The 263,175-nt window shown below is 42.8% G+C and overlaps 2 protein-coding genes across 3 annotated transcripts; one reads left to right on the top strand and one right to left on the bottom strand.

Moving 5' to 3' along the window:
• Window positions 1-42,850: 42,850 nt before the first annotated feature.
• Window positions 42,851-138,855, bottom strand: LOC121854191 (innexin inx2-like). Its single transcript, XM_042348719.1, has 7 exons — window positions 138,469-138,855; window positions 107,656-107,873; window positions 88,922-89,055; window positions 88,630-88,792; window positions 62,649-62,810; window positions 62,130-62,243; window positions 42,851-44,945 (listed from the first exon to the last, which is right to left on the bottom strand). The coding sequence occupies exons 1-7, from the start codon at window positions 138,611-138,613 to the stop codon at window positions 44,757-44,759; spliced, it is 1,125 nt and encodes a 374-aa protein (XP_042204653.1). The 5' UTR covers window positions 138,614-138,855; the 3' UTR covers window positions 42,851-44,756.
• A 29,928-nt stretch (window positions 138,856-168,783) lies between these two features.
• Window positions 168,784-185,642, top strand: LOC121854087 (protein disulfide-isomerase-like). 2 transcript variants are annotated; one of them, XM_042348595.1, is made up of 6 exons: window positions 168,784-168,983; window positions 175,277-176,055; window positions 176,314-176,490; window positions 178,900-179,145; window positions 184,532-184,606; window positions 184,898-185,642. In XM_042348595.1, exons 1-6 carry the CDS (start codon window positions 168,827-168,829, stop codon window positions 184,949-184,951), a joined length of 1,488 nt encoding a protein of 495 aa, XP_042204529.1. In that variant the 5' UTR covers window positions 168,784-168,826; the 3' UTR covers window positions 184,952-185,642. The 2 variants fall into 2 exon arrangements, with proteins under 2 accessions (XP_042204529.1, XP_042204446.1); XM_042348512.1 differs by lacking the exon at window positions 184,532-184,606 and adding an exon at window positions 184,190-184,285.
• The last annotated feature ends 77,533 nt before the right edge of the window (window positions 185,643-263,175 follow it).

Below are 263,175 nucleotides of genomic sequence, written 5' to 3'. Positions count from 1 at the left end.
TCTCCTCCTGCTGTGGGTCATCTCTTAATGTGTCTCCTCAGCTGTTTGTCTTCCCTTACTGTGTCTCACTCCTGTTGTGTTTCCCCAAACTGTGTCTCCTCCTGCTGTGTGTCTTCACTTAATATGTCTCCTCCAGCTGTGTGTCTTCGCTTAATGTGTCTCCTCCAGCTGTTTGTCTTCCCTTACTGAGTCTCCTCCTGTTGTTTGTCTTCCCTTACTGTGTCTCCTCCTGCTGTGTCTTCGCTTAATGTGTCTCCTCCAGCTGTGTGTCTTCCTACTGAGTCTCCTCCTGCTGTGTGTCTTCCCTTACTGTGTCTCCTCCTGCTGTGTGTCTTCCCTTGTGTGTCTCCTCCTGCTGTGTGTCTTCCCTTACTGTCTCCTCCTGCTGTGTGTCTTCCCTTACTGTGTCTCCCTCCTGCTGTGGGTCTTCCTTAATGTGTCTCCTCCTGTGTGTGTCTTCCCTTACTGTGTCTCCTCCTGCTGTGTGTCTTCCCTTACTGTTCTCCTCCTGCTGTGTGTCTTCCCTTACTGTGTCTCCTCCTGCTGTGTGTCTTCCCTTACTGTGTCTCCTCCTGCTGTGTGTGTCTTCCCTTACTGTGTCTCCTCCTGCTGTGTCTTCCCTTGCTGTGTGTCTTCCCTTACTGTGTCTCCTCCTGCTTGTGTGTCTTCCCTTACTGTGTCTCCTCCTGCTGTGTGTCTTCCCTTACTGTGTCTCTCCTCCTGCTGTGTCTTCCCTTACTTGTGTCTCCTCCTGCTGTGTGTCTTCCCTTACTGTGTCTCCTCCTGCTGTGTGTGTTTCCCTTACTGTGTCTCCCTCCTTGTGTGTCTTCCCTTAATGTGTCTCCTCCTGCTGTGTCTTCCCTTACTGTGTCTCCCTCTGCTGTGTCTTCCCTTACTGTGTCTCTCCTCCTGCTGTGTGTCTTCCCTTACTGTGTCTCTCCTGCTGTGTGTCTTCCCTTACTGTGTCTCCACTCCTGCTGTCTTCCCTTGCTGTGTCTCCTCCTGCTGTGTGTCTTCCCTTACTGGGTCTGCTCCTGCTGTGTGTTCCCTTGTGTCTCCTCCTGCTGTGTGTCTTCCCTTACTGTGTCTCCTCCTGCTGTGTGTCTTCCCTTGTGTGTCTCCTCCTGCTGTGTGTTCCCTTACTGTGTCTCCTCCTGCTGTGTGTCTTCCCTTACTGTGTCTCCTCCTGCTGTGTGTCTTCCCTTACTGTGTCTCCTCCTGCTGTGTGTCTTCCCTTACTGTGTCTCCTCCTGCTGTGTGTCTTCCCTTACTGTGTCTCCTCCTGCTGTGTGTCTTCCCTTACTGTGTCTCCTCCTGCTGTGTGTCTTCCCTTACTGTGTCTCCTCCTGCTGTGTGTCTTCCCTTACTGTGTCTCCTCCTGCTGTGTGTCTTCCCTTGCATGTCTCTGCTGTGTGTCTTCCCTTACTAGGTCTCTTCTCCTGCTGTGCTTACTCTGTCTCCTCCTGCTGTGTCTTCCCTTTCTGTGTCTCCTCCTGCTGTGTGTCTTCCCTTACTGTGTCTCCTCCTGCTGTGCGTTCCCTTACTGTGTGTCCTCCTGCTGTGTGTCTTCCTTACTGTGCCTCCTCCTGCTGTGTCTTCCCTTGTGCCTCCTCCTGCTGTGTGTCTTCCCTTACTGTCTCTCCTGCTGTGTGTCTTCCCTTTCTGTGTCTCCTCCTGTTGTGCGTCTTCCCTTACTGTGTCTCCTCCTGCTGTGTCTTCCCTTTCTGTCTCCTCCTGCTGTGTCTTCCCCTGTGTCTCCTCCTGCTGTGCGTCTTCCATTAATGTGTCTCCTCCTGCTGTGCGTCTTCCAATACTGGTTCTCCTCCTGCAGTGTGTCTTTTCTTCCTGTGTGTCTTTCTTCCTGTGAGTCTTCTTTTGCTGTTCTCCTACTCTTGTGTGTATTCTCTTGCTGTGTGTCTTCTCCTGCTACGTGTCTCCTCCTGCTGTGTGTCTTGTTTTCCTGTGTGTCTTCTCCTGCTTTGTGTCTCCTCCTACTGAGTGTCTTGTCTTCCTGTGTCTTCTCCTGCTGTGTCTTCATTTGTTGTGTGTCTTCTCGTGCTGTATGTTTCCTCTTGCTATGTATCTTCATGTCTTCTCCTGCTGTGTCTCTTCGTGCTATGTGTCTCCCCCTGCTCTGTGTCTTCTCGTGGTGTATCTTCTCTTAATGTGTGTCTGCTCCTGCTGTAATTCTCCTGCTGCGAGTCTTCCCTTACTGAATCCTCTCCTACTATGTGTCTCTTCCGGCTGTGTGTCTTTTACTGCTGCTTGTCTCCTCCTCTGCTGCGTGTCTTTTCCTCCTGCTGTGAGTCTCCTCCTGCTGCGTGTCTTCTCCTGCTGCTTGTCTTCTCCTCCTGTTGGGTGTCTTCTCCTCCTGCTGTGTCTTCTTTTGCCGTGTGTCTCCTCCTGCTGCGTGACTTCTCCCCCTGCTGCGTGTATTCTCCTCCTGCTGAGTGTCTCCTGCTGTGAGTCTCCTCGTGCTGCATGTCTTCTCCTCCTGCTGCTTGTATTCTCCTTCTCCTTCGTGTTTCCTCCTGCTGCGTGTCTCCTCCTGCGGGTCTCTACTTGCTGCGTGTTTCCTTCTGCTCTGTGTCTCCTCGTGCTCTGTGTCTCTTCCTACTTTGTGTCTCTTCCTACTTTGTGTCTCCTCCTACTATGTGTCTTCTCCTGCTGTGTGTATCCTCCTACTGTGTCTTTCCTTACTGTGTCTTCTCCCGGTTGTGTGTCTCCTCCTACTGTGTGTCTTTCCTTCCTGTGTCTTCTTCTACTGTGTGTCTTTCCTTACTGTGTCTTTTCCTGCTGTGTGTCTCCTCCTACTGTGTATCTTCTCCTGCTGTGTGTCATCTCCTGCTGTGTGTCTCCTCCTACTGTATCTTCTCCTGCTGTGTGTCTCCTCTTGCTGTGTCTCCTCCTACTGTGTCTCTTTCCTTACTGTGTTTTCTCCTGCTGTGTGTCTCCTCCTACTGTGTATCTTCTCCTGCTGTGTGTCTCCTCTTGCTGTCTCCTACTGTGTGTCTTTTCTTACTGTGACTTCTCCCGCTGTGTGTCTTCTCCTGCTGTGTTTTTCCTCCCGCTGTGTGCCTTTCCTTACCTTGTCATCTCCTATTGTGTGTCTTCTCCGCTTTTTGGCTCCTCCTGTTGTTTGTCTCTTCCTTCTGTTTGTCTCTTCCTTCTGTTTGTCTCCTCCTGCTGTGTGTCTTTCCTTACTGATTCTCCTTCTGCTGTATGTCTCCTCCTGCTGTGTGGCCCTCCTGCTGTGTGTCTTCTCCTGCTGTGTGTGTCTCCTCCTACTCTTGGTTCTCTTCCTATTGTGTCTCTTCTCCTGCTGTGTGTTTCCTCCTGCTGTGTGTTTCCTCCTGCTGTGTGTCTTTCCTTACTGTGTCTTCTCCTGCTGTGTGTCTCCTCCTGCTGTGTGTCCCCTATTGCTATATGTCTCCTCCTGCTGTGTGTTTCCTCCTGCTGTCTGTCTCCTCTTGCTGTGTATCTTGCCTTCCTGTGTCTTCTCTTGTTGAGTGTCTTCTCTTGCTGTGTCTCCTCCTGCTATGTGTCTTCTCCTGCTGTATGTTTTCTCTTGCTGTGTTTTCTCCTCCTACCACGTGTCTTCTCTTGCTGTCTCTCCTCATGCTATGTGTCTTCTCCTGCTGTATGTTTTCTCTTGCGGAGTTTTCGCCTTCTACAGTGTCTTCGCTTGCTATATGTATGTTCGTGCTATGTGTCTCCTTCTGTTCTGTATCCTCTCTTTCAGTGTGTTTCCTCCAGTTGTGTGTCTCCTCCAGTTGTGTGTCTCCTCCAGTTGTGTGTCTTCTCCTCCTACCATGTGTCTTCTCTTGCTGTGTCTCCTCCTGCTATGTGTCTCCTCCTGCTGTGCATTTTTCTCTACTGTGCGTTTTCTCCTGTGTCTTCTCTTGCCGTGTGTCTCTTCGTGCTATTTGTCTCTTCCTACTGTGTGTCTTTTCTTGCTTTTTGTATGTCTTTCCTTAATGTGTCTTCTCTTGTGTCTCCCCCCCTCTTGTGTGTATTCTCTTGCTGTATGTTTCTTCATGCTATGTGTATCCTCCTGCTATGTGTCTCCTCTTGCTATGTGTCTTCTCCTTATGTAAGTCTCGTTCTTCTGTGTGTCTCCTCATGCTGTGTAATTTCTCCTGCTGTGTGTCTCCTCCTGCTGTGTGTCTCCTTCCGCTTTGTGTCTTCTGCTATGTATGCTCTCCTGCTGTGTGTATTCTTTTGGTGTGTGTCTTCCTCCTGTTGTGTGTCTCCTCCTGCTATGTGTCTCCTCCTGTTGTGTCTCTTCCTGCTGTGTGTCTCTTCCTCCTGTTGTGTGTCTCCTCCTGCTGTGTGTCTCCTCCTCTTGCTGTGTGTCTCTTCTTCCTGCTGTGTGTCTCCCCATTCTCCTCCTCTTCCTTCTTCTCCTGCTGTGTGTCTCCTACTCCTGTAGTGTCTCGTCCTCTTGTAGTGTCTCCATTTCCTCCTCCTGGAGTGCTCCACGTCTTTACGTACCTAGGGGTTTCCGTAACATCCAAGTGCCCTTGCCAGGATGTCGCCTTAGTATTTTTAAAGTTTCAGTGCCATCGTCCGACTGTCGCCTAATAGTCACTTGGTAAACACCATCGTTTACACTTCGTAATGTAAACTGTAAACACCTGGGCCATTGCACCATGTTGAGTAGGTTCGAGTAATATCCTGCCCCCTCCGGCGAGTGTGCCATGAGAATAGTTAATCAGTTAGTCTTCAGCTGGCATTTGCTAGCAACAACCTATCCCAGCAATCCTCCGGGGAGGCTTCGAGCCTTGGCAGTCTCCTTACTTGGTATTAATATACTCTAAGTTATTACTCAACCACACTTAACCTTCACTGCCAGGTACTATTTTGTGACTAAATAGAACACTTACTAATAACAGAGTGAAAATACATCTGGACCCTGAACGAACAAGTGAAAACCTGGGACACAGCTCCATCAGGAAAATCTACCACTTAATAAGCATCAGGAGAGACAGCACTAGTAGTTTGGTGGCAGTGGTGGGATGAACCTAACCGTTGAAGAAAAAGTGACAACTAGGGTTTCCTGTTTTGGGGGTTTCTTAGCATCCTGGAATTCTGGGACAAACCAGGATACTTCCCGGGATCAGGTTCCCGCATCAGGTGATATTTGTACTAACTAATGCTATATGCTAACCCTATACTTCGTTATTGTAGTATCTGTAGATTATTTGATAGGCAATTGATTTGATAAATTATATTTCACTGAAGCAAAGTTCTCATTATTAACTTGCATACTCGTTGTAAAATAGGTACATATGATTAAACAAGCAAAATTTAATTAATCTCGTTCCGTTAGCCATAAAAACTCAGACATTTGGAATGGCCAAAGTTAGCTATATAAAAAATAAAATTCTATATTTAATGCCATTTGGAAGCCACATTCTACAAAACCTAAAGGAAACAATTGAATGACCTGTAAAAAATAATAGAATCCTCTAGCCCCCCTCTCTCTCTCTCTTTCATGCGTTTTTGTATTTTACATGGTGCAAATGAGAGATAAGGAATAATAAAATCCCGGGATTTGAACCAAATTCGGGAAAAACATAACCACTTACGCCCGGGAAGAAAACCCTAGTGACAACCTCACTCATCCCTGTCTACTGTACCAGTGTCCACTCTACACTGATTAACATCAGTAGGGAAGCAGTCATCATTCTACAAGTCCACTACTTCAACAGTGATGCAGCAACAAACATCATCTACAGCAAAAAAGCTTTGTAACAGTGAAGGCAGCAATGAACCTGGTGACTACACTCGCATTCCTCTGATGTCCACGAGGCAAGGTGAGTGAGTAGCAGTGCAACCCCCCACCCACTCAGCCTAAACTACTGTTACGACGCCACCAGAAGTACAGGATTACAGCTAGACCATTAAAGGGTGTAAATAAATGCTCATACACTTCCTTGTTAAACCTTAAGTCACATAGTTATAACCTAGAGCAGTGATCCCCAACCTGTAACCCGCGGTACCATATTATGGAGCCCGCAGCGGTATATTAGAAATTGTGAATTATTTGGGATTCTTTGTAAGAGTAAAATGAATGAAAATGTGTACTAAATTGATACAACTGTCGTGTACAGGACGTGTGTATTTACACCAGACCGAGCCTAGAGAGAGAATCGGCCTTCTCATTGGGGTAAATGCACACGTCCTGTCCACAAATAAATGTAAAAAATATGTAACTGGTTGTCACATATCGGCCCACACCGCTGTCTATGATTGGCTAATTAGGTGATACCCGAGAACGACCAATGTCAATGAGGGTGGTTCACGGCCTGTATGCTTATAAGTTTCTAATGTTTTGATTTACGATTTTTTTTTTATATCGGTGCTATTTAGTTTTGGTTGTTAAAACATTATGTAAGAGCCATATTCTGTTTTATAGGGTATAAGGTGTAAAACTTTTAATGTATTGTATTAGGATTAGTTGGCAACCGAGCCATGTTCGTTAGGTGGTGGTGGTGATGGTCACGGCAGGGCAGCGTGGGGAACAAGATAGCCGTCGAGTTGTGAGTGAAGTAATTGGAGATATTTGGACATGAAAACTTGCTCTGTGAATGTAAATAGTGTAACAGTTACACGTGTAAAACTGCAAATAACTGTACAGTACACATGTTATTTTTTCTTGAATGCAGATCTAAATTTTTGGCACTTTCCAGTATATTTACATTGATAAATGTAGACCAGACACCTACAATAGGTTGGGGACTACTGACCTAGTTACACCTAAGGTATTACAACCATTAGAAAGGTTAGGAAGGAGTATTAACCCCAAGATGGCTAGTCCCCAACGGTCAAGTAGTACCCAGTCGACTAGTGCTTTTAGCCCACAAGTTGTAAACCACACTTATACGAATCTTGGTTTAAAATATTCCTTTTCTCGGGAGATTTAAGTTAGTAAGATAGAAGCATGGTTTCCCAACATTGAGTTAGCCCTGAGTTAGTTCACTGGGGACAGTTCAAAGACGCCTGACGATCGGCTTGCTCCACTGAGATCAAGACTGATTTCTTTGTCTTTCATGCACGAATATCTAATGTTGAACAGGTTACCTGGCGAATAACCTACCCAGTTTATCGCCCGTCAACGCATACTTAGTGTGTTTTAGAACACTGACTGGGTAGACTGTCTACAGTAGGTGTCCCACTCAGGTTAGGAATAAAGTAGCTGAGGGTAAGACAGGACCTTCCACCACTGCCATTCAGTTACAGGCAACTGTTAATAATAAAGGAGGATTTATTAAAGAGGCAGTAATTTGCCCTGCAACAGTCGAACACAAGGACAGCAATGATCCTTCTAAAGGTGCAGGTTAAGCTAAACCAAAGAAAGAGCCCCATGTCATTTGTCATTTATATAGTGTCCCTGGCCATATTAGGCCTAGAATTCCTCTTCTTATAACTTCTACTGTTTCAGCTGCCACATCTACATGAAGGTGTCTGGTACTGGGTCCACAACAAACCCTACACAAGGGACGGGAACGCAGCCCAAGTCAGCCTCACCGGTTCAGTTGAGAGGCAACAAATACTGTATTTACCACAAGACCCGAAGCCACAGCACAGACAGGTGTCGGACTTACCCAAATTTCCACAGGTAACACCTACCGTATGTAACACTAACACACTCCCTAATGTTCAGGAAACACCCAACTTGTCTTCTCAAAGAAACACCCAAGTAATAATATTATTTCACCTCCAGGTACCTGTGACTAAACACATTATTTTTTCTGACTTATATCTGGGAAAGCTTATTTAGGATGTGCACCCTCCCACTTCCACTTGCTACAGTCAGCGTTGCCAATCCGTGTCTAGTCTCCGAGACTCGTGAACCACGAGTATGAACCCGCGTCTGAAGCAACCACTCCTCCAGTTTATTGCGTGTTTTACCCAGATATGGATTTCCATATATGTATAAAATAATTCATTTACATAATTGTTATTAAGTATATGTCCTGAATGTATTAGATTCACTAACCAAATATCAATGTTTCCTGTTGTCACTCCTAATCTCCGAGAGTTGTGAACCACAGGAGTATGAACCCGCGTCTGGGCATTTACTCGTGACGTGGAGTGGGGACCGGGGGCAGGTGTGAGAGAAGGGTGACGGGCTAGGCGGGGGTGAGGGTTGGCATGGAGGTGGCAACCGGGATGGGAGAGGGCGAGGTAAAACGTCTTCGGCTACAACCTAGTATTTATTAAGCAAACTATTAATGTGTAATAAAAGAATAATGTTACTGGTGTGGTGTATAAGCCAAAATAATACTACACTCCCTCTCCTGCCACCCCTAACTGAATATTGCCCAAGACTAGGAGACATTAAGTTTACTTTTTAATTAAGATGCTATTTCTGACACAGAGATATTTCACTGGGTATTTCTATGCTCACCTCCACTCGACCTAATGAAGATATCTGTAATCGTATCAGCTAATATCACGTTCTATATCTGTATGATAAATTCCTCAGAGCTCTGCGTCGACATATTAACACTCTGACCATTATAAAACCTTACACAATAAATGTTCACTGAAGTCGACATCACTAGCTCTCAATTATAGGAAACATTAACATTTGGGTAAGTGAATATACCACAATCAGGACATATACTTAATAACAATAATGTAAAGGAACTATATTATACATAACTTAAAGACCATATCTGGGTAAAACACCCTGTAAACTGGAGAGCAGTCCCCACGTGATATTGGATTTTCACCCCAACTCTATACCCCAACTGTCGTTCGTCAATGTAATAATTTATCTGTTTCTCAGCCCTTTAACCAATCAGAGTGAGAACTAGGTTTTCCAGACAGCCAATCACGGATAAGCAGAGGTGTTGTCTGGCTTCTACATTGATAGGCAGCGGACTCGTTTAATCTTATGGGGTCAGAACATCGCCGTGCGAGACAACGTCCTAAGTATAAGGGCCATCGCTCACCCGTTAGGTGTCTCGCCTATAGGACTGTTTCCAATTGGCGACAGAGGTGGGAGGAGCCGGGAAACTTGACAGACCTGGGTATGTATGAATGCAGGAATGTTCTATGTATAATTTTCACACACTCCTAATGTCGATTTATTTTTTGTAATTATAATATGAAATTTGGGCCAGTAAGACGAGCGAGTTCGGCAGGTAGCAGAAGAAAATCCCCTCACTAATGCTGTTGCTATCAGAGACGAACTGCAGCTCAACGTATCCAATGAGACTATGTGGAGACGGCTGCATGAAGCGGGAATCCACCATAGGTAGGGCATGGTAATGAATAATCTGTTAGCCATTTATATATTTGTGCAATGTAAATATGCATATAATAATTTTTACTTTATTGTCAGAAAACAGTCTCAGTCTAACATGAGTATTGAATAACTTACGAACATCTGTGATAGCGAAATTGATTAATGGCAGTTTTTTTACGCTTGTATCAGATTCATATCATAAGGCAAACACAGGCAAGAGATATTTTGAATAATATAAATATAATTATTGCAAAGGAATAAATACATAAGCTGTTACAAATGTGCACCGCAAAACCTATTCTCATTTATAACCATTGCTCACCGCCAGGGTGAAGGTTTTGTCCAACGCTCCTACTACGAGGAATTTGGATTCCGAGTCCAAGCGAGTCTCAGACCCTTCAGACTCATTTACCCGGCGTGATTTTAGCAGCAAAAGTTGGATGGTAGTACCTGCAGTCTTAACAGGTTTCTTCATTTTCAGAATGAGGAAATAACCAGAACAACTGTTCACTTACCTGACGTTTATACTGGGACTGACGTAGTCTGTCTTACGGAAGCGTGCAGAGTTAAAGGTCTATCATGTGATTCTACATTGAGTACGATTCGTTCTGGTGGTCTAACAGATGTCTTCGTTCTCAGCAGAACAGGCGCTCACAGATTATTGAAAGAGGGATGTTGTTTGTGTGAATATCTGGTTTACCATACTAGTGTTGCTTTACAGCCTACACAATACCCAATTGGTAGTGTTACACATAAGAACATACATAAGAACATAAGAAAGTGGGATACTGCAGGAGGCCTTTAAGCCCATGCAGGGCAGATCCCTTTCACACCCATCCCAGCACTTCCATGTGCCTATCCAACTTCGTCTTGAAGCTCCCTAGCGTCCCCGATCCTACTATAGCACTCGGCCTATTCACATATCCTAACTCTATTATTGCAAACCAGTGCTTACCTATATCCTTTCTGAATCGGAATTTATCTAATTTAAAGCCATTTGTTCTAGATTATTTCGTTATTACTGAGCTTCAGAACATGTTATTTGCCCTTATTAATCACTTACCCTTGTACTGCACCTCCTATCATATCTCCCCTAACTCTACGCCTCTAATGAATGTAAGCCTAAGCTTTTCAGTCTTTCTTCATATGGAAGGTTTCTAATATTATGGATCATTTTTGTCATTCTTCTTTTGTACTCTCTCCAAAGAATCTATGTCCCATTCTATAATAAGGACACCAGAACTGAACCACATAATCCATGTGTGGCCTCACTAATAATGCTTCAAATGAGATTTCCAAGATAACGTCCTTGATTCTGTTACTCACAGACCTAGATATGAACCCAGAATCCTGTTTACATGACTGCGAACGCTAATATTGAACAATAGGTTTCAAGTCGTTTATGCTCAAATACACCTAGATCTTTTTCACAAACGCTGGGTTCTATTTCCGTATTACTAGTTTATACTTAACGTTTGTATTTAAATCTTCCTATCTGTAGTACCTTGCATTTATCAGTAATTATTAAATTCATTTGATCCTACTGACCACTCATGTAAAATTATCTAGATCTCTTTGAAGGTGTTCAAGTCACTGTCTGAATTATCACTCTCCCCATTTTGGTATCATCTGCAAATTTACTAATCCTACTAGTTATGCCTAAATCAAGATCATTAATGAATATAATAAACAGCAGAGGGCCTAATACAGATCCTGAGGGAACTCCGCTTTTGACCGCACTGATCGGCTTTAATCCATTTATGCTGACTCTTTGTTTCCTACCAGTTAACCATGACCTAATCCATTTTATGCTGATCCACCTATTCCATGTGCCTACCTTCATATCAATCTCTCGCAAGGGACTCTGTCGAATGCTTTACTGAAATCTAAATAAATTATATCATATGACTTATCATTATCTACGTAAAATACTTCTGAGAAAAAAGCTAAGCAAATTTGTGAGACAAGCGTCCTAGGTGAACCCGTGCTGAGAAGAATGAAATTAAGTTAGATGTTTCAGGTATTTCACAGTTTTTGCTGTAATAATTGACTCTAGCAACTTGCCTATGATTGACGTGAGACTAATGGGTCGGTAATTTGATGCTATTGATTTATCACCCTTTTTGAAAATCGGAACTACATTTGCAAGTTTCCAGAAAACTACTGGCACTAGATTCTAATGACTTTATTAAATAAAACTGCTAATGGATTACTCGCTCATCTCTACATTCTTTTTAATATTCTAGCATATACCTCGTCTGGACCAGAGGCGATTTATGAAACTTCAGTTTGTTAATTACTTTTAAAAGCACGCCGTTACTAGTAATATTGATATTCATCAGCATATTTTTCTATACTGTCGTTATAACACATATGAACTTCTGGGCTTCATGCTAGGTTTTTCATTTGTGAATATGGGCAAAATGACTATTTAACGTACTACATTTCTAACTCATCATCAGTCATTTTTCTCCTGTAAATGATTTTAAGAGACCCTATTGTATCTCCTAACCTTTGATTTATACGAGTTGATAAAAGCTTTGGGGGTTATTTTTCGATTAGTTTTGCTACCTTGATTTCATAATTTCTCTTTGCTTTCCTAATTTCATTTTTACCTGTCTTGTTAGGTTCTGATAGTAACAAGTAAGTGATTTCGCCTTTCTTACTTTTCTATATACTCCTTTCTTTTTCCTAGAAGATCTAGAGTCTATTATTCATCCATTTTGGTTGGTTCGTATCGATCTGAATTTTCTTTTAAGGATGTGTTTATTTTTGGGCATTATTGATTATCGCAATAAATTGTTCATAAGTAGCTGCTAAATTAAATTCAGAGTTATCGTCCTAAGTTGACAGTTTCCGGAGTGTGGGGGATTAATCTTTTTGACCATAGGGTCATCCTTGAGTCTCCTTAAGCTACCGTAATTAGCCTACAAATCCGGGATCAAGGCCGAATTTTCCTTCTTCCTGCCATCCCATATTATGTTAAAATATATGGCTTTATGATCACTGTTTCTATTTAAGTCTCAATCAACATCTTTTGCTAGATTTTCATTGTACTGAGAACTAAATCGGATATTATTTCCTCTAGTAGGCGAGACATGAATTGATATAAAAAACTATCTTGTACTACTTCTAGAAAATCTTCGAATTCATTATCCTTCAAGTTGATTTTTTCAATCTGTGCTGAAAAGTTGAAATCGCTAGAATACATACATTGTTTCTATCAGATGCCTTCTTTATTTCCTCCCATAGCAATTTATATCGTTCTCTCAAATTAGGTGGTCTGCTACTTACCAATGACTCTGATTCACTGCCCTCACCAATCTCTACCCAAATACTTTCATTGTCGCTATTTGTTTTAATGTTTTGATTTATTGCAGCTTTTTAATGACACCCTGATATACACTGCTACCTTTTACCTCTCCTTCCTACTCTGTCAAATTTAAATATAGGTTATATCCTGGAATAACAAATTCTGCTAAAAATGCTTGCTGTTTTGAATTTATCCTGTTTCGTTATTGCAGTATATCTATGACTATATTTTACTAACAATGGCCTGAGCTGGTCATTTTGTTACACAGGCTTCTACTATTAGTATAATAAACATAATATATTTCTTCCGTTTTATCTGTTTACATTTATTACTTTGATGTTTGTTATTATGACTAACTATATTTTCAACGTATCTACTTCTGTTTCACTACTTCCCAGGACCTGCTTGTTTTTGACTCCCATTTCCCCGACCCCTCTCTACTGGCAAAACCCCCTTCAGATGACAATTTCACGCTCCAGGGATGCAGACAACGTCTTTACCCCCTCACAGCAAAGTGCTCCGTCACGACAGTACAGGTAGTCGTTGCCATAAAATCGTTGCCAGTCATCAATGAATGCCCAACCATTGTTTGCACAATGTTTTCAGTCAGCAATTAATAGCAATTGCCTGGACAGCCATTCACGACCAACCTCTTCTAGAGCAAGACACCACATATTATCAGGATCCCTCCTATCTCTAATCTTCCCCAGCGCCTCCACATACCTCTTGAAAAGTTCCTCCTCCTAACCCCTTACCTATGTCGTTTCCTCACACTAAGACACACTGCTGGTTAGTACACCTCCCTGAGAAAACTCTGTCTAACCTCTCGGCTACATGCCCTATCAGCCCCAGGAAAACATGCCTAGTCCCTCACGTTTCCTATCTCTACTTTAAAAGCCTATCCTCAAACCTCACCTGGCTGTCTGCTACCACGACCTTACACCTTGGGCAGGGGTTTGTACAACTGCCCTTTCCTCTCCTTGATCCTGCCGTCCTGCCTCTTCTCTTCCTCTCCAGCCTGCAGCACCTGGTAAGGTTACTGCACTCCACACCCTGAGGTCAAAGCTTTCCCTAGAGCCTGACCCTAGTCGCAGAGACAACCACTCCCACGCCTGCTCCTCCTTCGCAGGTGTCTGCTGAAACTGGGACACCTACCTGAAAGTTCCGTCTGAGGAGCTTCATTTTCCCCTTTAGAGTGTCAGCCTCACTCCTCAACTGCCCCAGCTGCCTTAACAGCGTGGCAAGGAGGTCGTCCTTCCCCACTCCTCCCTCTTCCCCACGGCACAACGATCCAAAGCGGCCATTTTCCTTGGTCTCTAGCGGGAGCACGATCCTTTGACCTTCTCCACGGGAAAAGGGAAACAACGGAGCACCTCAGCTTTCGTCTTTATTCAAGACATCTTCAGAGGCAACTGGGACATCTTGAGAGGCAACTGAGACATCTTCAGAGGATGGATCGAATATCACCACATGTCAAGGTAATTGATCACCCTCAAGGCAAGACTAGGCTCCTAGAGTTGCTTACCGACTGCAGACACATTGTAGCCTTACCAGGAGAACTGCTAATCCAGACAAGTTTTGACTTCACATCACATACCTTTAAAACCGGACAAAAATCCAATTTACATACCAGCTTACATACTACCTCATAGCCAACGCGCTGTAGTGCAAGACATGGTTCAAGATATGCTGGAACAAAAAGTTATCACACATTCAAAGTCTCCTTTCAATAACCCACTGTTCTTAGTCCCTGAGAAGGATGGCGGTTGGCGCCCAGTCATTGATTTTCGGCACGTAAAGAAAATAATATCCCGGATAGGTACCGAGTGATATATTGCAATCTTTAGGCAAGGATTATGCTGTGTTTAGTAACCTTGATCTGATTAGCGGATATTGGCAAATTCTTCTTGAAGAGAAATCTCGTGAGATTACTGCTTTTAGTACTCCTTGGGGCCATTTTTAATTTTTACTTATGCCATTTGATCTTCGAATGCACCACTTAATTTTCAAAGGATGATAAACACTGTTTGGTGGCTTAATAGGCACCACAGTATGTGCCTACTTAGATGATCTCATCGTAGTCAGTAAGGATGTAGATACGCATATTGCCAAACTCCATGAAGTTTTCCAGAAACTTTCTACAGCAGGACTTAAAGTTACTTTCTAAATGTGAATTTTTAAAATCCAGAATACAATTCCTTTGTCATGTAGTTGATGGAGACGGCATTCATACAGTTAATGGCAAAGTCAAAGCTGTTGCTCAGTTCCCACGTCCTACAACCGTTGATAAGGTGCGTAGTTTTCTTGATTTATCTGGCTATTATCGTTCTTTCGTAAAAAGGGTATGCGACGTTACCTTCACCGTTGACTAAGTTACTTTAGAAGGATGCATCTTATGTCTGGAATGATGAACAAGAGGATAGTTTTCTTGCATTAAAAAAGACAGCACTTACCAATGCACCTGTTTTAGCATTTCCCGACTACACTCAACCATTCCTGTGTGTACCGACGCCTCAGGACAAGGGCTCTGGGCTGTACTTAAGCAGTTGGACACACGAGGGAAAAATAGAGTAATTGCTTTCGCCAGCCTTAAGCTTAATGACGCCGAAACACGCTATTCAGTAACGCACCTAGAAACATTAGCTGCTGTTTGGGCACTGGAGAAGTTTAAAGATTTAATTTTTGGTTATCCAATAACCGTCCATACTGATCATGTGGCAGTGACAGAGCTGTTCCACGGCAAAAAACCTTCAGGCAGACTAGTCAGCTGGTATCTGACCATTCAGAAATTCGCCCCCGTGTTCAAGTATTTACCGGAACTAGTGAATGTGGTCGCCAACGCCTTGTCCAGAAACATAGCACCAGTGACGTTTGTATCTTCGTTCACTCTCTCGCAATTGCGGGATGAGCAACTAATGGATTCCTTGTGGTCTGCAGTCATATTTGCTCTCGAGTCAGGGGGAGGCTAATCTACCAAAGTTACCTCTTCCGTTCAGTCAATTTGAACTACGACAAGACATACTCCAAACAGACAGCTCAGGGTATTGTTACGCAAAGTGTCATACCAGATACACTTTGTGCAATGGTATTAACGTTGTACCACAATGTTCCTCAAGCAGCCACCTGGACGTGACAAATGCCTTGCGGAAATAAAAAAAATATTTTTGGAATACAATGAAAAGAGACATAGAACAACACATTGCTAAGCCGTTGGCTCAATTGTTACGGAAACTTAACAATCAAGAAGGCAAATGTCTTAAGTTACTTTACTTTAACTTTTACTTTTATTTTGATCTCAAAATTTAAATAATTTTTCTACCGTTTTCGTTTTGTTTTGTTTTTGTTTTTTACGGGATTAGCCCACCCGGGCACAGGTCACTGACCCACATCGGGGCCTGGGGGGCGAAAATGTAGTAATAGTAGTAATAATAATAATAATAATAATATTAATATTAATAATTAATATTAATATTAATAATTAATATTAATATTAATAATTAATATTAATATTAATAATTGATATTAATATTAATAATAATAATTCCTAGGGGCTTTTTGGTCGAAATAATTTAGTTCTAATACCTTGTAAGACTCATGCTAAATTATGCAACAAGTGACAATCTGTTTGTATTGTAAACTTTTCTAGTTACTTCTTTCTGTAGGTTTAGTTATGCAGCATTACTTGGCTTAAATGAATAGTAGATACCACACTCGTGGTTGACATGACATTACCCAACAGTATAAGTAATAGGACATGAAAAATATGTAATTAATTTTAAATATAATAATTAAACCTAAATAAACACAAAAAATATATGCAACACAGCAGACATTCGTGAAGCTCTCTATTTTTCGTGGAAATGCAGCTGTTGCAGCTGTCTTTGACAGCCCAAAGTTTATTACAAAGTCCATGAAGTCATAGTGCACGAGAAGGTGTAAAGAAAATTTCTGGTGGTGGTGGACTTTGCCAGGTTTTTTCGGAAAACTTGTGGCATTGGCCGTCCACCTCAGGCCGAGAACACCACATGCAAGTGACGTAATAAAGCAGCTGAAATGGGGACGTATACACCCCCTTAAGAAGAAAAGACTATCAGACTGTTGTTTTCAGGTAAGCCTGAATATGAAAATGTATGTAAGGTAATATTTGACATACTGAAAATAAAACAGGAACAAATAGTTAGTTGGCTTTTAACTATTAAGAAACAATAAGGTGGTGGCGAAATTTGGGGAAAACACTGTTTTTGACAAATTTTGGGATGAAAAAGACAAAAATAAGAATTCCTAACAGTGATGAGACGGTTAAAGAGATGAATTTTAGTAAAACTAACTTATTATAAGGAACATCATAAGTAAATAAGTTAAAGTGGAAGGAATGAGACTGAACAAGTATACAAAAGGACCAGTGGCCGGACTGTTGAATGGGACAAGAACCTTCAAGGTAAATTTAAAGAACAACATTCCATCATCAGTAACAGTAGGCGGCCATAGTTTAACTTTCTTTTATGCTGGACAGAGGAAAACTTGTTATAAATGCGAACATGAAAGTCATTTGGCAATTGATTGTCACACCGAGGAAGTAGATATGGTGAACATTTTTAATGAGGAACCAGACGCCGGCTGGACAACGGAGGGAACGGACCGACTGACGGAAACAGCGACTGACCCGTAAGGGTGGACCGTTTACACTCCACCGTTCAAACAGCGCGCGGCTCAAACGCCACTACTTCCCGGACTCGCGTGCGCCTGCACCGATACACGGCGATATCTAACCACACGTTTCAACCCAACCACTGCCCGAAACGCTGTGATACAGCAATTATATAAACGTGACACAGCTCACCTTCCATATATTTGAAATTTTGACACCTCACGAACGCACAGGACTGACGACGTTAGCCTTCTCTCCCCACAGTCCGAGTGAGTGACCCACACACCTGCGGAGGAAGTGCTAACTGTTGTCCTTCCTGACGTGGTAGGAGGGCTATCTCTGTTCACCTTTATTTTTCCATTACTTATCCAGGCCGAGGCACCTGCTGGTAATTATTAATACTCCAGTATTCGTACTAGAGCCCTCCCAGTGGTGCACACCTTACAGTGTGGGATTAAGGGTGTCATAGAGTGGAAGATCACAAAACTAATGGCCCATCACTTTTTTGGTAGATTTTAGTGTATATAAGCAGAAAATAATTTCAGTTTCAATATTTTGCAACCTTTTGCTAGGTAAATTTTAGCGAAATTTATCGAAAATCTAACGCGACAGCCGCATTATTAGTGCATTACACCAAATAGTGAACATTGCTTTCTGACTTCATTCTTTGAAATCAACCCAACTAACAATATTTTTTTCTGTTTCAGATGCATTTATGGCAAGTTGATAATATTTTGCGATGGCTGCTTGTGTCAGACGAGGAACCAAAAATCCAGCCATCTCAGTCACTATCTTGGGTCTGGGAGAGTATTCTGAAGTCGGAGCGCCTACATTGAGAGATGCTTTTGAGATACGGTGTTTTAATCAGGCAAATCAGTGAAAAGAACCAAAAGAACTTACACAAACAAAGACATTGCAAGTGATATGACCAAAGCTGTCTTGGCACAGTAATACTCTGGCTAACGCCAGTTCAAGCCTTCAGTCATAACAAGTCAGAAGAAGATTAGTGAGAGATCAAGCTAGCCAGTTGGGAAAAAGGCAAGATATATCTCTCTTTGGGAGAGTGAAAACTTGCAGTTAAGGACAGCTTTGCTACAACTGGACCGCTATTTGACATAATTACTTGCAAGTGCCCAATTGTTCTCTGCTAAGTCCTGAGTTTGGATGCGATCGTGACTGTAAACTGGAGGCCCACATCTCCTGTATTTGCAAGCGTGAACTGAAGATTCCTGTGATCGAACTGGCATTTGTCAAAGCACAGAGAGAGAAGATCATATATAGGGCTCATGATTTCTAGCCAAGATATTCCGAGTCCAAGAGACAGGAGGCTGCCACAGAGTATATTGCGAAGAGGAGAAGAGTTGCCGAGGAAAGAGACTTGAGAAGGCCCAGGGTGAGGTAAAAAGGCCGATGATTGGAGTCAAGCTGATTCAGAGTTTAATGATCTCCCCATGGCTGATCCGAGTGTTGAGCAGGAGAATGGTGACTTTGTCCCTAACCCAGAAAAATAATGATCCCAAACCTTCCAGGCATAAGATTCGAAATAGGAAAGATATCCCGAGCATAGCTCTGGCCAGCATGCTAATAATCACACTGGTCTCAGAGAAACTGCAGAGATAGCAACAGCTGCCTGGGTTGACGGTGGTTTGATAACACCTGATGATGTTCACCTGGTGATAGACTCATCAAAGCAAGGAGAGCTCAGGAGAAAACTTGTCAGTAACCTAGAAGAGGAGTTTGATAAGGATAAGAGAAAATGGAATCAATTGTTTGTTCTTTGATGGGAGAAGGGATGACACTAAAGTGTTCATGAAAGTTGGAAATTCTGACAAGTTGTTCCCTGCCATGGTGAAGGAGGAACACTACTCCTGCTGCAGTGAACCAGGAGGGAAGTATTTGTGGCATTTCACTCCAGAGAAAGATGACATCAGGAAACCAGCTGAGATAGTGGCAGATAACATTGTGAACTGGCTCAGAGAGAGGAACGTAGACCAGACCCTGCAGGCCATTGGAGGGGACAGCACCAACACGAACACAGGGTGGCAAGGGGGGTCATACAGTGGATAGGGCGGAAGATTGGGAGGAAGCTGGTCTGGATTGTTTGTGACCTCCACACCAACGAGTTGCCACTCAGACATCTGATCCAGGAGCTGGATGGCAAGACTCTTTCAAACAACAGATGGTCTGGTCCTCTTGGCAAGATGCTGGACTCTGCCACCGAGTTAGAAATAAATCCGAGCTTTGAAAAAATCACAGTTGGCCCTCCACTCGTTGAGCTTGCAGATACTGTCATTGACGACCTGAGTACTGACCAGTACTATGGTTACATGATTTGCAGTGCCATCAAAACTGGGGTCATGCCTGATAGACTTGCTTACCTGCAGATAGGTCCAGTCTCACATTCTAGGTGGCTCACAACGGCTCTCAGGTTTCTGCAGAATTTGGGTCGCTCATCATAAACCGAAAGGAACCAGCTTCACAACCTGAGACTTTATTGTCAAATTCACATCGTGAGTGTCTACTTGCCAGGATTGGTTCCTTGCAAAAGGTCAAGTCATCTTCTCCAAGAAGGTCCGAGGCATGTTCTCTTCAACCCGAGCTCTGAGGAGTCAGCCAAGGAAGATTTAATTCAGATTAATGGAGCAGACTGTGAGGAGATCTTCCTGGTATGCTCATCCCGAGGCAGTTCTGCAGACAATGCTCTGCAGTAAGGATGAGGAGGAGAGAAGAGTGGCAGTCAAAAAGATCTTGGATATGAGACTTATGAGAGGATCTGGGCATGACGAATCAGTTGGTGACGATTCCTTCAGGGTCAGGAAGACTCCTGAAGTCAATCTAGGTGCCAAGACCCTCACTGGTCTCATAGATCTGGATAACATCCAGGCTGGCAGTGAGCCCCCTCTTACCTGCAGCCTCACCAATGTTCAAGTCAGAGCTTTCCTGGACAGCCCCATGCATGTCCCTGCCTGGCCCTCGCACACCCAGAGTATAGAGCGTTGTGTACAGCAAGTGAGCGAGGCCAGCAGTCACGTGTACAGCCAGGAGAGGAGGGTAGGCTACATCCGAGCTCAGGTGGTCATGGAGTAGGTGATGAGTAAACAGAAGCGAAAGACATATTCTCTATGGTGTGCAGCAACACCCCGAGGTCGTAGTAAGTAAAACCGGTTTTTATTATTTGATGATTTTGTTTCTAAAGGAATATTAAATTTAATAAATGTGTCAAGATCATTCGTTTCACTATTCTGGATCATTTTCATCCTAATAAATTAACCTGATACATTTACTTTACTTTAAAATAAGCTATTTGAGTAATTGTTGGTAAAAAAGAATTGGGAATGCTAGTTACCACGTTCAAGTTAAAATTTACCTAGCAAAAAATAAAAACTTTTCAAATCTGAAGATATCACATGATTCTGCACATAGAACTACATCATTAATACCATGGGCCGATTTTTCAAACTCAAAAAAAAAAATTCGCCTCCGTATGACACACCCTAGTGTGGGATTGTGTGTATCCAGTGGGGGTCGGGAGGAAACCTGGGCCAATCCAGCAGTGACGTCCGTGATAGTGCAGACATACTACTGCGCGGAGGTCGCCCTTAGGAAAGTTTTTTTTTGTACTAAAGGGCCTTCAATAACCTTAGTACACCATATATGCATGTAAAAAGCAACCCCAACCATACCCCCTGGGGAGGGCCACAACAAGCCCCCCTCTACTCGTTCAGGCAGGGACAAGCAGAGGCGGGAGATGAAACAAAATGACCCAAGACTGCCAAGACCCCTGACAGACAAAGACCAGGAATCGACCACGGACAGAAACAATCCACAAAGACGAACTATTGAAATTAAACCAGAGAATGCCAGAGTAATCCACTTTCGGACTGCTGACACGTCCACCTCGTTTGACAAAATTAATGGCTTCATTATCCAGAAGGCCATTAAAGATCAAATAGGGGACGTGGAGAAGGTCTGAAAGAAGAGAAATGACCAACTCGAAGTTACTGTCAAAGATGAAAAGCAAATGAAGTACGCCTTGAATCTGAAAACCTTCCATACAACCAAAGTGGAACCGGATATCCCAGCGTTTCTCAATACCAGTAAGGCTGTAGTTACCAGCTACGAATTCCAGGAAATGAGTAACGACGATATCGAGTACTCTGTGAAAGATCAAGGAATCGTCGATGCCTTCGTCTTTAACAGGAGGACCAAAGAGGGAGAAAGGAAACGCTCAATCACAGCTGTACTTACTTTTGCTGGATTTGTTAGTCCTACCCATGTCTTGGTAGGATACCAGAGAATGCAAACCAAGACATATATATCATTTCTCATGCGATGCTTTAACTGCCAAAGGTTTGGACACACTGGCAAGGCCTGCCATAATACCCAGGTATGCTGCAAATGTGCCCAGAGCGGACACAGGGAAAGTGAATGCACAGAGACGGAGGAAATTGGTTACCACTGTTCAGATCTCCATGATGCCTCAGACAGGAAGTGCCCTTCCTACCTAAAGGAGTATGAAATCAGCAAGGCGAGAGCAGGGACTAATTTGGACTACAAGGAGGCTAGGAAGAAGGTGGAGATGTCCCTGCAGACACCAACACCTGGAATGTCCTTTGCATCCGCTGTAGCCAAAAATACCCCATCCCCCAAAATGTGCACAACTGGGACACAGACAAAGACCAGGTCAATTGAAACACAAACAGACTCTACACTCACCGGCTATCCAAACAAAGACACTAACAACGAAAACACGAAGACAACTATGACTAGTAACGAGACTAAACACAGAAACAAAACAAACGAGACTAAACAAGATAAACAGGCTGTCGACCTTGTCTACTCAAGAAACACCGTGGAGATTAAGGTAAAGAGAAGGTCGCAATCTGTCGACAACATGAAAAGAGACTTCACAACACAACCAGTGTTTCACATTGATGTGGAAACACTCCGGGGGCTGGGAACCCCTGCCGAGCAGAAAACTGGCTTTACAGAGCCAAGGGACTGCTCAAGAAATAGGAGGGGACATTCGCCGACAGGCAATTACCCCCCTGAGACAAATAAAGAAAAGAAAAAGCAATCCCAAAACGCTGACCGTATCAACTCCCAGACTTAAAATTCAATATCATCCAGTGGAAGTGCGGAGGTGCTAGGAATAAAAATGCTCAATTTCACTTACTAAAGTCATTATTTCGGGCAGACGTTTTTTGCCTACAAGAGACTCTACTTGCGGGTCAGGACGACTCACCGGTATCTGACAACTACACCTCGTACAGGAGAGACAACCTAAGGGGGGTACCCCTATATATTACGAGTGAATTCGCTCAACAGAGAGTTAACCTGAGCGTGAACCTGTAGGCTGTGGCGTGCGGAGTCAAGTTTCGGTCTGACTATGTAACCGTCTGCTCACTATACTGTCTGCCAGGCGGGTCATTGCTGGGGGTGAGCTTGAGGAGCTATTCAACCAACTACCAGGAAAAAAATTGATCCTCGGAGACCTCAGTGCTCACCATCTGCGGTGGGGCGGTGTCCGGAATGACGGGAGGGGAGAGCAGGTTGGCTTAGCGTCAGCTATAGATCTCTCTATAGTTGATGATTCCTTGTTATTAGACTGTAAATTTTCTACATACTACGACTCCCTGGAAAACAACCATTTTCAGGTCTGTATTTCTTTTGAGTGTGACGCCCCAGCGGCTACTCCCGAGGTGCGATACAACCTTAAGAAAGCAGACTGGGGGGCCTACTCAAGAGCCATAAACCAGATCAGATCAAACAGAAGGACTTTTATCCCACAGGTGAACAGTGGAGGATGGCTTCTCGACGAACCCCAAGCCATTGCCAACGCCCTAGGCCAGAAATTCGCAGATACCAGTAGCTTCACCAATCATGATCCACGCTTCGGCGTGTTCCGTGATCGTGCCGGGCTCGTGCATCTCGACTCCGAGAACGGGGACGAACATGACTACAACTGAGCATTCTCCCCAGAGGAGCTTTCCTAAGCTTTGGAAAAAGCCAAGGGCTCTACGCCTGGACCTGACGGTATGCGATACGAGATGATTAAACACCTTGACCAGGGAAACCTGGACAAGTTGCTAGAAGTGTACAATGAAATCTGGAAGTCCAGAACATTTCCAAACTCATGGCACTTTGCCCATGTCGTACCAATCCCTAAAGCCCCGTCCACACAATCGAGCAGTGCCCGGCGGGCTTTGCCCGTTTACCGGGCAAAGCCTGTGTGTTGTTGTACACACGGGGGTGGTTGGCGGCAGTCATAGTCTGGCGCCGGTAGCTAGTAGGTGATTGGCAGTGGCGGGTGCGGTACGATCACCATGGTGTGTCGCTGGAATAATCGCCGGACAGTTAAAGCGAAGAGCATAGCGTTGTGTACTATAATAATTGCTGCTATGTGCAAAAAGAAGAACCAAATGCAGAAAAGGGAATGGTACAAAGAGTGGTTAGGTCGAAGAAAAGTATTGGGAAGTCATGCCACGACTTTACGTGAACTGCAAGATGAACAAGATGGACATGAGCAAGACTTCACCAATTACATGAGAATAGACCCAACACCTTTGACAAACTTCTAGGGAAAATGGAACCATATATAAAAAAAAAAACAGGATACCAATATGAGGGAGAGCATATCTGCAGAGACACGTTTAGAGGCAACACTCATATCTTTCAACTGGGTGCACCTACACGTCACTTCAGTATAGAACGAGGATATCAAAACAAAGTTTGTCTCGCATAATACTTGCAACTTGTCAAGCCATGTATGAAGTACTCAAGGAAGATTACTTGCAGGTGAGATTTGTAATACATAAAAATTCATTGAATAATGTTAGAATTATGATATGCATAGACAGGAAGCTATGGGACTAGAGTGAGGAGAGCGGCAGGAACGAAGAACACACACGAATGTCCTCATTACATAATACATAAACAATCTCCCGTTTATTGTCACGCCAATAATGTACATTGCATAAGCTTATTTGGTTATACACTGGACATCTGGACCGAGCGGGGAACATATACATATCACATTTGCAGTACTTAAAGTCGTCGCTCCATATCCGGCAGCAAACCACCAGGCAGGCGGACCATGATTTCGCTCAATGACGGGCACGGGCACTCCGTTGGTTTGTCCGTCAATTTTGCCCGAACAATGGGCATTAAGCGAGTGCCCGTCGGGCAGTGCTCGATCGTGTGGACGGGGCTTAAGAGGGGTAAATGCCCTACGAACACCAACTCATTCCGTCCGATTTCGGTCACAACTGTCTGTGTAAGGTCATGGAACGTATGATGAAACGTAGGCTAATGTATTTCTGGGAAAGTAACAACTTATTGAATGATCGACATTGTGGTTTCTGCCAAGGTAGAAGCACACTAGATCATTTAATAAGTCTTGAAACAGACATCCCAAAGGCTCTTTGCAGCAAAGAAACACTGATTGCATAATTCCTAGACATAGATAAAGCTTACGATATGACATGGCGAACTGGCCTCATGATGAAGCTTCAGGCCTTAGGTCTGAGAGGTAATTTACCCGTTTTCATTAAAAAAATTTTGCAAGGCAGAACTTTTTCCGTCAAATTAAAAGATAACGTAAGGTCGGACACATTTGTCCAAGAAAACGGAGTTCCACAAGACAGCGTTTTGGGTCCTGTACTATTTCTCACAATGATTAATGATTTCCTATCACCAGCACCCAGTCTAAGTGACCTCAAATTCTCTTTGTTTGCCGACTATTGCGCAATTTGGCGCTCCTCTCGGGCCGAGAGACGGTCTGCACAAAGGGTGCAAGTCGGCCTAAAAGCCGCTGAAGAGTGGGCAATACAATGGGGTTCTCAGTTGAGAAGACAGTAGGAGTAGTCTTCACTAAGAAACGTAACGTAAATAACCCAATATTAAAATTAAATGATACTCCTACTAAAATTTAGACTTCAGTAAAAATTTCTCGGTTTTTATTTTGACCGGAAATTAACGTGGAAAAACCATATTAACGAGCTTGAAGGTAGATGTCTTAAAGTCACAAACATCCTGAAAGTTTTATCAGGCACTACATGTGGAACCGATAGGAAATCTTTATTAATGGTGTATAAGACCCTGATCAGATCAAAATTCGACTATGGATGCCAGCTTTATGCATCTGCATGCGACACCATACTCACAAAGCTGACCAGAATACAGAACCGATGCCTTCGTCTATGTCTGGGTGCCTACAAGTGTACACGTATAGAAAGACTAGAGGTAGAGGCTCATGTCCCCCCACTCCACACCAGGAGGGATATGTTGACGCTAAGGTACGGACTGAACGTGGCTCGGAGGCGCGACACACGGCACCCAGGTTGGTGTGCTGTCGCTAACCCCCGTTACCTGCAACTGCATAGGTCCTATTCCTCGGCCGTCCGCCTCCAGACCTTGAGCCAGGGTGCTGGTATCCATTTCGAAGACGTTGATAGATATGTTCCACCGTTGTGTCCGCCATGGGAGAACCCCAACTTTCATGTGGAAACATCATGGCCTCCAGGGGGACCTGCATCCCGAGCTCCTTGAACAACTTGTTTATCAATTTCTAGAAGGCTATAGCGCCTATACTCACGTGTACACAGACGGGTCCAGGACTGACGACAACGTTGTAGCCGGTAATGGAGCAGAGACGGGGAGTGGAGCTTCCGCCTGCCTCGGCATACAACCGTATTCACTGCAGATTTGTTTGCAATAAGTAGAGCCATTGACATTGCAATAACAAGCGATGTCAATGATGTTGCTATCATTTCAGACTCAATGTCAGCTCTTAAAGCAATTCAAAGTGGTAACACTACCAGCAATGCGGTACAGGGCAACATTATTAGTAAACTACATGCGTGTGCCAAGAATATTGTGCTGATGTGTGTGCCTGGGCACTGCAACATTCGGGGCAATGAACAGGCAGACAAACTAGCAAAACCGACTGTGGGTCTCACGGAGACAACCAATGTACCCTGGGAACGGCAGTCGTGTCTCTCCTTGGGGAAGACATATACAACAGGGAAGTGGCAACTGGAGTGGACGAGGTTAGATCTTTGCAACAACTGCAAGATTAACATAGGAAACTGGCTCTAAGCATACAGAAAGAAGAGGTGGTCCTCGCCAGACTAAGGTTAAATTGTACCTATCTGACCCACCTAAAACCTTACATAGATAATTTTTTTCCTCCTATCTGAGCCACGTGTAACAAAATTATGTCCATTCGACACATTCTGACAGTGCAGCCAGTACGAACCAGAACGACGGCGGCTGGTGATGCTAGCGACCAAGCGAGGCTTCGTGCTGACTATCAACTTATTGCGATATGATGTCACCATAAGTGACACTGTAATAATCTTCCTCATGGAAACCCGTCTTATCGGCATGCTGTGAAAGATACACGCATCAATGCTTTTTATAATATGTATGTAACCATGCCTTAAGGAAAATAAAAATGAATAAATCAAAGTAAACAAAGATACGAAAACATACAATACAAGAGACATATCACAAACCTTTTCATTACACACAACACGCACATATACCAAGTAAAACTGACACCTACCAACACATACACAAACAAAAAGACACGGGCTACACCACACAAAAAAAATCAAATCACAGAGAAACTTGTCACCTGACTGGCCATTTCATCTGGGCTGTCAGTAACTCACCATCATATCACTCACTCATACCATAATTCATCCAAAATCAAACACCCCCCCCCCGATAAAAAGAAGACCACCAGAGTACCAAGAACAAGAAGACCATAAGAATAACAAGAAAAGAAGAAACAAAACTATCAGATTAGTTGTACCATCAGAGTAATGGAGTAATGTGGCAAGAAAGAAGACCAAGAATAGAAGAAGAAAGAAGACATCAGCTCCGGCCGAAATAGCATAAAGGCGAAGTGGCCAGAAATCCCCAAAACATGGTTCAATGAGGAAGACTTCCCTGCGATACAACTTTCTAGTGAGATCCACAGCTCAAGGGCAGGTGTTAAGGAAGGAGAAGAAAGTGTCACAGTAAGTCAGGTTCCAGCAACAACCCGACATGGTGTAGTAAGGGAAGAAGTGCCTGCTCAGACCCAGGATGCTGTAGATCCAGAAGGTACCACACACCCAGATTGTTCAGAAAATGCAGTACAGGAAACCTTCACTACATGCGAGGCCGAGATACATACAGAAAGGAATAATGTGGATCAAATTATTGGTAAAATATCTTGTGAAAATATGGAATATGATAAAGCAGATGACATGGAAGCAACAAATATAGCAGAGACAGAGTGTGAAGTGGCAAGAGGTGAAAACATGGATAGAATGGCGGAAATTGTAGAGGTTACCTGTAGTATGTCACCAAGCAGAAACACGAATGATTCAAACAAGAAAGATCAGAACAAACCGGGAAAAAAATTAATTAGAAATTAACGGCAGTGATGATGAAAATCAGGTAAAATTGAAAACAGATCTCCATCTGATATTTAAAAAAATTCTGGAAAAAAAGACCGCACGAAGCAAAAAAAAAAAACAATGAAAACCAAAGTGATTTGAGTGGTCAAGTGAATAGCCAGACAAAAGGGGATTAGAATGTGGGAAAGGAAGAAAAGATGATGGGAAGAAAAAATATGTAATTGGAAAAGGTGATTCATAGCGGAAAAAGGTTGAACATGTACAAAGCTGGACAGTACAAACAGTTAGTGGTAGTAAGGTGATGTTGAGTAAGAAGGATGGAAAAGAAATTGCCAAAAAATAGGCGAATAAAGGGAATAAAAGTACAGAGGAAGAAGGAAAATGGGAGGTAAAGAGGAAAAAGTAAATAAATTATTTTTTTATTACATTATTATAACAATAATTTATATGTATATAATGTTTGCACCATTAAATGTGAATAGTCTAAATAGTTTGGGTAAGCAAATGCAACTATTATCTGTTGTTAAGTACTATAATATTGACATCCTTATGACACAGGAACATAATGTTAAGGATCCAGGGAAACTATATTACCTAAATGATTACTTCGAAATTATTATAAACAGTACACATTTGTTGAAAGGTGAAACTATACTATTAGTAAGGAAAAATTCTACTTTCAAAATACTAAACTGAGATGAATGAGAATGACCAAATTTTATGTGTCAGAGTTTCCGTGTTAGATCATACTTTTTTTTTTTTGACGGGGATTAGCCCACCCGGGCTCAGGTCATTGACCCACATCGGGGCCTAGGGGGCGAAAATGTAATAATAATAATATTTATTTCATAGTAAATAAAATCTATAATAAATTAAAAGTAAAAATTAAATAATAGCAATAATAATAATAATAATAATAATAATAATAATAATAACAACAACAACACTGAAAATAATAATAATAATAATAAAAAACCATAAATAAATAAAAAAAATTAAAAAATATCAATAGTGAGAAGCGATATATGTATGTTGTGTTCTCAAAGTAAAAGAAACAATTGAGACCCTGCAATTGTGTGTAAATGTGGCAGAACGTCAGATCAGCAACCTGGGACTTCGTCACAATTTTCGAGATGCCATATGGCTTCCAATATCTTCCCTGGCGGTAGTACCTCCCTGTTTGATAGCTGCCTACTACCTACAAATTTATATTATTAATATTTATGCCCCATCGGGGAACACAAGGAAAAGGGAGAGAGAAGAATTGTTTTCTGATGATTTATTATATTATATCACAAATAATATAGAGAATATATTGATTGGGGTAGATTTTAACTGTGTTACCAGCATGAGAGTTTGTAGCAATCATGACAACAAAGGTTTGGTGCCCAAAACTTTAACAACTCTTATAAAGGATATAAGACTTAAGGATGTTGCCATGATACATAATTATTAACCTGAGTTTACATATGTTGGAGACAATTATGGGTCAAGAATTGATAGGCTTTATGTTAAGGGGCTTGAGAACAAAATAAAATGTGATAGTGTTCCAGTCAGTTTTTCTGACCATTCAATGGTTCTGTCAAAAGTAAACATTCACAAAAATGTAAAAGTAGGTAAAGGTTTCTGGAAACTGAATTGTAGTATTGTAAGCTCTGATGAGGTACAGGAAAACTTTGGAGCGATTTAGAAAAATGTTAATGAGAAATAAACGCATAGCAGAATATTTTACAGTGGTGGGAACAATGTGCTAAACTAGAATACAGGTTGACAATCCCTTAACCGAAATCCTTGTGGCCAGAGGAATTTCGGATTTCGGAATTGTTCGGTTTTCAGAATTTTTTTTTTTAGCCCACCTGGGCATAGATCACTGACCCACATCAGGGCCTGGGGGAAAATATAATAATAATAATAATAATAATAATAATAATAAAAATAATAATTCATAGGTCTAGGTCGTGTTTCTCACTCTTGATCTTTTTTTCATTCTTGTATTTCCTTTTTATTATTATTATATTATTATTACAGTACTCCTGTATTATTGTTATTTTTATTAATTTTATTATTATATTTTATTATTATTATTATTATTATTATTATTAATGTTACCATATTTTATTTTGGTGTATTTTTATTAAAATTTTTATTTACTATGAATAATTATTATTATTATAATTATTATTACTATTTTATTTTCGCCCCCCAGGCCCTGATGTGGGTCGGTGATCTATGCCCGGGTGGGCTAATCCCTGTTAAAAAAAAAAAAAAAATTACCTCAAAAAAAAACTTTCGGTTTTCAGAATTTCGGATAAAGGGTTGTCAACCTGTACAAGAACCGTTTTAAAAAAATATGTAAAAGAATGTCAAGAAAAATATGGGCTAATTAATTTATTTCAAAGTAGGTTAAGATAATTTTGTCAAAAAGCTAAACACCTTGATGTGAATTTTGAAGAAATAAAGGCACTGAAAACCAGAATAAATGAAATAAGTTACAAAATTTGTGAAAGTGTTAAAATAAGATCTAGAATAAAAGACAATAGAAGGAGAAAAGCTCTCGCCATTTGATCTGTAAAGAAAAAGGTAAAGGAAACAAGGAATTAATTTCTAAGGTTAAGAGAGGAAATGGTGAAGAAATAGAGAATATAGAAGGAATAATCTAAGTAATTAAAGAATTTTGGGGGAATCTACATAAGAGTTGAAAATAATGATGAATACTGTGAAAACTTTAGAGAAATGAATCTTTAAAAAACCAGTCAACGAGAAGGAAATATGGGAAGCTATTAATAATCTCAACCTTGATAGATCACCAGGTAGTGATGATCTACCTGCAGAGTTTTATAAACAAATGTGGAAATTTATCAGGGTAGAGATCATTGAGGTTATTCAGTTTATCTTTAACAATAAAGTATTAAGCTTGTCACAAAATACAGGAATAATAAAGCTAGTGCCTAAAAGGGGAATATAAATTTAATTGAAAACTGGAGACCAATAACCCTCCTAAAGGTAGATTATAAAATAGTTGCAAAAATATTGGCAAGAAGAATTAAACCTTTTTTTAAATTTAATATTGTCAAACGACCAATGCTGTTTTATTAAAGGAAGGTCAATAATAGATTGTAATATTATGGTTAAGGATGTAGTGCAATTTGTTAGTAGTGAGAACCAAAAATGTGCCATGATAAACTTAGATTGGTCAAAAGCATTTGACAGTTGATATTAAATTTGTATTTAGGATTATGGAAAAATTAGGCATTAATAATGTTTATGTAGACTGGATTAAAAAGTTGTATGGAAATTGTGAGAGTAAGGTTTTGGTTAATGGCATCCAAAGTAAATCATTCAGGATTGAAAGATCACTAAGACAAGGATGCCTTCTTTCTATGATTCTCTTTATATTTTTCCAAGAACCTTCTTATTTTTCAGTAAACAGAAATGTCAGAATAATTCCCCACAGTTACCGAACGTAAAAATTCCCATACAGAGACATGCTGATGATTATACAGTCACACACCAGTCCATAATTGAGGTTAGCAGAGAAATAGAAAGGTTTGAGGAAGCAACAGGTGCTAAAGTAAACAAAAATAAAACAAGTATTATGGGGTTGGGTGAGCAGAAGAAAAGAGATTTATGGCCTGTGCTGTGGTTGAGATCAGCAGAATATTCCAGAATTTTAGGCACTATATTATGACAATTATGAACACACGGTTAATATGAATTGGAACAAAATCTTGGAAAATATCACCATTACTGTTAATTGTTTATTAAACAGAAAATTATCCTTGTACCAAAAAGCAATTATTGTTAACTTAAAAGTTTTGTCCAAGGTATGGTACCTATCCCATACATTTCCATTAAATAAAATGTACTCACAGAAAATTGAATCATGCATTTTTAAATACCTATGGAGTGGTATGTACCAGCCAATTAAAAGACAAATTCTGTATTTACCTATCAAATAAGGAGGTATTGGAGTAGTTAATGGGTTTTGTAAAAGAGTTGCTATATTATGTACAAGTTTCATAAAAATTGCTTCAGACTATGAAAAGAGGAAATCTTTAACTCCATATTATACAAATATAGGGACCAGTTATCTATTAGAAATGAAACCTTCAGATAATGTTTCTTACTGGTCTCCACCTTATTATAGAAATGCAATCAATACCCTAAGAAGGATAGCAAGGCATCATAACTTTCCCAATGTCAAGAATAAAGATGTATGCAATATATTAATGATATGGACTAAACCAGCAGTTGAAGAAAAGTATCCGCTGTTTTAATGGCCTTATATTTGGGAAAATACTACATGCAAATATATGGATCCTCACCAGACAGGCTTCATACATAGGTATATTCATGAAACTCTACGAACAAATCAGAGAAAAAAACTTAAACATAAAACAAGATGATAGTTGTGCAAGATGTGATGAGGTAAAACATCCGTTACATGTATTTTACTTGTGTTTCCATAACACATAATTAAATGTGTTTAAACATTTCCTGAATACAGTCTGCAATGTCAATAGCAAATTATTTCTGCATTTCTTAATGTTTAATATTAACTGTAGTAATAATAAGGATGTAAAGGCCTGGGACTTAAGAGATAGAAATCCCTTACCAGACTAATCAGGATCTTAATAAAGGAAAGTCAAGGACCATGGTTTTCTGAGGAATAACAAAGAACCGTTTGAGATTGACATCTCTTTACTATAAAAAAAATATAACAAAACTCTGACACCACTCAACAAACATCAAATAACAATTATGGGAGTCAAACAATTAATGCAGTAAACAGTTAATGGAGTCAAACAATTAAGGGAAGCAACAATTAATGGAATCAAACAATTAATGGAATCAAACAATTAATGGGGGTCGACAACTGATAGAATCGAACAATGAAAGGAGTCGGCAATTAAAGGAATCAACAACAAAAGAATCAAACAATGAACAGATATTTCCTACGGGGGAAGGTTCTGGAACACGGTGATCCACACTCATGGGAGGAAGCGTCCATTCAACTCCACACTCGAGCAACAGCGGCCGATGTCTTGAAATGGCAGGAAAACACCGGGCACAGACGGAGGAGATGAACTGACGGTCGTGGTATGCGGTAGCGGTAGATGACCAAAGAATTGACACTCGATAGGTGAAGGTCTGGGGACACAGCCCACGAGTCCCAAGCCTTGATGAGATCACAGCCAGAATTTGACGAACAGCAGGGGAAGGTAGTGACTGCACTCACTGCTGAGCAGAATCTGACGGCGACACAGGTAGAAGCGCCGTTTTCGCCTCTGTCCAACCCCCCCAAGTGTTGGTCGCACCAGCAAACAAGCGAGTAATCAGCGGTAACGAGCAGGAAGATCGTTTCCGCCCTTACAAAGGATAAGAATACAATAATCATGCTAATATCATATTATATTTATTGTATGTGGTTAAGTAAGAAGGAAAATTATAATGTTAAGGAGACTATAGCCTTTATTAAAAGCAGGATATATTATAATAAATGGATGATCAAGTGTATTTTAAAAGAAAAGTCATCCAAATATATCACGGACAAATATGTAAATATGTAATTTTTATGTATATATGTAAAATGTAAAATCTTAATTGAAGTTAAATATCATGGAGAAAATTATAACATCTACCAGGACCATCCCTGCATACACTTTTATTTTCTTGTAGTATTTTAATAATCTCCGCCTGCTCCTGAGCGGTTAAGTTTGGCAAGTATTCTTTAATGTTTATTATAAAAGAGTTATATTTCCTGCTTCCTGCAATAGGACTATCCTCCTCAACCAAGTTTATGTCCTTAGCAGAGAACGCCTGATTGGTGAGGACAGGTCTCTCACCCGAGTCACCCTGAGGATTCCGATAACACTTTGGAGAATAGGTCACTGGTAAAATTGGTTCCTTGGTCAGATTGAATTTCTTTGGGGATAGCTACTTGTGCAAAAAAAAAAATAGCAAAAGATCAGCAATGGTTTTAGCTCTTATGTTTTTACTGGAAGGCCTCAGTATACCTAGTTGTGGGGCACATTATAGTCAACAAATATTGGTTGCCTTTCTTTATTTATGGTAGTGGGCCCACACAATCTATTAGATTCAAATTAGAATTTTGTTGAAGGGTTCCTCCGTAACAGGAATAGGGTTAAGTGGAGCGGGAGGAATAATCTGATTGGGCTTCCCAACTAGTTGGCAAGAATGACAAGTGTTGATGAAATTAGCGACTGATTTTTCATTCCTAGCCAGAAAAAATCCTTAATAAGTATGTTGTAAGTTTGTTGTAAGTTTTACATATCCCCAAGTGACCATTTAAGGCCTCATGAGCCAGTTCTATGAGCTGTACTCTAACAGAATATGGTGCCACTATTTGATGGACGTCAGCCCAGGAGTCATCATCCTTTAGATATCTCGGACGATATTTTCTCATCAAGACATCATCTTTATAGTAAAAACAAGGGACTTAAACAACGTCTGACTTGGGTATTGCTATATGATGAAATTTGTCAAGTGAAGTATCCTCTTTCTGAGCTTTAAGTTGTCCCTGGTCATAACCTGGCCAGGGACAGGAACAACAAGTGAACCAGGTAGATCATTACCCAGTAGAAATATAACACCTGCTAATGGCAGCTTCTCTCTCTCCTACCTTCACCATTCTCTTCAACAAGTCACAATCAAGGTAAACTTGAGCAAGGTTTACTGATGCATAAGAGGATAAGTCTTCCAAAAGATCTTTCTCTCCTGTATAATTTTCCTAATTCCAGGATGAGCACTATGTACTATTAAGCTTTGAACACCTGCAGTATCCCTTAGTATGTTTACACACAATCTTTTACCATCCTTTGAAAGCGAAATTGTACCCTTGAATTTAAAATCAAGAAAAAGATCTTTCCGAGAATCATTGACTTTGGCTACATTACTCACAGGTTTTGTTTTCGAGGTGGTACCTTAGGCTTCGGTCTTTACATTAGGTTTAAAAAAAATCAAATTATATTGAAGTTTTACATCCTGGTTCCCAACAACTAGATACATGGTGACCGTCTTTACGACAGTATGAACAAGTCACTGGTTTGTTAGCATTTGTTGTAATATTCGACATATCACTGTTAGTCCCAAGGTTTTGTCCTAAAGGTGACTTTACAATATTCGACTTCTTGTTCTCCCCCTTAAACCTGTGTACTAAAGCGTATCTATTGACCAACTGTGCTTGTTTCATCAAATTTTTCACCCTTGTCTTCTAAATAAGCCATGGTATTAAATGAAATTTGTCTTTTGAATTCCTCATTGACAACTATATTGACAAGGTCATCAAAGTGCTACGTTGAGTGGTCATAAGCCACATTTTAAAAGTACGTAGTTTCTCAGTAGCAAATTGAACGTATGTTATGTTAGGCCACTTATCGCTGAGAGCTGGTCGCTCAAACAAGCGCATTGAATAGTAGGGATGCGATTCATCAAAATTAGGTACTAAATTTACATTAAGGGACCAATCAAAGTGACCGAGTCTCTCTTGGCTTGGTTTTGCATTTTAATTACTCTCAATTAGTTCTGATTCTCTTTCAATTAGCTCCCTTTCTCTTTCAATTAGCTCCGTTTCTCTTTCAATTACCGTCCTTTCTCTTTCAATTAGCTCCCTTTCTCAAACTTCTCTCGTTCAGATCACAATCTCACTATCTCCGGTGTCTAGTTGAAAAGGAGAACCCACTACATTTTCTTTTAAGTCCCCAAGACTAGTAATGAGTCTACTAGCTTCTTCAGAAAGAAACTTTTCTGATATTGATCCTTTGACAACTACTTCTTTTAATCTGTCCTTACGTAAACTTGTTGAGACTGGAATTTCAAAGTGATCAGGTATAGTTTACCAGTCTGCTTTCCTGAGGTCTGCACCTTCGAGTTTGTCAACGTTGGGATTAGCTATGAAATCAGCAATTTCGAATCTAGACATGATTAATGATTGTTGATAAAGTAATTTCAGATTTTCTGAAATTTTATTTATTTAATTCTATTTATTTATTTTGTCTTTCGGAATAAGGGGAAATTCCCTTTAAAACCGCTTACATATATAACTCACAAGGGGCTGGTCATCAATCATTCTGGAATTTTATATAAACTACACCAATTGTAAAGACAGGATTGTAGACCCTGTGAAATTTTATATGCTTACGGGGTAAGAATACCGATTGGGAATTTATAGATGATATGGCCCTTTGTCTACTATCCTAAGGGAAATCCGTAAAAAGGCGCTCAATAAGAATTTCTTATCCAAATAAATACTGCTTAGAGGAAGAGGGGTGTAACAAGTTATAAGTCTACTTAGAGAAATGCCCTGCTCAAAACTCAAAGTAAACGTCCTAATTACCCACAGATTTCATCCGCCCTCTATGCAAGGAAAATTGTATTAAACCCCAAGCTCACGCTGTTTGGAAAATAATTTCACAGGTTCAAGCATTCCGTATCCCTTACTATTATGATTAATGTAACAATAGTCAAAATTACACTAAAATTCGTATTATACCTAACCGACTCCACGTAAGAGCTTATATGTAAGGAGTCCACTCTCGTGATTGACAGTTTTGACAAACTAAGGGGGAAGAAACGGCTCTTGCTCATTGTCAACATTCGTGGCTACAACCACATCTGACTTAGTTCACTTTGATCTTACAATTTTTACCCTGTTATAATATGAACACTATTAACACTGCAACTGTATTAGTGATTTATCAACTCAAATGACTGGTAAAATCACTCACTACCTCTGACTTCAAGTGCATTTACAGGAGGCTTAACACTATGTAAACAACAACATTAAGTCAATACACTGTAAACAATCGGAAAAAGTGTAAGCAGATAAATATAACTTAGACTACCAACACAGCCAGAAATATTACGTAATACCCACTATATACTGTCTTGTACGGTTGTCATGCAACAAAGTTTTAATTCAGAGTTGAAACAGTAATACCGAAGTAATTAATATAAAACATTGAAACTCAATACAAATAGTAAGTGAACAATTACCTCACTAGGACAGGCAACTCATTTTCTCCCAAGACTGGCAACTCATATGCTCCTAGGACAGTCCCCCATTTGCTTCTAGTACAGACACCCCATTTGTTACGGGATCTGAGCAATCAAGAAGGCAACTGTCTAAAGTTAATTTACCTTTCACTTTTATTTTAATCTCAAATTTTAAGATAATTTCTTCACCTGTATATGTGTCAAGGGGCTTTTGGGTTGAAATAATTTAGTTCTAATACCTTGCAAAACTCTTGCCCAATTGCGTAACAAGTGACAATCTGTTTGTATTGCAAACTTTAAGAAACTTTTTACTGTAGATTTAGGATTACAGCATTACTAGGCTTAAATGAATAGTAGATACCGTACTCATGGTTGACATGGCATTACCCAACACAGTATAAGTAATAGGACATGAAAAATATGCAAGTGATTTTTTAATATAATAATTAAACCTAAATAAACACAAAAACATATATACAAGCGTGAAAAATAATGTACTCAGCTGTACTAATACACGTTACAACTAGATGGCCAGTAGATTCCCCGTGTACAGGTTAGTGCTGGAACAGTTGATCACTCCACGACAGAGCACTGAAGGATAAATCAGCCGAGTCTGTGGCTCACACCCTAGTCATACATCTCATCTGTCCTTTTACTACTCCCAAGGTTCTCTCCGACAACAGATTAGAGTTCAAGAATCAACTTTTAGCACAAATATGTCTGCAATACGGCATCCAACAAAGCTTCATAACAGCTTATCGTCCACAGGCAAATGGTCTCGTTGAAAGAACCAATCGTAATATCCTGGAGATCCTTCGTCATATAGTGAATCTAATGCACAATGCATGGGAGGATTGGTTACCTCAAGTCGCAGCCTCTATTAACGGGTCGATCAATAGCTCGGGCAAATCACCCTACTGTATGTTTATGGTATAGACAACTTACAGGCAAACCTTGCCCTGTCCACAAAATGGACGATTACGCAACAAATCAAATCAGCATCTTCACAGACATTCATGGTCAATTACGGAAACATTTAGCAGCGTCACGCGCTGAAATGATTTATAAGCAACACAAATAGGCTAACCCTTTAACACTAGAAATAGACGATGCTGTCATGGTGAGAAAACCTGAACGGATCTCCAAACTTACGCCCAAATTTTCAACTCCATTCCTGATTACTGCCAAGGAAATGGGCAACAAATTTTAAATTCTGAAACCAAACTCACGAACATCAGACGTAGTAGATGCGGACAGACTTAAAAGGGTGCACAAAGAGTTACTCCCCAGAGATGTTAACGATGTCCCAGACACATCTGTTCAGACTACAAACACATCAAGTACACCAGCTGTAGCCAATGATTATTGTTTAAAACTAAATTTGCGAAACAATTCTAAGATGAATCTACCTCTTTCAGAATGGCATGGATCGTAGCACTTCTACTCCTCTACTCTACTCTACTCTACTCCCAAAGGTGCCCTAGCCGCATCTTTGGGACGGGTCCTCATCATTGAAGACGTCGTGACCATAAAATATGAGATGCACGGTTTACTAACTATTCTTGACCAGATGAGGTCTATTGATGCTTATCTCCAGACAGCTCTGGGCACCCCCGAAACTCTAAGTCAACTTCCTAACATTTCTACCATGGTACTACAAACAATAAATCTTCAGCTACTTCGTCTCAGGATCCTTCACAAGAATATCGTCACAGCTGGATGCTCTATTCCATCATCTCAAGATGACATTGCTAAGAAGGCGCGTTCTCAAACACAACGAAAGCGAGGATTATTTAACTTTGTTGGTCTCATTCAGAGCACTCTATTTGGCACGGCAACTGCAGAAGACGTAGCTAAATTAGGAGACCTCATGAATATTGTAACTCAAGCAGTACATAAACAGAATCGTGCTATAACTCAGACTGAACTAGCCCTTTAACCATTGATTCTTGATTAGTTAATGGAGCTAGAACATGTAAAAAAGTTGATTGGGTTTTCTGTAGTGAAACCCAATATGTTCCTTTTTTGTGTTTATTATAATAAGGGTTTCTATGTACACTTTCAAAAAGGATATCACCGTAACTATCTCAATTGAGCTATGGATGTTAGAATCAGACGGCAAGCTTGTCTGTGAAGCTTGGTTATCAATATGTCTGTTTCTCGTGAGGGTTGAGTGAAGACTGAGTGATCACTGGGGGCAAATAGCCGGCTTCCTACAGCTAACCTAAGGTCTAAATTGAGAAGCGCCCTCCAGTGGAAAGTTACCGATCACGTGTTCAATGAATAGACCACATGATCACTGCATGACATCTCACTGCTCATGGAATGTTATCGTGGGTGATGAAGTTATACAAGACAAATGTAATTAACCCACATTTATATAATACTAGCAGAATCGCCGCCCTCCGGGCAGCTCATCCGCTAGGCAACGGTAGGACGCTCCACATTGTCTCACTGTAGACCACTGTAGACCATATTTTTGGTTTTGCCATTAGCAGCAAGTATGTACAGATTTTTGCCAGTTCCCACTCTGGAGCATCCAACATAGAACTGTCCATGAGAGAAGCAAGGAAACACCAGGTTTAGGCCAACCATCTTCAGGGACTGTCCCTGGCTTTTGTAAATGGTCATGGCAAATTTCACTTTAACCGGGAACTGAAGTCGCTTGAACTCAAATAGCAGGTCAGTGGTGATGAGAGGTATCCTTGGTATAAAAACGTCCTCTCCTTTAGCTTTTCCTGTCAGTATTGTGGCTTCCAGTACATGTGGCATCATGTTCTTCACCACCAGTCTTGTGCCATTGCAGAGGATTGGTGGTTCAAGATTTCTTAAGAGCATTATAGGAGTTCTAATGTTGAGAGTGAGGTGGTGAGGAGGCATTCCAGCGGTTTCCACAGAATTAAGGAATTCTGCAGGGCACTGGACTGCTTGGTCCTGGTCGATTACTGTATTAACAGATTTGAATGAGGTCTCACTGCCTGGAAGCTGTCTGAGTAGAGTCATGTTGATTTCAGCCACTATTTCATTCTTTGGTGCCAGAATTGCACGCTCACGCAGCCACTTGTGGATAATGTTTGGTTAGACCATGTTAATGAGCTCAGTTGAGGACTTTACAACATTTCCACATCCTTGAGGAATGATTATTTGTCCCTCTGAATCAACAGGGAAAGTTCCATTCCCAATCTGTAGTAGGAGGTTAGCAAACCGTCCAGCATCCTGATCTCCATGTAGATGTACTCTCATGTTTGTGGATAGAGTGAGTGTCTGAACACTTCTCATAAGGTATGATGCCTTGAGTGCTGCATATGATGTTGGGCCACGGATGTGGTGCAAAAATTGTCTCAAACAAAAGCATTCAAAGTTGTTGGGGTGAACCATGTAGACACGTCCCAAAGCATTGCCTGACTTTATCCCTGGATATCCTTCAACATCGGATACTTGAGCTCTTCTCTGGAACTTTTTCATTGAAGCCTGCCATATGTAGAACTTGGGTACGTCAACATACAGGAGTATTTGAGCAAACTCATCTTCCTGTGAAAGCTTGAAGAATGCAGTGAGGGTCGTATCAGCAGGATATGCCATTTGATTTTGGAGGGACTCTTCAGTGAAGTATACTCTTTGTCCATTTTCCAGGTGAACAGCCAGATGAACTACTGTTGGACATCGTTCGTGTATGGGAAGATTAAAAATTTTCCATAGGGCTTCATTGTTGCATATATAACGGCCTTGCTGAAACTGTGTCACCTCATCATGATTTCCATCCTTTTTCAATGCAAAGATCGCTTGGTCAGAGCCTTTGTTGACGCATTTGCAGACATACTTTATGGACTTGACTGAATTGCAGAACTCCACATTGATGTGCACATTGAATGCTTTACTCAAAAGAAGATTGTAGGGGACCACCCATTTGTTGTCTATTGTTATTTCACTGTCTGTTCCAGGTCGCAACACTGCTGTAAACCCTCCATCAACTGGCGCTCTTCTCCTGTACTGAGGATAGCCATCTTCTCCACTCTGAGTATATATAAGGATAAAATTACCTATAATGCGTGGGATGTGATTCGAATTTTCAACCTCTGTGTGGTTTAACGGGTCGGGTCGGGTTGGGTGTGTCCGATCTGGTTGGTTGGAGTTTTTTTGAGTTCCCCACATGACACATGCTATCCATGCCAAGTTTGGTCCTGGCGGCTCTTTCGCTAGGCCACAGTAGGACGCCACCCTCCGGGAGGCTCCACATTATCTCACTGTTCAGTCCCGAAAACTTCTTCCATCAATAGTTCATTAACGGTGAATGTAAGTTCCGCTACAACGGTACAGCAAAGTATATTTTTTTAGCATTAAACTGTTATTATTTTATTGTCTAATCATCACTACATACGACAACACCCATCGTCACTACATATAACATCATCCATCATCACTACATATAACACCATCCATCATCACTAAATATAACACCACCCATCATCACTACATATAACAACATCCACCATCACTACATATAATACCATCCATCATCACTACAGATCGGTAAAGTAGTTTCCGAGATTCTCGTGCGGACACACACACACACACAGACATACTTCTTTGTTTTATATATATAGATAATTTCTGAATCTAGCCTTTTATCTATGGTTGTGCATGATTTGATTAGTTCCGTACCTACACTGGCATGGCTAACTCTTTTTTCTGAGTATCTGTATGCTGCGGAAAATTCTGCTCAAGCTTTATTTGCAAACAAGGACAAACTAATTGCAAGTGTAGTTGATGCAGGGTTAGGATGAGTGGATGCACAGCTTAGGCCTGTACATACTCTTCTTGACACTTTACAAATACCCAAGACGAAGTACCACTTATCCCCTAGTTTCATAGATCAGGAGGTGGAATATTTTATCCTTTGCTAGAGGCAACACTCACTCACAATGCTATACTTATCCACATACCCATGGTAGCTCAACGCAAATTTAATGCATGGCATTTAGAACCTTTTCCATTGTATTCTAATGACACACTGTTTACTCTGGATAAACCAACTGAACTTTTACTAATAGATGAAGACTATTCATTGTTAGCAGTGGATGATCCTAGGGCGTTGCCACAGCGTAAATCGTCATATCTACATTTGTATGCATGTCTGACCTATGCATTCTCGTTATTCTTGCTGCAGAAGCAATATGTAAACCAGCGATCATACAAACGAGCGTTCGCACTGCTCTGAAGCAATATAATTAAACACCAATTTTCATGAAAACTGTGTTTCATGCACATCTACATAATATGCAGTCTATTTTTTTTCCTGAGGAAACCAGTGTCATTTTACAGTGCCAGGATGGTGGTAAGTACTTAATTGTTCCAGGGTATTATATGGCTCCGGACTATTGTGAACTCACCTGTAGTTCATTGAAAATCTTGTCTTCCCATCACCATTTTGCATTGAATTTAAATCTAACTTCAGATTTGATTCTTTTGTTTCCGGCTCCTCATATGACTTTCAGTGAACTCAATATAGTTTCAGATAAATTGAAGTTTATTTCTTATCTGAAGGAGTCTCATTTCTTTAATTTAGATGATAACCTACCATTCTATTTTCAAAGGGATTTGCTAAAACCAGTTTAACTGTTCCCACTATTGTGTTAATATTGGCAGTGATATTTTTGTTTTGCTATTATAAGTCAGTACCATCTAAGTTTGCCATTGCACATAATATACTCTCCTGTAAGGCACTTCAGACTAGGTCTACAGTAGCTGCTGAACCCACGGTTGCAGCTACGTCAGTTCAGTGCCTCCACACATTTGCATGTAACATGGGTAGGTATATCTAAACTCTAAAAGGTTTTTCAGTGAGGTTAGTTAACACCTTGTTTAGCTCGGAGGGTGATGACCGAGCAATGTTATAGCCCCTGTCTAACGGACAGTAACACTTATATAAATGTGGGTTATATACATTAGGTTTATATAATTGCATCACCCATGGTAATTTTCCTATGAGTCGTGAGCATTCATCCATTAGACATGCAACAGAATATTTCCACACTCCTGTCTCTAGACTGCAGAGTCAGGAATAAAGTAGCCGGCCTTCAGGGCAGCCCACCCTCGTCTCTCACAGCAACTGGACGTATAGTGACAAGGCTAATTACTTAAATGCTTCGTCCATTATCCATGCTCACAGGTCATAGAATTAATTATGGTGATATCCTAGATATTGTTCAATAGTTTATTTTCGTAATAAATGGAGAAAAGACCATTTGGGTTTAAAAACATAACCCATAAACATTTGTGAATGTTACTTCCAGTTTACCTCAAATTAGTGATTCAACAGGTAACCAGAAACTGTAACAACTGGTATAACATCATATAGCTCACTATATCACACTGACATAACACCATCAAGCTCACTATATCAATTGATATAACACTATGAAGCTCACTATCTCACACTGATATAACATCATGTAGCTCACTATCTCACACTGACATAACATCATATAGCTCACTATCTCACACTGATATAACATCATGCAACTCACTATCTCACACTGATATAACATCATGTAGCTCACTATCTCACACTGATATAACATCATGTAGCTCACTATCTCACACTGACATAACATCATATAGCTCACTATCTCACAATGATATAACATCACGTAGCTTATTAACTCACACTGACTTAACATCATGGAGCTCACTATCTCACACTGAAATAACATCACGTAGCTCACTATCTCACCCTGACATAACATCACGTAGCTTATTAACTCGCAGTGACATAACATCATGGAGCTCACTATGTCACATTGACAAAACACCATGGAGCTCACTATCTCATCCTGACATAACATCATGTTGCTTATTAACTCACACTGACTTAACATTATGGAGCTCACTATCTCACCCTGACATAACATCACGTAGCTTATTAACTCGCAGTGACATAACATCATGGAGCTCACTATCTCACACTGAAATAACATCATGGAGCTCACTATCTCACACTGATATAACATCATAGAGCTCACTATCTCACACTGATATAACATCATGGAGCTCACTATCTCACACTGACATTACGTCATGGAGCTCACTATAGCCCACTGACATAACATCATGGGGCTCACTATCTCACACTGACATAACATCATGGAGCTCACTATCGCACACTGACATTACGTCATGGAGCTCACTATCTCACACTGACATAACATCATGGAGCTCACTATCTCACACTGACATTACGTCATGGAGCTCACTATCTCACACTGATATAACATCATAGAGCTCACTATCTCACACTGATATAACATCATGGAGCTCACTATCTCACACTGACATTACGTCATGGAGCTCACTATCTCACACTGATATAACATCATGGAGCTCACTATCTCACACTGACATAACATCATGGAGCTCACTATCTCACACTGACATTACGTCATGGAGCTCACTATCTCACACTGATATATAACATCATAGAGCTCACTATCTCACACTGATATAACATCATGGAGCTCACTATCTCACACTGACATTACGTCATGGAGCTCACTATCTCCCACTGACATAACATCATGGGGCTCACTATCTCACACTGACATAACATCATGGAGCTCACTATCTCACACTGACATTACGTCATGGAGCTCACTATCTCACACTGACATAACATCATGGAGCTCACTATCTCACACTGACATAACATCATGGAGCTCACTATCTCACACTGACATAACATCATGGAGTTCACTATCTCACACTGACATAACATCATGGAGCTCACTATCTCACACTGATATAACATCTTGGAGCTCACTATCTCACACTAACATAACATCATAGAGCTCACTATCTCACACTGATATAACATCATGGAGCTCACTATCTCACACTGACATAACATCATGGAAGTACCCCGTCAGACTGCCCGGAGCACAGTTATTTGGAAAATAATACATTTAACAATAAAAAATAATGTAGGCATGACCATTTGAAACACTGAAGAGAATGCAGAAGATTAAGATCGACTGTCGGCGATATCAACGATCTCCACATAAAGTGCAGACAGCCGGTGGGTTCTTTATGAATACACATTTCAAGACTACCTCATTCGTAGTCATCGACGGGTGTTGTGCCCTTATAGATGGCGTCTTGAGCAGCGAAGTAGGTGAGGAACTCTCCGAAGACGTTGATCTCCATATTATGTGCCAGACTGACCATGAGGAACCAGTCGCTGACGGAGGCCTTCCTCATTACCGTCGCCACATCCCTACTTCTCTCTTCTTGCACGTACATCTGCCCCAAGAGATGAAAATGTTAAGAGAATATTAAAAGTAATCCACCCACAAAGCAGTTTAGAGCTAAGTAGAAAGAAACTGGTAATGGAAGGAACCATTTTTTATATGACTGGCACAGTGTATAAGTGAAATACAGGAAAATGTAAATCAATCCATTTACAAAGTATAGAGTGTGGGTTTAAGACAAAGTGTGGTGCCGAGTAAACAGTAACCGAAGCATAAGTGTGGTGATAAATTTTCAAACAAAAGACTGGTACTGACAATAAGGAAAAAAAGAAGAGTGCGTGAAGCGATCTGTTATAAACAGAAAGCTGATAGGTGTGAACTACATAACATAAGCGTAATTTAATGGGGTTTTATCGTGATGCTCAGAATATATTAGTTACCTGATAAATTATGGTATGTAAGACATACAGGCACACAAATAGACACGGTGAGTACCTCAATACCTGGAGATGCATTACTTACACCTCTTCTCAAGGTAATAACAGAGTTAAACGACGTTACAACCTGCGAGTTTCTTTTAATACATATGCCCAGCCCAGTCATATCACTCGTCATGCATTATTGGTGATCACGGCCCTTCATTCTTAACGCTTTCGTTCGGTATTCAAAAGCTCTCCTACATTTTGAATCCCTCTGGGAACTCATACTTTAACTTTGTTCAATCATGCCAAGTCCGCCTTCCTCAATTTTACACACTAATATCTTTAATATTACCTCCTCATTTTTCTCATCATATATATATATATATATATATATATATATATATATATATATATATATATATATATATATATATATATATATATATATATATATATATATATATATATATATATAATTCACTCTAAGCTTTAACCAGACATAGAGATCTTCTTTAGTTATTTTCCAATAATATAACTTATTTTCATCATTCTCTTGTATTGTCATTTCGATGGATTTCAGCCTTAGAAAGTATCTACCTTCTGCCACGTACAACAGTACTAATTTGACACAGCTCTACACTACACAACACACACAGCACTACACGACACAGCACTACACTACACGGCACAGCACTGCGCTACACGACACACCACTACACTACACAACACAGCACTTCACTACACGGTACAGCACTGCAATACGCGATACAGCACTACACTTCACGACACAGCACTACACTCTACGACACAGCACTACAGTATAATAATGATAATGGTTGCCCCTCGTGTAACGATGATGGCCGGCTGTAGGGCCACCTAGGCGTGAATTTATTTCAGGTGTAGAAGCTGTCGCCAACACAACAACAACACCCTGAGTGATCCAGTGTCAAGGAATAGTCCGAGAAGACCGGACAACTTGCCAACTGCACTGGCTAATCATTACCCCGAAACATGATCCGCAAATCGATTAACATCCAGGTTCCCAATTACTGCTGGGTACACAGAAGCAAATGGCGCAAAGAAACTTTGCCCGGGGATCGAACCCGTGTCCACTCGCTTGCGAGGCGACCATGCTGACAATTACACCACAGGTCGCCATGACACAGCACTACACCACATGACACAGCACTACACTACTCGATACAGCACTATACTACACGACACAACACTACACTACATGACACAGCATTACACAGCACTATACTACACGACACAGCACTACACTACACGAGACAGCACTACACAGAATTCCACTACACGCACAGCACTATATTACAAGACAGCACTACACAACACAGCACTACACTACACGATACAGATTTACACGATACAACACTACATTACACGACACAGCACTACACTACACGACACAGCATTAGACAACACTATATTACACGACACACCATTAGACAGCACTATACTACACGACACAGCACTATACTACACGACACAACGCGACACTACAGTGTAGTGTAGTGCTGGGATCCGCGACAAGATGAAAGAAAGCAATATTTTTTGCCAAAAAATTAATATATACACAAATAACGATTTTTTCCATCACCGACTCTCTCTCTAGAACAAAAGGAAGAAGTCCAAAGAAAATAACTCGTCAAACAAACAGCTTCGGCCGAAATAGCCGAACGGCGAAGTGGGGGACAAGTGCCAGCTTATGAAAGCCGCTGGGTATGTTATTATGTTTCGCCACATTGTACTTAAATCTTATTGATTATAAGCTTGGAGGTATTGCCACTCTTTCTCCTATTCTTGTCTCACATGATTGGTTAGCTCCTGATGATGCCATCATCAACATTCACGAGTCGTTTTTTTCACTCTCTCCCACACCAGCCCCACCCTTCAGTATCAGTACATCCTTCAAGACAGAGTTTGTTTTCATTCACCACAATCATCACTATTATACGACTAGTATTCCCAACTACAGGTATGTTACAAATGGTTATGATTAGGGCAAAACTTCGTATTTATGTGTTCTTCATCACTACTATTACCACCTTAGAAAAAAATGACTTAACTGACACAAAATTGCCCTTGTTATAATGCATGTTTTTATTTACAAGGAATCATAAACAAATAATAACCAATAATCTGGCTAAATAAACAAATTAGAAGTGAATGAATCATGGCAATATTTGTTTCACTCAACTCTTATGAAACTATAATAGGAGTGAAAATAGTGATGTATATTTGTAGATCATTTGTACATTTTACTGAATTTAATAGCATACATCTAGATACTATCCATTTCGTTTAGCAACAATAAATTTTATGAGCATTTTCTTTATACACCGCTTGTTTTTATGTCGGCACCAACAGGTAATTTTTTTTAATGCTTACAGAACGTGTATTGGTTGGTAGCTTAGTTGCAAATTCAAGGTAGACAGATTTTGAAACGTAAATCATCTGACGAGCCATCCACTGCTACTTCATCAAGAACAAGTGAAGTGAGTAGCTCGAACACAAATGAGGAAAAATTTAAAGTGAGGAAGTATGATCCCTCCTATATTGCATATGGGTTTATCTCTGGGGTGAAAAAAGATGGAGTGGAATGCCCGAACAGTGTTCTCTGTCAAGAGATACTCCCAAATGAATGTTTGAAACCATCGAAACTACAAAGACACTTACAGCAGAAACATCCCACTGAGGCCAGAAATCTTTTGATTTCTTCAAACGATAAGAATCATCACTAGCCAGACAGGCAAGTACATTCAGACAGCGAGCCACAGTTCCAGAGAGGGCATTCAAAGCATCCTTTTTAGCTTCCTTTCGTATTGGCAGTGAAAAGAAACCATTACGATCGGGGAAGATTTCCCGTTACCAGCAGCCACAGAAAATGTTCAGGAGTTATTTGGGAATAATGCCGCTAAGCAAGTCGATGTGGTACCCTTATCGAACAATAGATAGATACAAGTAATAGAAGCTCCAAAAGTTGTTGGTAGCGAAAGTCAAAGAGGGGAAGATGACAGAGGAAGAAGCCGGGGGTAAGGAAGGGAATTGTAGTGGGAGAGATAGAGCCGTGGCTTTACACGACGTGCATTATATTTGATTTACTAGAGCAGAGCGCACAAATTGGGTTTTTGTCTGTGTTGGGTGTGTGATCCTCGGGTCACCACTCCTCCGGATTGTGTTAGATACAACTAATAGAAGCTCCAACAACTTTCCCTGAATAAGAATTCGCAACTTTTCGATTTACAACAGGTATCTATTTACTGCTAGGTGAACAGGGACCAAGGGGGCTAGGAAGAATGTCCAAACAACTTTCCGCCGGCCTGAGAATTGAACCCGTGACATCTTGCTTGCGAAGTAAGAGCGGTACCGCTCTACCACCGGCGCCCCTCGAACAATATTGTGAGTAGAAGGATAGATGACATGACCGAGGACGTCACTGTACAAGTTTTGGAGCAGGTGAAAGCCAGTGAGTACTTTGTATTGCAGCTGGACGAGAGCACAGACGTCGCAAACGAAGCACAGCTGCTTGTGCTTATCAGATTTATCAGTGAGGGAAAATTTATTGAGGAGATACTTTTCTGCAAAGCCATAAAGGGTAGGACTACCGGGCAGAACATTTTTCTGATCTTGGATGAATACATGGAGAATAATTCAATTGACTGGTCTTGTTGTGTGGGTGTGTGTACTGATGGCGCCGCTGCTATGACAGGTAAACGTAACGGAGTCGTTGCCTTCGTAAAAATTAAAGCCCCCTATGTCGTCAACACACTTGTAGCGAAACACATTGATGTTGAATTGCATCATGTTCTGCAAGTTGTTTTGAAAATAGTGAACTATGTAAAAGCACACTTCCTGAAACACAGACTGTTTAAAACACTTTACCATGAAATGGGTGCTGGCTTTGAGGGCTTGATGCTCCACTCTGAAGTGCGATGGTTATCACGTGGGGCAGTTTTGAATCGCGTTAGTTTGCCCTACGGAGAGAGCTGGCCGACTTTCTTTCATCAAAGAAGTCAGACCTTGGTAGCTGTTTTGGGGATGGTCATGGATGATGAAGTTAGCATATCTAGCAGATATCTTCCAGCATTTAAATGTACTAAACCAGAGCATGCAAGGCCGTGAAATATGCATTTTGAATGTGCACGACAAAGTACGTGCATTCAAGCAAAAAGTTTCCCTGTGGGAAAGCAAACTTCAGGAAGGTGTCACTGAAATTGTGGTCTGGACAGTTTTGTGGCGTGGCTTCATGTTTTGATGTTGATGGATGACATTGTCCTCTTGGCTACCACTAGAGTCAATATGAATCTTAAATTATCAATACATTGTGATTATTGTAACACTTATAGTCTGAAACCAAAAGAAGACAAATAGCAGCTAAGAGTTGATTCTTAAATTCTGTCCCGTTATCCGAGAGTATCACCCTCGGTGATAGGAAGGATAGATTAGATGAGTGACTAGTGCATGAGCCACTGATTCGGCGGACTTGTTCGGCAATGATGCGAGTAACACAAATCATGAAAAATGGTCAACGCAGACAAGTACGTAACTAGAGCCTTGATGGCTTTTTGGTAGTTGCAATAAATCGATAGCAACTGTATCCCATGGACGTTCTGGCGTCGGGTATTCTAAGATTGGAACTGGATCGATCGTTGTTCCCTTCTGTTTTGCACAAGATAAACATTTAGCAATGTGATGCTCGATGTCGATCCTCATAGATTTCCTATAACAATTTTGTCTAATTTTTGTTAGACATCTATCTCACCCTGGATGCCCAGCTTGCGGTGCATCATGAAAGAGGGTAAGAACGTTTTCCTTTAATGATGTAGGAACAACAATTTGAGAGATTGACTCTTGTTTGTTTTCACTGAGCAATATAATATGTCATGCCGCAGCTCAAACTGTGAGAGAGGTAGAGGTAATCTGGGCAAATTTACCTCATCTCCCTATTCTAAAGCATATATAACCTTGGACCATAATGGATCCTGTAACTGTTCCGTCCTTAATTGTGACAGGGTGAACGTAAGTAATGGCGTGACAGGAGCTATGTGTCTAGATAGCGAATCAGCTACCACGTTCGCACGGCCCGGCAAATACTTGAAGTCCGGTGCAACTCCTGTATGGTTTGGTACCAGCGCGCTAAACGCCCTGATAAATTCTTCCCATTAAATAGCTCTGTCACGGCTACATGATCTGTGTGGACTGTGATCGGATATCCCAAAATGAGATCCCGAAAATACTTGAGAGCCCACACTACAGCTAATGCTTCTAAATGCGTAGCTGAATACCGTGTTTCTGCATCGTTGAGGGTGCGACCGGCGTATGCTACTATCCGCCATTTTCCTCAATAATTCAGTTTGCATGAGTACCGCCCCTAAACCTAGGCCCGAGGCATCAGTACACATGGTAAATGGTTTTGTGTAGTCCGGAAAGGCTAACACTGGTGCTTTTGTTAAGGCGCTCTCAAGGGCATTAAAACTGTCCTCTTGTTCGTTATTCCATGTAAACTCCACATCCTTTTTGAGGAGTTTAGTGAGTGGTGATGCTAACTTGGCATAACCTTCAATGAAAGAACGGTAGTATCCTGATAATCCTAGGAAACTACGAAGTTGATCTACGTTCTTGGGACAAAAGGAATTGCTTCACCGTCTTTACCTTGCAATCTATTGTGTGTATCCCATTGCCATCGAGTACGTGACCGAGAAATTGGATTCTGAATTTGAGAAATTCAAATTTGGAAAGTTTCACTTTCAATCCAGCTAGATGTAGCTTTGTGAAAACTTCTCGTAGCTTCTATAGATGACTTTGTAAATCTTTGCTTACCATGATATGATCATCTAGATAGGCATAGACGGTGTTACCTATCATTCCAGCAAAAAAGGTGTTTATCATTCTTTGGAATGTTACTGGCGCATTTCTTAGACCAAATGGCATTCTTAAGAACTCGAAATGTCCCATAGGTGTACTGAACGCAGTTATTTCGTGGGAATCCTCATGTAAGGGAATTTGCCAGTACCCGCTAAGTAAATCTAAGCTGCTGAAGACTGTGTTGTCTTTTCCTAGTGACTGTAGTAAGTCAGTTAGGACAGGCATTGGGAACCTGTCTGGTACAGTTGCCTGGTTGACTCGTCGAAAATCTATGACTGGTCTCCATCCTCCATTTTTCTTGGGAACTAAAAATAAAGGTGAGTTCCATGGTGATGAGGAAGGTTGGATCACATTTTGGTCCACCATGTCTTGTACTATTTGCTGAACTACCACTCTTCTGCTGTGGGGTAGCCTATATGCTGGGATGTAGATTGGGTTACCTTCCGGTTTGAGTGGAATATGATGATTTGTCAACGTTGTTTTACCTAGGGGTTCTCCAGGTAATGCTATGATTTCCTTGAATTCGGCTAGTAATTCTAAAAGATCACTTTTGCCTCGAGGATGATCGACTACCTTCACGTGTGGCGCTATTCACAATATGTAATTTTTCGTCCGCTTTGTCATAAACAAGGAAGTTACCAAAACAACATTTCTTTCTTAAGGTTATGGGTCCCCCAGTTCTACTGAGAACGAGAACATCTGTGAGACTACCTATTCTAACTGCTTAAGGTACTGAGTTCAGTTGAGAATATATTGTACCTTCTCTTCTACACTAAGGGAAGTGTCTTAGTGCACTTATATAGTCTCTCTTTCACGCACATCCTGTCAGGCGGGCACCTTACAAGATAAGAGTCAGGTTGTTGTTGTTGAGAGGAGCTGACCTCGCTCACTTCATGGAGGAACTGTCAAGTCACCAATTGATTCATACTCATGGATGAATGACTTGGTGAATACATGGGTAATATACATTGGGTATATATTTATATAATACAAATTGTGCTGTTACAATATCACTACAACTACTACTACTACTACTAATACTAATACTTTGCTGCCACTCGGATTCGAGTATGACGATCATCCAGCTATGAGACAATGATATGAGTTATTTAGGATGTCACCTTCGTTGGTGAGTTTTAAGGTGACTAAAAAGGACGATACGGGACCAGCAGGGTGGTTTGCAGATGTTGCACAGGTGGAGGGCTACATATATTGTGGGAGGGGTGGCGGGAGCGTCTTTCCGGCATTGGTGATTGTCTGCCTCGGTTTGCAGTCGGGCTAATTTGAAAGTATTAACACCTTCTCGTGTGGTGCTCCTCCAAGCGTTACAGTGTGCAGTAATCGTCTCCCAGGTGAGGGGGTCGATTTGGCACTTTTTCAGGTTTGTCTTAAGACTATCTTTATACCTTTTTCAACTGCCTGCCAGCGCTTCATTAACTATGCGTTAGGTGACTATAAAGTAGCTGCTTTGGCAGTCTACTGTCGTCCATGCAGGTATCATGGCCAGTCCAACGTAGTTGTTCATGCTCCCACAGCTAGTGTCAGCGAGAATACTGGCATTTGTTCTCTTGTATTCCCATCGAACTAGTGCCTTGAGGTGATTTCTGTATGTGACCCATGTCTCACTGCCATATAGCAAGGTGGGGAGGACCACTGGTGGATATACATTTCATGTTGCAGATAATTTCAGCTCCCTACAGCTGAAGACACTGGTATGGAGTACGCCACAGGCTTGAGGTTCACGTTTGATCCGATGTTGAATCTCTTCATCGATGTCCGCGGTGGTGGACAGATGGAGCCAAGATACTGAGAGTGGGTAACATTAGAGAGGGTAGTATCGGTAAACTGGATGAATGGTGGATGTGTGGCAGAACCAGGGGCAGACTGTTAGAGAATCTGAGTCTTACATACATTCACCTCAAGGTCGAATTGTGCATATGCATCTGCATTAGTGTTCAGGATCTCCTGTAGGTCGCGTTTAGTGTGAGCGACAAGGGTGGTTTCGTCTGCATACTGAAGCTCAGTAATGGAAGCTGCCTTTCTTCCTGCCTGGAGTTGTCTTATGTACTCGACGTTCACCCCGCCGGGTAAATTGGAACTGGCATGAGTAAGGAAGGCAGCCAAGAAAATGGAAAAGAGAATTGGTGCCATTACACATCCTTGTTTTACCCCCTTTGGATGGGGAAAAGCTCAGGCTGGGTGCCACTGTGCAGGACACTGCCGTTCATTCCATCGTGGAGTTGCCTCACATTGGTGATGAATTTTGCTGGGCACTCAAAACAGCTGAGGGTCCACCAGAGGGCTTCCCTGTTGACTGAGTCAAAGGCCTTGGTTAAGTCGATGAAGACCATGTACAGGTTACAACGCTGTTCTCTGCACTTTTCCTGTATCTGACGGGCAGCAAAGATCATGTTAGTAGTGCCACGGGATGATCTAAAGCTACACTGAGATTCTGGGAGGAAGCTTTCCGCCTCAGGAGAAAGTCTCTTTAGGAGGATTCGGGCGATAATCTTGCCAGCTACAGACAGCAGCAAGATCCCGTGGTAGTTGCCACAGTCTGACCAGTTTGACCAGTCTGACCAGTCTCCCTTGTTCTCATAAATATTGACGATGGAGGCGAATATAAGAGCTTGGGGGATTTCCTCCTTTTCCCATATATTCTCGAGGGGAGAGTGGAGACGGCTGGTAAGCAGAGGTACTCCTACTTTATACACATTGGCTGGGATTCATCAGGCCCTGAGGCTTTGTTATTTTCCATCTGTTTGATGGCAGTAGCTACCTCATCCAGGGATGGAGAATAGATGAGATGGGTCAGCTCTGGATGCTTTTTCCAGCGATGAAGGATGCTTTCTTTGTCATTAATTAGGAAGTTACCGTCGGATGAGTGAAGGGGGGTTGTGCCATGAGTGATTGACCCATAAAATGTTTTAGTGGAATTGAAAAATTCGCATATCTTATTTGTTGATCTGCAAGTTTTGTGTTTCACATGTTTTATTTTTCAACCAGTCGTCATTTAGTTTGCAAAGTTCCCGCTGGGCCTCCGCTTTCTTCTTGCGGAAGGTATTAGCTTTGGTCTGAAACTGAGGGTTGTTCTTCCATTCAGTTGAAGCAGCACATTTGTCATTGACGAGTACAATGATTGGCGGGTAATTTTCATGAAACCAGTCCTGGTGTATTCTTTCGATCTGGCCAAGGGTCTCTCTGCAGGTTTTTGTCATGACAGTGTCGAGAATACCCTATTTGGCACTGATTTCTGGGTTTCTTATTGTCGGGTTGTTTATTACCCTATGTTCGAAATGCTCTCTGAAAGCGTGTGCTTCCACTGGATCCTCCAGATGCTTACTGTTAAAATCTCTTCTGGAGGCTTGTTGCCTTGGCTTTCATGAGCTGATGATTAGTATTGCAGAGGCCTGAGCCACACATGGCTCAGGTGATGAAAACTCTCGGCGATCTCTTTCTCTGATAATGATGTAGTCAATTAGATGCTAGTGTTTGGATCTTGGGTGTTACCACAAACCCTTGAACTTGTCGGCCTGCCTAAACAAGGTATTGGTGATAGTGAGACTCTGAGGTTGTGTTACACTTGTGTTGCCCATTTCTCCCTATGTTTCCCTTCCAAATGTCAGCCTCTCTGCCAACTCTGGCATTGGAGTTACCAAGGAGCATAACCTTATCTTCTCTGAGGACAGAGGTTAGCACTCTGTCAAGGTCGGCATAAAAGGCCTCCTTGATGTCATCCTCTGCATCCAGTGTTGGGGCATATGCACTGATGATAAAGGTATGACGTGAGTGATTCAGTGGGATTCTGAGCGTCATGAGGCACTCGTTGATCCCAACAGGAATTTCAATTAGCCTGTGTAGGATGTATTAGCGGATGGGAAAGCCAACTCCATAAATGCAGTTTTTTTTTTCTGCAGGAGACTTACCCTTCCGGAAGAAGGTATAACCAGACCCCTGTTTTGTGAGACGACCCTCGTCTGGGAGCCGGGACTCACTAATATCTGCTTTGTCGATGTTATACCGAGCCAGCTCCTTTGCCACAAGGTCAGTTCTTCTTTCAGGACACTAATTTGTGGCAGTATCCAGAAGGGTCCTGACTTTCCATAATGTGACCATAAGAGGTTGTATATATATATTATTTTTTTTATTTATCTGGGATTATAATTGTATTTTCGACTGCATAAGGATGACCTTAGCGGGTGAGGTTGCCCAGTCAGGTTGGTCCTTTAGGCACTAGGCAGACTATGTTTAGGGCACCCTTTCTAGCTCCCTCCCCATGTAGGGTGAGCAGAGTGGCTCCTCGAAAGGGCTGCTCAGTCGCACAGACAGGACCAGATTGCACTGCTGCCTAGATCCCAGTGCAGAAACGACCATCTTATCTTTGCCGCCCATGTGAAGAGTTGTGACTAGTGACTCCCGGCAGTTATCTCTGCCTATCCCCATCGCCTCTGGATTAATAACACTCCTAACAATCTTGCAAGTGGAATTACTTACAACAATATCTCAAATCACTTTCCAGTTTTTGCCATGTATATATCAATCACAAGATCTGAAAGGTCTAGTAGAGTCCCAATAAAATACAGAGACTACTACGCCGACAGCATGCACATTTTTGAAAACTTACTGAATGCTGAAAGGGATCTTTTCTATGGCCCCGACAAACCTAATGTGAGCTGCTGCAACTTCTCTTGCATCTTTAATGATTCCTTTGATAAATACTTCCTCCTCAAGACTAAGTCAGTGAAAAATGTTTCGATCTCCAAACCCTATATTAGGAGTAAAATCAAGGCAATGATAAAAGAAAACCACAAACTCCAAAGGAAACTTGCAAACAGACTTAAAACTTTCCGTGATGCTTACCGAAGTGTTAGAAATAGAGTAACTCAGTCAGTTAGAAATGCCAGACGTAGCTATTGAACAAAAAAAGCTCCAGTCAGCATAGGGCAACAGTTAGCAATCCTGGAATATCATCAATTCTATTCAGAGCAGGAACACCCAACCTTCGGCTCCTCACTCAGGTTTTATGATAAATGATTCAGTTGTAACGGAGCCCTCCCTCATTACCAACCACTTCATTGACTATGTTATTAATGTTGGCAAAAATCTTGCAGAGAGGATTCTTAATCACATTGAGGAATTTAGAGCCTACCTGCAAAACAGACAGCAAAATGAGCTGTTCTTATTTCCTGTCACAGCAGATGAATTATTGACCATCATAAAAATGTCCAAAGATGCAGCAGAAGGTGACGACAATATACCAATGAGCATTATTAAGAAAGTAGCCCACCTATTACTACCTGTTTTCCTACACATTTGTAATTCCCCCTTCACTAGTGGTGTCTTTACGTATAAACTGAAATTTGCCAAAGTTCACCCAGCATATGAAAAAACTGGGGACAAAGGTTTTTTCAAGAATTACCGCCCCATATCAGTCCTCCTAGTCTTAAGAAAAATATTGGAGAAACTAGCATGTAGTAGACTAAATTCCTTCGGCAGTGTCAATAACATCCTTGCAGACTCTCAGTTTGGAATTAGAGCTAGAAAGTCAAGTGGGAGTGCTCTGCTATCCATTACTAATGAGATCTTAAACTCTTTTGATGACAGTCAGTTCACAGTCGGTATATTCCTTGACCCTTGATAATGTCGATCATGCCATCCTCCTTTTAAAGCTTAAACATTACAGCAATAGGGGCTCATCCCACAATTGGTTTACCTCATATCTGACTCATAGGAAGCAGTTTTTCTTCTATAAAAATCATCAATCTGACTCCTCATCAATTTTGTATGGCGTCCCCCAAGGGTCCATGTAATCCACTCCAACACATTCATAAAACACAACTTATTTGCAGACGATAGTAATCTCTATGCCAGGAACTCAGACCTCCATTCCTTGATGAGTATTATGAACACTGAATTGACTAAAGTCAAGGCCTGATTAATACGTAATAAACTGACCTTAAACCCCCAAAAAACCATAACACAATTTTTCACAGAAGGAAAAACTTACCTCCAGATTTGGACCCTTTGTACCTTGGTAATACAGTCCTCAATCGCAAACAAAATACCAAATTCCTTGCGGTTAATGTTAATGAGAAACTTAACTGGAGAAACCACATATAAGCCATTCACAGTTAAGTCAATAAACAGTGCAGTATCATGTATCACACTCGACAGTCACTCACTCTTATATCAATGAAAAAAATCTATTATGATCTTGTTTACCAACACCTGATACACTGCCACCCCTGATTACTGCACAAAAGACAGTTGTGTGGAGAATGACCTACATGAAAAACTGATCTCACAAATGAACAATTTTCTAAATTGAAAATGCTGAAATTCGACGATATTAACACCTACTGCTGTGCCCTATTTGTTTACAATTCTGTCAATCACTTGCTTGACAATAATATTATTATTTCCAGTTCTGGAATAGTCAAGGATACAACCTCCACAAAATATCATGGTGTGAATGTGGGGAACAACTTACGCCCACCTTACCACCATGCTATGTGTACGATTCCAGGTGATACTAATTGTTACTTAATACATCCTTGAGATAAATGTACAGTATATATTAGGTGCCTACAAGAGAGCTCAGGCTCTCACTGGCTCAGCCATGTTAAAAAAAAACTTCGACTCTGTATCTAAGTTCTTCTGGCTAATTAAACTGTTCAGTATCAATATCAATATCCTTTGTTCCTGCCAGGAGTCATCTTATGTTGAAAAGTCCCTCCATCCGGTACTGGATGTCCACCCTGCTGGCTAAATTGGCACTGGCATGAGTAAGGAAACAGCCAAGAAAACATCCTTGTTTTACCCCCATTTGGATGGGGAAGAATTCAGATTGGGGGCCATTATAAACGACACTGCTTTTCATGCCATCATGGAATTGTTTCACAATGGCGATGAATTTAGGTGGGTAGCCAAAACGGCTGTTGTCTGCACTTTTCCTGTATCTGGCGGGCAGCAAAGATTATGTCAGTGGTGTCACGTGATGGTGTAAAGCCACACTGAGATTCTGGGAGGAAGTTTTCTGCCTCAGGTAGAAGTCTATTTATGAGGACTCAGGCGATAATCTTGCCAGCTACGGACAACAGCAAGATTCTGTGGTGGTTGCGACAGTCTGGCCGGTCTCCCTTGTTCTTATAAATATTGATGACTAGCAGAATCGCTGCCCTCCGGGCGGCTCATCCGCTAGGCAACGGTAGGACGCCACCCTCCGGGAGGCTCCACATTGTCTCACTGTTCAGTCCCCAAAACTTCTTCTTCCATCAATAGTTCATTAACGGTGTATGTAAGTTCCACCATGTTTTTCACTACAACGGAACAGCAATGTATATATTTTTAGCATTAAACTGTTATTATTTTATTGTCTAATCAACACTACATATAACACCACCAATCATCTCTACATATAACATCATCTACCATCACTACATATAACACCATCCATCATCACTACATATAACACCATCCATCATCACTACATAAAACACCACCCATCATCACTACATAAAACAACATCCATCATCGCTACATATAACATCATCCATCATCACTACATATAACACCATCCATCATCACTGCATATAACACCATTCATCATCACTACAGATCGGTAAAGTAGTTTCCGAGATTCTCGTGCGGGCACACACAAACAGACATACTTCTTTGTTTTATATAGATAGATTCTCTAATCATCACTACATATAACAACATCCATCATCACTACATGTAACACCATTCATCATCACTACAGATCGGTAAAGTAGTTTCCGAGATTCTCGTGCGGACACACACAAACAGACATACTTCTTTGTTTTATATAGATAGATTCTCTAATCATCACTACATATAACAACATCCATCATCACTACATATAACACTATCCATCATCACTACAGATCGGTAAAGTAGTTTCCGAGATTCTCGTGCGGACACACAGGCACACACAAACACACACACACACACACACACAGGCACACACACACACACACACACACACACACACACACACACACAGACATACTTCTTTGTTTTATATATATAGATAGATGGAGGCGTCTTTAAGAGCTTGGGGGATTTCCTCATTTTCCCATATATTCTTCAGGAGAGAGTTGAGACGGTTGGTAAGCAGAAGTCCTCCTGCTTTATACTTTATACTGCCTCATCCAGGGATGTAGGATAGCTGAAGTGGGTCAGCTCTGGTTGCTGAGGAATCTGCTGGGTAGTCAGCGCATCCACATTAGTGTAACGGTTGAGCGGTGAATGGCAGTGCTCTTTCCATTGCTGAAGGCTGCCTCCTTCGTCTTTAATTAGGGAGTTACCATCGGAAGAGCAGAGGGGAGCTGCGCCATGAGTGATTGGCCCATAAAATGTTTTACTGGAAATTTAAAATTCGTGCATCGTGTGTTGAGATGCAAGTTTTTGCATTTCACACATTTATTTTTCAGCCTTTCGTTCTTTGGATAACTAAGTTTGCGCTGGGCCGCCGCTTTCTTTTTGTGGAAGATATCATCTTTTTTCAAAGACTGAGGGTTGCTCTGCGAGTCAGTTAAAGCAACACATTGATTTCAGGGTTACTTTCATCAAACCAGTCCTGGTGTATTCTTTCGATCTGGCCGAGGGTCTCTCTGCAGCTTTTTGTCATGACAGTGTCGAGAATACCCCATTCAGCACTGGAATTTTAGTTATTTGTTTTAGGGTTGTTTATCAGCTCATGTTCTAGCTACTCTCTGAAACCATGTGCTACTAGTGGATCCTCCAAACACTTAATGTTAAAACCTCTTCTGGAGGCTTGTTGCCTTCGCTGTTTTGGGGCGACATGAAGTGCGAGTTTGGCTTTGACGAGCTGATGATCAGTATCATAGTGGTCTGAGCCACGCATGGCTCGGGTGATAAGGACATCTCAGCGATCCCCTTTTTTGACAATAACATGCAAGTGTTTGGATTGTAGGTGTTTTGCCACGAACCCTTAAACCTGTCGGCCTTCCTAAACAGGGTATTTGTGATGCTGAAGTTGTGTTCAGCACACTTGCTAAGGAGGAGAAGGCCATTGGGATTACACTTACCTACCCCTTATCCCTCTATGGTTCCCTGCCATATGTCAACATCTCTTCCATCTCTGGCATTGATATCAACGAGGAGCACAACCTTATCTTCTCTGGGGATAGAGGTTAGCACTCAGTTAAAGTCGGCATAAAAGGTCTCCTTTATGTCATCCTCTGCATACAGTGTTGGGCCGTATGCACTGATGAAGAAGGCACCACGTAAGTGATTCACTGGGACACGGAGCGGTGTCTCTCCACAGAAGGCTTTCCCTTCCAGAAGAAGGTATAACCAGACCCCTGTTCTCTGAGTCGACCCTCGTCTGGGAGCCGAGACTCACTAATGGCTTCTATGTTGATGTTATACCTAGGCAGCTTTTTTGCCACAAGGGCGGTTCTTCTTTCAGGACGCTCATTTGTGCCAGTATCCAGAAATTCCTGAAGTTCCATGCAGCGACCATAAGAGTTGCATAGTTTGTGTTTGCTATTTAGGACACCTTTTCTAGCCCCCTCCGCATTTGGGGTGAGCAGAGTGGCTCCTCGAAAGGGCTGCACAGAAGCACAACCAGGACTGTATGGCACTGCTGCCTAAATCCCAGTGCATAAACGACCATCTTACTTATGCCACCCATGTGCAAAGTTGTGACTAGAGACTTCTGGCAGTCATCTCTGCCTGTCCCCGTCGCCACTCGTCCGTCACCATAGGACTTTTGGGGGTATCACTGTTTTGATGATGATGAGAAGTAAGATGAATGGGAGGTTAGCTGTGCGTGAGTTGATTTATGTGGTGAGGCAGGAACGCAGACTACAACTACACATCTTGGCTCTCCTTTTTCCTGATCCAATGGTGCAAGCAGTTGCAATGAGTTACAATGGGCTGCCGATACCCCAGTTTGATGGCCTTCGCCTTAGTAGCCTGTCCATCTTTACATGTTGGTCACCTCTTCCGCCTATACCGCCGTTTGGGTCTTAGTGGAGCTCTGTAAGCATGTCTGTAAGTTGCCGGGCTCCATAGCAGATTTTTCATTTGGGGTCTACTCCCGTAGCCTTGTTCCTACCAAGGTTGTTCCGCAAGGCAGTGGGGCAGTGGTTGGTCGGCGCCAAAACGTGTCTACATGCCAGTGGGCCTATGTGCCATTCCTCTGGGACCCACTGCTTATCCGAGATCACCTACTAGCCTAGCATGGGACCACGAGGCACCCAGTTACCGTGTGTTGCCACAAAGAAGCACAGCTGGAGTCTTGATAGTGAGGAGGCTGTAAACTGGCAGGGGAAGGCTTATGCAAGCTGCTTCCCTTTTCGCCACGAGGGCTAGCCAGCGGCAGTAGCTGAAAGCGAGAGGAAGCAAGCAGTGCCTGCACCTTATCACTAACGTAAGGCTGCCACACTAGACGCATTACACCACCCTGTGTGCACGCACACACACACACACACACAGCACTAAACTTCACTACACGATACATCACTGCACTACACGATGCAGCACTACACGACACAACACTACACTGCATAACAAAGCCCTCACTACTTTACACGACACAGCACTACACTGCATAACACAGCACTCACTACATTACACGACACAGCACTACACTACACAACACAGCACTACATAACACAGAACTACACAACACAGCATTACACTACATGACAAAGCAGTACACTACACGACATAGCACTACACTATACGACACAGCACTACACTACACGACACAACACTACTCGACACGACACAAAACCACGACCAGACATGACACTACACAACACGGCCCTAATGAGAATCACTTATCAACTTACCTTCAGTAGTCAACAGGAAAGTTATTAATTAATCAACTTACTTTCAGTAGTCAACATGAGAGTAAGTAATCAACTTACTTTCAGTATTAAGTGTCTTAGAGGAGGTATGAGGATTGTCAGGAGGCGGAACAGCAACCACAGAGAGGTGAGGGCAGTAAGGAGCACCAGCCACACCCACAGGAAGAGGAAGATCTGTGAGGCACATTACTGCACTGTACTATACAACAAGAAGACCACCGTAACAATACACAGGTCCAACTCTTTTATATGATATTCTTATACTGTAGAAATTGCCTGATTACACAATACCGGAACAGAACTGCTTCAGGTGTTAGTATTAAAAATTAAACTCCAGTCTACTTAATTATTTTGGTGAACAAACGTAGAATCACGTATACTATGAGTTGCTATAGTGAAAGAAATAGTAAAAGTAGTTGTAGCGAATTGTCCCAATAAGAAGCAATAATAGTAATAACAACAGTCGGATGAAATTGTATCAGTGTTATCACTTATTGTAATGCATTAGTAATGATAGTTGAACTAACACTCGTAACATCAGTAATGACTGAAGCAGTAAGTAGAAGAGTTGTGACCGACCTTCTCGTTGATGATGTTGGTGGCGATGAGGCACATGACATCTCGCACTTGGATGGTCCCTGAAGAACCGAAGCTCTTGAAGGTGCACTTGGCCATCCTGGGGAACACGTACGACATCGGGTCTGTACGGTTCTCAGGGTCCAACCCGATCACTTCCATTACCTGGTCACAATCATAGGTTATGGTGTGATGTACCTGGTCACAATCATAGGTTATAATGTGATGTACCTGGTCACAATCATAGGTTATAGTGTGATGTACCTGGTCACAATCATAGGTTATGGTGTGATGTACCTCGTCACAATCATAGGTTATGGTGTGACGTACCTGGTCACAATCATAGGTTATAGTGTGATGTACACTCGGAAACCATAATCTCTAGCCCACCTGGGTCGGTACTGGAGGTTAAGACAGTGTCCTTTCTGGACGGGGGCCCACTCTAACTATCACGAGACAACACACACACGAACACACACAGTCATAGTACGGCTGTATAGATGACATTATATATAAATATTGTGCATGGCATTTTATACTCTGCATTATCTTCATTATATATGAACACGAAGAAAAAATACCATAGGTTGTAGTTACGAAAGTATGAATGGAAATAAACACTTCCAAACCACCCATGACTCCACACAACGTGTGTGTGTGTGTGTGTGTGTGCCAGACCACGATGCTTCCCATTATTCGCATAACTATATGAAAAATCGTGTTTAAATTAACTACATATTTCAAAAACCTTAAATTTCATATGGATCAGTCACTCCTCATTTGACACGCTTATAGTGTAATACTTTGACCATCCCACCTGGGCACATGGAGGCCCACGGTAACTCTCACGGGGCAACATACACACGAACACAGAAGTTATGATATGAACCCTTCCAGGCTTCACTATCATTATCATGTTATGTTCATCGTGCTCTGTATCTTGGTAACTAGTCATAGTATCAATACATGAGTTTTATTAGTATAATATTGTAACTTTTACCCTACAGTTGTTGTTGTAAATCATGGACAGGGAGGATAATTAAATTGTAATATCAAGTGTATGGTTCGCTCAAAGCCACCCCAAGTCAGACTACGCGTCACACAAAGTTACACTGTGTGTGTGCGTTCTGTAACATTAAGCTTCATCCTTAGTAGGTAAGATGTTTCATAAAGAGGTTTCTCCTATTCGTCGTTGTAAGCATCGTCCCAGAGCACATTGTTTCCATCAAAACCATGGTTCATCCTTATTTCCCTTCTTCCGTGTAACTATATCCAGATGGCTAAGTGCTTGCTTTTCATTTCTTTATTTACTAAAATAATGTGGATCAGTTACACGTTATTTAACACATACATGCACTTAGAGCATCAAGATTGTTTTGTAGGCATGACTATTGGTTAATTGAAACCCCAAAAATATTTTTCACATTTATTATACATAAACAATGTAAACATATCTATGTGATTATTGTAGTATATAACAGATTCCCAAGAGTTATGCATATTAATGCATATATTTTGTAAGCATATTTATGCGAAGTGACGTAAAACCACTTAGTAAAATACCTGGACATATTCCCGAGACTTAGGACACGAAGTCTATGTGGCCCCAACGAGGTTATATCAGAGAGCTAACTCCCCCGTCACCCCCTACAAGGCACCGTCGTGGGCGGAGATTTAATTCTTGACCACAGGTTAATACCGTGTCCAACCTCCATCTGCTGCTATAACTTCATGCAATCTGGTGGGCATGGAATCTACCAGATTGCTGGAGATGTTCGGCCTCCTCCATATTCCCTCCCACACATTATGTGCGTGTCTCCTCACTGCCTCACTCGTTTTCTCCTCAACATCCCATTCAACAACCATATGCGCCCACAGATTTTCTATAGGATTACAATCGGCTCCTTTAGGGGGCCAGTCCAATAGAATAATCTGCGGGTGCGCCTCAAACCAACGCTTGACTGCCTGACTTGTATGTATTGGACTGCGGTCTTGCCCCATACATAAGAACATAAGAGCATAAGAATGGAGGAAACTGCAGCGGGCCTATTGGCCCATACTGGGCAGTCCAGTTTACACCCAACCCATAATGCTCATATAAGCATCCAACCTATGTTTGAAGCTATTCAGCGTATTCGAGTTAATGATGATATTTGGTAACTTGTTCCATTCATCCACTACTCTGTTTCCAACCAGTGTTTACCTATTTCGCGCCTAAATCTAAATTTGTCTAATTTAAAACCATTGTTACGAGTTCGCTCCTGGTTGGATAGTTTGAGTACCTTTGTAATGTCCCCTTTGTTTAGCCCTGACTTCCATTTATACACCTCTATCAGGTCGCCCCTCGCTCTACATCTCTCGAGGGAGTGCAAAGTAAGATGCTTTAACCTGTCTCTATACTCAAGGTTCCTAATGCCCGGGATTAGTCTTGTCATTCTCCTCTGAATTCTTTCCATGGATTCTATATCCATTTTATAATACGGTGACCAGAACTGAACTGTGTAATCCAGGTGTGGTCTCACAAGCGCAAGATACAGTTTTAGGATGACCTCCCTAGTCTTATAACTAACACTCCTTTGTATGAACCCAAGTACTTTATTAGCCTTGTTACGAGCAAAAACACATTGTTTACTTGGCTTAAGGTTCCTACTTATCATTACTCCTAAATCTCTCTCGCAGTCGGATTTCTCTATGGCATCGTTGTTCATCTGGTATCTGGTTTCGCTGTTTACATCTCCTATACTGAGCACTTTACATTTGTCCACGTTGAATTTCATCTGCCATTTTTCAGACCATTTGAAGAATTTGTTAAGATCTTCCTGTAGTTTTGCAGAGTCCTCGTCAGATTTAATAACACGACCTATTTTAGTGTCATCAGCAAATTTACTTATGTTGCTGTCTATGCCGATATCTATATCGTTTATGTATATAATAAATAATAATGGTCCAAGTACTGAGCCCTGTGGAACTCCAGTAGTGACGTTGCTCCAATGGGACTTAGTGCCGTTAATGCTCACTGGCTGTTTCCTTTCCTGTAACCACACCCTAATCCATTTAAGGATATTAACTTTGATGCCATGTGCTTCTACCTTTTTAATTAGTCTTTCGTGGGGGACTCTGTCGAAGACTTTGCTAAAGTCGAGATATACCACATCATAATTGTGTCCTTCGTCCACCGATTCGAAAACTGATGAAAAGAATGTTAATAGATTAGTTAGACATGAACGCCCGCTTGTGAAGCCATGTATGGAATCATTGATCAACTTGTGCTTCTCCAGGTGATTTCGAATAGAGTTTGAAATGATTGATTCAAGTAATTTGCCTACTATTGATGTTAGGCTGATTGGGCGGTAGTTAGAGGATAGTGATCTATCCCCTTCTTGAAAATCAGTATTTCATTCGCTATCCTCCAGGATTCTGGTACTACACCTGTATTTAAGGACATGTTAAACAACTTGGCTAAGGGCATACTAAGCTCTTCCTTACATTCCTTTAATACTCTGGCAAATATCTCATCGGGACCAGGTGACTTATTAGGCTTTAGTTTATCTATTTGCTTACTAACATCGCTACTAGTCACTATTATCTTGCTTAATTTGTTTTCTTCACTATCTCTGAATAGAGTCGGTGCCTCGGGTATCATGTTTACATTTTCTGTGGTAAAAACTGTTGAAAAATATTTATTCAAATTATTGCTCATTTCTCTGTCGTTGTCATTGAGCTCGCCGGTATCTGACCGTATTGGTCCAATCTTTTCTCTTGTTTTAGTTTGATACATTTGGTAGAATCCTTTGGGGCTTGTCTTCGCCTCCCTTGCTATCCTTACCTCATTATTCCTCTTGGCTTTCCTTATCTCGGTTTTAACCCTACTCGCCAATACCTTATAATAATCCTGGAGGTAAATTTCACCATGATTTATCCTTCTACCTATAGCCTTCCTTTGGCCAATGTTGTTCTTTAGATAATTATTTATCCATTTAGGGTCATTGTTGTCTGATCTGAGTTTTTGTATGGTATGTTCTGCCTTTGTGCATTAAGTAACTCATTATTTAAATTGTCGTGGAACTCGGCTATCTCAGATCTCGTTATCAGGTCGGTGTCATCTGTCAGGTTCACGCCCAAACGCGACACCCCTTCTCTCAGCTGCCTCTTTAAACTGTCAACGTTTGCTCTTCTGAAATCTTGTACTTTAGTGGAATTTTCCTTAAGTCTGCCCTGAAAATCTAACTGGAATCTAATTTCTTTGTGATCTCTGTTTGCAAGTTCGTTCCCTACCTCGACATTGCTAATGAGGTTTTCTCTGTTCGAGAGAACTAACTCGAGTATATTACTACCACGGGTGGGTTCGGTTATATGTTGACTTAGGAAACAGTCCTGGATCGTTTCGAGAAAATCCTCTGATTCTGAGTCACCCGTAAGGTCAGTCCAATCTATTTGGCCAAGGTTAAAGTCGCCTACTATACAGACTTTGTTGTGTATGGAAGCCCTATGCATTTCATCCCAGATAAGTCTCTCATTGACCCTATCAAGATTGGGAGGTCTATATATTACTCCTGTGATTAATTTTTCCCTACTGTCGATTAATTCTATCCAAATTGTTTCTGTTTTCCGCTCAGTTTTTATTTCCTTATTAATTTCACACTTCAGATTATCCCTGACATAGATTGCTACTCCTCCTCCTTTCCTGGTCTGCCTATCGGTATGGAACAATTTGTAACCGGCAATTTGGTATTCGACCGGTAACTCACGTGAGTCTAGGTTGATCCATGTTTCAGTGAATGCTATTATGTCGATTTTTTCGGTACATACTAAGGCCCTAATATCATCCATTTTGTTTCTCATACTTCTACTGTTCGCGTAGTAGACATTTAAGTTAGTCGTGTTCTGAGTCCTCCCTTTACCGTGTTTAGGTTTAAACTCCCTGTCTGCTTTAGTTTTGTCGTCATTCCTAACACTATTTCCCTGTAATCTTTCACTTTGTTTTCCCACTCCCACTGCAGTCTCCTCCATCCCCCTGCCCTCATGTTCCCCTAGCAGTTTAAAGACTTCTATATCTTTTGAACTGCCCCCTCTAGAGACCCAGCCAGGGTTGCCACCCCCTCCGGAGACAGATGCACCCCATCCCTAGCATAAAGGTCCCTTCTGCCATAGAAGTTGTTATTGGGCTAATGATATATATATATATATATATATATATATATATATATATATATATATATATATATATATATATATATATATATATATATATATATATATATATATATATGCAAGTAAATCACTGTAGGTGCGCGTGATCTAGGTATATGCTGATAACCACAAGGAAAGAAGAAAACACGAAGTTCCCAAGCGCTTTCGTGTAATTCACATCTTCAGGGGTGAGTACAGACTAGAGAGAGAAATACAAACCAAGGTGTATATATACAGAGGAGGGTGAGACCAGGTCCACAATGGTCAGGTATTAGGTAATGACCCTACTAATCTTTAAATAGCACACAACGGTTGGTGGTCAGGTCAGATGGTCAGGTGACCCGGCCTTCTCACCTGGTTACAAATCTTCTTAATTACAAAATTGTCCAGCTTGTACATGCCGTTACTCAAATTCATGTTGAATGCTTCGGTATGTTTAATAAGACTAGATTCTATGATGTTCCTACTATCAATTGAATTACATGGTAATATTGAGGAGGCATTATCCCAGTCAATGCAATGCTTGTTATCCCTCAAATGAACAAACAGAGCATTGGATTCCTGGCCTAGTATCTACACGCACCTACAAGTGATTTACTTCCTTGCATATATATATATATATATATATATATATATATATATATATATATATTTAACTCTTCTCAACAAATGCAAGGATGTTGCCCCGTGAGAGTTACCGTGGGCTTCCATGTGCCCAGGTGGGATGGTCAAAGTATTACACTATAAGTGTGTCAAATTAGGAGTGACTGATCCACATGTAATTTAAGGTTTTTGAAATATGTAGTTAAATGAAACACGATTTTTCATATAGTTACGCGAATGAAGGGAAATAAAAGATATAGATGGGGTGTGGTGGAATCATCGTGGTCTGGCCACAAGCGCTGTAAACGACATGTGGATTCACTGGGTGGTTTGGAAGTGTGTATTTCCTTTCATACTTTCGTAACTATAACCTATGGTAATTTTTTCTTCGTGTTCATATATAATGAAGATAATGCAGAGTATAAAATGTCATATACAATATTTTTACATAATATCATCTGTACAGCCTTACTATGACTGTGTTGTTCGAGCGGGTGTTGCCTCGTGTTAGTTAGAGTGGGCCTCCGTCCAGAAAGGACACTGTACTAACCTCCAGCACCGACCCAGGTGGGCTGGAGAATATGGCTTCCGAGTGTACCTGGTCACAATCATAGGTTATGGTGTGATGTACCTGGTCACAATCATAGCTTATAGTGTGATGTCTGGTCACAATCATAGGTTATGGTGTGATGCATGGGCACGATCATAGGTTATGGTGTGATACCTGGCCACAATCATAGGTTATAGTGAGATGCCTGGTAACACTTAGAGGCTATATATATATATACATATATATATATATATATATATATATATATATATATATATATATATATATATATATATATATATATATATATATATATATATATATATATATATATATATATATATATATCTTGATAAAATCACCCGTGTGATTTTATCAAGATTTATCTTATCCACGTTTTCATTGTGGATTTACATGAAATATATATGTATATATATATATATTTCATTAGCCCAATAAAGCACGCGGACTTCTACATGGGTTCGAATCCTGGCGGGTTAAGGTGTTGATTGTTATGACCCGACTAATCTTCACAAAAGCACCAAAGTGGTCGGTGGTCAGGTCAGAGGGAAAACTGACCCAACCTTCTCACCTGGTTACAAATCTTCTTAATTACAAAATTGTCCAATTTGTACATACCATTACTCAAATTCATGTTAACAGATTCGGTATGTTTAATGAGACTAGATTCTATAATGTTTCTACTGTCAATTGAATTACAAGGTAATATTGAGGAGGCATTATCCCAATCAATGCAATGTTTATTATCCCTCAAATGAACAAACAGAGCATTGGATTCCTGGCCTGTCCAAACACTATATTTATGTTGTTTAAGTCCAGTTACAAGATCTTTACCAGTCTGGCCTAAGTAAAATATATTACATTCCTTGCAAGGGTCTTTATAAATGCAGCCATTTGTATTGTTGGGGGAGTTCTTGATTAACATTTGTTTAACAGTGCATGAGTTTTTAAATGCCACATTGACGTTCCAGGTTTTTAGTTGTAAAGGAATTTGAGAGAAATTTTTGTGAAATGGTAATACTAAGAGATTCTTATGGTCATGGGTGGGCTTGGGATCAGTTCTATAAAAAGATTTCTTAGTAATGTTCAGGCATTTGTCTATGAAAGATCTAGGGTATTTAAGGTTTGAGCCAATATTATAGATATATTTATATTCCACATCAATGAATTCCGGGCTGCAAATTCTCAAAGCACGTAAAAACATTGTTGAAAATACTGACTGTTTGACTCTATTATGGTGGGCAGAATAATAATGAATGTATGAACACACATTAGTAGGTTTTCTATAAATACTGAACTTAAAGGTGTTACCTATTCTGTGGATCAGACAGTCTAGGAAAGGCAATTTACAGCCATGCTCTAATTCCACAGTGAATTTGATCGAGGGGGCTAAGTTATTAAGTTGTGGCAGGAAAGCTTTTAGGTCCTCATTACTTGGCCAGATACATAATACATCATCTACATATCTAAACCAGACTGCTGAAGGTGGTAAGATATTACTTAATAGTTTCTTTTCAAAGAATTCCATATATAGGTTGCTTAATACAGGTGAGAGTGGATTTCCCATTCTCTATTGAATTGAAACTTACAATCCTTAATACATTGTTTGATGAGTTCAATGAAGTCATCTTTCGAGACAGGCAATGAAATATTATCCAGGGAATCTATGAGGAACTCCAGTAAATCATCAACTGGGACCTTTGTAAAGAGTGATGTTACATCAAAACTGACCAGTTTAAAATCATAATTAATGTGTAAGGTTTTGAGTTTATCAACCAGATCCATATTATTCTTAATATTAGAGTTAGAAATGTTGCCACCTAGGGGATTTAGTAAAGAAACTAACCATTTAGATAATTTATAAGAGATTGACCCAACTGAGCTAATGATGGGTCTTGCTGGGTTATTAGGCTTGTGGGTCTTCATTAAACCATACATGTATGGCAGTGGAGGGGACGTTGTAATGGGCCCCTGTCTCATCAACAGAACATATTATATAAATGGGTCAATACATCTGATATTATATTCAGATTCACCACCCTGTAACTTTGCTATCTGTTGTGGGGTGGGTGTCGGCGTGTGGGTGACGTCAATCTTCCCTACCACTGTAGGCTATGCGCTGATACGATGTCGCCTACACTGAATGTCAAATCTTCTGCAATCCCGTATATATGGGGGACTGGCTGATGACACTGGAAATACTGCAATCAACGATCGCGAAACCACAGATGGATCCAGGTGGGGGGTGGTGGGTGGATAACCGCACTCTTCCTCCCACTGTGAGTCCGGGCGCGCCGCATGACGAACGCCGGGTGAACCCACTTCACGACAGGGGAATAATACTCCACAGAATGGTCAGGCGCTGATAAGACACTTTCCTGACCCCTCTCACTTGTCGTTAACAGGGATTTCACATCAACAATAACTCAATTGCAGTTATTGGGAATAATTCTGCACCTCTTGAAGGTGTCAGAGATGAGGAGCACTCACTAAGTATCGTCTCATACGGGATACATTTTTAACACTCGGATTATGTAACGCGTCACTGTTGTGTGTTTTCTGTTTAAGAATCCGTATCCCACCGCTGCCACCTATATGAATCAGCTGGATTGTCCAATTAACCAGGCCGTTCACATATATTTATTATTTGGGTTTAAGTAACGAAACCCAACTGTAGTTCTTTGTTTTATTATAATAGGGTTGTATCTATAATTCCTGAGTGTAGATCGACCGTAAGTTCTACTGTATATGAGTAAATGAGAAAGGGACGGCGTTTATGTAATATAAACGTTAGGTCACGTCCAAACGATATAAGTTGCTGTGAGTGACTGATGAGTAGTGACCCATCGAGGGAGACAGGTATGGGTACGTCGTTCCCCCTCGAGGGAAGACGGAGCCATCCACTGCGGCTCTCAAATAACGTCTTCCTCTAGTCAAGGATATCAAACTACTGCTCGCTTCAGGTGGCCAGAGAGCCGCCTACTTATGCCTTTACTCAGCATAGTATGACGCAGCTTCCCGTGGGCACACCTTATCATGTGCATTGAATATGTCACCTCATAGCCAGTGGAAGATTACAGGGTGGTGAATCTGAATATAATACCAGATGTATTGACCCATTTATATAATATGTTCTGTTGATGAGACAGGGGCCCATTACATGAACATTACTACGAAATCTTTTTATAGAACTGATCCCAAGCCCACCCATGACAATAAGAATCTCTTAGTATTACCATTTCACAAAAATTTCTCTCAAATTCCTTTACAACTAAAACCCTGGAACGTCAATGTGGCATTTAAAAGCTCATGCATTGTTAAACAAATGTTAATCAAGAACTCCCCCCAACAATACAAATGGCTGCGTTTATAAAGTCCCTTGCAAGGAATGTAATATGTTTTACTTAGGCCAGACAGGTAAAGAGCTTGTAACTAGACTTAAACAACATAAATATAGTGTTAGGACAGGCCAGGAATCCAATGCTCTGTTTGTTCATTTGAGGGATAATAAACATTGCATTGACTGGGACAATGCCTCCTCAATATTACCTTGTAATTCAATTGACAGTAGGAATTTTATAGAATCTAGTCTCATTAAACATACCGAATCCGTTAACATGAATTTGAGTAATGGATATGTAAAAATTGGACAATTTTGTAATTAAGAAGATTTGTAACCAGGTGAGAAGGTTGGGTCAGTTTTCCCTCTGACCTGACCACCGACCGCTGCGGTGCTTTTGTGAAGAATAGTAGAGTCATTACCTATACTTGACCTCTGTGAACCTGATCTCACCCTCCTCTGGAGATATAACTTGTTCTGCACTTCTACTTTAGTTTGTACTCACCCCTGAAGATGTGAATTACACGAAAGCGCTTGGGAACTTCGTGTTTTCTTTTTCCTTGTGGTTATCAGCATATATATATATATATATATATATATATATATATATATATTTCATTAGCCCAATAAAGCACACGGACTTCTACATACAATCAACACCTCAACCCGCCAGGATTCGAACCCAGGGCCCACAAGCCTATGACTGTGACCGGGGAACGCTAACCACTGGACCACCAGGATACTAAAAGCAGTCCTAGACTTTGTTATATTTCACACAAAGCCTGTTCAACGAGCTTATGGCGCCGTGAACTTCTAATGGGGACCACCCGGATCTGGTAAAACGTTACTCTGACCACCTAAGTGATACGGGTGGTCCCCATTAGAGGTTCACGGCGCCATAAGCTCGTTGAACAGGCTTTGTGTGAAAGTCTAGGACTGCTAGTATCCTGGTGGTCCCGTTCCCCGGTCACAGATAATTGAGGTGTTGATTGTATATATATATATATATATATATATATATATATATATATATATATATATATATATATATATGCAAGTAAATCACTGTAGGTGCGCGTGATCTAGGTATATGCTGATAACCACAAGGAAAGAAGAAAACATGTAGTTCCCAAGCGCTTTCGTGTAATTCACATCTTCAGGGGTGAGTACATATATATATATATTTCTTTTTAGGAGATTAACCCACCCGGGTATAGGTCACTGACACACATCGGGGCCTGGGAGGCGAAAAAGTAATAATAATAATAATAATAATAATAATAATGATTACTAAAATTTATCATAAAAAAATACCGAATTAAAAGTAAAAATAATAAAATAATAATAATGATATTACAGTAATAATAATAATAATAATAATAATAATAATAATAGTAAAAATAATAATAATAACAATAACAAACAAATACAAAAATGAAAAAAAGACCAATAGTGAGAAACGATATGTGCATGTTGTGTTGTCAAAATAAGAGAAATAATTGAGACTTTCAGTTGTGTATAAATGAGACAGAAAGTCAACATTTTTGTTATGCCATAAGGCAGCAGGGTTTACCATTAGACAACACATTATACTTCCAATGTCTTCACAGGCGGAAGTACCTCCCTATTTGATAGCTGCCTACTATCTACTACCCTGGTCACAATTAAAGGTTATAGTATGATGCACACTCTTACAATTATAAGTTTTAGTGTGATATACTTGATTATGGATGTAGAAATAACTTTACACATGGCTTACGTAACATAATAGCAGTAACCCTTGTCTAGTTGACCCACCTCACTAACGCACCATGAAGTCACTTCTGTCCAGCATAAAGGGTGTGACAAAGGGTCCAGATGTCTCTCCTCTACTTAGTTCGTTTTTAAAACCATTTTCACTACTAAAATAAAAGCTGCACAATCCTCCATATGACAGTCCGTCGATGCTTAGTTCATAGCATTATATAGATAGACTCGTGTAATTCACATGTGCGTAGGTTGGGACCACTTTATCGTCTATACATGTACATTTTACCTCCAACCTCCGTCCTCTATCCTCTAACCTCCGGTAAGATTTGCTCCATCCCCGAAAACAGACTATCATATATGCAATTCGAGTATGTCCCTCTTCAACCTCAAACCACAACAACTAACATGGCGGAATTCTTACGGACTACATGCTACTCAAGAGGGGAAACTGTAGCAGCAGTTTTTTCCTCGCTTTGATCCAGGAAAAAGAGCAAAAGAAGACAAGAAACATTTATAGAGGCAGCGTTGGCTGTCAAGAAAAGAACAACAGGACCAACGTGTATTTAAGAAGGTAGTGCTGGAGCTATAGCTCTAGATCACGAGAGCTACGGCAGTGGATGCGGCTCAACAGATACTAATTCTATGTATTATAGGCAATGATCGAACATTACATTGCTAAATATGACACAAAAAATCGGGATATTCCCTTATTTTCTCAAAAAAGAAAAGCGTCTGCTTCTTTATTTCATAAGATATGCTGCTGATGCTGCCGCACATTGGTTGCCATTCTGGTTGAGTAATGTCCCATGCGGTAAGAGAGGTTTGTTTTGGTACGTAAGATCATAAATCAATTAACAGTTTATTAATCTTCAGACAAATAATAATTAATCCATAAATATTCGCAATAGACCTTGTAGCTTACCAATCATACCAGAATAAAGACAAAAGTTATCAAATATTTTATTTACAATCAGAGTTATTAAGGCGTTTCATAAGACGCCGGTCACACGCCCAGCTTAACAGGAAGAAATCCAAATACATGTATACACTATGGGAGTACTCCAACCCCCAGAAAACGAACTGGAGAACGGCGAAAATACTGTAAGCTGGTTGGAGGAAAATTGATCTAGTATGATAGTCACTTTATAATATATGTTTCTTACTAAGTGATAGATATATGTCTGCATTAACTCTTGCGGGGTGTATACACACAGCAAAAAAATTAACTTTACACTTTGGGCGTCAGACAGTATAACACAATAGACATAATATTTTGAACAAAGGTCTTTTCTTTGATCATGTGTCATGATGGTATACCTGATTACCCCTTATATAGAAAATGTGGGTATGCCAGTGACTACGTTTCTCTACGAGAATATAAGCATAATTACTATAATTTCATTTAGACTGTCTCGTGTTATTAAACAACAAATTTGGAACTAATTAGAGTAAAATATGCTATGAAATATAAAGTTTCGCCCGGGTTAGGTATATACTGTATAACCTTGGCTGTCACAGTTTGTCTTTCTGACACTGAGAGCATAAGCCATCCTTGCGGGCATTCATGAGGGCGCTGCCCGCACTGAACACATGAGTCTCCCGATCATCAGTGACAGCACTTCTGTGCTAGCGAGCTCAAATACCCCTCTCCTTTCTTCCCTGCCGCCATCGCCAAGCTAGAGCAAATTGATAGCATCCATGTCAAGTTTATCTGGATCTTGTCAGACATAGGAATAACTGCTGATCAGCTTGCCAAAGAAACAACACAAGAAGAGAGCTTAGAAGCCACCTTCGCCTTCTCCCTCAATCATCTCAAATATCAAATACACTCCGCGCAAATACACACCTGAAACTTCGGGAAGTGTCACAGTACGCCACTATGACGCAGTAACCGGTGATGACAATGCCGCTACAAAGAGTATCAACCCTGACTCAGTCCCAACATATTGTGTACGATTGCGCCTGGCAGCCCTGAGCCTGGCCGCACTATTTGTAAGCTTTGTGGGCTCTCACACCCCTCTCACTGCATCCTCACTTGTTCTGTGTCCTCCTCCTACAGGTCCCCAGCCGTTACCAACGCCTCGTCTCTCTCTGACCAAATATCCATCTACCTAGAGACAGGCCTGACACTTGACACTATTATGGAACTGCCACGCTTTACCAGATAAACTTGCTGACAAATACCATTGCCCTTTAGGCACTAGCATCCTTTATTGCATAAGTCATGAAAACAAGCATGAATTCCGTATGCATCCCTGTTGTTCGTTGTAAAAGCTTTTGCGTTTCGCCTTACACAAAATGTAAGGGAGGTCCCAATGAACTATCCCCCTCGAGGGGCAAATCTAATAAGAAACTCTGAGCCTGACACGGATAACCACATCCTGCAATCGCCGTGGAAATATCTCAGTCAGGGATTCTGACTTAACCTAACCCAACCTAACCTAACCTTGCCCGGACCATCTGGAATCCATGGCCAATAGTAATACCAAGGTGCAAAACCTAGGGAATGTTTTGGATTTATAGTTGGAAGTGATAGACACACTCACTCACCGACAGACACCCGGGGGTCCGTATTCAATAGAAATACCAGAGTGCACAACCTTGAGACCCATGTAATATATGTGTAAGGTTTCAGGTGTCTAACTGCTTCCGTTTTGGAGTTATGGCTGGAACAGGTAGACACACTCAAAGACAGACATATCCTTTTATTTTTATAGATTATATAGTATGTTGAGCACTACATGAAAACATTGACAGCTGTCAATTGAAACAGTGAATTCGTAATTTTTTTATAAATAAAACAGGAGTCTGTGAGTATTTATTGCTAAGAAGGAATAGTATATATACAGTACATAACCCGTAACCATAGAAGCAATGCATCCCCCTGTATTAGCCCCTGTCTTATCGGCATAAGTAAATGGGTTGAAAGTTGAAAGTTGTTTGGGGATTACTGGCCACTTCGCCGTTAGGCTATTTCAGCCGAAGCTGTTTGTTTGCCGAGTCATTTTCTTTGGACTTCTTCCTTTTGTTCTTTATACTTTTCAATTGCCATTCTTCTTCTTGATCTTCTTCTGGTAAATTCTCGTAAACGTTTAAAAACGGTGATGATGTTAATGTTACGAAATCGTTTTCTTCGGTCTTGTTTAATTCTGGCTTCTTTTCTGTGGTCTTCTTGGGGTCTTGATTTTTCTTTTCTGTGGTCTTGTTGGGGTATTAATGTTTCTTTTCTTCGGTCTTCAAGAAGAGCCTCCATGTAGCTCAGTTTTTTTCTTGCTTCGCAGCTTAGCCACCCTACACTCCTCCCTCCACTTGGGACACTCCCGGTCGGAGGAGGAGTGAGGGCCACCACAAGCTGCGCATTTCTTGGCGGCCGCCGAGCAGTTGGTGTGCTGGTGCCCGGGTGTCCCGCAACTGCAACAGACCTCCCGAGCACGACACTTCCCTGCCAGATGGCCATACCTCTGGCATTTGTAACACCTTGTTGGTCTTCTTTCATACGGTCTTACTGGGATGTTCTCCCATCCCAGCAATACGGTGGTTGGTAGATTCTTGGGGTAACCAACCAGTGCAGTTACGCTGGTCAGCTTCCGTACTATTGAGAGCTGGTCTCCGATCAGCTCGGCTAGTTCTTATTTTTCAAGGTGTTCTATCTCGGTGTGGGAGATGACTCCCAACACCAAGTTGTCCTCTATGCGAGCTTCTACTAGTATCTTGATCTTGTTAATTTCTGTTATGTTGGCTATTTGCTGGGCCTGTTCCCATTTAGCGAAGGTGACGATAAGGCCACCAATCACTGGTCTGCGGACGACCCTTGTCACCACCCTGATTCCTAAGGAGTCAAAAAACTTCCTTAGGACAAGGAGGTTTAGTTGCTTGCTCAAAGGGCATGTGACTGGGTACAGTCTTACGATCTTCGCCTGGTCACAGGCCAGTATCATCAGGTTCACATAGTACCTCGGGAGCAGAGAAGATCTTGCCTCGCCGAGATGCAGTTCTCAGTTGACTCTTAGATTTTCACTCGTGGCAAGCAGACAGGTCGCCACTCGCTTGTCGACAGAGCGCCCCACATGACCACAAATTCTTGTAGGCGTTTTCAACCGTGTTCACAAGTAACTCCAGTTCGATTGCATACAGTGTTTAGATAGGGCGGGGAAGGATAAATCAGTGTTTAATAAGAATATCATTCGCAAGGCTTCTTATTGCATCTAATGGGACATGCGATGTGGTAACGAAGGATAGAGATGGAAGATAGAGAAGCAAGAGAGTGAGGAGTGTTATTGAAGTAGGTGGCTTCGTCAACGCCACATCCATTAGCACTCAGATAAAGACTAGTGGCCAGTTATGTAGTAAACATACGGGGGTCAGTGTGTGTAGTGCAGTGAGCAGACTAGGTTGTCTATAACTTTGTCCGGAGACGACTTCTAACTATTATCAAGCAACTGTGCATCAGCGACCTAATTCAAACATGCTGTGATAGTCTGTGGAAACCACAGAGTTCAGTGTACGTTGATAACTCGCCCCTAATCGTCTGCCATTGTGCTCACGCAAGTTATCCCACCAGACCCGTCACAAGTGAGTGTTGAACAATTGTATTATTGTATTCAGAATTAATCTATTTTGGAAGGTTAATCATGTGATTGTTGTTGTTGCTGGGTGTGAGTTTAATATGATGGATACTGTTTGTGTGTTTGGTACTAACAACTGATAGTGGAACATGTATTTCCAGGTATGACTGAATAAACATTATCGTGTACTACTGGATGGATCATATGTGGTGTCCTGCCTAGAAGGAGAGTTGGCAATGAATGGTTGTCAAGGGCAGATGGTGTCAACGGCCGTCTTGACAGATATTGCAAGTCAATATTTGTTCCATTCATTGACAACTGGGACAACTTTAACGACAGAAGGGACCTTTATGCTAGGGATGGGGTGCATCTGTCTAGGGATGAGGTGGCAACTCTGGCTGGCTCTCAAGAAGGCAGTTCAAAAGATGGTGAAGTCTTTAAACTGCTAGGGGAACATATGGTCACGGAGGTGAAGGAGACTGCAGTGGGAGCGGGTAAACAAAGTTAAAGGTTACAGGGAAACAGTGCTAGGAATGACGAGAAAACTAAATTAGGCAGGGAGTTAAAACCTAAACGCGTCAAAGAAAGGACTCAGAACACGTCTAACTTAAATGTCTACTACGCAAACAGTAGAAGTATGAGAAACAAAATGGATGAAATCAGGGCGTTGGTATGTACCGAAAAAATAGATATAATAGCATTCACCGAAACATGGATAAACTTAGACTCACCAGAGATACCTGCCGAATACCAAATTGCAGGTTACAAATTATTCCATACAGATAGACAGATTATGAAAGGAGGCGGAGTAGCAATCTATGCCACGGATAATCTGAAGTGAAATAAATAAGAAAATAAAAACTGAACTGAACACAGAAACAGTTTGGATAGAATTAATCGTTGGTAGGGGAAAATTAATTGCAGGACTAATATATAGACCTCCTAATCTTGATAGAGTTAATGAGTGACTTATTTGGGATGAAATGCGCAGGGCTTCCAGGCATAGCAATGTCTGTATAGTAGGCGACTGACTTTAGCCAAATAGATTGGCTCGACTTTACAGGTAACTCAGAATCAGATGATTTTCTTGAAACAGTACATGACTGTTTCCAAAGTCAACATACAACCGAACCCACCCGGAGTAATAATATACTCTATTTAGTTCTGTCAAAAAGGGAAAACCTCATTAGTAATGTGAAGGTAGGGAACGAACTTCCCAACAGTGATCACAAGGAAATAAGATTTCAATTAAAGTTTAATGGCAGTCACAAGGAAAATTCCATTAAAGTCCCAGATTTCGGAAGGGCAAACTTTGATAGGTTGAAAAGGCAGTTGAGAGAAGGGGTATCACATTAAGGATGGATTAGATGACCTCCAGTGAGGTGACCTCACACAATGTACCCACAGAGGGCGACCTCACTTTACCTGGAGACCTGACAACGATATCCTCACAAAATATGATGGTTGAGGATGACATGATCACGAGATCTGAGGTTAACGAGTTCCATAACAATTTTATGAGTTACTTAATGCACAAAGGCAGAACATACCATACAGAAAACTCACATCAGACAACAATGACCCTAAATGGATAAATAATTATTTAAAGAATATTATTGGACAAAGGAAGGCTATAGGTAGAAGAATAAATAGTGGTGAAGTTTATCTCAGATATTATTATCAGGTATTGGCCAGTAGGGTTAAGACCGAGATAAGAAAAGAAAAGAGGAATAATGAACTGAAGGTAGCAAGGGAGGCGAAGTCAAACCCCAAGGGATTCTTTCAAATGTATCAAACAAAAACACGAGAAAAGATTGGACCAATACAGTCAGATACCTGACCTAGCTTGGAGAAGGACGTGCCACTAAGTGCTCAAAGAAGTGGAACTACAGTGAAATGGCCGCCGGATCGTTCTGTTATGGGGAAGAGGATGGTGTGAGGAAAGACGACCCCCCACTCTGTTAAGTCAGGGCTGGAACAGCTGAGGAGAGAGGCAGACGTTTTAAAGGGGGAGAACGAAGCCCCTCATGACTGAACCTTCAGGCAGGTGTCCTGCCTAGCAGGACACCTGCGGAAGGAGGGTCAGGAGGAGCAGTGGAAAAAGTGGTTGTTCCAGGGGGACTAGGTCAGACTCTCAGGGAAGCTGACCAGGTGGAGGAAGTAACCCCTACCAAGCGTTGGAGGAAACTGCTGGCGAGGAAGAGAAGAGGCAGGACGATGAAGAAGAGACAGGACGTTGTGGTGCCAGGTGAGAAAAGGAAAAGTTGTCTTCAAACCCTGCCTAGTGGTAAGTGAGACGGCAGTTGGGGGACAGCCAGGTGAGGTTCTTAGATAGGACTTTTGTGCAAGAGATAGGAAAAATGTAGGACTAGAGTGTGCCTTCAGGCAAGTAGCTGAGAGGATAGGATAGGGTGGCCACAGAGGAGGGTACCAAGCCAGTAGGTGGGAGGAGAGGTAACGACACAGGAAAGGTTAGGAGTGAGGAACTTTTTCAAGAGGTATAGGGAGGCGCTAAGGAAGGTTAGAGATAGAGGGATCCCTGATAGTATGTGGTGTCTTGCCCAGAAGAGGAGAGATGGCTTTGGGCAATTGCTATAAATTGCCGACTGAAAAAACTTTGAAAAAGCAAATGGTTGGGCGTTAATTGATAACCCTGCAACCATTCTATGGCAAAGACTACCTGTACAGTCGGGATGGAGCAAGCATTTGTCTCGCGCGGGGGTAAAGACGTTGGCCTGCATCCATGGAGCGAAATTGTCACTCCAAAGGATTTTCTGCCAGTAGAGAGAGGTCAGGGTAGGTGGGGAGTCAAAAACAAGCAGGGCCCTGATGAGTAAAATTACATCTGGTGGCTGCGGCAAAACAGACCAGGAAGGGTAGGTTTAAATGTATGCTATACAAAACAGTAGGAGCAAGAAATAAAATAGACTTGCTGAGAGCGGTTGTATGTACTATGTACCAAAAATGTTAGATGTCATAGCAATCACCGAACTTGATGAATCTGGCGAGTAAGGAGTTTTTTATCAGAGTACCACATAGAAAGGCAACCTATTTCACAAGGACAGGGAAGGTAGGGAAGGGGAGGGTCGCACTTCGTCAGGCATACATTAAAAAACAAGCCACTAATAATTAAATAAAGGGTGAAATAGGAACCGAGTCTGTAAGGGTGGAACAGGAAGGAAGAGATAAACGACTTATAGGAGTGATTTAGAGGCCTTCAAGTCTTGGGAAGGAAGCAACTCAGCTCATATGGCAGGAAATGAGTTACATAAAAAGGGCCACCTGTGCATTATGGGGGATTTCAACTCATAAATATTGACTGGGACAATGGTTGTAGGAGACTATGAATCTGAAACCTTCTAGACGCAGTAGAGAAATTGTTTTAAAAACAACTAATTACAGAATCTACTAAAGGCAGACACAATATATTAGACCTACAGTAGTATTAACAAATAAAGAAAATATTATTAGAGATATCACAATAGGAAGCAAACTTGAAAAGGAAAGTGATCACAGAGAAACGAAGCCCACCCCAATTGGGGAAAAAGAAAACAATGACAATAGAGTCAGAGTCCCATAATTTTCGATTTGAAGATTATGAGGCTAAGAAGGCACCAGCTGAGTGGCTGCCTGGGGAACGGGTCAGGTCAGTCCCAGATAGGAACGGGGTGAGGTCACCTATGGCTAACAACAATTGGATCATGACTAACATACTATGTAAAGCAGAGGAACAAAATATAATCATAAAAGGAAAAAAATAATAGGTAAAATAAGAAATGAGCCAAGGTGGATGACCAAAAAAACTTAAAAACATGACATAGTACGAAAGAAAGGAATTATAAGAAATTAAAGGAAGGGAGGAGGCATTCTGAAATAGGTATATGAACTATCTAGAACAGCATAAAAATGTAAGGAAGGCAAGAGGGATCACAAAATCAGATAGCAAGAGAATTCCAAGGCAACCCAAGGGATTTTTTCCAGGCATAGGACAAAGGGTCAAGGACAAAGTAAGTCTTTGGAAGTCAGAGAGAGGGATGTAATCAATGATAGTGGCAAAAACAAGCAAAGTATTAAACAGCTTACTTATCAGTTTTCACAGAAGAAATGCCAGAGGTGGAACTGATATTTAGGTGTCGAAGAAGAGAAATTAAAGAATATTACTATCAGAAAAGAGGATGTTCTTAAGAAGATAAATAAATTAAAGAAGACAAACTCTAGGAAGGCTGGATGAAATTTCCCGAGTTTTGCAAAGAGTGTGAGGAACAGATTAGGGAATTCCATCGGTTAAATTCTATTTACAAAATCATTGACACAGGAGTTGTGCCAGACCAGAAACAGGCAAATGTGGTACCCATATTCAAAAAGGGAGTCAGCGCATGAGCGTTAAAAATTTTGGCCGATTAGTCGACGTCAGTAGTGGGGAAATTTCTTGAATCAATTACATGTATAGCAAATAGCATCCGATCGTACTTTTGGAGAAAAACAAATTAATCACGACTAAACATGATTTACAAAGGAAAATCTTGGCTCAAACAAAATCTGCTGATGTTTTTAGGAAAGTCTTTGGGGTAGTAGATAAACATTTGAAAATTACGATGTTATTTACTTAGGACTTTAAAGTAAAGGTTTGATAGAGTACCGCATCAGAGGCTTTGGAGAAATGTTCAGGCTCATTATATCGAGGGAAAGATCTAAATTAGATAAAAATTTGGCGGTTTCACCGATAGAACACGAACAAGCAGATGGTGTTAAATCTGGAAAGTGAGCTGTGGTAACCAGTGGGTTCTCAGGGTCACTACTGGCCCATTCTTGTTAATAATTCACACAAACAATCTAGATACTGGGATCATAAGTTACAAGCAAGTTTGCGGATAACACGAAAATAGACGACAGATTAATTCAGGCAGGATGCAAATGTACTACAGGAGGATTTAATTAAACCGCAGGAGTGGTCAGGAAAATGGCAAAATGAAATTCAACACAGCATGCAAGCAGTGTACTAATATTGAAGAAACAAATGCTGTCAATGTATACAGCCTTAACAACATCAACCTAGAGAAAACGACTTGCGAAAGAGACTTAGGGACTGTGAAAATTCCTCGGACCTACGGCCAAAAACAGCGCAATATGTTCGAAATAAGGCAAACAGGATACAGGGTTTATATCTGGAAGTTTTAAGCGAAGTGCGGAGGTCAGCCGTAAACCATATCTTGCGCCAGTCAGGCCCTTCACACCTGTATTATACCGTTTAGGTTATGGTGCCCTTTATTATAGAATGGATATCAATCACTGAAAATGGTGCAGCGAAGAAATGACGAAAAATTATTCCGGGACCCTTAGAAACTCCATATCACATAGATTAAAGAAACTAAACTGCATTCCTAGAAAGACAGCGAGCGGAGATATGATAGGCGACAAGTGGGTGAAAGGAATCAACAAAGGAGATATAGATAAAAGTTCTTATAATATCCGAGCAGGATTGACCTGCAACGGATTTAAGTTGATAAGTTTAGGTTTAAGAGGGAGACAGGAAGGAACTGGTTCACAACAGAGTGGTGGACGAGGAACAAAGCTTAGCAACTTTGTAGTAAGTGCTGGAACGCTGGAAATTTGTAAAAGGAGGCTAGATAGATTCATGGCTGATAGAGAGTGGAGCAATCACGACAGGAGCTGCCATGCACTGGCCAACCGGCGAATTGCAGACTCCTTATTTTCTTATGTTCGTATGTTCTTATACCGGCGAGCTAACTGATAACGATGGAGAAATGAGCAATAATCTTAATAAATATTTTTCAACAGTTTTCCCCACCGAAAATTAAAACATGATACCTGAAGCACCAACTATATACAGAGATAGTGAAGAAAATAGATTGAGCGAGATAATAGTGACTAGTAACGAAGTTGTAAGCAAATAGAGAAGCTAAAGCCTAATAAGTCGCGAGGCCCCGTTGAGATATTTGCCAGAGTATTAAAGGAATGGGAAGGAAGAGCTTAGTATGCCCAAAGCAAATTTGTTTAACCTGTCCTTAAAAACGGGTATACAGGTAGTACCAGAATCTTGGATGATAGCGAATGTAATACCGTCCAATCAGCTTTAACATCAATTGTAGGCAAATTATTAGAAGCAATAATTTCAAACTGTATTCGAAATCACCTGGAGAAGCACAAGTTGATCAATGAATCCCACCATGGCTTCTCAAGCGGGCGTTCATCTCTAATCTATTAACATTCTTTTCAGCTGTTTTCGTATCAGTGGACGAGGGGCACGACTATGATGCGGTATATATCTCGACATTAGCAAAGTCTTCCACAGAGTCCCGCACGAAAGACTAATAAGAAAAGTGGAGGCTCATGGCATTAAAGGAGATATTATAAAATGGATTAGGGCGTGGTTACAGGACAGGAAACAGCGAGTGAGCATTAACGGCACTAAATCCGATTGGAGCAACGTTACTAGTAGAGTTCCCCAAGGCTCAGTACCTGGACCATTATTATTTATTCTCTACATAAACGACATAGATATCGGCGTACTGTAGACAGCAACATAAGTAAATTTGCTGATGACACTAAAATAGGGCGTGTAATTAAATCTGACGAGGGCTCCTCAAAACTACAGGAAGCTTTAAACAAATTTTCCGAATGGTCTGAAAAATGGCAGGTGAAATTCAATGTGGACAAATGTAAAGTACTCAGTATAGGAGATGAAAACAGGGAAACCAGAAACCATAATTATGAACAACGATGTTATTGAAAAATCCGATTGCGAGAAATATTTAGGAGTAATGATAAGTAGGAATCTTAGCCAAGTAAACAATGTGTATTTGCTCGAAACAAGGCTAATAAAGTATTTGGGTGCATACAAAGGAGTGTTAGTTACAAGACTAGCGAGGTCATCCTAAAACTATATCTTGCTCTTGTGAGGCCTCACTTGGATCACGCAGTTTTTTCTGGTCACCGTATTACAGAATGGATTTAGAATCCTTAGAAAAAATTCAGAGGCGAATGACAAGGCTAATCCCGGGCATTAGGAACCTTGAGTACAGAGACAGGTTAAAGCATCTTAATTTGCACTCCCTCGAGAGACGTAGAGTGAGGGGCGATATGATAGAGGTGTATAAATGGAAGTCAAGACTGAACAAAGGTGGACATTACAAAGGTACTCAAACTATCCAACTAGGAGCGAACTCGTAACAATGGTTTTAAATTCGACAAATTTAGATTTATGCCCGAAATAGGTAAACATTGGTTTGGAAATAGAGTGGTGGACGAGTGGAACAAGTTACCAAATATCATCATTAACTCGAATACGTGGATAGCTTCAAACATAGGTTGGATGGATATATGGGCAATTAGGGGTTGGGTGTAAATGGGACTGCCCAGTATGGGCCAATAGGCCCGCTGCAGTTTCTTCCCTTCTTATGTTCTTGTGTTCTTAAGATCTCATTACCCCGCACTCACCCCAGTCTGGCCGTGAGCGGCTACAGGGTGGCTGTTAGCATAGCGCTTGTAGCGAGAGGCGGCTGGCTGTACGTCCCACACTGGCGACCTGGTTTTCACTTGGATCTCCCAGGATAGAGGAGATCGAAAAATGCGTGCTACACACGAGTGTAGGAAACCCGGTGAGACTGGCGCCAAGCCGTTACTCCACAACACCATAGCTTTTTTTTTTTTTACGGGGATTAGCCCACCCGGACTAGGTCACTGACCCACATCGGGGCCTGGGGCGAAATGTAATACTAATACTAATACTAATAATAATAGTAAAAATAATAATAATAATAATAATAAATAATAGTCACAGTAATTCATAATAAATAAAATTTATGATAAAACAAACAAAAATAAAATAATAAAATAATGATGATAATAATACAGTAACTGTAATAATAATATTAATTTTAATAATAAAGAAATATAAATGCAAAAATGAAAAAAAGATCAAAAGTGAGAAACGATATATGTATGTTGTGTTGTCAATGGTAAGAGAAACAATTGAGACCCTGCAATTGTGTGTAAATGAAGCAGAAAGTCAGATCAGCAACCTGGGACTTGGTCACAATTTTCGTGATGCCATATGGCAGCAGGGTCTACCATTAGACAACACATTATGCTTCCAATATCTTCCCAGGCAGTAGTACCTCCCTGTTTGGTAGCTGCCTACTACCTACTAAGGAATATTGCTTAGAAGGAAGGAAAATTAGATCTCTCTTCTAGCTGGGGTAAGGTACACCTGGTTGTACAGTGACCTGACCTAACTGGGCAGGATTAACTCTGCCGCTCTCCCCCTCCTATACAGTAACTGGGAGAGAAGCTTGCCCTGAGTGCAGGATGAGTGAAGTGAAATGTTGAACTCTAGGAGACAGAAATTCCCTTGGTGCTAGTGAGTACTATATGCTTACCGAGTATCGGTGCTGATTCTTCTACTAGGTACCTTCATCTCTCTTCAACTATGGGTGTATATGGTTTGTCAAACGAAGTCCAGTGTGAGGTCGACGACCCTGTTGGTAGATTTTACACTCCAGACGTGGGAGTGCTTTTTAGGGGATTGTTTGGTGCTATACATGTAGTACAACTTGACGGTAATGGTGTATTCTGGGCCAGTGTTATTGAGCACGATTACGAGTATGGTGAGGAAAGCACACATGACTCGTAAGCCCAGAAGTAAAGTAATAAGAATGAGCGGATGAGCCGCCCCTTGACGAGTCATGAGCGATTTTCTCGGTTCACACATTATTTTGGGTTTCATTATGTGCATGCTGATTTGGGCTCTGATGATATCAGGCCATTATGACTGACCCATGTTCTTTTGCAGATTATTAGTTGCAATCTTTGGTCTTTGAGCAGTATAGTAAATTAAGAACTAATATTTTTCTCGGGGTTAATATTATTTGTGGAGTTTCCAGACCACTAGGCTATGTTATGGAAATGTGTGCTGAGGAGCTGTTGAGTTAAGGATCCGTCGGGTTGTGTTCTAATGGGAGTGACAGTGGGCTTGAACTCAGGGAAGCGTGACCTTTGACCTCAGCAACTCCTGAGCTGGTGAGCTCACATTGGGACCAGGTTCATATTTTTCTATGCTGATAATTATAGGAGTGTCTAAAAATGAAAGATGTGCTTAGAAATTAATGCAAATGAATTATTGTGCTTTTATTAGTGGTGTCTGTCGATGTAAGATATGTTGAGGGATTAATCCAAATTAATTGTTGTCTCTTGTGCAATTAATATATTTTTTAGTGCTGTAAGGGTAGTGCTATTGAGTAATACGAGTATCATATCATTACCAGCGCATCTCTTTAACCCCAATCTCAGGAACACCAGTCCAGGTCACTGTAAATACTATATTAATTTTGCTTGTGCTGATTCGGTATTCTGAGGGGCCCTTCCATTGCATTACCATCCATTTAAATAAACCCCAATGGGAATTCCGACCGGTTACACACACACACATGCACACACGCACACACGCACACACACATACCTGTATACAGTATATATATATATATATATATATATATATATATATATATATATATATATATATATATACACACACGAGTACATCAATAGAAAAAACAATTCCTCACTAGTCACGAATCGAACCCAGGATTATCTGCATGGGAACAGGGACGTCAACACGGCACTATAAAAGCCACATACAATATGTTAAGCTTTAATGTATTTCATACTAAGCCTGTCTTATTCTTGAGCAACAGAAGCTTTGTACATAACCTAACCTAATATAACTTTGCCTAACCTTCTTTAGGTACGATTTGGCGTCTTAAATGAAAAAGGAGTAAACTTTGTCACATTCAAATTAATTTCCGTTATGTTGTAGCAATAACAACAAAACGTTATCCCTCTCTGGCAAAAACGCTTGGTGTGTTTTAAAGCTTAATCGGCTATTATCCTTATTCAGGTAAATAATCAGAAACTGCATACATTAAAAAAATATTAACAAAGACTTACGTTAACGCCGTAGGCAAGGAATTCACCGCCCAGGAACCAGTCAGTGAAAAACAGAGTGGCCACCACCACCATAAGAGTGAGGGACTCGCAGAAGAAGAATTTGTACGCCCACGACCTGTGTTTGTCCATTTGGTGGCTGATGTACTTAGATAAAGTGTCGAACCTTCAAGAGAGTTAACAGAAACTACAGTGTCCAAATATAAGAATATATGTGTAAATATAACCTATAACATGAAAATGTATTCACTAAGAGGTAAAGTCATTTTTGTTTTTGAAGGAAACAAATTCTCACCGGTCTTTACGGCTAAAGTAGGTCTTGAGGTCTGAGCCGAGGTAGTCGCGGACTGAGAGGTCCTGGATAACCTGCCTGAAAAGGCCGCCCTCCCAGTTCTTCCACAGCCAGTGAGGCACGTAGAACATCACACCCTGCGTTAGGTAAAGATGTGTGTGATTAAATGTCATGTATTAACAGCAATATTGTTTAAAGATATCATTTTTTTGGTGGAATTCTGGAAAAGAAAAGAGGAAATATATAAAGATAATGTTAGTAATAGAAGACAACTGAAATATGACTGACTGTTGTTATAGGTGTAGTGGATGTGGCAGTAATCTATAATTGTTCTTATAAATCCCTGTTAAATATGCGTATAAGAGACTGAAGAAGGCATTGATTTTTTTTATGACAGCCATAGCTTTAACACCCCCCTCCCCATATAGTTATAACACCTTGTTAACTATGAACCTCCTAAATGACCTTGGCTGAGCAATTCTTGGTTATACACACATTTCTTATTTACCGTTTGTCAAACTGTGTGAATAGTCCAGATATTTCGTTTAAAAATTGTCAGTACAATATGATGACAAATGAATTACATAACAAAACAGAATGTATAATTGTAGAAAGTGTATCTCGAAAGAAATAAACACACAAAGCATCAAGCAACTGATCACTGAATTTAAACTTTATTAATGGGATCACTAAAAACAAATGTGCTCTTGATTTAATTCAACGTGCCATGACACATAAAAGAAAATGAATATAACAAGCAAAATCTAAACTTTAAATGATACCTTGGGCGACAGTCATGCTGTATGTTTATTACTCGTGTGGTCACAATAGTTGTGAATACAGGCGTCTAAGTGATCTCGCAGCTAAAAACAGGTTGCTTAAAATAAGTAAAAAAATAGGTTCAAATTATAATCTTATTATAATAATTAGATACAGTAATTTAGAACTCGACAACAATTAGGTAAATAAATTATCGACCTTAAGTGTGACTCCTAACAGTTGGTAAGTAAAAGTATCTAGTAAAATAAGTCGTAGTATAAATTGTATGTCAATTCTGGGCATTCATATATATTAGTTGTCTTACTTGCTTGCAGAATAGCAACCTGCAGCCCATAGTAATGCCTTGTCATTAGGAGACTGAGTGTCTGTATGTGTACACCGAATACTTCAAAGTTTTCCAATTTTACCTCAAAAGTATTGATGAGACAGACAAGGCGGACAAGATGATCAAACCAGAGTTATGAAGGATTTCTTGATTTCTTTTTTGCTAATACTACAACATCTTGTAAATATATTATAGCCAAAACTCTTAGTGAGACCTTTGTTGTCGACCATACATCGAAGGTGTTTGTAAACCTGCCTCACTTAGTTGACTTATTGATCCGGCCCACAGCTTCCTATACACTAAGAACCTTCATAGAGGAGGACAAGTGATCGTGGGCCCTTCGTGCCCGGTGGCGAGTCCGGTGGTACAGTTTACCGAGGTTGTTATAATCATAGTCCTGGTTGTTATAATCATGGTCGTGGTTGTTATAATCATGTACCTGGTTATTATAATCATAGTCGTGGTTGTTTTAGTCATACTCGTGGTCTTTATAATCATGGTTGTGGTTGTTATAATCATAATCGTGGTTGTTATAATCATCGTTGTGTGTGTTATAATCATGGTCGTGGTTGCTATAACTATTGTCGTGGTTGTTATAATCATGGTCGTGGCTGTTATAATCATAGTCTTGGTTGTTATAATCATGGTCGTGGGTGTTATAATCATAGTCGTGGTTGTTGTAATCATGGTCGTGGTTGTTATAATAAAGGTCGTGGTTGTTATAATCATGTTCGTGGTTGTTATAATCATGGTTGTGTGTGTTATAATCATGGTCGTGGTTATGCTTATAGTCGTGGTTGCTATAACTATTGTCGTGGTTGTTATAATCATGGTCGTGGCTGTTATAATCATAGTCTTGGTTGTTATAATCATGGTCGTGGGTGTTATAATCATAGTCGTGGTTGTTAAAATAATGGTCGTGGGTGTTATAATCATGTTCGTGGTTGTTATAATCATGGTTGTGTGTGTTATAATCATGGTCGTGGTTATGCTCATAGTCGTGGTTGCTATAACTATGTCGTGGTTGCTATAATCATGGTCGTGGCTGTTATAATCATAGTCTGGGTTGTTATAATCATGGTCGTGGGTGTTATAATCATAGGCGTGATTTTTGTAATCATGGTCGTGGTTGTTATAATCATGGTCGTGGTTGTTATAATCATAGTCGTGGGTTTTATAATCATGGTCGTGGTTGTTATGATCATAGTCGTAGGTGTTATAATCATAATCGTGGTTGTTATAATCATGGATCGTGGTTGTTATAATCATCTTCGTGGTTGTTATAGTCTTGGTAGTGGGTGTTATAATCATGGTCCTGGTTGCTATAATCATAGTCGTGGTTGTTATAATCATAGTCGTGGGTTGTTATAATCATGTTCGTGGTGGTTATAATCATGGTCGTGGTTGTTATAATCACGGTCGTGGTTGTTATAATCATGGTCGTGGTTGTTATACTTGGTCGTGGTTGTTATAATCATAGTCGTGGTTGTTATAATCATGGTCGTGGTTGTTATAATCATGGTCGTGGTTGTTATAATCATGGTCGTGGTTGTTATAATCATGGTCGTGATTGTTATAATCATGGTCGTGGTTGTTATAATCATGGTCGTGGTTGTTATAATCATGGTCGTGGTTGTTATAATCATGGTCGTGGTTGTTATAATCATGGTCGTGGTTGCTATAATCATGGTCGTGGTTGTTATAATCATGGTCGTGGTTGATATAATCATGGTCCTGGTTGCTATAATCATGGTCCTGGTTGTTATAATCATGGTCCTGGTTGCTATAATCATGGTCCTGGTTGTTATAATCATGGTCCTGGTTGTTATAATCATGGTCCTGGTTGTTATAATCATGGTCATGGTCGTGATACTTACAGTATCTAATATACTATAAGAAGGAATAGAATAAAGGTTAGAATAATTAGTTAAAGAAATATTCAACCTCCTGTCTGTTTCACTGTCTATATTCACCCTGTGTCTATTGTAGTTATCTTCTCCATGCATTCCTGTTATTATCTTTTTTATCTCTTCTCCTTTTCCATGTAAATCGTCTGGTAACGTTGAAACTGCGCATCCAGACGCATGATGAAACTCTGCTACCCCCACCTGATTCTCTAACTATTTTCTGTTTCCCCTTCTTTATTCTTCTATTTATGCATCTTCCTTCCTTTGTTAATCCAAACAACATTAAAAAAAACGTAGGCTAAGAAAAAAAGGGGAGGGAGGAGGAGGGAGCAATACGATACCTGCAATACTGGGCTGATAGCGTACAGGGAATGAGGGTGCACCAAGTCCGTAGACTTGCATCGTTTTCCAGGGTAAATAAAATGGTTATGTAATTGCTTCCTAAAGAAACCATCGATACGAGACCAGGTTTGTTTCACTCTACGATTTTTTTGCGATTTTTTCACCAAGTTTGATGAAAAACGATTGTGCCGTTTCGGCTGCCCAGAACAGACAGACAGACACACACACACATACACACACACACACACACGCACACACACACACACGCCTAGTCCTATCTGTAGGTTATGTATCTATGCTACTGTGCCAAGTAGCAACCTTGTATATAAGCTACTGTGCCGAGTAGCATTTATATATGTAATTACGTGGCAACACTGCATGTGTTATGTGGCAACATTGTTTCGAGGCTGCCATATGGCAAGGCAGTTTAAGTCTGACTCTGTGGGTCGTGCAAGTCACACGCTAGTCACCACTTGTATTTCTCCTATCTGTTAATAAATGGACTTCAGTGTTACCCGGAGTTTCCCTACCCACCACTGCCTTCTTCAGGGAACACTTGGAACCTTCATGGCGCAGTGAGTAGGATCTGCAGACTTGCAAGTGTTGTGAACAATGCCGAGACTATTACGACTGCCGGCGATGTGCGCGTCGACTAGTGTGTTGTGTTGTGTTGCGTTGTGTTTCGCCGCGACGTGCAGTGTTGCGCGGTCACAGTGCGTTTTAGTGACGGTGGCAGTGTTAGTGTCAGTGTATTAGTGTGTCTAGAGCTGAGACTTGAGCATTGGCCTGTTTTTTGTCGTACCCATGGAGCACGCAGGCGTGCACCCTCCTCTTGTGACATCCGGGGAGACACTAACGTTCTCACCTCAAGATGGGAGACGCAACTCCCCACCACCATCCCCTCCACGGGCGCAGACTCTCATCCTTCACCTCCAGCGACGGACATTGCCACAATTCTGAGGTGGATGGACGACAGGGACGAGAGACGCAGAGAGATGAAATTTCAGAGGGAGGAGATACGAAGAGAGGAGGAAAAGGCGCGTTTTGATGCAATATTGGCGACCATGGCGCTAACCCACCCTCCCTCACTCGCAGGTATCGCGCACCAAGGCGCCAATACCCTCCCTCCTCCACCACACCAGCATCCTCCAGGCACTCTTGCTACTTCAACAGCTCCCAAGGCATCTGTTCAACCCCCACTCGCCCTCTTACCAGACGTCACGTTTCAGCTTTTTCGTGAGTGGCGGGGGCGGTGGACAGATTACTCCACGATGGTGGACCTTGACAGCATGCCTCCAAACAAACAGCTCATCCAACTGCGGATGTGTTTGTCGCTGGAGACCCAGAGAGTTTTGGAGCACACGTTGCAAGTGCCTCCTGATTCTACGTCTTCAGTGACGGATGTGCTCGACCTTTTGCAGGAGCACGTTAAGGTTCGGAATAACGAGGCTTTGCGTCGCCGCGCCTTCACCAGCTGCAAGCAGGCGGAGAATGAATCCTTTGACGACTTTTTTGTGTGTTTGAAGAGTTTGTCGGAGGAGGTCGACGTCTGCAAGGCGCACAGTCGGGAATGTGAGGAAGCCTGGATCAAGCACGGGATCTTGACAGGTGTCAGGCAAGAAGAGTTGGTGCAGCGACTCATCCCCCTGGACGCTTCCTCCACACTCCAGGTGGTAGTGACTGAATGTCGGTCATACGAGGCCACCATGTCCGCCACCTCTGCCTTACGGGCCCCACCTGCTGTGAGAGCTATCTCACAGTACAAGAAGGGTAAGAAGGCGGCCAACAACACTAGGCCTCCGCCTAGTGCTTCTTGTGGCAGCTGTGGAAAGCAGCACAGCCCCAAGACATGCCCGGCCGCCGACGCAATGTGTCGTGGATGTGACCGTAAGGGCCACTGGTCTAACACAGACAGGTGCCCTGCACGAGGCCACAAGTGTCAGGCCTGCGGTCGCTAAGGACACTACTACAAGTGCTGCCACCAACCCAAGCCCAAAAGCAGGAGACGAGGAGGAAAGCAGCGCACTTCCCTCGGGGTGGTTCGCACGCAGCCCCAAGCAGCAGCTGAGTCACATCAGGAGGGTGGAATCGACCACACGCCCCAGGGCTACTCCTTCCCCTACCATCCGCGACGCCGTCACACACGGTGATATTTCGGGTCACATCGAGGTGATACCGGACACCGGCGCTGATACTACGGTGATAGGCCTGAAGCACCTCCAGAAACTGGGCCTCACCAAACACGACCTCGGACCACCGCCGCAGCTGCAGTACTACAATGCGGACGGTTCCCAGATGCCGGACTCTGTGAGCTCCTTTCAAGCGGAGATCACCTACGGCGACAGGTCGTGTCACGGATGGATGGACGTGGAGCCTACTCTCGCTACACCCTTGTTGTCGTGGGAGCACTGCAAGGAGTCAGGCGTGGTGCCCAGAGACTTTCCCGAGCAGATCCCAGCCGCTCGGTACACTGCCAGCAGGGTGCGTGATTCAACGTGCGACGCGCCTGGCGCTGCCACTTAGAGCTGCCCAGAACCCGCGTCCACTCCCGCCCCGCCACCACCCAAGTCACGGCTGCTTCCTCTTCACAGCGAGACGTCTCCTTCAGCCGCAAGGGCCTACTTTCTGAAGGAGTACTCAGATGTGCTGGTGACGAAGGAGGCCCTACGGACCGCGCCACTGAAGGCTATGGCGGTTCCGCCTATGAGGATACACCTGGGGGGAAGATGCACAGCCGTTTGCCATACACACTCCACGGCTGACCCCTCTCGCCTTCAGGGATTCAGTCAAGAAGGAACTGGATTCCATGGTGGCCCAAGGTGTCATCGTACCAGTTGGTGATGACCCGTCCCCTTGGTACCACCCTCTAGTCGCTGTGGGTAAGACTAACGGTGGAGTGCGGATTACTACCGACTTGTCTAAGCTTAACACCCAGTTGTCCAGTCCCGCCCACCCTTCACCCACACCTTTTGCAGCTATACGGAGTGTGGACCCGAAGGTACGACACTTCTCGACAATGGACGCCCTCTGTAGTAACTGGCAGATCCCACTGAAGAAGGAGGATCAGCCACTGACCACTTTCATCATGCCTTACCGACGCTTCCGCTACTGCCGTGGCCTATGGGATTCGCTGCTACGGGGGACGCCTTCTGTCTCCGTGGTGACATGGCACTTCAAGGCGTGACCAACTGCGTGAAGGTAGTGGATGACGTCCTCCTCTACGATGAGGACTACCTGACGCATCTTCGCCGCATCGACGAGGTACTGATCAGGTGTAGGACGCACGGCATCACTCTGAATGCCGAGAAGTTCGTCTTGGCCGCACCTGCAGTGTCTTTCTGCGGCTACCGACTCTCAAGGGATGGCATTGCTGTGGACCCGGAGAAAGTTCGCGCCATATTGGACTTTGCAAAAACTGCCAACCTTACGGATCTCAGGTCTTTCATGGGTCTGGTGAACCAGCTGGCAGAATTTTCTCCTGACGTCTCCGCCGCTGCCAGGCCTCTCCGCCCCCTGATGAGCCCCAAGAGGACTTTCACGTGGACCCCTGACCACGACCTCGCCTTTCATAAGGTGAAGGAGGCCCTGTCAAGTCCACCTATCCTCGCTACTTTCGACCCAGCGCTCGCCACCGTCCTCCAGACAGACGCCTCGCGCCTGTACGGGGTTGGTTACGCCTTTCTCCACGATCACGGTGGAGGAAAGTACCGGCTCGTACAGTGTGGCTCTCGCTTCCTCACCGATGCTGAGTCTCGCTGCGCTACCATCGAGCTGGGGCTACTGGCAGTGGTATGGGCCTTATCGAAGTGCAAGTTTTACTTCATTGGCCTACAGCACTTCGACCTCATCACAGACCACAAGACCTTGGTCCCCATTTTTAATCACTATTCGCTGGACGCCATCGAGAATCCCCGCCTCCAGCGCCTGAAGGAGAAGATTTTGGCCTTCGTCTTCACCCCGGCTTGGCGCGCAGGTAAGGAGTTGTGCATCCCGGATGCCCTCTCCCGCTCCCCAGTCAGCCGCCCTACACCTGAAGACGAGATGCTCAGCACCGAGGCCGGTTTCTCAGTCAGCAACATCGTCACTTTGCAGGCTGTACAGTCCCTCGCCAGCACCCAGGCCTCAGTGTCGCCACCTGGCAGCGATCTGGCCCTTGAGGAACTACGGAGAGTGTGAGGACTGGGTTCCCTCGCGACCATTTTGACCTCCACAACGCCCTACGCCCGTATTGGAAGATACGTGAGGACCTCTACGCAGATGGGGACCTCGTCCTGTACGGTGCCCGTGTGGTCGTCCCTGCAGCTCTCCGTCGTCGCGTTCTGGCCCGCTTACACGACAGCCATCGTGGAGCAGAGGCCACCAAGCGCCAGGCAAGGCAGGCTGTGTACTGGCCCGGCATTGACTCGGATATCGTCAATACGGTCCGTGCCTGTGAGTCGTGCCAGATCATGCAGCCCAGTCAACATCAGGAGCCCCTCTTGTGCGACGACGAACCCACCAGGCCCTTCGAGTTCGTGTCGGCTGATTTCTTCAGCACAGCTGGGAAACATTTCCTAGTTGTCGCCGACCGGCTCTCTGGCTGGCCTGTGGTGGTAATCTGTGGCTCGGACACGACGTCCGCGGCCACCATTCGCCACTTCCGGCACCTCTTTCGTGACCTGGGCGTCCCCGTACGTCTGCGGACGGACGGTGGGCCACAGTTCACCAGCCGGGACTTCACAGGATTCCTGGAGTGTTGTGGAGTCCGCCACATCGTGTCAACACCCCACTACCCACAGTTAAACGGCCACGCTGAGGCTGCGGTCAAGACAGTCAAGCACCTCATCCTCAAGGTGGCCCCTTCAGGCAACATAGACTGTGAGGCGTTTGACAAAGGACTCCTGGAGTTACGTAATACTCCCACCCACACAGGACGCTCCCCTGCCCAGATCCTGTATGGTCACCCTCTCCACTCTTGCGTTCCTGCACACGCCAAGGCCTTCGCGAAGGAGTGGCAGACCAGAGCCGAGAGCTGCGACCGCCGCGCCGCTACACGTGCCCAGGACGCCAAGGCTCGGTATGACGACCGTGCCCGCCCTCTTCAGCCGCTGGAGATTGGTGCCCTTGTCCGCGTCCAGGACCCGACGACGACACGTTGGAACAAGGTGGGCATAGCGATGGGCGTCGGCCGGTCGCGGGACTACAAGGTCAGGATGCCGAGCGGCCTCGTCTGGTGGAGGAACCACCGCTTCCTCCGGCCAGTCCCACCCCCTGCTGCTGGCCCCCTGACCGAGGACGAGTCACCTACACCTCACGAGGATCCGCCCCACAGTGCACCTCGACGCTCGGAGCGACTTAGGACTAAGAAGTCCGCTCAAGACAAAGACTATGAGCGTGAGGGGGGGAGGGAGATGTAGGTTATGTATCTAAGTTACTGTGCCGAGTAGCAACCTTGTATATAAGCTACTGTGCCGTGTAGCATTTATATATGTGTTATGTGGCAACATTGCCTCGAGGCTGCCATATGGCAAGGCAGCCTCAGTCTGACTCTGTGGGTCGTACAAGGCACACGCTAGTCACTACTTGTATTTCTCCTATCCGTTAATAAATGGACTTCAGTGTTGCCCGGTGTTTCCCTACCCATCACTGCCTTCTTCAGGGAACACTTGGAACCTTCACTATCTAGTATATTAGATACACAGTTCAGGGTACCATGCATAGAAGGATAAGTACTTCTGTACTGTCATATCCGCTCGGTAAAATCCTAGTTGGTTATATTTTTACTTGGACACCCCACTTTGTTCCTCTGGTTTTCAGCATCATAGGCAATATTATGAGATCGCTTTTATAATCCAAACTTACGGTAAAAAAAAAGTAATAAATTGTACCCTTTATATTATAAATATGTAATATTCAATATATTTTATGAAATATATAATATTCTTGTGTCGTTGGCATTTTTTCGAGGCAAAAAAAAATGGTGTAAGATGTCTTGGATTAAATCTAGGTTTAATAGCTAACTGTGTTTGGTGCTCACTTTAAGATCAGCTAAGTTAAGCAAAGACAAAATCCAGTTTAGTGACCAGCAGCCTACTATGTGATATCGACTTGTGTATCATACACAATTGTTTTAAATATGTTCCTGGAAATCTTAAGTGGCAGGACTGATGTGAACATTTCTGGGCTTTTCTTTATCTTTGAAACAATTATATACACGGTACTTAGTTTGGGAGAGAATGTATTGTGAATTCTCTCCAGGGAAGTGTTTTGAGTACACTTATATTTATGAACACTTAAGTTAGGTGCTCACCCCTTAACTAGTGGTAGGAATCTGGCTATCTCCACCAAACGTGAGGGAGGAGGAGCGGCCATCAAGCGATGTTTTGATTTGTCAGTTTGACCTCGCTTGATTTCTGAGAGAGAGTTACTAGCTCAGCTGTTACACCGCTCAGCCACCTCCAACCGAGTCCTCACAGTTTAAATCCTAGGTATACCTAAACATGTTACAATAAAGTGTGCTTTAGCTAAACTTTTGCTTCTTGCACCTGCTTTTGCAATTCCTTCCGGAAAGTTTTCATAGAAACTATTGTGTACCTAGAAGAATTCTTTCTGTAACAAATTATCATAATAATCAAGAAACTGATAAATATGATGGCAGGTATAATGAAACCAGGTAGGATTATACCGGAAGATAAATATAAAGTAAGAGAATCCTGTAAGTCAGGAAACTGTGTTTCATTAATACACCTGTAAGATAAAAGTTTAAACTTATCAGAGGTAATATGAAGACTGCTGAAATTTATATTCAGGAAAAATGGTATGGGTACTAGTTCAAAAGTAATGTTCATAACAAATGCAAGATGATGGGAAGTGAAATAGAGTAGTAATTGTACCAATGCCAAAGAACAGTGGCGATTTTCGTCCAATATCTTTGACCTCTTGTTTTAGTAAAATGATGGGAAGAATAATATTAAAAAGTTTGTTGTATAAAGTGGAAATCTCTTGGCGTCAAATTTACATGGATTTATGAAAGGAAGAAGTACTGCAGACTGTGTTGTAAAGCTTGAATAATGTCATGGGTTGCATTAGGCTTACCCACGCAACCAACTCCAAAGTTTGTTTTACCAGAGATAAGACGCCCGGCGAGGCATAACTGGGACATGTATTTTTCAATTAGTGTATGTTAGCCAGCCTTTAGGGGGGTGGGCAGTGAAACAGTGTTGTACTGTTCATCGCTTCACACCCAAAAACCTCATTTTGAGTAGTATCCCCTGAGCCATGGGTTAGTTAAGACGTCGTCTTGACTCTCTCCCTCCTGAAGGGGGGGCGGGACACCACACCACACAGAGTACTCCACCGCCACTCCGTCCTGTGAACCGTCGTCGACACGAGACTAAGCGTGTTAACCTAGGTTGTTATCCCCGTGGAAATATCACGTGTGGATGCCTGGTTGCGACAAGAGCAATCCAGGCTGGCCTATCAAACCTACAGTAAATGGTTAATTAATTCACGCTTACAGAGTTCTCCTGCACGACACCCGTCTACCGTGACCGTGATCGACACGAGACTAAGTGTGTTAACCTAGGTTTGTTATCCCCGTGGAAATATCACGTGTGGAAGCCTGGTTGCGACAAAAGCAATCCAGGCTGGTCTATTGCACCTAATGGTTAATTCAAGTCACGCTTACCAGTTCTACTTGCCGCGACAACCGTCCAGTGACTGTCAGTGACGCGAGACTATGTGTGGTAACCCAAGAGTACCTTTTTGTTGTTATGGCCGTGGGAAGAAGTTCTTGTGATGAAGCCTGGTTGCAACAAAAGCAATCCAGGCTGGCAGTAAATGTATCACTTGAAGAATTAAGGCTCTGTTAAGTCATACCACAGTAGAGTAATCACATGTGTCCCCAAGTTGGAAATTCCCTGTTTTAGAAGATTAATTTTATTACAGCGTGAACGTGAGTAAATCATATATCCATGCAAATTGTAAATCATTGTATGGAAGCTTGACAAATAAATGTAAGTGCAATTATCTGCCCGTATCTGTGATCCTATCTTATTATTACTAAAGGTAATGACTGATTGGTTATGACAAAGTATAACCAGTAACTTAGATAGATGTTGAAAATTAAATGAATTCATTAAATCATCATTTATCAAGTATAAATCATGGAATGTCGAGTGGTGGAGTGAACTTCTACGTAGATACGCCATAATCTCCTGTAAGTAATCAGTGTGAAGGTATCGGACTCTACGGTAAGAAATAAGAAATACGACATATTATTATCTTTATATAATATAATCCACTCCTACTACCACCGATACCCCACCATGACAATTCATGACCATGACAATTGGCGCCCGAACAGGGACACAGACCGCGGATAATTGCACTCTTGTCAGCAGTTTGTGCAAACGCGTATATTGTACTACGAAATGATTACTAGTACATTTGAGGGGACTCTAAGAAATTTTGAATGTGAAGTTAAAGGTGGAAAATAAAGAAACAGAAGAGGACTTGTGATGTTTGCCAGAACCAGCGACGGAGGGCGAGTTCTACCTGCACCCCTGTGGCCTCTCACAGTGATCCCCGAACCCTTGAGAGGGTGGCGGCGGACATTGTGGTCAGCAAACCCAGTTCCACATCAGCCAGCTGATTCACTACGAGGCTGTGGACAGTAAACCCAAGGGCGAGTGACGGACAGATTTACATCTTCATTTTGGTGGACTTCAGCTTGAGGCGGTGGACAGTAGACCCAATGGTGAGTGATGGGCAGAGTACACCCTCACCTTGGGGGCCCTCAGCGAAAGAGGGACCCAGTTCCACATCATCCGGCTGGAGGAGTCCTTCTCTTCACCACCGGGAAAGTTCATTCGACATTGCAGAGCGTGTCTAGGACCTGACCTATGTGTGGGAGCGTCCATATGTTCCGGTCAACTCGAACCTCCACGCATCTGACGACTCTTCAAATGTTATGTAAACCTTTTCACACCTCTCTACATTTAAGAACATAACACGACACCTGTACCACCTAAACAATGTCTACATACCCTACACTACACAACACGTTGCTGTAACATAAATGTAGCGTGTTTACGCTTAGCATGAACTATTGCTCGGGAATTGTCACCCTCGCCTCGGAGTTTTCCTCCAGCCTGAAAATCTAAAGTAAATGTTGAGGTTTTCCCTCAGTGGCGATTGGCGACTACAGCCCGTTGCAGTGTTAGTGTCACACACACCACAGTGTGAATGTTGAATTGTGTGTCTGTGCTAGGCATTCTCTTGATTGTATACAGGTGCTGAAATTTTTATTCTCCGAAGAAAAATTTTTCTTAGTAGGGACGATTGTCATGGGTTGCGTTAGGCTTACCCACGCAACCAACTCCAAAGTTTGTTTTACCAGAGATAAGACGCCTGGCGAGGCATAACTGGGACATGTATTTTTCAATTAGTGTATGTTAGCCAGCCTTTAGGGGGGTGGGCAGTGAAACAGTGTTGTACTGTTCATCTCTTCACACCCAAAAACCTCATTTTGAGGAGTATCCCCTGAGCCATGGGTTAGTTAAGACGTCATCTCCATCCTCTCCCTCCTGAAGGGGGGGGCGGGACACCACACCACACAGAGTCCTCCACCGCATTCCGTCCTGTGAACCGTCGTCGACACGAAACTAAGCGTGTTAACCTAGGTTTGTTATCCCCGTGGAAATATCACGTGTGGATGCCTGGTTGCGACAAGAGCAATCCAGGCTGGCCTATCAAACCTACAGTAAATGGTTAATTAATTCACGCTTACAGAGTTCTCCTGCACGACACCCATCTACCGTGACCGTGATCGACACGAGACTAAGTGTGTTAACCTAGGTTTGTTATCCCCGTGGAAATATCACGTGTGGAAGCCTGGTTGCGACAAAAGCAATCCAGGCTGGTCTATTGCACCTAATGGTTAATTCAAGTCACGCTTACCAGTTCTACTTGCCGCGACAACCGTCCACAGTGACTGTCAGTGACGCGAGACTATGTGTGGTAACCCAAGAGTACCTTTTTGTTGTTATGGCCGTGGGAAGAAGTTCTTGTGATGAAGCCTGGTTGCAACAAAAGCAATCCAGGCTGGCAGTAAATGTATCACTTGAAGAATTAAGGCTCTGTTAAGTTGTACCCATAGTAGAGTAATCACATGTGTCCCCAAGTTAAAATTCTCTTTTAGAAGATTAATTTTATTACAGCGTGAACGTGAGTGAATCATATATCCATGCAAATTGTAAATCATTGTATGGAAGCTTGACAAATAAATGTAAGTGCAATTATCTGCCCGTATCTGTGATCCTATCTTATTACTACTAAAGGTAATGACTGATTGGTTATGACAAAGTATAACCAGTAACTTAGATAGATGTTGAAAATTAAATGAATTCATTAAATCATCATTTATCAAGTATAAATCATGGAATGTCGAGTGGTGGAGTGAACTTCTACGTAGATACGCCATAATCTCCTGTAAGTAATCAGTGTGAAGGTATCGGACTCTACGGTAAGAAATAAGAAATACGACATATTATTATCTTTATATAATATAATCCACTCATACTTACCACCGATTCACCCCAAAACCATGACAAATAACTCCGAGGCTACATGTAGGACTTTTGCAGATTTAAAAGGGGCCTTTAATAGAGTAAATAAAGAAGTCATATTTGAGGATCTAATTAATCTAGGGGTTTCTGGGAAGTTGCTGAAATGAACTAGAGTATGGTTTCAGGGTTGGTACTCAGAAGAAAGAGAGATGGAGACAGACAAGTTGTAATATATGATGATTGAATCCGCCGGTTAATCCCCCAATTAACCGGGTTGGTCACATAAATAAATATTGGGTTTTAGTAACGAGACCCAATTGAAGTTCCTTTGTTTTATTATAAAAGGATTATGTTGATAATTTCTGAGTGTAGATCAACCGTAAGTTCCACTGTATATGAGTGAACGAGAAAGAGGACGGCTTTTATGTAAATATAAACGTTGATCACGTCCGTTCGATAGTAATTGATCTGAGTGACTGAGCAAGGAGCGTCGCTGGTGCGCGCTTACAAAGACGCTGACATATGGGCTTGTCCCTCTTGGGAAAGCTACCGTTCACGTATACAACTCATGTCTTACTCATAGACAGTGGAAAGTTACAGGGGGTGAATCTGAATATAATATCAGATGTATTGACCCATTTATATAATATGTTCTGTTGATGAGACAGGGGCCTATTACATGATGATATACTTTTACAGTGTAAAGGTATAAAAACATGCAAGAGGCTTTAGATGCATTGGGTACACTTTGGTGTAGAATGGGCCTTGTAATTAGCAATTAAAAAACAAAATATCAGGGCAGAAATTATGAGCAACGGTCATTATTTTTGAATGGATTAAGGCTAGAAAAAGGTTGTCCCATACAATAATGTGCTTAAATGAAAGAATACACCTTGGCAATGTGTCCACGTATGCAAGGCTATTGTATAATATTATGATGGAGTATGGAGTAGATTAATATTGCATTTCATTACAAACTTATTTAAGGTTTAGACCATGGCAGGAAGGATGCATTACAGAAGATATTTTACAGATACAGGGGAAAAACAGAAGATTTGCATCCCATCTACTTAAAAAATATCTTTTTAGAGAAAATAATATTTTTCCCAGGCGAAACACTGTATATATATATATATATATATATATATATATATATATATATATATATATATATATATATATATATATATATATATATATATATATATATATATATATATATATATATATATATATATATTGTGATGGATCAGTATTAAGTAGCGGTCAAGCGGGATGTAGTATTTTTATAAGGGAATATTTTATCAACGAGTGTTATGCAGATGAAACAGTTTGTAAAAGAATGAGAAACAACACCTCAACCACGCTGGCTGAACTAAGGCAAACTTGACTTCCCCAACCCTCGCCGGAACAGGTAACACTTCCGCTTTGTTCAGCGCCGCTATTAACGAGGCTGCAACAGAAGTGATGTTGTGCGTTGGTACTGGTGTACCTATCCTACGTTGGTACTGGTGTACCTATCCTACGTTGTTCTGGGAAAGACACTGATCTTCCCCCGAATTCTTGTTATAGCGACTAGGCGATGTCCGCTGTTGTGTTACCTGGGGTAACTCATATCCCATATCCCAACATCTTTGAAGAACCTGATATTTTTCTGAGTTATGGGAGGCACGCTGATGATACCCACACCACATATCAGCTTTTTGTTCTGCATCAGATTTGGTCTGAGCAGCTGCTGAATTAGTCTTGGGTGGTACTTGATGCTCTCGTGGATTGGTAGGAAGTGTTGTCTGATTTTTGGGTTTGACATCACCTCGCTGGAGCTGGTAACAAAAGTCAACTGTATGATTTTTCTTCTTGCAGTGTGTACACACTAAAGGCTGCTTGACTTTTGTGCTAGAGTTCTTAGGGACTCTTTGTTGCATCGGGGCAACAGGTGTTACCATCCTCGTTAGGTGGCTACGTGGTGTCTTAATTTCAATCTTACTTGCGTAATCAAGAATTAAGTCAGTGTGGGTATAATCATTTGTCTTTGGATGATTATACGCAGGGTCACGGATCGTCAATAGAAAACTAATAAATTCAATTAATTTTACAAAAAATCTAGTGACATTTTACCACCAGTGTCCAACCAGGGCGAACCACCAAAATTAGCCTTGATGTCTTGACAGACATCACCAGCTATGGAGACACTTTTCATGGTATCCTGTACTCCAACCGTACGAGTAAGATGGTCAACCCATTTAAACATCCATTTAGGTGACCTTGCTGTGCTCCCAATTAAAAAAGACCAATTAAAGTCCTTGCCCTCTTCATGTCCTGTTATTTGGATGTTCTTCATGGTATCCTCGCATGACTGTAAAAACGTAGTTACGCAATAATTATCTTCTGCCGTGAACTCACGAACGAGGTCACTGAGCAGTAATACTTGAACAATGTTAGCATTATTAGATGACATACCTGAACTAGCTGTAGCCATGGTTAGTAGGTTGTTAGAAAACCTAGATCTAGCTGGAGGATTAGAGGATGCGGGAGGTAAAGGACAAAGGACAAAGAAGTCTGTCTGTGTGTCCGCAAGAGAATCTAGGAAACTACTTTACAGATCTGTAGTGATGATGGATGGTGTTATATGTAGTGATCTCAAAAACCTCCAACCAACCCGGTCCGACACGCCTGAGAGAAAGAGAGAGAAACTAACGGTCAGCCCGGACGCACACACGTAGAAAAGTCGTTTTCCCTCCTATGATTTATAGCTATTTTGATCCTTAGGTTCTCTTTCATTATAGCTTTTTTTTCTCTGCATCTAATCTCCATCTGTTACACCACACAGAGGTTGAAAAGTCGTATCCCATCCCATATATTATAGCTAATTTTATCCTTATGCTCTCTCTCATTACAGTTTACTTTTCTTTGATCTCTAGCTTTTCTAGGCTGTCCATTCTAACAAGGTAGGGAGGTAGGTAGGCCATTCTAACGAGGTATGCCAAACGTACTATATTTCACACATTGGCCTAGCGAAAGAGCAGCCCTTTTGGGTGTCGTTTCTGCTAGTATACTGTATATATATATATGTTACAGCAAGCAGTAATGAGTAGATGACACATAAACAAACATTATGTTAGGCTGTAAGTCATGTTATGTTTATTGGGTGTGCCTGCCCGTATACAGTATATAGAGTGTTGAGATGGTTGAAGATGAGAGACGGAGAAGACGTGAGGTGTTGGGTGGTAGTAAGGGAGCTTGTTTGTGTATAATCACCTGACTCAGCCCTCTCCCATCGAGAGAGGGTTGGAGAGGGGATAGCAGGCTATCGGCACTGTAGCTATTCAGACCACAGAGGCAACACCTAACTTGGTTTCTCTTGAGACTTTCAATACTTAAGTTTAACTGGTACTTATTGTGTACACAGGTAGACTGTATCCATTGCAACGTTTATCATTGTGACAATATAAAATATGGCAAATTAACAACTCATTTTAAGTGTTAAGATTAGACTAATTACATAGCTATGATTGTCATATATGATTTAGTTTAAATACTAAAATGAATTGTATTCAACAGGTTTGACCGAATTATAACGTTAAAGTTTAACGTGATAAGTCTGATTATCCTTTAACCGCCTGATTGGCGGTTATAATATATATATATATATATATATATATATATATATATATATATATATATATATATATATATATATATATATATATATATATATATATATTATATATATATATATATATGTATATATATATATATAACAAAGAAGTATGTCTGCGTGTTGTGTGTCCGCACGAGAATCTCGGAACCACTTTACCGATATGTAGTGATGATGGATGGTGTTATATGTAGTGATGATGGATGATGTTTTTTGTAGTGATGATGGATGTTGTTATATGTAGTGATGATGGGTGGTGTTATATGTAGTGATGATGGATGGTGTTATATGTAGTGATAATGGATGATGTTATATGTAGTGATGATGGATGTTGTTATATGTAGTGATGATGGGTGGTATTAAATGTAGTGATGATGGATGATGTTATATGTAGTGATGATGGATGGTGTTATATGTAGTGATGATGGATGGTGTTATATGTAGTGATCATGGATGATGTTATATGTAGTGATGATGGATGTTGTTATATGTAGTGATGATGGGTGGTGTTATATGTAGTGATGATGGATGATGTTATACATAGTGATGATGGATGGTGTTATACGTAGTGATGATGGATGATGTTATATGTAGTGATGATGGGTGGTGTTATATGTAGTGATGATTAGACAATAAAATAATAACAGTTTAATGCAAAAAATATATACTTTGCTGTACCGTTGTAGTGAAAAACATGGTGGAACTTACATACACCGTTAATGAACTATTGATGGAAGAAGTTTTGGGGACTGAACAGTGAAACATGTGGAGCCTCCCGGAGGGTTGAGTCCTACCGTTGCCTAGCGGATGAGCCGTCCAAAGGGCGGCGATGCTGCTAGTGTGTATATATATATATATATATATATATATATATATATATATATATATATATATATATATATATATATATATATATATATATATATATATATATATATATATATATTTATATATATATATATTTAGGTGTGCAGTTCTTGTAGTTGTGGTGAAGTTGAGTGATGTAATGAGGCTAAGTGCAAATGAACAAAACGTTAAATAGTTAACATTGTTGTGGGTGCAACTGTGAGTTTTTATGTCAGTTAATACACCAGAGTCATATTAAATTAACATGGACAAAACGTTCAATTGGAAATGTATACCATTCAAGTTAAACAATAGATGTAAAACTATTTTACCTGGACGAAGAGGACGAAGGGTACCCACTGGTAGTAGGTGTGGTAAGTGATAGATTCACCAGGTTGCTGGGGACCTACGCCGGGATGGGGCACTTCTAGTCCCACCTTAACACCGTGAAGACGATCCACTGTGAACGTGCCCATGATGAAGCAGTATATGTTGGCCACGTCGTTGAACGAGGATGATGACATCCCGGTCATGCAGTCTATCTTCTTACCTTAGAATTAAAAGAAAAAAAGAATAAACGAGTTTACGATCATAAGTATATAAGCATCGCCCATATATTCTATAGACCTTGGCCAACTATACTGTAGCTTTGGGAGAGAATGACTTCCAGCGAAACAAACAGATTTACGTGCACATGTTATATACCCACTCTTTTTTCATGGCTTTGCGTATCATTCGTATATTTTACATATTGTTGCATATTTTTGTGCGATTAATAAGAACTTGTGCAATTATGGAACGTGTAAACATCATTACACACTGAAAGGTTAAAACAACAGCTTTAAAGTGCATACAGAAAGACAAATGATAATTATGAAGTGTAAAAAGCCTTGGATCTTGTTGTCACACCCATGGAAAATTCCTCAACACGTGAGCGATAAGGCGGCGCTATACATGTGTCACAGCCGCTGCTACAACCCCTTCCTCCAACCCTTTCTACTTCTGTCTCGTCAGATGTTCGACGTGGCGCTCATAAATTAGAATTGAAATGTGACGTCACAGCATCCACGCCGTAATACGAGCTTATAAAATTCCTGCACATCCTCGGAAGTCACTTCACTTCCATATTCGCCCATTTAATATAACTTTCCCCTGGATTGACATATCTCTCAACATTCACCAGTGTTGTAACAGCTCTGCTGGTACCTACAAGGACCCAGCTAAACGAGGTCGGACAGATTGGCTAGGTCGCTCATGTGGGTGGAGTTTGTGCGACGTCATGATCGCCATCTGCGGCCGATCCCGCCAAGAGAATTCTTTGTACTTAATGTACTCGTGGAGTGTAGTATGGTCTAGTGAAGACAATACTGATAATTTGGATTAATATTCATACCTTTCAACAATTATGCTAAGTGTCTGCGCAATATTTAGCTGTCCAAACATCAAAGTTGAGACAGCAAGCTCAGGAATTAAGTACTTTAATTTTCCCAAAAATTAACATTTTAGGAAAGTATGGGTAAACCTGCAACGGCTGGCTGATACCATTAATCCCAAAAATACTGTAGTTTGCTCTCTACATTTTACTAAGGACTACTACATTGAGGATTTGAAGAGTCACTTACTTGGAATTGAAAACCCTAACAGCATAATGGTAGGTTGAATTTATCGAGACACCGTGTATAGATGGAATACACATGAGTACCAATATCATTAAGATTTATTAGTAGCAAATATTTGGCGGGGTAGATAGGTAGAGTGTATGTGTGTGTGTGTGTGTGTGTGTTCCCACACAGGGAGATGAATTGCGTCTAGTGTGGCAGCATTATGTAAGTGTTAAGGTGCAAGCACTGCTTGCTTCCTCTTGCTTTCAGCTACCGCCGCTGGCTAGCCCTCGTGACGAATAGGGAAGCAACTTCCATAAGTCTTCCCCTGCCAGTATACAGCCTCTTCATCATCAAGACTCTTGCTGTGCCTCCTCGTGGCAACACACGGTAACTAGGTGCCTCGTGGGCCCAGGCTAAAACGGCAGGGGATCTCGGAGTAGCAGTGAGCCCCAGAGGGACGGCGCATAGTCCCACTGGCATGTGGCCACGTCCTGGCACCTACCAACCATTGACTCGCTGCCTTGCGGATTAACCTTGGTAGGTATAAGGCTACAGGAGTAAAACCCCGAAAGAAAAATCTGCGGTGGAGCCCTGCATCAGGGAGACATGCTTACAGAGCTCCAAAAAGACCCCAACGGGGGTATATACAAAAGAGGTGACCACTATGGGAGCCCAACGACTACACCGGCATTGCGTGATGGACGGGCTACTAAGGCCAAACCCAACAAACTAGGCTATCAGCAGTCCATTGCAACTCTCCCTCTCCCCAGCCTGGATCAGGAAAAGGGAGAGCCAATATGTGTCGTTGCAGCCTGCGCTCCTGCCTCACCACATAAATCAACTCAGCTCATTATACCTCTCATCATCATCATCAAAACCCCTATATCCCCAAATAGTCCTAAGGCGACGGACGAGTGGCGGCGGGGATAGGCGTATCTAGTCACAACTCTGCACATGGGCGGCACAGATAAGATGGTCGTTTATGCACTGGGTTCTAGGTAGCAGTGTAATCCGGTCCTGTCTCTGCGACTGAGCAGCCCTCTCGAGAGAAAGAGATCGCCGAGATGTCCTCATCATCCGAGCCATGCATGACTCAGACCACTGCGACACTGATCATCAGTTTGTCAGAACAAAGCTATTATTTCACGTTGCCCCAAAATGGTGATGGCAGTAAGCCTCCGGAAGAGGTTTTAACACTAAGCGTCTGGAGGATCTAGTGGTAGCACATGCTTTCAGAGAGCAGCTCGAATATGGGCTGATAAAGAACCCGACAACAACAACCCAATTCCCAGTGCCGAATGGGATATTCTCGACACTGTCATGACAAAAACCTGCAGAGAGAACCTCAGCCAGATCGAAAGAATACACCAGGATTGGTTTGATGAAAATGACTCGGCAATCAATGCACTCGTCGAAGATAAACGTGTTGCTTTAACTGACTGACAGAACAACCCTCAGTCTCGGACCCAAGCTGATACCTTCCGCAGGTCTAGTTTGTTGGAAGGTGAAGCTGATAATAATCAAGACTTGTAAAGAATGCCACAAGAAACAAGAAGAAATTATGAAGTCTCGGTTTTAAAACTATGGATATGGAAATGGACAAGACGACTGAGGAAACTCAAGAAAACTTGAATGAATTTGACAGTCTTGTGGCAGTATGTGAAAATGAACCAAACTCCACAAGTACAGTCATAGAGGAGCAATCTTTAGAGTATATAAGTGGATATTTAGTGATAAAATTTTGTGTAAAACATCCTTCCTTAGGATACAAGGCTGAAAACTTCTGATCTTAGGGCAAATCATGGACAGAAATGGCCAGTAGAGGTCAGCTGTACATGCCTGCTGAGTTTTCTTCTCAATTGATCACCATGAGAGATATATTCAAAGCTATCTATGGTGAACGCCTGAAAGAAGGGGAAAACATGTGCAAACTCTTGCATTAGAAATAGAACATGCTGGAGTGAGTTTACCTTCATATGTCACATTATTTTTTGCCAAAATACCTGTTTTCTTTTGGCAACTATCAAACAGGGAGGTACTACCGCCTGGGAAGACATTGGAAGCACAGTGTATTGTCTAATGGTAGCTCCTACTGCCATATGGTATCACGAAACTTATGAACTAGTCCCAGGTGTCTGATCATGACTTTCTGTCTCATTTACACACAATTACAGGGTTTCAGTTGTTTCTCTCACTTTGACAACACAACATACTTATGTCGTTTCTCACTGTTACTCTTTTTTATTTTTTTTATTTAAGTTCCTTTATTATTATTATATTTTTGCCCCCCAGGCCCTGGTGTGGGTCATTGACCTGTGCCATAGTGGGCTAATTCTGTAAAAAAAAAAAAATAATAATAATAAAATACGATCATTTAATGCAATAAACAAACGGATAATGCGTGCAGAGGTTTCCTAAGAAAAAAAAGGGATGAAAACAGTTACATGAAAATAATTTGGAAGGTTGGTATAAATAAGTCAGTAGTCATGATGAAAATATGTATTATATGTATAATTATGTGCACTTAGTCATTACACTAGCAGTATTATTATTTATTTATTATGATCTTAACATTTAAATGAGCAATGGGTTCTCTCAGTTGAAATCATCTGGCATCAGCCAGAACAAGATAATAAATGTGAACTCCACACCATGAAGATAGATTTGCCACTTGTTCATGTTCTGAGATCACCATGTTATATTTTTAGATGCTCTGTAAATTAATTAACATTAAAAGTACTGAACAATATTTAGTGTCTGATTTATTTTTATCGTCCTTAATTCACCTCACAACACAGGTAGAATGGGCTGTCCTCACCTCACAACACAGATAGAATGGGCTGTCCTCACCTCACAACACAGGTAGAATGTATTGTCCTCACCTAAATGTATCCAAACTACAGGTAAACATATGAGGATATTTGGACTAGACCATCTGTACAAAGCTGACACAGCAGCGCTTCCTACCACCCTGGCGGACAGTTCCCTTTAATATCACAACACCCACGTACCCGCCTAAACGACTTACCACACATAATCCTTTTCTCCAACACACTGCCAAAGTGAGAGCTCTTGACCACATACATAATCTACAGACTGAAAATAACATCACACAGACCATCTACACTAACGGCTCTTTTAACACTGTCTGTGGGAGGGCAGGAAGTGTTGTCATTGTTACACAGCCCAACGGTAATGTAATAGAGAAAGGAGCTAGAATTAGTTATTGGACATCCACTCTACAAACTGAACTATTTACCATACTCACAGCCCTGAAATTTGTTGAAGACACTGCCACTGACAGTTTCATCATCACTAGGGTTGCCATACGTCCGTATTTTCCCGGACATGTCCTCCATTTAGGCCTCGAAATCTTCGTCCGAAAGGATTTTTTAAAATTCTTCAAAAGTCCGGAATTTCAGCTTCCATCATTTTCTCCACGGAAAAAAAAATGTGAAACTGTAATGACGGGAGAGAGAGAGAGAGAGGGGGAGGTGGAAACCGTAGAGATCTCGTTCAGTTTTCGTCAGCTGATAAGTCACTTGTACGCCTGTGCGGTGTTGTCAACTTAGCTGTCAAATATTTGATTGATAAGGGGGTAGAAGTTGATGAAATGTTTTGACCAAGTTAGTAACCTGAAGCAATTTGTGGAAAATTACAAGAGTGATGAAGAATTTAGTAATCTGCCAACACATAAAAAAGTGGACCAGATACTTTGAAAAATCAAAGAACATTGAATGCCATTCAGAATTGCTAAGACTTGCACAATTCTTCTTTGCTATATCATCTCACAATGCAAATGTAAAAAGAGTGTTGAAACAATGAAAGGCATTCTGACTGTACAGTACAACTTCCGAGAAACACCTTGCAGTGACTTCTATACCTTTCTAAAGAGCAATCAGCCAAAACTGAAAAAGATCCGATCTGCCGAAAAGTATGCATGGTCACATCAAGTCACACACAGTGGGGGAAGAAGACTGCAGCTAAGGGAATGAAGATGTTCAGCCTTAAGCAAAGGGTTTTTTTTTAAGATTTCTATCCCATGTATGTTGTATAATAGCCTGTGTGTGCCGGCGGGGGATGTCTTCGGGAGCGTCCTCTTTTTTGAATGTTCAGATATGGCAACCCAAATCATCACTGACTCCTTATCCCCACTATTTGCTATTGATAGCCTAAACTCAGATTGTCACCAGCTTGCCTCTGAAGCCAAACACAAGCATATATGTCTTGTTGACGGGGGTATCATGATCAAGTTGCTGTGGATCCTCTCTCACATCGGCATGAGTGAACATGATAGAGTTGATGCCTTTCCTAAACTCGCGTCGAACAGTGACAATGCTGAGTACAATCTGGGACTGTCAAACTGAACCTTAGAAAGTGTAATCAGAAAAGTTTTCTGATGAATTTGAAGCCAGTAGACAAGTACAAACAAGCACTAGCCAATCCATTGTTTACCATGATGAGATGTATCAAATAAAATATGTATATGGAGCAAGTAAAAAGATCATTAGATTACAAGATGTTGTAACCGCTATACCAAGGTTAGGATATAAGTACCTCTGGCAGTAGGCCACTCAGGCAGATGTGAACAAAACTAAATGTAAAGTGTGTGGCCAGAAATATGGCCACACACTCCAACACTACGTCTTAGACTGTAAAAAATAGAACCTTATAGATATAGATCCAAGCAGACTGTGTAATATGTGTATGCATTGGCACAGCACTTTATCTCTGATTACAAGATAGCTAATATACTAAGGCTGTATCCACGCTTCGCATCTAGTATAATACCTAATCAGAATTCTGTGTACCGACTAAAACAAACAATGTACTGGAAATACTCTGTAAAAGTCATTGCCATCGTATCAAACTCACTGGAGTCTTATAAACACCCTTTGTGGCCTATACTCTTTAATCCTTTTTGCGCTACCGCTCACAGGATGAGTATGGGGTGCACAATAAACCAGCTGCTGTCCACGGCAAAATTAAAAACAAAAATATTACTAAATTATAGTACTTACTGTATATACAGAGTTAATTTCAGCCAGAAGATGCTCATCTTTATTATCAACCTGCACAAATATGGCTATCTCCGAAAGAAAGATGAGAAAATGAAAGAAGTAACAATTGGAAGAGTATGGAATTTTGAGTGCGGCAACGTGCCTGGTCGACCTGGTATGGTTGGGTCCTGGTACCTACTATACTGTAGCCCTACGTGTGTCAAACTAACTGGCTCATCTATCACGCTAAGTCAATTTCATAGTACTTTATTACTAATGTTTTAGCGTCTTATTCCACCTTAGTTATACAAGTGTGAAAAATAGGGAAACTAAGAGCTCCTCAACTAATGCGAAAAGCCGATCTTAACTACTGTATTAATAACCAATGACAAGACAAACTTACCCATATAATATTCATTTACTTCTGTACAGTACTTACGTGATTCTGTCGCCAGTAAGCTGAAGTCTTTCCATAACTAAAAGTATGTTCTCTCTTCTCTCATCATATATATATATATATATATATATATATATATATATATATATATATATATATATATATATATATATATATATATATATATATATATCATGTAAATCCACAATGAAAACGTGGATAAGATAAATCTTGATAAAATCACACGGGAAAATGGAAACAACTCCGTTGTTTCCATTTTCCCGTGTGATTTTATAAATATATATAAATAATATTACAATATAAATATATATATATATATATATATATATATATATATATATATATATATATATATATATATATATATATATATATATATATATATATATATATATATATATATATATATATGTAACCGGTCGGAATTTGCTGGACTTTAATTTCTCACTTGACTTGGGGTTTATTAAAAATTAATAGATGGTAATGGCAGTGGAAGCGCCCCTTTGAGAAAAATCCCGAACCAGCACAAGAACACTTAAATCTACTACACAAAATGAACTGTCCGTGACCCGTGGAAGGATAGCGTCTGTGACTGGGATGAATGAGACACACTGTAAAATTTAGACACTTATATTCCCTCCAACACTACAAACACAATCAAATAATGGTACACCAATATGCGCACCTCTTAACTTAAACTTAAAACACTACTCTGGGGAATAAAAGTTATAAATGACATAGAAATTATTAGAAACACAGGCAACAATAAATTTGAAGTATTAAGAAATGTTAATTGCACACATGAACAGGCCTTAAGGGCTTTCACAAAATAATATCAGTCACTTAGGAAATGGTACTAAAAAATAAGAAATTAAATACTCCACAATGAATAGGCCTTAAGGGTTTTCAACAAAATAATATCAGTCACTGAGGAATGGTAATAAAATATAAGAAATTAAATACTCTACAATGAATAGGCCTTAAGGGCTTTCAACAAAATAATATCAGTCACTGAGGAAATGGTAATAAAATTTAAGAAATTAAATACTCTACAATGAATAGGCCTTAAGGGCACTCAACAAAATTATAGCACCCCAACAGATGTACACTTCCTAACCTAACCTACCCACTACTCTGGGGAACAAGGTTATACCTGAGATCAGAATTATGAAGAACAATTAGAGGCATTAAAAGAATCAAATCACAGTATCACTCTGGTTCCACTTAATGGCACAAACATTCAAAACAATATTATCAAAATTATTTAGAAACTATTAAACTACACACGTCAAGATAATATCAGTCTGAGGAATGGTGTTAACTACACCCGTAATAAGGGAGGGAAAATGTTCCTCTAGGTATCTCCTAGAGACCTAGACTCACGGTCTCAGTGTGTGACCATTAGTTTACTCAGATAGCCTCAGTGTACTCCCAGTGCGTCCATAAAGCGGAAGGGAGTGAGCCAATCAGACCTTGTACAGTTGAGAGAAACTTTAGCTTCCCGTTAGCAAGAGGGTTTCACTAGCTGCTCGGGACATGTGGGGTTGTGCACCGGAGTGGTAAGAACTGATCACCCACTGCTGATGCTGGTCCCGTGTCGTTTTAGTTGTCGGGAGCACTCGTTCACTCAAGAGATCCTTTGCTACCCCGCTAAACAGTGACAGGCCTACACTGATCGGTCCAATGGCGACAATCGCCACCCTCAATCATCAACGGCAGTCAATCTCTCGCAGTCAACTCCGGTCAAGTGGGTTCTGACGGAAACCTTGTTATACTGCAATAGCGCAGCACAGGTGACTAGGCCACGTGACTATTTCTGTGATGGACGCGCGGAACGTCTTGTCTGTGTGAATGCTCTCCGGGACTGGGGCCTAGCCAGCGTCGCGTCTCCTCAAGGCGTTACCTTAGGTCTACGTGACATATTTTCCGCCTAACTAATAACTCCTTGGGACACCCGTAACATTATTCAGACTGCTAAACTATCTATAATAATTTCAAATTCAATAATAGTCCCTTAACTTCATGAATCGCATCATTATTAATTCGGTAAATTACATTTAATATCATATAGGCCTAGTTCCGCAATCTCTCGCTACGAGCAGGCAACGCTCCCTCCCCTCAGATGACCTTGAACGCTCAGTATCACTCATGGCGGGGCATTTGAAATTACTCTGAAATTTCTGAATATTACAATCGACCCCCCTAAAAAAAGACAGCACTGTCCTCATGTGCTGAGAAAACATGCATACGACCCCCCTAAAATTTTGTTCTAAGGACTGCACCTCACCCTTTTTGCTAAATGCAGCATTCCCGTCTTCTCTTCTCTCCTTTTCTCTCCCGCTAACACTCGACCCCCCTAAAAAAAGACAGCACTGCCCTCATGTGCTGAGAGAACAACTTAGAACCCACCTTCAACTCTGTACTATTCCACTCGCAGCTAGCAACTCCATTTCTTCCTAGCCCAACTCAATCCAACCAGAACATCACGCTCCCCTTTTGCCTGGCCCTTAACTAGAGAACCAATGTCAAAATCTATACCAGCCCAAAACAAACATGCTCTCCTTTGGCCTGGCCCTTGAACTAAGAGGAACCAGTGTCAAAAAAAATACACAGTCCAAAACAAGCATGCTCTCCTTTTGCCTGGCCCTTGAGCTAAGAGGAACCAGTGTCAAAACAATACTCAGTCCAAAACAAACATGCTCTCCTTTTGCCTGGCCCTTGAGCTAAGAGGAACCAGTGTCAAAAAAATACTCAGTCCACGTCTCCGAACCTCATGCCGGCAGACCAACCCTCTGAAAATGTACCAGTCCATCTTAGTGAGGCCCTGGACATTACAACCGTACTCTCAATCCCGCTCATGACAGCAACTCAATCCCGCTCATGACAGCAACTCAATCCCGCTCATGACAGCAACCACTACTCAACGCACATCTCTGACCTAACCATCTCTCCAATCCCCTCTGCCCTACTCACAACTCCTCCAACTCACCCCCTACAACCTGCCTTTTCTCATTACCATGCACCCTAAACTGTAATCGGTCGGCTTCGTCTTGTCTCTCAGCTGGAGGGCTCGATCAACCTCTCTGAACTACTTACGTACCCCTATATTTCCCACTTGGACCTCACACTTCCTTGACTGCTGGACGTGTGCCTGACATTCACCCCTTGTTTCCTCCCTGAACCGTTGAATGTGTGCCTGAGACTCCCACTTGAACCTGTTTACCTGTGCTTGATAATCCCTCTTTAGGTCTCCGAACTCCTCTCTCAGCTGTACCAAGGTCCCGCGGCCGTCTCTCTTCCTCCTCATACACATCTCTACTGTCAAGCCTAACCAACTCAGTCCGGGCACAAGGATGAGCATCAGTGCGAGTTCAATCCCTACCATTACTAACCAACACATGATAGCGTTCATTATCCCAACCACAGTACTATCAGTCACGACATTAAAAACTACGCTCTGCTACCATTTGTAACCGGTCGGAATTTGCTGGACTTTAATTTCTCACTTGACTTGGGGTTTATTAAAAATTAATAGATGGTAATGGCAGTGGAAGCGCCCCTTTGAGAAAAATCCCGAACCAGCACAAGAACACTTAAATCTACTACACAAAATGAATTGTCCGTGACCCGTGGAAGGATAGCGTCTGTGACTGGGATGAATGAGACACACTGTAAAATTTAGACACTTATATTCCCTCCAACACTACAAACACAATCAAATAATGGTACACCAATATGCGCACCTCTTAACTTAAACTTAAAACACTACTCTGGGGAATAAAAGTTATAAATGACATAGAAATTATTAGAAACACAGGCAACAATAAATTTGAAGTATTAAGAAATGTTAATTGCACACATGAACAGGCCTTAAGGGCTTTCACAAAATAATATCAGTCACTTAGGAAATGGTACTAAAAAATAAGAAATTAAATACTCCACAATGAATAGGCCTTAAGGGTTTTCAACAAAATAATATCAGTCACTGAGGAATGGTAATAAAATATAAGAAATTAAATACTCTACAATGAATAGGCCTTAAGGGCTTTCAACAAAATAATATCAGTCACTGAGGAAATGGTAATAAAATTTAAGAAATTAAATACTCTACAATGAATAGGCCTTAAGGGCACTCAACAAAATTATAGCACCCCAACAGATGTACACTTCCTAACCTAACCTACCCACTATTCTGGGGAACAAGGTTATACCTGAGATCAGAATTATGAAGAACAATTAGAGGCATTAAAAGTATCAAATCACAGTATCACTCTGGTTCCACTTAATGGCACAAACATTCAAAACAATATTATCAAAATTATTTAGAAACTATTAAACTACACACGTCAAGATAATATCAGTCTGAGGAATGGTGTTAACTACACCCGTAATAAGGGAGGGAAAATGTTCCTCTAGGTATCTCCTAGAGACCTAGACTCACGGTCTCAGTGTGTGACCATTAGTTTACTCAGATAGCCTCAGTGTACTCCCAGTGCGTCCATAAAGCGGAAGGGAGTGAGCCAATCAGACCTTGTACAGTTGAGAGAAACTTTAGCTTCCCGTTAGCAAGAGGGTTTCACTAGCTGCTCGGGACATGTGGGGTTGTGCACCGGAGTGGTAAGAACTGATCACCCACTGCTGATGCTGGTCCCGTGTCGTTTTAGTTGTCGGGAGCACTCGTTCACTCAAGAGATCCTTTGCTACCCCGCTAAACAGTGACAGGCCTACACTGATCGGTCCAATGGCGACAATCGCCACCCTCAATCATCAACGGCAGTCAATCTCTCGCAGTCAACTCCCGTCAAGTGGGTTCTGACGGAAACCTTGTTATACTGCAATAGCGCAGCACAGGTGACTAGGCCACGTGACTATTTCTGTGATGGACGCGCGGAACGTCTTGTCTGTGTGAATGCTCTCCGGGACTGGGGCCTAGCCAGCGTCGCGTCTCCTCAAGGCGTTACCTTAGGTCTACGTGACATATTTTCCGCCTAACTAATAACTCCTTGGGACACTCGTAACATTATTCAGACTGCTAAACTATCTATAATAATTTCAAATTCAATAATAGTCCCTTAACTTCATGAATCGCATCATTATTAATTCGGTAAATTACATTTAATATCATATAGGCCTAGTTCCGCAATCTCTCGCTACGAGCAGGCAGCGCTCCCTCCCCTCAGATGACCTTGAACGCTCAGTATCACTCATGGCGGGTCATTTGAAATTACTCTGAAATTTCTGAATATTACATATATATCTACTGTATATATATATGTGTGTGTGTGTGTGGTTTTTGTGTATATATATATATATATATATATATATATATATATATATATATATATATATATATATATATATATATATATATATATATATATATATATATATATATATATATATATATCTACTGAATATATATATGTGTGTGTGTGTGTGGTTTTTGTGCTGATACGCAGTAACCTCACTAATAACTCTTACAAGTTATTAATTAATGTTAGTAGGGTGGATTAAGGCAAAAATACACCCATATAGTTTAGATCTGGCAGAAAGTGTGAAATTTGGATGAAGTTACCTTTTTTCACAGAAATATCCCAGGGTGGGGACAGGCTGGGACTTCACTCTGGTGGCCATTTTATGCAAATTCAAAATGGCCACCACGATTCTTCAGTCCAATCATGAAATGGCATATCTCAGGTTAATTTTTTATAGTTTGGGGATGCCTGATCAATTTAACTATGTTTTGGAATGTTTTGAGGTCAAGATCACATGATAAGTTAAGGCTAGGGTCATTTTTTACCCTAAAACACCTATATCATTCTATCTATGACACTTCTGGGCCAAATTTGATGATCTTAGCTTTGTTTCCAATAGTTTTGAGGATACCTGAGAAGGCGGGCTTTACTTGCATTCCTTTCACCCAGACCTTGATTACCAACTAGGTGTCCTTGAACTCGACCTCTAGGTCCGAATACAGAACAGTGATTTGAAACCGCATGAAGGTTTAAACCAAGGATCGAGCGTAGATTGAAGATTCTTGGTATTCAGAACGCTGGCTTGAGTCAACACAAAGCTTCAAACGGGGTTTGAGATCGGAGTTGTCGATCCTCGTGTTAATCCAGTATGGAGACAGGTTTGGCAGTCGATCCTTCAAGCAAGTCAACATGAATTTTGACAGACAGTGCGGTTTTCGGCGATCTTATCATATTGGAAAGTTTGTAGAGAGAAAATGGATGGTAGAGAGGCAGAATCCTATCGATTTTTATGATGACACGCAATTTAAACTACGATATAGGTTCAGCAAGGGAGATTTCCTTGATATTTTCCGTGATATGGAGCATCAACTTGACAGACCTGTTGGCTGAGGTTCACCTCTACCTCCCATTCATCAGCTGATGATTGCTTTGAGATTCTTCGCAACGAATAGTTTCCGGGTAGGAAAGATTATGGTTACTGAATGAGTTATGGTAATGTGTTACAACACTTTCGTGTTTTGGGTCCATGAGGAGCAAGTAGGTAATGTAAAGAATGCTGACGCTTCTTTTTGAGTGTTTTTCTTTAGGAAAACTGTTTTGATGTATTTACAATATAATTGAATCAATGCTGAGTGCATTTTTATTTTAATGTATTAATAAAGGAAAGTCTTAATCAGGGGAAATATTGGGTTAAAAGAACAGAAAGAAACCTAACAGAACCGAACCTAGCCAGATTACTACGCCCTGCATTGATTTATTTTGCTTTGGTTATGAATATTGACACCTGTCCCGGATTATATCTACAATTTCTATCTAATTGTTCTCCCCTTATGAATTTCTTTGTTATCATATAACAACACAGCACGTTGTAACACAGTACCAGAAATCCTTATAATTTTATCATATTTTTTATTTATTTATTTTTTTTATTGGGCACCCCCCTACATCCTTGTGTAAGGTGAAGCGCAGAAACGTTTACAGGGCCCAGCAGGGAAGTTCATGCTTGCCTTTATGTCTCATGAGTTAAGGACGTAGAAGCCTGAAGAGTCAGTGGTTTATGTCATCAAGTTATTGGAAGCTCCAACAACTTGTCCCTGAATACGAATTCGCAACTTTCGACTTACAACAGGTACCTACTTTACTGCTAGGTGAACAGGGACTAATGGGAGCTAGGAAGTAAGTCCAAACAACTTCCACCGGCCCGGGAATCGAACCCGTGACATCTCGCTTGCGAGGCAAGAACGGTACAGCTTCTACCACCGGTCCCCTTTATCATAATTTGATTGTAAATATAATAATAGAAGTGCCTTTTGATGTGCAAAGAGAGATTTTCCCTCCTCCGTAGGAACTCATCGAGTTAAAGTTGCCGCCATAATCTTGTAAACATCACTCGCGATGGTGATTGGCTGTCGTAATGGTGTGGCTAAAGCGTGATTGGCTGGAATTTTAGAGTTCGAATCCTTGCTCATAACTGAAGAAAATAAAACAGATTACCCGATCCGGGGTTCAAGCCGAGGTTTTGAATATGGGTAATCCACTGCAGGAAATCTTGGCTCGAGGAATCCTGATTCACACGCCTGAGCTCAAACTACAGTTTTTAATTCGGACCTAGTGTCTGCACCTACTTTTTCGTTAAAGCTTCCGAGACAGATTATATCATAAGATGGAATATTATATAAAACTTTTTATAAATCTCATATTAACTCTTTTCCTTCATCAATTGCCTCATTTGTGGGTTCGTTAGTCCAGTTTCACTGAGAGCAAGGATATACATCTTATATTTCTGACAGACTCTTTCAATTCGTTTTTTCATTCCATATTTATTCATTGTTTGGATATTCTATGCCACTTTTATTATTGTTAAGTAACTGTGAGATTCTTAGCACCCTCTTTTGCCTGGGGCAAAAAATACACTAGAAGAGCTACCGCTGGTGGTTAGTCTACTCAGTGTTAGTATATGAGGAAACCGGAGGCCGGGAAACCTGTGATATTTGGTAGGGTCAGACTAGATAACACCCTTCTCACGTGTATCTGGGCCGAGGCTAGAACCCTTATTAAAGATCTAAGGGAACGGATATACCGCCGAAATGTTCGGTCGCTTGACATGCATTTAATAAGAAATAGGGGTACCACGTGCAAGTAGCATGCAAGCAGTTAGGAAGCAGAGGCTATATATTAAAGAAATAAAATAAAAAAACAAGCACACGCATGATCCAACGCAACTCCTCCCTACAGGGCAAGCAAAGCAAAGCACAACCAACCCCTAACCTAGAGGTGCTAGCTTGAGACAACTTCAGAAAAAGTTGGATGTTTAGAACACATAACTTACTAACGAATTTAAAGAACACACATATAACATACTGGACACAGGAACTGGATATACCGAAATAGTTGTAGCTTTTATTTATTCTTTAAATATTGTTCTTGTTTCTTTGTCATTTCCTATTATCATCTCAGTATTACTTCACTTATATTTTCAAAACATCGTTTTCTTCATTTCGTACAACTTCAAAGTCTTCGTTTACTTATTTCACATCTCTATATATATTTACTTTCCATCTCTTCATTTCTATTCTACGCTCTTAATTTGTATTTTAGTATCCCTTTCCCCGCCAACACAGGGAGATGGCTGAAGGCTAGAGGCTCTCTCTAGTCAACAGTCTGAAGGTTTAAGCTAGAATTCTGGATATGACGTTCTATATATGAGGACAGTCACTTATACAGTACGCTAACTGGATAGGGCTGTCAGACCGTTTTCAACTCAGACTATATTTCATTGGTTAATTCTATAACTGAGGGCTAGTCATTGATTAATTGTAAACTCCTCTCTTTTCTCTTGGCTCAAGTGACTTCTAAAACGACAAACTCTTCAGTGTAAGCACTCTCAGAGCTGCTAAAACATTTACATATCATACATAGAACTAGCGAAAGGTCTCTTCCCATTTGTCAGTATAAGCGCCTTCCGGGCGTTTAAAGGTTAATCAGACTTTTCACGTTAAACTCGAACGTTATAATTCGGTCAAACCTGTTGAATACAATTCATTTTAGTATTTCAAATAAATCATACACAGGCAATCATACATAAATGTTTAATCCAATATATATTTACATAATAATCATAGCATTGTAATTAGTCTAAAGTTAGCACTTACAATGAGTACTTAATTTGTCATATTTTTATGTTGTCACAATGATAAACGATGCAATGGACACAGTCTACCTGTGTACGCAATAAGTACAAGTTAAACTTATGTATTGAAAGTCTCAGGAGAAACAGGTTAGGTGTTGGCTCTATGATGGGGATAGCTACAATGGCGGACTGGCGGTGCCCTGCCGGGCGTCACATGTCCAGCCCAGCTGGCCAAACTTGCTGCGTCAGGCGTATTATACGCAAACAAGCTCCCCTTACACCACCCAACACCTCAACCTCCTCTCAGTCTCTCCATCTCCACCATCTCAACACTCTGTATACTGTATACTCATTACTGCTTGCGGTAACACCCACGCCGTTGAGCGTTCACGCTCAAAACCAGGTCAGGCCTTTGATACTAAACTTTGTTACGTTCTAGTGACTATGCAGGCCCCAGGCTGCTGATGCTTAACTTTGTCACGTTCTTGTGACTATGCTGGCCTCAGGCTGCTGATACTTAACTTTGTCACGTTCTTGTGACTATGCTGGCCTCAGGCTGGTGGTATTTAAGTTTGTCACTTTCTTGTGACTATCGCTGCCCTCAGACTAGTAGTACTTGTCAGTTCCTTAACTTTGTCACGTTCTTGTGACTATGCTGGCCTCAGGCTGCTGATACTTAACTTTGTCACATTCTTGTGACTATGCTGCCCTTAGGCTGGTGGTATTTAAGTTTGTCACTTTCTTGTGACTATCGCTGCCCTCAGGCTAGTAGTACTTGTCAGCTCCTTAACCTTGTCACATTCTTGTGACTATGCTGGCCTCAGGCTGCTGATACTTAACTTTTTCGGCCACGTGTGTTTGATTATTGGGCACGTTCGTGTGCCTAGTCTCACTCATCAGGGCACGTTCGTGAGCCTTGTGTCACTCATCAGGGCACTTTCGTGTGCCTTGTCTCACTCATCAGGGCACGTTCGTGTGCCTTGTATCACTCATCAGGGCACGTTCGTGTGCCTTGTCTCACTCATCAGGGCACGTTCGTGTGCCTTGTCTCACTCATCAAGGCACGTTCGTGTGCCTTGTATCACTCACCAGGGCACGTTACTCATCAGGGCACATTCGTGTGCCTTGCCTCACTCATCAGGGCACGTTGGTGTGCCTTGTATCACTCATCAGGGGTATTTCGTGTGCCTTGTCTCAATCATCAAGGCACGTTCATGTGCCTTGCCTCACTCATCAGGGCACGTTCGTGTGCCTCGCCTCAATTCTTTTCGTTACAGTCGACCTGGCACTCACTTTGCCCACTCTAACACTTGCAACTGATATCATTACAAACTTTACTTTGATATATGGGTGATTTACAAAGCGATATCACTTCAGTCAAATATGATTGCTAAGTGTGCTCTGCACTTACGTCAGACAACGGTAATGACAATTGTTTTCATTCTCATATGCACTACACTGGGAGTGATTGAGCTCACTCAGACAAAATTATTTTCTTCACTAACAAGGTTTAAATATTATTGGCACGATAAATCTACGGGTGATGCACTGTACTCCGTGACACTGGGTGTTGGTGAGCAGCACTAAGGTTGACCGTGGCCGCGTGTTCACTCCCATCTTAACACTCTGCTACACGGTAGAGGTAGAGTCGGTAGACCATTCACGTTTGACTATAAGCGCCTTCCGGGCGTTTAAAGGTTAATCAGACTCTTCACGTTAAACTCGAACGTCATAATTCGGTCAAACCTGGAATACAATTCATTTTAGTATTTCAAATAAATCATATATAGGCAATCATACATAAATGTTTAATCCAATATATATTTGCATAATAATCATAGCTATGTAATTAGTCTAATCTTCACACTTACAATGAGTACTAAATTTGCCATATTTTTGTATTGTCACAATGATAAACGATGCAATGGACACAGTCTACCTGTGTACACAATAAGTACAAGTTAAACTTACGTGTTGAAAGTCTCAGGAGATACAGGTTAGGTGTTGGCTCTATGATGGGGATAGCTACAATGGCAGACTGGCGGTGCCCTGCCGAGCGTCACATGTCCAGCCAGGGCGGGCCTAACTTGCTGCGTTAGGTGTGTTATACGCAAACAAGCTCCCCTTACACCACCCAACACCTCAACCTCCTCTCAGTCTCTCCATCTCCACCATCTCAACACTCTGTGTACTGTATACTCAGTACTGCTTGTGGTAACAGTCAGTAATTGAGACCTACAAACTCTACTCATAAATTTGGTTTCTAAGGTACATCATGTAATGTGAACTTGTCTCCATGCTATAATACATGTGACGAGAGTGGGAACAGGACAAGCAGCCAGTCTTAAAAGATTGAAGGTCGGAGTAATCGTCTCCCAGGTGAGGGGAGCCGATTTGGCAATTTCTCGGGTTTATCTTAAGATTATCTTTATACCTTATTGGTTGCCCTCCAGGGGTACGTTTACTCTTTCTTAGGTGACTGTAAAGGAGTTGCTTTGGCAGTCTCTGTCGTACAAGTGGATAACATGGCCACTCCAACATAGTTGTAAGTGGAAAATGGTAACCTCTTTGTTCCTACAGTTGGTGTCAGCGAGAATACTATAATTTGATTTCTTGTCTTCCAAGGGATGAATCGTAGACTACGGTGGTGAAAGTTTTCAAGTGCCTTCAGGTGCCTCCTGTATATGACCCATGTCTCGCTGCCATAGAACGGGGTGGGATGGACCACTGCTCGACATACGTTCAACTTTGTAGATAATTTTAGCTCACCACAGCTGAAGACACTGGTACAGAGTTTGCCAAAAGCTTGAGATGCACATCTAATCCAAAGATGAATCTCTTCATCAAAATCTGTGGTGGTGGACAGGTGGGAGCCGAGATACTGAAATTGGGCAACATTAGAGAGGGTAGTACCGTTTAGCAGGATGGATGGTGAAAGTGTACATACGCATCTGCGTAAGTGTTCAGGGTCTCCTATAGGTCGCGTTCAGTATGAGCAACAAGGGTGAGGTCGTCTGGTTACTGAAGTCCAGTAATGGAAGCTGCCAACACCTTTGTTCCTGTCTGGAGTCGTTTTATATTGAAAAAACCCTTCATCCGGTACTCGATGTCTACCCCACCGGCTAAATTGGCACTGGCAAGAGTAAGGAAGGCAGCCAAAAAACTGGAAAAGAGAGTTGGTGCCAGTACACATCCTTGTTTTGCTCCCGTTTGGATGGAGAAGAACTAAAATTGGGTGCCATTTATGCAGGACACTACCGTTCATGTCATCGTGGAGTTGCCTCACAATGGCGATGAATTTTTGGTGGGCAGCCAAAACGGCTGAGGGCCCGCAAGAGGGCTTCCCTGTTGACCAATTCGAAGGCCATGGTTAGGTTGATGAAGGCCATGTACAGGTAACAACGCTGTTCTCTGCACTTTTCATGTATCTGGCGGGCAGCAAAGATCATATCAGTGGTGACACGTGATGGTCTAGAGCCACATTGAGATTCTGGGAGAAAGTTTTCAGTCTCAGGAAGGAGTCTGTTTAGGAGGACTCAGGCGATAATCTTGCCAGTTATGGACAGTAGCGAGATCCCACGGCAGTTGCCACAGTCTGACTGGTCTCCATTGTTCCTAATAATAGAGCTTGGGGGAATTTCCTCATTTTCCCATATATTCTCCAGGAGAGTTTGGAGATGGCTGGTAAGCAGAGGTCATCCTGTTTTATACACCTCAGCTAGGATTCCATCAGACCCTGAGACTTTGTTATTTTTCATCTGCTTGATGGCAGTAGCTACCTCCCTCATCATGGGATGGAAGATAGCTGAGTAGTCAGGACATCATCATCGGTATTTCGGTCGAGCAGTGAATGGTAGTGCTCTTTCCAGCACTGAAGGTTGCCTTCTTCTTTTCTAATTAGGGAGTTACCATTGGGTGAGTGGAGGGGGGGCTGCGCCATGAATGACTGGACCATAAAAAGTTTTTGTTGAATTGAAAAATTCGTGCATACTGTGTTGATCTGCAGGTTTTGTGTTTCACATGCTTTATTTGTAACCCAGTTAGTCCTTAGATTGCGATGTTTGCTCTGGGCTGCCGCTTTCTTCTTGCGGAAGGTATCAGCTTTGCTCCGAGACTGAGGGTTATCATCGACGAGTACATTGATTTCCGGGTCATTTTCATCAAACCAGACCTGGTGTATTCTTTCGATCTGCCCGAGGATCTATCTGCAGGTTTTTGTCATGAGTGTCGAGAATATCCCATTCAGCATTGGAATTTAGGTTGTTAGCTGTTGGGTTGTTTCTCATCCCATGTTCGATCTGCTCTCTGAAAGCATATGCTACCAATGGATCCTCCAGACGCTTAGAATTAAAACCTCTTTGGAGGCTTGTTGCCTTCACAGTTTTGGGGCGATGTGAAGTGCGAGCTTGGCTCTGACGAGCCAATGATCAGTGTCGCAGTGGTCGGGTCCACGCATGGCTCGGGTGATGAGGACATCTCGGCGATCTCTTTCTCTGACAATGATGTACTCAATGAGATGCCAGTGTTTGAATCGTGGGTGTTGTCACGAACCCTTAAGCTTATCGGCCTGCCTAAACAAGGTATTGGTGATAATGAGGTTGTGTGCAGCACACTTGCTGATAAGGAGTAGGCCGTTAGGATTACACTTGCCTAGTCCATTTCTTCCTATGGTTCCCTGCCAAATGTCAGCTTCTCTGCCAACTTTGACATTGGAGTCACCTAGGAGCACAACCATATCTTCTCTAATGGCTGAAGTTGAATGCTTGGGTATACGAGTATACTGTACAGTATATCAGTTAATTTAACTTATGTGGTACAGTTTATTGTTTCAGAGTTCATCTTGAAAATATGATTTCTGAGAAATTTCCAAATTTAGGGAAACTGTGTATCGAAGTGTCATAAAATTCCAAACAATAGGAGATTCCACAGCAACTTCACTCAGGAGCAGTTGCTTCAAGTTTATAAGGGATTCATTCATCCAAACTTGGAGTACTGCTCTCATGTCTCGGGTGGCTCTTTTTCTGTCCAACTGTTAGACAGGGTGGAATCAAAGGAATTTCGTCTTATTAATTCTCCTCCTTTAGTTGATAATCTTTCTTCCCATTTTTTTCGCCGCAATGTTGCTTCACTCTCTCTCTTTTACAGGTACTTTAACGGGCAATGCTCCGTGGATTTGGCACCCTGTGTAACGTCGGCAAGGACGTGGGCTCATAACACTCGTCTTGCCCTCGGTGCCCACCGTTTCTGTGTGAATGTGTGGATAGTCTTTTTCTCTTATATTTATAATTTATTTTTACAATTGTTTTTTCGCCCCCTCCCCCTTCCCCGAACTCGTTGTTGGTCGATGACCGGTGCGCGGGTGGGATATTCCCCGTAAAAAAAAAAAAAAAGTTTATGGCACAATTCCGTCATTACATGCTACCATAACACGATAGGTCAAGCATGGTTGTAAGAGCCTTTGGGGATGATCCCAAGTCAGGACGACCTTCACATATCATCGAGGAGGCAGCTGAAAACAAAGTAGAGTTTGATTATGACTGATCAGCGGGCTTCAGAAAGTCAAATACCCTCTCCGGCCCAATTTGACTATTATCTGTTTCAAAGCCTTAAGTCCCATTTACGAGGGTGCCACCTTCAAAATGATGAAAAGCTGAAGTAGGCTTCTTACCGCCACAGTAGGATAAACTAGAAGAGAGAGAGAGAGAGAGAGAGAGAGAGAGAGAGAGAGAGAGAGAGAGTTTACAATGTCTTTGCTGAGGTGTTAAATGTGAAACAGATGGCGCCTCGCCTCGCGGTTTGCTAACTCATTCTCCCTGTGGGGTGTAGAAGACAATCTCTAGCTGTCCAGACAGCTTACAAGTCAAGAAGCTAACAAGTCCTACCTTAGACCCGAAACACACGTTTTATATGGTTTAATACCCTACTCTACTCAAATAGACATCATATGTAGTTGTTAATAGTGAAGGAAACGTAATAGTGATTTAATTATCTCATATGTAACATATGTAATTTATATTCTGCAGGTTTTGGCCGAATAAAGAATGATAACGAGTTCTACGTGTAAGGTCTCATTCAGTGGTGGGCAAGGTTCCGCTAATCCGCTAACCGCTAATTAGCGAAGCTAACTTTTTCGTTAGCGGATTAGCGTTTTCGCTAACTTTGGAAACCATTAGCGGAACAATTTGCTTCCGCTAAATTTAGATCTGCTAACTTTAAGTCCGCTAACAAAATTTATACATGTTTGTTCCTGTCTGTTGTAAGCGTGTCACGCCGCGACGAGTGACTCCAACAGCCAGTCAGGCACGCTTGGCTGACTGCGTGTTAGTACGTGTAAAGATATCTTGAGAGCCAAGAGAGCCACCCTGTCAGTTGGCAACTTTGAGAGGCTGATGTTTATGAAGGGCAACCAGCAGTAAATAAAGACTGTCAGTGTATATTGAAAGAATCATAGAATGTAATTGTAAACTAATGTATAATTTCATTTCTCATTTATTTGTTAATTTAATTAGGATTTTTTTGTGTTAATACTGTTTATTTGGATATGCTAAGTACTGCATAAGTTCATAACCAGGATGTCATCCAAGGTGTGGGCCAAACAAAATTTTCTATAAACTTACTTTTCACTGGTATAATGACTAAGACCAACAATATGTTATATAAAAATGCACTGGTATAATGTGCATGTGGTTGGTATTGCATATTTACATGAATAATGAATAAGGCCGATAGGTTGTATGAGGTGTAGGTGACTCGTCCTCAGTCAGGGGGCCAGCAGCAGGGGGTGGGACTGGCCGGAGGAAGCGGCGGTTCCTCCACCAGACACGGCCGCTCGGCATCCTGACCTTGTAGTCCCACGACCGGCCGACGCCCATCACTATGCCCACCTTGTCCCAACGTGTCGTCGTCGGGTCCTGGACGCGGACAAGGGCACCAATCTCCACTGGCTGAAGAGGGCGGGCATGGTCGTCATACCGAGCCTTGGTGTCCTGGGCACGTGTAGCGGCGCGGCGGTCGCAGCTCTCGGCTCTGGTCTGCCAGTCCTTCGCAAAGGCCTTGGTGTGTGCAGGAACACAAGAGCGGAGAGGGTGACCATACAGGATCTGGGCAGGGGAGCGTCCTGTGTGGGTGGGAGTGGACGCGGGTTCTGGGCAGCCCTGTGTGGCAGCACCAGGCGCGTCGCTCGTTGATTCACGCACCCTGCTGGCGGTGTACCGAGTAGCTGGGATCTGCTCGGGAAAGTCTCTAGGTACCATGCCTAACTCCTTGCAGTGCTCCCACGACAACAATGGTGTAGCGAGAGTAGGCCGCACGTCGATCCATCCGTGACACGACCTGTCGCCGTAAGTGATCTCCGCTTGAAAGGAGCCCACAGCGTCCGGCATCTGGGAACCGTCCGCATTGTAGTACTGCAGCTGCGGCGGTGGTCCCAGGCCGCGTTTGGTGAGGCCCAGTTTCTGGAGGTGCTTCAACCCAATCACCGTAGTATCAGCGCCGGTGTCCGGTATCACCTCGATGTGACCCGACACATCACCATGTGTGACGGCGACGCGGATAGTAGGGGAAGGGGTAGCCCTGGGGCGTGTGGTCGATTCCACCCTCCTGATGTGACTCCGCTGCTGCTTGGGGCTGCGTGGGCCATCTGGAGGGGGCTGCGTGCGAACCACCCCGAGGGAAGTGCGCTGCTTTCCTCCTCGTCTCGGGCTTTTGGGCTTGGGTTGGCGGCAGCACTTGTCGTAGTGTCCATAGCGACCGCAGGCCTGACACTTGCGGCCTCGTGCAGGGCACCTGTCTGTGTTAGACCAGTGGCCCTTACGGTCACATCCACGACACAGTGCGTCGGCGGCCGGGCAAGTCTTGGGGCCATGCCGCTTTCCACAGCTGCCACAGGAAGCACTAGGCGGAGGCGCGGAAGAACGTGTGGCAGTCTTCGCGTTGTTGGCCGCCTTCTTATCCTTCTTGTATTGTGAGATAGCTCTCACAGCAGGTGGGGCCCGTAAGGCAGATGTGGTGGACTTGGTGGCCTCGTATGACCGACATTCAATCACTACCACCTGGAGTGTGGAGGAAGCGTGCAGGGGGATGAGTCGCTGCATCAACTCTTCGTGCCTGACACCTGTCAAGATCCCGTGCTTGATCCAAGCTTCCTCACATTCCCGGCTGTGCGCCTTGCAGACGTCGATCTCCTCTGACAAACTCTTCAAGCGTACAAAAAAGTCGTCAAAGGATTCGTTCTCCGCCTGCTTGCAGCTGGTGAAGGCACGGCGACGCAAAGCCTCGTTGTTCCGACCCTTAACATGCTCCTGTAAAAGGTCGAGCACATCCGTCACTGAAGAGGTAGAATCGGGAGGCACTTGCAACGTGTGTTCCAAAACTCTCTGGGTCTCCAGCGACAAACACATCCGCAGTTGGATGAGCTGTTTGTTTGGAGGCATGCTGTCAAGGTCCACCATCGTGGAGTAATCTGTCCAACGCCGCCTCCACTCACGAAAAAGCTGAAACGTGACGTCTGGTGAGAGGGCGGGTGGGGGTTGAACAGATGCCTTGGGAGCTGTTCGGGTGGCAAGAGTACTTGGAGGACGCTGGTGTGGTGGAGGAGGGAGTGTACTGGCGCCTTGAAGGGCGCTACCTGCGAGTGAGGGAGGGTGGGTTAGCGTCAGGGTCGCCAATAGTGCCTCAAAACGCAACTTTTCCTCCTCTCCTCGTGTCTCCTCCCTCTGAAGTTCCATCTCTCTACGTCGCTCGTCCCGGTCGTCCATCCACCTCAGAATTGTGGCAATGTCCATCACTGGAGGTGGAGGATGAGAGTCTGCGCCCGGTGGAGGAGAAGGTGGTGGGGAGTCGTGTCTCCCATCTTGACGTTGTCCCTTCTTACCTCCCATCTTAGTGTGTGCGTGGACTGCACTGTTTAGTATATAAAGTGGCGCCTCAACAGCTCGAACCACATATATATGACATAAACAGCACAGAAATAACTCATAGAGTCCACTGTTCTGTCCGTGAGTGAGTGAGTGCGTGTGTGTGTGTGTGTGTGTCTCAGAGAGCGGAGCGTGGTGGCTCGTGGAGGCAAGACCGTCAGTGTCTCCCCGGATGTCACACGAGAAGGGTGTACACCTGCGTGCTCCGTGGGTACCACAAAAAAGGGGCCAATGCTCAACTCTCAGCTCTAGACACACTGATACAGACACTAACAGTGCCACCGTCACTAAAACGCACTGTGACGGAGCAACGCTGCACGTCACAGCGAAACACAACGCAACACAACACAGCACACACAAAGAGTCACGTGCACATCACCGGCAGTTGCACATCGCCGGCTAACTGTCCATTGTTCACACACTTGTAAGTTCACAGATCCTACTCACTGCGCCATGGAGGTTCCAAGTGTTCCCTGAGGAATGCAGTGATGGGTAGGGAAACACCAGGTAACACTGAAGTCCGTTTATTGAAGGATAGGAGAAATACAAGTGGTGACTAGCGTGTGCCATGCACGGCCCACGAAGTCAGACTGAGACTGCCTTGCCATATGGCAGCCTCGAGGCAATGTTGCCACATAACACGTGCAGTGTTGCCACGTAATTACATATATAAATGCTACTCGGCACAGTAGCTTATTTACAAGGTTGCTACTTGGCACAGTAGCATAGATACATAACCTACAGGTACAGACGGCCTGATCAGTGTAAGCAGCCGATTGAAGCGTTCCGCTTTCCATCCAGACCAAAAAACCCCATCCTGTTGCCCAGGGACGGCAGAACCGCAGAACTTATTGTACGAGAGTTACATTCGACCAGGGCTGGCTACTCAGGACTCAAGCACACTCTAGCCGCATTACTCGAGACATACTGGATAACCAAGTGCCGTAAGTTGATTGACCGAGTACTACGTACATGAGTAATTTGTCGAAGAAGCAATTGGACGCCTACCCCCCAACGCCGAGTTGACCTGCCAGAAGACCGGGTACATCCAGAAGACCGGCCATTCACCTGCACCGGAGTCGACTGTTTCAGTCTCTTCATGATTAAACAAGGCCGGGCCCGAGCGAAAAGATGGGTATGTTTGTTTACATGTCTGGCCACCCGAGCTATACACCTGGAAGTCCTCACCTCATTGGACACAGACTCATTCATCAACGCCATGACGAGCTCCACATCCCACAGAGGACCTCCCAAGCGCATCAGGTCCGAGAATGGAACCAACATGATTGGAGCGAACAGAGAACTTCAGGAGGAGGTGAGTAAGTGGAACAGCAGTGACAATGTTAGGAACACACTCTTGCAGAGACAAATAGAATGGGAGTTCAACCCCCCGACTGCCTCTCACATGGGCGGAGTGTGGGAGCGTCAGATCCGCACGGTGAAGAAGGTACTCCAGCAGGTGATGGGCACACAGGTACTGGACGAAGAGCGACTCCACACCCTGTTCTGTGCCATGGAAGAGATCGTCAACAGGAGGCCCATCAACCCAGTATCAGACGACCCGAGAGACCTCGAAGCACTCACGCCGCTTCACCTATTGCGAATGCACGCAGGAACCCTGCCCACTGGAGGCGATCAGTCCATAGCAGAAACGTACCAACGAAGATGGAAGCATGCTCAATTTATTGCAGACCAATTCTGGAAGAGGTGGGTGAAGGAATATCTCCCGACACTACGGCGGCGACAGAAGCACTTCCAGTCGCGTAGTTGCGGGGTGTCGGGTATGCTGAAGGTCCGTCCGTCGACTGTCGAGTCACTCACCAGTTCTCAGTAGACTGTATCGGCAGACTGTAGTACCCACGTTTTGACTATAACCGCCCAATGAACGACTGTTGGATAAGGAAACCCTTGCACGTAGGATTGTTCTTTATTCGGTCAAAACCTGCAGAGTACAAATTTTCATATGTTATGTATAAGATAATTAATTCAATCGTATGTCCCATCACTATTAATGACTACATATAATATATTTGAGTAGAGTAGGGTGTTAAACCATATAAAACTTAGGTGTTTCGGATCTAATGTAGGACTTATTAACTCCCTGACTTGATAGTTCACTGGACGGCTGGAGACTGCTCGAGCTAGTCAGCCGGAGGCGAGGGCCAGCTATTTCACTTAACACCTCGTTGTCAACACTCCCTCTGTCTCTCTCCTGCCCCCCCCCCTTCTCTCTCTCTCTCTCTCTCTCTCTCGTTCTCTCTCCTTCCCTCCTAGTTTATTCTACTGTGGCTGTAACAGTCATCATATATGGACATCCTCTCCCAAGGAGTCAATGGATGCTAGGAAGGGTTTTGGAGGTGGTACAGGGTGATGACGGCCTGGTGCAGTGTGCCAAAGTGAAGACAAAAGACTCTGTGTTAATACGCCCAGTGGCAAAGCTCTGCCAATTGGAGGGAGTCGGAGAGTGAGACTCCCGGCAAATAATGGGTTTCGAGCAAGCTCGACAAGGGGAGTGTTACCGCCACAGTAGGATAAACTAGAAGAGAGAGAGAGAGAGAGAGAGAGAGAGAGAGAGAGAGAGAGAGAGAGAGTTTACGACGAATTTTGCTGTGGTGTTAAATGTGAAACAGATGGCGCCTCGTCTTGCGGCTGGCTAACTCACTCTTTCTGTGGGGTGCAGAAGACAGTCTCTAGCCGTCCAGGGAGCTAACAAGTCCTACCTTTGATCCGAAACACGTAAGTCTTATATGGTTTAATACCCTACTCTCCTCAAATTGATATAATATGTAGTTGTTAATAGTGAAGGAAACGTATGAGTAATTCAATTATCTCATATGCAGCATATGTAATTTATAATCTGTAGGTTTTGACCGAATAAAGAACAATCGTGTTCTATGTGTAAGGGTCTCATTATCCCACATCACCCAACGGGCAGTTATAGGCAAATAACGTGCTGTGTGTGGAGCAGTCACAAGCTTTCAATAAGACTGGCATTGTGAATTGTAAGAACAAGTGGAATAATAATATTGAAATATCACTTTCCATCAACTATTCCAAAAGACAGGAGTTGCCTTCTCGAATATGTCTGTCTCGTTTCACTATCTTTAACATCATCTTCTTTCAGACCTGATGTCTTGGATGTTTCTCTTAACTGCTTCCATCCATATTAACTTCTGCCGTCACCATTAACTCCTCCCTCATCCCATGCCCTCTTGATCGCCTTTCACTCCTCCCGTCGTTCCATATTATCAAACAACCTCAGCTTTGCCTCTCCCATCTTACACATTATTTGTCACTCCTGCTCTTGTTATAATATTTCTTATTTTTTTCAATATCTCCCTGCATGACACTCCCAATATCATTCTCTTATTTCTCTCTAACAACTCCTACTTTTCTCAGTGTCCACCCTTTTACTCTATATTTAATCGACGCCTAATCATTGTCTTACACATTTTTAATCTGAAATGCCTTGATATCCTTGCCACCACAACTTCAACTTTCCTTCCACCCGCCCTTACCCAATCCTTCAATTCCTCTTTAAAACCGAGCCCAGTGTCCATATGCATCATTCCCATCACCCCTCGCATTTCTTATTCACAATACTGATCTCATTCCCTCCCATCTTGCTACACACGACAACCTTACTGACTTCCATCAGTCTTCACTTCCTCCCCTAACCTCTTGTCTACTTTCCACTCCAGTTCCTCGAAATTAGCCTCCTGGTATTTTCCACAACATAAACTATAGCACGATCACCCTTATCCTTCAGTAATGCGGGATCTCCTCGCTGAACTCAACATCAGTTCAGTTTGGGTCATAAGGCTAACATATAAATGACTCAATAGTAGCTAATTCATCATCATTCAAAGGCTGGAAAGGGGAGTGGAAACTTTCACAAGTGTTTCTGTAACTTCTGGGTACCTTAGCCAGGTGTTCCACCAAATACGTTTACCTTTATTCTTGAATCTATTTGAAGTATAACACCCTAATATGGCGTGGAACATTAGTAGTGCAAGGCAGTGTTCTGGACCAAGGTGTTGATAGAGGCGGTGAACATGTAACACGTTCTGATGTTTTTCACTACCAGAAGCAATCCACACTTCAATGCTAGGATTTACTACTGTAATCGTTGGAACTACCCCAAGAGTATGATTAGAACGACTGTATCTCCTGTGCGGAGGAGAACAGAGTTACGTTCCTGAAGGACATGGACAAGATACACAACAATTCTCGAGTCATCTTCTTCGTGATTACAAGTCTCTGTCATACTACTTCCATGCCCCAAATGCACAACACAGTCATCTGAAGTTAAATACAAATCCTTGATGTTGTTGCTGTGGAGACCCTGAGGCAGCATTCTCATTTACCTCATGGTTAATCTGGCACTGGATGGAAAGATAAATGTGTGTGTGTGTGTGTGTGTATGTGTGTTACAGCATTAGCTGCATGGAGTATAACTGTCAATCTCCATACCAAATACAGGGGTATATGAAAATCGGAGTTGTAGTTACAGAGATAAACACCATTCCAATGACGGCCCTGCGTGGTGGCGGCCATTTTGATTTTTGCTGATTAGGGTGTGTTAATGAGGTCTAAAGTTTGTGCCCTTCATCATATGCTGAAGAGGATATATCAAAGATTATCGGGCCAAGTTTAGTGATTTCTTTCCAAAGTGCACTCTCTCGCCCAATTTGGACCCTAAGAGGGTGGACTAAATGTTCGTGTTTGAAGTGCATAAAAGAGGGTAATATTATGTTTAACCTTTATTATATGCCTGGACCAAGGAACTGAATAAGTTTCTTTATTCAGAAATATAATAAGTAAGTTTTGTTAAGCAATATAATGGAATTACTGACCTGAAATATTTATTTTAATTACCTCTCTTTTTTAATTTTAATAATAACGTACATGTTACTTTCTGATAAAGGTTTGAATAAACTATATATGTTATTATGCAAAGAATATATATTGTTACTCTGTATTAACTCTCTTCATTATATTAATTTTTGGATGATTTTGTTTTTTTTTAATCTAATTTTATTTATAGATCTTATGGTTGACAAAACCTCGTAATACCTTGAAATAAAAATGTTTTTTCTTGATAAAATCTTTATTTGACACCAATATGGTTTTTGTAACACCTCCAGTTACTGTTTCAGGTTCTGGCATATTATGAACTTGAATGGTCACATTATTTGGGGTTAGATTTTTGGAGCACCTTCCGATTCGTGTTCTTTGAGTCAAAATCTATAAGATCATGAAGACAAATCGCTTTTCACAAACGTCGTAGCAAAGTGTCAATTCTTAGTGTGTGGGCTCGTCTCCACTATTACGTTTTGCATGAATATCAATGCATTGGCAATGGCCGCTGCTGCTGGCATATACCAACAGTTTCGTTGATGTTCACCAAAAGGTAAGATATTACTTATATAAATCTCACTAATATGGGAGCCTTTGACTATTGTATTTCCTCGTAAGTCACTAATACTAACATACTTAACACTCACAACATTTATATAGGGCAGAGTATAATCATGTGAACCATCAAAACCTCGTAAGATAACTTTCTCTTAACAAGGGATGTGAAAACCCACCTAACTGGCTGACTAAACGTACTGTACAAAATTAATTTTACCGTAAGTAAATTTGCTTTTTCATCCCTTGCCCTAGGGGTTAACAATGCAGGACTTGTTGCTTGTGTATGAATGTTTAAGTTATGTGTAGCAGCGGCAGGAAAGCCATCTTGGTAATCCACGCCAGGCTCAATCTTACAAGGTGAAGGTGCTGGGTGTAAGCTGGTGTAAGCTTGGCTCACACTCGGTTACCAAACAACAGGTCATAAGTAAACAACTACATCTGAGACATTAAGCTTGTGTTTATTAACGTTTACTTTTAATTTCTTATTCAACAACTTTTAACAGGATAGATAATTCTGGAATTTCTCTCGAGAAACTACTTCAATGGAGGACGACTTTCATTACTCTTTTATCTGAAAGAAATTGCAAAACCTACTCTAAAATTAGATGTGCATTCCCCTTCAACCCGACTTTATGTACACTAAGGTCATTCAACATTACTCAAAACTCCGTCATACTGCACTTACCGACAAGCCCGTAGAGGGTAGCGAGCAACACAGACACCATGTATATAACATTAGTGTACCGATAGTGCAGACGAAACACCAAGTTCTCCACAACTGGCTTCATGTCCACTTTTATTTTTATTTTCGTTAATGATCGGAACGCCATTGTCGCTGTTTCTCTCCCACACGTCTAAGAATAGTAACCAACCTAATGGTCTGTCTCACTAAACTCTGTTCAGCGCAAACACAACTCACTTCTTGGTCGACAAAGAAAAAATTTTGACAATTGATTTGATTAATTTGTTATTGTTGTGGTGGTGGTGATTTAACCACAGTGTTCAGGAGAGAATAGGTCAGGTTCTGTTAGACAGTATGTTAGAGAGTCCCTCCTTCTCCCCAAAGATCAAGAGCGACTGTCTCTGCTGTAATTAATAATATGTGAAATGTAATCTAATCGATCATCTGATAATTTAATTACCTAACCAGACACATATCTAGGTGATGCGACACTTACCAGCAGTTGTCATCCCAACAATCTCATCTTTGATTTTCGTATCGCTCTCAATATACAGTTTAATATTTATCTACTTAAGTTTCAGTTCATACATATATTAATTTGTCCTTACCAGGAGTTACACTCTAACCAAACTATCTACGTATCATAATATTTTACTTTTTCAGAGAATACCATAGAGTGCTGCTTGGCCGATTGTGGGGTCTAGAGTGCTGCTTGGCCGATTGTGGGGTCCAGAGTGCTGCATGGCTGGTTGTGAGGTCCATAGTGCTGATTGGCTGATTGTGAGGTCCAGAGTGCTGCTTGGCTGATTGTGCGGTCTAGAGTCCTGCTTGGCCGATTGTGGGGTTTAGAGTGCTGCTTGGCTGATTGTAAGGTCCAGAGTGCTGCTTGGCTGCTTGTGAGGTCCAGAGTGCAGCTTGGCTGATTGTGAGGTCTAGAATGCTGCTTGGCCGAGTGTGAGGTACAGAGGACTTCTAGGTCGAGTGTTAGTTCCAGAGTGCTGCTTGGGTGATTGTGAGGTCCAGAGTGCTGCTTGACCGAGTGTGAGGTCCAGAGTGCTACTTGGCCGATTGTGGGACCCGGGGTACTGCAAGTCCCAGTAAGTGTTGTGTGATACCCTGGGTAGTGCTTGGTTTAGTAAGTGTTTTATGGGGTCCGGGGTACTTCCTGACCCCGTAAGTGTTGTGTGGGGCCCGCGGTGATGCCTGGCACAGTGTCATGCCATGACTGTGGGCCAGCTGGTTAAGGACTCGTTGGGCTGGTTCAAGCAGCAATTACTGACGTCAATCAACGTTACAGCTCGTCTTAGCGGGACTGGCCAGTGAGACGGGACGACGAGGTGGTGTGACGAGGGTGAGCTAGCGGCCGTCGACCGTTACCTCCGGGAGTCCGACTGCTGGCCTGGCCCTGTCAACACACTCTGCCGCGAGCCGTGTGCTGTGGGAGACTTGCCATGAGCCGTGTGCTGAGTGAATGTTGCCGTAAGCCGTGGGCCGTGTGCTGTGGGAATGCTGCCGTAAGCCGTGTGCTGTGGGAGTACTGCCGTGAGCCGTGTGTTGTGGGAGTACTACCGTGAGCCGTGTGCTGTGGGAGTGCAGCCGTGCTTCGTAGGAATCCTGCCTTGAACCGTGTGCTGTGGAAGTCCTGCCGTGAACCATGGGCTGTGGGAGTACTGCCGTGAGCCGTATGCTGTGGGAGTCCTGCCGTGAACCGTGTGTTGTGGGAATGCTGCCGTGTGTCATTACCAGTGTTGTGTGTTTTGATTATTAAATAGTTAAGTCCACCCTTACACGTTGTTAATACCAACGCTATTATTCTATTGGAAATAGTATAACAATTGGCACCCGAATAAGGACAACGTTTGGGTGGACTTTTTGATGAAACTGTGTGGATTTAGATTGGTTACGGTTACGGCTGTGGTAAGGCAGGAAAGATGTTTACCTCAGAATTATTTGAGGAGGCAAAGCTGATGGGGATCAGTGAACCTACTGAAATTAGAAATTATGTGTTGACTAGGCAAGCCGATGAATGTCAGGATAGAGCCAAGGAACGGGAAGAGCGAGCCAAAGAACGAGAAGAGCAAGAAAAGCTTTTCCTTTACGAGCTTGAAGTTTGGAGAATTAGAAGTGAGGAAGCTGAGAAAGCCAGGAAACACGAACTGGCGATCACAACAATTAAACAGGATTCCCCCGCCCAGACGCCTGCCGTATCCTCATTACCTCGCGTAAAACTACCAATGTTCGACGAGCAACAAACCATAGAACCATACATACAACGGTTTGAGGATCTGGCAGAGCTCTACAGTTTCAGCGAGTCTATGAAATGTCTCCACTTCATGAGCTTGGTCGAGGGAAAGCCACTGGAGATCCTGCATCGTATCAGCAGTAATGAGAAGACATATAACATGATAAAGTCAGCTCTTCTTAAGGCTGATGGGGTAAAAGTAGACCAAGCAAGATCCCAGTTTCCTGGTGCTACGATGCAGGACAAGAGGACCGCTACTCAGTTTGCGGTCCGTCTCACTGCTTATTCAAACCAATGGATCAGCATGGACGAAACACCAGATACCAAAAGGGAATGAAGGATTTTATGTTATGCAATCAATTTGAAAATTCTTGCCCAACCGAGCTGAAAAACCGGACGCTCACTTTTCTGCATATGGCTACCAACCAAGGAAAGAGTGGCAAGGTAAGAAACCATTAGCACCTCCCCAGTACAAAGATCAGTCACAGCAAGGAAACCAGTATCTTTATCGTCAACAACATCCGTCATATCAGACTTAAAAGAGGGACCAGACTAAATGGCGCTCAGGGTTTAATCACAGTGATATCCGACAACAGAAAACCGCCGCCACTGCGTTCCACCACAACGAGGATCCTGAACCCTTTTAGAAGTTACAACCTCCACCTCAGGATGACTTAGAACAAAGGCATCACAAGTTTTGACTCGCAGCCGCCTCCAAACACTCTCGTCACTGGCACGCCAACTTCCTTATCCAGCCTGCGTATGTAGGAAACCAAGCAGTCAGTGTTATGAGGGACAACGGATCCTCGAGCTGCGTGGTGAAGAAGACCTTGGTACTAAACCATCAGTTCACCGGTGGGCAGATTCACGTCAAGATGATTGACGAATCTATAACAACTGTGTCCACAGAGTGTGTTGTATATGTTTGGGGATAATTAACTGGAAATAATTATCCCATGTTGGGTAGTGGACCCATGTATTGGTTGGTCTCAATATTAACATGTTGTATGTTGCGAGTGCATCCCATATGCACTACCAATAGTCTGTGAAGTATCATAAGTAAGTTTGTCTTATAACTGGATGTAATGAAAAGTACCTAGTAATGGGGGAGGAGTAAAATTGTCCACTTTGGACTATGAGTAAAGCCTTGTAATTGTACTATAATGCCACGTACCACCAGTAGGTGTGAGAAGTAAAGCAGTCTGCAAGGAGTTGTCATATATCTATGTATTGTGAGTAGTGCCAAGGAACTGGTCCTGCTATGTAATGTACAGTAATGTAACACCAGTAAGGTTATGTGCAGTGAGAGCACAGGATCTGAGTACATTGCAGTTGAGTAAAAATAAGAAAATACTGAGTCTGCAATAAGCCGAGGAGTTGCCCCTTGGAGTTATATGTTAATTATTATCTTTTTCCCTTTGATTTCATACTAATAAACCTGTTCTTTGAGTATTTTAGGAGTTTTTATTTTTCCCGCAGTATTTCACCTTTATTTCCAACAAGTGACTTGTTATCAGAATTACAATATCCATGTGCCTAGACCCTCGACATGCTACCAAAAAGAACTGAGGTTATGAAGTTAACCAGTGAACTGAAGTAAGTAGAAAGAACAATTGAAAGAAAGAACTAAGACAAGAAAAGTAAGAGTAAGATAAGGGTGGCAGGTGAGTAGAGAGTAACCTCCGCTCATACAACTGTGCCTGAAGAAAGAGTGCACATGGAATCGCCGTTCTTCACTGGTTGGATTAATGCAGCAGTTATATCCGAGCCTATTTCTGAAGTGATAATTGGGAACATTAAATGGGTTAGGAGTAGCTTCTTCATGGATGCGACCACCCAGACTTCTGCTGCCGCCGTGACCCGGCAGGCGGCTCGAGCACAACCACATGCCATTCCACTGGTCGTTACGGCGCCTTTCGACCTCATGGACAGTCAAGACGTACTGACAGAACAAGAGACAGACTCCACGCTCAATACGGTACGAAAGAACTTACTGGCAGGGACAGTTAGAAATTCTTATGGCAACCGAACAATATTTGTCAGGAAAAGGGACCGTTTGTATTGTGAGGAACGCCTCCAGTTTGTGGTTCCCACTAAATACCGTAAGATAGTGTTTGAGATGGTTCACTGTGCTGCTCTCGGTGGTCATATGGGGTACAAAAAACTCTTGATTGCGTACAGGCCGTATTCTTCTGGCCTGGCATGGGGAAGGCAGGAGATAGAGAGACTGGTGCGTTCGTGCGATATCTGCCAGAAAACCAGTATTTGTGGACGAGTGAGACCTAGTCCGTCACAGCCTCTGCCAATAATTTCTGAGCCTTTTGAGAGGGGTTGCTGTTGACCTTGTTGGGCCCATCAACCCTAGGGCAAGTGACGGGTCAAAGTATATCCTCACACTCATTGACTTCAGCACGAGGTGGGCCTAAGCCGTACCGCTGAAGAAAATAGAGGCTGTAACCGCTGCCGAAGCAATGATGGAAATATTCTGCAGAATTGGCATTCCCAAGCAAGTGCTAAGCGACAGAGGTAGTCAGTTTACCTCCACCATGATGGAGGAAGTATTCTATCTGCTGTCGGTAAAAGGACTACGCACATCACCCTACCACCCGAGTTGCCTCGGACTATGCGAGCGATTCAATGGGACGCTAAAGAAAATGCTGAGGAAGATGACAGCTGAGCAACCAAAGGAATGGCCTCGCTACATTGCTCCCTTGCTTTTTGCGTTTTGCGAGGTTCTGCAGAGTTCCCTGCTGTATGGGAGAACTGTTCGAGGACCCTGCATGTATTGCGTGAATTATGGGATGACAAGCAGCCTGACCCAGGAGTAAAGACCTCTTACGCCTATGTCATTGACCTCGCTGACCGTCTTCAAGCTACATGTGAGTTGATCAAACAAGAGCTCATCAACGCCCAGTACACTCTGAGGAGCTACTACGATAGGAAAAGAAAGCTTCGTCAGCTGAACGTTGGGGACAAGTGCCTGGTCTTACTCCCCACTGTGCACAACAAACTACTGGCGCAGTGGAAGGGCCTTTACGAGATTATCCAAGTAGGAAATCATCGGAAAAGATTTCACATAAATATGATAAAAAGACACTACTCCAGTGAAGAAGGTATTGCATGGAAATGCATTTCAGAATATTACCAGCAGGATTATCAATACTTAGGAATACCTGGAATCCGTGAATGGTCACCTGAACAACAGCAGTACCTAGAAACAGTGAGGCGTCACTACTGCCCAGATAAATTCATCATTTGTGCAGCCGCCGTGGTCCCTACCAGTGACGACGAACGCGAACTTATCACTGTATAAGCACAAATCTCTCTGACCGGGAGAAAGAACAAGTTATGACCCTTCTACGCCGATTTTCAGATTTTTTTTCGGACAAGCCTAAAGTTGGCCTGGTTGATGATCATACCATACAATTAATTAGTACAACACCTGTTCGGGTAAAACCATCCATCATTCCTCAGAGACTGGTGGAGCCGGTCAAGCAGAAAATTGGACATATGGAAGCAGCAGGCATAATTGAAAAGTCCTCATCATCGTATTGCAGTCCCTTCGTAGTAGTCCAGAAGAGAGATGGAGGTGTGAGACTTTACGGTAATTACCGGCGGGTGAATGCTATCACCAAGGTGAATGCAGAGCCGATGTGTCACCAGAGGGTTATATTCTCCAGACTATCCGGTTCAAATATATTCTCTTCAACCAGACAACCGACCAATTACAGCTTTCAACACTCCTAATGGGCTGTACCTGTATACAGTTCTCCCTTTTGGCTTCGTTAACAGCCCTGCTGTTTTAAACATAGCAATGCAGAAGGTCCTGCAAGATGTTCGCGGAGTGGAAGTCTTCGGGGATGATATCCTCATTCACACTGCCACAATTGAAGAGCATATCATTATCTTTGCGCAAGTTTTTCAGAGGCTTCAAGATTTCAACCTTACAGCTCAGCCCAGGAAATGCGAGATCGGCCGAGATCAAGTTAAATTTTTGGGACACACTGTAGGAGGAGGTAGATGCAGTTGCCAGCGAGACAAGATGAAGAAGGTTCAGGACGCTGAGAGGCCCACCACGAAAAAGAAAGTAAGATCCTTCCTGGGCCTTGCAGGATACTACAGGGATTTCATCCTAAACTTCACAGTGATCGCGCTACCACTCCACGAACTTTTGAAAAAACATGCACCAAACAAATTCAAATGTACATCTCACCACGAAGATGTATTCAACACCTTGAAAAATCTGCTAGGTAAACAACCAATTCTTCAGTTGCCAAATTTGATACACCTTTCATTCTCAGAACAGACACCCCTCAGGAGGGCATCGATGCTGTACTTCTACAAGAAAACGAGGGCGAGGTATATCCAGTGGCATACCACAGCAGAAAACTAAAGCCCGCAGAGAAGAATTACAGCACGGTCGAAAATGAATAACTAGCCATAGTGGCAGGTATGAAGAAATTTTTATTTATATAGTAAAAAAATTTTCTTAGAAACAGATCACATTCCCTTAACAAGCCTCAGCACATCAAATGCAAGTTCAACACGGTGGGCGTTAGACCTCCAGCAATTCAATTTCACGATTCGATATATCAAAGGAAATGGAAATGTCGGAGCTGATCTTGTTTCTAGGCTAATGATGCGGGATATAGACACAAATAATCAGTAGATTAGGTAGGTAGTAGGTAAGAGGCAGCTATCAAACAGGGAGGTACTACGGCCTGGGAAGATTATGTGTTTTCTAATGGTAGACCCTGCTGCCAAATGGCAACACAAAAATTTTGACCAAGTCCCAGGTTGCTTATCTTACTTTCTGCCTCATTCACACACAATTACAGGGTCTCAATTGTTTCTCTTACTTTGACAATACAACATGCAATATATCATTTCTCACTATTGATATTTTTGCTAATTTTTTTTATTTATTTATGGTTGTCATTATTATTATTAATTTATTTTTTATTAAAATTTTGATTCATTATTATAATTACTATTATTATTATAATTATTATTATATTTTCGCCCCCCCCCCAGGCCCCGATGAGGGTCAGTGACCTGTGCTCGGGTGGGCTAATCCTCATAAAAAAAAAAGATGAACCAACGTCGGAAACAAGGCACATAGAATTGTGCCATTTTCCTTTCCTAAAGAAAAATTTATTTTAGCAGGGACGAATGTCATACCATAATTGTGAACCAGCTGGTTAAGGACTCGTTGGGCTGGATCAAGGAGCAATTACTGACGTCAATCAATGTCACAGAGCATCATAGCGGGACTGGCCAATGTGAGGGACTACAGGGTGGTGTAACGAGGGTGAGCTAGCGGCCGCCAACCATCACCTCCGGGATTCCGACTGCTGGCCTGTCCCTGTCAACATTCTCTGCCGTGAGCCGTGTGCTGTGGAAATCCTGCCATGAGCCGTGTGCTGTGGGGGTACTGCCGTGAGCTATGTGCTGTGGGAGTCCTGTCGTGAACCGAGTGCTGTGGGAGTCCTGCCGTGAACCGTGTGTGTTATGAGTGACGGAATAAGGGCCAATTGCAAGAACATTCGTGGTGTATACAATGCTGTGGTAGCCCCATGGTCGGTTTGCAAGAAGTACTCTGGTCTAAAAATAAGAAAAGAAAATATGTACAAATCGTTAATGGAACGTGGGAGATTTCCGTGGTACTGTAGTGGATCCTCCCCCCTACAACTCACAACTGAGCTCCGGCAGCGTGCCTACCAGCCAATCAGCGTACAGCACATGAACATGAAATGCTAGTGACAGGGGGGAAGGAGGTTCAGGGGAAGGATACAGGGAGGATTGAAGTGAATTTTAGGAGGAGAGAATAGGTGCAGTGGCTAAAGACCGCTTGCGTGAGGGAGTATAAGTTGGAGGCAGCAGCAACTCGCCCGGACGCGGCTAGGTAGCAGGATAAATCGTGGCGAAATTCGCCTCCGGGATTATTATAGGGTATTGGCGAGTAGGGTTAAAACCGAGATAAGGAAAGCAAAGAGGAATAATGAGGTAAGGATAGCAAGGTAGGCGTAGACAAACCCCAAAGGTTTCTACCAAATGTATCAAACTAAAACACAAGAAAAGATTGGACCAATACGGTCAGACACGGGCAAGCTCACTGATAGCGATAGAGAAATGAGCATAATTTGAATAAATGTTTTTCAACACTTTTCACCACCGAAAATTTAAACATGATACCAGGGGCACCGACTTTATTCAGAGATAGTGAAGAAAACAAATTAAGCGAGATAGTAGTGACTAGTAACAATGTTAGTAAGCAAATAGACAAACTAAAGCCTAATAAGTCACCTGGTCCCGATGAGATATTTGCCAGAGTATTAAAGGAATGTAAGGAAGAGCTTAGTATGCCCTTAGCAAAGTTGTTTAACATGTCCTTAAAAACAGGTGTAGTACCAGAATCCTGGAGGATAGCGAATGTAATACCGATTTTCAAGAAGGAGTATAGATCACTATCCTCTAACTACCGCCCAATCAGTCTAACATCAATAGTAGGCAAATTACTGGAAGCAATCATTTCAAACTCTATTCGAAATCACCTGGAGAAGCACAGATTGATCAATGATTCCCAGCATGACTTCACAAGCGGACGTTCATGTCTAACTAATCTATTAACATTCTTTTCATCAGTTTTCGAATCGGTGGACGAGGGGCACAATTATGATGTGGTATGTCTCGACTTTAGCAAAGCCTTCGACAGAGTCCCCCACGAAAGACTAATTAGAAAAGTAGAAGTACATGGCATCAAAGGTAATATCCTTAAATGGATTAGGGCGTGGTTACAGGACAGGAAACAGCGAGTGAGCATTAATGGCACTAAGTCCCATTGGAGCAACATCACAAGTGGAGTTCCCCAAGCCTCAATACTTGGACCATTATTATTTATTATATACATAAACGACATAGATTTTGGCATAGACAGCAACATAAGCAAATTTCCTGATGACACTAAAATAGGACGTGTTATTAAATCTGACGAGGACTCCACAAAACTACAGGGAGATCTAAACAAATTTTTCGAATGGTCTGAAAAATGGCAGATGAAATTCAACGTGGACAAATGTAAAGTACTCAGTATAGGAGATGTAAACAGGGAAACCAGATACCAGATGAACAACGATGCCATAGAGAAATCCGACTGCAAAAGAGATTTAGGAGTAATGATAAGTAGGAACCTTAAGCCAAGTAAACAATGTGTTTTTGCTCGTAACAAGGCCAATAAAGTACTTGGGTTCATACAAAGGAGTGTTAGTTACACGACTAGCGAGGTCATCCTAAAACTGTATCTTGCTCTTGTGAGACCACACCTGGATTACGCAGTTCAGTTCTGGTCACCGTATTACAGAATGGATATAGAATCTTTGGAAAGAATTCAGAGGATAATGACAAGACTAATCCCTGGCATTAGGAACCTTGAGTACAGAGACAGGTTAAACCATCTTAATTTGCACTCCCTCGAGAGACGTAGAGCGAGGGGCGACCTGATAGAGGTGTATAAGTGGAAGGCAGGGCTAAACAAAGGGGGCATTACAAAGGTACTCAAACTATCCAACCAAGAGCGAACTCATAACAATGGTTTTAAATTAGACAAATTTAGATTTAGGCGTGAAATAGGTAAACACTGGTTTGGAAACAGAGTAGTGGATGAATGGAACAAGTTACCAAATATCATCATTAACTCGAATACGCTGAATAGCTTCAAACATATGTTGGATGCTCATATGAGCAATAGGGGTTGGGTGTAAACGGGACTGCCCAGTATGGGCCAATAGGCCCGCTGCAGTTTCCTCCATTCTTATGTTCTTATAAACGGGACTGCCCAGTATGGGCCAATAGGCCCGCTGCAGTTTCCTCCATTCTTATGTTCTTAACAAGCTTAGCAACCTTGTAGTAAGTGCTGCAACGCTGGAAAGTTTCAAAGGGAGGCTGGATAGATTCATGGATGATAGAGAGTGGTAGTAACTCTCGACAGGAGCTGCCATGCACAGGCCAACTGGCCTATTGCAGACTCCTTACTTTCTTATGTTCTTATATTCTTATGTCCATTCATTCGTGTTTGGGTCTTGTTGTTCGTCTTCCTCGTGTGTTATGTCCTCATAGGTGTGGAAGAAGTCGGAGACGGTGAGGTTGACCACGTGGGCTTCAGCTCCACGGGCCTCGTGGTGTTCTTGATTCTGTGTGGTGGGTGTCTTTACATGAGTTTTCTTTTCTTGGTTTTTCTTTTCTACTGGTTTTTTCTTGTCTTGGGAGCGTACAGCAAGGAGGGCCTCTTTGTAGCTCAGTTTCTTGTTGAGTCGAGCCTTGGCTATCCTGCATTCTTCCTTCCATTTCGGGCAGATCCGATCGGCGGAGGAATGTGGGCCGCAACAGGCAGCGAATTTTTTTACTGTGTTGGGGCAGACCGTGTAGCGGTGTCCAGGGCTGCCGCACAGGGAGCAGGTGTCCTCCTGCGCCTCACACTTAAGAACATAAAAATATAAGAATGGGGGAAACTGCAGCGGGCCTATTGGCTCATACTGGGCAGTCCCGTTTACACCCAACCCCTATTGCTCATATAAGCATCCAACCTATGTTTGAAGCTATTCAGCGTATTCGAGTTAATGATGATATTTGGTAACTTGTTCCATTCATCCACTACTCTGTTTCCAAACCAGTGTTTACCTATTTCACGCCTAAATCTAAATTTGTCTAATTTAAAACCATTGTTACGAGTTCGCTCCTGGTTGGATAGTTTGAGTACCTTTGTAATGTCCCCTTTGTTTAGCCCTGCCTTCCACTTATACACCTCTATCAGGTCGCCCCTCACTCTACGTCTCTCGAGGGAGTGCAAATTAAGATGCTTTAACCTGTCTCTATACTGAAGGTTCCTCATACCCGGGATTAGTCTTGTCATTCTCCTCTGAATTCTTTCCAAGGATTCAATATCCATTCTGTAGTACGGTGACCAGAACTGAACTGCGTAATCCAGGTGTGGTCTCACAAGAACAAGATACAGTTTTAGGATGACCTCGCCAGTCTTGTAACTAACACTCCTTTGTATGAACCCAAGTACTTTATTAGCCTTGTTACGAGCAAAAACACATTGTTTTCTTGGCTTAAGGTTCCTACTTATCATTACTCCTAAATCTCTCTCGCAGTCGGATTTCTCTATGGCATCGTTGTTCATCTGGTATCTGGTTTCCCTGTTTACATCTCCTATACTGAGTACTTTACATTTGTCCACGTTGAATTTCTTCTCCCATTTATCAGACCATTCGAAAAATTTGTTTAGATCTTCCTGTAGTTTTGTGGAGTCCTCGTCAGATTTAATAACACGTCCTATTTTAGTGTCATTAGCAAATTTGCTTATGTTGCTGTCTATGCCGATATCTATGTCGTTTATGTATATAATAAATAATAATGGTCCAAGTACTGAACCTTGGGGAACTCCACTTGTGACGTTGCTCCAATGGGACTTAGTGCCATTAATGCTCACTCGCTGTTTCATGTCCTGTAACCACGCCCTAATCCATTTAAGGATATTACCTTTGATGCCATGTGCTTCTACCTTTCCAATTAGTCTTTCGTGGGGGACTCTGTCGAAGGCTTTGCTAAAGTCGAGATATACCACATCATAATTGTGCCCCTCGTCCACCGATTCGAAAACTGATGAAAAGAATGTTAATAGATTAGTTAGACATGAACGTCCGCTTGTGAAGCCATGCTGGGAATCATTGATCAATCTGTGCTTCTCCAGGTGATTTCGAATAGAGTTTGAAATGATTGCTTCCAGTAATTTGCCTACTATTGATGTTAAACTGGTTGGGTGGTAGTTAGAGGATAGTGATCTATCCCCCTTCTTGAAAATCGGTATTACATTCGCTATCCTCCAGGATTCTGGTACTACACCTGTTTTTAAGGACATGTTAAACAACTTTGCTAAGGGCATACTAAGCTCTTCCTTACATTCCTTTAATACTCTGGCAAATATCTCATCGGGACCAGGTGACTTATTAGGCTTTAGTTTGTCAATTTGCTTACTAACATCGTTACTAGTCACTACTATCTCGCTTAATTTGTTTTCTTCACTATCTCTGAATAAAGTCGGTGCCCCGGGTATCATGTTTAAATTTTCGGTGGTGAAAATTGTTGAAAAATATTTATTCAAATTATTGTTCATTTCTCTGTCGTTATCAGTGAGCTCGCCGGTGTCTGACCATATTGGTCCAATCTTTTCTCGTGTTTTAGTTTGATACATTTGGTAGAATCCTTTGGGGTTTGTCTTCGCCTCCCTTGCTATTCTTACCTCATTATTCCTCTTGGCTTTCCTTATCTCGGTTTTAACCCTACTCGCGAATACCCTATAATAATCCCGGAGGTGAATTTCGCCACGATTTATCCTTCTACCTATAGCCTTCCTTTGGCCAATAATGTTCTTTAAATAATTCCATTTAGGGTCATTGTTGTCTGATCTGAGTTTTTTGTATGGTATGTTCTGCCTTTGTGCATTAAGTAACTCACTATTTAAATTGTCGTGTAACTCGACAATCTCAGATCTCATTGTCAGGTCGGTGTCATCCGTCAGGTTCATGGCCAAGCGCGACACCCCCTCTCTCAGCTGCCCCTTTAGACTGTCAAAGTTTGCCCTTCTGAAATCTGGTACTTTAGTGGAATATTCCTTACGTCTGCCCTGAAAATCTAACTGGAATTTAATTTCTTTGTGATTGCTGTTTGCAAGTTCGTTCCCTACCTCGACATTGCTAATGAAGTTTTCTCTGTTTGACAGAACTAAATAGAGTAAATTATTACCCCGGGTGGGTTCGGTTATATGTTGACTTAGGAAACAGTCCTGGATCGCCTCAAGAAAATCCTCTGATTCTGAGTTACCTGTAAGGTCAGTCCAATCTATTTGGCCAAGGTTAAAGTCGCCTACTATACAGATTTTGTTGTGTATGGAAGCCCTGCACATTTCATCCCAGATAAGTCGCTCATTGACTCTATCAAGATTGGGAGGTCTATATATTACTCCTGTGATTAATTTTTCCCTACCGTCTATTAATTCTATCCAAATTGTTTCTGTATTCCGCTCAGTTTTTATTTCCTTATTTATTTCACACTTCAGATTATCCCTAACATAGATTGTTACTCTGCCTCCTTTCCTGGTCTGCCTATCGGTGTGGAACAGTTTGTAACCCGCAATTTGGTATTCGACCGGTAACTCACGTGTGTCTAGGTTGATCCATGTTTCAGTGAATGCTATTATATCGATTTTTTCGGTACATACCAAGGCCCTAATATCATCCATTTTGTTTCTCATAATTCTACTGTTCGAGTAGTATACATTTAAGTTAGTCGTGTTCTGAGTCCTCCCCTTACCGCGTTTAGTTTTAAACTCCCTAACTAATTTAGTTTTGTCATCATTCCTAACACTATTTCCCTGTAATCTTTCACTTTGTTTACCCGCTCCCACTGCAGTCTCCTCCACCCCCGTGCTCATATGTTCTCCTAGCAGTTTAAAGACTTCGATATCTTTTGAACTGCCCCCTCTAGAGCCCCAGCCAGGGTTGCTACTCCATCCCTAGACAGGTGCACCCCATCCCTAGCATAAAGGTCCCTTCTGCCGTAGAAGTTGTCCCAGTTGTCAATGAATGGGACTGATATTGACTTGCAATATCTGTCAAGATGGTCGTTGACACCAACTGCCCTTTTCCACTCGTCCACCACCCTATTTGTAAACCAGTTCCTTCCTATCTCCTTCCTAAACCTAAACTTATCCAACTTGAATCCGTTGTTTGGAGTCCTATCCTGCTCGGATATTATAAGAACTTTATCTAAATCACCTTTATTGATTCCTTTCACCCACTTGAATACTTCTATCATATCTCCCCACACTCTTCGTCTTTCTAGGGAATGCAAGTTTAGTTTCTTTAACCTATCCTGATATGGAAGGTTTCTAAGTCCCGGAATAATTTTCGTCATTCTTCGCTGCACCGACTCTAGTGAATTGATATCCATTCTATAATAAAGGCACCAGAACTGAACCGCATAATCGAGGTGCGGCCTGACACTTCAAGAGAGCAAGAAGAGGAGGAGAGTTAGAAGAAAATCAACATCAAGCTAAGAAGAATACCAAGACAGAAGACCAAGACATCTCCTCTACACAAGAAAACAATACACACAATCAAGCCGACCAAGCACTGAGAAACCATGGCCCAACCCAACACGCACCTGACGCTTGACCTGACGCTAACCTGAGTCTGTCCTGCCGCCTCCTAGCCGCGTCCGGGCGAGTTGCTGCTGCCTCCAACTTATACTCCCTCACGCAAGTGGTGTTTAGCCACTGCACCTATTCTCTCCTCCTAAAATTCACTTCAATCCTCCCTGTATCCTTCCCCTGAACCTCCTTCCCCCCTGTCACTGATCCCAGTGGATGAACCCCACCACACAAATAGCCCTACTGAGTTAGACACTCATCCACCAATGATGGGGGCTGGTAGTGGTGTGTGGCTTGGTGATCCGGGGTCACCTCGCAGGCGGAGCGTTACGGCCAGAAGCCAGCTATGGGGGCCATAGGTAGTCTGAAGTGTCTGATGGTCGGGTCTCACGAAGGTAACTGATCCTACTGGACCTCGGACATCTCCCCAGACCTAGTGGATACAACATCCACCCTACAGACACGGCCTAGGCTGCGTTAGGGACCTGTATGGGTGAAGGGCGAGCACTTACTAACCGTGACAACGACATCACATTTCAGAGGACGTTAAAGACGTAAATATTACTTCACTCAAAGCATATCAACTACGTTGCTGTAACACTTGCACAATCAACTATTAATTGGGTCAAATCACTTAAAGAAGGGCGAATTACAACACAGAGTGGAATGGCCTACCTGTATGGGTGAAGGGCGAGCACTTACTAACCGTTGAAATGCCCGCAGAACCCTCACTCAAAATAGGCCAGGGAGTCCACCTACTTCTATTTCGATGAATTAATTTACTGTACACTCTGACGTTGAAACTGAGACTATGAACTCAATTTCATTCCCTACTATTATCCTCACTAACAATGCTCTGACTGAGCTATCAAAAGCAAAATTAAATTGATTACAAAGGGTTGGATGGCAACAGGTCCCAACATGCAGCGTCTTGCTACAAAATCCGCAGATTATATTCAAAGTTCCCTTTAGACAAAGACGGCCTATCGATGACGTCATCAAGGAAACAGAGAAAACGGGGGACGTTTCCACTGGGGGACTCGGAAGGTTTTGTGGATGTTTGAGCGTAATATGAATCCTTAAGGTTTTCAGGTTAGCCGTCATCACGATCATGACAAAGCTTCCCCCTTCCCCAAGATTTATATTATGCGGTAACGGGAGAGCTTTGTCATGGTCACGTTGACTGCTGATCTATTTAACTAATGATTCTTATTAAACTCCACGCCCGCAAAACATGAGTGAGTTAGCGACCCCTAGAAGGAGCGTGTTTCTCCTCGTGATCCCTCCCAGTAAGTCCAGCCTTCAAACACAGTTGTCAATACGTTGTTTATTCCACTTTCTCCTGGGAAGCTCAATCTTGAAGAAGTCTGTGTAAATCAACTCAAGTAATTCGCCAGACCTATGTCAACTGAGGGTCATTTTTGAATGAGTAACAGTTAGTTTGCTTGTAATTATTGTCATTGCGTGAGTAGCGATCACTGGCAACTCAGGGGTATATATACTAAAGACAAGCCAGGGAGAGCGTTCTCTGACACTGCTCCCATATTTCTCCAGGTATGTTTTTGTGGGTAGCCATTCAGTTAATTCAGTCAATTGTAGTGAATATCAGTGTTCACCAGTGTTCATGATTTAACAGTTGAATTGTCATTCACCCAGTGTAGAAGTAATATAACGTAAATACGTCTGTCGTCTAGACAAGAGAGTTGTGTGTGTTGTCATGCTTCCCAACGTTCTCTGATGCTGCTCCCATATTTCTCCAGATCCCATGGTGATTCTGGCAACCATTCAACAACGGCCCCGGATGTAGTAAATAACCAGCAGGGATCATATACGAAACGATGGCACGGATGCGGCCTGATTAATGTGCCCCACGGCTTCGTTGGGCCAGACCCCAGACCCGCCATGTGTCTGGCTACCCCACAATAACAACAGTCGAGCCCCAGTGCTCTACCCTGGGTTGCTCCTTGGAAGTGTATGTCCACAGAGAGGGTTGTAATATGTATGTTAGGGATAATTAGATGGAAATAATTATCCCATATTCGGTAGTGGACCCTGTACATGCTAGTGTCAGTATTATAGTACATGTGGAGTAAAATAATCTACCATGAGTGCCATGTAATGTAACACCAGTAATGTTGTGAGTAAGAGTAAAGAAGAAGGGACTGAGTTTGCATTAAGCCCAGGAGTTGAGCCTGGTAGTTATATGTTTAATACAATATCTTTCCCCATTGATTGCATATTAATAAACTTGTTTTTAGAGTACTTTAGGTGTATTCCTTTCTCCCACAGTATTTTACCTTTATTTCCATCCAAGTGACTTGATACCAGAATTACCATACTCACGTGCCTAGACCCTCGACCATGCTACCAAAAGAATGTCCATGCTACCAAAAGAATAGGTGACAGAACTGAGTAAGAGTAAGAACTAAGAGAAGTAAGTAAGATGAGGGTGGTGTAGAGATAAAGAGCGAGACGTCCCCCCCCCTCACATTGGTGGCAGGCCAAACCCGCGCCCTCACACCGTCACTAGCATTTCATGTTCATGTGTTCATGTGCTGTACACTGATTGGCTGGTAGGCGCGCGGCCGGAGCTCAGTTGGGAGTTGTAGGGGAGAGGATCCACTACATATCCCACCTGAAGAATTGTCACACCAGCCTGCTCCACCTGAAGAATCGTCACCCCAGCCCACATAACATAAATATATTCCTTTGTGTTATGTATCTTTATTGTGAAAAGTTTAAAGAAAAACAAATAAGAAAAATATACACCTAACCTAACCTAACCATGGAGGGTCCTGACCCCACCTGAAGAATTGTCACCCCAGGTGTTGCCACCTGAAGATTCATCACCCAAGGATATCCCACCTGAAGAATTGTCACCCTGCCAACCTCTGGGATAACAATTCTTCAGGTGATCCTTATTATTATTATTACTATTATTACTATTATTATTATTATTATTATTATTATTATTATTATTATTATTATTATTATTATTATTATTATTATTATTATTATTATTTCATTTTCGCCCCCCAGGCCCGGGCAGGCTAATCCCCGTAAAAAAGAAAAGAAAAAAGAGTCAGCAGGGGTGGACACAAGCGGCTAACAGGCCAATCAGTGGCGAAGAGGAATGAGGCTGGAGTTTAAATCACCATCTTCGGTTGAAGAGGGTCGTCGTGTTTCAACCCATTTTTTTTTTTTTTTGAGTCCTGAAGGACACCGCACTACAGTACCTATTTTCTCAAGTTCATATGTTTCGGTAGATGGATCAGTAAAATCATCATACAAGATGATCACACTGGTTCACCATGCACATAAACAGTGTAGACATACAAATAGTGGTTAACAATAAGTCTCCTCACCCAAGAATATCTCAAGAAAGTTCCTAAAAGGTTATTTTAATTTATAACTTCTCTCACCCTATGTGTATTATTTAATTAATTTATTACACCCCAGGGGACGACAAGCCTAGTCACAAGCTCATGTAGTCAGGCACTAATACATGGGTACTCTTGTCTCGCAGGACACGCTATGAGTAGTGATATGGAGCCAATATGGTATGATAAGAGGACATCACCCAATGTGAGCTAATGTTACCATATGTAGCGTTTTGTACTCAGATATCAGATTTACCTCCACGCAGCGCAGGAGGCTAGTTAATTTATTATACTATATATTTCCCAATTAAGTTTGTGTCCTAATTTAATGAGGCAAAAAAAAAGAAACCTAGCCTATTACGTGACCAGCAAAAATACCTACCTGGTAACTGATAGCTGGCAGGAGAGAGCGGGACGACCAATGACTCAAGTAACCCCACCCCTTCAAGCAAGATTTGGAATAAAAAGAATTGATGGAATTACTTTACAAAACCTTTTTTATTCTTGTGTATCTTTTGGATTAAGTCACAGGAAAGAATGAAGGTGCAGACTTGCATAATTGTGAAGACAGCATTCCTATTTAATTTTGGAGCCAGCAACAGTTGCGCATCCCGATCGTCAGTACAAAGCGTGTCGTCTGTATCATCATGGCCGCCGTGTTTACAAACAATAACATCATGACAGTCACAACATTTGAATCTCGGAATCGAAACAAGCACGTTATTCAGGATCTAGAAGATAACACACCCTTTTTTCACACTATCTGATAACATTACATATATTAACTAGTGGACTGTGTTTAATGCTTGTTCCTATTAGATTGTAATAAAACCTAATGGCCAGTAAACACCAGCGATTGTTACTTCAAGTTAGGTCGTTGGACACTCAGATGCACATAATGTGGATTTGATGGGTGAGAGGGAAACAGGAAAGAGCTAAGTTCTTCATCTCTTTCCTATGTTTCCCTCCCACCCATCAACTCCACTTGTCGTCAGGGATCGATCAAACATAATGTGTAAAGACCAGATGTTCATTTCATACCCATGCTTAAATATACACAATGTAATTTTTAAACCACTTCGCCACTGAGCAGCTCGTTAGCCTAGGCGGTCGGTCTCTTACTCACTGTTGGCAAGTACTGTACCTGTACTGGGCATGCACTGGCTGTGCCGCTGCAGCGATGTATGTGTACCTGCGCCAGTGTGGTCAAGTCTGGCCTTGGAAGAGCTCGCACTCGGTTCCGTCACAACACTGACAGGTTCCAAGAGTTTACAATTCTCACTCTGAAAAACTTTGCCCAAATAATTTTCTAGATTTGTGGCTTCTTCAACCTTGAGCTGTGACCCCTAATGGGGTCTTAAGTATAAGCTAGGCAACCGCAGGCGTTCTAATCTCTTGGTAACTGAGGTGCCGTAGTGCAGGCACCAGTCTGGTGACTCTCCTCTGGACATTTTCAATCAATTGACAGTCTCTAGCATATCTTGGGGATCAGATGGGGTGACAGTACTCCAGACGCGAAAACACCTCACTCTTGAAGATTGCTACAACGGACAGGCCGTCTAGATATCTGAATGACCTTATGAAACCTACTAGTTTAGTTGCTTGATTCACCTTCCTCTCACAATATTACAATGGGCCGAGAATTTCAGTTCGCTCTCAACATACATACCTAGCTAGGTTCTTTTCACATTCGGTCTATTAATGTTGTTTCTTTGCCTTTGCCACTCCAGCAAATTGCACTCATTTAGAGTTACATAACCATATGCATTTGGAAACGTACAATCATGCGTATATATGAATATATACAATAACGTACTTTCTTATTTACCTACCTTATTTCCGAATACAGAATCACCACAATCACACATACAAAGCCTACAAGCACACGCACGTCGTTATCACACCGGAACAAGGATTTAGGTTGACTAAGACGACAGGACAGTAGTGTGTGAGACGTAAAGACAAGGGGAGAGAGGATGAGGATGAAACAAAATGAGTAAAAGATAAAGTCTGGCTTGTTGGAAGTCTGACAGATCACAAAAGAAAGTAAGGATGAAAAATAATGAATAAAACATTAGTGACAAAAAAGGATGTAATATGCGACCGTGAGGTTATTAGAGAAGTAATAAAAGAACTAGACGTAAAGCAATGAACAAATGAGAGAGAAAAAGATGGGTAAAGACAAAAACAAACATGGAGGTAGAGATGTGAGGAAGTGAAAATGTTGTGTGTGAAGATGAGAAAGAAGTTGAGTGAAAATGTACAGTTGTGTGAAAATGACGAGAAAGTGAGGGTGATAAAATCATGATCGATAGTGATGGTGTGTCAGTGAAAATGGAAAAGTGGGAGAAAGTGATGAAAGTGAAGGTATGGCTGAAAATGCTAAATAGAAAATGAAGATGTGGATTAAAATGAGAAAGTAAAAGTGAGAGTGAGAAAGAAAGGGTGTAGGTGGAAAGTGAAGGTGAGATAGAAAGTACTGGCAAGGGGAAAAGAGAAAGTAAAACAGTGGGGAATGGGAGAATGTACACGATAGTAAGAGATTGAAGGCGAGTGAGAAAAATGATGAGAGAAAGTGGAAGTGAGACAAAAAAGTTAGTATGAGAAAATGACGAAATAAAGTGATGGCGATTGAAAGCGACTATACAAGAGGATGAAGAAAAGAGAAAGGGTGAGAAAGTTGGTATAATGTAAATGAAAATGTGCGGTAGTGAAGGCGAAAGAAACCGAAGGTGTAAATAAAAATGAAAGTGAGATAGGAAACTTGTGTAAGAAAGTGAATGATTAGGCCCTCCCAGTCTTCCCAGTTTATTTCACCATAAGATTAACCAATCTAACGCAAACCTAACCTAATTCCCCTCGGTGGGGATACGGTATTTTATCATCAGGTGAAATAATCTGTGGGGCAAATCTTCAGATGGTTCCTTAATCACACACACAGACATATATATATATATATATATATATATATATATATATATATATATATATATATATATATATATATATATATACAGTATATATATATATATATATATATATATATATATATATATATATATATATATATATATATATATATATATATATATATATATATATATATATATATATATATATGTATAAGGAAAAAACACGAAATTTCGTGCTTTTTCACTGTGATATCCTCATCACCTGATTTACTTGCGTATATATATATATATATATATATATATATATATATATATATATATATATATATATATATATATATATATATATATATATATATATATATATATATATATATATACAGATACGAGAGCTTCAGATAAACACATGCACATGTATGGCTACAGTTGACGAAAACCTGGCTCGACTCAGCTAGTTACCACTACCGATACCAAATCATACACAGTAATCTAAATTAACTCTGTATTTCGGAATTCTACTACAACTACAGCTACAGGTACTTTTTTACAGCGGCACTACCGTATAACACCTACTATCTACTGTAGTAATACTATTGATAATAATTATTACTCGTGACAATTATATTTTACGAAGTTTATTAACGGTAATGAGAAATTTGGTAAAAAATAAGCAAAGCATTATGCATGTTATTCATTTTTATTAAGAATGAAGTTAGCAGTTTTAGCCAGGTTCGTCTTACAACCAGTTCAATGTAGCCCGGCTTAACCCTGCAACACAACTCGGGTTTAAAATCTACAGCCAGTCATAATAACAAAAACATCTCAATTATTTCCTGGTTGGGCATATCAGTCCCCAGTAGTCTGCTGATGGTTGGTTTAGTAGACTCGGCGACAAACAACAGGTGTTTGAGGTGGTGCCACGTATACTATGACGACGTACAGTGGGGGGAAAACCTTACCGGATGGCCCTGGGTGGCGAGAAATGCACAGGTGTTCTGAGACCAATGACGCTATACCACGTGTCACAGACTCCCAGTTGCTGCCCTCCACACCGTCCTTCTCGCACACACACACACACTCTCTTTGGTTCCATATGTTTACTGATTTTATAAATTCATGCTGCCAATTTTTATCTTGTGAGTGTATGCAAGTACTTGATGTTTGTTTGTATTTGTGTACGTGGGTGTATACCTAAGATCTGCAAGGGTTACGCTTGAGGAGCCCATGTATTGGACCTATTAGTAAATACCGTACCTTGATTTTTTTTACTGGGATTAGCCCAACCACCTGGGCAGAGATTACTGACCCACATCAGGGCCCGGGGGGGGGTAGCGAAAAAACTTATATATATATATATATATATATATATATATATATATATATATATATATATATATATATATATATATATATATATATATATATCCACAAACTGTTTATCTTATCGGCCAATAGCAGCAAATGAGAAAACCAATATTTAGTTTAATGCCAACAGATATCGACAGTACAGGGTGTATTTGCACATATACTAAAGGTAAAATCTTATATTTAGTTTTCGATATTTAGCAGGTGGTCAATATTAACTTTATTTTTTATATAATTATATTTAAAGACATTAATCTGCCTGTTTTTGTATGAAGAAGCTGATTGTTGTTATTATTTTAATTCTTTGAAATAATATGATTCTCTTTGTCTCGGCGCTCAAGTTTCACATTCTCACTCCCAATTGAGATACGGGTTCCATACCGGCTTGCCGCTTGGGCTGGATGTGGTGTGGATGTTGTCTAGTACGACACTATGGAACATGGCAGTCTTTGGGCAGGTCTTTTCTGATACATAGATATTGTAGATAGATATTAAGTAAAATCGTTAAATAAGTTCTCATTGATTCAGCATGTACTTAGCAATGTACAGTACATATTTCAGGTATACAAACTGTACAAAGACAGTGAAGGTATACAATGTATAGATAGTAGACAGTACAGGTATACAAACAATGTATACAGCTGAGTATACAGTGTAGGTATACAATGTATACAGCTGAGTATACAGTGTAGGTATACAATGTATACAGCTGAGTATACAGTGCAGGTATACAATGTATACAGCTGAGTATACAGTGCAGGTATACAAACAATGTATACAGTTGAGTATACAGTGTAGGTATACAATGTATACAGCTGAGTATACAGTGCAGGTATACAATGTATACAGCTGAGTATACAGTGCAGGTATACAATGCATACAGCTGAGTATACAGTGCAGGTATACAATGTATACAGCTGAGTATACAGTGCAGGTATACAATGCATACAGCTGAGTATACAGTGCAGGTATACAATGTATACAGCTGAGTATACAGTGCAGGTATACAATGTATACAGTTGAGTATACAGTGTAGGTATACAATGTATACAGCTGAGTATACAGTGCAGGTATACAATGTATACAGCTGAGTATACAGTGCAGGTATACAATGCATACAGCTGAGTATACAGTGTAGGTATACAATGTATACAGCTGAGTATACAGTGCAGGTATACAATGCATACAGCTGAGTATACAGTGTAGGTATACAATGTATACAGCTGAGTATACAGTGCAGGTATACAAACAATGTATACAGCTGAGTATACAGTGCAGGTATACTGTACAGTATACACAGACAGTACAGGTATAAAGAATACTCACAAAGAGTCCAATTAAACCACCAATTTCAATTTCAACAGTTTATTCCATATATAATAGAAAACGGGATCCTAGTGATCACTAGGTACCCCAGTGCAGTGCAACATTACTGGAAGCATCTGGCAGGAGTCTCAAATACATATAAATTAAATGATATAAAGGGGCTTATTGATGCTTAAGGAAGGAAGAACATTCCTTCAAATTAACATCAATATTATTTATCAAATATTTGGCCAGCAGGCAGGCGATAAGCATCGAGCCTCCGTCATGAGGTCACATGAGTGGCAGTCCAGCAGCCGTCACGGAAGTGTTTTGTGTGGGGACATCTCAGGGTGTAATGGATGAGTGTGTGGCTGACTGCTCTCTTGCATATTACGCCAAAACCATGACAAGTTTATATCCAGTAGGGTCGGATGGCCCTCACCGGACCTCTAGGTGACATAAGAACATAAGAAAATAAGGAGTCTGCAATAGGCCGGTTGGCCTGTGCATGGCAGCTCCTGTCGACTCACCCTCCTCTGTACTGTATATATATATATATATATATATATATATATATATATATATATATATATATACATGAGGAGAATATATCTAATCTAATGAACCAAGGTATTAGGTGAAGTGACCCTACTAATCTTTAACCCCAACCCATGATCTCACCCTCTCTGTATATATATATATATATATATATATATATATATATATATATATATGTATACCTTTGTTATGTATTTCTCTATGATATACTCACCCTGAAGATGTGAATTTCACAAGCCTTGAGAACATCGTGTTTTCTTTTTTTCTTGTGGTTATAGCATATATATATATATATATATATATATATATACACATATATATATATATATATATATATATATATTATATATATATATATATATATATATACTGAGAATCGCTTAGCCCTCGGGCAGCTCATCACTCGAGCCACGGTAGACGCCTACCCGCCTGGGCTCACATTATCTACTGTTCAGTCCCCAAAACTTCTTCTTCCATCAATAGTTCATTAACGGTGTATGTAAGTTCCACCATGTTTTTCACTACAACGGTACAGCAAAGTATATTTTTTTAGCATTAAACTGTTATTATTTTATTGCCTAATCATCACTACGTATAACACAATCCATGATCACTACATATAACACCACCCATCATCACTACATATAACAACATTCATCATCACTACATATAACACCATCCATCATCACTACATATAACATCATCCATTATCACTACATATAACACCATCCATCATCACTACATATAACACCACCCATCATCACTACATATAACAACATCCATCATCACTACATATAACACCATCCATCATCACTACATATAACATCATCCATTATCACTACATATAACACCATCCATCATCACTACATATAACAACATCCATCATCACTACATATAACACCATCCATCATTACTACATATAACACCATCCACCATCACTACATATAACAATATCCATCATCACTACATATAACAACATCCATCATCACTACATATAACAACATCCACCATCACTACATATAACAACATCCATCATCATTACATATAACACCATCCATCATTACTACATATAACACCATCCACCATCACTACATATAACAACATCATCATCACTACATATAACATCATCCATCATCACTACATATAAGCACACCCATCATCGCACGTATAACATCATCCATCATCACTACATAACACCACCCATCATCACTACATATAACACCATCCATCATCACTACATATAACATCATCGATCATCACTACATATAACACCATCCATCATCACTACATATAAAACCACCCATCATCACTACATATAACACCATCCATCATCACTACGTATAACACCATCCATCATTCCATCATTACTACATATAACACCATCCATCATCACTACATATAACAGCATCCATCATCACTACATATAACATCATCCATCATCATCACTACATATAACACCATCCATCACTACTACATATAACACCATCCATCATCACTACATATAACACCATCCATCATCACTACATATAACATCATCCATTATGACTACATATAACACCATCCATCATTACTACATATAACACCATCCATCATCACTACATATAACACCATCCATCATTACTACATATAACACCATCCACCATCACTACATAAAACAACATCATCATCACTACATATAACAACATCCACCATCACTACATATAACAACATCCATCATCACTACATATAACAACATCCACCATCACTACATATAACAACATCCATCATCACTACATATAACAACATCCACCATCACTACATATAACAACATCATCATCACTACATATAACAACATCCACCATCACTACATATAACAACATCCATCATCACTACATTTAATAACACCCATCATCACTACATATAACACCACCCATCATCACTACATATAACACCATCCATCATTACTACATATAACACCATCCATCATCACTACATATAACAACATCCACCATCACTACATATAACAACATCCATCATCACTACATATAACAATATCCACCATCACTACATATAACAACATCCATCATCACTACATATAACACCATCCATCATTACTACATATAACACCATCCACCATCACTACATATAACAACATCATCACTACATATAACATCATCCATCATTACTACATATAACACCACCCATCATCACTACATGTAACATCATCCATTATCACTACATATAACACCACCCATCATCACTACATATAACAACATCCACCATCACTACATATAACAGCATCCATCATCACTACATATAACATCATCCATCATTACTACATATAACACCACCCATCATCACTACATATAACACCATCCATCATCACTACATATGACACCACCCATCATCACTACATATAACACCATCCATCATCATCATCACTATAGCAACATCATCATCACTACATATAACATCATCCATCATTACTACATATAACACCACCCATCATCACTACATATAACATCATCCATCATCACTACATATAACACCACCCATCACTACATATAACAACATCCACCATCACTACATATAACAGCATCCATCATCACTACATATAACATCATCCATCATTACTACATATAACACCACCCATCATCACTACATATAACACCATCCATCATCACTACATATGACACCACCCATCATCACTACATATAACACCATCCATCATCACTACATATAACACCACCCATCATCACTACATATAACATCATCCATCATCATCACTACATATAACCCCATCCATCATCACTACATATAACACCATCCATCATCACTACATATAACACCATCCATCATCACTACATATAACACCATCCATCATCACTACATATAACACCACCCATCATACACATCCATCATCATCACATCCATACATCATCCATCCATCACACTAACACCATCCATCACTACTACATATAACACCATCCATCATCACTACATATAACACCATCCATCATCACTACATATAACACCATCCATCATCACTACATATAACACCACCCATCATCACTACATATAACATCCATCATCATCACTACATATAACACCATCCATCACTACTACATATAACACCATCCATCATCACTACATATAACACCATCCATCACTACTACATATAACACCATCCATCATCACTACATATAACACCATCCATCATTACTACATATAACACCATCCATCATCACTACATATGACACCACTCATCATCACTACATATAACAACATCCATCATCACTACATATAACACCATCCATCATCAGTACATATAGCACCACCATCACTACTACCACCATCATCACTACCACTACTACTACCACCATCATCATTACCACTACTATCAACCAGTCTCTACCACCACCACTATCACCACAAACATGCGGCTATCACCATCACCACCACTATCACTACCACCGTCACCACCACCACTACATATAACACCATCCATCATCACTACATATAACACCACCCATCATCACTACATATAAAACCATCCATCATCACTACAGATCGGATATATATATATATATATATATATATATATATATATATATATATATATATATATATATATATATATATATATATTAGGGTGGTCCAAAACTATATGGTAAAAAATATAAGTAGTAATATATTGCCTCCACAAGCCTTAAAATTGTCCATTTGGTTCATAGATAAGGTCTGTAAAATTTTATCCATATTCATTAACATTTAGAGGTCAATCCATTTTGCATATTATACTTGTAGTGTAGGACTGAATTTTCTTGTCCGCATGATACAGTCTTAATATACACAACACATTATATTGGGTATATTTCAATGTATATAGCCTAGTTGCCTATTTGGAAAGGGCAAAGAGTCAAGTATTGAGTCATAGGGACTGACAATGACAGGTTGAAACAGGAAACACAGACAAGGGTTACCATTAATGGACAAGAGAAGCTGCTAGGAGTACCCAAAAAAGAGAGAGAAACTCGAGAAGCACAGGCCGAAGCATGTTTGGAAGCAATTAAATCATGGAATGTTGAGAAATTGGTTAAAGGACTTGTATTTGATACTACTGCTTCCAATACAGGATTACATCGTGGAGCATGTGTCCGCATTGAAGATGAACTGGAACAGGAACTTGTTTGGATAGCATGCAGACACCATGTGCTAGAAATTATGCTAAGCGATGTCTTCAGTTTGATCTGTGGGTCAACTGGAAGTCCTGAGACAATTCTGTTTAAGCGCTTCAAAAAGCAGTGGAGGTCCATTTCGCTCAATGACTTCATTCCAGCACCAGAAAGCATGTTTGAGGACCCAATGCTTCAAATTCTAAGGAAGGAGTTGCTTGAATATTTGCCAGTAGCCCTGCAGGATAATCAGCCACGAGGTGATTATAGGGAGTTTCTAGAACTAGCTCTTTTGTTTCTTGGTGGACTGCCAAGTAGTAAGGTTTCCTTTCGAGTTCCTGGTCCTACACACCATGCAAGGTGGATGGCAAAAGGAATCTACGCTCTCAAAATCTATCTGTTCAAACATCAATTCACACTATCAACACGGGAAGAAAGCAATATCACACAACTGGCTTTGTTTGTGAGCATAATGTATGTGAGATTCTGGCATGAAGCACCAATGGCTGTTCGAGCTCCATTCAGTGATTTGCAGCTAATGAAGGTTTTAAAGGAATATCCTCATGAGAAAGTTGCACACGCAGCACAAGCAGCAATTAGCCGACATCTCTGGTATCTATCAGAACATCTTATCGGTCTAAGCTTATTTGATGACAGGATCGATACTGAAACCAAGAAGAGTATGGTACAAAACTTTCAGTGCCCAAAAAAACAGGACTTTTCAAGGCGTATTGTCCTATCTGATGAAACTCCTATCAGTAATGTGGCCTCATTTGTTACTGAGCGTACATTAGATATTTTTGATGTTCTTACACTAGATGGCAAAGAAAGAGCACAACTGTTCTTGAGTAAGGATCCCAAAACATGGAAAGACGATGAAGTGTTTATCACAATGAGAGATCGTGCGATAAATATGAAGGTGGTGAATGACAGCGCAGAGAGGGCAATTGCTCTCATAGAGCGTTATAATGAGTCTATAACGCAAAATGAGGACCAAAAGCAGTACCTTTTACAGGTTGTTGCAGCTCATCGCAAGAAGTTACCAACGGCAAGCAAAGCTGCTATGATGAAGGGATACAAATAAAGAATGTGTATTGGTGTTCTAGAGTTATTTAGTTTGTAATTTGTAAAACTTATAATTGTATTTTGCTGAATAAAGACAATGTGTTTATAATGTGTTTATCTAGCCCCGAAAAATCCTTATTACGTACTAAATGGAAAAAAAGAGGACATTGGATTGACCTCTAAATATGCTTTAAATGATCCAATTTTTTTCTGGGATGCATTTTGTACCTAATGGACAAAAATAAACCTTGTGGAGAAAACGTATACAAATATGTGATATTTTGGACCACCCTAATATATATATATATATATATATATATATATATATATATATATATATATATATATATATATATATATATATATATATATATATATATATATATATATATATATATATATATATATATATATATATATATATATATATATATATATATATATATATATATATATATATATAATATACACGTTTTTATATTTCTGTGAGGGTGTGAGGATGATCACTCTGCTAAAAAGTCAATATTAATCACAGCCAGTAAGTAGATTACTTATACAGTACCCTGCTATTTCTGTTCATGTCTTCTATCAAACGAATCGAATGTTTGCACTGATGAATTATTAAAGTACCCATTTGTCTTCAAGAATTTTTAGAAATATTTTTTTTACTTAATTTCGTGCATGCGTTATCTATTCATTCTATCATGAATGTATTGCGTATCTTAGTTTTATTTAATAACACTCGATTAAAAAAATGTTTACTACATGCAGGTGTAAAACACTGTTTTCCTATTAGTTGAGAGATTTAAAGTACCGGGAACTCCACACTACCCACAATGCACCACCTAGACTGACACATTGCAGTGACGTCATAAAAATATGCCAGACACTGCCAGATGATATAACTAAAGCATTAACATATATGATCGATTTTTCCACCGAAACTTCAAGATCATAGGCAAATAGTAGCAATGAATGTTTTATATATATTTTTACTACTTTCCTAAGACTTAACTAAAGAAATATAATAGTTAAAAAAAATAAAATAACTAAACATATGAGTAAAGGTATCGTCGTACAAGGGCCAATGGGGATAGCCCACGAATGGCCACGTCTGCGCCCTGCGACGCTTCCTACACTAACTCGTCCAGTCGGTATCAACAACTCGAACAATGAGGGTGGGAGTAACCTTTGCTGTCTTGCTGGCCACCCTGGCCCTGGCGGTCTCTGCCGATGAGGAGATCACTGATGACGAGGGAGTGCTGGTGTTGACGAAAGGAAATTTCAAGAAGGCCACCGAAGATAACGAATTCGTCCTTGTAGAGTTTTGTAAGTACAGCCATCTGGTCTCGTTTTTTCCCTCCCGTGGTTCCCGGTGTCCTGATGTGGGTGGGTGCAACCGGATTTAAGGTGGTGGGAAAGTTATTGTATTATGTGTTTTTTTTAATTAGCCTGATAACTCGATATATAAAATATCAAAATATATTTAGGAATACATTAATATATAGATCACATGGTGAACAAACGATTGGTTCACAGACTCTACGGATTAGCCCGTGGGTGTTATGAATAAGGTAAACTAGCCCCGATTTATTTGTTGAAGTAAATTGTTTGCCTGATATTTAAAGTGAAGGTAATGTTTAGTTGATGAGGGGGGGGGGAGAGGCTGAACGGGACGGTACAAGGGATGACGTGGCGGTGGCAGAAGGGGTGTGTGGTTTGGGGGGGGGGGTGGGAACCGCGAGGATGAGGGGGTGCATGCAATGTTTTCAAGCAGGCAGTACGCCGGAATCCAGTATATTTATGATATTTTTGTAAATGGCAACATTTTAGGGCGACTGAATATACATAATGTGCCGGGTAGGATATGCGGGAACGTCTGCGTCTAGGATAGAAACCTATGAATCGATGGACACGTGACTTGACGTTCTTCCAGACTCTGGTCAGTGTGCTTGCGATGCCATGAATGCATTGTTTATACTATTTAAAAGTAAGATTTTAATAGTTCATTGGTTGTCCGCAGGTTCCCCCCCCACGTTTACCTGAGGCTATACTCCTCACTTCTACTTGTCTCCTCCTTGTACTGTAGGTTAGGTAGGTTGGTTGGTGCCTTTGGTATGAGAATAGGTTTGTATTTTTTGGATTTGTACAAAGACCTACTTTTATGCAAATTAGTAGTTTGTTAAAAAGGAATTAATTTTTGTTTTACGAATTTTCAAATTAAATGGTCAGATTTGAGAAACAAACAAACAAATCTTACTAAAACCTGAGGACAGCCAATGGATGAATATTTACCGTAAAATATCCCTCTGCACGCAGCCTAGAGAGTGGGGCTATTGGGGTTGTGAATTTTAACGTATGCGAACTTGGATATTGTAGTCCGTAAACGGATTAGATAAATATTCGTACACTTTCACACCTATTAAATTTTGAAGTCAAAAAGTGCATGCAATGTAAACCACCTGCCTATACACGATAGAATTTAGACGTAAGTGATGTGAATAAACGGTTCATGTGACTTGATTAGTCGCTTAATAAAATGGTTAGTATGTCTGATCTACTTCCGTATGTGTGACTAATTAGTGCCCATCTGCTCTTGAAAATCACTTAGACAGGTTTCATGCTTATCAGATGCCTTGTTTTATCAACATTTTTACTTGTAATTAAATGCAATGCGTATTTTGTTTTTTTTATCGATAGAACTATTCTAGCAGACGGTGACGCTTTTGAACTGTCCAGTGTTAGTAACAAAGATAGCGAAGAATGACGAAGTGATTCCGGGACTTGGAAACCTTTATTAAGATAGATTAAAGAAACTTGCATTCCCTAGAAAGACGGGAGATATGATAGAAGTATTTAAGTGGGTGAGAGGAATCAATAAAGGAGATATAAAGTTCTTATAATATCCGAGCATGATAGGACTCGTAGCAACGGATTAAGTTGGCCAAGTTTGGGTTTGTGGGAGATAGGGAGGAACTGGTTCACAAATAGGGTGGACGAGTGGAACAAGCTTAGCAACTTTGTAGTAAGTGCTGGGACGCTGGAAAGTTTTAAAAGGAGGCTAGATAGATTCATGGGTGATAGTGGTAGTAACTCGACAGAAGTTGCCATGCACAGGCCAACCAGCCAATTACAGGCTCCTTATTTTCTTGTGTACGAAGAGTAGTTCTTTAGTTGTCATCTTGACGGGGATGGTGAATGTGTTAAATGGGGATGGGGGAATAAACAGAATTGTAACTGGTTTCCCCAAGTCGGATTAAAAAAAGGAACCTGGAATACTGCTCGTTTTATATAAAGGCAGAAGATTAAGTGACGCGGTAGAAATAGATTTTATCGGAAAATTTTGCTGAAAGTTACTTGTAGTAAGTTGTTAATGCTTACTATAGTCTTATAAACGGTCCAAACTTAGCTTGTCAGTTAGCTTTCAGCTGTATTACTATTCGTCTTTTAACTGGGGGTAACCTTTTGCTCTTTTGCTTTTTCCTCTTCACTGATCGGCTCGTTAGCCGCTTGGGCGATCGGAAGCATACTTTAGCGGTATACTAGCCAGTAAGCTAAGGGCTAGTATTTAGCGGTATAATACATGTCAGGTATTTAAGTTATACTTTTATGTTGCTGAATTTAAAGTACCTGAGAAACGTAGCGTTACGAACTGTTAAAATTTACGGTACCGTAAAATCGTTCATTAAGGAAGTTGGAGGTTGCGCCTTTAAACGAAGGTGAAGTTTATCTGTAGATTCCATTTTAAAGCCTTTGACTTGAATTTGATAATTAATACATATGGTTCTTGTTTTGCACTCGCCTGTTAAGAGTTGACAATTGTAAGCGGAGACTGAACGGAGGTGTGGGTGTGGTGAAAGCGCGGTTATTAACCCCAGCAGCCGGCACTGGCGTCCCTCCACACCTGCTTCCAGCCAACCAAAGCGCGATGTATATTCCTTAAGTGGCTAGATAATCTTAGCGCTTGAAAGTAATTTCCAGTTGAGTTTGACTAATGAAATTGTATAGAAAAAACTAAATGGTTTGGATAATCTGTACGAGGGCCTTGGCCTAGGCTGAATGAAATTTGAAGTCCGATTTATTTGTCCACGCAGTAAAGTGGCTTAACACTGGCATCTAGATTGGTTGCTTCACTGAAGTGTTAAGAAATATTGACAAGGATGATTGGTTTGTGCAAGTTTCCGGATGTAAACAGTACAGTATGGTTAGTGCAGGGTTCCCAATCCTAATCACCTTCTCGCAGAACCGCATGGCCACTGGGCCTTGATAATTATTTGAAGAAAAAAATGAAATTCCGACAGCCGATTAATAAAATCACCAAAGCTTACATATAAAATATAAATAGATTTAAAATAAAAACAATTACATAAGCTAAAGAATTTTTACTTTCAACTTGAGAATATTATAAAGTGAAAAAAGTTAGGAACCCGTTAGTGTAAAATATTGTCATATTGGCTATTACCGGGAAGATTTGGGGAATGCCAAGCCTTAAAATATTGGGTTTTTCCACACTTAAATGTAAATTAGCCAAGAATACCTAAGTTGGGCGATATGTAAATTTGAATTGCTTACTATGCTTGTAAAGTGTCACGAATGTACTAGTTTACTTTGCTATTATAACTCCCTTTGAATAGGTTGAATCTGATTCCTGAGAAAATAATTATGGTTCCTAAGTGGAGAAACTGTACGTCCTGTAGTTTTGTTGACTATGTATGTACAGTACTGTAGTTCTGCTGACGAAGATACACTTAACTGAGCTTGTTTATCCTAAATAGTTATGAAGTTTAATACTTTTTGTATTGGTGTAAATTTAGCTTTTCTAATGCTGTTGCAATCTTAAATTTTCATCCTAGATTTAATTGCAATGATTCATAAATCATCTTGAGTGGTGGTTTAGGGTTTGTTTAGAATATAATTCGGTAATTTTATTTAAATGCCATGCCTTAGGTTAGTAGAGTATAGGTTAATGAACAAATATAGAATGGAGTTAGTTTTGAGTGGACGGATCATTGTACGGTACTGGTATAAAATAGTAACAACTTTCTAGAGTAAAATTTTTTTTTACAATTGTGACTACCGAGGCTCATGGATTAACTGCTATAGTTCTTAAGTAGGTCTGTTTTTGGCTAGTGTAGCAAAAGTGAATATTTTTTATATTTCGTGTTGCCACTATATGAATCTCGGGAATTTTATAGGCAGTGATCCCTCTGTTAACGAGATTTCGGTTAACGATTTACCTTCCATAAGATTCTTAACTTCGGTTAACGAGCAATCCCTCGATTAACGAGTTTTTTACGAGCCGACTTCAACATGTTTTCGCTTGCATATGGTGGTCCACCAGCTGTAGTATTAGTCTGCCAATACAGTAATCGGTTTTAGGGCGTAAATTCCTTACTATTTAAGTAAATATCAAGTTTGTACGATTCAATAAATTTAAAAGTTTAATATTAACTTTTTTAGTCATTTTAACAATTATTGAACATAATTGAAGGTAAAGAAACTAGTTTCTGGCGTGCCATCCAGCATGTTAACACGCCAGACAGGCGTCAGTCTCTGTTTTCAGTGGAGGTAACATCTTGCTTGACTCTCTTCAACTAAAGGCTTTTGTTTTCAAGCAAATTATTGGTCATTTTGAAATTTATTTTACATATTGACAATATATAATGCAGTGCAGTGTTGAGTTAAAGAAAATAATCTTGAATTACACCAAGAGAACTAAAATTTTATGGGTGAAATGGTGCCATGGGGTGACTTCTTTTCCACCCCAATGCTTTCTCTTATCCCTTCTCCTCCACCCCCATTCTAATTCCCATCATCCAGGAGCCTTCTACTTACACACCTCAAAGTAAGTGTACTTTTCTACCTTTTTTGCTGAATTTAGGCAATTTTTGTTGAGCTGGAACCAATTACCCAAAAACCCATTGAAACCATGGTTTCGGTTAACGGGTTTTCGGTTAACGCACAACTTGCTGGAACGGATTGTGCTCGTTAACCGAGGGACCACTGTACTATGGTTTCAATGAGTAGTTTTGAAAATTCAAAGATGCTTTTCTTCAATGTTATTTCTGACAAAATTACGTACAAGCGAGATTTAACCTTTTTTACTTATGGAAATTTAACTTAAGTTGTCACTAAATGAATCTTGTCTTGTAATTTTGAAAATTCAGGCTATTTCGGTGAATATTCGCCTGTTGGCTGTCCACAGGTTCCCACCAAGTTTACTCGAGGCTAAACTCACGGAGTCACTTGTCTCCTTTCCTCTTCCTCCTCCTCCTCCTCCTTGTAGGTTAAGTAGGTAAAATAGGTTTGTTCCTTTGGTATGAATTTTTTGTTTTACTCAAATCTGATCCCCATTCCTATGCAAATTAGCAGTTTGTCAAGTGAAAAAGTTGATATTTGCAAAACCGCTAATTTGCACAGGAAATGGTCAGATTTGAGTAAAATGCCCGCAAAATACCAAATGAACCTATTCTCATACTTAAACCTGGGGACAGCTAATGGATGAATATTTACCCTTTGGCATTTCTGGTGCAAATTATGATTAAGCGAGATAATTAACGTTTTGTGTACCTGTGTGTGTACATGGCGGTACATGCCCAGAACATTGACTGCCACGGCTGTACACATTCAAAACATGAACGACTGCAGGTTACAAAGTTTAGCCATACCTGGTACAGTATTTATAACGTTGCTTACAGCTGGGCTACACCCTCCAGACCCCAGTAACTGCAAAAGAACATTACCTTGATATTAAGGTGGGTCAATAAGAGTGATGGCATCTGACTGGTACCCTTGAGTAGGTAATTTTTCCTTTTAATGTTGGTTCCCTTCCACATCTTTAACATTTGACCATAATTCCAACAAGTCCATGTTGACATAATGGATGCCATTTTGTAAGAGGGCAAATGTCTCCTTCAGGGAGAACGCAAGGTTAGGAGAGTGAAGCCACTTAGATTGAAGGACGATCGAACCAATATTTCTGGTATTGAAACAACCGAACAGATCTGCCAGCATTTTGTACTTGTTCAAAAGTCCGCATTTCCAAATTTAGTTTTAATGAGCGGACTGGAACAATAGATGCCACTGGAGAATGAATGGCAGGATATTTATGCTAAATAATTTTTGTATACAAAGCACGTACACATGAAATTACTGCTATACGATCAGGTTTTTGCAGTTTTACCCCATAATTGCCCACTTCATTTATGCCTTGCCCACTACAGTTAATTTGTGATTGAAGGTAGAAGAAAACTAAAGTTAATAGGAAATTTTTTATTTATAGCGTCCAAACAAAATCTGTTAAAAAAAAAATTCTATTGAATCTTTCTGGTGAAAAGTTGCCTTCCCTTCTATTATTTTTTTTGTAGTGGACAAAAGGAAAGCTGCAGTATACACCACATAGTACTATATTGTCTGCAACTTTACATCTTTAATCAAATGAGGGTTTTGCTGGCCATAGCTTCTACATGTAGAAATAGTTTCCAAAGTTTGATGACCATTTTAGAACATTTGTACAGGATAAATTTTTACTATTTTTTCAGTACTGTACAGTACTCTAAATTAAAGCTCTTAATCTTTAGGATGAAATAATGTTTCACATTGAATGGTGTTATTTTTTGCAGATGCCCCATGGTGTGGTCATTGCAAAGCCCTTGCTCCTGAGTATGTAAAAGCTGCTGGCAAATTAGTAGAACAAGAATCTGCCATTAAACTTGCTAAAGTTGATGCAACAGAAGAAACAGAACTGGCAGAAGAACATGGTGTTCGTGGCTATCCCACCCTCAAGTTCTTCCGCTCTGGCAAACCCATTGAATACAATGGTGGCCGTCAGGCTGATGAAATCGTTAGCTGGCTCCTGAAGAAGACGGGCCCTCCTGCAAAGCTTATTGCATCAGTGGAAGATGTCAAAGCCTTCATTGAAGAAAAACCAGTGGTTGTCATTGGATTTTTCAAGGACCAGGAATCTGCAGAAGCAAAGGAATTCTTGGCTGCAGCTTCTTCTACTGATGATTTCCCATTTGGTATTACATCAGAGGCAGCAGTGTTCTCTGAATATGGTTTGGAGGCTGATGGTATAATTCTCTTTAAGGACTTTGATGAGGGCAAGAATGTGTATGACGGAGATGTGACAGAAGCAGAAATAACTAAGTTTGTTGCAGCGAACTCACTTCCTCTGGTAGTCGACTTCAACCATGAGACTGCTTCAAAGATATTTGGTGGAGAGATCAAATCCCATCTCCTCGTATTCTTGTCAAAGGAAGCTGGCCACTATGATGCACACTTGGAGGCTTGCCGTGGTGCTGCTAAGGGTTTCAAGGGCCAAGTTCTGTTCGTGACCATCAACACTGATGAGGAGGACCACTCTCGTATCTTGGAATTCTTTGGCATGAAGAAGGAAGAGGTAAGATCTGGTAATTTTATAACTTGTTTGTTAGCAACATATTTAGGGTAGTTGATTCAACAAGTACATTCATAGAATTGGAATGTAATTTGGTTTAGGAGGAATTGGAATACATACCAGTTAGTGGGGTGAGTTATGGTAATGTGAAAGTGGTTTTAAGTAACAATACTAAAATTGGTATGTTGCTTAGGTTATAGACTCGATTTATATTTGTCTTTAATCCTTCATATTGATATCTTGGATGAATTTTCTTCATAGGTTCCCGGGCTTCGCATAATCAAACTGGAGGAAGACATGGCAAAGTACAAGCCTGAGTCCTATGATCTGAGTGAGAGTGCATTGGTCAGTTTTGTGCAGAGTTTCTTGGATGGGAAATTAAGGCAACATCTTCTCTCTCAGGAGATTCCTGAAGATTGGGAGAAGGAGCCAGTCAAGGTGAGTGTTGAGAGATTTATAGTTATGCAAAGTACTGTATAGTTAGGGAAGAAATGGTTTTCATCATAATGATTTGCATTACTTGGATAAAGTACACACTTGTCATAAGTGCATCCACTGTTGTATAGCATTTTCTTGGTAGCTATATATGTACTGGACATTGTTTACAGCCACTTCGATTTGCAAGATAGTTAAATTCGTGAGAATAGCCTTGTAAATCAAACTTAATTACCCCATAAGAAATAAAGGAAATGGCAGAGGTTAGGGGAAATGCTCCCTAGAAACTAATTTGTTTATCAGTTTCCTTCAGTTTTATAAAAATATAACCTACAATAACAGAAGCAAACCTAATATAGTAAGAAAAGATTTATTTATATTGCTAACATTTATGTTCAATGATAGCTGGGATGGCATGTGGGAACTAGTGGGTGGGGGGGTCATCTGAATCAGATGACAGAGCAGGTGATGGGGGAGGAAGGGAGCTTTTGAGATGCTAGATGTGGATGGCTGAGGTTCAGGTTATGTTTTCCTTTTTTGTAGAGTAGGAAAGCAATGAGGTACTAAAGTATGTGGCCTGGCACAATGGACTTTTCAAAACGTGCAATTTAAATTTTTTTAAATTGGTATTAATTTAATACCAAGATCTAAGAGGTGACTATTGCATCTGGGGATACAATGTTAATGCTTAATCTAGTTAGTTTTGTAAGAAACTAAATTTAGGAAATTCTCTAATAGACTAGAAACTTGCACTTGGTTATATTTACTAGTTTTTTGGTAATTTGAGTATTACTGTCGATTAAAATGTATTGGTCAGTTAACGGCGGCATGCAAATATCTATCCCCCGTATTTACAGGTACAGTAATTGCTGTTGTGGTGACATAACTGATTAAGATGCTATTTTATACCATAATGAAATGTAGAGCCGGGACTACAGAACTAAACCGGTACCTTACTATGTGCCATGGCATGCCTTTACTACTGGAATCGTCTGTTTTTGCTAGGGTGCAAGGTGGCCGAATTGGTACTGTACTTCTAAATATCACTTGGCAGCTAGTTGCTTATCCCATCCCCATAGGATATTAATCCACCAAAGAATAATCCCCCCCAGAGTAAGAGTAATGACCGTTGTACGTACAATGGATCTATGTACGTACTGTAAAATAAAAAATTTACTGATATGCGATGGCTAATGTCAGTTTTATGATGGTGGTTAACCAAATGTGCAGTAACTTAATATTCAGCTGTCCTGTCAGATGGATATGAATGTTGCTATTAAAATTTAAAAAAAGTGGAAATTATTTAATCACTTTAATGGGATTTAAAAACAAATATTATTAGTCTTTATAGTACAATAAAGGCATCCCTGGGTTATGGAAGGTTTCCGTTCCTGAATTTTTTTCCATATCTGGAAATTCCGTCACGCAGAACCATTTTTCTTTGTCCCATTATATAATTTGAGATGCCTTCCAAAGAAAAATTGGCCTATAAACTTAATACAAGCACATGTGAATGAAAATAAACAGTTTTAAACGCGTGAAATGATCATTCATATAACTTGACAAATGTGCACACTTGAATGTTACTCCAGAAATGTTAAGTGCTGCATGAGGTGGTGTGATAGGAGTTACTGGGAGTTACCTCTTTAAAAGATAGTTTGATGTCCAACATAATTCCTTTATGGAATCTCTTAGCACTGCTGCTTTCGCTTTAACTTGGCTGTTTTCCTTATATTTAATGAGGGTACACCTACACAAAACTGATAGTTGGGGAAAACTTGAACTGAGCAGCGCCATTGTTGTGCTGGGCAGCCGTGCAGAGTATTGTACCTACCACCAAGAATACACAATAAAATAGATTTTGGTGAATTTTTTCTCCTAAATCGAAATTTTTGTACGTTTTTTTGATTTTTTGAAATTTTTTAGATATATTCATTTATTTTTTTTATAAATTAACCAAAAGGGCAAATACATTCCTGAACACAAGCTGAGAACAGAATTCTGAGTGCCCTTGTTATTGTGCCAGGTAGTGTGGCATCTTCCAATGGTCTAGTAGCAACTACCCAGAGTCCACATGAAATAAATTTTAAAACCAGTGAATTTTTTTATTTTTAAATTTGCAAAAATTTCAAAAGGGCTAATTTTTTTGGCCCTATCCCAAATTTTTTGGTCATGGTAATATAATTCCATATGAATGGATTTCCGTAACCCTGGTTTCCATAATGCGGGGTTTACCTGTACAGTTTTACTGAAATATTGTACAGTATATGGTACTAGTTTAAAAATGTCACCAGTTTGGATATTTTACCCATCAGGGGCTTAGTGAAATGTGCATCCTGTAAATCTTACCTTAATGTTTCAAGTATGGTGTTAAGTTAATGCATTGTAATATTAATATTATGTATTCGACAGGTCCTGGTTGCAGCGAACTTCGATGAAGTAGCATTCAACAAGGAAAAAGATGTCCTTGTGGAATTCTATGCACCGTGGTGTGGCCACTGCAAGCAGCTGGCTCCCATCTATGACCAGCTGGGCGAGAAATTCAAGGACCACGATAGTATTGTTATTGGTAAAATGGATGCCACTGCAAATGAACTAGAGCATACGAAGATTCAATCCTTCCCTACACTTAAATTGTATAAAAAGGAAACCAATGAGGTAAGAAATTAGTGTAGTTTGTAAAACTTGAAATGACTGGTTTAAGAGTTTTGAAGTTATGAACAATATACTTTCTCGGAGTAAATGTTATCAATGAAAGGGCTCTTTCCACCAAAATGTTTTGGGAAACCAGTAACATGGCAGTACAGTTTGGTCCACTGTAAATAGCCAACTAGCTTTTCACAATGGTTTGTACAGTAAATTTGTGATACTGTACAGTACTCTTGTTAGCAGGCAGTCTTCATTTGGCCCGCTACACAATTGTAATGAAATTTTGTTCGTAAGTGTTGTAGACTTGCAGCCAGTTAAATTTGTACTATGGACTGCTGTTGGCAGTAATTATGAATTGTTAGATTTCCATTAACATTTATGCCCCGGGCAACGTAAGATCTGCCAGACCCCTCCCATGTGGGTATATTCCGGTAAAAAAATTAATACCATGGTCAAAAACTGACATTTAGGCGTCAAATTAGTGGTCACAGTAACGTTGGGGCTTCGTGCACATGGTCCCTTACATCCATGGCATCCCGGGTGGGGTGGGATGCAGGAGTAACCGCCATTGTCTATCTGTCCTTGCTGCTGGATGCTTTGACAAGCTCTACTTCTGGGTTCAATTCTTCCCTATCATGGTGTTCTTCACTCAGTACTTTACTTTATAAATTGAAGCCACTTGAATATGGCAACTCTTGATAAATGGCACTGTTGAGCAAACACCTTTGCTCAGGTGTGGAGCAGCGAGGCAGGTCACGAGACATTGAAGGACGTGCATCCATCGTGATAGCTGGTGGGTAATGACCATGTGACTTGAGACAAATTACACGGGAGTCGAGTTGCCAAGTAAATAAATATCCTATATAAGTAGTCCTGTACTGCTGCAAATATTAGATGTAGTGGCACCTGGGGTCACTATACTGGACAGAGGAGTGTCGCCCGGGCTTTTAAGGGTTATAGCCGTAAAAATGCATTTAATCTGGTGGTATTTTGGCTTGGCCCAATGACTAGAGCAGTTGACAATGCAGTCTTGAATGTTTTTAATTAGTCTATAGTAGTACATTTCCAGAATGGATGAGTTGTCATTCGGAATTTTTTCGTAAGATGGCAGGTCAATGTCTAAATAAAACGCTTAAATTCACTTTGGCAATGATATTCTTACACAAATTGGGCTTAAAAGTGTAAAAAATAGGGGTTAGTTGCTAAAAAGTCACGTGACTGCGAAAAGCTGTTTGGTTGTAATGTCACAGGTTGGCTTGAGCTGCCGAGTGGGAGCCTGGAGGTAGCCAGCTGTGGTGTGTGTTGTTACCAGCAGAAATACAGCACTTGTGGCCATATACAATGTTGATATACACAGGCATACCTTATTTTTTGGTTGAAATAAATCAGTTCAAGTATCATCTTGTGTATTTACTTGCTGGGTGCCAAAGTGATGCAAAAGACCGATAACTCCGTGTCTGGAAAATGTAAGTTTCGTCACCGAGGCTATATTTAATGTTGTGGAAGGACTAGGGACGACCATGGCCAGGAATGGGCTTTAGATAATCAGATGATGTAATTTAACGTGCTTTATAGCTGGATGGCAGTACTTGACAATCCTAAAGAAATCTACTCTTGGTAAATTTCTTTCACATGCCTTGACAACTGGTAGTTGTCCAACCTTCTCGGCTGATTAGCGCTGTAAATAAATTAGATAATTAATTTTTCTTTACTGTGCAGCAAGGTAATACTATATTAAATATATATATTTTACTTATCACAACCAATTCAATGGCTGTTAGCTGCCCCGACTACAAATTTCAGTCTAAACAATATTGGTATTTTGGTTTTGGTCATCTGGGGAACCTTAAGATTCTAACTGGGATTAAGTACTTTAAACAAGATGCATCTACTGGTTTTCTGTTAAACATTTTTAGATTGCATAAGAAAATGTAGGTCATAGATTAGGTTAGGGTATGATAAGTTGCATTAAGTTTAGCTTTACTTACCGGAAATCACTGAAAACCAGTTACTTCCGATAGAAATGGTTAAAATGGTTTATAACGCATCGCAAACCAGGAGAAAGTCTGCACCTGTAAGCACAGGTATGACCCAAAACTTAAAAATTACCCAATTTTGCTGATCTTTAATCTAAGCATCCAAATACTGTACTTACCCATTAATTAATATAAATGATATATCCCAATGGTTCACGAGTGAATCGAAACAATAAGAGCAATCTTGTTTACCTAGCATCAGGCATTCCCTAAACAGTCCAGACAATGTCATTACTTCCAAATTGACTAGTATGTCCATCTAGTACTGATATACAATACTCTGTAAATGAACTGGAGAAAGTCTACCAGGTAAGAATCGGCTAATCCCGTGTGAACATGGGAGTTTATCCATAAGCTGCTTTTCACATCCCATTTCTTTACTTACAAAATGACCATGGCTTAGACCATAAAAAAACACCCTTAAAACTTGCTTGAACTTGGCATTTGGGGCCTGAAGAGGCCATCCTTTGTATTACTTCCGACTGCAGTGGCCAGTTAGTTAAACGTCTGCTGGGAAACTGGTGACGCGTCACTCGACGGATGTGGCTGTGTATTTCTGGTTTACTCTGAACTGACAACTTGTCCATTATTACAGCATGGCAGTTTGAAATAACTGGGAAATTGACAAGAATTTTTAATGGGTTCCCACAGCCTTCAATCTGAACTATGGGTAGTTATACACACATGAACCAATTTGCCCTCTGGTTATTCTAAATATAGAAGTTACTATTATCTTCTAATTACTCCTTGGTTTGGCCACCATCATGGTTGTTACTTTTCACTGGCATCTACTGTATGCCCCCCTAGGTTTATAGAGGAAAGAGTTCCTTGTACAGTAGTACCCCGCTTAACGCTGTCAATAAAACCCACAGGGTACTGTGTTAAGTGAAAACCGCGCTAAGTGAACAACAGAACATATGGGATTAATTTCGATAGAAACTGGCCCGACCCCCAAACTCCACTTTTTGATGACATAACTGTTGTAGTAAAAATTTTATCTTAACTTTATGATGGTATGAACAAACAAGTAATATAGAAGAGGTTAGGTTAGGAAAAATAAAGGTTTAGTTAGGAAAAATAAAGGTTAGGTTAGGAAAATTAAAAGTTAGGGGTAACTCTAACGTTAGTAGAAGACACACACACTGCGCAACCTTACAGTGCGGCTTGCCTAGGCGGGAGGGAGGAGGAGGAGGAGCGAGAGGTGGGTGGGACGAATCTAAAAATAGCGTCTCGAGCCGGACACTCGCCGCGTATGTGGAAAAAACCCGCATTAAGTGAAAGTTCGGCTCTGGCGAGGCACCGCGCATACGGTAAAACGCGCTAAGCGAAACCGCGTTAAGCGGGGTATTACTGTATTTTCACCAGGTCTACTCGAGAACATAATCGGAACAAATTTTCTGATTTGCGAAACATTTTCAATTATATAATTGGAGGACTTGATTCATTCATTAGTTCATAAAGCAAGGCTAGTATACAGTCTAGTATGATTGGTGTTTATCCAATGCTGAGGTAATGAACATGTGTATGATCTTAAGATTTATTCATCTTGAATATATCTTTATTTGCATTACAGTAGAAGAGAAGTCAAATTTAAGTTTTATTTTAGTGGTGTTAGGCACATTTGTCTTAAATTTCCTATAATTTCAGAAAACATTTTAAAACCAATTGGCATGTCAATAATTTTTTTCTAGAACATCTTCATAAACCAATTTGATTTCATGATGAAAGTAGGTAATGTAAGCGTACCTTGTCTTTACAAAAGGTATTAAAAATTTTATCAATGTTACCCTACAAAGTTGTAGAACTTAGTGAAATATGTTAACAGTTGATCTTTAAGTTTTTGTTTTCAGGTTTGTGAAGAATATAAATTGCTGGTAACCTTGTTGTTACAGGTCTTCATAGTTTCAACATGGGTTTTGACTATGAGAGGTTATAAGGTTATACCGTATTTTATGGCATAAGACGCACTTCCCCCACTCTAGCCGGGAGTATTTAGGAGAACCGTATTTTCTTCCTGTATCCATGTTTTTCAAAATATACAATTTGTACCAGTAAATGAGGAATATAATACCAGTAAATTACTCCAAAAAATACTTAATTGTCCAAACTAATAAAGCCAAATGCAACATTTAAGTTCCCATTTGCATATACTGTACTGTACATAATTATGTACACCTTTTACCGAAGCAACGGTGACACTACCGCCACTGATTCCCGAGCAACGCTCCCTCACACCAACTGCTCAGCTGTCCTCCCACTAAGCTAGTTAATGTTTGTGCATAGAAATGTATATTCCTTTTGGGCATTTTCCCATGGGACAATTATTCTTACCGTTTTCACAATGTAGGGTGGTGTGTGCATGTAATCGTTAAAAATAAATGAAGTTACGTATATCTACCCAAAAATAGTTGAAAAACAGCTTGGCCCAGAAACCTGGTTAGAGAGAAGTCTAACCTGGCTACAATGCTGCCAATGATGTTAACATGTGAGAAGTTATCTGAATCTTCATTTGTATTGGGTATTTGTATATTGAAGAATGTTCCAGATATGGCATTGAGATGGTAATGCTGGAGTTCAGAAATGGTTACTGCTTGGTGGCTACCTTTGTAGAATTGGGTGTCTGGCGTACAGTCTTTAATCGTCGCGGGTTGTCAGTAGTACAGTACAGTAGTTATACTGTAGATATACATTATATTTACAAATTTTTTAATTACCAGTAATTAAATATGTAAGCATTCGCACATTTTTAATTTGAGTTGGGTTGGGTAGAATTTAGCCTACTGGAGACAGCAACTAGGGTTCATTATCTTGTGGGAGACTATTTCACATAGGTTGCAGGCTGATTTTTAACCAATTTAAGAGTCGTACATGCAGTAAAATATGGTACATTAAGCAAATTATATGAATTTTGTTGTAGGAAATTGTAATTATTTTAAGTTGGTCACTTGCAATATAAATATGAAGTTTCTTCAATTATTTCAAGATTGCATGAATTTTAACATTTCAATGACTACTAGGTTGTTGAATACAATGGAGAACGCACATTGGAGGGCATTTCAAAGTTTTTGGAAACAGGCGGTATATATGGCCAGGCTGCCCCAGATGACATTGAGGTAGGAACTTCGGCATCAGCAGTTGGTTGCATGCAACTGTAGCACCAGCAGTGTCACTCTTCACTTGTTCTTGCAGATTGTCCAGCAAAAAGTCTTGGGTGTGCTGTATTTAATGTCTAAATTTTAAGATTATGAATACAGTACATTTGTACCGAGTACACCAGAACTTTTAGTTGGACGGTTTTTAATATAAGCACTTTCCTCTGCTAGTAACTTGCCCACTTCATTTTGGCTTTCCTTCCATAGGTGGTAGATTACAATGGAGCAAGGACTCTGGAGGCTCTCACTGACTTCCTTGAGGGCAAGAGCACCGAAGAGGAGGTACAATTTTATAAAAGCTTGCCTTTAAACTTAAATTTCCATGCATGAAATTTTTTTATTAATCATTGCATGGATTCTTTTTATTCTTTGCATGATTTCTTTATTAATCTTTACTATCTTAGTTGCCTTGCATGTTTACTGGTTATGCTTAACCTTGGCAGTTGCTTTTTGTAGTTGATTTATACACTAAACTTCACGTCCCTATTTATAGTTTGGAAATACTGTACGTACTTGAAATGGTTATACTGTCGTGTCCAAATTCAAGTAATAATAATAATTTTTTCTTGGCAGGATGAAGAAGAAATTGACGAAGGTGGTGATGTGCCTACAAAGGATGAACTCTAGGTTAAAGGTGCTGTCAGTGAAGGTGATCAGTAGTCCCCTGAAGTCCGAGCAGTGGGAGACTAGTGTTTACCTGCATTGTTAATGTTTACATCAAAAGGAACCCCCTACATATTAAATTGTATATTGCCTTATTAAAAGATCTAGCAAAAATTAGTTAATTGGCACACTAATTGGAAACTAATCCTATTGTGTAACTAGGGGGAACATTTCTAAGAAGTTACGTTCCAGGTAACCTCATAGTAAATATATGTTGAATGTTGAGTTTTTCATTTATATTGTTATGTATGAGCAAAGTGGTATGCAAAGACTATTTTTTCTATGCTTTAATGTATTTTCATCACCACATTCCTTAACTCTTTTTAACGTGGGGGCATTTAACCCTTGTGACTGGAATAGGGAATGGTACAAATCTAGTTATTTATGGAGAATTGGAATAATAAGATAAAGCAGTAACATTACCACTGGCTGGGTCAGTGGATGATAGTGATAAATGCTGATGCATGTTGTACATTCCCTTGTGGTTGTATACATTTTAGCTTTACTGTCGTCTTCCACGGACAATGTTCTCCCTGTACTAGGCACAATGCTTCCCGTCGCAGTGTGTTGTGTGAGTGTCGAAGGTTCCGAGGGTCCTTGAGTAATGTATGAACCGTACCAGTGACTTTTCCAATAAAATCAGAAAGGTTTTCTATTCTACAGTTTTCTTACCATTTACAAAATCCAGATTTTCACTGCCTCTTAATATCTTGGGTTTTTCATGACCTTTGGTAATACAGTAAAACCTTGATAAAGACCAATATATCGGTAGGTTTTTCGACATGCTCTGGTCACCAGAAATTCTAAGATTTAAGAAATGGTGATTAATTAAAATAATGAAATGAAATGCAATGCAATGCCCAACTTACTGAATACTGTACAGTTGTCTAATCAGATTTGCTATAGGCCTACCGTGAACTGAGACACTAGAGTATACAAGAAGGCTGGGGCAGATAGGTGTTGCCACATTCTAAAGAACTTTTTATTTATCCGTAATATATTCTCATGATTGGCCTCTTATGGTTCATCATGATTAATATAGCAACCCACCTGTGCTACCTGATCTTGTAGCTGCTCCCAGAAACATGCTTTCACATACAATATACCCTTACACTTATTATTCTAAAATTTTGTGGTTACTTGCTCAACACTTTACAGTAAACAATCTGACAACAGTTGTTGACAACCAGACTTCTGTCTGATTTTCAACCCATAGTTCCGTTTCATATTTTGTTTCATTGTTGACGTAATATTTAATAACCTTGCTGTACACTTAGACTTTGGTTGCTGAAGTGCAGTAATAACCACTGATTTTCTTTAAACAGTTCAGATAAGCAGTTATCTCCAACCCCCATTCTCCTATATACAACACTACAGTAAAACCTCAATTAACCGACTTTTGGATTAACAGTCGATCCCGGATCCCTAAAAAAAAAATATACTTTTTTTTTTACTGGGATTATCCCACCCTGGCATAGGTCACTGACCCACATTGGGGCCTGGGGGGCGATAATGTAATAATAGTAATAAAGAACCATAAAGAAATGCTAAAATAAAATAAAAATCAAGAGAAACAATGTACATGTAAGTTGTGTTGTCAATAGTAAGAGAAACCGTTGAGGCCCTGCAATTGTGTAAAAGAGTCGGATCCGCAACGTGGGACTTGGTCATAATTTACGTGATGCCATATGTTCTTTGACTTCCATTTTTTATTCTCTGTTTCTGTGGGTTCATTTATTTACTAAAGTGGTTAATGTTTTAAAGCAAATTCTACTGAAATATGAATGGCAAATGAATAAAAATGAATAGAGGGGACTTAAATGGGGTAGGTACTTTGAAAATTTGTTTTATTTCTGTAGACTTTATTTACTATTAACGGACCTTTTGGATTATCAGTCGTCCCCTTCCTCCCCCAATATGTGGTTGGTTAATCAAGGTTTTACTCTTATTTGATTTTTTTGGACTGGGGTCTGCTGCAATTAATTGGATTTATCGAGTTTCTACTTAATATACAGTTTAACTAGTGCTAGAAATACTAATACCTTTAGTAACATTTTAAGTGAAGGGTGGGCATTTTTATAATGGTCAGTTAAGGTTAATGGGTGTGAATTGCTTTGTTGGATAATTTCTTGGCATAGATTTTAACTTGTAAATTGATAATTTTTAAATGCCTTTATGATCAACTCTGCCCTACAGGCCAAACCTTTCAATGTGGCCCACACTTGTAATTAATAAGAACGAAGTATAATGGATAGCATGACCAAATTTTCTGCTTGTGAAGACCAATTAGTGGCATGATACACTGACTGGGCAGTTAAGAACATTTTGTATGTTACAGGTTATATTTGAAGTTAAAAGCCACTGCAAATTCTTTTTGGATTGTTGTTGAATCGTGCAGGAAAAGAAATGCCACAAGAAATCTTGAAAGATCTCTAGCATTAGTTATTTAACCATATAGAAATTGTGATCATCCCATGCATAAAGGCTGTGGCCCTATATACAAAAAGTTTGCATGATCTTGGTCTAAACTAAATATGGTTGGAATTTTTTGTAAAATGACTTGATTAATTTTTATAGCCATATAACACCTTATGGCAGCTAGCTATAATACTATGTACTTTCTTGCAACCTCTCCTATCAGGATCTTAAGTCATATTTTCTGCAAACACACCCAATGTCATTCTTGGCCTATCCCTAGTTCTTGACAGTTCTGCATCTCTTGACCCAGTTGGTAGTCTATTATCTCGATGACTAGGTCCTCTTGGAATGCCTTTACACAACCTAAAATGTTCAATATCTAGCCACCCTCTTGGCATGGATTTCTTGACACGCACATCCATCGCCATTCTTCGGCATGCTCAAGCCTTTGTATGCTTTTCCTGTAAACACCTATATTTAATTAACCGTAACATCTATTGACAGTTGCATAAATATTTCTGGTAAAGGGAAGATCCTCTTGCTGTCAAAGGCAGCTACTCCCTAAATATTCTCCAGCCACTTTCAATTCTTGCAACAGCTCTAGCTTCAGCACTGATGATGACACTCGGGAAACAGAACTTGATGGTCCCTATTAGTGTCACCAGCCTTGCTATGGACACTGGTTACCTGTGCATATGACGTTGCAACCTCCTGCAGTCTGCCTTTTACAACACTGCACCTCTTGTTCTCTTCCACACTTGTTGCAGCTGCCACCACTTTTCTTACTGACAGCATATTGCCATTTTACTTTTTCTACCAAACCACTAATCCATACTTTCTTTGCCACATTCACAATAGCCTTTTGACTAGTCCATCCTTCCATTTTGTAAATTTCAACCCTACCTCTTAATTATATCCTATCAGAACCCATTGGCATACAAGACATCCTTGGTAAATCTCAACTTGAATTGCTCTTTCCATTTACGCAATGTCTCGAAACCTCGTGACATAACTTGTAGATAATGAAGTTACTGAAGAAATATTACAAATTCAGCATAATTTTATGGCAAGCTGTAAAATCTGGCAAACCACATCTACATGCTAGTCTCTGCCTTCATTTGGGTAATGAAAGACAAAGTTGAATTTGGTGGGAATATCCTTGAGCTAGCAAAATGCTTAGGCCCGAATTCAAAACGGTGATTTGAGCTCCGTTCAGGCCTGAGAATCTAAATTCCTTGATCGAGATTTCCTGTAGTGGATTACCCATATTCGGAACATGGACTTGAACCCCGGATCAGGTAATCTGGTGCATTATCATCAATTACGAGCAAGGATTCGAATACTGATATTACAGCCAATCCCGTTTCAGTTACAGTATTATGACAGCCAATTGCCATAGTGATGTTTACAAAATTATGGCGGCGACTGATACGAGTTTTTACTGGCGAAATCTCTCCTTGCACATCAAAAGTTACTTATACTGTATTACACATACTATAATTGCAATCAAATTATGATCAAATTGTAATGATTTATGGTAGTTACAACGGATGTTATGATAAAGATATTCAGAGGAAAAACAATAACATAAAAATTATAGATAGAATCCGGGACAGGTGTTGATATTCATAACCAAAGCAAGATAAATTGACGCAAGTTGTAGTAACCTTGCTAGGTTTAATTAGGTTAGGTTTTCTGTTCTTTTAACCCCCCACATTTCCCCTGATTAGTAATAAGACTGTTATTAATACAATAAAATCAAAATGCACTTGGCATTGATTCAATTACAATATATTGAAAATGTGTTGTAATACATTACCAGAACTCATTCAGTAACTAGAATATTTCTTACCTGAAAACTATTCGTTGCGAAGAATCTCGAAGCATTCATCAGCTGATGAATGGGAGGTGGAGGTGAACCATAGCCAACAGGTCTGTCAAGTAGATGCTCCATATCACGGAAAATATCAGAGATATCTCTTGCTGAACCAATATCATTGTTTAAGTTGTCATAAAACTTGGTAGGATTCTGCCCATCTACTATAAGTCTTCTCTTCAAAATTTCCAATTTGATGATATCTCCGAAAACCGCGCGCGCTCCCAAAATTCATGTTGATTTGCTTGAAGGATCGACCGCTAAACCTGCCTCAAGGCTGGATTTACGCGAGGATTGACAATTCCAATCGCAAATCAGGTTTGAATCTTTGTGTTGGCTCAAGCCAGCGTTCTAAATACCAACAATTTTCAATCTTCACTCGATCCTTGGTTTAATCCTTCATGCGGTTTCAAATCACTGTTCTGCATTTGGGCCACAAAGTTTCTATTTGCCACTGAAGTCAGATTGTTTTGATTCACAGTTAGCAGAGAATCTGATGACTTGAATTTTTTGTCAGTTTTGTATTCAAGAATGTCCTTAATCATTTGAGAGAAACCTGTCAACTGCTCAAAGCCTGAAATTTTTACGGCCGAGCGTCACTAGTCCTTTGTGGGTGTTTTACTGATTCTGTACTAAGTGCAAATGCTAGTCTACACACTTTTTGCACTTAGTTATTGCATTGCAAGCTCAAACACTGATTAGATTGCAAGCAATAATAGACTTAAGAAATTTATCTGACCCATAACACTGATTTTCATAGCTCAATGTGTACTGTAACCGAGTTAAATTAATAAATAAATATGTACACAAGTTCTTGATGTGACATCATGGCATCTTGATATGGCATCGGGGCGTATATAACTGTCATATGAAAGACGAGTAGTCACTTGTGTTGATTTGTCCTCCTTGTCTCTCAGGTATGTACAGTCCTGGACGAAAGTTCCCGCTACAGTTAAGGTGAATAGGGCAAAGTCCACCCACCCTTACTGGACGACAGGTCCGCTGTCCAGCCATTACCTCCCTCCTCCCTACACACACACAAGCACTCTTGCAGTTTAACAATCAAGCTCTGATACTTCCATTTCTCAATAAGGACTAGGAAAGGATGACATTTGTTGTTAATAAATTCACAAAACAATTTACTCAATCAAGTTTTACATTATTAGATAATCATGATATAGTGCAGTGTGTGTTTTGGTGGCTGGGGTTTGCAACAATATCAGAATTCTCCAAGCTCTATTGTCCCTCAGAATGGTAGTCAGAAAACTAAGCATGAATATGAGCAATAATATTTTTCATAAGAGAATGCTTTATCACCTTCCAAGATAATGGCCTTATCATAGGGTCTACTGCATGTAACCTTGGCTTAATCCCTATAATGGATGACATGATGGGAGCATGACAATTAATATAAAAGTGTGTCACAACAAGTAGGAGGTAACAATAACGATTGATTAGTGTTTGATGGAAAAATAAGATAAAAGTAGCGAGACCATATTTTATTATTAGTTATACTTGTATGGGTAACCATAAATTTTGCCTAATTATTATTATATACAGTACATTCAATATCTTTGTATATACATTTACAATTAAAAAAATAAAACGATTAAAACAATCTATTCTTTAGATTACATAAATTATGCACCACACATATTGTCGCCCGTTCGGTATGATGCCACAAGGTCACACACCAGCTCTGGTCTACGCCCGTAGTATTCCTACTTTCTATTAATGTGCACCGTAAGTTCATTACCAGTCAGTTCCTCTTCTATTTCCCACATGTTGACCATATATGCCCACACGTGCTCTATAATGTTCATTTGTGCTCTCTTGCTGGGCCGTTAACGGAGCTCTAGGTTGTCCTGTGTTGCAAACCGCTGTTGAATGATGTGGGCAGTGTGTATAGGGCAACAGTCTTGGACAAATAAAATGGGCCCAGGTGGGAAGGGGTAATCCCTCTCACAGATGGATGGCAGGAAACACTCCTCGAGCAGCTCAATGTATTTTGCTTATGTAAACTTCCCCTCAACCTGGAACACATCACCCACGCAGTGATGTGAAACCCAACCCCAGACATTGCAGGTCACGCGCCCAGAACGGGCCTCATCAAATATGTTAGACGTGTCATACCTGCAAGCATAACAGAGTAACAGTTAGTTAATGTTTAATGATAGATAATATACTGTATAAAGTAGATCGTGCATAATGCAGATATAAAACTTTTGTGAATCCCTTTATTTTATTTGCTGTTCTTTATGGTAAAACTGCTATTATTTATGGTAATTGCAATGGTCTGCATGACCTAACATATTGAAAACATAATCCCTTGTATTATTGCATCTTCAGCCATGAATTTGACCATGGGAAGTGCTGCGGAAAACCATATATCACTCGTTTCCAAAAAATCTTTGTCTTTCTTAGCATGGAGCCGAGGGAAAGCCAGGCTCCTTGCTGGTGTTCCTGTCAAGCGCCCTTTTCTCGCAGGGATGCAGTGGTGTAGATCCCCCTCATGCAACCTCTGTCTCACAGTCCTTGAAGACACCTTAACTGTAAGCTCTCCCTTTATTGGACTCGGCATTTATGAAGTGGTCCGCCTAGGTGCTGTGAATATGTTGACATCTTCGGCTGGAGCACCTGATCTTGCTGAGAAGAGAATGGGAAGGATATATAACATGATCATGTTAATAAAATGCTTCAATGCTATTATAATTTTCTAGTGAAACTGGTAGAGTGCTCTGCTGTCCCAATAATAGCTTACACAGGTCAGTCACGTTTCTGCTTTCCTCCCACCACCTGATCCACTTGGCTACGGTTATGGGGGACACACCAAGCTCATACGTGTTGGTATAGGGGATTCTTTTCTATTTTAAATAAATTTTAATCTCTCTCCCACTACTTTTAAAAAAAAATGTAGGGAAGGTGTCATAATTGTATTTAATTTTCTCCTTTCTCTTCTAATTTGTATTTCTTAATTGGTTCTCTCTTCAAGCCTTCTTCCTTTCAATTTCTTACTTTATTAACTTCATATGTTAGCTATCTCTTAGTTACTTTTCTTCTCATAGATACCCCCTAACCTCATATCTGTGGTAGCATGGCTCGATGGTTAGGACACGTGGGTTTTCTGTAATTACTGGTACCAAGATGTGAGAAGAAACAAGGGTAAAATACTGCAGGGATAATGATACCCCAACATACAATAAAGATGGTTTATTAAAATGAAGTTAGGTATATGAATACTTTCAATACTACAAAACTACCAGGATAATCTCCATGGCTCCACTCATTTTATACTTCTCAAATAGGTACACCTTTCAATACACCACCATTACTTGGCTGATTTTAATAACACATTATAATCTTACATGTAACACACTTGAGCACCACCACTACAGGTTACCTGAGAATTTATCTTACTAACAGGACTCTTAGTAATAGCACCAGGACTAAGAGCCTCCCTGCGCTACTTTGTTACAGTCGCCGAGAAGTAAAGTGTTGACACTCATACACTTGTTCACTCCAAACACCCATACAACTGTGGAGACTACATACATGGATATTCTGATAAATAACACACCCAATAAGCAACTCTACTTATTGTGGTGGACTCATAACAATACCATGAACTGGTCGTGTTTACTCCAAACATGAGACATGTGGACGACAAACATATTCTGACCACCTCCTCTAAGCGGATGGCTGTACGTAAGATCTCGGCTCACCACACGACGCTATCAGATCTTAATGGTCTTCATCCATCTCCATACTGGTGTTGGACGTCGTCCTGACATACAACGACCACCTTGGTCTATTCAGTCACCTGTTACACAGAGAGGAGTCGGCTTGAGAGTGAGGTCAGGGGCAGGGTTGCCAGATGTACGACAAGCTTCACGGCCAACACTCGCGCCATCTCACGGCCAAAATTTTGTCAAATCTTTTTGGATGGGAGGCACAAGGCTATTTTTTACAATCCACACAAAATAAAGCTATCCTACAATATCCACTTAAAATGTCGCAATAAAACCAAATTTTCACTTAGAATTGAGAGCCCAATAATTACATAAACATAATATCTATAATCTACAGTGAAGATTTACCTTAATATGAAATGGTGGTGGAGCATGATAATGGTGGAGCACTTGATAACACTAGATGATGTAAGCAAAAACGTCTAGTTCGTCATCGTCCCCTGGTTCTTCCTTCTCGTACATGTTTGCAGAGTTGAATAGTTCGATCATGTGTAGTGTTACTTTGAAATCTCTGCAACATTTTCCTTGGAACTGGAGGTGTGAGCGAACTCTAATAATTGTGTCCCAACATTTCAGAACCCAGCCGATTTCGAGATTTGGTTTTGACGTTGGTTACCATGGAAAATATTCTTTCAACAACAGCATTGCTCATTGGTGTTATGAGGCAAGCCATAGCATAGGTCCCTAATTCTTCAAAGGGCCGCTTACCTGTTGAATTCTTATATTGCAACACCCCAGACCAGAATTTTGCCATCAAAAGCTGACTCCTCCGCCCAAGACAAATTACGTATTTTTCTGTACTGTTGCTCAATAGTATCTTCTTTTTCACTTCGAAGGTGAGGCAGTGGAAGGTCTTTGAATGGGACTCGTTCAGTCTGGCTCAATACCTTGCGTGGAGCAAACGCACTCAAGCCTTGGAAGATCCCCGCCGATGCTGGAAGCCTGCTTTCCACTTGTTTTAAGGCCTCGATTAAAAGACCAGCACATCGCCTTTTTACTTCATCTACCTTGCCTACTGCTTCAGCAGAGTGATTCTGTTGGTTTATGAAGGTGTGCAACTCGTGCATGAATTTGGCACCATAGTCGACCATGTTTAGTGGCAGTAGTTTTCCATTCCTGTCAAGGACTCTATCTTGCAAACTCTTGTGGTGCAGGGCCAACTCGCTTATCAGTTCTTCAGGATCAGCATCTGATGTTTGAAAAAGAGAATTAACTCTTTCGAATTCTGACACAAAGTGAAAGTACAATAAATTGATTGGATCCTCCAGCATACCCAGAAATTCTCTTGCTTTGTAGCGACAGTAAAGACCTGCCCTTGGAACTACAACAGCAAAGTAGGCTTTCAGTTCCTTCCAGTTTAAGAGGATATTGTAGATGACTTTTCCTCGAACTAGCCATCGTGTACATGCGAGTTTCTGAAAGGGAAGAGGAGTTCCCTTTCGTTCTTCTTTAGCATCCATTACCCTAAATAGTTCCTTAAATGCCTCTCTACGGATGACGCTCTTACTGAACCATTTAGGAACTTCATGCAAGAGGTTGTAGTGGATACCTCCCCTACAAACGCTGTTTGACGCTGAGTAGCCGACCCCGCGAATTTCCCAGTGTATGCCTCGTGGTCTAGGTCAACCAGCACCGCCATACATCACGGAGGTCAACTATTAAGCCACGCCTACCTCCGCTATATAAGACCTGACCTCGTGGTGACCTACCTCTCTTTCTACCTACACACCCCAGCCAGCAACACCTCCTCCTCCTCCTCCTCCTTCTGCCTGGCGGCCCTCGCTCCCGCCGGCGAGCATGGCAAACCACAAGCTGGTCCTCCTCTGAGCTTCTCACCAACCAGCTCTCTCTACATCACGCTTGTAACCACGCTGCCACTTCCCAGCACCAAGCTGCATTGTACATCCAATACAACATGTATACAGAGAGCACATTGTGAGTTTCCTTTCTCCATCCCATCCTGAGTGTGAACCCAAATAACCCGTACCCCACAAATGGTGACCCCCGGAGATTCGCACTCATACAGGATGGAGGAGAAACCGATCACTCTCCCAGTCTTCGAGCAACATGGAAGACTGGCTTACTCATCGGCTCTACAGCTACTGTCTCTACACAGCAGGTTAGACACCCTAGAGCAGCTCTGCTACTCAAAGCAGACAGCCGCTCCTCTTCCTGCCCCAAGCACCACATCCTACCGACCCCAACACACCCATCCTGCCTCAGACGCCACCCCGGCCCAGCAGTACCCCTTGCCGCTCCTCCTGACGCGGCCCCTGCTCCTGACGTGGCTCCTGCTCCTGACGCGGACCCACACACCCCTCTTTTCTCCCTCAGGTACCCCCTGCTACTGTCCTGCACCCTGCTGTTGTCGTGGACCCAGCTGCTGTCACGAGCCCTCATCCGCTCCTGCTGATGCAGCCCCTGCTCCTGACCCAGGGCCACACACCCCAGCAGGCGCATCTGACGACTCTGTACCTGCCGTGAGGGAAGCACAACATTCATCGCCTCCACACACCCTTTTTCTCCCTCTCTACTCCCACAGATATTGTGTATCTAGACAGTTGTCTCCTCTAGCGGCCGGCTCATCCACGCCCTCGCCGTTATGGCTCACATGTGGCATGCACCGACCGTTCTGCCTCACATGTGCCATTCAACCCTGCAGACAACAAGTCTCCTACACAGCCTGGAGGGAAGGGGGGAGTACTGTAGTGGATACCTCCCCTACAAACGCTGTTTGTCGCTGAGTAGCCGACCCCGCGAATTCCTCAGTGTATGCCTCGTGGTCTAGGTCAACCAGCGCCGCCTTACATGACGGAGGTCAACTATTAAGCCACGCCTACCTCCGCTATATAAGACCTGACCTCGTGGTGACCGGCCCCTTCTTCTAGCTATAGCCGCAGCAAGCAACACCACCTCCTCCGCTTCTGCCTGGCGGCCCTCGCTCCTGCCGGCGAGCATGGCGACCCACAAGCTTGTCCTCCTCTGAGCACCCTCACCAACCAGCTCTCTCTACATCACGCTTGTAACCACGCTGCCACTTCCCAGCACCAAGCTGCACTGTACATCCAATACAATATGTATACAGAGAGCACATTGTGAGTTTCCTTTCTCCATCCCATCCTGAGTGTGAACCAAACATCTCATAAACCCCACAAGGTATCCAAGATTAGACGGCAGCTTGCGAAAAGCCTTTTCAATGCAGAGTGCAAGTGAGTGGCAGACACATCTGTTGAGCTGGCAATTTGATGATTGTTCTCTCATTCTTGACCACACTGAGTTATGTTCACCAATTATCGAAGATGCACCATCACTGCCAAACCCAACACAGTCAGACCACTTTAATCCCATCTTCCCCAGGGTGTTGCTCAGTGTCAAGAACATTTCATGACCCGTAGCCCCAACAATGGGCACAAGGCCACCAAATTCAGTGATAATTTTCGATCTTGAATCACTATAATACCTCACAATAACACAAATATGCCTGTCTGTGGCCACATCTGTGGCTTCGTCAACAAATTACTGGAAGCAATCATTTCAAACTCTATTCGAAACCACCCGGAGAAGCACAAATTGATCAATGATTTCCAACATGGCTTCACAAGCGGGCGTTCATGTCTAACTAATCTATTAACATTCTTTTCATCAGTTTTCGAATCGGTGGATGAGAGGCACAATTATGATGTGGTATATTTCGACTTTAGCAAAGCCTTCGACAGAGTCCCCCACGAAAGACTAATTAGAAGGGTAGAAGCGCATGGCATCAAAGGTATTATCCTTAAATGGATTAGGGTATGATTACGGGACAGGAAACAGCGAGTGAGCATAAACGGCACTAAATCGCATTGGAGCAACGTCACTAGTGGAGTTCCCCAAGGCTCAGTACTTGGACCATTACTATTTATTATATACATAAACGACATAGAGATCGGCATAGACAGCAACATAAGTAAATTTGCTGATGACACTATAATTGGACGTGTAATTAAATCTGACGAGGACTCTGCAAAACTACAGGAAGATCTAAACAATTTTTTCGAATGATTGGAAAAATAGCAGATGAAATTCAATGTGGACAAATGTAAAGTACTCAGTATAGGGGATGTAAACAGGGAAACCAGTTACCAGATGAATAACGATGCCATTGTGGAATCCGACTGCGAGAGAGATTTAGGAGTAATGATAAGTAGGAATCTTAAGCCAAGTAAACAATGTGTTTTTGCTCATAACAAGGCTAATAAAGTACTTGGGTTCATACAAAGGAGTGTTAGTTACAAGACTAGAGAGGTCATCTTAAAATTATATCTAGGGCTTGTGAGACCTCACCTGGATTACGCAGTTCAGTTCTGGTCACCGTATTACAGAATAGATATAGAATCCTTGGAAAGAATCCAGAGGAGAATGACATGACTAATCCTGGGCATTGGGAACCTTGAGTACAGAGACAGGTTAAAGCATCTTAATTTGCACTCCCTCGAGAGACGTAGAGTGAGGGGCGACATGATAGAAGAGTATAAATGGAAGTCAGGGTTAAACAAAGTGGACATTACAAAGGTACTCAAACTATCCAACTAGGAGCGAACTCGTAACAATGGTTTTAAGTTAGACAAATTTAGATTTCGGCGTGAAATAGGTAAACACTGGTTTGGAAACAGAGTAGTGGATGAATGGAACTAGAATACGCTGGATAGCTTCAAACATAGGTTGGATGCTTATATGAGCTATAGGGGTTGGGTATAAACGGGATTGCCCAGTATGAGTCAATAGGCCCGCTGCAGTTTCCTCCATTCTTATGTTCTTATGTTCATATTATTGCTCATATTCATGCTTTGTTTTTTGGCTACCATTCTGAGGGACAATAGAGCTTGGAGGATTCTGATATTGTTGCGAACCCCAGCCACCAAAACACACACTGCACTATATCATGATTATCTAATAATGATGGAACCTATTATGTCAACTAATGTAAAACTTGATTGAGTAAATTGTTTTGTGAATTTATTAAAAACAAATTTCATCCTTCCTTAGTCATCATTAAGAAATGGAAGTATCAGAGCTCGATTGTTGAACTGCAAGGGTGCTTGTTTGTGTGTGTGTGTGTGTGTGTAGGGAGGGAGGTAATGGCTGGACAGCGGACCCGTCGTCCAGTAAGGTGTGGACGGACTTTGCCACAACCACCTTGACTGTAGCGAGAACTTCCGTCCGGGACTGTACATAGTGCCTCACACCACTATATTAAGTCAATTTAACTCCGTTGAACTTTAATAAATATATCAGTGTTCATGTCTTAACGTAGTTGAACTTCTTATGTGCCAATGATACGGTAATGTAACTTGATGCCTTCTATGTTGAGTGATCCATGTGTCCCATTGCCAAATGTGTATTAATATTTTGTATTTTGATTTTGCACTTCTGTTGACTCGTCCTCATCATCTCTCAGGCACTATGTGTGTTGTTGCCGCTATCGAGTATCAATGGCTGCTTGCAGGCAAGATGTCCGAGGCAGGATGTCTTTAATACAATGAGATTAGACTAGGAATCCGACCCTCAGGGTCCTGAAGGATCCCATTATTCCCATACTTACCACTATTTAATGTGGAACTTAATTTGGCTCGTCCTCTACATTAGTTTCACTTATTTTTAACACATTTGTTTTCTTAAACATTACATTACATTACATAGATCATCGTATAATAATATCAGAAACAATAATATTATATAACAGTACACTTTACATTCAAAACATTTAAACAAGCTAGCATTAAACCCAACCACCAAAATATCGAATACGCATACTAACACACATGTAGGTGACTATAACTTAACTACTTGTAACATAATCGCCATCTCGAATAGCACGAGTGAATCTGAGTAGAACTGAATGACACCAAACTAAGGCATAAATTGCGACCATCTTGAAAGTTAACGTGGTTGCCATCAGAATATATCAAAACAATTATAAGAGCATTCTCTTACCCACAAGATATGGGGTCAGGCGCGAATTCCATGTCTCTATTGTGCCTAAAAGCTTAGAAATTAAAGCAAATTTAATACAAATGGCACTTATTCATTAATCCAAGATGACCGCCAACCAAGAACAATTTCTTAGTGGCAACATCACTTTTTATCACCAATAACATATATACAAAATATTTAAGCATGTTGCTCTGGATGTTTAGCATACTCTCTTTTTTTCCTTCATGTACCCTGACTGAATGACCCACCTTGCAGATGACGCCCCTTAAGTTTAGGTTTGGGTTATCTATCCTCCGGCGGAGCTTGGGCGAAGGGTTAAGCTTGTTGGTAACATTCACTTTGTATTGTATACCTCGGCCACATCGTCGAGTAGTGTGCCGCTCTCTCTCACACACTGAACCACCTGGGTACACCACTGCTGTTTTCGTCCATCATCGCGTGTTTCTTGAGGATAACCTGTTCTTAGGTTGACGCTGGGCAGTTTCTGAGGTAGGTGCTTCAAAATAGTAGGTGCCGTAGGTAAATATATTCGTTGACCGCTGTTGATAAAACCCGAGGTAACGAAAGTATAAAACATTCTATAACAACATCTTCATGAACATGGACTACTGCATTGTGTAGTAACAATAACCTAGTCTGATGGAGATCGTTAACGTGGAATATAATTCTGAAGTTTTGCTGACGTGGCGTAGATCGGAAGTACTCAGGCGCTGTCATCATGATCCGTCTTATAGTCTCACATTTACAGCGTGTGGTAAACAGAATAACTATTGACGACAGCAGAGTTGAACCAACCAGACCTACTTAGCTTGTATGTTGTTTAACACGTTGCGGCATCATGGATGTGAAAGTCGTTTATTTTGCACACTGGCTGTGTGTGTATACCCAGCGCTTATGTAAACATTAACTGATCAACAGCAGCTACATGAAAATTAAATGATGTAGAGGAAAAGTTGGTGGTTTCGATTAAAGTAAAGTAGGCCATCAATGTTCACGATCGACACTTGTTACACCAACCTGAGTAATCAAATATCACGTGAGTTGATTTTGTGCCTGCCTTGTAACCGGTACATCAGTAAGTAGGTTTGGTACGAGTGAGGGTGTGGCTTCTTGACTGCAGCAGGAATAAAGCTGAGGGACTTTCACTTCCTGTACGCGTTCCTGAACATACACTTTCACCGTGCTTATATTTAATCCTCTTTATGAAGCTGAGTCTTACTCGTTATTTATGGGTTTCTTATCTCGAGTAAAGATCGCATTATCCTCTGACAAAATATTAATTTGACTATATAGTCATAAGTATACATAAACGTATCACAGTGATAGGTGTAAACTGTAAAGGTAGGGTTGCCAGCTCAGAGGGTTTTCAAATCCGGAGTAGTGTAGCGTACTGTATGTGGCCAGTTGTCATATTCTCTGTTTGTCTTTTTCTCTTTGTATGTACATACGTACAGGTACATGTAAGAGATTTCACACTCAGGATGGAGATAAGGATAGAAACTCACAATGCGTTTTCTGTATATATATATATATATATATATATATATATATATATATATATATATATATATATATATATATATATATATATATATATATATATATATATTGTATGTACAGTGCAGTGCTAGGGAGTTGCTGTGTGGTGAGAAGCTTGCTCAGAGGTCCTGTTGGGTGAGAAGCTTGTTGGGAGGTCTTGCTGGTTCTGGAGAGTAGAGTAGAATGAATCTCCGGCGGCGGAGTCATTAGTTATGAGGTGAGAGAAGATTATTTGGGGTTGAAGAAAAAGTGGTGAAACAGAAATACAGTAGGCCTAGTAGAAAGAATCTGGGCTCAACCAGATCGCTTCATCTTTCCTAGTGGTGTTTTATCTTTGTTTTGCTTCCTTGGGTCGTCAGACCTTTGTATTAATATTGGTTTATTTGTATAGTGCTGCTTATTACTATTTTATTTATTTATTTATTTTTTATACTGCGGTGGAGTTAGTGAGCCCGCCCAGGTCCTTGTGTAGCTGGGAGGGTAGTCATTTTTTTATTTATTTTTTGCTAAGGTGTTAGTTAAAAGTTACTCTAAAGTACACTGTATGGAGAGGCCTGCCAGGTTCTTAGTGGAGCTGGTAGGTCACTCTCCTTTTATTCTCTCTATTAATGTTTTATGTGTATATTGGGGCAGGAGATGGTTCAATTAATTTCTTCCTGGCTGATTTAAACCAACTGTGTTCTTGGAATTCTTCATTATCTATATTATTTATCCAGTTTTGGTAAGTTTCTGTGTTGAGTTCAGTCACTTTGTTCCAAATATTTGCGGCTTTGTTGTGTATTTCTACATTGATTGCTAGGAGATTTGCTCTCTTGTGTAGCTGTTCATTATCGATGTGGTCTGTATATTTTATGTTATATATAAATCTGAGGGCTATATTTTGTACTGTTTGTAACCTTTTAATGCTCGTTTTACTAAGGGTGTTCGATGGGATGGGTGGGTAGTTCATAATTGATTTGACAAGGGCTATATAAATCTTTCTTTTGTTATTAATGCTAAGGTTCTTAAAACGTTTTATTTTTGATAATCTTATTCTTGCCTGTCGTTCTTTATCTTTTATGTATGTTATATATCCTTTTTTTTTGTTAGTTTTAGTCCAAGCATTCTGCCTTCAGTGTCGTATGGGTATAGTTCCTGGTCGACTATTACTGGACTTGTTTAGATCTTGGCTATTGGTATTGTAGTGGACGTCTCCCCTACAAACTGCGTAGCGGCGTCACCACCTGCTACCGTCTTCCCTAGCAACCAAGCTTATCCGCATTCCAATGCCGCCGTATCCTAGCAACCGAGCCAAAAGACCGGCGACTTCTCGGGTTTTCCCAACATGACTCATAGCTGCTGCTGGGTATATAAGCTCTGTCCCTCCATTGAGATTCATTCTGACCCTTCTTCTTGAACAAGCAACACCTCCTCCTCCGCCGCTGCCTGGCTGCCCCTAGCATCTCCTCGCCTGCCTGGCGGACCTTGCTCCCGCCAGCGAGCATGGCGACCCACCAGCTGTCCTCTGAGCCTCCTCACCAACCAACTCTCATTCTGGCCCATCTTCCTGAACAAGCAACACCTCCTCCAGCAAGCTCCTAGCTATCCAGCATTCATTCAACCAGGAGGCCAGCAACAGGCAACATCTTCTCTAACAAAGCTCCTGCACATCTACCTCCTTCAACACGCTACTCACCGAACGTCTTCTACTGAGCAGCTCCTCACCACACGGCATCTCCAGCACCAGACTGTCTTCATATAACTTATATATTATACAAGAAAACCACATTAGAGTTTCCTTCCATCCTGAGTGCTAGACAACATTAATATCTCGATACCCCTACAGTATTATCTTGAATTTGTTCTTATTTGTCCTGATTTTCCATTTTTTCTCAAAGTCATTTATGTTTTTTATCGCTCTTACCATGTAGCATGCCATAAATTGGGTTGATTTTCCTGGGTATGATGCAATTTGAGTAATATCATCAGCAAACATTACATATTCGCTAAAGGGGGTGGGTTGAGGTGTGTCTGAGGTATAAATTGTAAATAGTGTTGGAGAAAGGCATCCTCCTTGAGGTACTCCACTCTCAAGATTAAACATAGTTCCCATAAGGTTTCCATTTTGAATTTGTGCTCTCCTATCATCTAAATAGTTACACAATATTCTTAGCAAATGTTGGTTAAGTCCCATTCCCAATTTTAATATTTTATATTTTAAGCCTAAATGCCAAACTTTATCAAAAGCCTTAGAAACGTCTGTAGGGATTCGTGATATTATGTTGTCTAAGCTGTTAGAGAAGAGTTGCTCTGTTGCTGGCCTCCAGGTTGAATGAGAGTGGACAGCGGAGGAGCTTGTTTGAGGAGGCAGGCCAGGGTGTGTTCAGAAACCGAGAGCAGAATGAATCCCAATGGAGTAGACAGAGCTTATATACACAGCCGCCAGGTAAACCCAGGGAAGTCGCCGGTTTCGACCCAAGGTTAGATACGTAGCAGCTGGTGGCTGGTTGCTAGATACTGTAAGAGCCTGGTGACGCCCCCCCTGGGCCGCTTCTGTTTGGTTGCTGTGAAAGACGGCAGGTGGCTGGTTGCTAGGATACTGTAGCATTGGAATGTGCCACGCAGCTGTAGCGGAGACATCCACTACAATACCTCCCCGCCAAGGGAGGCTGATGTTGTCCTGGCTAGGTCCCACACAACACATACCGGCAGGTGTAATGCATGACTCTCAGTCAAAAGCACAAGTAGAATAACCTGCCTAGTGACACAAAACCTGTGGGAGAATTAGGAGGAGGAAGAGGTTTGGGATTAGAGGAGGTTGTACAAGCAATGTTGTTGTGCCCTGCTGCTGCAGGCTGCAACAGGAGGAGGGTCCATGGCAGGAGCAGGTTCTATGATAGATGCAGGTTCTATGTCAGGAGGAGGGTCCATGGCAGGAGCAGGTTCTATGAAAGGAGAGGGAGGTCTATGACAGGAAGCAGGTCTCTAAGCAGCAGGAAACAGGGTGTGGGCTATGAGGGTGAAAAGAGGGTGCCTGCAGCCGGGCGTGGTGTTGCTGCCGTGGTAATCCGCGGCAGATCGGTGCAGCGTAGCTTGTTGATGGTGCTGCTGGCTGGGGCCCGATGCGGGTAAGGTGGGCCAATTTGACTCCGGTCTATGCATGTGTCGCGTCTGCCATTCGACGCATCGCCAGGAACTTTGCTGAACGGGTAAATTCAATGGAAGGTCATTCCATCGAAGGCGTAATGGGTTATGGTGGAGCATCATGTTTTTGACGAAAACATACCGCCGTAGCAGAGGGATGCGTTCAGGCACCGATGAGGCTGGCGGAGCAGCAGTTTGAATGCAGGTAAAACTTTGTCGTAGCTGGAGCAAGTGTCGTAACGAATGGCTGGAGTGGTTTACAGATCAGGAGGAGTGAGAAATCCCGGCAGCCGAAAGGTCGCCTAGTGTAAGATCTGCTGGCTACAGTCCATATTCCTGTGTGACGCACGGATGCCATGAGCACCTGCGGGCGACCGTCCAGCCAGGCGGCCGCCAGGTTTTGAGCGCCTTCAGGCCGCCGGTGAAAACGCTCACCATGCTGCTGGCTTGAGGGTATGCTGTAGTGCGTTGTCTAGACGTGCCGGAGGTAGGAACTGTAGGAGGTGCCGCCAGAGTTGTGACTCAAACTGTACTCGGTCAGTGATTACGGTTGCTGGGGACCAAACGAATCCTAACCGGACATGAAAGCCGGATAGTAGTTCCTGCTGTAGCATTGGGCATGGGAATTGCTTCGTCCACCTGGTGAAACGGCTTTACGGTGAAGATGTAGGTGCTACCAGAGGATGATGGAAGAGGTCCTAACATGTCGAGGTGTACTACTTGAAAAACGTCCTTGGGAATAGAAGGTTTGTAAGGGTCTGTGAGTGTGATATGTATTTTGAGGACTGGCAGGCCATTCACCGCAGCCCATTTCTTAGTATCAGACTTGATGCTGGCCAGACGACACGTTATGCGGAGGAGGGCGCTGAGTGCCCGGTGACACCGGTGCTGAGACCATGGATGTGGTCGAAAACAGCGCTGCGGTGGACGGAGTAACGCAACGGGTCTAGGGCTGTCCACAGATACGCCGCGACCACACGACATCTTTGTGCCAGGAACAGGGAGTTCTGGAGTGAGGGCCTGAGGGGGGATACAAGCGCGTCTTTGTATGCCACAGGTCTGCCTCTTGAGTCACAAGGCTACCCATAATCAATGGGCAGGAGATGAGGGAAGAATGTTGATATACAACGAGAGAGGCGTCGGCGATCTCGTTGTGGCTGTCTTTAATGTGTTGGACGTCGCTGGAGAACTCTGAGATGTAAGCCAAGGGCGCAGGACACGAGGTGTATGTGACTGGGAAGCTGAAGCCGAAGGCGGACGAGGGGTCAGGATCAGAAGATGGTGAACTGACGGCCTCGAGGAAGTGCTGGAAATGTTTGACACAGGCATATATGGCCAGGAGTTCTTGATCGCGCGGCGCCGTACTTGAGGTGTGGTATGGCTGTTAGAGAAGAAAAGCAACGGGTACGAGAATTCCGCTGATCTCTGGTTGTAAGACGCGCCCACTGCAGAAGAAGCGTCTGTTGTGAGGGTCCATGTTAAAAGCGGGCAGGGCCAGGAGGGTGGAAGCTGTAATGTGCTGCTTGATATGGTGAATGCCGCAGTAGCTTATGGAGTCCGCAGAGACTTAGGAGACTTTTGGGCGCCCCTTGAGAAGGTCGGTAGGGGGGTTATGACGGCAGCTTTGGTTGACGAAGCGTGGTAGTAGTTGACTAAACCCAGGAATGGAGTTTCTTCGCCGTTTCAGGTTTGGGAACTCCCTAATCGCAGTTATCTTCTGTGGTGGGGTTGTATGCCACTGGGCGAGACTTCAGACCGAGGAGAAATCGATGGCCGAGGTTCCAAAGACGACTTAGCAGGATTTTCATGTTGTTCTGCAGGCGCTGGAGAAGGATTTGTAGGTGGTGGCGGTACCGCAGGCGTCGAAGATGCGATGAGGATGTCATCAATGTAGACGGTGACAAAATCGAGGTCGCGAAGCATATGGTCCATGTACCCTGGAAAGTCTGTGCTGCATTGCGTAAACCAAAACTCATTAAAGTGTACTGGAAGAGTCCAAACGGAGGGTGATGGCTGTCTTCTGCATCATCTGCCGGTGCTACTGGGATCTGGGTGGAAGGCATCGCTCCAAGTCGATTCGAGAAGATAGTCTTGCCATGAAGTTTGTGGTGAAAAGTCCCCGGACATAAAGTGAATAGTGTACCTGTCAGGTTTGGCAGACGATTCAGGGCTCTAGTCGCCACACACCCTCCACTCATGTTGGGTGTTTGCTTAGGAACCATGTGAAGAGGCGATGCCCAGGGACCTCTTGAAGGGCTTAATGATGCCGCTCTTGCAGTAGTTTGTTGAATCTTTACTTTTGGCTAAAGTTCAGGAGCTCAGGTCGCAGGCGGCGCAGGGCGTGAAAAGATTGGTGGTCCTTGGTTTCGATGTGGTGGAAAATCTTGATGGTGGTGGGGTAGGAGACTCCTGGGTGAGAAAAGCCCTGAATTGCCGAGTAGGGAGGAGAACCTGTTGGAAGGCCCAAGACAGGTGATAGTGCTCGGTGTGTTCAAGCACTCCAGAACCCTGATCTTGGTGTGCTGTAGGTTCATGGATGGTGCATAGGATGAACTGGTTTGACGCCAGCTTAGGAAGGTGAGGAAGTCGAAACCAGATGGGCTGAGACACGCCCAGCCTCAGCACTGGTGTTCAAGGCAGGGAAGGCACGCCGTAGAGGCGATGGTAGGTACCGTTACAGCGAACAGGTCATAAGAGTTGCTTGACTTGTCTTGTAGTGAGGGAGGATGAGGCTGACCGATGAACCTGTGTAGATATGAACTTGCCGGAGGTGTGTCGGTGACGCCAAGAGTAATGAGACGCTTGAAGGGACGGAGGCTGAGGCGCTTCTACCAGCCCGTGTTGCTGCTTCCGAATAGGTGCAATAGGGCTCACAGTTTCGAGCATTATGCCGAAAGTCTGGTGATACCAGCAGAGGTGTTATTTGTTGTGCTGGGGGCTGGCTGCTGTTCGTCGGAACTTGTAGGCGTGGTGTGTGAGTCAGGAACCGGCGCAGCAGCGGGTAGCGGAGGAGCAGAACTGCTCAATGGTGTCCATCCTGGTTCAAAAGTTTGCAACAGGTCCTTGATGCCCTGTGAGGTGTTGTTTCGGCTGAGGGGTGTTGATCCGCTTACAAGTTTATGGCAGGTACTGTGTGACTGTGGAGGCGGTGCAGTAGCGCACTCAAGTGGAAAATTCCTCCTGTCTGTCATGTGTTGCATATAGTTCTGGTGTCGTAGAGTAATCTATCATGACAGATGTTATGTGACTTCTGTGGGTAGCTTTTGTGCGTGAAGCTGGGCGAGGATAGAGTCAGAGTTCGTCTGTTTGAAGGAGTTCAGCTCACATCTCCTCCCAGAGACGTCCTGCTGAGTTCCTGAGGGAGATAGGAGGATAGATCTGCAGGAGATTAGCTGGTTCGTTGAGCAACACGCCTTTCAAGGCATCCCGCAGGTAGCGAATTTTGTTGGTGATCTGAGGGTTGGAATGGTCTGTGAGACCAAGGTGGCCACTTCCTTGCAGTAAGGGGCGTACAGAGCAGGGCGCCATACTTTTGCTCGTCAGCTGCTTGTAGCTGACGAGGGCTGCTTCCACATGATCTAGCCAGTCCTCGGACGCTAGGTTGAAAGTCGGTAGAGAGATCCGTCCGTCCTCCATCCCAGGAGTGTTTTTTTCCCGGGGGTCACCATTTGTAGGGTTTCGTGATATTATGCTGTTCAGCACTCAGGATGATGGAAACTCTAAGGTGGTGGTTTCTATATAATATGTTATATGGTAGACAGTCTGGTGCTGAGACGCTGTGGTGAGGAGCGACTAGTAGACACAATGCCTCGGTGAGTAGCGTGTTGAAGGAGGTAGATGCAGGAGCCAATAGAGAAGATGTTGCCTTGTTGCTGGCCTCCAGGTTGAATGAGAGCGGACAGCGGAGGCTTGCTTGGAGGAGGTGTTGCGGTTCAGGAACCGAGAGCAGAATGAATCTCAATGGAGAGTTTATATACACAGCTGCCGTAAGTAAACCCACAGGAAGTCGCCGTTCGACCCGTTGCTAGATACGGCAGCTGTGGCTGGTTGCTAGGATACTGTAGACCTGGTGACGCTCCCCCTGGCCGCCTGCTTGGTTGCTAGGGAAGACGTGAAAGAGGTGGCTGGTTGCTAGGATACTGTGGCATTGAATGCGGGCTAAGAGTTGTGGCACGTGTCCACTACACGTCCCTTAAAATTATATTGATCTGGTCTCTTGCTTGTTTCCTTTATTGCAATTATTTCCATTAGTGTAGCTATTGCAGTTAGGGTACTTTAATAGGCATAAATCCATGTTATATTTATTGTTTGTTTTCCCTCTTGTGTTAAAAAAGGTTATGTAAGTCTTGAATCTCTTAAATTTTTCCAGTAGTTTCCGCAATTTCTAATAAAGATATTATTCGTAGTTTAAATTTCCTTATTGTTCCAATTTTGGGGAATAAATACTTTTAGCATGTTTTTTAGTTTGTCTGAAAGTAAACTGGTTATTACATCGTTATAGATGTTAACAATGTTTTTAAGATGTTTTCAGGTAGATTTATGATCAGGTTTGTGTAATACCTAGAGACCGGAGCCTTTTCTTTAAACTTCTCAGAGAGTACCTCATTCCATGGTTATTAGCTTTGGATTATTAGGTAGTAAGTTATAGTCTATATATTGCTTTTGGGAGTGATTCTATGTATGTGTCTTCCCATTTCTGTCTTCTATCCTTTTCGTGTTCACTATAAAAATCTTCATTTTCTCCTTCATCTGATATTTTAGGAAAAACTCTTTACCCATTCCTTTGAATGCTGACTCTTGTTCATTTTCTCGTACAGTTTTGTTCCATTTTGGTTTTAATGTATGGTGTTTTTTGCTTGTTGTGCCCCATCATCTTGTTTATGGAAGTCTCAAAAATGTATTTAGCCTTATTTTGTCTGTAATGCCATTATAATATCATTCCATTTTTTGTTTGTGTTCCTTCATTTTATCTGTAGTGTTGTCTAGTCGTATATATAACTATCTGTTACTGCCGTGTTTTCCATATACCTGTTTATTTTATTGTAATGGGTTTGGATTAATTTAATTTCTTTCTGATAGTCTGTTAAAGTTGGGTAATGTTCTAAAGTGGTGCTAGGAGTGTGTTTCATGTTGATGATGTTTTTATTGCTGAGTGCAGTCTATCCATTTCTTGAGTCTATGACTTTGCTAGCTTCTCAGAAAGTTAATCGAATGGTGATTACTTGTCGTCTTTGAAGCTGTCCCAGTCTGTTTTGCTCATTTTCAGCTCCCTTTTTTATTGGTATTCATGGGGTTTGTTGACAGTGTTAGAATAATTGGCAGATGGTCACTGCCTGTAAGAGGTCCTATTATATGGTAATTGAAACAGGCTTTGTTTGCAACAATTTTGTCTGGTGTCTTTCAGGTATTGTGATTCGAGTCGAGCTCGATGGGTGAAGGAAAGCATGAAGATATCTTGATGTTGGTGCGTAGATTGGTGGTGAACTGACTTGAAGAATGATGGTGGAATTTGGAGTGACTTTGGGGTTGGTGATAAAAAAAGAAGAAAGGAGGAAATTGGAAAATAGTAGTAGAACGTTGTATCTGGGGCTCAACCCAAGTGCTTTATTTTCATGTTTGTGTTTCAGCCAATTTTCGTCTTAGGTGTATTTATTTATGTCAGGTGCAGTTTGTATGTTTAGTAAGTGCTGTGATTTAAGTGCTTCCTTACATTTCGGGTCTTAAATCCTAGCCAATGGTGGGGGAGTCTAGGCAGGCATTTCTGTGTTTCAAGAAACATCCAGTCTTTTTTATGATCTTAATGTTGTGGGTGGTAGGGCTGCCAAGGCTGTCACTGGGTAACGTTGCATCTTTCAATAGAGTGAGCTGGTGTGGGTTCTAGGGCTCTTTCTCTTTACTGCTATGAGGGAACCACGAGTGTTCTTCTTCTATCTCTTCCATCCATTCTGTGATTGTTCCTGTCTCTATTTTCTTTGTCCATTTTTTTTGAGAGTTGGTATGCAGTAAACGTTCCAGTGGGTTCTATTTGCGCCTTTCTGCTGGTGTGTCAGATTTGCCAGACTATGTCAGGATATCTATACAAAGCATCCCTTGGGGCTGGTGCCTTTTGAATTGTCTGGCAGTTTCTTTATGGTTGTTTGTTTTATTGCATGTAGGGGAATTCAGGATATACTAGTCAGATTGGACACACAGGCCTATAAGGCAATCCTTAATTTGTTTTTTGGCCAGACAGGCTTCTGAAGGCGAATTTAATTGATTATGTTTCTGGTTTTTTGCAAGTTTTTTCGGTGATGAATGTTTTACCTTTTGTTGTTATCTTCAGCTCCTAGGACAGTGCCTTCCATAGCATATGGAATCACTTTTGTTGTCTACTATAATGGGGTCTTTTTTCCTTTTAGCGATTGGCATTATTTTAAACTTGTTGGGGTGTTCGTTTGGTATCTTCCACTTTTTTTTGTACTGGTTGATGTTCTCATTGCGTTGGCAGTATGTTGTGCCATTATTGTTGTTTATTTGCCGGGCATGTGATGATTTGTGTGATATCGTCTGCAAAAACTTATGTATTCACTGTAGATGGTTCTGGTAGGTCTGTTGTGTAGATATTTATACAGCGGGTGAAAGGACACTGCCTGGGTACCCACTTTCAGTTCTATGGGTGGTCCTGAGGATTCCTCCCCACAAGCACCGAACTTCTTGAACCCCAGCCCACGCCTCCAGCGCTGCCCACGGAGCGCGGGGTCAATCCATTCCACCCACGCCTACTCCCCGCCTTATAAGGCCTGACACCGCCAGACCAATCTCTCTTTCTACACAGGCGCCAGCAAGCAACAATTCACCTTTCTCCGCGTCGCCTGGCGGCTGCTCGTTTCGCCAGCGACCTTGGCGTCCCCGTCATCGCATTCTCCCTCTGGGCACCCCCACCACCCAGCTCTCTACTCAACGCTTATTATCACGCTACCTTATCCAGCAACAAGCTGCATTGTACATCCACTACAATATGTATACAGTGAACACATTAGAGTTTCCATCCCACTCTGAGGTGAACCAACATCTCAAGCATACCACTACAAATGGCTATGACCCCTGGAGATCTGCACTCACACAGGATGGAGGAGAGTGATCACTTCCCAGTCTTCAAGCAACATGGAAGACTGGCTTATCCACACAGAAGCAGCTCATCGGCTCTACAGCTACTGTCTTGCACCACAGGTTAGACACCCTAGAGCAGCTTTTGTTTCCTTAGCAGACAGCCGCTCTTCCTGCCCTAAGCCCCACGCCCTCCAATCTCTAACACACCCGACCTTATCTCAGACGCTGCCCCTGCCCAGCAGCCCCCCGTTGCTCCCGGACGCCCTGCCCTGACGCGACCCACACACCCTTTCCGTCAGGCAATTTCTGCTACTGTCCTGCACCTGCTGCTGTCAGGGGTCTTGGCTGCTGTCATGCATCCTGCTGCTAGCGACACTCTTCCTAATGGAGCCCCTGTTCTGACCCAGAGTTCACACACCAGCAGGCGATCTGAGGACTTGTACCTGTCATGGAGCACAAACATCTATCGCCTCCACAACCCACTCTCTTTTTCTCCTGCCACAGATCTCAAGTATGTAGACAGAGGTTCCTCCTGGCGGCCAGCTCATCCACGCCTCAAATGTTAGCAAACCCACACAGGCATGCACTACCCGTTCTGCCTCACATGTGGCACGAACCCTGCCAACCTCCGCCTGTCACCCTGAGGAAGGGGAGTATTGTAGTGGGATTCCTCCCCCTGCAAGCACTGAATCTCGAATTCCCCCAGCCTACGCTTCCAGCGCGGCCGCCCACGGAGCCGGGGTCAACTATCTACCCACGCCCACTTATAAGGCCTGACGTCACAGACCACCCTCTTACACAGTGCCACCAGCAGCAACACCTCCGCCAATTATGGCTGCCGTTCCCGCCACAGCGATCTTTACTTTTTTATCCTCTGCCACCGATCGCTTTGTTAGCCGCTTAGCGATCGTCGACGCCTCCCATCGGCACACAGATGGAGCTTTGAGCCCACCGCACTATCCTTCACCTACAGCGACGACATTGCAACACCGAGGTGATGGATCACAGAGACGCAGCGACGCCGAGGATGGAACTTCAGGAGGAGGAGACACGGCGAGAGGAGGAAAAGTCATGCTTGATGCACTAGCTGGCGCGCTCCTGGCGCCAAATTCCACCTCACTGGTGCAGGTTTCGCGCACCGTGCCAGTACCTCTCCTCCACCACACCAGCGTCCCTCTCCAGGTACTTCTGTTACTTCCAACAGCTCCCAAGGCATCTGTTCAACCTCACCCGCCTCTCACCCAGACGCTACGCGTTTCAGCCAGAGTGGAGGCGGCGTTGATGATTACCCATCGGCGAGGATCTTGACAGCATGCTCAAAACAAACAGGTAGCCCATCCAACTGCGGATGGGTTTACACGCTGAGACCCAGAGAGTTTTGGAGCACACGTCCCGATTCTACCTCTTCAGTGACTTGATGTGCTCGACCTTGCAGGAGCACGTTAAGGGTCGGAATAACGAGGCTTTGCGCTGCCGCATCTTCACCAGCTGCAAGCAGGCGGAATGATTCCTTTTGACGATTCTTTTGTACGTTTGAAGAGTTTGTCAGAGGAGATCGACGTCTGCAAGGCGCAGCCAAATGTGGACAGGTGTCAGGCAAGAAGAGTTGGTGCAGGCCACCATTCCCTGACGCCTCCACACCCAGGTGGTGTGACTGAATGTCGGTCATACCAGGGCCACCTGTCCGCCAATTCTTGCCTTTACGGGTTCCCACCTGCTGTGAGAGCTATCTCACAGTACAAGAAAAGGGTATACACATCAACGGAAGGCTGCCGCAGACGCCCAGACGGCCTCCGCCTAGTGCTTCCTTGGTGGCAGCTGTGAGCAGCATGGCCCCAAGACATGCCCAGGTCACGAATAAAGACTGTGTCGTGGATGACCGAAGGGCCACTGGTCTAACACAGACAGTGCCCTGCATGAGGCCGCAGGCCTGCGGCCGCCAGTGGGACACTAGCCATGCCGCCAACCCACGCCTAAAGCTCAGATTTAGGAGGAAAGCGACTTCGGGGTGGCTCAGCACGCAGGCCCCCTTCAGATGGCCCACGCAGCCCCGCTGGCGCAGCCGAGTCAGCATCAGAGGTGGAAATCGACCACACGCCCAGGGCGTTCTTCCCCGCATTTCATCAGCGCTTCGCCATTACACACGGTGATGTGTCGGTCACATCGCGAGGTGATACCGACACCGCGCTGATACTTCACGGGTGATAGGCCCGAAGTAATCTCCAGAAACTGGGCCTCACCAACGCCGCCTAACCACCGCCTACAGCTGCAGTACTACAATGCCGACGTTCCCAGACGCGGACGCCAGGGTTCTTTCACAGAGATCACTTACGGTGACAGGTCGGTCACGGATGGGACGAGGCAGCCTACCTCTCGCCATAAATCTTTATTGTTGTGGGAGCACTGCAAGGAGTTAGCGGTGCTCCAGAGATTCTCGAAAGCAGATCCCAGCTGTTCGCATACCGCCGCAGGGTGCGCGGAGTCAACGAGCGACACGCCTGGCACTGCCGCACAGAGCTGCCCAGAACCTCGCTGGGCTCCCACTTCTACCCTCTCCCGCCTATGCTCCTGCACACCGCCTTTGGCGCGCAGCAGACCAGGAGCGAGAGCGGCGCATCGTCAAGGCCGCCACATCGAGCCTGTGACGCCAAGGTTTCGGTATGACGACCGTGCCTCGCCCACCAGCCACTGAGATTGGAAGTTCTTGTCCGGCCCAGGACCCGACGACGACATCGCGGGACAGCAGGTGGGCATAGTACGGGCGCCGCCGGTCGCTGACTACAAGGTCAGGATGCCGAAGCGGCCGCGGTTCAGGAAACCGCCGCCCGCCAGTCCCACTTCGCGTTAAGGGCTCCTGACCGAGGATTTGTCCCCACACCACGCAGGATCCGCCCACACAAGCACTCCCACGCCGGAGCGACTTAGACGAAGATGTCTGCCTCAAGACAAAGACTATGAGCGAGGTGAGGGAGACGTGGTTATGTATCTAAGCTTACTGTGCCGAGTAGCAACCTTTGTATATAAAGCCACGCCGAGTAGCACCTATAGAGACTACGGGCAACACAGCACGGTTATGGGCAACATTGCCCTGAGGCTGCCATATGGCGCAATCTCCAGTCTGACTGCGGTCGCATGGCACACGCTATCACCACTTGTATTTCCTATCTGAATAAATGGATTTTAGTACTGGTGTTTCTACGCATCACTGCATTCTTCAGGAACACTGAACCCCACTGTTGGTGTGCTACTGCGTCATCTCTAACTTTTGTTGTAAATGTACCAGTCTTTAAGTTTCCCACGTTTGTTGTTGGTGGATAGTTTTGTGGCGTACATCATTATGTCATTGCATGTACCGGTTACCCAAATCATGGTGCCAGGCTAGATGTGGTGCTGTCTGATATGTTGTGATTGGTATGTTGTTCTCATTGCCTGATGTTACATAAGGGCATCTATTTCGTTGTCTATATCTTTTAGTATTTTTGCCTGGAGATGTGATCTTAACTTGTTCTAGGGGGGTGCTTCCTGCAGCCTCTTGCTATCTGCTTTTTTGCATTTGGGAACGGGGTTATGGTACTTGATTTATTTTAAAGATAGTTTTATTATCATTGGAATGTGGTCACTGGTAGTTAGTGGTCCTTGTTTTATATGGTATCCAGGAATGCCTTTGTTATTGTGAAGACTTTGTCTGGGGTTGCTAGTTTTCGTTACCATAATGAATGTAGGAAGTATCCTAGGTGATCAATCTCCTGTGTCATTATGTGATATGCAGTCCAGTGCCCACCTCTGTTCCTGTTTCTGCATGAATATTGGATGTCTTGGGTTCTAGACTCCCACAGAGTATGTTAGCAGTTGTAGTTCAATAGTTTTACCGCTCAGTCGGTAGGTGTTCCTTCTGCGGTAACAGCCGGTATTATTGCTATTTCTCCGCGGTAGGTTATTTTGATTCCCAGGAATTCATCCAGGAAATCGTCGATGATAGATGTTTGAGTCTGTAGGTTTACGGCAATGGCCACGCCATCATTTAATTCTTCTGTTTTATTTCTTTTGGTAGGTTGTATATCCAAATATTTTTATTTTCTGAATTTGAATTGCCGTGACTTATTTATTAACTTATGTCCGGATCAATGCTGAGTATATGTTTGCTAAGTTGTTTTATTTGTTTCCAGTTGCGGACGTTGTTGTATATTTCTGCAAGCCCTGTTTGTCGTTATTCATTGTGTTTTGATTTTTGCTTCTTGTTTGTTGGGCGGTGGCGATCTTGTCCGTGAACCAGTCTGTTGCATTCTTGTAATTTATTGTTCTTTCTTGAAGTTGTGTCTCCTTATATTTTAATTCTTAGTTTATCAGGTGTTTTACTAGTTCAGAGTATTTATCGAGAGAGTCCATTTAGTTCTTGGTTTCTGTTATGGCTTGTATACTGCTCCGCATCGTTTTGCATTCATTAGGATCACAATATTTTGTCGCCAATTCAATGAATCTCAGTAGTTCACAGTCGTCTGCATATTCGCAATGTCTGGAGCGTTTCGTCTCTGCATCCATGAAGCCGGTTAGTGGACTTTTTCCTTACGGCTCCTGTCTCTTTGATGGTATTTTCGTCCTGCCTCTCTACTGTACTTTGGTGATGTTTCAACCATTTCCAGACTTTGCCTTGTCAGCTTTGCTTGTTTTGTACCGTTGCGGCTGGTGTCATGTCTTTTTTTCTTCTGCGTTGTCTGTCTCCCCGGTGGATCTGCTGGTTAAGGGACGCTTGTAGCACAGATCCGAAGGTTGGGTTGTCTGGGGAAACTCATTGTTGGGAGATTGTTTCTTCCAAGCAATTTGTTCATCTCTATTTCGAACGCTTGCTCCTATGTTCATTTATGTGCGAGTATTGAGCGATGAGTACTCTGTTGTCTCTGTCTTTCAGTTCAGTATAATTTGGTGGTATTATGTGGTTGTGTTGTTTCTTCAACTACTTTCTTTTGCACAAGCATCATATGTTGTATTCTCCTTCTGTCTTTGTTTTTCCTTTGCTACTTTTCATTTATTATTTTATTTTTGTATGGACAGCTATTATAGGCCTTCCTGTGGGTCTTATAACCTGGCTTTCTTCCGGATTTTTGCTACAGTCTGCTACATGCTGGCTTGATTCTTGCAGTCCCGGAAGTATGGCCTTCTGCGCATTCAGGAGCAGAAGGTTTTAAGTTCCTTTTTGAGGGCAGTCTTTGTTGCATGAGATCTATGTGCATACAGAGCAAAGCAGGTGAGAATATTAACGTATTTATCCTTCTAGCTGTTTAGGAAGTAATTGACATGTTGAACCCTAAGATTCCAGATTCCAGGCCTTATTCCGCCATTTTACCAATTTCTTCGACTTTAACCAGTTGTTTTTTATTTTAGTTCTTTTATTTTCTTGTTTATGCTTTCTTGCCCGTAGTCAAGTCCTCGCACAAATACTGATCTTTTGTTTTAACCCCTGGTGGCATGATGACCTGGAGTCCTATGCCTCCAAAGGCTTATTCCTCGGGCTCAGAATGCAGGTTCCTATGTCCTCGTAGTCCCTGCATATTGTGCATCCACTGCCCGATTGGTAGCATCCCTGCGGGAAGGGTACATTGAGTGTACCATACGCTGTTTCAGTTATCTGAGAACGTGAAGGAGCTGTTCACTTGTTCTATGATCTTGAGCGCCCAACCAGGCTGCGGATTATTTGTTTATGTCTTCCTAGCATGTATTAATGTGTGATAAAGAAGTTAGTGCCTATAGGCGACCCCCTAGAACAGTGGTGTAACCCACCCATCACTGTTTTTCCACTGCCGGATTGGCCTGTTTCGACCTCCAACGACACACACAATCCCACCTACTGTGAGGTGCACCACTGAGGGCTCTAGCACGAATATTTTATAAGCAGCTCGGCCAGGGTAGCGCGAAGGATTTCAGCAAGAGAGAAGATTCAAATCACGTCAGTTCTGTTTAATCAATAGCTGCCCTCCCAGGAAGGAGGTGGGTCACCACTTACCTGCTGTGGGGAGGCCACCCCAGGGCTGATAGTCCTGGACGCCTGTGAGGTAGTCCGGTGGCAGTCGTGGCCGTTTCCAAGTGGAGGCCCACAAGGATGTTGCCCCAAACAGGATTTCTGGGTGTCCAGTGGTAGATGAGAAAGGTCGAGCCAGGCCCGGCCTGCCAACAGTAGAGCAGCTGGCTGCTTTGGCGGTGAGGGGTCTGACGAGAGTCCTGTCTTACTATGAAGGCTGGCTGGCACCCTCCTAGATTGGTCAGTCGGTGATATGGAGAAAAGAGAGCATTAGCTCTGAGGGGTGCAAGAAGGGTACAGTACAAGGTAAAGTTCAGGAAGTGTAGAGGAGAGGTTAACAGCAGGTGGGTTGATCCACCTCAGGCGGACGAGTTTGTCTTCCGTCAACAGTGCTGCATTATATCTAAGCGGCTAGGGGAAGGCTAGTCCCCAGCCGCTGTTGTTTTATTTGATGTATCCTGGGGCATTATGTTTGGGGGTCCTCCAGGTCCTTGTGGTACCGGAGGGATGATCCCATCTTTTGTTTCTAGATTTTTATTGTGAATTTTCCGATCCGGATCCGATGCTGGATGAGAGAAGAGAGCCTAATTGGGTTCAGAAGATGGAAGACGGTGTAGGAGGCAGGTAAAGGTTGGGAAGTAAAATAAAGAGGGACTGATATAGGTGGGCTGTCCACCTTGCGGACGAGGTAAAATTCACATTGCCAGCAGTTCATGTCCACTACAGCAAGGGAAGCTGCTTGAATCTTAAGCTTGCTTATGTTTTCAGAGGGGCCCTCCGTGTCCTTGCTATCTTTTTCGTTTTTATTTCGTGTATATTGGTTCTTGGTTCTGTGTTGTCAAATGTTATGCTCTTGGCCACCAGTTGTGTGTTCTGGTATCGTCTTCAGACACTGTTGGAATATGGGTCTCTTTGGTTCTGTGCTTCTTTTCCATATTGCCAATGCTGATTATGTGTTCTGATGTTGATTGTGGTTAGTTATGTTCTGTGTGTAGCTCTCTGAATTTTTTTTTTATATGGTGGTCTGAGTTTTAAGCTTGCCTCCTGAGGGCTATTTTTAACTGCTTGTATCTTAAGTTTATTTGGATTTTGTTATAGTGTTAAGTGGAATTGGGGAGATATTTTTAGGTGTGGTCTGACTTGTGTGCTTTGTAAAGGTAGTTGTATATTGGTGTTTAATTTGCGGAATCTTTCTGAGTTTAGTTGACCTGCTTTTTGGCAATTTTTTCAGATATGTGGTAGTATGCTGTCTTCAGATTTTGAGTTTATGATTTTTCCTATTTTCGTTTAAGTGAATGTTTCGATTGTTTAATTCATGATTGGGTAAGGTCTGGTTTTTAGCTATATATGAATTTTTCTTCATGGTGTTAGTTTTAATTCTTTCATTTCCTTTCGTAATTGTTTATGGTTTCTATTTCTCGGCTAGTTCTGACCGCCATCATTTGTTTGGATTTCCCTAGGTATTGTATAATTTAAGGTTACGTCAAAGTCTGCGTATGCAACGTACTCGAGTTTCTGGTTTGGGCATGTCCGCTGTATATATGGTGTATAAGTGTTGGCGATATGTTGCTGCCTTGGGGGTACTCCACTGTGGAGGGTGGTTTTTGACCTATGTAGCTGTCGATGGTGAGTTTACTTTCGTCTGTTGTCAAGGAAATTGCAGAGGAGAGCCGTGATGTTGGGTGGCATGCTGAGTTGAATGATCTTGTATTTGAGCCCTTCATGCCATATCACTTTGCTGAAGGCTTTATGATATCTCTGAGTACTATGTTACATTGGTTTCTGTTGCTGGCTGTATTTGCGATGGATTCCCATATATATGTTGGCTTTGCAGTGTTGGTGCCCTCTGTTTTTCCCAGCCGTGTTGTCTATGGTTGTATTTATCTTCATACCTAGGTGGTTTCTTAGTCTCATTTATTATTTTTCCAAGGATTTTGCCAGTGTTTCGAGGAGTGAAAATGGGTCTGTAGTTTTCTGCCTTCTTGGCTCTTTTTCCTTGCTTTTGAATGAGTCTTATTTTTGCCTTTAAATTTGGATGAATAATCCGCTTGCTATTGATGCAGTGAAGATGTTCGTCATTGCTTGGATCATTGGTGGTGGTATGTTTGGCAAACACAGTTTTTGTTTATTTGACTTCTGTTCCCTGGCGATTTATTCTGAAGCCGCAATTGTTTTTGTGATGTAATGTAGTTATTGAAATCAATTTAGTGGGGTCGTTATTATCTAACGTGTTGAGGCCGATTGTCCTGATTGTTGCCATTTTTCGGTGGTTTGGTTCAAGTGTACTTCGCACCACGTTCTGTTTCTCTGCAGAAGTTTCCTGGTTGTCCCCATCCGTGACGGTAGAGCGTTGCCCCAGAATGCTCTGAATACGGGTCCCTTTGAGTTTAGGTTCTGTACCTTCGCCATTGTTGTCTATAAGGTGCTGCTCTCCTCTGGAGTTGGTTCCCATGAGAGATTTTTTTATTTTAGTCCAAAAGGCTTTTGGGTTTTGTAGTCTGCTTGTGTGTCATTATTAGCTGGTTCCATTTCGTCGTATTTACTTTCTTGTATCTCTCAGTAGTTCTTTAAGATTTCTATATAATACAGTGATGTGTGTGGGGCTACAGCCGTATAAGCCTTTTATAAATCTATGTAGGTTGGTGAACCGGTTTGGATGATTTTTTCTTCGTATTAGTTGTACATGGTAGTGTGCGATATGTTGTTTTGGGATGTTGTTTTTCATGGCTAGCTGCATTTTCGAATACTCAGGTTTCTAAGGCACATCAATCCTTGCAAGGTTTTGTCAGGAGAGTTATTGTCTCTTGCCTGGTGTTGAGAACTGTTTGAAACTCTCAGTCAGCTCTATTTAAATGAATATCTTGTGTCGAGGGAATTCTGTATTGGAGATGGGAAATAGTTAAGGCTATGGGTATGTAATACTGGTGGCTGGCGGGTCCAGGGTTTTATGTGTGTGAAAATGATGGGTGTCTGGTTTGTCAGAATTTTCCGGGATTCAGCAATGTCTGGGCCTAGGTGTGTGGGCTGCCTTGCTCAATTCAGGGCTACAGCAGTACACCCAAAGGGTTTTGCCGTGATGGTCCGGCGGGGTTGGGTGTCGAGAGTTCAGATCGCAGGAAAGTATGCCGGGCTGTTTCAGCCTGGTTAGTTCGTTTATAATACATTAGTCTTCTTGTACTTGCAGGTAGATATGTTGTTCCGCTATTGTTGGCCCGGTGGTGCTTATTTCTACTGCCAAAGAAGTGCTGGTTACCTTGAAGTTGCTCAATTATTTTGCATTGAATCGTTCGGTTTTATTATACGCGTCCGCCTGCCAACTCTTCGTGAGATATTATGGCAGACGTGATAATTAAATATTTTTATTTTTTGTTGTCTTTTCTGCCCGTGTGCGTTGATAAGACGATGTCTGCGTCTTACCAGTTGGGTATATATGTTAATGAGGCTCAAGTTTTCTCGCCAGAGTCCAGGCAAGGACGTTGTGTTGGATTGACGTGTACCTGATCGGTCGTTACAACACAATGACAGAAATTACACATAATCTAACTGTTACTCATTCAAGGATGACCCTCAGTTGACAAAGGTCTGGCGAATTACTAAAGAAGATTTACACAGACTAATTCAAGATTGCGTTTGCCAGTAGAGAGTGGAATAGACGTAGTGACAACTGTGTTTGAAGGCGGGACTTACTGGGAGTGATCCTGAGGGTAAAACGGATGGGAAAAACACGTCTCTCCTGAGATTCTACAAGCGCGGTGGATTTGAATGTTGTGTAGCGTAATATGAATTAAAATGGGTTCTTAGGAATGACAATGATGTGCGCAGTACAGGGGGCACGATGGCCAGAGTGGGAATCTTTTCTTGATTTCGCTTTGGTTGGGTCAGCTTTTGCAGGTTGTGGCTTCTCTGTTTGCTGAGTTGTGGAATCTGATGATTTGTGGTGTGGTGTGACTGCTTGGCTGATAGGGTCTATTTCCAAGACGTTTTCTTCTGTGACTAGTTTGGTTGTGTGCTCCTGTGGTTTGGTTATTCCCAGGCTACTCTCGGTGACAATTTTAAATATTTCTGTTGAGGGGGCGTCGTCTGGAAATTTCACCTCCGGCAGATTATTTGCAGCAAACATTTCCCGGATCGTTTTTCCAAAGGATCCTGGTTTTGCGATGTTGTTGATGTGTGCATGAATAATACTAGTTAGAATTGTGAATGGTAATCCTTCGCTCAGATTAAGGGATGTAGGTTGCATGAGGGGGTTTTCTTTGTTTTTCTTCAGGACTTTGGAGGTGGTATCTTGCAGCTTTGCAATTGCTGCATATGTCTTGTTAGGGTATGTTTCTATCTTCTTATTTGCCTTTTCTTTTTCTCTCAGATTCCTAATTATTTCTTTCCTTCTGGGACAGCGTGCTGCTAGTGTTCGGTGGTCCCCATTGCAGTTCAGACATTTGGGGTTATCTTTATTGCTGCATTCTCTGAATGTGTGGCCCTCTGCTGCACATTCGGAGCAGAACTTCTTATCTTTTTGGGGACAGTTTATTGCTAGATGATTGTATTTGTAGCAGTTCCAACACGGTGTTATTGCGTAAAATTCTTCCTGCTCAATTTGTTGTTTTGACAGGTGGTAGTGGGAGATACAGAGGCCATTCTCTAGGGCTTTTTGTGCCATGGAGATCTCTCCAAACTTGACCTTCATCATGGTGGGAGCACCAGGCATTAGCACCACCTTCTCAACTCTAGCCCATGGGTTCTTCTCTTCTATATTGTTAGCAATGTAGCTTGGTGTTTCTTTCAGTATATTTCTATCTACCCTTTTAATTACTACGGATTTTTTTGCACGTCGTTGTGGTGGTATTACTGTTTCAAAATCCCGTTCTTTCAATTTCTTTGTTGAGTCGGCAGAGATAATACTGTCTGGTGGTTACTAGTGTTCCCTGAAGAATGCAGTGATGGGTAGGGAAACACTGTGTAACACTGAAGTCCGTTTATTATGGATGAGAGAAATACAAGTGGTGACTCGCGTGTGCCATGCACGGCTCACACAGTCAGACTGAGGCTGCCTTGCCATATGGCAGCCTCGGGGCAATGTTGCCACATAACGTGCAGTGTTGCCACGTGATGATATATATAAATGCTACTCGGCACAGTAGCTTCTATACAGGGTTGCTACTCGGCACAGTAGCTTATATACAGGGTTGCTACTCGGCACAGTAGCTTATATACAGGGTTGCTACTCGGCACAGTAGCTTATATACATAACCTACATCTCCCTCCCCCCTCACGCTCATAGACTTTGTCTTGAGCGGACTTCTTAGTCCTAAGTCGCTCCGAGCGTCGAGGTGCACTGTGGGGCGGATCCTCGTGAGGTGTAGGTGACTCGTCCTCGGTCAGGGGGCCAGCAGCAGGGGGTGGGACTGGCCGGAGGAAGTGGCGGTTACTCCACCAGACACGGCCGCTTGGCATCCTGACCTTGTAGTCCCGCGACCGGCCGACGCCCATCACTATGCCCACCTTGTCCCAACGTTATGTCGTCGGGTCCTGGACGCGGACAAGGGCACCAATCTCCACTGGCTGAAGAGGGCGGGCATGGTCGTCATACCGAGCCTTGGCGTCCTGGGCACGTGTAGCGGCACGGCGGTCGCAGCTCTCGGCTCTGGTCTGCCAGTCCTTCGCAAAGGCCTTGGCGTGTGCAGGAACGCAAGAGCGGAGAGGGTGACCATACAGGATCTGGGCAGGGGTAGCCCTGGGGCGTGTGGTCGATTCCACCCTCCTGATGTGACTCCGCTGCTGCTTGGGGCTGCGTGGGCCATCTGGAGGGGGCTGCGTGCGAACCACCCCGAGGGAAGTGCACTGCTTTCCTCCTCGTCTCGGGCTTTTGGGCTTGGGTTGGCGGCAGCACTTGTCGTAGTGTCCATAGCGACCGCAGGCCTGACACTTGCGGCCTCGTGCAGGGCACCTGTCTGTGTTAGACCAGTGGCCCTTACGGTCTCATCCACGACACAGTGCGTCGGCGGCCGGGCAAGTCTTGGGGCTGTGCTGCTTTCCACAGCTGCCACAGGAAGCACTAGGCGGAGGCGTGGAAGAACATGTGGCAGCCTTCGCGTTGTTGGCCGCCTTCTTACCCTTCTTGTATTGTGAGATAGCTCTCACAGCAGGTGGGGCCCGTAAGGCAGAGGTGGCGGACTTGGTGGCCTCGTATGACCGACATTCAGTCACTACCACCTGGAGTGTGGAGGAAGCGTCCAGGGGGATGAGTCGCTGCATCAACTCTTCGTGCCTGACACCTGTCAAGATCCCGTGCTTGATCCAGGCTTCCTCACATTCCCGGCTGTGCGCCTTGCAGACGTCGATCTCCTCTGACAAACTCTTCAAGCGTACAAAAATGTCGTCAAAGGATTCGTTCTCCGCCTGCTTGCAGCTGGTGAAGGCACGGCGACGCAAAGCCTCGTTGTTCCGACCCTTAACATGCTCCTATAAAAGGTCGAGCACATCCGTCACTGAAGAGGTAGAATCGGGAGGCACTTGCAACGTGTGCTCCAAAACTCTCTGGGTCTCCAGCGACAAACACAACCGCAGTTGGATGAGCTGTTTGTTTGGAGGCATGCTGTCAAGGTCCACCATCGTGGAGTAATCTGTCCAACGCCGCCTCCACTCACGAAAAAGCTGAAACGTGACGTCTGGTGAGAGGGCGGGTGGGGGTTGAACAGATGCCTTGGGAGCTGTTTGTTTGGAGGCAAGAGTACCTGGAGGACGCTGGTGTGGTGGAGGAGGGAGTGTACTGGCGCCTTGAAGCGCGCTACCTGCGAGTGAGGGAGGGTGGGTTAGCGCCAGGGTCGCCAATAGTGCCTCAAAATGCAACTTTTCCTCCTCTCTTCGTGTCTCCTCCCTCTGAAGTTCCATCTCTCTGCGTCTCTCGTCCCGGTCGACCATCCACCTCAGAATTGTGGCAATGTCCGTCACAGGAGGTGGAGGATGAGAGTCTGCGCCCGGTGGAGGGGAAGGTGGTGGGGAGTCGTGTCTCCCATCTTGACGTTGTCCCTTCTTACCTCCCATCTTAGTGTGTGCGTGGACTGCACTGTTTAGTATATAAAGTGGCGCCTCAACAGCTCGAACCACATATATATGACATAAACAGCGCAGGAATAACGCATATAGTCCACTGTTCTGTCCGTGAGTGAGTGCGTGCGTGCGTGTGTGTGTGTGTGTCTGAGAGATTGCTTCGTGGTGGCCTTAATGCCGGTGGCTGGAGACGCGGCGGGAGTGAGACCGTCAGTATCACCCGGGATGTCACACGAGAAGGGTGTACGGCTGCGTGCTCCATGGGTACCACAAAAAACAGGCCAATGCTCAACTCTCAGCTCTAGACACACTAATACACTGACACTAACACTGACACCGTCACTAAAAAGCACTGTGACGGCCCAACACTGCACATCGCGGCGAAACACAGCGCAACACAACACAACACACTATGAGTCGACGCGCATCACTGGCAGACGTAACTGTCTCGGCATAGTTCACACACTTTGTAAGTCCACAGATCCTACTCACTGCGCTATTGTGGTTACTAGTGTTCCCTGAAGAATGCAGTGATGGGTAGGGAAACACTGTGTAACACTGAAGTCCGTTTATTATGGATGAGAGAAATACAAGTGGTGACTCGCGTGTGCCATGCACGGCTCACACAGTCAGACTGAGGCTGCCTTGCCATATGGCAGCCTCGGGGCAATGTTGCCACATAACGTGCAGTGTTGCCACGTGATGATATATATAAATGCTACTCGGCACAGTAGCTTATATACAGGGTTGCTACTCGGCACAGTAGCTTATATACAGGGTTGCTACTCGGCACAGTAGCTTATATACAGGGTTGCTACTCGGCACAGTAGCTTATATACAGGGTTGCTACTCGGCACAGTAGCTTATATACATAACCTACATTGTCTACATCCTTTTCTTCCAGACACAGGACTATGAAGGAGTCCTTTGTTTCGATCAAGGCTGCGAATTTGATGTTTAGCTGGGCACATAGTAGTATGCCCAGTTCCTCCTTGCGTTTTTCGGATACGCCCCCCAGGAGGGAGCGTACCCGTATCCTGTTTCCAGTTGTCCAAGTCATTTGTTTTGGTCGTTTTCCGTGGCATCAGTCTTGTTGTGATTTGACGAAAGTTACAGGCACCCTACCTATTACGGGCGAGCAACCTAAACACAGGAATTACAGCACTCCCCACCGCCACTTGCTGGTCGAGTGGTCGTGGAGTGATTCCTGTGTCACTCACCCAGAACTTATTTCCCTATTGTTGATAAGTACTCACTTATAGGCGTGAGCTTTAAAGTGTACCTATTCAGGGGGGGTGGAGGATGAAGGATTGCGATCCCCTTCCTAGGTGGACCTGCACAATCACGGTTACCCAGGAAGGCTCAGTGGAGGGATGGGTTCTGCTCCTAACCCCTTTCGTGTTCACAATCTCCTACGGTGGAGGTGAACAGTTACAGGGGGGACCCAAGGACGAATACACCTCTAGGGCAGGTCCCCAGGCCAGAGCGAAAAAGAAGGAAGATCAAAGAGAAGCAGCCGCTGGTGCAAGTAACACCATTGGGATCGCGGCCCAAGTCCGCTGCAGAAAGCCGTTACAGATCTCCCAATCAGGGCCGCCTCTGATCAGGAGTCACCCCTGATCAGTGGGGAGGCACAGAAAGGGCGTTGTCTGGAACGAGCTTCCTGGGTGTGTGAGTAATGGTGGTGAGGTGGTCGTTTTCGTTTGGGTCGTCAACAGTTAGAGACAGGCTGGCAGGCTTTGGCTGTGAAGGGTCAGAAGAGAGGTCCGTTCACAGCGAAGGCTGGCTGGCGAATCTTCTTGTTGAGCTCCGTAGCCAGGCCTACGCGTATTTATACGGCTGCTCAGGATCAGAGACGCGAGGTTGTGAATTGTGTGGGGCCAATCACCGTGCAGTACGCGTGGGAACTGTGCCAGTCAAGCCCTACTGCAGACCGAAACACTGCTACAAATGCCAGCACTACGGTCACACAGTCAACAAGTGTGAGGCGCAGGAGGACACCTTCTCCCTGTGCGGCAGCCCCGGACACCGCTACACTGTCTGCCCCAACACAGTAAAAAAATGCGCTGTCTGTGGAGGCCCACATTCCTCCACCGATCGGACCTGCCCCAAATGGAAGGAGGAATGCAGGATAGCCAAGGCTCGACTCGACAAGAAACTGAGCTACAAAGAGGCCCTCCTTGCTGTACGCTCCCAAGACAAGAAAAAAAACAGAAGAAAAGAAAACTCAAGAAAAGACACACGCCACAAAGAATCAAGAACATCACGAGGCCCGTGGAACTGAAGCCCACGTGGTCAACCTCACCGTCTCCGACTTCTTCCACACCTATGAAGACCTAAGACACGAGGAAGACGAAGAACAAGACCCAAACACGAATGAATGCGGGGCCAATCACCGTGCAGTACGCGCGAGACGGCTGGCACGCTGATCCTGGGTGGAAGGTGTAGGTCCAAGCTAGGTCGGCGATCGTACCCCTACGTCCGTACCTGATTTTCAACATGTCCGTAACACAAAACAAATAAAAAGAGAAACATTTGTAAGCCTGCAAACCTGTTTCTGATGCTACTTTGTTCACTATAATCCTCTTCACCACTGATCGGCTTGTTAGCCGCTTGGGCGATCGGTCACGTCTCTGTTACTTTTCTTTTTTCTTTTATCCTGTTGGCAAGTACCATGCATGAACCGGCTCCTGAATGTACCTGAACCTGCTCCAGTGTTGGTCAAGTCTTGTCTTGAAAGAGCTCACACTCGGTGCCAACACAACACTTTCTGGTAGATTGTTCCAAGAGTTCACAACTCTCACTCTAAAAAAGTTTGCACTCGTAGTTTTCTGGACTTGCGCCTTCTTCAATTTTGAGCTGTGACCCTTCGAGGGGCGAGCGTCCGCCAGCTCCAAGTAAGGACACTCGACTGAGTAGTGCCTCCTGAGATGCTTATACACCTCAATTAGGTCACCCCTTGCCTGTCTGTAATATAAGCTACGCAAGCTCAGGCGCTCCAATCTCTCAGGGTAGTTGAGGTGCAGAAGTGCAGGCACCAGTCTGGTGGCCCTCCTTTGAACATTTTCAACCAACTGACAGTCCCTAGCAAATCTCGGGGACCAGACGGGGTGACAGTATACTGCCAGAGTCTGGGGTCACTAATTCTAAGGGGATAACTTAACTTTATTCTTAATTTCAAGGTCGCTGCCATCAGACCCCCCTGGACAGTATGTAGCTCATTAGGTAGCAGGCAGAGTAAGCTAGGCATTGGGTTGGGATTTTCATTGACCAAATCGATAGTGGGAAGAAGGGAAGAAAGATGAAACCACAACATGTCTTAATTTATTTATTCCTTATAAAACATATTGCATCCCGTCAATACAAGAAGAGTTGGCCTTCCTCAGAAGAACAACTATGATTTTAGTTACACTGCCCACAGCAACACACGTCTTACATCAATTGTGTGTCATTAACACCCATACTTCATAACAATCACTGACCTCCTTACCTCTGTCATGCCTTCTTACAATGACACCCAACACATCACACTGCTTCACCTCTTTGGAATATAGCACACTAGGTTATTATACATTATAGCACCATCTCACCACCTTGTAGCACCATCTTACCACACCCCGGTTGCACTCCACACCTAAAAGTATGGAACTCCTTGTTATTTCTAGGTACACATATCAGACTCCTCATTCGCACACTGCCCTTGGTGGATAGAGAGTGGTACTCCACCAGTAAACATACCAGTACTGTTTCTACGCCTGGTATCCTAGGTCGCTCCAAGTGACGACCGCGGAGCTTCTCAAGCATTCCATTATGTGTTCCTACTACTGGGTGGTGATATGCCGGGAATCCACAGGTTCACAGTGGGGTAGCATAACGGCGTAGTTGTGGGGGTATGAGATATTGGTTCACACTCAGGATGGGATGGAGAAAGGAAATTCACAATGTGCTCACTGTATACATATTGTATTGGATGTACAATGCAGCTTGTTGCTGGGTAGGTAGCATGGTAATAAGCATTGAGTAGAGAGAGCTGGGTGGTGGGGGTGCCCAGAGTGAGAGCACAAGGCTTGACGGACGCCAAGGTCGCTGGCGGGAGTGGCAGCCGCACGGCTGGCGTGGAGGAGGAGGTGTTGTAGTGGATTTCTCCCCTACAAACGCTGTTTGTCGCTGAGTACCAAACCCCGCGAATTCCCCAGTGTATGCCTCGTGGTCTGGGTAAACCAGCGCCGCCATACATCACGGAGGTCAACTACTAAGCCACGCCTACCCCCGCTATTTAAGACCTGACCTCGTGGTGCCCTCCCTCTTCTTCTAGCTGCAGCCGCAGCAAGTTACACCTCCTCCTCCGCCGCGGCCTGGCGGCCCTCGCTCCCGCCGGCGAGCATGGCGACCCACAAGCTGTCCTTCTCTGAGCATCCTCACCAACCAGCTCTCTACATCACGCTTGTAACCACAATGCCACTTCCCAGCACCAAGCTGCATTGTACATCCAATACAACATGTATACAGAGAGCACATTGTAAGTATCCTTTCTCCATCCCATCCTGAGTGTGAACCCAAACAACCTGTACCCCACAAATGGTGACCCCCGGAGATTCGCACTCACACAGGATGGAGGAGAAACAGATCATGCTCCCAGTCTTCAAGCAACATGGAAGACTGGCTTATCCACCCAGAAGCAGCTCTCATCGGCTCTACAGCTACTGTCTCTAAACCGCAGGTTAGACACCCTAGAGCAGCACTGCTTCTCTAAGCAGACACCAGCTCCTCTTCCTGCCCCAAGCACCACGTCCTACCGACCCCAGCACACCAGTCCTATCTCAGACGCCGCCCCCGGCCCAGCAGTACCCCCTGCCGCTCCTCCTGATGCAGCCCCTGCTCCCGACGCGGCCCATGCGCCTGAGTGCGGACCCACACACCCCTCTTTTCTCCCTCAGGGACTCCCTGCTACTGTCCTGCACCCTGCTGCTGTCGTGAAACCAGCTGCTGTCACGAACCCTCATTCGCTTCTGCTGACACAGCCCCTGCTCCTGACCCAGGCCCACACACCCCAGCAGGCGCATCTGACGACTCTGTGTCATGACCGTGATAACGGCTAACCTGAAAACCTTAAGGATTCATATTATGCTCAAACGTCCACAAAACCTTCCGAGTCCCCCAGTGGAAACGTCCCCCGTTTTCTCTGTTTCCCCGTCTTTGTCTTAAGGGAACTTTGAATATAATCCGCGGATTTCGTAGCAGACGCTGTATGTTGGGACCTGTTGCCATCCAACCCTTTGTAATCAATTTAATTTTGCTTTTGATAGCTGAGTCAGAGCATTGTTAGTGAGGGTAATAGTAGGAAATGAAACCGAGTTCATAGTCTCAGTTTCAACGTCAGAGTGTACAGTAAATTAGTTCATCGAAATAGAAGTAGGTGGACTCCCTGGCCTATTTTGAGTGAAGGTGCCGCGGGCATTTCTACCGTTAGTAAGTGCCCGTCCCTTCATCCATACAGGTCCCTAACGCAGCCTAGGCCGTGTCTGTAGAGTGGATGTTGTATCCACTATGTCTGGGGAGATGTCCGAGGTCCAGTAGGATCAGTTACCTTCGTGAGACCCGGCCGTCAGACACTTCAGACTACCTATGGCCCCCATAGCTGGCTCGTCTGGCCCTAACGCTCGGCCTGCGAGGTGACCCCGGATCACCAAGCCACACACCACTACCAGCCACCCATCATTGGTGGATGAGTGTCTAACTCAGTAGGGCTATTTGTGTGGTGGGATTAATCCACTGGGATCTTCAGAGATCGTCGGAAAGTACCACATGGTGGCTGGACCCCATGGCTGTTGCTTGAGTATCACTCCTGACGACTGAGTGTTGTAGTGGCAGTTGCCCTGGTCTTTATGGTGCTAAGTGACTATAAGAGTTATGTGTTATTGAGTATGTCCACCCAGTAGGGTTGGGAGTGTTATTGAGTATGTCCACCAAGTAGTGGTGTGAGTATGTTGAGCCTGAGGGCCTAGTACTAGATTTCGTCTGTTGGTACATATAAATTCTTTCTCATAATTTCATATTAATGTTTAAATAAATTTTGTATTTGTATATTGTGTCTATTATTTACCTACAGTATTTACCGTTATTTCTTTCCTATTACTTGATACTATCATTACATCTACCCACGAGCCTCCTCTCGTCACGCTACCAATGGTAATAAGTATGAGAGTAAAAGGAATTGTTACTGACACACAGGCCCTTGTAGTGGACTTCTCCCCTACAACTGCGTAGCGGCTTCACCAGCTGCTACCATCTTCCCTAGCAACCAAGCGAGCGGCGACAGCAGATGTTACCGTATCTTAGCAACGGAACCAAAGACCGGCGACTTTCTCGGGTTTTCCCAACATGACTCATAGAGGACTCACGGCTGCTGGGTATATAAGCTCTGTCTCTCCATTGAGATTCATTCTGACCATTCTTCTTGAACACACAACACCTACTCCAGCAAGCTCCACGCTGTCCACCATTCATTCAACCAGGAGGCCAGCAACAGGCAACATCTTCTCTAACGAAGCTCCTGCACATCTACCTCCTTCAACACGCTACTCACCGAACGTTTCTACTGAGCAGCTCCTCACCACACGGCACCTCCAGCACCAGACTGTCTATCATATAACTTATATTATACAAGAAAACCACCTTAGAGTTTCCATCCATCCTGAGTGCTAGACAACATTATACCACGAATTCCTACAAATGGTGACTCCCGGAGATAAGCACTCACACAGGATGGAGGACGGACGGATCTCTCTGCCGACTTTCAACCACAACGTCGAGGACTGGCTAGACCATGTGGAAGCAGCCCTCGCCGGCTCACGAGCGACCGACGAGCAAAAGTATGGCGCCCTGCTCTGTGCCTTGCCCACGGAAGTGGCCACGCGGGTCTCACAAACCATTTCCAACCCTCCAGATGACAACAAATTCGCTACCCTGCGGGCTGCCTTGAAGACGTGTTATCAACAGACCAGCCCCAATCTCCTGCAAGATCTATCCTCTATCTCCCTCGGGAACTCAACCCCGGGACGTCTCTGGGAGGAGATGTGTCGGCTGAACTCCCGTCACACAGACAGACTCCCCGACTCTATCCTGCGCCAGCTTCACGCACAAAAGCTACCCACAGAAGTACGCAACATCCTTTCCTCAGTAGATTACTCTACGACACCAGAACTATATGCAACCGCGGCAGATAGAATTTTTAACGAGTGCGCTGCTGCACCCCTTGCCGCCACGGTCACACCAGTACCTACCATCGAACTTGTAAGCCGGGTCAACACCCCTCAGCCGAGCAATACCTCACAAGACATCAAGGACCTGTTGCAAATTTTGAACCGCATGATGGACACCATTGAGCAGTTCTGCTCCTCCATACCCGCTGCTGCGCCAGTTCCTGACTCACACACCGCGCCCTACAAGTTCCGACACACAGCAGCCAACCCCCAACACAACAAATTTACCCTCTGCTGGTATCACCAGACTTTCGGCCGCAATGCTCGAAACTGTGAGCCCTATTGCACCTATTCGGGAAACGGCAACACCGGAGGCTGGTAGACGCCTCAGCCTCCGTCCCTCCAGGCGTCTCATTACTGCGCGTCACCGACCGCACCTCCGGCAAGAAGTTCCTCATCGACACAGGTTCATCGGTCAGCCTCATCCTTCCCTCACTATGAGACAAGTCAAAGCAACCCTCGTATAACCTGTTCGCTGCCAACGGTACCTCCATCGCCTCCTACGGCGTACGCACCCTCGCCTTAGACCTCGGTCTGCCCAAGACTCTGCGTTGGTTATTCGTGATAGCAGACGTGTCTCAACCCATCCTTGGTTTCGACTTCCTCACCTTCCACAAGCTCAGCGTCAAACCAAGTCATCTATGCCTCATCCATGAGCCTACAGCACGCAAGATCCAGGGTTCTCGTGCCAGACACACCGACACTATCACCTGTCTTGCGCTTTCCAACGAGTTCTCCACCCTGCTCGACGAATTCAAGGAGCTTTTCTCACCCCGAGTCTTCCTACCCCCACCACCTACATCGGGAATTTTCCACCACATCGAAACCAAAGGACCACCAGTCTTTTCACGCCATCGCCGCCTGCGCCCTGAGCTCCTGAACACAGCCAAAGTAGAATTCAACAAACTACTGCAAGACGGCATCATTCGCCCTTCAAGGAGTCCCTGGGCATCGCCTCTTCACATGGTTCCTGTATGTATATTATGTATGCTGGATTATGTATTATGTATGTATATTATGTATGTGCTCCATTTATATTTATTCAGCCTAGCTAGCAGCGTGTGGCAATGTTATTACCATATCCCACATGCTTAATTAATGTGCCTGGCGACGTATGGAAGCTGCTAATGTATCACTTGCCATACGTCGTCTATAGCAGTTGACCAGGAGCCTAGCTGGGAGGAGCGCTACCCCCCTTTGTGTACATACTCTTATCCAGTAAACCGAACCTACAAAACTATACAGGTGTTTGTGTTCTCTCCTGTATATAGAACTTATTACCCAGAACACCTAACATGGCGCAGTGCGTAATCTTACTGGATAATTACGAGTGATTAGTGCAAAGTTTGTGAAAGCCGGCTTATGGACTCCCGCCTTGTGTCAACCCCGCGTCATCCCTTCTCGAAGAATTTAGCAACTTTGAGCAGTGTCAGTGACAGTGATTTTCTGTGAAGTGTTTAGTGCATTGTGTGTTTCGTGCCATTCATGTGTGACCTTGTTCGAACGGATTCCCAAGGTATACGGCATGTTCTGGGCATTTGTTGGGAGTAGAGTTCAGTGCACCCTTCTCTAACCGCGTCCTGAGGGTAACTGGACGGACTGCGAGTCGCCGCACTTCCCCAACCCCCCCTCACAGCGCCGCCTCCACCCCCCCTCACAGCTGGGGCGAGACGCTTTGCCCGCCCGACACACACACACACATACATGCACTAACACTTGCTGACCGCGCGGCTTCATTATATATATTTTATATATATAACCTACTTATCTGTGTATTTAATTAATTTTTTCTGTCTGAAATCTTGTTGATACGACGGGCTGACCGGTCAACACTGATTTAAGACACAGTACACAGATGAAGTAGTTATGTCTCATGCCTTACGTAGCCGTGGACCCAGCGCCTGGATGAGTCAAGCGGATGATAGTCCCCCAGAGATGGATGACCAGGCCGGCCACGACGCTCCAGCCCCCACAACACCGCGCAGTCCTTCACCTCAATATTCAGCGTTGTCTCCAGAGATAATTGCTTTACTGAAGTTTATGAGAGATGAGAGACGCGAGGATGAAGCTCACAGACGTTTGGCGGATGAGCACAGAAGGCAAGTAGAGGCAGAACGAGACCACCAACGGAGAATGGAAGACAGTGCACGGTTTGAAGCCTTGATATCTCGCCTCACTGTTAACCAAGCCCCTGGCTCTAACACTGCCTCGGTACTGACTGGTTCAGATACCTCATCCATGCTTCCTTCACGCCCCCCAGCCCCACCTAAAGCAGCAGCTCAAACACCGCCCATCTTGAAGCCTGATGTGAATTTCCAGACTTTTCGTGAATGGCGGCGACGGTGGGCTGACTATTCTACAATGGTGGATCTCCAGAGTTTGTCACAGCCAAAACAACTCATCCAGCTGCGTATGTGCCTGTCCTTGGAAGTACAGCGTGTCTTAGAACATACGTTGCAGGTACCCCCAACCTCTTCGCTGTCTGTAGAGGAGGTACTGGACGTTCTACAACGGCACATCAAAGGACAGCAGAATGAAGCTCTGCGCAGGAGGGAATTGTTTAGCTGCAGACAGATGGAGGGTGAGTCTTTTGACGCTTTTTATGTACGTCTTAGGAGAGCCTCGGAAGAGGTAGATATATGTCTAGGCCACCACCAGCAGTGCGAGGAGACCCAGTTGAAGCAGGTGATCTTGATGGGTGTTAAGGACGAGGAACTTGTCCAACGCCTCACCTCCCTCGACTCTTCCTCTTCTCTTCAGGATGTGTTGACGATATGTCGCTCCTATGAGGCTGCCAGGTGTGCCACCTCTGCCATCCGTGCTCCCCCTACAGCTGTACGCGCTGTTTCCCGGTACAAGAAGGACAAGAAGTCTGCTCCTACGCCTTCGCCCACCACGCCCACGCCCGGTTCATTTTGCAACAACTGTGGTAAGCAGCACGGAACACAGGTATGTCCAGCTGCTCAGTCTACCTGCAACAGTTGTGACCGTAAGGGCCACTGGTCACTCACAGTACGGTGCCCAGCCAAACGCGTCCAGTGCAATGTGTGCGGTCGTCTGGGCCACTATGACAAGTGTTGCCCTTCCAACAAACCCAAGGGACAGCGTCGGCGGAATCTTCAGCGCCCTTCCACCAGAGAGGGCCGCCCACAGTCTTCCAATCAGAGGCACGACGACCCTGGACAACGCTCGAGCCATATTAGGAATGTGTGCTCCCCCCCGCGTCCCAGGACCAAAGTCCCCCAGTACATCAGTGTCATTGTGACCTACCGCAGTGTGTCATCCCGTCTCCAGATGTTGCCCGACACCGGCGCTGATGCTACAGTCATCGGTCCCCAGCATTTGCAATGCTTGGGGCTCTCTCCAAGTGATCTAGGACCGCCCCCCAAGGATCTCCGCTTTATGGCAGATGGTTCACAGATGACCCCGGCCCTGGGTTCACTCCAAGCACAAGTCACCTTTGGCAACAGGTCGTGTCAAGCCTGGATTGATGTGCATAACGGTGTCCCGACTCCTTTGCTGTCCTACAGACATTGTCAAGAGTTGGCCATCATCTCCCAGGACTTCCCCAAACCTATTCTTGAGGTAAAACACGCCAACAGGGTGCAAAAAGGGAGCAGCAACGACCCTGCTGCCGCCCTACCCCTGCCTCTTGCCAGTGACACCTCTCCTTCGGATGCTCGGAAGTACTTCCTGAAGGAATTCAGCGACGTTCTGGTGACCAAGTCCGCTCTGGAATCCAAGCCTCTCAAGAAGATGGTAGGTCCCCCCATGAGGATCCACCTGAGGGACGACGCGAAGCCCTTCGCTATTTACACCCCTCGACTGGTTCCCCTGGCCTTCCGCGAGGCGGTCAAAAACGAGCTGGACTCCATGGTCGCCCAAGAAATTATTGCACCAACCGGCGATGACCCGTCTCCATGGTGTCACCCTATGGTTGTCGTCGCAAAACCTAAAGGTGGTGTTCGGATCACCACTGACCTCTCCAAGCTCAACAGCCAGGTGTCTCGTCCTGCGCACCCTTCTCCCACGCCCTTTGCAGCTATACGCAGTGTGAACCCGAAGGCGCGCTTCTTCACGACGATGGACGCCCTGTGTGGATACTGGCAGATAGAGCTTGCCGAAGAAGACCGACCACTCACAACTTTCATCACCCCGCATGGACGTTACAGTTATTGCCGTGGCCCCATGGGATTCGCCGCTACAGGAGACGCTTTCTGTCTTCGAGGTGATATGGCTCTACAAGGTCTGGCAAACTGCGTGAAAGTGGTCGACGACATACTCGTGTACGACGAGGACTATATGGATCACCTCTGCCGTATCTACGAGGTACTCAACAGGTGCCGGAAGCACGGCATTACCCTAAATGCCGACAAGTTTGTTCTGGCCAGCTCTTCAGTTGACTTTTGTGGGTACACCCTCTCAGGGAATGGTATCTCAGCTGACCCGGAAAAGGTCCGCGCCATCACGGATTTTCCCACCCCTGCTAACCTGACCGACTTGAGGTCCTTCATCGGTCTCGTCAACCAGTTAGCAGAGTTTTCGTCGGACATCTCCGCAGCTGCTCAACCACTTCGCCCCCTGATGAGCCCCAAGAGGACATTCCTGTGGACCCCCGACCACGACAAGGCCTTCCAGCAAGTGAAACAGGCCCTGTCTCGTCCACCTGTCCTCGCCACGTTTGACCCAGCCTTGCCGACAGTTCTGCAGACAGATGCCTCACGCTTGTATGGCGTGGGATACGCCCTACTGCAGGATCATGGTGGAGGGCAGTTCCGGCTCGTCCAGTGTGGCTCGCGTTTCCTCTCTGACACTGAGACGCGCTACGCCACTATTGAGTTGGAGCTGTTGGCTGTGGTTTGGGCGATGTCCAAGTGCAGGTTTTACCTCATAGGCCTGCAACACTTTCACCTAGTGACCGACCATCGCCCGCTTGTCCCGATCCTCAACCACTACACGCTAGACGCCGTTGAGAACCCTCGCCTCCAGCGTCTGAAAGAGAAGCTCTCGGCGTACATCTTCACAGCAGTGTGGCGTGCTGGTAAGGAGCTCTGCATCCCTGATGCCTTATCCTGCTCTCCTGTCAGCCGCCCTACTCCAGAAGATCATGTGCTCGACGCCGACCTCGCTCTCTCCGTCAGGACTGTGGTCACTCTCCATGCCGTCCAATCCCTTCGTTCGGACCTGTCACCAGATGACGACAAGGCAATGGAGGACCTTCGAACAGCGGCCCGAGATGACCCTTCCTACGTTCGACTTGTCGAGTGTGTGAGGAATGGATTTCCTAGCAACCGCTACGATCTTCACAACACCCTGCTCCCGTATTGGAAACTCCGCGATGAACTCTACTGCGACGGAGACCTTGTTCTGTACGGAGCACGTGTAGTTGTCCCTGCTGCATCACGTCCCCACGCCTTGGCTCGCCTCCACGACAGTCACCGTGGAGCTGAGGCCACCAAACGACGTGCACGACAGACTGTGTTCTGGCCCGGCATCAACTCCGACATCTCCAATGTTGTCCGTGCGTGTGAGCCCTGCCAAGTATTACAACCCAGCCAGCAGCAGGAACCCTTCATGAGTGACGACAACCCCACCCGCCCCTTTGAGTCTGTGTCGGCCGACTTTTTCTGTGTGTCAGGAAAGTCCTTCCTTGTTATCGTCGACCGTCTCTCTGGTTGGCCGGTTGTCATCAAGTGCGGTAATGACACGACGTCTGCCGCCACCATCAGCAAGTTCCGCCACTACTTCCGTGACGTGGGCGTTCCTGTACGCCTGCGAACCGACGGAGGGCCTCAGTTCACAAGCCGGGACTTTGCTGTGTTCCTTGACCGATGGGGAGTCCGGCATGTGTTGTCATCGCCCCATTACCCGCAGTCCAACGGCCACGCTGAGGCTGCTGTCAAATCCCTGAAGCACCTCATCCTTAAGGTGGCCCCTTCTGGGAACATTGACTGCGAGGCCTTCGACCGGGGTCTTCTTGAACTCCGCAACACACCTAACTACACCGGACGCTCCCCTGCCCAGGTTTTGTATGGACGCCCCCTTCGTTCTTGTGTCCCTGCTCACCCTCAATCCTTCTCCAAGGAGTGGCAGGCCAAGACAGAGGATTGTGATCGCCGAGCCGCCGAACGTGTTCAGGACGTCGTCGCCCGCTACAACGACCACGCCCGTTCTCTCCCCAGGTTGAGTGTCGGCACCCAAGTCCGTGTTCAGGACCCGACCTCCCTACGTTGGGACAAAGTAGGCGTAGTCATGGGTCTCGGCAGGTCACGGGACTACCAGGTGCGGTTACCCAGTGGTCGTGTGTGGTGGAGGAACCGCCGTTTTCTCCGCCCCGTAACAATGCCTTCTGCTGGCCCCGCCACCAGTGTTGAGTCCCATACCCTTCCCAGTGATGAAGTCCCTCGACGCTCAGAACGGATCCAGAAGAAAAGGTCCGCTCAAGACTTTGCTATGAGCGTATAGGAGGGAGGTGTATGTATATTATGTATGCTGGATTATGTATTATGTATGTATATTATGTATGTGCTCCATTTATATTTATTCAGCCTAGCTAGCAGCGTGTGGCAATGTTATTACCATATCCCACATGCTTAATTAATGTGCCTGGCGACGTATGGAAGCTGCTAATGTATCACTTGCCATACGTCGTCTATAGCAGTTGACCAGGAGCCTAGCTGGGAGGAGCGCTACCCCCATTTGTGTACATACTCTTATCCAGTAAACCGAACCTACAAAACTATACAGGTGTTTGTGTTCTCTCCTGTATATAGAACTTATTACCCAGAACACCTAACAGTTCCTAAGCAAACACCCGGCGAGTGGAGGGTGTGTGGCGACTACAGAGCCCTGAATCTCGTCACCAAACCTGACAGGTACCCTATTCCACATGTCCAGGACTTTCACCACAAACTTCATAGCAAGACTATCTTCTCGAAGATCGACTTGGAGCGTGCCTTCCACCAGATCCCAGTAGCACCGGCAGATACCCAGAAGACAGCCATCACCACTCCGTTTGGACTCTTCGAGTACACTTTCATGAGTTTTGGCTTACGCAATGCAGCACAGACTTTCCAGAGGTTCATGGACCATATGCTTCGCGACCTCGATTTTGTCACCGTCTACATTGACGACATCCTCGTCGCATCTTCGATGCCTGCCGAGCACCGCCACCACCTACAACGCCTTCTCCAACGCCTGCACAACAACAACATGAAAGTTCATCCTGCTAAGTGCGTCTTTGGAACCTCGGCCATCGATTTCCTCGGTCACAGAGTCTCGCCCAGTGGCATCCAACCCCTACCACAGAAGATAACCGCGATTAGGGAGTTCCCCAAACCTGAAACGGCAAAGAAACCCCGAGAATTCCTGGGTTTAGTCAACTACTACCACCGCTTCATTGACAAAGCTGCCACCGTCCTAGCCCCCCTACACGACCTTCTCAAGGGACGCCCAAAGAAGTCTCACAAGTCTCTCATGTGGACTCAAGAGGCCACTACGGCATTCACCACTATCAAACAGCACATCACACGCCTCACCCTCCTGGCCCACCCCGCACCTAACGCCCGGACCACTCTCACAACAGACGCTTCTTCTACTGCAGTGGGCGCCGTGTTACAGCAGGAGATCAACGGAATTTTCATGCCCGTTGCTTTCTTCTCACAACGGCTTCAACCACCACACCTCAAGTACAGCGCTTTTGATCGAGAACTCCTGGCCATATACCTGGCTGTCAAACATTTCCAGCACTTCCTCGAGGCCCGTCAGTTCACCATCTTCAATGATCACAAGCCCCTCGTCCATGCCTTCGCTTCAGCTTCCCAGTCACATACACCTCGTGTCCTGCGCCACTTGGCTTACATCTCGGAGTTCTCCAGCGACGTCCAACACATTAAAGGCAGCCACAACGAGATCGCCGACGCCTTCTCTCGTTGTATATCCACCATTCTTCCCTCATCTCCACCCATTGATTATGGGCAGCTAGCCGCGGCTCAAGAGAAAGACGAAGACCTGGCAGCATACAAGACATTCCCCTCAGGCCTCATACTCCAAGAACTCCCTGTTCCTGGCACAAAGATATCATTGTGGTGCGACGTATCCTGTGGACAGCCTAGACCGTTCGTGCCTCACGTCTACCGCCGCGCTGTTTTCGACCGCATCCATGGTCTCAGCCACCTGGGTGTGCGGGCCTCCCAGCGCCTCCTCACGCAACGTGTCGTCTGGCCCGGCATCAAGTCTGATACTAAGAAATGGGCTGCCCAGTGCCTGGCCTGCCAGTCCTCCAAAATACATCGCCACATACGGGCCCCCTTACAGACCTTCCCTATTCCCAAAGGACGTTTTCAAGTAGTACACCTCGACATCGTGGGACCTCTACCATCATTCTACGGTAGCACCTACATCTTCACCTGCATCGACCGTTTCACCAGGTGGACAGAAGCAATTCCCATGCCCAACGCTACAGCAGAGACTACTGTCTGCGCCTTCATGTCCGGTTGGGTTTCCCATTTTGGCCCCCCCCCGCAACCGTAATCACTGACCGAGGAGTACAGTTTGAGTCACAACTCTGGCAGCACCTCCTACAGTTCCTCGGCACGTCTAGACAACGCACTACAGCATACCACCCTCAAGCCAACGGCATGGTAGAGCGTTTTCAGGCAGCTGAAGGACGCACTCAAGGCACAGCACGACCCTTACAGCTGGACTGATGCGCTTCCCTTAGTGCTCCTCGGCATCCGTGCGTCACACAAGGAGGATATGGACTGTAGCCCAGCAGATCTGACACTAGGCGAGCCCCTTCGGCTACCCGGGGATTTCTCACTTCCTCCTGATCCCAACCAAACCACTCCAGCCGTTCGTCACGACTTACTCCAAAAGCTACGACAAGCAGTTTCTGCATTCAGAGCTACTGCTCCACGCCAGCCTACTCGGCGCCCTGAACACATCCCTCCTGCACTACTCACAGCCGAGTATGTTTTCGTCAGGCATGATGCTCACCGCAACCCATTACAACGCCCCTACGATGGACCCTTCCAGGTGGTTACCCGTTCAGCAAAGTTCCTGACAATTATCCGGAATGGCAGACATGACACCGTCAGCATAGACCGAGTCAAACCGGCCGCCTTACCCGTCGGGCCCCCAGCCCAGCAGCACCATCAATAAACTACGCCTGCACCAGTCTACCCGCAGTTACCACCGGCAGCAACACCACGCCCACGACATTTCTGGGCACCCTCTTTTCACCCTCATGTACAACCTGCTCCTGTCATAGACCCTCCTCCTGTCATAGAACCTGAACCTGTAATAGACCTCCCTTCTATCATAGAACCTGCTCCTGTCATGGACCCTCCTCCTGACGCAGCCCCTGTAGCAGCAGGAGCACAACAACCATTGCTTGTACAACCTCCTCTAATCCCAAACCCTCTTTCTCCTCCTAATTCTCCCACAGGTTTTGTGTCAATAGACGGAGTTGTTACACGTACCGGTCGAGTCGTACATACACCTGCCCGGTATGTGTTATGTGTGGGACACAACCCGGACAACATCCAGCCTCCCGCCGCGCCGGGAGGGGAGGGGGAGTATTGTAAACGACTTCTCCCCTACAACTGCGTAGCGGCGTCACCAGCTGCTACCATCTTCCCTAGCAACCAAGCGAGCAGCGACAGCAGATGTTACCGTATCTTAGCAACGGAACCAAAGACCGGCGACTTTCTCGGGTTTTCCCAACATGACTCATAGAGGACTCACGGCTGCTGGGTATATAAGCTCTGTCTCTCCATTGAGATTCATTCTGACCATTCTTCTTGAACACGCAACACCTACTCCAGCAAGCTCCACGCTGTCCACCATTCATTCAACCAGGAGGCCAGCAACAGGCAACATCTTCTCTAACGAAGCTCCTGCACATCTACCTCCTTCAACACGCTACTCACCGAACGTCTCTACTGAGCAGCTCCTCACCTCACGGCACCTCCAGCACCAGACTGTCTATCATATAACTTATATTATACAAGAAAACCACCTTAGAGTTTCCATCCATCCTGAGTGCTAGACAACATTATACCACGAATTCCTACACCCTCATAAAATGGTGGCAGCTCAGTCCCTCATATCTGTACCTACCGTGAGGGAAGCACAACATTCATCGCCTCCACACACCCTTTTTCTCCCTCTCTACTCCCACAGATATTGTGTATCTAGACAGTTGTCTCCTCTAGCGGGCGGCTCATCCACGCCATCGCCGTTATGGCTCACATGTGGCATGCACCGCCCGTTCTGCCTCACATGTGCCATGCACCCCTGCGGACAACAAGTCTCCTACACCGCTTGGAAGGAAGGGGGTAGTATTGTAGTGGATTTCTCCCTTACAAAAGCTGTTTGTCGCTTAGTAGCCGACCCCGCGAATTCCCCAGTGAATGCCTCATGGTCTGGGTCAACCAGCGCCGCCATACATTACGGAGGTCAACTACTAAACCACGCCTACCCCCGCTATTTAAGACCTGACCTCGTGCTGCCCTCCCTCTTCTTCTAGTTACACCAACCAGCAAGCAACACCTCCTTCTCCTCCGCCGCTGCCTGGCGGCCCTCACTCCCGCCGGCGAGCATGGCGACCCACAAGCTGTCCTCCTCTGAGCATCCTCACCAACCAGCTCTCTCTACATCACGCTTGTAACCACGCTGACACTTCCCAGTGTAACGACCACGGTCATACACGTCAGTTAACGCCAAAATCAAGTGATTCATATTACGCTCAATAGCCCACAAAACATGTACCTCTGCTTTTATTTTGAGTCCTCCATCTGAAGAGTCCGTTTTCTCATCACTTCAAGACACCTCAGTCCTCCGTTATCCCATTTTCTCTGACTTAATGAAACCAACCTCTCTATAAAATGAATTTGAATGTGAGAGAGAACACCCTGGTTTTGAGTCTACTTAGATATGTCTGTTTACAGTTGGAACAGTCAAGATCCATTGTGAGTGGTGTTGCGCGCTTCAACTGTCCTTAGTGCTAGTAAGACGTGTCAAATAAGTGAGTGTCGAGTTTGCCAGCTAGAGTGGCGTATTTTATGTCGTCCGTGGGGATACCCATGAGTCTCTGATTGCGACTGAAGTTATATTATTTTGTCGCCCCGACACCAGAGAATCTGATGTTTATAGTTTAGTTAGTGTCAGTTGTTTATTTAAGAAAGTCATTAATCTCGTGAACAGTTCCTGTCAAACTCAAAATTCTCCAAGACTTAACGGCCATTTGACCTGGGATGTGGTTTGCGGTCAGGCCAATAGAGTTGCAAACGAATATATAACTCCATTTCACCTCTTTCCTGACAAACTCAATCTCTGATTAAATCATAAATATAGATGTAGAAAATTAGCCTGATGTGTGACACTGACGGTCACAGCTAGGTGTCCAACGACTACTTTGAATAGAGGGCCTATTGTTAGTAAAATTAGTCTTTCTAGTAGGAATATTGTCGGGATCCCAATATCCTTTATACCTGGGGAGTGAAACCTACCCCAAGTTATTATCAAATAAAGGAACAAATAGGGAACACGGCAATAATTATCCCCACAAAAACCTACTCAACTAAATGTATTTGAATAAGTTAGAACAGTTGAAGTAAGTAAGTTGTAGGGTTTCGTGATATTATGTTGTCTGGCACTCAGGATGGATGGATGGAAACTCTAAGGTGGTGGTTTTCTTATATAATATAAGTTATATGGAAGACAGTCTGATGCTGGAGATGCCGTGTGGTGAGGAGCTGCTCAGTAGACACGTTCTGTGAGTAGCGCGCCGAAGGAGGTAGATGTGCAGGAGCTTTGTTAGAGGAGATGTTGCCTGTTGCTGGCCTCCAGGTTGAATGAGAGCTGGACAGCGAGGAGCTTGCTTGGAGGAGGTGTTGCGTGTTCAGGAACGTAGAGTAGAATAAGAGAGCTGGTTGGTGAGGACGCTCAGGGAAGGACAGCTGGTGGGTCGCCATGCACGCCGGCGGGAGAGAGGACCGCCAGGCAGGCGGAGGAGAAGCGAGGGCCGCCAGGCAGTGGCGGAGGAGGAGGTGTTGCTTGTTCAGGAACCGAGGCCAGAATGAATCTTAATGGAGAGACAGAGCTTATATACACAGCAGCCGGAAGTAAAACCGTGGGAACCCTCCGGTTTCTCGACTCCGTTGCTAGGGAAAACGTAGCAGGTGGCTGGTTGCTAGGATACTGTGGCATCTGGTGACGCCCCCACCCTGGGCCGCTAGTTTGGTTGCTAGGATACTGTCTCATTGGAATGCGGATACGCAGTTGTAGGGGAGACGTCCACTACAATACTCCCCCTTCCCTCCAGGCGGTGTAGGAGACTTGTTGTCTGCAGAGTTGCTTAGCACATGTGAGGCAGAACGGGCGGTGCAAGCCTCATGTGAGACAACGGCGATGGCGTGGATGAGCCGGTCGCTGGATACAACTGTCTATATACACACTATCTGTGGGAGGAGAGAGGGAGAAAAAGGGTGTGTGGAGGCGATGAATGTTGTGCTTCCCTCAAGACAGGTACAGAGTCGTCAGATGCGCCTGCTGGGGTGTGTGGGCCTGGGTCAGGAGCAGGGGCTGCGTCAGCAGAAGCGGATTAGGGCTCGTGACAGCAGCTGGGTCCACGACAGCAGCAGGGTGCAGGACATTAGCAGGGAGTACCTGAGGGAGAAAAGAGGGGTGTGTGGAGGCGATGAATGTTGTGCTTCCCTCATGGCAGGTACAGAGTCGTCAGATGCGCTTGCTGGGGTTGTGTGGGCCTGGGTCAGGAGCAGGAGCTGCATCAGCAGAAGCGGATGAGGGCTCGTAACAGCAGCTGGGTCCACGACAGCAGCAGGGTGCAGGACATTAGCAGGGAGTACCTGAGGGAGAAAAGAGGGGTGTGTGGGTCCGCACTCAGGAACAGAGGCCGCGTCAGGGGCGGCAGGGGTTACTGCTGGGCCGGGGTCGGCGTCTGAGGCAGGACGGGTGTTCTGGGATCGGTAGGATGTGGTGCTTGGGGTAGGAAGAGGAGCTGGTGTCTGCTTAGAGTAGCAGAGCTGCTCTAGGGTGTCTAACCTGTGGTGAAGAGACAGTAGTTGTAGAGCCGATGAGAGCTGCTTCTGTGTGGATAAGCCAGTCTTCCATGCTGCTTGATGGTGGGAGCGTGATCAGTTTCTCCTCCATCCTGTGTGAGTGCGAATCTCAGGGAGTCACCATTTGTAGGGATTCGTGATATTATGTTGTCTAGCACTCAGGATGGATGGAAACTCTAAGGTGGTGGTTTTCTTATATAATATACGTTATATGGAAGACAGTCTGGTGCTGGAGATGCCGTGTGGTGAGGAGCTGCTCAGTAGACACATTCGGTGAGTTGCGTGCTGAAGGAGGTAGATGTGCAGGAGCTTCGTTAGAGGAGATGTTGCCTGTTGCTGGCCTCCAGGTTGAATGAGAGCTGGACAGCGAGGAGCTTGCTTGGAGGAGGTGTTGCGTGTTCAGGAACGTAGAGTAGAATAAGAGAGCTGGTTGGTGAGGACGCTCAGAGAAGGACAGCTGGTGAGTCGCCATGCTCGCTGGCGGGAGCGAGGACCGCCAGGCAGGTGGAGGAGAAGCGAGGGCCGCCAGGCAGAGGCGGAGGAGGAGGTGTTGCGTGTTCAGGAACCGAGGCCAGAATGAATCTTAATGGAGAGACAGAGCTTATATACACAGCAGCCGGAAGTAAACCCGTGGGAACTCGCCGGTTTCTCGACTCCGTTGCTAGGGAAGACGTAGCAGGTGGCTGGTTGCTAGGATACTGTGGCATCTGGTGACGCCCCGGGCCGCTCGTTTGGTTGCTAGGATACTGTCGCATTGGAATGCAGATACGCAGTTGTAGGGGAGACGTCCACTACAAAGTCACAAAAGGGAAGATAATTAATTAATTCAATTTATATTCTAATGGGAGTAACGACTAGCAAACAAGAATTTAAGGGAATAAGTGATTGTATATTAAAATAAGAGTGATGCCGGAAGGGTGAAAATATACCGTTAAGGAGTTAGACCAAACGAATATTACTTAACATAACTATATTACACAGACATACAATATATATACAATCCCTACAAAATAGTTATTTCCTACCAAACAGGACATTCCTTACCACCAGGATCCCTTCCTAGGCCTAACTGAACGTGTCACTAATACCTGATACCACTAGGGCATTGCAGAAGACTGGCCAAAGCACTAGACAAGAGTCAAGGCTAGAGAAAGAATGGACACGTCTACCCTATGCCACGGTTTTTCGCTACTGGGGAAGAGTCCCACGCTGTGGAGGAGCGCGTCTCATATCACGTGATCCAGGATATTTCCTGGATAGTTTATATAATTAATTAATACTACTCTTGATTTGACTTAATAGAGTAACACAATGATGCATATTAATAACATACATAAATATACACTTAACCTATGTAACTAAGAACAACAATAATATAATAAGTACAATTAACAAGTTATTAATCGCTTGTGTGGAATGGAGGCGTGAACATATGCCTCACGCCACGCGAGCCCCAGAGCGCTATAGGCACGTAACACCTCCCCCAAAAAAGTGAGCTTACAACTAACTGGAAGCGAAAATGGATATATAGCTACACAGTGAAAGTAATAACTAACACAATCAGTTTAAATTCATAATATAAACACAAGGTACTCAATGACAATAAAACAAAAAAATAATTTGCATATAGACATAGTTTCTAAATAATCAGACTCGAGAAAGTGCATCAGCCAACACGTTCTCTTTTCCGCGGATATAGGAATTGTTCAAGTTATAGGGCTGAAGTGATAGAGCCCACCTCAAAAGTCTTTGGTTGGTATGTTTCATCTTGTCAACAAAAGTAAGTGGGTTATGATCAGTGAACACTTGAACGGGATAAGCAGTGCTTTGAAGTTTTCTTATGCCATGATCAGTGATAAAGCCTCCTTTTCAATGGTGGCATAGTTTCTTTGATATTTGTTAAATTTTCTAGAAAAATAGCACAGCGGATGAAGCACTTGATCATTCTCACCCTCTTGCAGAAGCACAGCACCGGCGCCAGTTTCACTGGCGTCAACATGGAGAGTGAACTGTTTCTGGAGGTCAGGGGCAAGTAGTACAGGAGCATTTGCCAGCAGGGATTTAAGATTCTCAAAAGATTCCTGGCAAGCCGTAGTCCACTTGAAGGTTTTCTTGCCACTCAGCAGGTCAGTCATGGGAGAGGCAACGGAGGAGAAGTTTGGACAAAAACGGCGGTAGTACCCCGCCATACCCAGCAACCTCATCACACTCTTCTTATCGCCTGGCACTGGATACTGTTGAATTGCCTCAATTTTGGCTGCTATAGGCTGGACTTCCCCTTGTCCGACCACATGCCCCAAGAAAGTGACGTGGGCATGGCCGAACTCAGTTTTGACGAGGTTCACCGTCAGCTTGCTTGCAGCCAGTACGGAGAAGAGGGCTTGTAGACGACTCATGTGATCTTCCCAGGAACTGCTGAAGACGATAAGGCCGTCTAGGTAACAGCGGACACCTTCCAGACCAGACGTGATGAAATTCATGAGGCGTTGAAAGGTTGCAGGGGCGTTCCGCATACCAAACGGAAGGACTGTGAATTGATACAACCCCTCAGGAGTGACAAAAGCAGAGATGGCCCTGGAGCGTTCAGTCAGTCTTATCTGGTAGTAGCCCTGGAGGAGATCCAACTTGGTCACGTACCTTGCCTGTCCAAGATCGTCGATCACGTCGTCGATGCGTGGCAAGGGATAACCATCGGGTTCAGTGACAGCATTCACCTTGCGATAATCCACACACAGCCGCATTGACCCATTCGGCTTTGGAACTAGAACAACAGGGGATGCCCATGGACTGATGCTGGGTTCGACGAGGCCTAGCTCTTGAAGACGCTGTACCTCGGCTTGCACACACTCCCTCTGAAGGCATTAAGACTGTAGGGACGCTGTCGGATTGGCTTGGCTCCCCTGGTCTCAACGTCATGCTCCAGCACTGAACAGGAGAGTGGGTAATCACCAACTATAATAAGATACTCCTGTAATAGAGACTTTATATTATTGGCTTGGTCACTAGAGAGATGGCACAACTTAACACTGGGGTCCTCCAAGATAGTCGAGTTTTCCACTTTTACACTAGACCCATTCATTATTTCAGAAAAACACTGATCTTTATCATCCTTACACTCTGGCACAATGATACAAGTTGGCAAGGATTGATCAACACAAGCAACTGCTTTTCCCAGGGTTTCGTTACGAACATGATATAACTTTAAAAGATTGACATGGATAAGGCGTTTTTTCTTGCGCCGTTCAGGGGTGCTAATCACATAATTCACGGACCCATTTTTTTCTAGTACTTCATATGGACCACTGTATTTGGATTTAAAAGGGTGATCATGTAAGGGCAGGAAGGCCAACACCTGCTCCCCCACTTGGAATTCTCTAGGTTTTGCCTGATGGGCCTTATCAATATGCAGTTTCATTTTCACCTGAGCACACCTTAAGTTGGACTGGGCAAGTTCTACAGCCAGACGCAACTTCTCCTTGAATTGGACCACATATGAAGCTAAGGGCGTCGCGCTCTGATCACTCAACCAACACTCTTTTAACACCTTAAGAGGCCCTCGCGCCTCATGTCCATAGACGAGTTGGAAGGGCGAGAATCCTAGCGACTCTTGTTTACTGTCCCGAACAGCAAACAAAAGCAGGTCAACTCCCTCGTCCCAATCCTTCTCAGTCTCCAGACAGAAGGTGCGCAACATGAGTTTTAGTGTCTGGTGAAATCTCTCTACCACCCCCTGTGATTGAGGGTGATAGGCCGAAGACCTCAACTGCCGGACTCCCAGGGTTTGCATTACCTGATTAAACAACCGGGAAGTAAAATTGGAACCCTGATCTGACTGCACCACTGTAGGAAGGCCTACTTGAGTGAAGAAGTGGGTTAAGGCTTTGATAACATTCTTCGCTGTGATGCGGCGCAAGGGAATGGCTTCAGGATAACGGGTTGCTCAATCAATAATGGTTAGCAAGAACTGATGACCACGAGGGGTCTTAGGTAAGGGACCGACACAATCTATGACCACCTTACTAAAGGGCTCTTCAATGACTGGGATAGGCTGCAGAGGGAATGGTTTAACACTGGGGTTCGGTTTCCCCGCTACCTGACAATCATGGCAAGTGCGACAGTAAGAGCTGACGTCTTTCTTCATCCTAGGCCAAAAGAACTGGGATAAAATTTTTGCATAGGTCTTCCTAACTCCTAAATGACCACCCACCCCATCATGAGCGATACTAAGTACGTCCTGCCGCAAAGGTTTGGGAATAACAACTTGATGATGAACTAACCAAGGGTGATTGGCAGGAGAATTGGAGGGGCGGAACTTCCGCATTAATACACCAGACCTAGTGTAGTAGCAATTTGATTCTTGCTCAGCTTCTGTCTCAGTAACTGACCTATTGAGAAAACCTACTAGCTCAGAATCCCCTGCTTGTAGCTCAAAACTAATCTGGAGGTAATCTGGTTGTGGGGAATCCTCAAAAAATCCACTGAGACCAAGATCAGTATGGTCCGGCTGGATAAGATTATCCTCGGACTTCTCACAGTCCTGGAGGGAAACTTCATCAACTTCACTAGTCTTTTCTACCTCTGTACTGCGGCTCATGCTACGGGTCACAGCACACGCAGGGAACAACCCTGGAAAGTCAACTTCTAACTGCACAATATTATTCTCGGCAGTGGGACAAGATGAGATCACAACTTTAGGGAACATCATGTCGCCAACGAGGTCATTTACTATCAATAGAGAGACCCCTTCTACAGGTAAGCTATCGACTACTCCTAACGTGACATAGCCTGACTTTATGGATGACCGCAGGTACACTTGACAAAGGGGAATACGCGACCCACCGGTCAAACCGTTCACAAGCACCCAGCTACCAGTATAGCATGAATCCAGGAATGGAGCAGCTTCTTTAGTAACAAGAGATAAGGCTGAGTCTGTGTCTCTCAAGAGTTTAACAGAAGTGGGTTGACTGAATTGATCCAAAGCTAAGGAACCAGGAGAACAAAATGGTTCAAAGGTTGATATCATAGAAGAGGGGGAAGCATCTAGGGCAACAGTCTGACTGAGGGCAGTGACACAGGGCTCCAATAATTTTTCCGATCGCTCGGCCACCCTGACCAAAAGAGCGGGGATCCTTGGTGAGAGGAATTTCTTTTCTTTAACTTGAGACAGTCGCTGATGACATGTCCTGGCTACTTACAGTACCTACAACTAAAGTTTGTCTCACCCGTAGGAGTAGATCCACCTGTCCCATGGACCATGGGCTCACCCGGGGTAGATGATGCAGAACCTGAGGGTCGGGTCGGTATGATAAGAGGCAGGGACCCCGGTGTAGATGTTGGTGTGGGACGCTTGAAGGAAGTGAAGGACTGGGACATGGGAGCATAAGACCTGGAATTTACATTTCTATTAGTTAAGGAATAATGGTCAGCCACTGGACCAGCATCAGCCAGGGTACAGATACCTCTCTGATCCAAGTGTGCTCGAATGTCGCCTGGGATACACTTTCTAACCTCCTCTAGCAGGATTAGTTCAACAAGCTTGTCATGTTCTACATGGGCAGACTCACTTTCAATCCACCTCCGACAAAGGACCTGTTTCTGCCTGAAGAACTCAAATGTTTGTTTGTCAGTCTTCCGGCAGTTACTGAACTGTTGCCGGTAGGCTTCAGGAACAAGTTTATAAGCGCTCAAAACCGCGGACTTAACAAGGGCATATTCTAGACATTGATCCTCAGAGAGGGCAGAAAACACATCTAATGCTTTACCAGTGAAAGATCTATAAATAAGTTGAGACCATTGAGAAACAGGCCACTTGTTAAGTCGGGCAATTTTCTCAAAAAGAGAGAAGAACTTGTCTGGTTCTTCCTCATTAAATTTAGGAACACTGTTGAGACATTTGTCTACACTGAATGTTGAAGTATTACTACCCTGAGCCAAACCTCGTTGTTTGAGAGTTTCCAGCTCCACCTCGAGTCTTTTGAGTTCAACTTGTAAGGCCAAATTACTTGGTGTAACAATTTTCTCTGAATTTCCCGATGGTTGGGCTATGATTCCATTGTCAATAAGGTAGTTGAGGACAGCCTCTACTAACCTAACCTTATTCATGGAAGAGCGGCCTTCTACTTCATAATAAGCAGCGAGGGATTGCCACTCTGCCTTAGTAAGCCCCTTCAGTACTTCGGCTGAAGTTGAACCCAAAAAGCTTTCCAGGTCAAACATGTTGAGCTCAAAATCGAGTAGCGAAAAAAAAAGTAACCGTGGCCGCTAAGCTAACTAGCTAACTAATTAATAATATTAAAATGCAATCAACTGTGAAACACAGCAAGGGATTAACCAAACACCTGGTACACAAGATAAGGGTTAACTCACCAGTAGCTTAAGCAATAACAGGAGCAATATAAATGAACACTGTGAACACAGCAACTTGCATCCAAAAATACTTAGCGATGAAACAACACCTGGCGAGTAACAACACTTGATATGACATAACAATGGTTAGTCCCCGGACACAGGCCCCAACTTGTCGCGATCCCAATATCCTTTATACCTGGGGAGTGAAACCTACCCCAAGTTATTATCAAATAAAGGAACAAATAGGGAACACGGCAATAATTATCCCCACAAAAACCTACTCAACTAAATGTATTTGAATAAGTAAGAACAGTTGAAGTAAGTAAGTCACAAAAGGGAAGATAATTAATTAATTCAATTTATGTTCTAATGGGAGTAATGACTAGCAAACAAGAATTTAAGGGAATAAGTGATTGTATATTAAAATAAGAGTGATGCCGGAAGGGTGAAAATATACCATTAAGGAGTTAGACCAAACGAATATTACTTAACATAAGTATATTGCACAGACATACAATATATATACAATCCCTACAAAATAGTTATTTCCTACCAAACAGGAGATTTCTTACCACCAGGATCCCTTCCTAGGCCTAACTGAACGTGTCACTAATACCTGATACCACTAGGGCATTGCAGAAGACTGGACAAAGCACTAGACAAGGGTCAAGGCTAGAGAAAGAATGGACACGTCTACCCTATGCCACGGTTTTTCGCTACTGGGGAAGCGTCTCCACGCGGTGGAGGAGCGTGTAGTGGACGTCTCCCCTACAACTGCGTAGCCGCATTCCAATGCGACAGTATCCTAGCAACCAAACGAGCGGCCCAGGGGGCGTCACCATATGCCACAGTATCCTAGCAACCAGCCACCTGCTACGTCTTCCCTAGCAACGGAGTCGAGAAACCGGCGGGTTTACTTCCTGTTGCTGTGTATATAAGCTCTGTCTCTCCATTAAGATTCATTCTGGCCTCGCTTCCTGAACACGCAACACCTCCTCCTCCGCCGCTGCCTGGCGGCCCTCGCTTCTCCTCCGCCTGCCTGGCGGTCCTCACTCCCGCCGGCGAGCATGGCGACCCACCAGCTGTCCTTCTCTGAGCGTCCTCACCAACCAGCTCTCTTATTCTACTCTACGTTCCTGAACACGCAACACCTCCTCCAAGCAAGCTCCTCGCTGTCCAGCTTTCATTCAACCAGGAGGCCAGCAACAGGCAACATCTTCTCTAACGAAGCTCCTGCACATCTACCTCCTTCAACACGCTACTCACCGAACGTGTCTACTGAGCAGCTCCTCACCACACGGCATCTCCAGCACCAGACTGTCTACCATATAACTTATATTATATAAGAAAACCACCACCTTAGAGTTTCCATCCATCCTGAGTGCTAGACAACATAATATCACGAAACCCTACAAGCGCGTCTCATATCACGTGATCCAGGACATTTGCTGGATAGTTTATATAATTAATTAATACTACTCTTGATTTGACTTAACAGAGTAACACAATGATGCATATTAATAACATACATAAATATACAATTTACCTAAGTAACTAAGAACAACAATAATATAATAAGTACAATTAACAAGTTATTAATCGCTTGTGTGGAATGGAGGCGTGAACATATGCCTCACGCCACGCGAGCTCCAGAGCGCTATAGGCACGTGACAATATGCCCTCAGGCCCGTATATATGCCGGCGCGCGAGGAAAAATCACTCCCTCTGTGATTTCTCCTCCACGTCTCCAGGTATGTTCACGTGTTCCACGCCGCCATATTAATTCAGTTTTACTTAGACAATTTTGTGAATATCAGTGTTCATGTTTTAACATGGTAACTTCCGTGCCAATTGAGTCGAGTAAAGTAGAGATCTAGCTATCGTCTGGACAGGTGCTAGACGTATGTTTTGTATAGTGAAGTTAAATATTCACGCCTTCTGTGATTTCTCCTCCACGTCTCCAGACGCTGTTGTGGGGGTTAGCAACACTCCTGAAGTTCGGGAGCCGCCTATGGGCACGATGTCTCTCGAAGGATGTCTTTAAGGTGGTGAGATTAGAATCCCAGGGCGAGATTCCTTGGCAGACGCCACGGCCCACCGCCAGGCGCTTCGAGCTAGCAAGTGAGCCTGTAAACAACTTTGGCCCACTGACTCCGTCGTATGATCATGGTCTATCTACTGTTCTGGGTTATATGTATGGAGCCGTATTAATATCCATGCTTGGGGATGACTAGCAGAAATATAGTCATCCCAGGTTAAGTATTGAACCACTGCATGAGAGTTCAAGGTACCAGGTTGTTCCTTGCGGACTAACAGGAGGTATTGTATGTTACTATAATTGTGGAGTTGTCCAGTGTGTTATGTATTCGTCTGTAGTGACCATGAAAGAATAACCTGAGAGTGTAATGTTCTAACAAAGAATTGAAGAGGTAATTTGTTACTTGTTAAAGTAAGACCTGAGGGTCCAGTGATATCTTGTGAATAATAGTTACGGAATCTCATTTGTCAAGGTAATAATACCACAATTGTCTAATGAAGTAATAAGTATTTGGAGGTGTTTAATGAGGTAATAAGTTCTTGAAGTGTTTGATGACTTAATAAGTTAATTGCAGTTCTGTTTTGTCTTAATGAATCTAAGATGCATCTTCTCCACTCACTGTGTTAATAAATATTGAATTAGTAATCAACGAGTATCACCACTCTACTCCTTCTACACATTGGTTCCCAGAAAATAATACTTACTCACATGCCTATACATCTACCACACTACCCACAAACTTTCCATGAGTTATGTTATATAATGAAAAGTCTGGGTGGTGGCAGCTACCCTTTGTAAGTATAAAAAGTGTTGTACTAAGAATAACATGGTTCCCCAGACTAACCCATGTATAAGAATAGACGCAAAACAGAGTATACTTCAGAAAGGTAACATCATTGAAACTGAGAATATTATATATATGAAAGAAATGAAAGACTTGGAAAGTACAAGAAGAGAAAGATAAGACATGTATGTACATTGTGGAACTAAAACCACAGCATAGAAATTATTAAATAAACACACCACGAAAGTCTAATATAAAACACATACATAACTAAGTCAAGTATATTTATAAATAAAGAATTGAAGAATACAAACAGCATAGAATATCTGGATGGTAAAATGAAATGAGAAGAACTCAGCCCGTCACAATTGGTGGCAGCGGTGGGATTATTTTCATTTGAGAACCAATTTGAAGGAATGAGGTGTGGTACTTGGTGAATTTGTTTTCTCAGAATACAGTATACAGTAATGTACAAGTTTTGTCATCAGTAAGGAGTACAAATAATTGCGTGATTTAAAGTACACACTTTTGTGTCAAGTACAATACTGCAGTTGTAACTGCAAAGATATTATTTTTTAAGAGTTAGGTAAGAACTAACAGTTGATTTAGTTTCACCACTTTTTTTTGTGAAAGAAAGTTATAATTTTTTCTGTGTCACAGAGTTAGGTAATGCACCATTTTTTTTTTCAAATAAGCTACCTAACTGATCTTTGTGAGCTTTTATTGTGTGAAATTTCAGGAAAGGGATAACTGCTTATTAGTGTAATTTTTTATTTGTGACCAGTGTATTAATCTCTGGATATTCACAGACATTGAGTGGGCAGTATACTGTACATCTGCCATGTTAAGAGTGTGATGAACAGGGCTCATCTCTTGAGTGTCACCAGAAATGTCATATGTACAAAGGTTATGTCATCCAATGTTTTATTTGTAGCTGTGGCATTTATTAGAAGTATTGATGTGATTTCAATAGAGAGTGTTTAGATTCTCACTTGAAATATTTTTCTAACTTTTGAAATTTTTATATAACCCAAGTGAGTGTTATATAATTTTTGTTTATAGTATGTGTATGTTATGTTATTATTTTTTTCTTTTGCTAGTGACCTGAATTGTGAAATAACCTTAATCCTAAATTACATACTAAAGTACGGCTCAGGTTTGACAGTTCCTGGGGAAATTAATTGGGCGATATCATTAACTCACAACTGTAACCCGGGTACAAGTGACGCTAACTCTGAAACAAAAGCCGCACGTCGAATGTTCCTAGCATGGGTATATCCACTGCACCTAAAACGGTAATTAGGGATCCTTCCCTCACATATTGCACTCGTCGAACACATTCATAAGATTCTCTGATCACTGTATAATTCGTGGGTATACGTCACACGAGATAATGAGTTGTATTAAGTTCACACAGATACATACAAGATATTTCCTTTGTAGTATAGTTTCTGGATCACTTCCAACACTTCACATAAGAACATAAGAATGGAGGAAACTGCAGCGGGCCTATTGGCCCATACTGGGCAGTCCCGTTTACACCCAACCCCTATTGCTCATATGAGCATCCAACCTATGTTTGAAGCTATCCAGCGTATTCGAGTTAATGATGATATTTGGTAGCTTGTTCCATTCATCCACTACTCTGTTTCTAAACCAGTGTTTACCTATTTCACGCCTAAATCTAAATTTGTCTAATTTAAAACCATTGTTACGAGTTCGCTCCTGGTTGGATAGTTTGAGTACCTTTGTAATGTCCCCTTTGTTTAGCCCTCCCTTCCACTTATACACCTCTATCATGTCGCCCCTCGCTCTACGTCTCTCGAGGGAGTGCAAATTAAGATACTTTAACCTGTCTCTATACTCAAGGTTCCTAATGCCCGGGATTAGTCTTGTCATTCTCCTCTGAATTCTTTCCAAGGATTCTATATCCATTCTGTAATACGGTGACCAGAACTGAACTGCGTAATCCAGGTGTGGTCTCACAAGCGCAAGATACAGTTTTAGGATGACCTCGCTAGTCTTGTAACTAACACTCCTTTGTATGAACCCAAGTACTTTATTAGCCTTGTTATGAGCAAAAACACATAGTTTACTTGGCTTAAGGTTCCTACTTATCATTACTCCTAAATCTCTCTCGCAGTCGGATTTCTCTGTGGCATCGTTGTTCATATGGTATCTGGTTTCCCTGTTTACATCTCCTATACTGAGTACTTTACATTTGTCCACGTTGAATTTCATCTGCCATTTTTCAGACCATTCGAAAAATTTGTTTAAATCTTCCTGTACTTTTGCGGAGTCCTCGTCAGATTTAATAACACGTCCTATTTTAGTATCATCAGCAAATTTGCTTATGTTGCTGTCTATGCCGATATCTATGTCGTTTATGTATATAATAAATAATAATGGTCCAAATACTGAGCCTTGGGGAACTCCACTTGTGACGTTGCTCCAATGGGACTTGGTGCCATTTGTTATATATATATGTGTGTTTATATGCTGCCTTTATTGAATATATATATTATATATTATGTTACTTCTTACTAAAGTCAGAAAGTGTTTAGGCTTGTGTAAACACGAAATGTGTTAGGCACGTGGTAACCAAGAACAGAGAATAAACAACCGGCCAGACAGACCATGTGACTCGTCATTCGCCCATTAAATAACGCAAGATACTACACTGGCGACGAGGATGGGATTCACAAAGTGTTGGTGAAGTCCTTGAAGAGAGAATAGTGACCGCTGAAGGGAAGGCTACTCTGAACCTGGAGAATTTAAGTGAAGAGAGCAACCATGGCTGGCGTCAGTGGATACATCGGACGAGTGGGGGAGTATGATGCGGACAAGGAAGATTTCACATCATATTGTGAGAGAATGGACTTCTTCTTTCTGGCAAATGAATTAATGGACGACGGTGGGGATGCCAAGAAGAAAACAATTCTTGAAAAGAAAAGGAAAGCAATCTTTTTGACAGAGGTAGGAGCTAATGTTTATTCTACTCTGGTCAATCTGCTTACTCCAGACAAACCCAAAGACTCCTCACTGATTCAGATTACCAAGATTCTGAAGCAACATTTTGATCCTGCTCCACTTGAGATCGCTGAAAGTTACAGATTTGGCACCAGAGATAGAGGTAAAGATGAATCAGTAAGTAATTATATAGTAGCTTTGAAGAAGTTATCCTTTCACTGTAACTTTGGACAGTTCTTGAACCGAGCTCTAAGAGACAGGTTTGTAATAGGCCTGAATTATGAAAAAATACAGAATAAGTTAATGAACACCACTAACTTAACTTTTGAAAGTGCATGTCAGATAGCTACAAGCATGGAATTGGCCGAGAAAAACACCAGAGAATTTGTTCCCAATGCTGGTAGTGAAACAGTTGGCAGTAGTGGCTCAGTGTGTAAAGTAACTGTAGCTAAAAGGAATAATTATACCACAAAACAAGGAACAAATGCTGATTTAAAATGTAAGAGGTGCCGAGGGAAACATGAAAGCTTTCAGTGTAAGTTCAAGAATTCAAAATATTACAATTGTCAACGTATTGGACATATTGTTCCTGCCTGTAGAAGTGATAAAGGTAGAGTATATGCCGTTGAAGGTGGAGAGAAAGAAATGAAAAACAGTATTCATGAGAGTGTTAGTAATTTTGAACCTGATAATGATGAGAGTGCCCATGTGTTTACTATTTACACCAGTCATGAAGAGAAAGTTAAACATAGGTATAATGTGGACTTGTGTATTAATAACACACCTGTAACCATGGAAATGGATACTGCAGCTGATTTCTCCATAATGAGTAAAGATATGTATGAGAAACTATTTGCGCATGTGCCTTTAGAAGACTCAGGTGTCAAGTTGAGAACTTATACTGGAGAGATTTTGAACACAGAAGGTAAATTAGAGTGTGAGGTAAAGTACAAAAATCAGAATTTAAAGTTGCCATTGATTATAGCTAGTTATGTGAATAGACCAACTTTGTTAGGTAAGAACTGGTTGTGTGAACTTGAGATGGACTGGAAGGAGATATTTAGTGTTAGAATGTGTAACAGTATTCCAGGTCTTGAGAAATTGCTTGAAAAATACAAGATTTTATTTGTAAAGGGACAGGATGGTATAAAGGGTTATGAAGCTCATATCACCATTGACAAAGATGTTACACCCATATATGCTAAGTCCAGACCTGTTCCTTATGCATTGAAAGGTGAGGTTGAGAAGGAATTAGACAGACTTGTGAGTGAGGGAATTATTGTGAAAACCGCCAAGAGCAATTGGGCTGCTCCAATAGTAATTGTACCTAAAGCTGATAAATCTGTTAGACTATGTGGTGATTATAAAGTTACCATTAACCAAGCTGTTGAGGATGAGCAATATCCCTTACCCACATCTCAAGATTTGTTTGCTGCACTAACAGGTGGAACCATTTTCACTAAGTTAGACTTGTCCCAAGCATATGCTCAGGTCTCTGTTGATGCTGAAAGTCAACAGTACCTTACCATCAACACTCATAAAGGATTGTATAAGTTCAAAAGGTTGCCTTATGGTGTTAAGAGTGCACCAAAGTTATTTCAGTGCATCATGGACAAAATTCTTGTGGGTCTTCCCAATGTTTATGTTTTCAGGATGATGTCCTTATTGTTGACAGTGACATCCAAAATCATGTCAAAACCCTTGCCACAGTATTCGAAAGATTGTTGGCACACAATGTCAGGCTCAACAAGAGCAAATGTTCATTCCTCGCTAAAGAAGTAACTTATCTTGGCTACAAAGTAAATGCAGAAGGGCTGAGACCTGTAGAAGATAAAGTAGGAGCCATAGTAAATTTACCTGCTCCAAAAAATGTCAGTGAATTGAAAGCTTTCCTAGGTATGATACAGTATTATTCAAGGTTCTTGAGTGGACTTTCATCAGTTTTAGCCCCTCTGCATGAACTATTAAAGAAAGGGATACCATGGAAATGGAACAGTGCAACTCAGAAGTCATTTGAAGATTGTAAAGCTGCTCTGTCTAGTACTGATGTTTTGGTCCACTATGATACCAGTAGAATACTAAAGCTTGCTTGTGATGCATCGGGCTATGGCTTAGGTGCTGTCATAAGTCACATAATGGATAACGGTGAAGAAAGACCCATTGCATATGCCTCGAGAACTCTTACCCAAAGCGAGAAAAATTATGCACAAATAGAGAGAGGCTTTGTCTATCATATTTGGAGTAAAGAAATTTCACCAGTATTTGTATTGGAGGAATTTTGTTTTAATAACTGATCACAAGCCTCTCTTGGCAATTTTGGGTCCTAAATCACCTATTCCTACACTTGCTGCAGCAAGAATGCAGAGATGGGCTTTGATATTGTCGGCATATGACTATGAGATACAGTACAGACGTTCAGATGATCATTCCAATGCAGATGCTTTGTCAAGGTTGCCATATAGTGGATCAAATGATGGAGTAGAGCCTAAGGTTTATGCTGTAACCATGATAGCAGAAGATTTTCCAGTCACCTCCGGAATGATTGCTCATGAAATTAGGAAAGATGTTGTATTAGGAAGAGTCCTTGAGTATACACTAAATGGATGGCCAGAGATTTGTCCATCCTTAGACTTTCAACCATATCATTTAAGGAGATGTCAATTATCAGTAGAACAGGGATGTGTGTTGTGGGGTATGAGGGTGTTAATTCCACAGTGTTTTAGAGGGCAAATTTTGAATGAACTGCATTTTGAACATCCAGGAATATGTGCTATGAAAGCACTGGCCAGAAGTTTTGTGTGGTGGCCTAAACTGGATGGTGAAATAGAAATGATGGTACGTGAGTGCTCTGTCTGTCAGAATGTTAGGAGTATGCCACCCAGCACACCTTTGAAAACCTGGAAATGGCCTACCCGTCCCATCCAAAGAGTACACATTGACTTCTGTGATAAGGGAACAGACAAATTTCTTGTATTAATTGATAGTCATTCAAAGTGGATTGATGTTAAGCACATGTACACTACTAATGCTGGTAGCACCATTGATGAATTAACATTAATGTTTGCCGAACATGGAATACCAGAAGAGGTAGTTTCTGACAATGGTCCTCCATTCCAATCATCAGAGTTTAAAAACTTCATGAGATTCAACGGTGTAAAGCATGTACTGACCCCACCATATCATCCTGCCTCTAATGGTGCAGCTGAGAGATCAGTTAGAATTGTAAAGGAAGCACTTTCCAAGCAGGTAATTCAAGGAACTGTAGGAAAATCAATGAAACACAGATATAGAACCACGCCACATAGTGTGACAGGATGTACTCCTGCAGAGTTAATGGTGAAGAGACAGTTGAGAACAAGATTAAGTTTAGTTAAGCCAAGTCTGTTTGAAGTTGTAGAGAGGAAACAAGCTCAACAAAAAATGTATCATGATAAGAGTTCCAGTGAAAGAGTGTTCAAGGTAAATGATAGGGTGAGAGTTAGGAACATGGCTAAAGGTTATGGTACTGTACATGCAAAGTGGATAACTGGTGTCATTGTCAAGGTATGTGGATCTAGGACATATTTAGTGAAATGTGGCAACTCTTTGAGATATGTTCATGTGGATCACATCATTCAGGCACATAACGAGAGGAATGTAGCACCAGGACATGTTGATAAACTTGACACAGTTTCAGATGATCATCATCATGATGATGTCAAAGATGATGTTTCCCAGCATCCACTCACTGTGTCAACTGATTGTAGTGATGATATGTCTGTCACTGATAATGCACAGAGTGCAAGTGAAACCCTGTAAAACTTGATGGAGGGAATAGTCCTAGAAGATGAAACAGAGTTAGGAGACCTGTAATTAAATTAGACCTCTAATTATCTGAATTGTGAACAGGCCTTTCAAAACTGTTTAGTTAGGAAGTTATATTTGTTGTGTTCTATTCTCTTCTTCCCTACCATATGTAATTCTGTAAGTTTTGTTTATTTAGGATTTGTAGCAGCCATGCTCTCTTTTGAAAGGGAGAAATAGTGATATATATATGTATGTTTATATGCTGCCTTTATTGAATATATATATTATATATTATGTTACTTCTTACCAAAGTCAGAAAGTGTTTAGGCTTGTGTAAACACGAAATGTGTTAGGCACGTGGTAACCAAGAACAGAGAATAAACAACCGGCCAGACAGACCATGTGACTCGTCATTCTCCCAGTAAATAACGCAAGATACTACACCATTAATGCTCACTCGCTGTTTCCTGTCCTGTAACCACGCCCTAATCCATTTTAGGACATTACCTTTGATGCCATGTGCTTCTACCTTTCTAATTAGTCTTTCGTGGGGGACTCTGTCGAAGGCTTTGCTAAAGTCGTGATATACCACATCATAATTGTGCCCCTCGTCCACCGATTCGAAAACTGATGAAAAGAATGTTAATAGATTAGTTAGACATGAACGTCTGCTTGTGAAGCCATGCTGGGAATCATTGATCAATCGGTGCTTCTCCAGGTGATTTCGAATAGTTTGAAATGATTGCTTCCAGGAATTTGCCTACTATTGATGTTAGACTGATTGGGCGGTAGTTAGAGGATAGTGATCTATCCCCCTTCTTGAAAATCGGTAATACATTCGCTATCCTCCAGGATTCTGGTACTACACCTGTTTTTAAGGACATGTTAAACAACTTTGCTAATGGCATACTAAGCTCTTCCTTACATTCCTTTAATACTCTGGCAAATATCTCATCAGGACCAGGTGACTTATTGGGCTTTAGTTTGTCTATTTGCTTACTAACATCACTACTAGTCACTACTATCTCGCTTAATTTGTTTTCTTCACTATCTCTGAATATAGTCGGTGCCTCGGGTATCATGTTTAAATTTTTGGAGGTGAAAACTGTTGAAAAATATTTATTCAAATTATTGCTCATTTCTCTGTCGTTATCAGTGAGCTCGCCGGTATCTGACCGTATAGGTCTGATACATTTATCCTTTTTTCCCAATCAATGTTCTTTTATAGTTTCATCGGTTCCCTGTGGTAGTTATGTTCACTAATCGTTCACAGACGTCAATAGAATGACCTTCAAACACGATTTACATTTAGCCCTTATAGTACACTAATCCGTACTGATTGGTCTCTCCCAACCATCTTATAGATACCTTGAGTTCTCCTTAATACTATGAGTGCACACACTTAATATTATATACCCGTACCTGGGTACAATTCATCAAATAATTCAGTAATATTCAGTTGGTGAGTTATTCTTTATCAATGTTTCCCGTTTTCTGAGATTCTACAAACACGGTGGATTTGAATGTTATGTGGCGTAAAATGAATTAAAGAGTTTTGTAGGGATGACAATGATGTGCGCAGTACAACAGTACTTCAGATGAGGGAAGCACTTCACTCTTGAAGATCGTTACGAGGGACGGACCGTCTAGATATCTGAACGACCTTCTTATAAGACCCAATAATTTATTTGCCTGATTTACCTTCTTCTTGCAATGGTCCGAGAACTTCAGCTCATTGTCAATATACACACCTAGGTCCTTCTCACATTCAGTCTCAAAAAGTGCATACAACGCAGGAATGCCCGGAAAAAGACAAAAAAATATGTTCCAACTGTGCTGGCGAAGATCACACATTCAAGGAAGGCAAAATCACAACTACAACAGGATTCCTTAATTGCAAGAGGAATGGCGATACATACCATACTCACAGGACACTAGCAATGGCGTGCCCAACAAAGAAACATATGATCAAATACAAAGAACGGGAGATGAGGGGGAGGGAACAAGAGAAGCAGGAACACGACAAATGTGAAAATAGCAAAAAGGGCAGTGCAACAAATAAACAATCCGGAAGCAACCATACTAAGAGTGAGCGAGGCAATGCATGACAAAAAGACGATAAGCATGATACACGCACACCTACACAACATCATATTGTAGCGTAGTGTATGTGGCCAGTTGTCTATTTTCTCTTTGTTAGGCTCACGTACATACGTACATGTAGGAGATCTCAAGCTAAGGATGGAGGTGAGAAAGGAAACTCACAATGGCGTTTTCTTTATATATATATTACATGTACAGAACAGTCAGGTGCTGGGAAGTTGCTGCATGGTAGAGGAGTTGCTGTGGAGGAGCTTCTTTAGAGAAGGTCTAACCTACAGTCAGTCAGTCAGAACATCGAGATAAGAGAGCCATGGCTCTAAGGTGAACAAGGAGATTTAGGGCAAGGTATAGTTAAGAAGTGGGAAGTACAGAAGAAGAATGATAGCAGGTGGGCTTTCCACCTTGCGGAGGCTGGTTTGTGGCTTAACCAGTGACAGACGTCCCTCAGTCCTCCAGGGGCAAGGGAGGTTAGATAAGCTAAGCTAACAGTGATGATGATGATTAGGGCCCGGATAGTTATGCATTTGCATATGAAATATGCAAATGCATATTTTGCGTGATTTCTATGATAAGTGCATATTACCTAGATAACTGCATATAAATGCATATTTTGGTAAAATATTCATCTGGCAGTATCTCTTTGTTGCCACTGAATGAGCACACGTGGTACTGGGAGGTGAGGTGAGGTGTGGTTAGGTGAAGTGAGGTGAGGTCACGTCGCTTTAATCTGTCGTTTCCACACCTGGTCATGACTCATTGGACTAGTGAGTTAGTCAGTCAGGAGCAGTGCTGCTGTGTGGAGCTACTCTCTTCTGCTGATGATGATGATGATGGGATGGAGAGAAGAGAACCATTGGCTCAGGAAGGTGGAAGACGGTGTAGGAGGAAGGTAAAGGTTATGAAGTGGGAAATAAAGAGGGAGATTGATAGCAGGTGGACTGTCCACCTTGCGGGGGCGGGGTAAAGTCAGCCATGTCAGCATTTC

Source organism: Homarus americanus, unplaced genomic scaffold, assembly GCF_018991925.1.
Source record: "Homarus americanus isolate GMGI-L3 unplaced genomic scaffold, GMGI_Hamer_2.0 scaffold51859, whole genome shotgun sequence".
Taxonomy (NCBI): Eukaryota; Metazoa; Arthropoda; class Malacostraca; order Decapoda; family Nephropidae; genus Homarus; species Homarus americanus.
This window is presented reverse-complemented; position numbering and strand designations above follow the sequence as displayed.

What these genes read in the sequence shown, in the direction of transcription:
- LOC121854191 (XM_042348719.1), bottom strand. Translation starts at nt 138,613, where the DNA reads ATGGCGTTCCGATCATTAACGAAAATAAAAATAAAAGTGGACATGAAG. An exon ending in CCAACATCATCAACGAGAAG is followed by an intron (nt 62,244 to 62,648) that starts GTCGGTCACAAC and finishes TGTGCCTCACAG; the next exon opens with ATCTTCCTCTTCCTGTGGGT. An exon ending in TAAGACACTTAATACTGAAA is followed by an intron (nt 44,946 to 62,129) that starts GTAAGTTGATTA and finishes CTCTTGGGGCAG; the next exon opens with ATGTACGTGCAAGAAGAGAG.
- LOC121854087 (XM_042348512.1), top strand. Translation starts at nt 168,827, where the DNA reads ATGAGGGTGGGAGTAACCTTTGCTGTCTTGCTGGCCACCCTGGCCCTG. An exon ending in ATTCGTCCTTGTAGAGTTTT is followed by an intron (nt 168,984 to 175,276) that starts GTAAGTACAGCC and finishes TATTTTTTGCAG; the next exon opens with ATGCCCCATGGTGTGGTCAT. An exon ending in CTGCCCCAGATGACATTGAG is followed by an intron (nt 184,286 to 184,897) that starts GTAGGAACTTCG and finishes TTTTCTTGGCAG; the next exon opens with GATGAAGAAGAAATTGACGA.